Source organism: Halictus rubicundus, chromosome 2, assembly GCF_050948215.1.
Source record: "Halictus rubicundus isolate RS-2024b chromosome 2, iyHalRubi1_principal, whole genome shotgun sequence".
Classification (NCBI taxonomy): Eukaryota; Metazoa; Arthropoda; class Insecta; order Hymenoptera; family Halictidae; genus Halictus; species Halictus rubicundus.
This window is the reverse complement of record NC_135150.1, coordinates 16,623,512-16,911,869: the sequence shown is the minus strand read 5'-3', so window position 1 is coordinate 16,911,869 and position 288,358 is coordinate 16,623,512. Positions and strand designations below refer to the sequence as shown.

The window sequence follows — 288,358 nt, the reverse complement described above, 5'->3', positions numbered from 1 at the left end:
TCGCACAGTCTCTACTGTCATATCTTTCGGGCGTAAGCCGTGTTTTATTTGTTTTTTTTTTCCTTTTTTGTAATAACAGCATTGTCCACAAAATGGCAGACTATCTACCAAAATGGCTGCCACTTGATTTGATCCCATTATCCGTTCAGTTTCGGCAACTTTCCCAGTAATCGATTAAACGAGAGAAAAGGGATTCGCGGATGTTGCGGATCTTCCGAAGCAATTTCTTCGAAAGTGCCCCGTGTCTCGTCGGAAGAGAGGTCCTTGCGTAATCCTCCGGGTTTCCGTATAAAGATTTCTATCTCCCGAGGTGGCAGTGTTTATATAACGGAGCATTTCATGTGCGTTACCCCCGTATACCGATTTCCCATGGTTCTGTCAGCAAGTTGGTCGCGTGTTGCCCCCGGGGGTCGTTGCTACGGCCGCTTCAAGTGCGCTTTACATGGCGCTGACTTAGCGCCAGCCTAAAAATACCTGGATCCACTAGGCCAGCCGTAAATATCAATTAGATTGTTATCGCGAACCGCGGTGCATGCGAAGAACGCGAGGCCCCTGTGCATGTGTTGCACGGTGTGCTCCAATAACGATCGGGCAGGGTTGGCAACGAGTCTAATTGTCGCCTCGTCATTCCAGTTAATCACCGTCGCCGCGTGTTTTGCCTGGACAGCCTCTCGTCTCCACGAAGGAGAGAAAAAATCTTATCGGAAACTGGATGCTAGATCTCAGCCCCGATCTTTCCTGGTCCCGGTCAAAGACTCTGCGACTTCTTCATTATCCTTCTTCAGGGTTGTAGGCATTTTCTAGCCAACCTTCTTCGCACTGCCGCAAACGAGTACAATCCTTGCTCCCTTCATCATCTTTTGCTAGTTCTTACGACTACTTTCGACTTTAAGTTGTGCAGACTGCTGATTAGTTCTTAGGGATTCCGGGGTTGGTTCCTGCGGACCTGGACCCATTAGCTTCCAAGACTTCATTTAGGTTCTCATTTTCCAGCAGCTAATTTAAACCGCATTCATATTAGGTCTAATGAAGCGGTCCGTGTTTCTTGGACGAGCGAGCTAGAAAATGTTGCTAGAGAACCGGACAAGTGAGAATTTTAATGGAACTAATGAGCCTGGACGTGGCTACCTACATGAAGTTCCGACTTAATATCCCCCGTTTAAAACTATGTCCACATTTGTTTGCGCACGTCGTCCTGTTAACATAAATTTTGCCTGAGCAATAACAGATCTACTCATTACATGGTTTCTTGGTTCGACGCAGGACAAATAATTGGTAGCAAGTGGCAGGTAAATTAAATTAAATTACAAATGGTTTCGGAACCGAACCTCGTTACTGACTCGATAAGATTATAACGAACGCTAACGAAACGCAGTAGCGAATGCGAACATAGCCAAAAATATACAGTGATTTCTCTATATATGTCACCAAGGCCTGGATGATAAACGTCGCGGAATAATCCCTACTACCCCGGAGTATACTCCATGAGAGGCAACGAAGCTCGAGAGGCCTCGGACGCCGAGAAGTATAAACATAACACGACGCGGGCAAGACCCGTGCTGTTGACATATATCGAGAATTCACTGTACATTGCGACAATAAAATCACAAACGATGATTCGGATCTATCAGGATCTCGCGCTTCAAAGTCGAACAAAACATTGTTCGTGATGTCATAAATTAGTTGGATCGCATCGAGACGGGCCTGAACCGAACACTTTCAAGAATTGGTGGACATATATCCGGACATTACCGTACATCACGGTCGTTATCCGTCGTTTCTCGCCGGGAACGGATGCGCATCGGAGGAACAGGCTTTCGAACGTCGTCTTCGATTCCGCGGCGGTTTGTCCGCCTCGGTGCATCCCTCTTTGGTTTTTCGATCGATGCAGCGCGCACTATGTATATCCCGCTGCATCGATCGCCGCCGCTGCAACCTCCCCGTGGTCGACGACCACTCGTTTTGTTTGTTCGGACTGAAGCACGGCCCCGCGACTGGCGCCAGGATATCACGGCTCCTCGGTCGTCCTTTTGTCCCGCTTTTGTCGAACAGACCGACCGACCGACCGAGCGCCTCCCGGCGGCTTTTTACGGTCCTGGCCGCGGCGTCGCCGGGTCCCGAACACGCTTCTGCAGTTTCGCTTGCGCCTAGGCTGATTTTTCCGCGCCGCCGACCGCGACACCGCTTTCCACGCGCCGCCGAAGCAACAGGTAACACAACGTCGCATCGGCCGTGTGCGATTACCCGCACCCCCTTCGCCGCCTCCTACCCTTTCGACGATCACGAAACAATTGATCACTTTCTAGGACCGAGTGCTTCTCCTCTCCCTCCCTCTCCCCCTCTCTGATCCTTTGTCCGATAGGGAAATGAGAAAGAGCTCTGTTTTAGTCGTTTTGGTACCTCCATTCGATCCGTTGTGTCTCATTCCGCACTTCACATTTCAACTCTTTGTAACACCGTTAACTTTGTAATATCTGTTCACCCTTAGTACTCGAATGACGACTGTAAGGCGTCGCTACAAATTGCTATATCATTGTTCAAAATATTTTTTTATATTATTGAATTTGTTTGTAATCTATAGACTAAAATCTAATTTTCAGTGGTAGTGATCCTTGTAGATCTGAAATAAATAGAAATCGTACTAAATTCGGTGGAATTTTATTTTACAGTATTTTTTGAAAATTTTCTAGAAAAGATCTGGTAATCAATAAATTACTAAACATTTCAGTATTGTACGAGTAAATTCCACCATTTTCGTATGTATGACATGAAAAAAGGAGGGAAATATTCTAGGTCGGAAGAAATGTTTCGATTTGGAGATAAAATAGCTTCGAGTGCGAAGGGTTAAATATGTACGCCTTTCATTTCCGTTCAACTGGAATGCAAATTCTATTTCCCCGTTATCGATAGTTAACGCGTTAAATTCCGCGCGAATTTTGTTCGCTTCACTTATTTCGTACATAGTAGCGATCAGCGTTGGTCACTGGATAATGAAGTTCTCACCTTACACTATAATCGAGATAATTATGGAAGCAGTAAATTGATGTTCGATACCATTAATTTTATGATCATTCTTAACCTCTTAAGTACGGCGCGCTTGTCCGCGACTCTCTCTCCCGAGTACGGCGCGCTTGTCCGCAACTCTGTCTCCCAGGGACGGCGCGCTTGGCCGCAGATGGCATAAAAGCCACTATAGTGGTTCGTACCGTTCCAACTGATACTTTCCACGGAAACCACTATAGTGGCTTACACTACTTAAGAGGTTAAACAAATAAAATTGGGGAACATCTACGAATATAAACGAAATGAGTGACCTACTCACTTCAGATATAAACACAATCGTAGTGCAAGGTGTTAAATAAACCGATCATTGAAAAAAGAATTGACAATATCGAGAAACAGAAAATGGAAGATTTTTTTCCCGAAGAATGTAGAAGAATTCTATAAAAATAAAATGGAAGTTATCCGTCCTTAGATTAAAAATCCAAACAGTATGAAATATTGTAAAAAAAAAATACTAAGCGACACGATAAAGCAGCAGAACATTTTTTCAAGCTTTGAACGGAACGATAAAAATCCGCTACTTTATTCTCGTTCATTTGAATATACGTGTTCATTTGCATACATTTGTTTTATACCTGTATTAGAAGACTTTCCATCTCCAACGCGAATTGATTTATTCGATTGAACATCCGTGGGGTGGGGAGGGGGCGAGGGGCGGTTCCGATAAACTATCCCCGCAACATCGAAACGATCTTCAGCCTCCGTTGTAGAACATCAACCCTGGGGACCGCGGCGCGAAGCGTATCGGAGCGGATCGAAATTCGCGACGCCGCGAAAATTAGCATATATCGAGTCGAGCGGGCGGGCGCGCGCGTATTTGGAGCATCGCGATGCGCCAAAGCGGGTAATACGGAATCCCGACTATTTCGGCCGTTGGTTTCGTGCGCAGGGTGTATTAACCCCCTTTTCGCATGTGGACTCGGGCTCTCTGTGTGTCCCGTTTTCTGTGATCACGGGACGGCGACCGCCGGAGGATTTAAGGGTGGATCGCATGTCGGCTTGCAGCCGCGGTCTTAACGAGCCGTTTAACGATCACCGCGTGCCGCCGCTGCTCCGGGGAGCGGAAAAAAAAAAGAAGAGAAACAGCTCGTATAACAAATAGGGGATTTTATGTTCGCCGCGAATCACCGGTTATTACGCGAAAAGTTCGTGATCGCGAGTGGCTCGAGATCGGGGAAAAGTACTCACGAAGGGCCCGGGGTCGGCGAGGATGATGGCCGCACGCGAGCCGACGGTTGCACGAAAAATAGGTAGCCCGGGCATAGACAACGAGCACCGAGTGTTCTGGTAGTGCTCTGATTGCCCCTGGGAGCGACATATTGATGCAAATGACGGCGGGAGCCATTACTTCTCGGTTTTACAACTTAGATTGGCGGTAAAGGACTTAGCTTACACCCTTCCGCTTTACCGAGAACACTGGGTAGGCGGGGCTTCGTTGCTCCTGGTTTTTAAGGAGCCGGAGCAGTGCTCCATTCGATGATCTACCTTGATATCTTAGCGTTCTTTGATGTTAGAGGAAAATATAAAAGAACCTATGCGACTCTGTGTCGCTCTGTGTGGAGAATTCCAAGTGGGCGGGGCTTCCTTGCTCTCGAATTTTAAGGTGACCCCAGATGTGTCGCGGAAGGCAATCCATAATAATATCTGAACGATTTTCAATGTTAGAAAAAAGTAGAAATATCTATCCAGCTCTGTCTCTTTCCATGGCGAATTCTAAGTGGGCGTGGCTTCCTTGCTCTCGATTTTTAAGATGCCCCCAGCTGTGCTGCGGAAGGCAATCCGTCTTAGTATCCTAACGATTTTCAATGTTAGAGAAAAGTAGAAATATTTATCCAGCTCTGTCTCATTTTATGGAGAATTCTAAGTGGGCGTGGCTCTGCTGCTCCCAATTTTGAAGTGGCCAAGACAGTATTGCGCTTGGCACTCTGCCCATGTTCGAACTGAGTTGCAACCTATGATTTCGTAACAAACAAAGCTTCAAAACAGACAGAAGCATAAATTGCTCTGCGGAGCACTGCTCCGGCTCCGGCATAATCGGGAGTAATAAAGCCACGCCCACTCGGCGCACTCTACAGCGATAATAAGCCTTCTGTTCGCCAGTAGCAACATCGAGATTTTCATTGATGTCCTTCGATAAACATCTTTGACGCCCTCTGTGCCGACGCGTTGCCCTCAGGAGCAATCCGGACCACTTTCCGGAGCAAAAAGTAGCACTTGCTCTCTTCAAGACATTTCCACCAGATTGCTCTTCGATTCCCGTGTGTATCCAAGAAATGCGATCGTTCGCAACAACGCGCAGCTAGGTAGGCAATTACGTTGTACGTTCCCGGATGATTTTCTTTGTTCTTCGTTTTGATCGGAGCGGGAGCGAGCGTGCGATTACGTCGTCGTTATGGCACGATTATTTTTCCCGTCGGCTATTATATTCAATCAGCGCGACGCTCTTCTACCGGGCATTAATCATAGGAGCCGTTCCTTGACAAGTTTCATGGTACCGGCCGTTCGTCTCGCGCTGATCCCCTCATTATGCAGTTATCGCGATTATGCAGATAATAGGTCTCGATTTGTCTTATTACCGGTGCGAGCGGTCGTCGTCGGCGAGAGATCTTTGCCTGGTCGTCTTCCGGCTCCTCGTTGATCTCTCGATTGTCTGCGTTTTCTTTTTTTTTTTTTTCACCGACTGTCCACGCTCCTCCGCCAATCCTCGGTCGTGTTATATCGTGCCGTCACCGGCAACGGACGCGGGAAAACCTGAACCGAGCCACAATGCGAGATAAATTTGCAATGAATCGAGACGATCTATCGATGGGAGGAGCTACGATCCGCAGCTGCACCTGCGACAAGCGGACGGCCGATTATCTGTCCGCGACACCCACGCCGAGACGCGCAGAGCTGTTTGACATTTCTTGGAATCCGAGAGTAGGTGCTTCGGAGCGGACACTTTGCACGTGTCCCGTTCCTCGTGTAATCCCCGGGCAGATTTTCACGTAGGTGGCGCGGAATGGCCCTCCGGTTCGATGGGACACCGGCTATGAAATAGGAGAAACAGGAAAGACTCGGGTGTCTGAACGGGAATCGATTTTACGAGGCGAAACAGGCGTTCTATTAGTCGAACGACCAAGAGCGCTCTGTCCGGTCCTGCCGTACACTTTGCCGCCCAATGCACGGTTTTTATCGACCGGAACAATCATTATTTGCGTTATTCTGTAACGTGACGACCGGTTTCAGAGCCAAGAGTCCCGATAAGGTAGAGCGACCAGGTTACCGACAAAAATAGGCGAAAAATGGTTTTACGTTTTACGAGAATGATCTCGCGTTTCTGATGCTACCACTATCGCCTGGAAAAGCTGCAATCGACCGCGTTCGTTGCGCTGCGCTTCGCAATTGTAGACTCGTAATCACAAATTTTGACCAACTGCAATTGCAACTAGACATTGTTATTTGTCATGAATGTACTTCATGGCTCATTTTTACATTCTTGTCTTTATTAATTACTTTTTAAAACAAGTCATGTTTAAAACCCTCTTAAAAACAAGTTAATGTACGTGGCCCTTAATGGAATCGATCAACGTCGGCTATAGTTGTAGTTATACAGTGAATTCTCGATATATGTCAACAACATGGATCTTGCCAGCGTCGTTTATCGTCCAGGAGAAATAGCCGAGCCGTGTTATGTTTACACTCCTCGGTGTCCAAGGCCTCTCCTTGGTAGTGGATAATGGTAGCGGATACCCCGCGGTAGAGGGGATAATTCCGCGACGTTTATCATCTACACCTCAGCGACATATATCGAGAAATCACTGTACACAGGTGGCAAGTGTATACTTTGGACGCGTGTCTTGTTCGAGGGCTAAGAAAAAGAGTGACCACCCTTCTCCTATAAAATAGAGAAGTATAAGTTATTAATGCTAATAAGGACATTGTACGATGTTTGTCAACAACGTAATACCGAAGTGTAGACTAGGGTTGGTGGATAGGTACATCTAGGATTGATGAATATGTACGTGATATGATATACGATTTTATGCACTTATGAGAAAAATGAGTAAGTATAATTTAAAACAGTGAAAACGTTAAAAGAATTTAAAAGTACTGTTACATCATTTCCAACCTATTAAACATGTTAAGAAAGAAAATAAATTTCTATTTCACTGCAAGTTTGTTGTGATTCAAGTAGAAAATTTTTATTTCGCATAAACGTCCGCAGTCTAGTTATTGCCATAAACTCGCAGCAGAGTAGAAAACGAGATTGTCAGGTGTTGAAGACCGCGAGAGACGGGGCAGCTGAAGGTGTCGCTCGTTTTCATCGAATCGCGGGTACGTCGCGGGCCTTTTGACGACGTCGTCGCAGAGGGTCGCCGAGCGCGCCTCGATGAATGCACCGATCTGCAGCGCTGCACCTGCACCGTGGGGGCCCTTTTGTGAGCGGCGTGTGTGCGACCCTCGTGTATCTTGCGGGGCGAACGTGTGGGTGCCCTACGTTAGCCCGGCTCGTCTTCGATCTCCTCTCCTCGTCCTCCCCTCGTTTGCAACCGTGGTCTACTCTCTCTCTCTCTCTTTTTTCTCTCTCTCCCACTCTCTCCTCTCCTCTCGTGTCCCACGAGCACTCGAAAAACTGGCGGCGCGTCCTCTCGAGAGCCGCAACAACCAGGAACAATGCTCTTCCACGGGTCTGCGTTGCGGCGCGATTTAAATTTAGATAATCTCACCTGCACGAACCCTCGCGCTACCTGCACGCCGCGTGCACATCCCGCACACCGATGCGTGGAACAGAAAGGCGCAACCCCTGTCTGAGCGAGCCTCTCGTGTGAAAATTTCGGCTCGCGGCATCAAGATGCAATGCGCAGCAGACTCGATGCTTTCTGATGCACCCGGGAGAACTTTGGCGGTGACGTCTTTTGTATTTGGTGGCAGAGGGTGCCTGAAGACACCTCGTTCCGGGGCGCCTTGTTCAGATTCGTTCGAAAAGTATAGTGCGACTTTTATGCCGACAATATCAAGCGCCCTTTCCCAACGTACACCCTCTCCCTGTCTTCTTTATAACTTTTCTTTTCCTGTCACTTCTTCAGGATAATTTCTTTCAGGATACAATATATACGGGACAAATTCCATCGTAGCAACAATCAGGAACAGCACCCGATAGAACCCTATTGAAAAATGAAGAAAAGAACTATCGACCTCCTTTGAATCTCCTCTATTGTCAGAAGCGCGAGTACAGTGATTTCTCTATATATGTCGCCAAGGCCTGCATGACGAACGTCGTAGAATTATCCCCACTACCGCAGGGTATACCCCGTGAGGGGCCAAAAAGTTCGAGAGGCCTTGGACCCGAAGGAGTGTAAACATAACACGGCTCGGGTATGTTTCCCGGACATATACCGAGTCGTCATATATCGCGAATTCACTTTACTTCGAAGCCTGGATCACGCGAATATTTACTTCAGACTGCCTCCAGATCCACAGGAGGACTTCCAATATCAGAGAACTGTACCACAAAGAACCAACTGGCCCAGTAGGAGCGATCCAGCTTAAAGAAGATCAAAGAAGAAACGGCGAAGGGTCTCTTCGGATTATTAGAAGGCAGCTTATCCGCATCAGATAGGCAGCCTGTTACATCCGAATTTCGGATTACACAGTCAGCTTACATCCTCTATCTCTTCATATCCAGCCGGGCCGGCCGGCGCACCCTCCTCGGTTGCGTCACGTGTTCATGTAGATGCGATCCAATGGATCCTGCGCGATACGCGAGAGCATGCAGTCCACCCGGAGTAGAGTAACGACTACGTCAGCGACGGACGGGCCGCGGCTCAACAACAGGAACCTGGTCATCCTGATAACGGCTGTAAACGGAGAGAGGGAGAGAGAGAGAGAGAGAGAGAGAGAGAGAGAGAGAGAGAGAGAGAGAGAGAAGGGAGGTCAGTCCAGGATCCTGGCGGACTTTCGTGCGATCCGGCCGCATCTCCGCTTGTATCTGTGTTCCGATCCCCTCGCCCTGTTGCATCGTGCGATCGCGTCCATGCAACATAACTTGAATAGCGCGAGATATCGTCTCCGGGACGTGGTTTTTCGCTCGCCCCCCCCTGAGATACTGATGGAATCCCGTGCTGTCCCGGCTCCGTTTCAACGCGGATCGGCATACCCGGCCATATTGGAGCTCGAAATTGCGCGTCCCGATATCCGGTAAAAATTCGACGAGCAGACTCGTCGAAGTCTTCGAATCCCCGAAGAGCAGTCGCGGCGTAAAGACGCGAAGACGCCGCACCGGACAAAGAGGAAATAGACGCAGGCAGATTTATAGAAATATTCGTGCACGGAACGGCGAGCCGCGCGAAGCTAGCGGAGCCTGCGAAGCCCGCGAATTACGAGACAGCGGGCCCGAGGAACGCGGCTCGAACAACGCGATGTATCGTTTACTAGGATCTCCTCGAGTCATCGCCAGAGACCCTCCGTCCGCGATTCATGGAATACCTGTCCGATCGCCATATACGACATCCCGGAACCGTGCGAACTTACAAGCGTATAAGGAGATTTGTTTTATTACCGAGTCGGCTCGGACGTGTCGGCTTCGGAGGTTACCGGGCGCGAGCACGTCGATGCGAAAATACGGCCGCGAAGAATCGGGCGCTCTGCCGGCGCGGCGCGTAAATTCCGCTCGAACGCTGCTGAATTTCCTCCCGTAGCGACCAGGATCCAAGGAAGTGATTTCTAACCCCTGACAGTCGGGAATTTCCTGGGAGAACGCGCTCTTACGGGTAGAACTCGCGAATATGTTCGACAGATTCCTTTTTAGCAATCGTTCGTATTCAGCGGCTGAAAAATGTCCGCGAAATTGAGCATAGTATTACAATCAGTGCGAAAGTTCGCGACCTTTTGCACTGATCTAACAATTTTTAAATCAATAAATTTTTAAGAATCTGCTTAGGCGGCAGGTTTAATAGTAAGAGACGCGCGAACCCTTTACAGTGATTTCTCTATATATGTCGCCAAGTCCTGGGTGATAAACGTCGCGGAATTAGCCCCACTACCGCGGAGTGTACCCCGCGGGGAGTGTAAACATAACAGGGTATGCCTCCTGGACGATACACGACGCTGGCAAGACCCGCGTTGTTGACATATATCGGGAACTCACTGTATTCAATTCCTTTTTCTTCCACTTTTTTCTAGAAGTGTGGTTTGCAACCATAAGAGTGGTTACCTCCAACACTAAACTCATCGAGCCTTACAAGCGACTGGCATGTGTTGCCTTTTAAAAATGACAAGATCGAATGTATTTAGACGTTACACAATTTTTGTTATACTGTGCTTGAATATAAAAATGTACTCCACAATTTCCCACGGAATTATGTCTATAATTTCAATAATAATTGTGAATTACAAAATTTGGAATTGGTTATTTGTTCTAGATCGTTAATATTTTTTCTGAGTTGTGTGTGACAGGCCAGTTTCATAAAAATCAGAATACATTCTTCAAAACAAACAATTATTCGGGCTTAAAAATATTCCGCAATTCTGAGTCCAAACAGTTACGTTCCCGAGCGATTCCGATAAAAGCATAACGTCTCTGTTAATCTAACAAAGACCGAAATGAAACCGAGATAAAGCCTATCAGCGCTCCAAATCTTGCCGAATCATTGGCGTTCGGTTATCATTCAAGGTATCAATTGCCAAACTATATTACCTGGAAGTAGAGATTTACGAACAAATCGAACTTCGGAATGTGATTCTTCACTTTAGATTTACTCCCGCGAACTTCTAGCCCGAAAGCGGCATTGTAACTCAAGGATTTAGGATGTTCGACCCCTACTACCAGCAAGATCCGCGAAATCAGGGGAGCTGATTAAAGCCTGCTCCCTTTTGAACTTTTCTCTTCACCCAAAGAACGTGGATCGAATAGCCTACTTTGCGGAACACTTATCGGCGGACTTATTTCCAAATTACGCTGGTGTTACCTCCACCGGTCCATTATGAGAAATTACGGAGCCACTCGTTCCGTGCATACGTTTAACGCGCGATTCAATAACCGTTGTGGCCGGTGCTGGCGATGGGGAACTGATTGTTTTTTATGGTAATCATCCTCATTAATAATTCTGGAACGGCGGTTCACTCGTTCTTTCATTCGGCTTTAACCGGAAGTTAATTCTACCAACCGGCCATTGCCCACCAATTTTTTAAAGTTGTTCCACTAGCTGACCATTTGTTCTGTTACGTGATAATTTTTTTAAACCCACAGAGTCTGCGATAAACATGCTTTGGACTTTTGAAATCTCTCGTTCCTCGACAAGAGACAAGACTCCGTAGATTCGCGATAAGGTAGAGTGACCACGTTACCGACAAAAAAGGCGAAATATGGTTTTACGTTTTACGAGAATGATCTCTGGTTTCTGATGCTACCGTTTTTCCACAACAATACCACTATTGCCTGGAAGAACTGCAATCGACCGCGTTCGTTGCGCTACGCTTCGCAATTGTAGACTCGAAATCACAAATTTTGACCAACTGCAATTGCAACTAGACAGTGTTATTTGCCATGAATGTACTTCGTGACTCATTTTTACATTCTTGTCATTATTAATTATTTTTTAAAACAAGCCATCTTTAAAACCCTCTTAAAAACAAGTTAATGTACGTGGCCCTCCAGAGCCAAGACTTCGTAGATTCGCGATAAGGTAGAGTGACCACGTTACCGACAAAAATAGGCGAAAAATGGTTTTACGTGCCTCAACTTTTCGTCCTTATATGAGAATATTTTTCGCTGGGAAAGGGCTTGTTCGAAGGAGGAAGGTTCACTCTAGCGCGCGGTGGTTATGAGCTAACGAGATTATGCAGATATTTGGTAATATAAGGGTTAGAAGTAGGCCAAAATTTGAGGATGTGCATGCCGTGGAATCCAAGCATTTTTATGCCATTGGATGAGTTTTCTGGATGAAATCGAGAGTAGCGCGCGCTAGAAAATATCACCAGCTACAAATTGAGCTATCTTTGATTCTCTGCAAAATAAAGCCAAAAGCTTGAAGCACGTTTCTGGCGTCAGAATTCATGATATCGATAATACAGGGCCAAAAATGTGACAAGTTTAGTCACAGACTTAAGAAAAAGATGGATCTTTAGTCAGTGGCTGAAGGCTGTGAACGGAAATTATACAGCAGTAACCGACCTGCTGACTCTGCAAAAGTCACGTGACTACCCAGCGTTTGCACCGGACTGAGAATCAACAATATCTCTCGGAAAGATCGAGTGTCCTTTCGACGAATGGACTATAGGCGTGCTATCGGCTTTCTCTAAATTTTTCTAGACCGCCGAAAAACGGCTTGTCGTCCTTACGTAAAGGCAGTGTGTCGGGCCGGCTATCGGCGACAAGCTATCGTCTCGGAAAAGGCCAGGGTGTGTATACCCGGTGCAACAGGATCTTGTAAATTAGAACCGCCATGGCCCCGTATCTCGGCCGGGGTCCCGCATAGATCCTTGGCGCGCGAGAGCTATCTCTCGGCCACGAAGATTATTCGTGAAAGCGGCCCCCCGACGGGACCGGCCCCCGTGCATTCGAATTCTCTGCGCAACATCGTCGTCGATCACCTGGCGAGGGGAGCCCCATAAGAAAGGAGATCACGACCGGGCGGAGGAACGCGAGCGGCGACAAAAATCTTCTCACGATCGTGACAGGTTCGACCCTTCGACGGCCAGAGACCGGAGACAGGCTCCTGTTGGGCGAGAGAGCCCTTCGAGGCCCTCGCATTCCCTTTAACCACGACACGGGGCCGCGTCCTCTCGTTGTCCGTACGTGTCTCTCCCCGTTGTCCGCACGTCTACACCAGCTTCTCTACGTACGACCATATTCGACGAGAGCCAGGACGTTGCTCCCTGAAAGCGGCCGGCTTCCCAACCTTTCAGGGGGCTGACTCGTACGAACCGTCGAAAAGCAACGAATTTTTCCGAATTTAGTCCAACCAACAAGTCCAACTATTTTCATGGATAGGTATAGGATACTGGGTGGGTCACATGTGCCCTCGAACCAGATACAACAATGTTTGAAGAAGAAAGTTCAAATCTGAAGAGGAGCGTTCAGACTTGAAGTATATCATTGAAGTTTAGAGAGGAAAGGTCTAGAGAACTATGTGCAGATTTTTAAGACAGCGTTGAACAGGATTGGCAGCTTTTCAGAAATTTTACGACCATCCGACAAGATGTCCCGGCCCCACGAGCAAATTGCAAGTAAAATAACAACACCGTACGTTCGATTCTGCCGGTGGGGCAAAATAGACAGCCAATTATCACGATGTTTCGCACCGTCGCGTCGGCGTCCACGCCTTTGATCTTCGCGTCCCAGATGCAAGGACACGTTCGACGAGTATCCGTCAAGGCCTCGAAAAGTGATTCCTCCGAACGCGTCGCTAAAAAGAGCGATAATCAATCAATTTGCCCGATTATTCATCATTCGGACCGGCCACTTTGCTCCCCTAGCGAAACGAGTTCGAATTACTGTCCGGGTTTGCGGCTCTTCCTTGTCTGGGTTCGGAAATTAATATGTTTGACCTGCGGTGAACTTTCGTTCCAGCTTGAACGTTTCAAACAGACATTTAAAGAAAAAGGTTAATTGCAACAGGCTTTAATACAACGACGTAAAAAATTTCTAGGAGAACTTCAACTAATATTGAGTACAACGATGTTGTGACAAACACTATCTATCTTTTGTGTACCCAATAGAAAACTTGTTTAGGCGTCGCACTCTTCTGCGCAAAGCAAAGCTTGAGGTCTTGCGACTAGAACTTGTCAATTTTTTAGCAAATTCCTTTTCTCACGATTTATTTTAAAAAAATTGTATCAGGACGAAATTTCCCCTTCACTAGAAGATTACTTACAAGAAACAATAAATAATAAACGAGGAATGATACTAAGTTTTATCTCCATACACAACTTTCTATATTTCATAAATTGAGAGATACCATTACAAGGATTTACACTGGCATTCTCTGCTAAAGACGTCTAGATCGCAGACCTCGGAAAAAATATCCAATACAAAAAAAAAATATCCAATTTCCATTTTCGCGAATGTCCACAAAAAGGCGAACCAAATCGAAAAGACCAATTTGCCGGCTAATCGGCAAGCGCGAAAAACTGGACGGCAGGTCAAAGGTGTTGAGAGCGTATCGATGAGGGTATCGGATGATGAAGCGTCGCGGCGAGGATTCGCCAGCGGTCGATTCGCGGAGGATCGGTTCGCGAACAATTCTTCGGGCCGGGCGCGGGCGGGTGGGCGCGGAGAAAGAGAACTGGTTTCGTTATCGTCGTCCGTTGTACACCCGAGTGTCCCTGACCAGAATACCGGGGCTGGCAGGCCGGGCGACAAATTTTCTTCGCTATCTTCGCAAGAGGATCTTGTCACGCGCGCATACGTTAGGCCCTGGCCTCGCCTTTAAGCCGCGCTCGAGACCCCACGCCTTACGAGCACGGGCGTGAAACTAGACCTGAATTTGCCGATGCTAATTAGGTCCGAGAAACTAGCCGGCCGAGTGATCGGCGAGCGTTGCACTCGCCGGAGGGTGCACAAGCGTGAATCTTGCCAGCCGATATGAAACGGGGATACGAAACGTGCGCGACCCCGAGCCACGGATCGAGCACGGATCGTTCTCGATCGAAATGCGCGTGATCGAGACCGTTTCCTCGAGACGGTACCCATTTCTTTTTTCCCAGCAGCCTCGCGGAAGTATGACTTTCCCTTTGGAATTAGCTGAGGAGGTACACTTTTTGGTTGTTTTGTGAGTGGAAGTCTGCCGGGACGTTTATAGTGAAGATGGACACAAATGATGAAGAGTTACTAATTAGGAAATTTTTGAACGTAAGAAGTTGTACAGTGTTTGTTGAAACAGTTTCTTTTTTGGGATCTTCCTCTAGCCACTGCGTCCTTCTGATGTCAACAATTTTGCGTCACAAGATACTTCTCTGTCCGTTTACACCAATCATGACGAAGATAAAGGTGAACCTAAACGACGAGCATCATTCTCGGTTTACAAGCTGATTGAAGTAAATTGGAATGTCCTAGTTGTAGGAATCTAGAAATAGCTTCGGTTATTTCTGTATCTCTTATGATTTTGACCGTTTGTTAGAAATATGGAGGACATGTTTCACTCAGCCTCCTTTTATTTATCCGTCTACGTAAACCTCTGGAACGAAGATCCTTACGTTATCCTATTATTTGATTCACAAAAATGTTCCGTCTTAATTGAGCAAGATCCACGGTGGAATCGAAGGGTTAACGACACGTACGAACGTTTAGAGTGTGTGCGCGTTTGAAGGACGTCTCTCGAAGGAATATTTTGCGAAGCCCACGCGGCCACCCCGACGATCGACGATCGATGCCCGCGTCTTTATTAAAGCCGTTTCTCTCCCTGTCCCTCTCTCTCTCTGTGTTCAATGCATAATGCAGCGACAGGAAGTAAACGCAAGACGTAGCCAAGGCAACGGTATTGCCTCGATTGTTCGACTGTCCTTTCGCGTTTCTCTTGTCGAGAGAAACGGCCCCCCTCCGCCTCTATGCAGAAAGGTTTCATAACGATTTTTACTATCGGAACAATGAACACGGCGTGTTGGGTGATTTGTATAATACGATCGATACAATTGTCTCTTGGAACCTTGATTGTAGGGTACATGCTAGATATCGTGGTTTCTCGGTACAGAATGGTTCAAAAGGTGGGGGTTGACGAACTGGGGGCCCGCGGGCCCCGCGTTGTCCCCCCCCCCCCCTTCTTCCCAAGTCTGCTGGGACTTGGACAATGTCCTGTCGCGTACGTCTGTCTTTGTAGTACATAGATCTGCGTTCCTTTACGTCAATTGTCAGCTGACGTGTCTGCTGCATAACTTGTACATCACACTACCCAGAAAGACTGCAGTGGCTGATGAAATTGTTAGAGCCACTTGCACAGGTGGACGACTTCACATTGGAACAATGAAATATTTTAAATAACAGTCCATCTATAGTGGATCTATGCGCACAATAAGTATACACTACCGCTCAAAAGTATCCGGACACTCCGCGGTGGATAAATAAAAATGTTTAATTTAAAACGTTAGATATTTCATAAGAAACTAATAAAAATCGATCTCAGTCGCTATTTTAGGCACTGAAACAACTTTTATGCAATGCTAATACATATTTCGTAAGTGTCCGGATACTTTTGAGCGGTAGTGTATCTTTTAATTGTGGCTCCAATAAGTTGATCCCACCTACTATATTCGATAACTTCCTTAGGCAAAGATCAGGAACATTATTTCCGTGAATTTGGTTGGACATTGGAAATTTAAACACATTATACAGCTAAGAGTTCCTTAAGAAATTTTTTGGTAGCAATTTCAATCGTGAAGCATATATTCCAATAACGTGATTGAATAAGGAACAGTTCTTTTGGAACTGTTAATTTAGAAGAGTAATAGTACTTTAGAGATAGTGAATATCTATTTATAATTTAGAAGTTTCTTCCGATCCAGGAAAATCATATGATACAGTTTTAATAGGTGAAGTGAAGAGACTGTAAGAGGACAATCGTGGATTGTGTGATAAAGATTCGAGCAGGTGATTCGTCGACCTTGGAGAAAGGGTTTCGACAGCGTCTTTAGGCAAACCTTCGCTTTACGAGGCCCTTCGCGGGCCGCAGGGTATAATGATAAGGCCACACACGCGTCGAGAGCCGCGCCAGGTATAGAACAGATTCACCGGGGGATAACAAAAGGACCCATGGTCGTCGATGGTTGGAAGTGTTGAAAGCGAGAACGGGTAGGTAAAACATTCGGTAGCGTTGCTGACACCGGTCTCCGGGACCTGTTAACTGAAAATGCCAACAACGAGACGTGTCGCGCGGCGAAAACGCGCGACGTATTTACAGCTGCATCGGCAGTGTCAAGGACCTCGCGACAAAAATACTTGTCAAGCTGCTCTTGGCATTAATTGATCGAAAGTATGCTTCTGCGTCTGGTTCGGCTACATGCCTCACAGAACAAAATACAATCTTCCTGATTAATACTAACAAATTTTATACTGCTTCTAAAATACTTTTTGTTTCGAAGTAGTGGAATTTAGAATTGACTATTACGCTATTACAATAGATTCCTTACAATTTTTCTGGTAATACTAATAAGTAGACTGCGGGTTTTGTGCATTTATGACAAAAATAAGTGTAATTAAACAAAATAAAAAGATTAAAAGAGTTTAACAAGGTCGATGTATCATTTTTAACATATGAAAATTATGAATGAGCAAAATAAATTTTTACTCAGCTCCTATAGATTAGAATTGATGTGTAAAAATTTTATTTTGCATATAGATCTGCAGTCTACTAATAAGCTATGATCTATAAATTGCGTCCGACCTTGTTGCAGGTAAAAATTCGAAACTACTTTTAGCTTGGATTAAATAAAATACTTTGTTTTCGAAGTAGTAGAATATGAAATAAACTATTACATTATTATAATAGACTCCTTACAGTCTTCCTAGTGATACTAATAAGTAGACTGCGGATCTTTATGCATTTATGGCTTACGGAAATTTTCAAAAAATGCTAGAATGTAAAATCCGATAGACTTTAGTATCATTTTTATATTTTTTTTAAATCTACAATAGCTGTTCCCATTAAAAATCGGATTTTATTTCATTCCACTTAAAATTTGTCTGTAAAAATTGGAAATTCCATAAATATCCGCAGTCTACTAATAATCTATGATCTATAAACTATGTCCGACCTAGTTGCAGGTAAAAATTCGAAACAACTTTTACCTTGGATTAGATAAAATAGTTTGTTCTCGAAGTAGTAGGATTTACACTATAGTCTAGTCACCATTTCCTATATCGAATGGCATTGGCCGTAAACGTTTGTATCGGATCGAGGGTCCGATACGAAAAACAGCTTTCCCGTATCGATCGATCGCGGAGCGTCCCGGCGGACGCGTCGTTGGCCGGTGATATCTTAATAGAATATCTAGATCGATGTTAATGGATCTCGCGGGACCGAGAGTCCGCGGTGATCGACGTCCCGCGGATCCATCTGCTTTCGCCGGGGCAGATATCTTCCTATGCAAATCGATCCCGGCCTCTGTTATACTTATTAACTCCGTGGCTCCGCTCATGGCATCTCGATCTCCGCTTCTCGGAAAAGAGTATCACGCGACCCGACGTGTGCTCCGGCCCGATTCCCGGTTGGCGTGCAACGTAACAGTTCTGAGGGAGAGACCTGGAAAAATCTGCGAACCGCGTAAGTATAGGCTCTATCCGGTTTCTTTAAAACGGGCCGGCCAGTCGTCATGAGAACTGCACGGTATCCTCGGAGAATCACGTCAGCCTCCGCTTTTTCCTGTTTCCTGGGGCCAATTTTACGTTCTCACCCATCGGCGGATTTATTTATGCTGAATTTATTTATTCTTCACCTCTGTGGAAGCATCATATTCTTGATATTGAAAAACGTGGGAAATTAGACCTTTCATCTCTTAGAAGCAGTAGTGAGAGGCCCGAATTCGGACACTTTAATGTAACTCTGGCATAAAAGACAGATATATAGACAAAATTGAAAACCAACGCTTTCCCCTCAATCTTCCTTTAACTCTTCTACGCCTGGGTCCAATTTGATCCAGATTATCGGAATCGTCGTTCGTGAATTCGATTCCTGACGATCCCGGTTACCAAGAGCCAAGACTCCGTAGATTCGCGATAAGGTAGAGTGACCACGTTACCGACAAAAATAGGCGAAAAATGGTTTTACGTAACCCAACTTTTCGTCCTTATATGAGAATATTGTTCGCTGGAAAAGGGCTCGTTCGAAAGAGGAAGGTACAATCTAGCGCGCACTGGTCACGAGCTGACGAAATTATGCAGATATTTGGTAATATAAGCGTTAGAAGTAGGCCAAAAATTGACGATGCGCGTGCCGCGGAATCCAAGCATTTTCACGCTTTGGATGAGTTTTCCGGGTGAAATCGACAGTAGCGCACGCTAGAAAATATCTCCGGCTACAAATTGAGCTATATTTTGACTTGATTCTCTGCGAAATAATGCCAAAAACTTGAGGCACGTTTCTGGCGTCAGAATTCGTGGTACCGATAATACAGAGCAAGAAAGATCTTCTGACCCGCTGACTCTGTAAAAGTCACGTGACTACCCTTGGTCCTTAAAACGCTTTTGTTATTGAATCTGATTCTTACGGGACGAGGGAAACACGTCGGATAATGCACGGCTCGCGGGATCTAGAATATTTCTGGAGAGTTTAGAGCGGCGATTAAAAAGGTTGCCCACCCTCGTGTATCTGGCAGTTTATCTGCGCGGCCATTCGGTCGGTTTATTAACACTTTCAGATAGAGGCCGGGACACTTGGGCGTTCGTCGTGCGACTCGTATCGTTCGAGCACGCAGGGGCGGATACAGCCCTTATCCTAGGGCTATTCTCCAACGTGCAATTTACGCGGCTCCTCGCATAGCCCCGGTTAAAACCTAATTTACCGATATCAGATTTTCGCACGGCCGTGACGGTCGGGTAACATGCGCAGGAAATGGCTAGGCGAGAAATCGTGCGAGAAATACGGGCTCTCTTCTCGTCCCTTCCGGTGGGCAGATATCGTCCCGGGATTGCCCATTGTGAGGCCCGAGATACGACGGCTACTTTTTCTCGAAGAAAATTAACAGGAAGACGCCGCGCCGCGCCGCGCCGCGCCGGCGCGCTTCCCTCGGAATCGGACTCCTAATTATTTTAAATGAAGTGCTGCACGAGGATCCTCTTAACCGCAATAACAGTTTCGAGGTCTGTAATTTTCTACCGAGATGCAACGCTGTGTTAATCGAGTTAGTCGAGTGGACAGTTGTTCTCCCTGTAATCTGTCCAGTGATAATACAATGATACTACTTATGCAGTTAACCCTTCATATTTTCTTGATCATTCCGCCTCTTCTCTGAAATTGATCAGGGATTTTAACCTCTTCAGGCCTACTGGCACACATGTGTACATGTTTAGTTTATTTTTAAATTGAAATTATTCCCATTATAACAAAATTTGTTGGAGAACAACAGGTTCTCTGACCAATGAAAACAAAAAATAATTGACTGATAATATTTTACTCGAACAAGGAATTATTACATATCTCTTCTTTCTGCTTCAGAAATCGTCCCTGAAGAGGTACCCTTCAAGGATATAGAGGTAGCCTCTATTATAATAGACAATTTGAGAAAATATTAGCTGTATAATTTTTTAGTAGTCATTACTTGTATCAGGGGAATGGAAACAGCCTCTACTATCCGAATTAAAATCCTGCGTACTATTCATTCGAACGCGATCTCGGAAGTATTGTATAGAACATGTATGACTTCCCTTTATGGACCAATTCCAACAAAAATGCTTTGAACGAAAACAAATGTTCACATTTTTGAACGTAGAAAAATCATTCTGTCACCTATACATGGACAACATATCAGTCAAAGCTGAATTTGGTTAATACGAAGATTTAAAAAGAATTGTTCCAAATTAAAGGAGCAATTTGTAGAGACTGCTTGCAGCCTATGAACATAGGAGCCGCTACGACTACCTAGTCGAACATTACCAGGAAAGTTTCACCTGAACCGGGGATGGACAGCGCCCCTCGGAGCAACAATAGAAGGGACTATCATTTGATGACAGAGCCCTCGATTCAGCTGTCTGCTCTCGAAGCGTCCATCTCCGAAGTCTCGACAGGCGGCGCGGCGGGCTCTATTAGATCGGTCTACCTGTTCCCGAGTCCTCGACGCGCCTCATAATTGTACCGCGCCGCTGCGATGCAACTTGACGAGAGCGCCGGGCAACTGGCAAACAATGCGAGCAAGAGTCGAGCATCGGATTCAATCGAGATCGGCCCGCGATTCATCCGATCCGCCGACGTTTCCTGAATTATTGTTCCCCGATGATCGATAGCCGCCTCTAAACGCGGCAGAACGCGTCGCGGCCGCTTTTTGGCCGCTCGGAAGCCCTCTCCGTTTCTACGAGCGGAGATTCGCAAGCGAGATTCGCCGGACGGCCGTGACGGAGAGCCAACAATTGCGAGCAGAGGCTCGTCCGAGCCGCGGCAACTACGGCGAGATCGAACCCCGAGGATTCCACGGGAGAACCCATTCCCATATTCGTTGCGGCCGGGATTCGAGTGTCTCGGCTGGCACGTAATTACCGGCCGTGGAACGAGAATCACGGCACCGTGGCACGAAGATAAAATGTGGCCCGGCCAGGTAGCCGCCGTGTTTTCGAAACGACACGCTCCGAGATTTTATAATTGTCCCGGGCCCGTCCCGTAAGCGGTCGCGTCCCGATCGTTTTCGCGCGGTTGTCCGACACGACTGGAACGTAACCGGCTGCCTGCCACGGGGCATGGACCAGCTAATGGCCTCTGATATTCGGTCGGGATGAACCTTCCCAAATACTACTGACAGATTTAATCCTCGACTCTATGATTTATTCACGGTTACGCCGATTACTTTGACACACTCTTGCGATCGAACCGTGTTCCCCTTGTTCGTCACGAACGTTCTTCACGGCGTCTATTGGCGTTTCTAATTCATGAATTTTTAATTAATTTTTAGTTCTTTGACCCTCTTAACTTTGTACTGTCCATGGCACGTGTTGAACTTTTCATTCAGGCCAACATGTGGTGCACTTAAACGCATTCAAAACGTATACAGTGCATTCTCGTTATATGTCAACAATAACTCGATATGTGTCCAGGAGATATACCCGAGCAGTGTTATGTTTACACTCCTCGGCGTCCGAGGCCTCTTGACCTTTGTGGCCTCTAGCAGGGTACACCCCGTGGTAGTGGGGATAATTCCGCGAGGTTTATCACCTTGGCGACATATATAGAGAAATCGTTTTATTTCATAATAAGTTTAACACTCATTCGAAAGAGGGAAGATGGCACATAATGTGAAAACAAGCTGATTACTTTTCGATACTGTATCAGTCTTCAGTCGAAACATCAACTGACCCGAATGAAAAGTTGAACAAACACAGCTTAAACAAAACATGGATCTTTACATGTATACAATGCAAAGTATGTCAAATAAAAATTATCCAAGAGAATCGTACGAAGCAGGGGTTAAATGGAAATGCATTTCCGCTGCTAATAATTTTAACAAGTCAAGAATAATAATATCATTCAGTTTTTCTAATGTCTTTGCAAGTTCATATGTGACCAATCCATTTTTGTAATCTAACGACGAGCAATGACACGACTCATGGGATGACCTGGTATTTCGAAGATTCACTACTTCCTCCTTAGCGTCGCGTTCCGCGAGCCAATCGGAGCGAAGGCGAATACCCTCCACTGCTCCCGAGCGTCTCGGAGTCTCGCGAGTCGCGCGACGGACTAAACGGTCTAATCGTCTGAATCCCCGTCGCCATCTACCATAATCACCGTCTCGGCCCATCGAAAAATCGCGCTTCGTTTCGAATCGGCCGTTTCCACGGTAATTGCTTATGCAACGAGGATTTATCGTGTCGAACGTACTTGACTCCAATTACCCGCGGCGAGTCCGTTGCGCTCGCCGAGAAATAAATAGAAACCTCGACTCAATTGAAGGTGGCCAGATGCTCTTTCTCTCTCTGTCGCGTTACTGCGGTATCGCGCGGTGTCAGAGGTCAGCGAGGCGAGCTCTCGCAGTGGCGTACCCATGTCGGCGAACCGTGGGCTCCCCTCTCGCCCTCCCGTTCAGACAAATGGCAAATTCCTCTCGGACCGCGGGATCATTAAGTCGCAATGAGCGAGACCGCTAACGAAGAACCCGGCGCAATAAATAATCCCAGGGGAATCTCGACGAGGGCTGGACGGTGCTCCGCCGACAACTACAAATTGTCGAAATTATCGGCTCGTACCGATACAGTGAATTCTCGATATATGTCAACAACACGGATCTTGCCGTTGTGTGTCGTCCAGGAGACATACCCAAACAGTGTTATGTTTACAGTCCGAGGCGTCCGTGGCATCTCGAGCTTCGTGATACCCAGCGGTAGTGGGGATAATTCCGCGACGTTTGTCATAGAGGCCTTGCCGACATATATAGAGAAATCACTGTACTTGTTGATCGTGTCGCAACTATACGAAGCAAACAAATTGTACGGGTAATATTGATCAGTTGTGACTAGGAGTCCCATTGGGTCCCATTCTCGTGAAAAATGGCGTCGCTCAAATGGGCCGAACGTGATGTGCCCACAAAGGGGGCAGAGAAAGAGAGTCGCAGCGGTCGAGAAAGGTGAAAGGGGATCGGTACTCACCGGTACGGTATCCAGCGTTGCTCAGGTAAGTGGCGAACGAGTGCGGCTCGTAATCCCGTTGCCACTGGGGGCTGCTGCAATTGTCGTTGTTGGTGAAGACCTCGTGATTGTGAACGTAGCGGCCGGTCAGCAAGGAGCTCCTGCTCGGACAACACATGGGAGTGGTCACGTATGCGTGTCTCAGCTCGGCTCCCTCGTCCCTTATTCGCCGGAGGGTCCGCGGCATGAAGTTCAGCGAACCTGAGGGATCGGACCAACCGCAACAGACGATCAAAAGGTTCGTTCGGCGGATCTACCGGGCTGCGGGCCGCCGAAAACAGCTCGGATCGGATTCGAAGATAGATAGAGTCGGGGAGGAAAGAAAGAAAGAGAAAGAAAGGGGTCCGGCGGCTGGAGATTACTTCTTCGAAGAAAGGGGGGCTCGCCCCCTCCCCGAACCTCGTTTATCGCGGAATTGAATTTTCCCTTTTTACTTTTTGCTCGCTTTCTCGCTGCCTCTAATCTTTCTTCGGGAACGACTAGCCGGATGCAGCGGCTCAAGGTGGAAGGGGATGAAGGAATAGAGATACAATGATGCACGGTTAAATTTACATCGGTTCGGAAGTCAGCACTTCAGTTCTCGCGAGCAGGGCATCTTTCCTTCGAGAGGTGTAATATTTATTCTCTGTACCAGTGTCCTCCAATTATCGTCGATCTTCACGCAAAAATTTCAGTACCGCATTAAGAAACAAGAAAATTGGAGATTAACCCATTTGCATCATAAGGAAATATGAGAACAAGGCCTTTATCACCAAACTTTTTTTTATTATATTTAATTAATTGATTTAAGTACAAAAATGACTAAAAGTAAAAGAACTTCATATTTCAGCATTATAAGAAAAAATAAATTGAACGTATATATACGCTCCGGTGATAGTGACCAGGAAAATTGAGCGTATATATACGCTAATGCTGCAAATGGGTTAAGAAAATATTACAATTCCTGGTTAAACGTGTGCATACTACTGCGCCAGGAGGACACTGATACACAGAATATATGCTACGAGTGACGCTACACGAATAGGTACGAAATTTAATTTTTTTATATCTTAAAAGTATCCACACCTAATATTTGTCATAATATCAATGGGGCGTGCGTTATCGTTCAGCAAAAAGTCTTGGAAGTGTTGGGAGAGGAATGGGGCGGACCCATGTAAATTTAACCGTGCAGATTTTATGTGAACCGTTCAACTATACTGACCTAGTTCGACGTCCTGATCGTCCGTCAATATCAGCACGATGTTCGGCTTCCTCTCCCTGGGCTGCTGGTACGGCAGGTAAGGCGAACTCGACTGCGAGTTGTAATTGTTGTTGTTGTTGTTGTTGTTGTTCCCGTTGAAATTTTTATGGAGGGGACCACGACGTTGTTGAGCGCCCCCGAACGCATCCTCGGCAGGGGTGCCCGCGTCCGTACGCCTGGCGCTGACGCCCAACAATACCACCGCCAAAAATTGCAGTAACTTCCTCATGGTGGATGCCGGTGGCTCGTCGTCGGTTGCAGGCTCGTCCTCTCAATCGAGTGTCATATCATGGCTGCTGCTGTAACAACCGAGGCGTGCCGGACGCGTTAACGAACGTTTGCTACTGACGTTCATCCCGACGAGATCCCGATAAGTCCTTCCCTCCGTAACGGACCGTAATCTTTCGCGGGGCCGATCGCGGAATTGACGACCGAGTCGATAAAATCGCCTATTGCAGGGACAGCCTGTCTTTAGCCGCTGTCAGTCGCCCCTCCCCCCCACCCTTCCCTGCGTCACGCTTTTTTCTTACTAGCAGAAAACCCGCAATTTGAGAACCCCCTTGCCGAGGGTGACCATAGTGAAAGTTTCCTTTGCTTAGGGACCGATTCGACTCGCTTTGCAAGCTATTACGGCCTGCGTTTTCACTTGGGAGTGTTTTCGATCGACTGACACAGGGTGTCGCGAAAAAATGTGTTACACAGTCTAACGGGTCATAACTTTCTGATTTTTCTTTTGTTTTTGAGATGCAATTAATTGGAAATAATGAGTGGACCAAGGTTCAAACTGTGTATACATTTTTTTGGGACACCCCGTATTTGTTCACACCTTGAATTATAATATCGATTATTCGAACAGAATCTGCTACTATACGTCATTAATTTCCTTTGAACCAAAATAAAATTTTATCTGGTTATAGTCGATATTTAGAGAATATAAAAGGTTCCAAACGACGAAGATGTAGTTATTGTAAGAGGAAAAATAAATTGTAAGGGAAGAGGTTAAGACTCTAGAAGCGGCTTTTGATTCTATAAGATCTGTGAAATGCTGTCTGCTTAATTGTTTTGGGATTAGATTGTAACACGACTGTGGTGGTAATTGTGTACGAATTGTATTTTCCTTTATCCTATTTGAGCTTCGGACAGACAGGCCTCGAACGCCGAGGAGTGTAAACGTGACACGTCATAACATAACATAAACATAAACACAACACGTCAAGACCCGAGTTGTTGACGTACATCGAGAATTCACTGTAAATTCTGAAGCAGAATGGATCACGATACCTTTTGGGTATACCAAAGGGTTAAAGAAGTGTCCTTGAACCACCGAAAGCCAAAGTGGGGGCGTTAAGCAGGTGTTAGGGGAGCCGGAATTTCGCGATGCAATTTTCAGCGCCTCCCCTTTAAGCCAATTCGTCGCCATCGGAAACCGTGTTCGTTCCAGGATAATAAAACCGTAGAAACCGGCGATATTATCTCCGCATAAAGCAGCAGACGGTGCGAGTATCGCGCGCGAGGATGCAGGACGTGGTCGCTCGCCACACAGGACGCTCGCATGATCGCGGCGCGGCAGGATCGCCGAAGGGTGAAATTCTTGCAGCGACCGAAACGGATTGGCTAACAACTTAATGGGCCTCGCAGCCGGACAGGATACGCGACCGCTAATTATTGCCGATAACTCGGTAAAACCGCGACGGTCTCGAACGCGACGCGCTAGCACCGTGCGAAACAATTAACCGCGCGGGGAACGCGATCTCGATTCCACCGGGGAGCGTAACTCTGTTGCGCGAATACCACCGGTGTGCCATGTGCAGGACGTGATCCTCGTAACAAAATAGTCTGCGGCGAGCGTGGCCGTGCCCCGGAGAAACATGAAAGACGTAAAAAAGAATCCAGACGGGCTGCCTCTCTCGGCCAGCGCGCAACCATGATCGGCCGAGGTTTTATGGCGGATACCCGTCGCATTCCTCTCGGCGGACATCTCGCGGACGATCGAGGGCCTCGTAAATAGTCGTTAGCACCTGTATTATCCGCGGCCCGATGAATAGCTTATAGTCCTCGCTTAAATCAAACACAGCCTCTCCCTCTCTCTCTCTTTCGTGTTTGTTATTCTTCGTGGCCGCTAATACCGTCGTTCTATACGAACTATGGCGGTCGTAAAGACGATTGAGATTGTGCCCGGTGCCAGCATACTTTATAAATTCATAGACCGAGCGGGATGTTAGCGGTCGTGCGTGATCAATTCCGTCCGAACGTTTACTTTTCTGGTTTTTGCTGGCGGTATGTTATAGTTGCGGGAAACCTTGTCCGACAAGTCCGGAGTTGATCCGTCCCCGATGGAAGAAGACAATTTGTAATTGACCGTCTCTTATTGCCAGGCAGTTGGTTTGTCGGAGGTAGCATTGAATGTTTTATGGAGGAACGAAATGATACGGGTAAGATGATAGTGGTAAACGATGCGGGCAGCAAGATTTTATCTCGACGAATGCATTTGTATAAATACGCGTTCGAGGATTAAGTACACCTCGATCCCATTTCATTCTCAATTTATACAGGGTGTTTCGCCTACCTCGAGCATCTATAATATCTCGCATGTTTTTTATGATGTGAAAAGAATTTCAGAGGAGAAGATTCGATGGTCCGGAGGGACAAATATTATGATAGGCAAAAAAATTTGTTCAAGGCTATATTTTTTGAGATTTTAAGGTCATTTCAAGGTCAAGCTCTGAACCAACTAATGTTTTTGAAATTTTCTTCGATCGTAAAAACCAAGCGAGATATTTTAGATGCTCGAGTTAGGTGAAACACCCTGTATATTACATTGCTTTGCGTTACCTACTGTTACGTTATTTAATGGATTCTGGTTCTAGTATGCCTAGTAATGAATTATCCAGGGCTTATAACTTCCGGAAGTGTCGAAGCTGTGCTCGGAGAGAAATGGCACGGGACGCGACTCCCGCTGGTGGAATCACCTTCGCGTTCGAAATTCGCAGAGGAATATCGGCGAGAGGGATTACAAGATCGGACGGGAAAGCAAGCACGAAGGCACAAAGGGGCGTCGTCTCATGGCAGGAGGAAGCGTGGCGTACACGGCAAAGCAAATTTCTGATGCGGTTCGAACGTTTCCCACGGTGGAACCGTCAAGGAGCGACTTTTTCGCGTTATTCGCGTCGCGATCCTTTCCCCGGCCGACCCATTTCCCCGGGAAACACGGGCTTTTATTAAATTTCTCGGGACGTGCCGTTCTGTTTTCGCCGTTTCGACGACGCGCCGCGAATAGGGAACGATCGGTTCCTGCTCTCGTCGACGCCCGCGTGTTTTCGACGTCGCTTTTCCCCATTTTCGCCGACGGAACAACCCGCGCGGTTCTCTCCTCCCCCGTTCGAACTCGCTTGTGTCCCCGGTGCTCGCTCGCGAAATCACCGAGTCGGCTTTGCGCGGCGTGTTTCGATCGGACACGCCTTAAATACGATCCGGCTCGAGTTATAAGTTCAGCCGAGCGGTCGTGTACACGGGAATACCACCTTCGTAAAGTTCGCGCGAGTATAGCCCCGCGCGCGTACATCGGCGAAAGTGAGATTTCATCGCGGAGTTCGCCACCTGGCGAACGAGAGCTTCACCTGTCCGAACGAAGAGGATAACGAGACGGTACAGGGGGGAGGGGGATGATCGCGCCACGGAACCACGTCTATTCCCATCGGACACGGACTTCCTGGATTTCACCCGCGAAACTTTCGAACGGACACTTCGAGTCTCTCGGGCACGCAAAATCCTCGGAGATCGGTTCGCTCGACTGACGTGGACTTCGTACAAATCGGCCGTTTGGGGAACTGAATGTAAAATGGACGTTGGACGCATTTATGGCTTGTTTAAATCTAGAAAACGGAAGGAAAACGCAGTGCACGGAGACGCGATCACACACAATGGTACCGATCACGGGAAAATTGTTATTCTGCGGTTGCGAGAAGACAACGAGACACATCAATCGATAGAAATATACATTAATGACTGGCCGTTGAACGTGGCACGATTACCCACACGTTTGCACTCAGACATGATGGAGTTGTGATCATTAGAATAGTAAGAATTATCAGTAGCCTATTTACTCTCTTTTCATCGAAGCCTCTTAGTCGGCGGAACAATTTGTTCTCTTATCTTCATTCTCCCTAAATGATTAATGAACAGAGTGAGTCAACCTTTGGAAATTAATCCAGTGGTCGTTCGAGAACGACTGTAAAATGATTTATAAAATAGTTCATGTATGTCAGGAACAGAACCGTTAGACCTCCATCTTTATGCAAGATCGAGAACTTCTGTTGCAATCAGAAGAGACAGTAGTTGATCAGAAATTTACTTCTTTTTCTGTGTACTGTAATAAGTAGACTGCGGATGTTTATGCAATTTATATAGACAAATCTTAACACTAAACCTACCGAGCCTTAAAAGTAACTGATGTATGTCTTATAAAAATGACTAGATTCAATTTATTAGGATTTTGAGCGGTTCGTATTATAATACATACTATACTAAACATATTTATGTAATCTTTCTCACGAAAGCATCTTTATAATTTTAGTAATTGTAAAATAAAAAATCTGGAACCGGTAATTTTGACCGGCGGTGGTAGATTTAGTGTTAAGAGAGTGGAATCAACTAAAATTTTATTTTTAGTGGGAGCAACCTTTGTAGATCCAAAATAAATAAAAATTTTTATAGACTAGCATGTTTTGCAAATTTTCGTAAGCTTTAAACGCTTTGAAGATCCGCAGTCTAGTAATAAATTGACGACAACGTAATAAAAATTTCGCAGCGAAAAATATTATCATATAAGGACGAAAAGTTGAGGCACGTAAAACCATTTTTTGCCAATTTTTGTCGGTAACGTGGTCACTCTACCATATCGTGAATCTACGGAATCTTAAACAGCACTTTTCGAATATTATACTGTAGTAGTACATCGCACACACTCATTGTCGTATAAAATCCGTGAACCATTAATCATAAATAAATGGTAGCCGGCCATTTTTTGTACAACATTGCGTCGCGCCATGAAAAGAACCATTCCAGCAAGAAATGCGCACCGTTAGAACGCAGATTTGACGCGTTTCCAGCACAAGGACCCAGCTTTAATAGACCATTGGATAAAAAGTCGGCGCGGATCCGCTTCCCTCCGGAGCGTAGCGGAGAGGGCAGCGCGAACAAGTTTCTATTTGATCGCCAATCAGATACAAGCCGGGTATCGCCGGAACAAATTCTTTGTGGCCCGCGTACAAGGTCTGACACGGCCGGAGAAGCGTCAGGATTATGGATCGCTAATTAGCGACGCCTAGTCGCGGCGTGGCCGGGTCCGAGTCGGCCCGGAATCGTGTTCAGAGGCGGCTGGGAGGATGTCAGGAAGTGATGTCACGGCCGATCTGGTCGGTCGATCCGGTGGCTCCGGAGGCCGCATTAATTACCGCTAATTGATAATCACCTCTCCTCGTCTCCCGGCGGAGAGCAGGTAGGCAAATAAGAGAGGCCAGAGAAGAGGAAGAACGGTTGTGGAGAGGAGCTCACGACGAAACAATGCGGCGGCCGGTGGGTCCCCACGCGGGACCCGCCGAAAGGATTCCCGTGCGATCGTTGCGCAATTTATCACCTGGTAATTGGCCGCGCGATTAATTCGGGAGGTCGGGCGGAGAAGAAGAAGCTCGGGGAACAACCCCCTCGAACACCGTGGAAAATAAAGAGCGGTGCCGGTAATTAGATTTTGACGGAGGAGCAGCGGGTTCTCTCGCCGATTCTCTACCGGTTCCCCGAATCCTCCGGGACCCTCCTCGGCCGCGCCGATTTGTTCCGGGCTGCCGGAAACTGTCTCGCGCGGAACGTTCCACGAATACACCTCTGATTAAAAGCGCCCCGACGTGGCTCTCTTTCCGAGGTAGCCGTGCCATTTCTTCGTTTCGAGGATGTTATGGAAGCTGACAGGGGGGCCGGGCAGCCAGCGCAGCGCAGCGCCGCGTTCGAGGAATAAATGAATCCTAGATCGCGAGAGTCAATCTTCATTCGGGGCATGAGCATCCAGGAACGTATCTCGCAACGTCTCGCAGGGGGGGGGGCATTGAACCGACTCTCTCAACCATCGAACCCGACGCCGGCTAAGAATAGTAAAACAATAATCCGACGGTCGGTTTCGCAACCGCAGGAATTGAGTAACGTGTCTCCGGTCGCCGCGATTCGAAGCCATTGTCCGCGCGAGAAGCAACTGTACAGGAAGCGAAATTGCCCGGCCGGGAAGCCGGCTAGCCTCCGCCTCCTCTGCTCTCCTTCACCTGAGAACCACCGTGATATCGATCAGTCGTCAATTAGCACTCGATCTCGTTAGCGGGCGCCGCCTAATCCGGACCGAACGGAGACGCAAACATAGCTAAATACCACGGAAGGATGCGCGGAGACGTCGACCGAAACACGATTTTGACGGGCTACATAGTGGTACGTTGAAACTTTAAGAAAATGATCGAATTGTGAACTGGACACTCTGAAACAGTCCACAAACATTTAAGGAGGATCGAGTCTCCAAATTGTAATCGTTTACAGCTGTGGAGTCATCTCTTCTCCGTAGCGTCGCGCTTCTACCCCCACCATTTAGTGGCGCTGCAGTAACCAGCCAATCGGAGTAGACATACGAGCTCTTCCACTGCTTCCAAACGTCTCACTGTATTCCTTTCACCTTCGTACTAATACCCAGGTACTCGGTTACGTGTTATCAATTTGTTTTGAAAATTTCTTTAATTTGTAATATCGACAAATAGCGAGATTACCGTAGATGTCTATTTCCCTTATAAACTGATTTATAAATATTTATGTCATAAAAAATATGCGTTGAAGTTACGCACGGAGTAGAATATCATTAGAGACCTTCACTATAGATTTCTACTTTCACGGAGAAATGTGTAAATTGTCTCGCGTGTTGTAATTACGCAGTAAAATATCATCGACCGTTTTAGAAACTTTTGCGTATTGACATAGTGTTTAATCGCGCGACTGTAGGAAGTGAATGCTGTATTGTAATTTCACCTCGTGGCTCGTCCAGCTAAATCCAGACAAGACCTTGACACCCGAAGGCCACGCAGAGATCAGAATACCGTGCACTAGCTGGTCTCCCAGTGCGAATAAAAATCGAGCCGTTACGGAGACGGTGAGAACGTGACGCAAGGGAGAAGAGAGTACCGAAGACTGAGAGTAAGCGAAACAGAGAGGTCCCGGCAGGTGAAGAAGCGGCGAGGACAATTCCGCGAGCGTTAAGCGGGCAAGGCGCTGTCCGAGCGGCGTGGGTGGCACAGTCCAGCTATCGACAACAGATGCACGCTATATACGGGCCGGAGTAGGTCGCAGGTAAAACGGATGTTACGTATTCGTGGCTCGCGTGTAAACCTGCGATGCGACACGCTCGCCCGGCCCGCGAGTGTAGGTCGATCCTCCGTAGGTCGGGCCTCCGAGTGAATATTCATCCGAGGCGTTTCGCCTATTCGCGCGTGGGAAGCGCCGCGAAATTTACGAGCGGCTAAACGATTCTGCTGTTCGTCACGGTAGCCATCGATCATGCGATACTCCGCTGGAAATCGGGGATCTACGTCGCAGTTAGCGCCGTCCCGAGCCGGGTGCGGAGCATTTCGAGCCTCCATCTGCGTCTTGAAAATGCAGTCAAATCTGGGACCGTGTCGCAAATACAGCGATTGCTCTATATATGTCGCCAAGGCCTGGATGATAAACGTAGCGGAGTTATCCCCACCACCGCGGCGTGTACCCCGCGAGGGACCTTGGACGCCGAGGAGTGTAAACATAACACGGCTCCGGTATGTCTCCGGCAAGACTCGCGTTGTTGTCAAATACCGAGAATTCAGTGTATTATCGATGCAGGAGGATCTTCCGAGAAACTGAAGCTGTTATACATTGTTATGTAGATTTTGTTGCGGGAACATCGATTGCAGGAGAAGTGCAGCAGCCTCTGACGAGGAAGATGCGTCCTAAGGAAACTTCTGAACCAACGTTGATACTTGTTGACCTTCAATACGTCTCCATAAACATCGGAAATTTTCTTTGTTGTTACCGTTGCATTAAATCCCGCATGAAAATGAAAAAGTAGGCAATGTGGAATATGATCCTCGGAAGGCACGGACGCCGTCATTTTATTACAGGGTTGTAAAAACCAATTATACTTTTTAGAATATTTTGAACACAGCCTGCTTTACCGAAAACTGTACAAGAACACGTGTTTCCCCTTCAACGATCGGTACAGAACTAAAGGCAAAATATTATTATTTTGGGTACCCCGTTCGCTAGACTGCGAACGTGAGTTAGATTGCAATTTCTCAATGAAAATAACACGACTTGTATTCTTCTGATGCACTTACTGTCCCGTGTCTCGTCAACTAATATTTTTCTCTTGAACGCATAATATCCCCAGTCTAGTGGTGACATTTAACAAATTATTCCGAGGGTGCCAAAGACGCCAAAGGCCTCTCGACTCGTCCCACCGCAAGAAATTGATCCCCGCTGCATTTCTTAGCCGCATGCATTACCAGACCCCCATCAGAACCCACCGATGCATCCAGCTCGGCAAAAAGCGAGAGCTGCTCTCCGTTCTCCATTTTCGCTACAGCGAAAAGTCACGAATGCAAATGATTTCGACTCCGCGAATGGCGGAGCAGGCCGGCAGGCGCCCGGCGCGTTTTTACATTCCGGCGATATGAATTAGGCGGTTTTTTCACCGGCAAAATACGAGCACGTCCCCGAGGTGCTTGTCTCGAATGGGACCACGGGAGCTGGCAGAGTTACAGTTGCCATTGTTGCCCTCCCAGCGCGGCTCGTCGAGGAACCGAAATGGCACTCGGGCATGATTTACCGTAACGTTGCCGTTCCTATTTCACCATCGGCCACGCTGTAACACGTTAGGCTTGCTCGAGTATGAATATTAGGTGGCCCATTTTACGACTCGTTCGTTCCGCTCGCAGATGCACGCCGTTCTGCCGAAGTGTCGCCGACGCGCGAGCGTAACGAGGTTAACTGCGGATCAATGGACCGCCAATGATCTATCGACCCGTGAGTCTTCGCGGTTACGACTCGACCAGAGCCCGCCGAACTCCGGGATCTTTGTACGGCCGGCATTGTTCGACTCTCGAGCGCTGGGCTCCTATAGAAACCTTTGTTGCCGCGTTCTCCTGATTGAACATAAATTGTTCGCCTCGCGGACAAGCCAGCCAATTCCGAGCCGGGAACGAGGCACGGAAGGGCCCGACTCTCTCGAATCGACATAAACAACGCCCAAGAAAGAATTCTGACAGTCGACAGTTTTAAACTCGTCGAGATGCCACGTTAAACAGACATTAGAACATAAGTGGGCGGCGCTATCGCGTTCTCCGCGGGCCTCGCTCGACCTTCCACCGTCCGAAATTACTTCGTTGATCGCTCCATCGGATCGAGAGGAAGCTGGGCTCGCAGGTGGGCGTGCTGCGCTTCATTGAACCCAGGAAACGCTCATTAAAGGAACCTACTCCGCAGAGAAAGTGACTTGTACATTTCCGAAGAGGACAGCCGCCGTTGAGCTTTCTATTGACTTTGATTGCAGCAACCGCTTCGACGAATCACTTTGCGTAATAATTCCTCGGCAAGACCGTCCAGATACGATCCTTTCGATCTGATCCACGTGGTGGTCCTAGCGTTGATATCGTGCGAATGTAATTTAACAATGCCGGAAGCAATTCCCTTCGAAGATGCGAAAGTTTGCTCGACTTTCGTTCGCAGCGGCGACATTCATCTCTCCATTAGATCGACACCAATCTGTACTCACAAGCAAGCTCACAACGCTCCATTAAACTCGCGAAACCTCTATCTAACACAGACAAAATCTTAATTCAATCAAATTCTTCATTTTCTTCAAAGACGACATCGATTGTCGATTGGAAAGTTGCGTAGTGATTTCTTGCAAGAACATCTAGGAATGATCATTTTATTCCGCGCCAGGTAGTACCCACAGAGTTCGTAATGGCGTGCGAATATGGAAAATCGCGGGAAAGAATATTGATTTTGAAACACCGGGGAGAATCGACCGTGAAGAAGAGAGTTGAATCAATTCCGAGGGAACGGCACGCGGAAAAGTCACGATTTAACACCTTCGACTATAAACCGGCCAGGTAAAAAGCACCGTGGCGAATCGGTTTCCGCGTCGGGGATCCCCGTCCGCGTGTTATTACGATTCCCCGCTGTTAGCACCGTGTCCGAGTCCGAGGCACGAGGTGTTCCCGCCGCGTTTCAGGATCCCAATCGACAGGCTGATGATAGGCTGGGAGAAATCGTCGGGGCTCGTAACGCCGAGTCGCGGATTAGACCATCTGCGGTTTGCAATTGGCCCCGGCTCGTCGAGCAAATAACAAGTCGGTGAACGGTCCCGCGATTATCGCGCGTGTAGACGCGTCTTCTTGCGATCGTACTTCGCCGCCCTTTCAACGAGCCCGGCTCCACCTCGGTTCACCGGCTTTTGATACAAGAATCGTCTGTTTGTCAATCTTCGTCTGCCGACGGTATCAATTTGAGTCTGGGCAATCTTATTTTAATCCTGTATCGTTACATCTCGGGAATTTTTACTTCGAATCGAACAGTTGGCAAAATTATCTGTGCATCTTTTCGTTTAATTGCTCGTGGTAATGGAACTTTTCTATATTCACTTGTCCCTTAGTCTCTGTTTCTTTCACTATTCAGAATCTTGTCTATTCTCTTTTCTAAATTCGCAATTTTCTCTGTTCTCTATTGACTCATATTATTTTTTTACTTGTATTTATTGTTTCGAACATAATAATTTGTAAGTTCAATTATTGTTTCAGAATGTAGCAGAATATACTAGAATGTATCAGAACATACCAGAATTTTCTGGAATATATTAGAATATGCCAGAATATACTAGAATATTTATGAATATACTAGAATATACTAGAATACACTTAAATATACCAGAATATACTGGAATATATCAGAATATACCAGAATGTGCCAGAGTATACTAGAATATTTATGAATATACTAGAACATAACAGAATATACTAGAACATATCATAATATACTCGAATACACTTAAATATACCAGAATATATCAGAATATACCAGAATGTGCCAGAATATGCCAGAATATACAAGAATATTCATGAATATACTGGAATATAACAGAACATACTAGAACATACCAGAATATACTAGAATACACTTGAATATACCAGAAGATACCAGAATATACAACGATATACCAGAATATCTCAGATATAAATTTAGCTATTTATTTTTATTTTCTTTTCACCATTATTATTATATTCACTGTTCTCGATATAAGGTGTAAATTAGTCTACATAATACACAGATTTTGTGGGAAAAAATTGGCAAATTGAACTGTTTAATTCTTGGTTTTTACCATTTTGCCAGTCTGACATGATTGGACAAATGAATTTAGTAGAACGAGGGTCGGACGAGGATTAAAATTGTAACGTTGGAGAGTAGCAGTGATTGTCATCGTCACGAGGAAGAGGTATCGGTACCCTGAATACAAATGACATGTATTAAGGTCAAGGTGGAAGGACTTCGCATCTGTTCAGAATGCGATTCGCATGACTGGTACGTTTAAGAGCAATAGTCCAAGGTTGTATCGTCTCTTACGAGGATAAAATTGAATCGTTTAAAATCGATAGGTTCAATTATGCGATAATTATTGAACGTTATCACAATATCTCGCGAGTTTATTTTCAATCATGCTTGAGACAAATCGAGACCAATTATCCCAACATTTGAACTTAGTATCGGAATTAGTATCGGTTTGAATTATTCCTAGATTTAAGAACAAATACATAAAATTGTATCGTCTATCATTTCTCATTTTCAATCATTTTCGTTCATGGCATCAAGAAGGTGTCTCAACAGAATCTTGTCGATTTTGGAGTCTCCAACTTCGTAAAGATTGTCTAGCTAAATTAGACAAAATAGGTAAAGAAGCTAATGCTAGTCAGTTAAATTTTCCGTTAAATAAGGTTCCGTTCAGTCACACAGAATCTTAGTTTTAATTGATACAGTACGTGTAGGCACAGTTTAATCTCGACAAAACCTAGAAGCTCCCTAAGACCCAGAACATTTCTTCTAGCTAACTGTTCAAAATCGCTGCAGGCGTTACCGGCAACTCCGGTAACGCAAAAACCATTTCGGCAATATAGAGGCCATAAAGTTTTTACGCTAATCCGCAGACGAGCGGCCTCGGTGCTCGGGTGACAATAGCCAGCTGATCGAGCTCGGCGGCGAGACCGGGTCAACGCACGCAGACGTAAACCTTATGTTTACGTCTGACGGATTACTTGTCGCGTGGACCATCGTTTCCCAAATTCCAAAATATCAAACCCGCTACCCACCGTCCTTGTTTCCTGTGCAGCAGCGGCCGTTAGGGCATTGCCCTCGTGCGCTAACTAACGCTCGACACTGCCAAATCCTCTGTCATTTTCAAAAACCCCACTCCTTACTCCTTCCGCTGTCGGTGGCCTCGCACAGTATAAATAACCCGCGCCAATCCGATCGCAGGGTCCTTTGGCAAATTCTCTGATCGACTGGTCACCGTATTTCACGCGTCTTTTCTTACGATCGACTGATCGCTGTATTACAGTCTTTGTGTTCGCGGACTTCGCGCTTCTTCCGTATACTCGTGACGACGTCTCGTTTTATTGTTATTTCCTTTTGTACCCAACCACTATTTTTGTTAATATACTTAATCTTCCGTTACACACGCATTTTGATCCACCAGCACCTTATCCGCAACCATTTTCCAGTCACCTGCCTACATCTCTTTCCGTTCGCTTCTGAGTCACTCTGTGCCTCATTCGCTTGACTATATCCTCAACATTTTGGTCCTTCGAGCCGGATTTCCATCTTATTTTTTTTCTCCTCTCTTTCCGTTCGCTACTGAGTCACTATGTGCCTCGTTCGCTTGACTATATCCTCAACACCAACGTAGGCATTGCTAATAGGCATTGACGAACTCGATGAGACGTCTACATCCCAGAATCCTCTAAACGCAATACAATTAAGCATATTCCAATCGAGCGACGACCCATTATCCCAGGATCCTCGGCCCTGTTCTTGCGCCCAGATGAAGAAGCCCAGGTTTCCGGGCAAGCGACCAAGAGGCACGTTGAGAGAGCAAGTTGAACGGAACAGACGGCCAGTGTTCGGTGGAATTAGCGTCCCCGGCGTTCCACGAGAGCTGGAAAGCACGGAAGCTCGGTAAACTCCCGGCCAGTTAGTCCCGTGGCTGATTTAATCGCGACAGACGTAGACCCGGGACAAGTGGTCGGAACGCGGTGCTTGCCAGAAGGGAGAGGAGCCCAGCGTTGAATCCTGATCGGCCGTTTCGTGTACAAGCACAACAGAACCGGGACCCATGACGTCACACTTCCTGGAGCAGAACAGTAGGAGAACGAGCCCCGCGGACTGAATTCAGCGCAATCAGATAATGCACTCGCACATGTGCGAACGTGCCGCGTTTCAACTCGGAACGCATGCAACGGGAGCAACCACGTCCGTCGACCGGGCTGTGCATCTGTTCGTATGTATCTGTTCGCGTCGCGCCCAGCACGAAGCGCGCACGCTCGTTACGGGCGCGACAATGGGCCCCACCGCGAAGTCACACCGATCGCAGAATCGGAAATTGCCTCGCAGCTGGTCCGACCGTCGTTAACGGTACGCTCCAACGGCGAGAATAGATCATTGATTTTTCAAAGCTGATACAGCCGCGACGGGGAACTGCCCCTGAGAATGACGCCCGGCGAAAGGGGGGCACCTCTTCGCGCCTTGGCCGAAGTCGCGGTTGCATCGGACAGACAGTAGTTGATTCAAAATGAACTTCTAATTGTGTCTTAAGGGCCAAGGGTAGTCTCGTGACTTTTGCAAAGTCAGCAGGTCGGTAACACCTGTATAATTTCCGTTCTCAGCCTTCAGCCACTGAATTAAGATCCATCTTGGTCTTGATCCGACGGGTCCTAAGTCTGTGATTAAACTTATCACATTTTTGGCACTGTATTATCTATATCATGAATTCCGACGCCAGAAGCGTGCTTCAAGTTTTTGTAGCTGGAGATATTTTCTAGCTCGCGCTATAGAGGGACGAAAAGCTGGGGCACGTAAAACCATTTTTCGCCTATTTTAGTCGGTAACCTGGTCACTCTACCTTATCGGCAATCTACGGAGTCTTGCCTCCCGATCGACGTTACTAACAACAACTGTTAGTCACCTGATTACGAAGTTTGCACCTTCTACTATAATTTAGTTTCGCGGATTTTGATGGGAAATAAAAATTTTCGAAATCGATTGTAAGAAACAGAAATTAAGTTCCAAAGTAACCGCCCCTGTTAATCATTTTAACGAACCGAGAATAGTGTAATATTGTTCTTAAATTCTTCTGATGTCCACCGTTTCGCATAAAATGCATGAAATCCACAGTCTATTTATTGCAAATATTATAAATCGATATTGCTAAGAAAGTTTTACAGCACATAGGAGATAGATAGTGGTCCATTAGAATGCACCTCTGTGGTTAAATATAAAATTCAATATTGGAGACACTATACGCATCCTTGGAAAAATGTTTTAAAATAAGCACGATGCTCTGAAGCACCAGTTAGAGCACCGTTCTAATATCGGTAACGTTTCGGAATTGCACGGCATAAACCGTTTACACGTTCGCTCGAAGATCTGGCCGCCACATGTGCACCGGTATTCGACAGAAGGGAAATTTCCTGTCCCAGATCGTGCACCTATGCGCTCGCCAGAGATCTCGTGATAGCCGTTTCCTGCATCCGCCTGGATCGCGCGGATTCATTCGCTAATTAGTTAAACTGGCCGAACGGAGTCACTGGATTGAGCCCTGGCACGCGTGTCCGACACGAACCCCGATTCGCTCGTGACACTGTCGTTCGTTCGTTCGCGGTGATTCAACGCGGAGGATGTTAAAACAATTAATGCGACGGGGGGAGGGGGGAGGAGGGCGAGACAGGCTTGTTCGTTCCGAGAACGAAAAGAAAACGATAGTTAGCGCGACGCTTTTAGACGGTGCTCGTTTCGCTGCCCCTTTGCTCCGTTCCGATTGCTGGATGGCTCGGATCCAGCGAGTTTGTTTGTTGTTTCTGTTCTGGTTTTGTGTGACATGAAACGCTCTTTTTGATATCGTCCCCTAATTCATGCGGAATTTATTAACGCAGGCGTGGCACTGGAGTCGGCGAAGCTGAACAAGATTCTGGAGCCAATCTGTAACTCGTGGTGTACTAATGCCGCCCGTAATTGATTTAGTATCGGGGATACTTTTGCTTTTTGTGCTTGCGAAGAGAAAGTGCAACGAGTCTTTAGAATGTTGTTGATCAACGTCTATGAGTGTAGACTGTTTAACTCTTCCCAATGAAGAATTCTTCTCTCCGCCATTATTTTTGCAGCGTTTCTTGGAAATTGGGCACTGCATCACGGCAATTTTACATTGAACATGTCGCTGGAACAATATTATTACTTGTCACAATTGAACACGTTGAGAACAAACATTACCACTGTTGATTATTTCTTTGAAACAGAAGCGAGACATAATTTTCCCATTACCAAGAAACCGTGTAAAATAAATACAAAATTATAACATTAAGAGAACTTTCAAGAGCTTTTTCCTCCGAACACATCGTTCGAACGAGTTCATTTAAGCTTGTGAAATAATTTATGACGTCAGAGAATCGCTTTTTCTTCGAATGATTAACGCCAAAGTGGTTCGGCAAGCGCGTACCCTAAAAGTTCGAGGCAAAGGGTGAAGCATGGGCGCCCTAACGAAACATTTCAATTGTAGCGAGCGGGAGGGTTCCAAGGCCGAAAGTAAGCGTGGGCGAGGAACAATAAGAAAACAATCTTGGAGTACTTTCTCCGCGGAAGGTAAACGAGCCTGTCCCTGCGCGATAGTCCTCTTGATTCAGATCCTCGATCCGGAATCTCGAGGGACATCAAGCGTGCGACACCCCCGTCGAAAAAAGAAACTGAATAAACGAAGGAGGGAGCTCCGGGGAGAGCGCGATGCTCTCGCGAAAACTGGTGGCTTAGAGAGAGGGAGAGAGAGAGAGAGAGAGAAATTTCGGGGAGCGCGAAAATGAGAAACGACGGGCGCGCCTCGACGCGACGCCACCTCGCACGGCCAGTTATTGTTCTCGGTCGAGAGGGCAGAGATTTCGAGGGAAAGATTTCCGAGGGGGCAGCTTCTCGAGCTGCGAGACGAGATCGAGAGATCGTATCGCAGCGTATTCCACGGAAGCTCGAGGACTCGCCGTATGAATGAGAGCTGTACACCGAGACCAGGGGGGCGAGATAAAAACCGTGGTGTCTCTCTCCGGGGTAAACGTCGTGGCGAGATAAATCAGAAACTTTTCAGGGGAACCTCTCGCGCCGAAGGAAATCGTCAACTTTATTGCCAGCCGTAATTTCGGGAAGTGGGCGCCCTGGAGAATCTTTTACGCGGACGCTCGCCGCGAAACTGTCGGATTTCAGACCACTTTCGACGCTGTTTCTCCGCGCAGTTCGCACGCTGACTGTCTTGGACGAGTGACACAATTCTTTGTCCTTCCAGGATTCATTTTTACGAGATAGTTGTGCGAATCGAGTTTCAGGAGGATCTGCAGGGTCTCAAGGAGATTCGTTATGATCAGACTGAGGATTTTTATGCGGAATCAAACGTTATCTGTATTAATTGCAAGACGCAAGTGTCACTTTTTCTTCATTGAGTTGAAGAAATTGTAAATTATGCATCGATAGCTTCCAATTCTCTGAACCTTCCTACCATTTTGAAGATATTGAAAGAATTCAACACTAACGGCCGGTCAAATTGACCTTTTCAAACTTCTGCGTACAATTTCGTACATACAACATTATCACACCGCTATTTATCTTTACGACTTTTCTTAAAGTATGTGTACAATGTATTTTTCAGTATTTATTTCTCGTTTTATTTTTTTTTCCAAGAAATATCTTGTCCTACCTAACGCGGCCGGTCAATTTGACCGCACGGTGATAATATGGTATTTACTCTTCTAAACCCAAACAATCAGTGTAAAAGAAAGGCTATTCTCAATGTGGCATGGCCAACTCAAAATGAGCCGCCTTATTGAATGAGTCAAATACGCAAAGCTGGACGACACAGTACAATTTTGTAAATCGAGAGTATCGCAGTATTTTTTGTATAATTGAAATTGTATGAAAATAAATTTGTATAATCATTTTATGGAAATTGTTCATCTACTAATTCATTCGGCAACAAATTGACTATTATCTACGTTTAATGTATTAACAATAACTTTTTTTAGGTTCAGTGTTAAGAACGTCATTTCGACTTATTAAAATGTTTTCATTTTTCATATATACCGCGGTCCAGTTACGATGAACTTGAGCAATGCGGTTTCCATGTCATTAACACGTTCGTTACCAGCGTCGCACATGTGTGGCGACCACGATTTATCTCGTAAAGAAAATCACATTAATTTTGCATGTCGCTGTCTAACATTATTCTTGCATATTTTATAACAGGATACACTGCATTCGATGGGATATTGTAACTACGAATGCTATTGCTAAATCTGGTGGGAATGCTACCAATAAGATTTTCAATACTTTTTAACCTGAAACGAAATTCTTGGATGACACTTAAGTTCTTAGATGATTCTTAACCCATTATCCGCCAGTGTCCCATTTTTGGGACACTGAATAAAACGAATATATAATTTTAATTTTGTTTTTTTAGTATACTATAGTATAATACATTCCGTCAATGTCCCAAAAAAGACGGACTTTAGTTTTTATAATTAGATAAAAACAGTAACAATTATAGCAAAAATAGTTCCAGTTGGTTAGCATGAATATCATTATACAGTTATTTTAATTTTCCTTTGTATTTTTGAATTGCGGCGGGTAATGGGTTATATTCTATAATCCTCATTCTTAGATGATTCTTAAATTCTTAGAAGTGACTTGTTGGTTCAGAATTGAAATTACTGTTGTCGTTAAAGAATCCATTAAAAAGTCTTTAGCCACGGACCATGAACAAATGTTGAAATAATCGCCGGTAGGTAATGCGTTAACCGACCGTTTTGATTCAAGTCGGAATGGGCAACGGGTGGTCAAAGGGTTAATCGCGAATGCCACGAATTAATTCGTACACCCAATATATCTTTTCTCTCTCCTTTTTCTTGCTGTTCTTGTCTCTTTCCCCGCGCGTTCGCCGCTCGAGCGAAAGTTAACGCTCGCGATCGCAATCGAGCAACAGCGGGCCCGGGGTTGGCAAGAAGTGAAAAGGTCGCGGTTCGATGCAGCGGATAACGGACAATTAGCGACACGTAATTAACGAGGGAGGGAAGGCGTGGAGAAAGAAGGGCGGCAGTCGGTGCGAGGCGAGGCAGAGCGAGGCGAGTGTTTACTCGCGTGCGTGCACGCCGCGATGCGAAAGGGGGGAAAAGAGTGAAAGACAAAGTTGACAGACGGCCGCGCGAAGGCAGACGAGCTAAAGGGTGAAAGGAGAGACCGATGCCGGCAAGACGAGGACCGAGAGACAGCCGGGGAGGAACGCTAGACAGCTTGGCGGCCGCTTTATCAGCCTACGCGCGTTCGAGTTCCCGCGATTCAGCTTCTAACGCGGCGAATATCGCGGACGTTCGCTTCGTTCGAATGCCTCCGAGCGGGTTTTCACCCGTGCAAACTGCCTCCTTCATGGTCGTAACAACCGTCGTTGGAAAAGCTGCGGTCCCCAGTATGTATCTCGTTCGACGATAAATATAAATGAAATCGCGAAAATGGCTACTTTACATGCGGCTTGTATTTCATGCTCCGACTGCGATCGTAAAACGCAGTCGTAATATTATTTATCCCCTCGCGGCTCGCCCGTACGCGAGCAATCACGTTAAAAGGTTACTTTATTCGCGTTAATAACCATATAATTATACAATAACGCACTGTTACTTCCTCTAACTCCGGAGCGGTCAATTTGGTCTTTTTCGAGAGAAAACAAATTTATTGATAGATTACACTCCGTCTCGATAGGAAGTTCATTAACGCAGCAACGATCCAATGAAGGATTTTATGTCAGGACAAAGGAACGAGGAAGTTCGTGTCAGAGTTCCGTCAGTGAGGTACAGTGAATTCTCATTACGAGTCAGCGGCAACCTTACAATTTGGAGTCTCAGTGGAACTACCCACAACACCGCGGTCAGGGGCCGAATACATTTTCTCAGTCTTCTTGTCACTATCGCTTAGTTCCCAGCGTGCTCTGATTTCGTCTAAGAGTCAGTCACCAGAACGGCGCAACTGACCCGTAACGAGAATTCACTGTAGAACGAACACAAATGAGGAGCATCGTCGAACAGAGCTCAGATTTTGTTTGCTAACGGCATCGAGTGGTCAATTAATTCGCTTCCCTTGAAAAACAATTTTTATTCCTGGTTTATAGATTATTCCTCGCTGGGATTCGATAGGAAATCCATCAACGCGCTAACGATCCAATAATACAAATTTAATAATGAAATACAACGCAAAGAAGTTTGTAGCCAGGGTTCCGCGGAACATAACGAACGCAAATGAAACAGGACGAGCATCGTCGAACAGAAGTCAGATTTTCTGATAACAACGGTACCGGCGCCAATTGCGAATGTTCCTCGAACTCTCTCGCTCGAGGGAAAACTGCGAAACTTTGTCTCGGAACGAAGGAAAACATGAAGGGGGAGGAGGAAGGGGGGACCAAGTTGCTAGCCCAATTAGCCGAACGGGACAGACGCGCTTGGCGAGTTTCTGCGGACTTCTTAACGAGAATTTGTTTGGTTTAATGCGGCAAACAGGCGGCCGAACCGGCTCCGTTTGTCGCGAAAAAGCCGCGGAGTTACGCGCGACGCGACGTTTAAGAGTTTTAATCCGAAGTACGCAAATTGGTTCCCCTCCCCTCGCCCTACCCGGAGGGGCAGTGCATCTCTTGGTAAATACCTGAAATGTTTATCCTCGTCGTTTCCATAGTCGGCCGATTAATAGGCGCGGCGCATTGGCGCGATAACCCCCATAGCACGTGGCCCCTTTCTCGCTTTATAATATTTCACGCGCCCCGGTATGCACTGCATACTATGCAGTCAGTCGCACAATTGATGGCGCACGCTTTAAATCAAACTTTTTTATAAATGCGCCAAACGAGTTTAGTTTTCCGCCAAGCTGGATGGATTAGTTTACTAGACGATAATACAAATTTTGGAAACGTGAGGTTTACTCTGAACTGCCGGAAAAAAATAGTAAAAGTTGCTTTTCGTAACTATTTTATTCCGGCTTGTAACGAAAATGTGAAAAATGCGATTTATAGACGCATGTCAGTTACACTGGAGAGCAAAACTGAATCCACACATAACTTTTTTAGAATTAGATCAAATGACTTGTTATTGAGAAGTTAGAAGGATTAGTTTATTAGACGAGGCGAAAACAAGTTTTGAAAAGAAATTTGAATTAGTCGGGATCACGAAAGAAATAGTAAAAATTGATGTCTCCAACTTTTTTATTCACTCGAATAAATTATATCCATGCTGAAAATTTCACGAATTTTGGATAATTCGTTTATGAGTTATGAACGATTAAAAGTGCGATTATAAATCGAAAATCGTAAAAAAATGGCAATTTTTCTCACTTTTAATCGTTTATAACTCGTATTAACCAATGTTGGTGAAATTTTTCAAAACTTTTAATACTAGCTCAGATAAAGAGGTGTAAAATGAACTTTTACTGTTTCTTTCGCGATTCCTACCAATTAAAGCTTTTTTTTAATACACCTCCTCTAATAAACTAATCCTCCTAACTTCTCAAAAACACTCAAGTCATTTGATCTAATTTTAAAAAAGTTATGCTGATCCAAATGGTGTGGATTCAGTTTTACTCTCCACTGTATATGCAAAAGTAGCATGATACCGAGGGGGGAATATTTTGTGATGTAAACATATTTTACGTGAAGGCGTGTCGGAGGATTCAAGGTCACCTTGACTGCTTTAGAGGGACAGATCTATCTTTTGTATCAGGAATCGAGCATCAAATACCTGTACATATTCATACTGAAAATTTCATCGACCAATGCATCTAGCTTGGCAGAAAAACTGAAGTAGCTTGGTCCGTTCAAAAAGAGTTATTCCGATCTAATGTGCGCGCCGTCAATTATGGGACTGAGCGTATGCCGTTCCCGATTCGTTCCGGCAATTAACACGGCGTTTTTATTAACATTTCTCGGCGGCAGTCGATCCGCCGTTTAATTGCTACACCTGTATCGAGGACCGGTCGCGTCTTTCTCGTTCACCGGCCCGTGCCGCTTGCACCGGCGACGAAACCGTTCTTCGAAAGGGGTTGCACACCCTCGGCGGAACGCTCCTCTCGAGGACACGCCTCCCCCGCCGAAGCGGCGCGGAATAATTTAATAATTCGATCGTTAATTGGAAATCGGTCGCGTCGCGAACAATGCTGCCTTTGCCGGCCGGCCGACTTGACGCGGCGACGCGCGCTGCGCCACCCCCGAGGGGTGAAACATGTTTCTCGATTTAATTAGGCGACCGCCTGCTGCTCGAAATTGTCGAAAGTCGTGGGAAACGCTGGCTCAATACGGAAACGTTTATATTTGATTGCGGGGTGTGGTAGTCTACTTTGAAATAGTAAGAGCCACCCCTGGTCCAAAGGCGGAACGAAAGCTCATTGCTATTCTGTGTCTTAAATTTATGGTTTCGGGGCTCAAGGTATACATAAGAGTTAAAAGGGATCAATAACGTCCTGCATCAACCTGAGCTAAAATAACCCATTTTAACGTGGAACGCTGGATCATCAGAGTGTGATCATTCTGCTTTCTCAGAAACCTCTTAGCAATGTTTCAAAAAATTCGAATAAATATTCGGTGCAGCAGCTCATTCGATTCAATGTAAAATTATTAATCTATGCATACATGTAATATACTCATCGAGTACTGATCTAAATCTGCAGAGCACTAAAATTGATTGATACAAGTTGCCCGATAAGGATCAGCAGATTGAGCGTACAATTTTCATCATAATAATTATTACGCGTAATTATAATGTTTTACTAGAACCGGTCACTTGACCGTGGCAGGTTTAGCGTTCAAACCTGTTAGTAGTACCTACGTTCAACCTCCTCAATGTACAAAAGAAAGCACGGAACTGATACGAATGCTTCTGATCAAAGTCTTCACGGCGAATCAGTTTTGCCATTATGCCGTGCGACTGCATGGTCGATGAGATTCAATATCGTAGAACAAGAGGCAGACGACCATGACACCGACGGGACACCCGAAAAGGGTCCGACGTTTATTCTCGTCCCAAAAGCGAAAGAAATCGCCCTGCCAAACGCGCGTTTCGCAACGGGCCGGGTTGCCGAAGAAAAGCGCGTGTGCACCAAACGGATGCAATCGCGTTGCACAATCTCCGCGCGGCTGCCGTGCACCCGAGAGCCGTGGAGTTGCGTGCTGCGGCCTGTTGCAACCGGCCTCATCCTTGAACGAAGCCGCAAGGTGGATTAATAGCTCGATCGTATTCCCTCGGACCGATCACGATGACATCGAATCGATATCCGAAAGAGAGGGAGAGAGAGGGGGGGAAGAGAGAGAGTGACAAAAAAGCAGGAGCCGTTTTTCGAGCAGGGAAACAGCATGCAAGACGGTTGCAATATCGGCGCGCATCGCCGACGACTTCGGCCGCTGCACTTTAGTTAATGCAGCGGCGGTCTGCGGTCGCAATTTCTCACGGCGTGTACGGAGACACGTAGCACCTAGAATGGGCTGCCATCTGCTCGAATGACGGCGTTTAGCGATCGTGTTCGTGACACGGCAGAGAAATCGGCAGGGAGCCTCGAAACCTGCGGCCGACGCGTTCAATTTTTGTGCGAAAATTTCTGTGCGCCAAGATTCACTTTTTTCTCTTCATCTTTTGATCGATTTAAACAATTTAACTCCGGTTACCGTTACTTTAATCTTACAGAACTTCTTTGATCTCGTTTGTGCAATTCGTTTCTGTCTCCTTTTGGTCTGCGACAGTCACACTCGAATTCTTGCTCAGAACATTATTCCAGGACAGGTAATTTATTGTATATTATTTGTTGTCCTGTTCTTTCCGGTATTGTCGCAGGACAATTTATTTATTCCTTATTGAGGATTTGATTCTATTCAGCAGTTGATTCAAAATGTACTTCTAATTGTGTCACTCTTAAATTCTCCTTCTGTCTTCACTGTTTCGTATTTTGCTTACTAAGTTTTGTTATAAATGCATAAAATCCATCTGTGACCGTGTCCTCTATCTTTTTTTTTCTTAACTCTTCGAAACATCCTTCCGTCTTCTTTCTCTTTTCCTTGCCTACTGTTCCAACGTTCCGAGGTTGTCCTCATATTATTATAAATCGCACTTTCTCTTTCCTTCGTTTTTCGAAAGCTTGTGAAATATTTAAACCTACCAAGCACGAAACATATAAAAGTGAAACGTCTTATAGAAGGGAGAAAATATTACTTAAACTTTGTATGATTTTCATTATAATATGTGCTTAAATAAAGAAGTCAATTCCGTAATTTCTTATGAAAACGTATTTATAATTTAAATAATTGTGAAATGGGAAACCGGTCATTGTGACCGTGGTAGGTTCCGTGTTGAGAATTGTATTGGGGACATGGTATCCATAGAAACATAAAGACGAATACTTGATAACGAACAAAGCACAGAATATTATACAGACTCTCATGTTCCCTGATTACTAGACTGCAGATCTTTATGCATTTACAGCTAATGGAAATTTTCAGAAGATACTATAACATAAAATTCGACAGAATTTAGTACCATTTTTATTTATCTCGGCTCTACAAACGCTGTTCCCATGAAAATAGGATTTTACTTAATTCCACTCCCTTAAAGCTTGTCTACAAAAATTCGAAATCGCACGAACACCCGCAGTCTGCTGATTATTTTATAAAATTCTGAAGAGGGAAACAATGTCTTGCACGGCTCGGAAGATTCCCCGTACTAAACGTGTAATAATAACGTAATTGTGTTTGATCGATCCGCAGATCCGCAGTGCAATAATAACGAAGATTGAAAACAAGTTCTCCGCCAACAGCCGCGAATGTGTTCTCCGTTATAGCAATCGCAAGATTCCGCGAATCATTTGAGAATGGCAATTATAGGCGATATCGAATGGCCGCAGTAATTTCGAGGTAATCCGATCCGGGAATAATTGATAAACGCAAAAACCGGGTCCAATGGGAATGCAGCGCTTGGATGATCAGGAAAGTTGGCGTGCGCTAGGAATGCGGTTATTGGGCTCACGTGTCCCGGTTATTGACAGAGGAGGTAATATCGATGGATTGGATCGTACAACCCACGGAATCGGACCTGTGCCCCTCCCCTCCCGCCCCTCCCGCCCCTCCCTCCCCCACCCCTCTTGCTCCCACGTTTGTGTTCCCACAAGGCAACTTTCCAACTCGGTCTACTCTTCTCCGAGAAAACGAAACCGCGCCGCTATTCTCGGCGGAAAATGAGAGTCGGTTGGTGGTTCGAGCATAAAATTGCTATTTCCGTGGAGAATTAATTAACGTAACAGAAACTGGAGTCGCGTTACCGCGGCGCTCGAGACACACTATCGACGTCTCGTTTGACTTCGCGAAGCCGCGGGTTCCGCGGAACCGTGTGGCTCCCTGTCGATAATTCCCGTCGAAATTTGCAGAATTGATTAGTGTAACGTACCACACAAACCCGAGTGATTTACAAGGAGATCGACGGGGGGTCGGTGCAGAGAACGCGCTCGCGTGAATTCCTTTCGGAAAGTCTAATAACAGGTTGCGCGGCCGATCATAACACTTAGCCGGTTTCCAGCTATCCGTCAGGCCAATTAAATTCATTAGCCTGAAATTACGGGCTGGCCGGACGGCCGCGGAAAGTCGTTTTGCATCGGCCGCGGTATCAGTCTCGCCTGACAACCGATTTTTCCGACGAACGTGTTGACTAATTGCGCTCGGCGCGGCGCGGCGGCGGCGGACCGGACAACTCGATCGTAGCGGAACAGGTTCTCCCGCGTAGATCTCACCTTCTCCGCTCGATTTCCGTGGACCGAGGGAATCGTCAAAGGACGAGAAAGATACCCGGGATTCCTCCCTCTGACGACTCAATCGATCGCCGAGATTGCGAGGAGAGAGACGCGCTCCCTATTACGCAAACCTCTAAAAATACCTCGCGCATAATCGAGGAGCCGTTTGATCGGAACCTGGTCCACCGGTGTTTCGGCCGGGCCGATTAACGCGCGCGCCGTTCCGAATGAATAATTGGCCGCTTTAATAGAGCCAAAACTCATCAATATTAATGGGCCGGCCCGGTGGTGTGTGTCTTTTCTCTCTTTCGGCCGAGCCCGATGCCCGGAGATCTCCTCGAGGTTGGCTCGAGTCTCGATGGCCGTCGAGGAGCACTCCGCTTCGCTGGTCCGAGCGGACCCGAGACTAATTCATTTTTAATTTCCGTCGGTGTCCGTGACGGCCGCCTCGGCTACCTAGACAAGTTCACGCAGAAATACCACCCCGGAAACGAATGATCAAAGAGGACGGCGAGAATCTTTCGACTTTCGATCGGATTATCGAAAAGTTGTTAAACTCTTGACCTCGCTGCTCCGAGCCCTTCGTGGCCTCTAGGACTTTCGGCAGACGGGATCTGCGAGTGCTCTTTGCTCTTGGATTGCTCCCAGTGCCAATGCCTTCGGGCAAATGGCTGTAGAAAAAGAGGCGAAAGAACGGCAATAGCGAATGGTCCGAATCTTCAGAGTCGGGACACTTGTTCTTCGTTTTTGAGGAGATAAAGTCGTGTGTGTGTGTGTGCGACAGTATAATTTGTTCTCGTATCTGCTTATGTGAGTTAATATTTTTAATTTTTTTTGTGGTCTCATGCTCTCCTCAAGTTCAAAGCATGACGCGAAGAAAGAAGAACGTGGCTAGATTAAAAAGTAGTACATAACTACTGTATATTCTTTGGCGTTTGCACGAAGCTACTGACATTTCTACCTTCCTCTAATCTTATTGATTACTTTTTAACCTCTTAACTTAACAATTATGTTGTAAAAGTGGGCATTATATTCTATTATAATACCCGAGTATTCTCTGCTTTTTTAGTCGAGTATTCTCGGCTTTTAAGTTGAGAGGTTAAACGTGTTTGATTCACAGCTAAAGATTGATTCCAGCTAATTTGTCAATGGCGACAGCAATTCAAACGTCGAACCGACAAGTATCTAAGAAACATAATCTAACCGTTTTCTAAAGATCATCGCTCGAAAGGAGTGGCTCGGGCGATCATTAATAACTACTTGTCAGGTAAGGTGTTGAAAACATGCTTTCATATTTAGTCTTTCAATAAACACTACTTTCATTGCGCCTGCCAGCGCAGGTGTGTCCTATTCTTTTACTGACGTCCAGACTGCGGATCTTTATGCAAAATAAGAATTATATGTATTAATCGCAAGATACAGAAGTTACATACAGTGATTTCTCCTCATAATAATTTTATTCTGTTGAAAAGAGTACAACTGTATTCTTCAAATGTTTTCACTGCTTCTTATTCAATCATTTTTGCTCGATCTCTTTTTTCGATCATTTTGCTGTTTTCAGTGTTGTCATAAATAGGTAAAATCCGCACTCCACTGATGTCGCTCGGAAACCTCTCACCCCGACTGGAATACTGTGCCACTTTGCCAAAAATTACAACAGTTTGACGAAAAATTGTCCCTGTTATCAAACAACTGAAAAAAATGATAAGCTTGAGAGCTGAACGGCTCGATCAGAAAGTCAACAAAGTTGATACCAAACCTACCCAGTTATTATTATTAAAACCATAAAAATTCATTCATGGAAAATAGTGGAATAAATTCCCTTGTCCAAGCATTTATTATATTGAAAATTACGGAGAATCTGAATAAATTTATGGTTGCCATTTTTATAAGGCAATATTTACCAGATGCTTGGTAGGTTTAGTGTTAACAGGATAGTAAGGAGTACACGTGTGGACGACGTTTATCGTCCAGGTCTTGGCGACATATACAGAGAAATCACTGTATTTAATCATTTCCCACAAAAGCATCTTTACAATTTCAGTAATTCTAAAATAAAAAATCTGGAGCCGGTCATTTTGACCAACGATGGTAGGTTTGGTGTTAACTTATTATTAGCCGATCCGGCAACGTGTTTCACGAAGAAGCCGAGCAAAGGAGCCGTCGTCGTCGTCCCGAAAGAAAAGCTCCGCCGTTGAAGGAAAGTGTTTCTCGAGCAGATGTCGGGGTTCTCAGGCTCAGAGACGCCGGAGACGACGGTGTACGAACAAGCGCCCGAGGAAATGTGTTGAATTTTCAATACATACTGTACAGCGTCGCGACGTCGCTCGATCCGAGACCGACGAGAATTGGATGTCGAACGCGCCCCGTCGAACGCGGGAAAACCAACCGCGACCGGGGGATCAGGTTATAAACTTCGCTGCTCCGTTGTTCCTCGGAGAAGAATGGACAGTGAGCTTCGATCGTTCCGCGACGGCACGGCGGGCCCCGCGAGATCGGGCCTATTATTTCGCGCGTATCGTCTCGCGATATCGCGTTACCGGGGCCCCCCCCCCGGTTAATGCGCGCCTCTAAATCTCTCTGCCGTGAAATTACTTTGCGGTGGCTCGTCATTATCCCTTCAGGACCGTTCGCCCGATTGCACACGCTGAAACTGTTCGAGCGAGGAGCATCTCTCTCTCTCTCCCTCTCTCTCACACCTTCCTCCCCTTTCTCCCGCGTACCATTAACCGGTGTTCGTAATTGTTAAATGGCAATAACGGACGGTCGACACCCCACGGAAAATTGAACGGTGATGCCCCGAACAGCTGTTTAATGGATCGTAATTATTCCTCGCGTCTTGGGATCGTCCTGTCTGCTGGCGTAGACCATGCGCAGTCTCCGAATTTAGTCTCCATTCTCCTAAGTGTCCTTGTCGCACCGAATTCCAAGAAACTACGGTTTTGATACCCGGACATGTTTATCTCCATTACTCGGCCGCGTTGTCTCGTTCTAAGCTGGGCTCCGTGGTTCTTGGAAGGGAGATCAACTTAGATACTCCTGTTCAGTCTAGGTCCCGTGTTGCCCTATCTTAGAGTTGGTTCTGCAGCAGTTATGACTGCGAGGTAGGTCCGGGTTTTGATAGTCGAACAATTTTCTGTTCACGAGTTAGCAACTCTGTCGTGCTCTAATCTAGGTTCTTCGAAAGTCCCATAGAAACTCAACTTAGTTGCCCTATCTTGAGCTAGGTTCTACGGCACTCACGACCGGGCTCGAAGGAACTTTTGTACTGATAGCTAAACGTGTTCCCTAGCCGCAATGCTTGCGGTTGAGAAAACAAGTCTAAAAGGACCGGGCTTTCACCGAAAAGCCTCTTCGAGAAGTACTGTACGATGTCGGGCCGCGAGACCCTTAATTATCCGATGAGATATGTTTACTTTCACAACCAAGCTGTCTATCATGCGTTAATCCAGGTTCTGCGGTTCTTGGAACGGAGATCAATTTAGCTTCCCAGCCTAGGTTCTATGGCATTTGTAACAGGATTTCAAGGAACTTCCGCGAGAATACCCAAACATTTGCACAACTTGGTTACCATATCTTGCCTTAATCTAGCTCCTGCAATTCTTGGACCACAAATCAGTCTAGCTACCTCATACCAGTCTCGATCCCATATATTTTAAGGTCGAGTGCTAAGAAATCCGAGTTCCAACGCTGAACCCTAGCTACCATAATTTCCCCTAATCCCCAGCCCCGCTGTGTCATTCGTGAGGACTGACGACAATGTTGAGGACTATTATGCAGCGGGTGCATACTTGGATCACAAATCAGTCTAGCTCTACCTCATCTCAGTCCACATTCCACGTCTCTTGAAGCCGTGTGCTAAGAAATCCGAGTTCCAACACTGAAGCCTAGCTACCATAATTTCCCCTAATCCCGAGCCCTGCTGTGTCATTCCTGACGACTGACGACAATGTTGAGGACTATTATGCAGCAGATGCATACTTGGATCACAAATCAGTTTAGCTACCTCATCCCAGTCCACATTCCACGTCTCTTGAAGCCGTGTGCTGAGAAATCCGAGTTCCAACGCTGAACCCTAGCTACCATAACTCCTAATCCTCAGCTCCAGTATCTCATTCCTGACGATTGAAGACAATGCTGCAGACCACTGTGCTGCAGATGCCTACATGGACCACGAATCAGTTTAGCTACCTCATCCCAGTCCACATTCCACGTCTTTTTCTTTTTTCAGAGTCAACAGGTCGGCGACTGCAGTATAATTTCCGATCACAGACTTAACATCCGTCTTGGTCTTGATTCGACGGGTCTTAAGCCTGTGACTAAACTTGTCACATTTTTTGCTCTGTACTATCGATTTCATCCAGAAAACTCATCCAATGGCGTAAAAATGCTTAGATTCCACGGCACGCGGATCGTCAATTTTTGGCCTACTTCTAACGTTTATGTTACCAAATATCTGCATAATCTCGTCAGCTCATGACCAGCGAGCGCTAGACTGAACCTTCCTCTTTCGAACCTTCCTCTTTCGAAAATGTTCTCATATAAGGACGAAAAGCTGGGGCGCGTAAAACCATTGTTCGCCTATTTTTGTCGGTAACCTGGTCACTCTACCTTATCGGCAATCTACGGAGCACTTAGGGCCGCGTGCTAAGAAATCCGAGTTCCAATGCTGAATCCCAGCTACCCTAGTGTAGTTCCCAGCCCCCAACGTTTCATTCCCATCAATTGACAACGATGTTATGGACCACTGTGCAGGAGAAGCATGATGCTTCGACGCGGGGGACCGCGGTGAAGGTGTCGTTAACGAGTCCACTCGATCGGATCGTCGTTCGCCGTCACCGAGTCGTCGTGTCACGGTCGTTCCCGGCATGGTGTCGCGGATACACGGCCAGCGGATTCTTAAGATCCATTCATCCTGGGCCTCGGGTATGTTCACAGTGAATACCATTAAGCGGCGCATTCATCGTGATTCTCCGTCTCCCTCCGGCTCTCGTTCCTTTTTCCGATCGCGCGGTAGGTGAGACCGTCGACCGGTATACATCTTCATGGACCGGTCCAAACGATGTTTGCTCCTAGGCGATCGGGCCTTGCGCTCGCGCGCGCGTCCGGCTTCCGCGCTTCGAAATAAACGCGTCGCCAGAGATAAGGGACAAGCACGCGGAATGCAGGGCCCCGCCGAACTCGTATATGCACGACGTTCTATCTTCATGGCTGACCGGTTCGCCGTAAGTAGCTTATTCCGGCTGTTTAAGAGACCGGGGCCGGCCCGTTCCGCGTGTCCGCTGCTCGTACACCTCGTGCTTACGCGAGAAATACAAGGATGCGGGCACACCGTCGCCAACGAACGTGACAGAAATAACGACGAACCACCGAGACCGCTCGATCCTCGATCCTGCACCTCACCCAGAGCCGTGATCCAGTGTTGAAGCAATTAAAACGTCGACGAGAGTTGCACGCGACGAAATCGTTTGGAAAATTCTACCACCAGATTAACGACCGGTTAAGCGAACTCGGATTTTTATAACACAAGCGATTTAAGCTGCTTGGGATGCGACTTTGAGGCTTTAAACACTTGCAATGACCGGTGTGTACTGCTTTGTAGAAATTCAAGATCGCATCTACTCGCGGTTTGATCTATTCAGATTTGTCAAACGAGATTCCACCTGTTCGCATTTGCATACGCGTGAATACAGAAATTTATTCTGAAATTCTCCTTGAAAGCAGATTTTATAATTAACTGCGAAGAAAACCTGGAATCCTATGCAGAAGTGTGAATAGTTGGATACGAGACGCTCGGGAGCAGTGGAGGCTATCCTATCTTCGCTCGGATTGGCTGAGGCGCGTCCCACGTGACTCGTCGTGGAGCAGTGGGGACAGAACCGCACGCCGCTACGGAGGAGAGTCTATAAATGCTTCCACTAGGAAACTACCGTTTCCCTCCCTTCTCAGGCTATTTCGGAGCGCAGTTCTGAATCCGATCGGAATAAACGGTTTCCTTTTCTTCTTCGGGTTGTCGCATCCACCTACGAAAACGAGTTCAAGCGCAAATAACGCCGATAATCCGGGTCACGGTTACAGTCTCTCGTGCAGTTCGACGGAGACAAAGTCTCGGAACAAAGGGCGAGGGTACGTTTGAAGTTTGCAGGGAGTTGCGTTTATTCCGGACGAATCGCCTCCGGTGATCTCTCTCTCTCTCTCCTCCGTTGAGGAAACAATATTGGGGATGGGCTTGCCGCTTAGTGGACCTTCGGGCTCACATAAGACTCGTTTCAATCCTGAAGCCGGGAGAACTTTGCGGAACAGCGGAATGCAATAGCTGGCCGCTCGCGAAACTTTTTGCTGCATGTATCGGGGACGCGAATTTGCAGAAATTAACTGCAGTTCTTTGTTTATCATATATTCAAATATGTTCTCCGAGTATTCTTCAGTATTGAAGACGATATGACGAAACTGCAGGTTTGTTAGAAAATACCTCCTAAATTTTTGTTCGATTTTTTAAGTCCTCATTTATCCCCCTTTTTCTCAACTTGATTCGACCCGAAAAATTGATGGAGTGGATCAAACGAGAAGAAATTGAGCACAAGAGTGTTTGCATTGCTCGCAAATGAATTGACCTTCTTTTACTTCCCAAAAAGGGTGGAAAAATGGAATCAAACTGGAACGAGGGTATGAGAAGATACACTGTCTAATTACTTTATTGGTTTAACCGAAACTAATGGCACATTTATTGTATTTCAGTCGCAAGAATCTCCGAGTGCCTGAGGGAAATTCTTCCTTCCATTCTAACTGTACAAGGTAATTTCTAAAAATGAAGATTCGCGTAAGGATCTAACTGCAACAGCACAAGAAAGGAGGATTTTGCGGCATGTGGCGCGAAAGGGGGAGGCGATTGGAGGATTCGAGCGAGCGTAAGAGGCAAAAACGGAGGTAATAGCCGGTGATTAGCAGGTCAACGGACTTGATACAGGCAAAGTGTTAAATTTGGCTCGGAATACGACCTCTGACTGGCCGGTAATCCCAGTGACGAGTCGCAGCAGGTCTCCCCATCGAACCAGAGATCTAGACCAGAGCGATAAACTATCGAGCGCAGGCCGGGACCATCAATCATCCGGGCTGACGGGATCCGCAGCCGCGGGTGCAGCGTGCGTGCAGCCGGAAGACACCTAACCGTGTCCGCGGCTCTTTATCATTCGTCGGGGGAACGAATCGATAACAGGTCCGCGCCGTTCGAACAACAATATCGACATTACCATTTTCAATTAGCCCCGTCGGAAGCAGCGTGTCAATTAAGACCGGTTCCAGGAGCCGCGGCGGTCGCAGCGGCGACGGGTATGGCAGCGTTGCGCGACCCGCGGCAACACGTGAAATTCGACGCGTCGGAATCAATTACGCGAAATAATTCAGTGGCTCGCGGTTTATTATACGCGGTGGCCCGGCCGCGCGAGGATTCATTTGTCTCGCGGCCGCGGTCAGCCAGTCGGAAATACGTCGCCGAGTGGCCGTGTCGCGTTGATGACGGCCGTCGATCATCCTCGAGGAGATAAACTCTGCTGACGGATTCGGAACGCCGCCCGGCAAAAACCGGAGCCGGCACGATCCGCGAAACTTCGGACAATAGCGATTGACGGACGCTCGACGCGTTTCATGTCGATCTCGAACAAGACTTTTTCCTGTCCGGCGGACAACGATTGCAAATTTGCACCTGCAGTATTTGCTTCTTCGCGGCACAGTCGTAGAAATGTTAGCATCGATTTTATTGGAGGCTGCACATAAGATATGCCGCAAGTGCTTATTAGCAAGATTACATTCTAGAACCGCGTGCGCTCGCCTCGACGCAAATTGCATTAAGAAATAATTTAGTGTGACAAGAACCGTGATGTAAGTGAGTTCTTGGGAAACAGCATGATGCGGGTACAGTCTCTGATTCAGAGATAATGGGCCGAGCTGCGTACTTTCTTTCCGGTTCAACCGTTTGTACGAATCAAACGTAAAATGGCAGCGTGTTACGTTTGGTTAAATCGGTTCCATTGATTCGTTTTATTTAGAAGTTTGCCCAAACTGATTACATCCTACGAATGGGTGAAAATTCACAGTCTACTAATGATCCAGTGGAACTTGCAATTCAATCTAGCATGAATTCTCGTAGAATAGCAAAAGTACATATATAATCTCCAGTTAATAGAAAATAAGCTTTTGTTTAGAATTGAACTGTTTTTAACACTAGGTTTACGGGATCCGTCAAAATAACGGGTTCTAATATTTTCAATTTAAAATCATTAAGATACTAGGGATGAGAAATTATTTAGCAAATATATTTCTTTGGGTATATATTATTTTTAAAATATTGCTAGAAATGTGGGTAGCACGTTCTTGTTATTTTTATAAAGTGATGCAAAATAGTCACTTTTAGTGCTCCGTAAGCCTAGTGTTAATAACTAAACAGTGGCGCGCTGATTAAAATTGTGCCCTGTCATATTCAGTTAAATGTCGTATTTCACGAATGCCGCGGTCAATTAACGGGCACAGCCGCGAACAGAAATTGGCAATTCGGCTTTCCGCGAAACCGAGAGTGTCAACTAGAACTTCCCAGGATTTCTCGCGCTGTCGTAATTACCCGGCCGCGGTGGCCAGGTTTCTAAAAACCGATTTGCCGGAACACAGTCCGAGAAATCCGCGATTCGAGGAATTGCACCGACCAGGAAGACAATTTCGGTTTCATAATCGGGAAAGAGTCGGCGTGCAAGAGAGACGACGAGCCACCTGAGCTGCGCGTTGCGCAAGGCTGGCGCGTCCCATCCGATCTCGTTAGGCGATTCGAAAATGAACGAAGAGCCGATCGCGATTAGCCTCTGGATTCCAGATTCCAGTGGCGTCGCGATACCGATGCTATCTAGATGTAAATGCGAGTTACAAGCGGGTTTCTCGCATCCGGACTTTCAGAGTGTTCCGCGAATCGTTTAGGTTTTACTTGGATCGTTCATGCTCGCCGATTCTGGTACTATCCTCGTGGAACTGCTAATCGCGGGTACTTATGACGAACATATTAATTGCATTCTCAAGGTTCTCTTAAAGCTTTCTCGAGACATAAGCGAATGGGCCACTGAAACGACTAAAAAAGAGCGATTCGCTGCGATAAGTCTATTTGCTTAACGAATAGAACGGTAATGCGACCGGCTGATACGTAATCGCCGAACAACAAGACCGATGAATTACTTAACGAGGCACCGATCCTGCACGCGAAACTCATTTTTCAGCCGGTTGATCGGTCGCCGCGGCTAGAGAGCCTCTTTTTACGTTGTAATCGATACACGGGCGAACGCGCGTCCCAACACTCGATCCGGTCTTATTACTCGTTCTTCCGTTGCGGGCCCCTCGCGATTAATATTCTATGATCGACCGATCGCGACCCATTCACTTCGGGACGCCCGGTAATTCATTTCAGTCCGATCAGGTGAACAACTTTTCTGCTCGCGAGGAGTCCTCTCTCTCTCTCTCTCTTCCTCCGGTGCGGCGAGACGCCTACGGGGCCCCATGAGAGAGAGAGAGAGACATAAATATCGGGATTGCCCGGATGGATCGTGGGAAAACCGTGGAACGTCCTCGACGAGACGGTCCCCGACTGCCACCGCGGAATGCAACCGGGTTCCTCGCGTTTGCCGCGACTTCTTGCCCGCGCAAAGAACTTCGTTTCGTGACACGGTGGATTCCACCGGGTCGAGAGGAAACCTCTTCTGAACACGCCCGGTCCCGTCGTGGGAACGTATCCCCGTCGACGGACACGAGTCGGAAATAGAATTAGCCGAGGGAAACCCGCGGAGACCCAGAACCAGCTTTCCTCCGAACTTTTTCTTCGTTCCTCTCGTCGTCGAGCCCCGAGGTTCTCGCTCGACCAGCTCTCCGATGGAACACGGTTATGCCAGCCGGCCCGATACCAGAGACCTATAACTCGCAACACGGAATTCGGATGAAGCCACCAGCTGGCAGAACGTCAAAACACTGCTCAACCGACGCGGCTCGCTCCCGGAAGACCCGGAACAGTATTAACTGCAGTTTCCAGGTATTATAGGCTACCAGGAAGACCGCTAAATGGCGGAAAAATAACCGCGACGGCCGTTTCTCCACGGCGATGCGGGATTTACTGGGTTAGAGGGTCTGTCGGCCTGTGTTTCCCTCGACGGAACACGCGTTCCTGTGGGCTTTCTGCTGGCGACGTTGATGAGAACGTTGCTGCAACCAGGATCGAGTCGTTTGCTTCCAATTTTTATGGACGAGACGATTTGAAATGTACGGGACGATTTTGTAAGGCTGATTTTGTGAAGTTTGCGAAGATGTTGCTGCAATGAGGGTTAATTCTTTTACCGGCAATTTTTATATTCAGGATATAATGATGATACAATAACCAATTTTTGTAGACAAGTTTTAAGAAAATAGAATGGAGTGAAATCCTATTTTCCATGGATCGGCCTCTGTGGACATATATGATATTGTAGCATCTGTTGAAAATTTTCATATGACGTAAAGGTATAAAGATCCGCAGTCTATTTATGACACATGGGACCATTTTATAAAATTGATTTTACAGATGAAGTTCGTGAAGATGTTATTGCAATGAGGGTTAATTCTCTTACCGGCAATTTTTACTGTCAGGATGATTTATGACTAGACTGTGGATGTGTATGCAATGTCCAATTTTTGTAGACAAGTTTTAAGAAAATAGAATGAAATAGAATCCTATTTTTCATGGGAACGGCCTCTGTGGATCCGAAACAAATCAAAATCGTACTAAATTCTATCGAATTTTACATCATAGCATTTGTTGAAAATTTTCATAAATGCATAAAGATCCGTAGTCTATTTATGACACGTGGGACCATTTTATAAGATTGATTTTACAGATGATGTTCGTGAAGATGTTACCGCAATGAGGGTTAGTTAATTTTCTTACTGGCAATTTTTATTGTCAGGATGATTTATGACTATACTGCGGATCTATCTGCATTTATGGCTTCTGAAAATTTTCAAAAAATGCTAAAATGTAACATTCTACAGAATTTATTGGATTTTTTATTTATTTCAGATCAACAAACGCTACTACCACGGAAAATAAAATTTTATTTGACTCCACTTTCTTAAACTACCTCTAAAAAATTGCAAATTGCATAAACATCCGTAGTCTATTTATGACACATGGGACCATTTTATAAGATTGATTTTACACATGAAATTCGTGAAGATGTTACCACAATCAGGGTTGATTCTCGGGCTGTAAATTTTAATGTACAGGAAGTTTGGTTTTCGTGTACAGGAAGTTAACCGAATAAAAGACGAAGAAAGCAACACGAGGCGACAAAAAGTTGCCTCGGTGTGGACATAGCTTGACAGCTCACCTACCGTTCATCTCGCGCATAATTTGCCAAGTGTCCTCGCTAATGAATCGTCCATCAGACCCAATATAAATCGTTCCGCGGCTTTCTCTCTCTCGTGCGACTTTCACGTCTCGCGCAGCAAGCACGATCTTCGGCCGAATGAGCGTGAAAAGAAACGAAGCAAGAGCTCGTTTACGGACGTACAGTCCAAAAAGAAGCTGAAACAACGCCGGGGAGCGTGATTTGCATGCCGCGAAGCGTGCCGTGGATGTGTTTGCGTTAAAAATGAGGGAATTAAAGCGCGATCGGTCGGGGAGCTATCGATACCGCGTGGAAACGCGTCGCGCGATCGACGGTCGATCGGTCCAGGTTCGTAAAAAAGCCCGCAAAATGTGGAAATCCAATTAAGATTCCATGGCGCCACCCAGCGCGACTCGGCCGGCGATGCATTAATCAGGGAAACGCGTCGTGTATCGTTGCAGGCGTTCGCCTGTATAATAACAGCCCGGCCGCCGGTTCGCAACTTATAACGCATAAATAAGCTTGCGCAGCGTTTACGACACCGTGCACGTTTCCCTTCGCGACCATCCGTGGAGAATCGAACGACTTCGCGCAGAACGTGTACTACGTGTTCCTTGGCCGTCGACACCGACGACGAAGACGACGACGACGGTGTGTTTCTGTTCTCCGGTCTCCCACGCGGCGCACACCGACAAAAATCTCCTCTCCCTCTCTCTCTCTCTGTCTCTCTCTCTCTCCGTTTCTGGTCTCGCGATCGTCCCGAGCCGATCCCAGAACCATCCATTAGCCGGCCGTTCATCGCGATAACGACCAGTCAGCCAGAAGAGTTCATCCCAATTAGAGCAAGTTCGCTTATTAGTCGGGACAACGTCGCGACGCCGACCACGGGGGATAATCCCCCCTTCATCTGCGTGTTTCTTCCCCGTGCGATCGTTCCGGTGTCCATACGATCTCTATGGTCCCCCGTTCGTAAATCATAGTTCCGTGTCGATCGTAGCAGAGCCGATAAGATTGTTAGCCGGGAAGCTCACGGGCAGACGAATCCCTCCGACCTGCTGCGCTCGAAGGACTTAGCTGTGAGACTATGCTGTGTACCGGCACAATTTGTTACGAAGGAGTGTCCCTTCATCAATGGACCTGTGTGTTCTGATGTCTGGAAGTCGCTCGAGTGTTATAATTTGTTCATAAAGTGCGGAACATGCAACTATTTCTAGCTAACACCGCACAAGCAGATTTTGTGACGAATAAAATAGGTTCACTGATAGAGTTTTCCAGGTACCAGCAGAATTTATTATGAGAATGTATGTTATGTCCCTCTGTTGGTTGTGGAAAAATCTACACTACTGTCTAGAAGTGTTTAGACTGCTACACTTTGTTGATAAAGTGTGGAACATGCAACTATTTCTAGCTAGCACCGCACAAGCACATTTTGTGACGAATAAAATAGGTTCACTGATAGAGTTTTCCAGGTACCAGCAGAATTTATTATGAGAATGTATGTTATGTCCCTCTGTTGGTTGTGGAAAAATCTACACTACTGTCTAGAAGTGTTTAGACTGCTACACTTTGTTGATAAAGTGTGGAACATGCAACTATTTCTAGCTAGCACCGCACAAGCACATTTTGTGACGAATAAAATAGGTTCACTGATAGAGTTTTCCAGGTACCAGCAGAATTTATTATGAGAATGTATGTTATGTCCCTCTGTTGACTGTGGAATTATCTACACTGTTATCTACAAGTGTTTAGACTGCTACACTTTGTTGATAAAGTGTGGAACATGCAACTATTTCTAGTTAGCACTGCACAAGCACACTTTGTGACGAATACAATACGTTCATTGAAAGAATTTCCCAGGAACCAGCACAATTTATAATGAGAATGTATGTACGTCCCTTTGCTGATTCTGGAAGTACCTACACTACTGTCTACCAGTATTTAGACTGCTACACTTTGTTCACAAAGTGTGGAGCATATTTTTATCAAAACCTATCCACGATGCAATAAAATTATTGTCATATCCCCGTCATGCGCAATTTATATGGAACAGGAATGCTTGTGTATGTTCCTGCAGACTATACGAGTGTATGCACTACTGTCCACAAGTTTTTGGATTGCAACCTGTACTTTGAATAGCCTTCTCCATAAAACATATATTTTTAAACACATTTTTATCGAATCTTTTCAATTGAAATAGCGTGATTACATTATTATTCCCGTCTGTAGGATTCGAAACAGTTGACATAACTGGTACATCTCTACGGTACTCGCATCGAAAAAGAAGTGCAATTGAAAGCGGCTGAAAATAAATGTTCCAGATGTTCTATAATCTCGATATGTGTTTTATACTTCGATCACAGACATTCAACGACGATGCACACAAGTTTACGGTGGTCGTCAGTGGACATTAATCGAGCGTGATTTGTAGTCGCAAGAAAAGATGCAATTTCTCTAATAATGGATAAAAGGTTTTGCCGGGCGCAATCCGCGGGTAATTGACTGGAATCGTTATCTCGCGATTAGCCTGTTCCTCGCAGCTCGCGGTCCTGTGAAACTCGAAGGAACCGCTCCGCGGGAGCCATTTTCCCGTGGGAGAGCCAGCTGCGGACGTTTCTTTGCGTTACGTCCCGTGACATATAAAGCGCACTCTTTAAATTTTCAATACGAGCCCAGATGAAAGAAATTCGCTGAGAACCACTCGTCCCACACACGGTCCAGTAGGCTCATGCATATTCAAAAGTTGATCGAGCACGTATCTTAGTACGTCATTCATAATAAAATTGAGTGAACGTCGTGTCAGATGAAAGATTAACATAATCTGAGAATATCAACTTATCAACTATACTTAGTATTACATTCATTTTTAACTTATTAAAGTGATTGAAGGAAAGAAGGTCCTTATATTTGGTCGTTATATTTTTATTTTGCATAAAGATCCGCAGGGTTCACTGACCCTTTGCACTCGAGCCTAATTTCACTTCTTCTGCATCAGAATATTTCCATTCTGTATCTTCTGTGCATATGAAGTTGAGTTTAGTCTTTCGTGCTTGCAACACTTGGATTTATTGCAATTTCTTAAATACAAAGAAAATTAGTTTAAGCATTGTTTCAAATAATAGTATGACCATTTTTAGTGGCGCCCCAAAGTCGCCATTCGAGTGGAAAGGTTTATTAACCCATTTGCATCATCGGCGTATACAGGGTCATCCGTTTTTAAACGGCCAAACGTCAACCAGCTATAGAGGACCCCAAATGGAACAACTTTCACCCCTAACACTCTTTTTGATTCGAAGTTATTTCATTCAGTCTCCACGGCGTGCCCCATGTCAAAAAAACCAAGATCCAAAGGTCATACAAAAAAGTTGACTGAATAAAAAAGATGCCCCTGTTTATTTTAAACCAAACAAAGGAAAAGTCATCAAGATACATAATTGCAGTCCTACTATATTTAATCTTAAATGAACGCAAAAAATGACGGGTTTTTGCAATTATCTAAAAATCAAGACCGAATCAAAAAAAGTGTTAGGGGTGAAAGTTGTTTCATTTGGGGTCCTCTATAGCTGGTTGTCGTTTGGCCGTTTAAAAACGGACGACCCTGTATATACGCTCAATATATTTTTTCTTATAATGCTGAAATACGAAGTTCTTTTACTTGTAGTCATTGTTGTACTTAATAAAAAAAAACAGATTTGTGATAAAGGCCTTTTCACATTTCCTTATGATGCAAATGGGTTAATTGTGAAATAGAGCACGTACGTGGATCGCTCGAACAGTAGCGGTACATTTAAGGTTGACGATGTTGCTGCGTTTCAACGAGTGTCCGCCTATAAATAAGTATCGCCGCAGCTTCCTCGAGCGGGTCTGTTGGTTCGCCGATACCGGGACGACGGTTCTCGCTGCTCGTTTCCTGCCGGTACGGGAGCGGAATAAGCCAATTAGAATTATCGCCGCGGGGACAATAAAACGCGCGCGCTCGCGAGAGAGAGAGAGAGAGAGAGAGAGAGAGAGAGCCACGGACCGAAAGAGTAATAACGGGCCGATAAACGGGCAAAGAAAGCTAAGTGCGATTTAATGTACTTCGCACGGGCAGAGACAGCGGACAAGTTGCTACCGCGCTCGCCTGCCATTGTTCCCATGCGCGGATTTGCCTTACGCGGATTATCGTCCCCTTTATCTCGGCACCCACGTGTCCTTTTCTCCACCCCCTCCCCCGCCCCGTCGCGTTGTCGGCCAACCCTCTTTCTCGGTCCGCGCGACTAATTGCCGGAATGATTTCTCGCGCGTGTTTCTCTAGGCGAGCGCGGAAGCGCACCGCGCAACGCAAACACGCCCGTCGCTCTCGAACGATCGAAACACGGTCGCGCACCGGCCGACATAAATCAAATCGAGGCTTTTATGGATCGTAACGAAAGCTGGGTACACCGCCTCGCCAAAGGGCAAACGCTGGGAAAGAGTGTATTTATGGCGGGACCCCGCGATCGGTATGCTCATATCGCCGGTTCTTTGCACTCTTTGGCCGAATGCGCGCTGATAAATTGCTATCGCGCGTGTTGCGGAATGCGCGTTAATTCGTAATGAGCAGAGAGAAACAGCATACTCGGATCGAGACCGGAGATATTGAAATAAGGCTCGGCTCGGGTGGATCGAACATGCTACAAACACAACGCAATGGTTGGCGAGCAGTTACCACCTAATCAATATTTTATGATTAGTACTTCCATGTCGTTTATCATGCTTTACGCGTTCATGCTACGCAGAAAATTTACTAACGTACATCAATGAGATATTTATTATACGTGTCACCCTCTTGGATGATAAACGTCGCGGAATTATCCCCACTCGAGAGACCTCGGTCGCCGGGGAGTGTAAGGTCGCGTGGGCCAAAGAATAGTATCTCCTGGCCGATATATGTCAGTGGCTAGACCCGTGCTCTGGACATATATCGAGTAAACACTGTGTATCGGGAATTCACTGTAAAAGTGAAACGTCTTATGAATAGAAGAGAGAAGATTGGATTTACTTAAACTTTGTACGATTTTCATTATAATCTGTGTTTAAATGAAGAAGTGAATTCAGTGATTTCCTATGGAAACGTTTTTATAATTTCAATAACTGTGAAATAGAAAACCCGGTCACCTCGACCGTGGTAGGTTTAATGTTAAGCAATAAAATGAAACTGGAATTCGTTGATGCGTTACTTTCTACGCGATTAAAATAATCAATCCCCGAAATCACGTTCGTACCAGCTGTTCAAAGTGCAAGACATTTATGGTTCGAAGCAAGTCCTGCTACCAGGCGTACTTGTTACAAGCAACGTGTAACAAGAACGACAAGTGTTGGTACGTGTACCACAATTAGCCAGCGTTGCTCGTTCTTTTCCGTCATTGTATTTAAATGGGCGATCGATGTGACGCACAATGTACATAAATACCGTGTAACCTTTGCAAACAATGGCGCGACGAACCGGGACACGCGCACTGTTATTACATACATATCATCGACTATATTAAGCAATTCCGAGAAGCACGTTTTTCCGAGTCTCGATTAGGCAGTGTCGTTCTACTGTTAACAGAACTTTGAAGAAACCCCGGACTGCCCTAAAGTATGCCAGTAGACCTTGGAATTTCTTTGTTTCGAGAAAGAGCCCGTGGAAAGCATTGACTGAGGGGTCAGAAGCGAATCAATTTATTCATATCAATTTATTCGAATCAACCTGTGTGCTATTTATTAATAAATATGTCATTCTGAAGCTTTATATGCGCTGGTATTTTTTACGAGTTCTGAAAGACTCAATCATCTCAGTTTTCATGCTCAGGAATTTTATATCTTCTGAAAATCATTATTAGGGTAAGGGTAACCCCATTACTGTGGGGGCACCAATTACTGTGCATATATTAATTACACTTACTTTTAACCCTTAACGGTCCGGAAGTATTTCAAGTTTACTTCCCACCAGGTCCAAGCTATTTTTCATACGAAGAGAAACTGTGGACTCAACATTTTTATATCAAGTATAGAAAGGAAAATATTTACATTATTAATTAATTTGATTTTTGCCACCATATACGCGGCATTGGACCCAGTAAATAATTGGTCCGTTAAGGGTTAAAGCGTAATGAATATTGAAAAAGAGATATATAACATCTAGATTAACTAATTTTAATGAAAAAATTTAGTACGTCTTTTTTAATATTCATTATCCTTTAAAAAGAAGTATAATGAATATACGCACAGTAATTGGTACCCCCGCAGTAATTGGGTCCCTTAGCCTATTAGTTGCCTTTATAGAAGAGCTGTTCTCAATCTCTGCAGGATGCTCTATTCTTCAAATAAAATTGCTATACAACCAGGTTATGCTGCAGATAAATCGCTCAGACGGGAGTTTCAGTTTTTCTAATCGCAGCGGTGGTCGATTAATGTTTTCTCACGCGACGATTGTCGGAATTGCACGTCGACGAGTGTGTATCGAGCGAGCACGCATCGATGGCAACGCAACTCCGATTAAACGAGACGAATAAATCGTGGGATCGGTCGTGTGGGTGGCGGCATCAGCTGATGAGCCATTAAGAAACAAGACGGCGCGCGGAATCCGAAGTGAAATTACAACGAATGAAACGACTGGCAATTAGTCGCGTACATTATGCGAGGCCCCAGCGGGGCGCGCCCGTGCCTGCTGGGTTCCAGGAATGATCGATCGGCCAGGTGAAAACGATTTTGTCGCTCCTCGCCGAGGCTCCCACCCTCGGGTTTCTTGCTGGCTCTCGCGCGGTGCGACGAGATTAACTGGTTCTCCGGTAATTATTTTTTTGCCTCGCCGCCGCAGAATAAAGCCACCGGATTTTTATCAGACGGTGTACCCAAGGCTGCCTCCGTCGTCGGCAATGAGACGGCAGACGCCTGTAAGTATAATATCCGCGGTGAATTTATTTAATCCCGTCGTCGACGCGTGCTCTCTCGCTCGACGGATTAACATAGCTATCCGCGCCGGTTCACCGGCTCCCCTTAATTCCCCAACTACCGTACGGAGTTCCTCCCGTGATCGACTGGCTGCAAGTTTTCGTGAAACCTGTCTGCCCTCGAACGGGCAACGTTCACGGGGAAACCATAAATCCACCCCCGGCCTGATGAACTCGCGTGATCGAGCACGGCCAGCTGTTGCTGAACAGTATTCCGGAGGATCGAACACACCGAAAATAGCGCGATACGTGCAGCGCAATAACTCATCGGCAGACTATTTAGACTCTCTTCCCTTTAATTAGGTGTTGATATACGTCGCTGAGCGAGTGATTTATAAACTCGCCGCACCAATTTAGATTCGTATCTCTCGGAATAAGTGCATCCTCGCCGGGCGCACGCATGGCCCTGACGAGCCTCGGAGAGCCGATCAACAGTTTTTCGTTGCGTAGACGACGCAGGCAATAAACTATCGGGCAGAATGCTTCGGTATTTCCGTTTACGCCGACTCAATGCATCTCTTTAGCGAGACGCTATTAACAAAACGACATTCCCCCGGCAGACCTGTCCGACGACAATTCCATCGACCAACGTCGCCCCCTGTCATAAAACAGGACGTCTGTACGGTATCGTAACATCCCTAGTCACAAAGAAACAAGCTCAGAAGTAAAATCGAGGACAGCGAATCAACGTCTGTCCGTTAGCAAAACGAAACCGCTCAATCCATCTGCGACGGAGGAGTCGATATTACCCGACAGCAGTGACCATTTGTTTGCCTATGACAATTTACTGTCCGACGGAGTCTTCCTCCATCGATTTGTCCACCCCTGTTCACAACGATTCCCGACCACTGGCTGTATCTAGTTTTTACGATCTGCCGGCCGAGCCTGAAGTGACTCATAGACAAGGTCCCCCCAACCTAACCCCATTGTTAGTGGTTTTCCCTGTTATGGGCGGAACGAAGTCAATTGACCGTGCGAGACTACTACACCCGACGTTTAACCATTCGCGGGTCCCTGTTACCAAACTTTACGGGTTCCGGCGATAGGCTCGATCCTTGTGGGCTCTTCAGGGTGAGGAGTCACCAATTTTCTGTCTCGAGATGTTGCGGCCACTTTGGTTTCTATCTGTCTGCGGTCTGACAAACGAATTTCTTCGAAATGCGATGTTGTGAATGAAACACAAGAAATTAAAGCAAAGGAATTTAGCTAATGAAAATGCAGCTTAAATATTAAAATTCGATATAATTACAGTGAATTCTGGATATATGTCAACAATATACCCAAGCGGTGTTATGTTTGCACTCCTCACGGGGTATACCCGCAGCAGCGGGGATAATTCCGCGACATTTATCATCCAGGTCAGGGCGACATATATAGAGAAATCACCGTATCATCCTCTTTAACACTCTTGGATCGTACAAGTCCCACCGCAATTACACCCACTACACAAATATATTACGGGAAAGATTAACATGTTAACTGACTTAAAGTGACAGTTTTTGTTTCTTTTTGCAACTTGCAACAACTCCGTTGGAAATGGAGCCCCGATCCGTCCGAATAATGAGAAAGATTCCGAAGCCAAGAAACCTTGGGAACCTAAAAGCTAGGAAGCGGAAAGCAAAAAGGTACAAAGCCTTATATTAGTCTACCCTTCGTTCCATTATTCCCGAAGAACTTATTACAGTTAAAACAAGAAAGTAATGAAACTGCAGTCAGAAACACAGCTCCGGAGTTGCCGCAGCTCCTGTTAACAGGGTCGCAAGTAAGGCCAATCGCGCCTCGATTCGTCCGGCAATTTTGCACGTCGAGAAGAAGCGAACGTTGCAGACGTTGTTGCAAAAGGTTGCTATTACGGGGCCGTTGCTCGCCGGATAAATTATTCGCTCGCGGAGAAAGAAAAAAGCTTGGCGCGGAGAGACCCGCTGAATCACGTCGCCCGGCGAAACGACAGGAGAGAGAGAGAGAGAGAGAGAGAGAGAGAGAGAAAAAAGCCCGGTTGATCGACGCTCGCAAGCTCTCGGAACACCAATTGAGTCATGTAAACTGATGTGGACTGATGCAAACTGGTGTGGGGTCAGCCGGGGTCACGCAACGTCTTCAAACGTCCAAGTAGCCGGGCCCCGGCTGACGTGAGAATGGCGTGTAATTTTCAAATGAGCCATTGAAAATACATCTAAGCGCACGGCGCCCGTGAAAGCAGCGCGCCGTTTCCGACGCGATCCTTGCACTCTGTCCATTTTTCTCCCTCGTCACACGACATGATTGATTTCCACCGACGGGGAAGAAGCCCCCCCCCCTCTCACTCTCTCGCTGTTTGCCTCTATCAATGGTTTTCAAGGACTTAACCTGCACGCACCGACCTTTTCTTGCTATTCAGCAGCCTGTTACGGCGTTCTTTAACGCTCCGTCTACCCGGCAGCTCAACGAGAACGATCCGGGACTTTTTGTTTCGCCGTTGCGCACCTTACCGGACGCTTTTGTGGAAAATTGTTGGGCAAAGTCATCTGTTCGCGCGCGTTGTAAACTGTTTGACACCGGGTCCATTTAATGGAGTCGAAGCGAATAGGTTTGGTATTTTTTATTTTGTAACTTTGAACGTCGTGGAGGAATTACTAAAGAAATCCGTCTATCCGTGCTGATGTTACAGTGAAAATTGTATCGAGTTTCAATAGCTGTGCTCTTGTACTTTGCACGTCAGAATTTGCATACGCTGATAGAAAAAGATTTGATGAATAGACAAGATGAACGAGCATGTTTACGGTAAACAGTATAAAAAGGAAAGGCGCAGAGTCCTATACAATTATAGTCTGCACGTGCAACTGGATTGAATGTTGCATACACTGCTAAAAAGTGTGTTCAATCGTTTCTTGGGTGACTAGTACGAAAAGAGGGAATGGAAAGAAAATCTCAATAAAAACCATGAAATAATACAGGATTTCTTAGTATTTCTATAGGCTATAGACACAATCAACAATAGAATATTTTTCGACGATAGATACAGGGTGGTACGCATAAAAAGGGGTTACCTAAACCGTCTCTCATCAGTGACCGTTTGAAAACGGTGATCAGAAATCACAGAAAGAGAAACGTTACTTATTCGAACGAATTAAATGCAACAACCCGTAATCGTTTTACGCACGCAAAAATCCACCCCCGCAGCGTACAGACCCTCGGTTCCCGGGAAGAAATTCACCCCCGAATCCCACCGGTTCGATCTTGATTACGGATCGATTGTCAGTCCGGTGGACAAACGGTCTCCGCGAAGCCTCAAATTTTCTATGAATGCGCGGAAAGCAGGGGCGGGGTTGTTGGTCCGATTGAAACGAATCGGATCGGGGGGGAAACGGTTCGCGGGGCTCGGTTTATCGTTCGCAATCGCGACAGATATTGTCCCCCAAGAGGAGGCCGGATTAGTCCCCTTTCACGATGCTCGAAAAGTCGTTCCGTTTCCCTTCCCCCGGACCAACCGGCGCGGAACGCGGCTTTATCGTCCGGCAGGATCGAGAGCCGATACCCGACGATTGATAAATGGACAATCGATGCATCCCCCACACCCTGGATCAGCCGGGAGGGATACCACGGCCGCAGAGCGTCATAAACAGCTGACCACGTTTCGGTAACATATGGTCCTACAATATTCCCGGCGCTTACCGAGGACACACCGGACATTGCCTCTTCTCTGCGATCCTGTTCCTCGTGGACGATAATACCGGCGGGAGAGGGAGAGGGAGAGGAAAGAGAGAGAGAGAGAGAAAGAGAAATGAGAGTGGGAAAAGGGGATGAAAGGGAAAACTCCGGTCAGAGGAAAATAGAGACCTAGAGAGGGGAGTAGGGAGAATGAGAGTAGCATAGAGAGAGAGAGAGAGAGAGAGAGAGAGAGAGAGAGAGAGAGAGAGAGAGATAGGAAGAGAAAAATTTTGGAAAAGAAAAACGGAGAGGGAACGATAGAAACTAAAAAAGATAAGGATACAGAAAAATAGAGACAGAACTCAGTCAGAAAAAGAGAGAAATGAGGAAGTGAAAAATTGAAACGTAGAAAAATTAAGAGTCCTGCAAACGTAGAGACAGAGAGAGAGAGAGAGAACTAGAGAAATGGGTGAGAGAAAAATTGATTTCAAGAAAAAATGGAGGTACGGAGAAGTAGAGCCGGAGGAAGAGGAAAAAATCATCACAGAGGGAGAGAGCAAAATGGAGAACTGTTGGGAGGAAAAAATTGGAATAAATAGAGAAGTAGAAATGTAAAAATATATATAGAGAGAAGAAGAAAAATAAGAGGAGAGATGGAAATAAAGAAAAAAAAATGGATGGAGAGAAAAACGAGGACAGAGGGCGGAACAAAGGGAGAAGAGGTGAAGAGGGAGAGAGGTAGAAAGAGAGGGAGGCAGGGAGGCTGAAAGGGAAAATTGGCTGGACCTTGGCCGAAAGAAAACAGGGATGAGGGGTCTGGGTTAGGTCCACCGAGGAGAGGCGCGCTTTAAACCCGGTCCCCAGACCCACCTTTGTTGCCTGTAATTATGTTAATTCCCGGCAAACGGATCTCGCGCTGGTCCGATGTTTATCAAACACGGTTTAAATATTCTCCACGGCCGGTACGAGCCGTTCGCGGGAACAAAACGACCGGTTTTAGAGTATAATGGCTCCTCCCCGAGCGCCGAAAGAAATTCCTTACAATTGCGCGCACCGCTTCGTTTGCGGTCCACGAAACCTGTGTACGGGAACATGAACGTGCGTCAGGGATCGCCTGCGAATTCTGCGCGTGATTGAACCTTGTCTAACCCATAGGGAGATTAACCCTTTTGGATGGGATACACCTTTAACGTTTCTAAATCGTTCGGTGAATAAATCTTTCGGCGAACACGGTTGCCCAACGTTTATTGCAGCTCCGAAAATATGAGGGACGATGTATAATTTCTTTTTCAATCCTTTGGACAGGAGATTTAATAATATACCGAGCTCCCTGGTCAGACGGTTTACTATCCGGACGTTCTGTTATGCAAACAGAGCGGTTCCCAGCAACAGATGGTTCGAGCAAACACAGACTGATCATAACAATTTAGTAGGAAACTCTGTACTGGTAAGTATATTGACGTATGGATCAAGATATGGATCCCTAGTTTCGGTGGTCGATGACGTATCCGACAAAGGAATGCCCCTTCTCCCACGAACAATAATAAATATCAATAAACTGTGGTAAGTTCCTAAAAGTTCATATTTTCGAACGTCCAGTTTGTGTACCTTGAAACAAACACTGAGAAGAACAGCAGGGTTAAACAAACTATCGGTCTGCAGTACAGACTCTGTACTGTGTTTATCTAATGGTAAATCTCGTTTGATCCAGATATTTGAAACTACTGTGCTTCATGTTCTAGAAGCTACGCGAAGGATACAATTATTTTCATTAACCCTAAACTTACCAAGCACAATGCATATAAAAGTGAAACGTCTTATAGGAAGGAGAAGATTGAATTTGCTTAAACTTTGTACGATTTCCATTACAATACAGTCAAACCTGTTTTTGTGCGGTCCTTATCTATGCGATTTTTTATGCGGTATATGATTGCCAACGTAATTTAATTATTTATTTTGTTTGGTAAGCACTTTCTCGCTATTTCGCAAATCTTGGACATATTTTCCAATTGAGACTCTTTTTTATGCGGTCCCTCTCCACCGCATACAAATTTTCTTTAATATGTTGTAAAGAATTATATGTTATGTTTATGAAGTTTCTGAATAGTTCTTTTTTTTTGTGCGGTCCCTATCTACCGCATAAAAGAGATTTGACTGCATGCGCTTAAATAAAGAAGTCAATTCAGTAATTTCCTATGAAAACGTTTTTAGAATTTCAATAATTGTGGAATGGAAAATCGGCCATTTTGACCGTGCTGGGTTTAGTGTTAAACGTAGCAAGAAGATTGTATAAATGCTTGAGTAGCTATAGGAATCTGCAAATTAATTTATGATTCTCTGTCTGGTCTGCTTTCGGAGGGTCAAAAAGAAATTGGATAAGAATGTATAAACATTGCCAACCCTATTACCTTTGTCCTCTATCCTACGAGTCAAAAATCGCAAAGAAGAGTAACCCAACGTTTCGGTGGGCAGCGGTATTTCAGAAGAAAGCCACCCCGAAGCGAGAAGTAGGCGGTGCTGTCCCGAGCGCAATAAGCGATAACTCTCGGCGGGACATAATTTCCAGAGGGTGGGTCGTCGCTCGGGCGGTTATGCAAATCGAACGATGACTTCGCGAGCCCGGGCCGTGGTGTTTTCATCGTGCCGTGAATAGACTGATGCTTTAATAAATAGTGGGAACCGGCCGCGCTATGAATCGCGCATTTACACAGCCGCGGGAGGAGCCGAACGCGTTTCGGAGCCGGCGCCGCTTTTCACGGTGCAACGGCCGCTTTCACCGCGATGCAATCAAAATTTCCCATTACGGATCCGACGTTGAGGTCCGGCCGTCCCCGGTGTCCACGGTTCTAAATAGCCGATTTTAAATCCACCCCGGGTGCTACCCCGAAAACAGAAACACCGCTTTGCCCGTCTCGCACCGGGGAACCACCGAAATATTCGCCGGAGGCGGCCGCGCGCGAGTTTTTCTAAAGCGAAAAACGATACCCCTCTGCGACAGCTCGAGCTGCTCAGGCTTAGACATATCGCGTTTCGATGTAAAATTATACTGGCCGTATAGTTTCCCATTACATGTTCCCGTAGTTTCGGCGGCCGCGGGCCTAGGCGGGCTCGGGCCTCGGGCTTTCACGCCTTCTTTAATCATTCCGTTCCCTTTCGTTCATTTGTTCCACTGGATACAGTTCATTGTCCGGTTCGGCTCTTTATGGCAGCTCTGATTGGACACAAAGTGGTCAGTTGGTATAATCAACCCTGCGTTGTAATAATTGATACGCAGACTGCCCGGAGCTTTGTACAAATTTTTACAGACCATTTTGTGAGTATCGGGGCCTTTTATCGGCTAAGACGTGGCTTTGTTAAAATATACACTTCATCATAACGTAAAACTTTGTCAAATGCCTTTATATTATCATTTATTAAATTATCATAAGCTTTACTCTAAATCCACCGCTACCTTTTTCTCATCGATTCACCCCCTGACAACTCATTTCACCAATTTGAAGCGAATCGAAATATTGCTTCGCTGGAGCTTCGGTAATTTCAGGAAGCAATTCATTCATTTGATACGCGATTAGCAACCATGTCCAGGGCTGGTACCTACTTCGGTGTTTCCCATTCGTCATCGTTGAACCACGACCCGCACAATCGAAAACGGACAGCATCCCGCCGCGGCCGCGCAGCGACACGGTCAATTTCACCCTCGACAATGGATCTTAATTGCAGATCCGTTCGTTCACCGAGCCGATCGACCGTCGAGCAATCAACCGGTGCTGTCCGAGTTATCGTAACCTCCTTATCGTCCGGTGTTTATTTATCGTATCGTCGCCGATACCCGGCCACGGACTCCGGGGCTTAATCTGGAGCGGCACACGTCGCGGAGCCCGATAGACTCGCGTAAAATTAGCTTATCGCCGCGGTTCGGTTCCGCCGTTTCAACCGTGCGTTTGCGACTGAAACGCCGACGCTTTCGCCCGCGCCAGAAATAAGCTTTGCACCCTGGCCTGGATGTCCCAGGCCTTATGTCCGATAATTGCCGGGAGCCCGCGAGAATTGCTTTCACTTCGCTATTATTAATTGCCCGGCGTCGTTGCTGCCATCGGCTAGCTCCGCCAGCTGTCTTCTCTCATTCACCTGTGTGCAACGTATTTTACATATTCTCTATGCTCGAGCGTCTAAGTCATCTTGTCAGCTCTCATCCACGCGAAGACTGAACAATTATTAGACTCGCGAGCTAAAGCGCGGATTACAAGAGCCAAGACTCCGTAGATTCGCGATAAGGTAGAGTGACCACGTTACCGACAAAAATAGGCGAAAAATGGTTTCGTGTGCCCCAACTTTTCGTCCTTATATGAGAATATTTTCTATATGACAATATTTGAGGAAGGTTCAATCTAGCGCTCGCTGGTCATGAGCTGACGAGATCATACAGATCTTTGGTAATATAAGCGTTAGAAAACTTGAAGCACGTTTTGATAATACAGAGCAAAAAATGTGACAAGTGACAAGTTTAGTCACAGACATAGGACCCGTCGGATCAAGACCAAGACGAATCTTAAGTCAGTGGCTGAAGACTTACTGACTCTGCAAAAGTCACGCGACTACCCTTGGCCATTAAGGTAATTCGAACAGCGGTGAACTTAGAGGCAAGCTCCGTCGATCGCAAGGTGTCGTACCCGGTTTCACTTTTGAACCGTCGTCCCCGGTGTTCGCTTCCAAAGTTCAAAGTTGTCCAAACATTTTGCGATTCCATTATGCGAGTCCGACGCGCCGAAGAGGCCAAAAATTTGTCTTCCCGCTCCGGGGGACCGTCAAACATTTGCCCGGGGCCCGGTCACTGTGGACTCAGGCGACCGGTTCTTGAACGTACCGTTTCAAAGCGAACATTTTTTTGGATATATCTCGAACCTGATAAGAAGACCTTCAAAAGCCGCCCCGTCGTATCGTGGGTCGTTGAACCGGCTCCGGAGAGAACCGGGGAACCTCCGGACCGCTAGAAGAGGTGGAGGGAGCGCACACCGTCGTTATCGCGACATTAGCAGGCTTATCAGCTTTATCGTGTCGATCGACGGGCCCGCGAACGGAACACCTCGTATATATCGGACGTCGTCGCGGGCGAGATCGAAATGCCACCGGGCTCGTTAAACGACAGAGGATCGCCGCATGCCTCGATGGACGTCCAGCCGGCTCGATGAAGTTGTCGCCGATGTGGGTCAGTCTCATTTACGGGATCAATCTTGTCGCGAGCAGTCCCGCGGCCGAGCGGATGAATAACAAATCCGCGAGATTCGATCGCGATACGCTCACCGGGGAACTAACGAGCGATTAAGGGAAGTCTCGATCGGACAGGCAGCTTACAGGAAACCGCATTCGCCTTGGATCACTCTACGCTGCTTTAGCACGTTGACTGTCGTGTCACCCATAGGGGGAGACGGAATTGTTTGTCCAGGTTATAGAATGAATTTTTGCGTTAATATATTCGTTGTACCAAATTCGATTAGGATCTGTAAAATGCAAGAAAGTTGGAGCATTTCAACAATTTTTATTTTATTAAATAACTTACTTTGATTTTATGGAATTTTTTAGGTTTCTAGTTTGGCAAAACTGTCGGGGATTCTACGAGTAGGCGTGGCTTCCTTGCTCTCGATTTTATCGGCGTGCTCCGTGGGGCAATTAGTGTACTTGTTGGACCTGGACATTCTCTAAAAATCTAACTCCGATAATCTCCAGGGACTTCAGGCTGAATTTTTGTCCTTCATCCTAGGACAGCTCTGAATATCTTCAACAACAGGCGTGATTCTCTTCAATTTTGCTGAACATCCTCTAAAAATCTAGAAGACGACACAACGATTCTCTACATTGAATCTTTCCTCGTTCTTTATCAGAATAATTGTATTTTCGCTTCCAACGATGATCGATTGGCAACCAGCAGCCATAGATCATGTGCGACGAGTATTCCGCGACATTGTCCCCTGGGGCAAGGCTTTCAACCACGCCAGAGAAAGAAGATTCTCAATCCTGTAATAGAATTTCGTCATTTGTCCTTAAACAATGATAGCCTCGCTCCTCCCACTTTCAAGGCAGCCAGGTCCATGCCCCATAGGGCACTCTGTACCCCAAACTTGTTCACACCCTCCGAGAACGTTCGGTATCGACTACAAAGATCAAATCGAGGGAACAGGGGGGGGGGGGGCAGTATCGAATATCGGTGAAATCCTGGCCCCGAGGGGAATGTTAATGACCTAACCCAGACGCGCAGTCCTCTATAGCTTGGCGAGCATTAGCCTTAACACTTTCAAGCTTCACGGTCGCCGTCGCCGGTGCATGGCACGAGAATTGGACGATTGCCCAGCGACAGTGTTCCCCCGTGCCGCCGCCCTGCCGCGGTATTAACATTCAACGCGGCGTAAATGAGTTGGGCGTATATATTTATCTTCGGTTGGTGCACTTCCGCGAAAAACCTGCGGCCGGAGGTGGCCACTGGTCGGGATCGATCGTAAAACGCTTTATATACCGGCGCATACCTCAGCGGTTTCTTCCACGAGCGCTTCTTCGGTCCACACGACGGGGAGACGCCCGTTGATCCCTGGCTCCGGTTCGCTCCAGAACAAGACACCGTTCACCTCTCTACGGTCACGCGAGTGCGGAAAAATCCCCTTTGCATAATCGGCGTCCTCGGTTACCGGGAGTGGCTGCATCGGTTGCGCAATCGAGCCGCCAGTTTTGAGGCTTTCGCGACTCCATGGTGTCTGGAAGTCCTGTGTCTCTATCACTGCTAAGACTTTAGGGTATGCGGTATGATCTTCCGAAGGAGTTGCCGCAGGAATTAATAAAATCGTAGAACCGTTGCTTGGAACTCGAGTGTTCCGTTCGTGAGATTCGCAAGCATGAAATTGTGCATTCATATTTGTGGACCACGGTGGTTGTTGGCTAGAAACCTATTTCGGAAGAGGACAATATTTTATGTAATATTTTTATAATATTATAAGATTTTATAAGAGGACATTCTTGTTCGGTCGTTTTCCACAATTCAAGAACACCTGAAGGTGGATTATCATATTTTGCCAGCCTTCTTTTCACAATTGATCACAAATTTTTGATTGGGTTTATATCTGGACTTTGTGCTGGCCACTTCATCACAGGAAACTTCTGATTTCCTAGCCAGGTTTTTACTATCTTTGCAGTATGCTTAGGGTCCCCATCTTCTTGAAATACTACTTCATCTTCAGCAAATTCAATAGAATTAACAACAGAAGGTAAATTATTTTGCCAAATATTTAGATAATGCTCTTTGCACATGATACCTTCTATCCGAACTAAGAGACCAACACCCTTATGAGTAAACCAATCGCAACACATAATTGAGCCACCCCCGAACTTCATAGTTTGTTTTATGCTACTTGCTTGATTACTATTTTCGGATGAAGTCCAGTACCAAGACCTTCCATCAGATTCAAATCTATTAATTTTTGTTTCGTCAGACCATATAACTCTTTTCCAATCTTCTGTTGTCCACTCTTTGTATGTATGAGCTAATTTTTTTCATAGTTTAATATTTTTGTCCGAAAGAGCTGGTTTGCGTTTCTTTTCTTTCGCTTTTAACCAGATTCTCTTTAAAGAGCGTCGAATGATCCATTCACTTGTATTTACTCCAACGTCTTGAGCCGCGATTTTTGGAGTTTTATGACTTTCAGACCGAAGGCGATTTGCAATTACTACAGTTGGCTATCAGTGTTTGTTGACAATTTCATTTCCCCAGCATTTGTGTACCATCTTAACCGTTTCTGATGAAACGTGCAAAACTGTAAACATTGCTTCAAATCCTTATTTTTGTAAAATATTATATATATTGTTAATATTATCTAACATAAACTGTTGTGTTTTGTTTATCACATTCGCCATATAATTGTTAATACCTAAGCTTTATCATTCAATTGATAAATAGGTTATAAATAGGTTAATTGTTATTACCTAAGCTTTATCATTCAATTGATAAATAGGTTATAAATAGGTTAATTGTTATTACCTAAGCTTTATCATTCAATTGATAAGAAGGTTGTATTATCACGTTTTATGTAAAACTAGCGAAGTGTGCTTACACTTTTGCTCGTCACTGTATCAAACTTAGATACTCGACTAATTCCTAGAATTTAATTTAATCGTATTGAATGCTTAATACTCCAGGATATTTTCTCAGTACGTCCAGGTGTATCTATTATTTTATCCGACCCCTCTGCATCGTTTGTAACAACTTCGAAGACGCGGATAATAGATGGGACCCTAGACGGACGGAAGAGTGAAAAGAAGAGGACCATTTCTATTTACGATCTCCCCGGAGTCCCATCAATGAGGCAACCTATCAGGCCCTGGACACATCTCCGGTAATCGATTAAAGAAGCTATCTGCATTAAACGGAGAAGCAGCTTCTGAAAGGATATCAGCTTAGAACTTTTACCGTCATAAGCACAGCAAACTCCGCAGCGATTCGCTCCTAAAAAGTGACATTAGACTTCAGACTTGAGAGCCCGGATGAAGCCATGATCGTCGGGCAGAGCGGCTCTTTAGGCGAGTACGCGTCTCCACATCGTGGGAATCAGGAATCGGATAGACTGTAGCCGGCCCGATGAACGTTCTTGCCGCATAAACAAGAGCATTAAATTCGCGCACGGCTTTTTGCGGTGTCGACGCTAGCAAAACGACGATTTTTCCTCTCGCCCGGCCAGAAGAGGCCTGGGGAAAAGTAAACAGCAAAAAGCCGAGCTATCTCGCGATCGATGGTCACGCGGACGCGGAAACGCGCGGACGAAGAGGACGAAGCAAAAAGGATCCCACTTGCGGCCGGTAGAATCGACTTCGAGAATCGATTCTCGCGTGCCGCACGTTTCACGGCCTGGCCGCGAAACGAACGTGACACACCTGGCCGATACGCTGCACGCAATTACCGCTTGAATTATGCGATTCTCACCGGGTAACCTTTTTTTCTTCACCGCGGCGAATACCAATCAGCCGGCCGCGTACAATTAAAACGCCGGATTTTTTTCGAACGACCGCGAGCCATCGGGAGATAAGCGCCGAGCGCCCCGTCAGCAATTGCTTGCCTCGAGACTGGATACCGTGATAACGTTGCGCAGGGATATTAATTACCGTGATAATGCGCAATGAAGCCCGAGGTCGGCCGAGTCTGCCGTCTTCGAGAAAATAACGATACTCGAGGTTCCAGTCGATTGCATTCGACGCGAGTCTGTACTGTCATTATCTCGCATATCGTTGAGCATCTGCCGATGGTTTGCAATGCTTGAAGACTGCGGTCTTTTTTTTTTTAAATGAAGAACATATCTGCCCATATTTGCTGTTATTTTGCTATTTATTGTTACCATAGACTTTGTACAATTGATTTCGATGCTTTCTACTGAATAGGAAAGTCAATGTCATTTTCTAAAAAGATCTTGTAGTACTTCAGGAGGTACTCTATTGGTTAAGGGTTGAACAATGCGAATTTCGAAGATGAACAAATAACGAACACAGTCTTAGCAACATTAATTATTTTTAAAACGTTGCCATCTAAAAGAAAATTAACATACATCAGCAATCATCCCCTCGGTTAAGGGTTGAACAGAGTGGCAATAATTATTTTAATGTACCTATTGCGTACTACACATCAATGTACTGTCCATCAATGTACATCAAGAACTACGATCGAACAGTGCGGATTTGAAAGATGGATAAACACTAAGTAAGATGTTAGTAACACGAATTGTTTTAATATTGCAACTAAATTGACCTGTCTGCTTCCCACTAGAGAAAATAATAAAATGTTACCTACCAAAAGGAAATACAGGTACATATACCCTTCAGTTAAAAATTGAACAGAATGAACGTCGGAAGAGGATGAATAGCAAATAAAATTTTACAGACATTCATTATTTTAATATACCGACTAGACTGACCTAACTGCGATCCACCGAAGAGAGAACCACCCCGTCAGTAGAGAGTCGAACAGTATTTAGGTGGATAAATATGGAGTAAAATTTTATAGGCATTCGTTCTTTTAATATAGCAACTAGACCGAGTTAACTGCTTTCCAGCGAAGAAAATAATACGCAGTAAAAGGAAACGAGTCTGCATCGCGAACCACCCCATCTCTCGAAGAGTCGAACAGTATTTCGAAGGTGGATAAATACCAAATAAAATTTTACGCGGCATTCATCGCGTCGATGAACCAGCTAAATTGACCTGGCCGCCTTTCCCGGAAGAGGGTTATAAAGCGTAGCCCCGCGAAGACAAATTATATCGCCTCGGCAGCCGCGGCATCAGTTAAGGGTTGAACGGTGAGGCTTCAGAAGGCGTAGGTACAGATAGGTTTCTGTTAAACACGCGAGCAAACGGGAGGCTTATTTTTTATTCGCTATCATCCCTGTCTGCGGCGTGCATCGGTCGATTATCGCCAGACGCACGAGGGCGTTTTCCTCTTCGATACTTCTTTATCTGGTTTCCTGAATGGGCGTATTAGGGGACGATTACCTTTGCCGGAGGAGACGTCGGGCAAAAGGAGATATCATTAAAGATATTATCGCGACACGGCCCGTAAAGCAATCTCGATCTCCCGGCCGAAGAGGGGGAGGGGGGTTGGGCCCGCACAAAAGCCTCGGTGAGTCACACGGCGTTTGTATATCTAACGCGTCTGTATCTGGCCTTCCGTGGCCCCGGCACGACGAAGAAATATGCGGCCGAAGGCAGATGCACTCTCCCCGGTGCAACCGGGGTTGCCGTTGAAGCGCCATTACGCTCGATTAACTTATAAATCTGGCCGGGAACGAGCGTTTGCCCCCGCCCACGCGCGACTCCATATATCTGAATACGCTCCGGTCTTTCTAATCGTGTCCGCGTAAACGCCGAGACAACCCCGCCACAATTTGTCTTCGCGTTCAAAAGGTCGGGAGAAAAAAGGGCCCCGGGCGTCCTCCTCCTTCTTCTCCTCCTCCTCCTCCTCCTCCTCCTCCTCCTCCTCCTCCGTCCGAGCGTCGTCGTAAATCTCAGTCGACGCCGGGAGGAAGTGAAAGTTTTCGTTAAAACTTGCTTTATTACCATAATATATCTGGGTGCCTGGAACGGCGACGACCCAGCCCGTCAGTCTCATTCGAGAACCCTGGCCACGTTTTAGTGGCATCGTTTCCGTGACGATCACAGCTGCCACTCGGCCGAACCTTCGTCCACCGAGACAATAAAGTGCCGCGCTAACTACGGTGCCGGTGGACTCTGATGCCAGTCCACCCAGACAGCTAAATCTTGCGCGAGGAGGAGCAAAAGAGGACAGAGAATATCGAATGCAAATAGATCCCGGATAATGCCGGGACCCGGGACACTGTCATCTAGCGTGTCGTGATTGTTGGACTTCCTTCGTTCCAGATAAGGAAATTTTTTAAATTTTTATCTCAAGATAAGGGACCGGGTTCAACGTACACACTCTGTGACTCGCGCGTTCGTTCGCCGATATCGCTGAAAAATATTTTATCGGCGACGATCGTCGCTGTTTCCAGAAAATTGCAGGGACTGGCGTGTCTCTTGAACTGTGTGCGACAGGTTCGAGAATGCGAAACTTTGCTGCCTAGAATTTAGATTAATTACATTAATTCATTCAGTCACATTCATCAAAGAAACACATAAACTTCAAAAATCATAATTTCTAGCAATGTATGTTTCTAATACGAATATGGGACAGGGAGAAGACATACGTTATCAGTTTCCATGTCCAAAATCTAACACCTGATGTTACATTGCAGTTTAAAGGCTCTCGCCCACTTAACATTGCCGCACATGAACGACACCACACCAACGTCAACGAGTTTATATTGTTATACGTATAGCTCGAATGCGGATGCGTTTACCTAATCGTAGCAGCACAGTATCGACACTCTTCCTGTTTTTCTTTTTCCTCCTTCCGATAGAAATGAGTACTTTTAAATATGTTATTCTGCTGTCGTTGTGCAGAGCCTGTACATTTTTTACTTGTACACCCTTTCGCTCGCCCACTAAAGAAACATTCAATGAACACTCATGTTTTATTACCAAGTAAATATCGTACGATTCCTGTTTGCCCGAATCTTAACCAAGTAAAGCATTGTCCGAGCGACTAAATGTCTCGAAAGGAGAGAGTTGACAAGTACATTGATTTCTCTATATATGTCGTCAGCGCCTGGATGATAGACATCGCGGAATTATCCCCACTACCGCGGGGTATACTGAGAGGTCTCGGACGCCGAGGAGTGTAAACATAACACGGCTCCGGTATGTCTCCTGAACGATACGACACTGACAAGGCCCGTGTTGTTGACATATATCGAGAATTCGCTGTGATGAGTCACGTGGAATTTTCGGATAATAGATCCATTGTGATGCTGGGTCTCGATTAGGCTCACGGGCTCGTTGAACAGAGTTTCTGGAGCTTGAACGGAGGCCGCGTGAGACGGCGACGAGACTCGTTGTAACGCGGCCAGTCTGGGAAAAATGAATTACAAGGCCAGTTACGAATTAGTCACGCGTGCGGAAGGCGCGCTGAATCGTTGCCGGTCCCTATTATTATTCCGCGTTGAACGGTCACCGTTGCCGCTCCGCGTATCCATTACTGTCCGGCTTGTAATACGCGCGACAAATAAACAAGTGTCAACACGGCGCGGCCAGATCTGTGAAAGGGCGAACGGTATTAAGCGAACTGGAGAAGAAAAGGTAACGCGAGGAGAGAACGACTTATTGCCGTCAGCGGCCCGGAGACAATGGCCCATAATTCACGGGCAGTGTCGCGAAAACGTGTGAAACCATGTGGACGATGCCATGGGTGTACGGTTCTGCATTGTTGTGGCTAGATAGCTGAACCCGTTCGAGCGTCAAACAATCCTCAACGACGACCTAATCACGGGAAAACTGTCGGTACAACCGCCACCGCCGCTAGTTGATCGAGAGCGGATTCGTTTCGAGGAATCGTGGTCCTGTGCCTTCGATCTTTCGGGTGTCGGCATGCGATCAGGTATGCTACCTGGACGAGGGTGGTTACGCCAGTTGGCGCGTAGCCACGACATTTGACGCCCCTCGAAGAAAACACGGTCCCCAGGCTTGCTTTTGTCCGAGCGCGCAGGACCTTTGAATACCTCGATGAAAATTCCACGCCGGGAACTATTCCATCTACCTGGTAAGATCGCCGTCGGGGACCCGAATAACTTAAGCGAATACTCATAATAGGGGCCCCGACTATGGAAGGGTGGCGACCAGTTCGCAAACCGTATCCTACCTCTGAGTTTTTGGGACGATATAGAGCCTCGGTTATACCAGCTCTTAGCCTCCATTACATTGTATACTAACGGGTTCGGATAAACGAGGTTATACTGTACTTGTTGCGCGCGAAATTCCGGATGAAAAGGGCTGTTGCTGCGGAGCGACGTCCCAGTATGCCACTTAGTGTCTCCATAAAATATACGGCGCACAGTGGTCGATTTTTCTAAAAAGTGGGACAAAAATCTATATGACTTGAAACTTTAATTGATTCGCAAATAATAGAATCGAATACACCGTTAACCTTACTGTACGCCACTGTAGTGGTTTCCGTGGAAAGCATCAGTTTGAACGGTACGAACCACTATAGTGGCTTTTGTGCCATGCGCGGCCAGCCGCGCCGTCCCTGGGAGACAGACTTGCGGACAAGCGCGCCGTACTTAAGAGGTTAATGTTCCTAGGTAGATGATGTATCTTCCTTGTCGTGTAAACAACCGGACACCAACACATTAATAGTCTAAAATATTTTGAACCTCTTCATTGCTTCAAATTGCAACCACTCATTCTTGTCACAAATGCATAAAATCCGCAGTCAAGCAATGACCCAACATCGCCGTCGGTCACGATGGACTTTTCCACCGAAAATCCCAGAAAGATTCTAGAAGACTGTTTCGTTCAGTTTCGCTTTACACGTTAAATCAAGAGGTTATACTTCAAGTATCTTGAAAGCTGCTCGTTGGCAAGGGGTTGAGAGTAATTGGTGCGACCACCTTGCGAGCCTGTCCAACGTCGCCAGGTTCTGAAAGAGCCTTCTCCGTCATCGCGATGCCGAGAAGGTCGATAAGGTGACCGTTTTCCCGGGAGAGAAACGAAGCAGATGCGCGACAGGTTTTTGAGGAGGGCGGGTCGCCGAGCGTTCCCAGGCGAAAAGCGCGGCCGTCCCCCCCATTCGGCTCGTGAAAGACATTTAGGCGATATGCTCGCGGCGGCACTCGAGGGCCTCGGGATTCGGTGGCGGGCACAAAAAGCGGTGGGGGTGCGGTCTCTCGGCGGTTCTGGTGCCAAAATGAGTGCGACGTCGAGTGGCTCGGGCCCCGGGACTCCAGGTACTTAAGATTCTTCCGTCCGAAATGGCTGCGCGACGACGACGAGGCGCGAGACCGAACAGACTAACGACCCGCCTCAATTTACCGAGAATTTTTCGGGTGAAAAACCGGCGACCCGTCGAGACCGCGACGTCGCGGCGTCGGGTCAACGATCGAGAATTACTTGAAATTACGACCGCGATTATACCGCGGTCGCAAGAACAGAATCGTTTCCTCGAAGCTCGCGAAAAGAGAGAGAGAGGGAGAAGAACGCTCCGCGAGAGAATTTACCAAGATGAATCGCGGACTGCCTGTCTGAGCAAGTTTCGCTGGATGGCAGCCTCTGATTAATTGCCATAGCGACGCGTTTCTAGCAATTTGATAAACGTGAATTATCGCGGTCACCGCGGTGATCGATGTCGCATCCTGGCGACCGATGCAGGCTTTCTGCGTGTTGTACTTCGCCTCTATAGCATCGCGGTTCTTCTTTCGCCACCGCGTGGTGCTAAATGTTCGAGCTACGTCCTGTTCTTGCTACTGGATAGTTTCAGTTGGACGATCTTCTTTCGGTTCGTCGTGATTCTGCTTTTAGTGGCTAGTGGCACGACCAATTGGAGGTGCGATGTTGCTACGGGAAGGTTACAGATGGCGCTTTACCCACCTAATATCGCGGTTCTAGCTCCACTAGCTCGTAACACGACTAAATGCAAAGCAATAAATAGTAGTTGGCCAATGAGGGCGAAGGTGATACAGTTTCTACAGTTTCTGGAGGTCGTATTCTATCCCTCGAGTTGTATGAGATTATGAAGGGATATGTAAAATCCGTGCCAGCACCCAGAAAAGTCTTCCAAATGATTTGTAACCTCTTAAACACTGTACGCCACTATAGTGGCTTCCGTGGAAAGTATCAGTTTGAACGTTACGCACCACTATAGTGGCTTTTGTGCAATTCGCGGGCAGTCACGCCGTCCCTGGGAGACGGAGTTGCGGACGATCGCGCCGTATCTGGGAGATGGAGTTGCGGACAAGTGCGCCGTGCTTAAGAGGTTGAGACCCTCCTGCCACTTACAGATCCTAAAATCGGAAAAAACATGTAGACTGGCGCCACTAATGCGACTCCAGAGCAAAGTACTAAGAACGAAACGCTCTTCTTACAGATGTCCTCATCTCTCATTTACAGCAATCGGAGAAAGAACGTCTCGGACATCCACTCGAGAGAGGAGACTTCAACGGCGACACAAGATAAGCCCAGGACAACGGGATAAGCTCAGTTGCAGGACCCTCTTCGACGGCGACCGCGTTCGTCGGGGATTAACGATTGTGAAATAAACCCGTCAAAATCGAGAGGCAGTTCTTTCTACCGAGACGTTCGAGGCACAAAACGGCCCCCGCAAGAACAACGCTATTAAAAACCCATTAAACGTTCGACTTTGGTTAAACGACCGTTCAACTGTCTCGTTACCGTGTGTTTTTCTGCGGAGGAACGGGGCGCGGTTTCCTCCTCTCACGTTCGACCGGTTCGCGCGATCGTTCGTCGCGATTTCTATGCATCGGCGATTTATCGCGCCGCCTAATCATGTCGCGTTTCGTCTGTCGCGCGACACGCGAACCGTGATCGATGTTTCTGCACGCTTGAACGTCGATATATCTCTTGTACATCGGCGTGGGGAGGGGGGGGGGAGGAGAGAGAATTATCGTTTTGAAATATACCAGGCTTCGCGGAACGGAAAATGCTAATCCAGGTCAGCTACGATTCCGCTTCCGGGATCGAGACGAGCCGATCTATACGGGCACGGTGTGTGCCTAACCGGCCGAAAAGCTGATAACACCAGGGAACTGCTATAGCGACGTCGACGACGAGCGGAAAGAATCGCGGGCAACGACCAGCTTCGACGGATATTCGGCCGACGCTCGAGCCACAATGGGTCACCATGGGCGGTCCGAGCCTAAGTTACGAGCATGGGAACCATCCAATGGAATCTAACACCTACCAGGCGCCGTAATACGGTTTTAACCCACCACCGGCGCGCCGCAAATCTGCATAAAATATCGAATTTCGAATCGAATCCGACAGGCCGGATTAGGGGTGGCCCGTGGAAAGGCGTGGTGACGCTTGAGCTTCTAATCTTTAATTCGCTGGCGGGACAAACTTTCGTTGGCAATAGACCATTATCCAATAGGTTATCCTACATATATGACCACTATTCATTTGGGTAAAATTTAGTGTATCAATGTCGCTGCTATTACAGCCTTACGTGGCCAGTCAATTTTTATAAAATCTCCAGACAATCGACTGTGGGGTACCTAAATTGTCCCGAGTTCACTCTGGTCACAGGAACTTCTTTTTCAGAAGATTTTATTTTTAAAATTTTTATTTTACCTTCAATTTTCTAGTTACTAGCCAGACAGTGTACTGCTAGAAGTATACTATGTAAATTTTTCGTAGTATAGTTGCAATGAATACAATTTTACATTGAACATGTGCATACGAGTAGGTCAAATTTATCGTGCAAACATATACCGCATAGATTAATGTTGCATCACAAATATTTCGCAGAAGGAGATTTCATCTGACACTGTAATTACAGGTCTTCTTCAACGTTGCGTCGTAAAGTCTGAGAGAAAAATGGCGGATCGTCCGCAGCTCTGTTTCACAGGGACGGCGCGCCTGGACGCGGATGGCACAAAAGCCACTATAGTGGTTCGTACCGTTCATACTGATGCTTTCCACGGAAGCCACTATAGTGGCGTACTGTGCTTAAGAGGTCAAAGATCATTTGGAAGATTTTTCTGGGTGCTGGCTCAGATTTTACGTATCCCTCTATGATGTCATACAACTCGAGGGATAGAATGAGACCTCTAGAAACTGTAGAAACTGTATAATGGTGGAAGAAGCGTGACTACGTTGAAGCAATGGTAACAGCACCACTGGACAATGAATCCTCGTACAAAATACATACAAATACATCAAATGCATAATACAGGAGCCAGGTACCTATGCTTTACATTCTCTGATGAACTCGGAAGCTACAAATAATGCGTATAGACGCTCTTAAACTCTTTTAAGCCTTCCACTCTTTCAAATCCGATCCGCCCGTTCTCGTCACAAGTGCATAAAATCCGCAGTCTAGTTATCGCGTCTGCTATCGTTTTCTAAATTGAATTTACGCGAAATCTCGTGCCAAACGACTCGGCAGCTCGAATTAAACGTCCGAACCCGACACTAAGAGCGTTCATCGGATGTCGCGACGCGATAGAACGCCGTTCCATTCGGTGAACGATTGCGAACGATCCGGCGTCGCGTAACCGAAAAGATTCCCGGCTTGGCCGTTTATCGGCGCATAACTTCCTCAAGTATGTTAACGACACGGACGGCTAACTTTATACCCTCGTTTCAGATAGAACGATCCGGTACCCCTTTCCGACACGGCGTGGCGGAACAGACTATGGTCGTCTGGCTGCCGTTCGGCCAGGTACTGACTACAACAAGCGTTAAAGTTAATGGCCTGTGTGTACGCCGTGCGTGGTCGATCGCCGATGAGTTTATAGGGTTTTTATGTCACCGGGCCGCGGAAACCGGCAGAAGCGATTCCGTGTCACTCGACGTGGCCATTCGACGGCTGTTCAATTATTCGCGAGCCTTTCCACGGCTCAACTGTTCACAGTGTTGCGTGCATGAGCGAATCAGTTATAAGACTTGTACGTGATTTCGTTTCGAGCTGACTGGACTTTCTGGCGATTCGGGTTACTCGTTGTTTCAAACCTGTTGTCACTGGAACCGTATTGTAAATATTGTCTGCGTTGAATGTAGGCGAGACTTGGAAAATTTGGATTCGCTTCTGGGTCGAACCATTGTTATATGGGAAAAATATTTAGAGTGTTATTGAGTCTAGATTATGCTTTCGAGTCCTTAGATTTTCTTGAGTCAATCTATCTTAATAAATTTCCTGAGACAATTTATCGATGGTATTAATTGACTATGAGTAAGAAATTCAGTCCAATCTATATTAGGAGCTCGTGCAAATTTATCAACTCCCTCGTACGAATAGTCTAACTGACAGAGGATTAATTTATTTGATTATTTTTTCCCAGGACTGCATATTCGTCCGTCAATATTTTATATTAATCCTTTCTTCCGAGACGTTTCATTCAACAAAATGAATTTCATTCACAATTCCCTATTTTATACATATTCATTGACTGCGAACACAGACAGAGTGACACTGAATATTTTTTAGTATCAGGGACAGATAAATGGTACGCTTTTAGCTGAGGAATTTTTCACCGTAGTAGTGTACTTCCATTTGTAAAATTGCTCCGAACAAAGCTAACCCGAAATTCGTTTAGAAAGTTTCACACTGCGCCAGAGACCCATCTCACCAATTGAGGACTAACAACCCTGGTCGGGCTTACCCTTAAAATCCGATTATTCTGACATGTTCTTGTTTGTAATCCGTTATATATTAATTTAGAACTTGAGTGAAAATCCAATAATTTGCATAGCAGGGTTAAGCAGCAGATGCTAGATTCAGTTTGGAACAAAGTGTACCGGTGGCTTAGCCTGCCGTAGCCGAGGATTAAATAACTTTGCTCCTAGATTAGGAACATTCTTCGAATCCCGACTCTGGGAACAACCTACAGCGGTCGATGAAAAAATCTACAGCAAGGTACATCCTTAGCACAACGTAACAGGTAACTTACCAGAAAATTTATGCAATTTTGACATGCAAATGTTCTGTGTAAATTCTAATTTCTTTAATAGTCAGTCCAACTCCTTAGCTATTTGTAGTAGGCCCAATAAGAAGATGAACACTGAGTTGAAAGAAGTAGGTTCAAAGATATATACAAATTGATGGAGAAAGGTTTTGAATGAATCTAGCCATAGCATTTGCGAAATCGTCAGAAGTATCCGCCCTGCGAGGGTTAAAAATTGATTCAGAAAGAAATGGTGCTTCCTAAGGGTGGCATAACGCTAGAAATTGCCAATTCCGCCGAATCACTTTTTAAGAGATTCTGAAATGGGAACCATAAACGTTTAAAATCTATTGAAGAGTCGCCGGTGAGCCACATAGATAATCAATTAAAGAGTCTTTTTTTTCCCAGAATCGCATAGCGACGCAAAAGAGTGTGGACCGGAATAAAAAGCGCCAGAGGTGCCGGAATAGAGTCCAGGGAGAAAGGAAGCTACGATTCGATCCAAGATTAGCGCGCGGCTGATCGAGGCCCGTGTCGTCATCGTAATCGGCCGATTAGCCGGACGCATCGGCGGCGATTTCGCGGCCACGAATCGATTCTATTACACGGCCAAGATATTCCGAGTGCCCGGCGCGATATTGCGCGATCAATATTGATAAACCGCGCCGCGCGACCGTGCCGGTCATTATTGAAGCCGGATCTATTTATAGCCCCGGTTAGGTATCTTGATCTTTGGCCAAGTCGCCGGGGCTAAACCGATCGTAAGACTCGTGTTTGCTCATCTCCGTCTGGGCGGCCGGTGCGCTTCGGCGCAGGGTCCATCGAGCTGATTGCATCGTATCGCCCCGGGATCGTTACATTGTCGTAACGAACCTCGGGACGAGTGGACGTCTTTATCATCTTTAGTCGATTGAAAAGCGGATTCGAGCCACTTCTGCCTTCCCCGAGCAGGCTTCTCCTCTTCCTCCCCCGGAGATTATGCTACTGCTTCTTCCCCCCGTTCCTTAATCTCCTGTATCGCTGCTCGACCCGCCGCCGCCTCGGAATTTCCCGGAAGAGCTCGACGAAACCGCCTTCCCCCGTCAAAGCACGCGAAATTGGTATGGTTAACAGCTCGGTACGGAAATAATAGCTCTCTTACTTTATTTTCACCGACTTTTATACCGGAGAATCAAGTTTTTAATGTATCCCGTAAAAGTATCCCGGACACAGAAAAGTTACAGTGATTTCTGTATATATGTCGCCAAGGCCTGGACGATAAACGGCGCGGAATCATCCCCACTACCGCGAGGTATACTCCGTAAGGGGCCGCAAAGCTCGAGGGGCCTCGGTAAACGTAACAGGGCTCGGGTATGTCTCCTGGACGATACATGACGCTGGCAAGACCCGTGTTGTTGACAAGTATCGAGAAGTCATTTAAGAAGTATTTTACATGGGAATTTAATAAAACAACCTGTACGTTATATCCCACTAATTTCGCGTAAAATTCTTTACAGTGCACGGACACGACAGAAAAACACACGAATTCCACCGCCAGCCTGACAACGATAATTAACACACGCTTAGAAGAACGCCGCGACTGTCAGCAATTTCTCGAAACAATGGCGCGTCGAGCTTGAAAAGCACGATCAGCGCGTGCAATTAAAATACCCTCCGAGTCTAGCGGATGGTCTGTTTGAAGATCGGTTAGAGCCTTCCAAAATGTTTGCTCCGCCTCGGGGTCCGTTTCGTCGGGACAAAAACGCGCGTGGGCCGCCGTCGTTCCTCGACGCGATCGCTTTTATCGCGTTCGCGTGTTGTCGCGGCAAAAAGAGTCTCACGCCTCGCGACTTCGAATCGAGAGAGAGAAGGAAAAAAGCAGCATTGATTAATAAATAACGTCGGATCAGCTACGCGTATCGACGGAAGGACTGTCACGTTGAAAAACGAACGGACACTTCACGCGACACCTTCGCTCGCTTACGTAACCTTGTTGCCGACCAGAAGAATGTCCCGACGCCAAACAACGACTGTTTGCGCGTTACATTGTGGTCACGGCGGGCACCCTTTGCTTACGAATGTGTCGAACCAATCAAATAAATTAATTTTTGCGGTGGATTGATACAATCTCAAGAAATTGCAAGAATTCACTAGAATTCGCACGATCGTGGGATCCGGGGATTATCCGGACGAAAATTGTTGGGGCTGTTTAGAGATATTCCCATTCTTCTTATTTAATATATAAGGGTACTGTTCTTTGTTAAGTAAAAATATAAAAAAAATTATATAGCATAATACACGTCCTAACTTCCTATGACCTTATTGTTTATGTGGATGCACCCGCCAGGTGCAATTGCACTCTATTCTGTAATGCAACCCCATGCTTTTCTTAAACCAGTCGATCCCATTTATTGTCCTGCGTATAAAAGTACTAACCCAAGTTCATCAAGATGTCAATATTTCATGTAAGGTGACCTTGCGTTAGTACTTTCACACGCAGAATAAGAAAGGGCTAACAAAAAAATTGGATTCCATTAAAGAATAAATGTGCATCCACATAAAAAAATAAGGTCATAGGAAGTTAGGAGGTATTATGCCTCATAATTGTTTCCTCTATCATTTTTTTATATTTTTACTTGGAAAAAAGCAATAACCTGTCCCAGTTCTCAGAATCACCCTATATAGTGAAGTGTTTGCTTGCTTCTTTCCTCATCGGGAACGAAGATCATAAACATTATTTTTCTCGAATGTTATAAATAGACTGCTGATTTTATGCAGTTGCGACAGGAACGAGTATGTGGTGATTTAAATCAATAGAACGATTAAAATAGTCGAGAGGAATCGATATATCCACAGGTCTCTAATAGGACGATTAATTGACTTCATCAAATTGTCAAAGTTGCCGTGTCAAAGAACGGAAAGGAATTCCTGAACGATTCTCGTATCTCGCAACGGATGCAGAAAATTCGCATTTCGCACGAACATCTGCAGTCCGGTTCTGACAGGCAAGCGTTCCATCAAACGCTTACAGCTCTTTTACATGCACGTTCTATTTTACGCGTACATTCTATAACCAACACTCGTTACGTTTGTCCAATCAGCGGGCCGAACCCATTCGTTAGTCCGTCGGAAAACGCGCATAACAGCAGCCTAAACGAAGCTGGCGTAGTCGGGTCAGGACCGAAGGATCCGATCCGAATGCGAAAATGGCACGCCACGAAGTTAAACGGAAACCGTGTTTAAGAGGTTCCCGGTTGCCAAAGTCGAGTAATACGCTCCGCGGAAATCTCGAGGCCGTGTTCAAACGTGAAACGCCGTTGCCAAACGGAAGTTGATACCGGCCAAGAGTTATCGGATGCCGAAGAAGTTATCGTCGGATTCCGCGGAGACGCGGTTTTGCGCTCCTCCGCGGCTTCGGTAATATCGATCTTGTCTGGCCGGCGATAAAAGTTTCGCGATTTCCTCGCTGCGACTCCGATGTCCCAAAAAACAGGCTATTTACTTAAACTCGCATCTTCTTCCAGAGCCATCCACGTCCTGCTAGTCTCCATTTTCTTGTGGACACAAATTGCGGACGGAGCAGCGAAGACAATTGGGGAACAGCACTTTGACCCCCATATTCTTTCCGGAGCTGTTTATAGGAAACGAAATGGAGTCCTGATCGGTCAATGGGGTGTTCGCTGAAGAGACACCACCGTTTTATGTGTGGCGATCTTTACGGCGAGAGCCCCATTAAAAGGAGAAACAAGGTTTTGCTTTTCAGTGGCCCAATAGTCGTCCTGGAAATTCGCGCCATTTTTCTTTCGGATTCTGGATCAAACATCGTTTGCTGAAGTTTGGAAGACTGTCTTACAAGTATTTCTCCCTTCATCATCGCGGAATTAAACAGCGAGTCTTCCGCAAAAAGAATCAATGGGGATTGTGCTTCAGGATAAAAATCTGTTAAAATAAATGAACAAGGAGCAACCCTCGTACACTCCTCATTTCACACATTTTACAATTTTAAAACGACAGATCATGTTTCATTTAAAGCGTCACATTTAAAAAAAATAAAGCTCACTAGAGAAACAGAAAGAGATTAATTATTTTACAGAGTGTCAAAATAGTAAATAGGTGAATTTTCACTGTGAGGAACGTATGAGGGTTAAGTGAATGCGTAATCCTAGTTGATTCTTGTTGAGGAAACATCATCTTGCATTTTATAAAGATCAAGTCCATGGGCACTCGCTCCCCCTTGAAAATTCGTTGTTTTAATATCTATTTAATATTTGTTTGAATCCAGCAGGCACCAAGTACGAGTCCCTTTTATACGAATAGAACGATCTACGGGAGTGGAATAAAATCCAATATGGCCGGAAGAGCGGGGCGAAGTGTTCAGAAAGCTGGTTGGAGGACCGGCGCTTGTTGTTTCCCGCGGCGAGTGTCTCTGAAAAAGCAATGATCCCGAGGTGGAAGTTTCCCGCCAACCTAATAAAACGTCAGATGTAAATCAATCGACGCGCGGCGCGGTGGTGGGTTCGATTTGGCAGGGAACGTTAATCTTCGTGGACGGCCGATGGCCCCATTTCGCGGGTTCGTTTCTGTTCGTGTTCGCGCGAATCGAACCGGCTGGATATGTGCCGGGGCAGCTCGATTCGTTCCGAACAGCGACGAGGAGGAACTTACGGGCGGAGACGGGAGAGCTTTCGGCCGGCTCGCTAGAAAATGGATTCGAAATTTACTGCCGCTTCGCGCGATGAAACTTTATTATTCGTTTAACGCCGCGCGCCGGCGAGCCAGCGTCCCGGTCGTTTCGCCTTCAATCAGCGGATCTTTAATTTGACGTCGTTCACGGCTCTCGTGGCCGGAAACCGGCGATCGTAAATCGATCTGGCCATTCGAACGCGGCTGCGCCCACTGTTTTACAACTCGTAACGCGCTATTAATTAATTCTACGCTGCGGCTGGACAGTTTTTGCGCGTAAAAATCGCCGCAAACTAATTAAACAAGCATGCGCCCTGTTGCGAGCTGGGAAGGTGCGCGCCGAAGGAACTAGAAACGGTCCATCTGAATTTTATTCTCTTCGGAACCAATTTAACTTGTAATGTCCAGTCTGCGGCGAAGATCCCGAACGAAATATATTGAAGTCGCTAAGTTCTTTTAACCTGGAATAAAATATAGTGCTTTTTTTTGGTCGACGATATTTAACTTAATAGCTTCAATAAGAAAATATAGTCGTACAATGAATGCCAATTTCCTTCTTCTCATGGGAAAGTATGAACGACGAAGAGGTTCTAATCACTGCGGCTGTTGAACACAAATCATAAAGCAAGAGGCAATTGGGGCTATCAACTTTTTATATTAAGTCTAACTTCTAGAATGTTCAGAAGAGAATTGATACGTAAGGATTTTAATGGATCCGGCTATAGCGCCCAAGGAATCATCAAAAACGTCAATGGTTCCGAAGTTCAATGTGCAGTTTGTAGCTTCCGTAGGCAAACTTCCATTTCTATCGGATGGAATTTTGCTTCCAATTACGAGTTGGCAACAGAGATTGAAACTTATCTGTCAATTACAGGGCGAAGTAGAATACATAAAAGGACCAACAATCGAGCGAAGATGAAAACCCCTTCCGACTGGCCGACAGTAAACAACGTGCCCCGTTTCGCGAATCGATTTCGCGAGCAGAAGAGAGCTCTTCCGAAGATTCTGAAACGAAAGTACTCGAGGACGGTTGACCGAAAGAATCCAAGGAGCTCCGGTGAAGAAGCTGAATTTTTAATAGAAACTCTGGCCGCGAGTCGCGCCATTGAATTCGTTGAATGTCGCACCAGGCAGAGAGATGTTTCTTCTCGATTCGCGCGGTGGGCCTGATAATTATATAAAAATTCGATAATTGTCGGCGCGAAAAGGCCTGGGCAGCAACCACGGAGCAGTCGTCATTCCACCCGGAGAAGCATTTAGGCGTGTCTGGTGGCGGGGGGCGAGGGCCGAGGAGCATTTTGCCAAAGAAACAGCGCGGAACAGAATTTATTTCCGCTTTTGATCCGCGTCGTTCTTTCAAAGCAGCCTCTATTTTAAGCTGGTCCGAGTCAAGAGCGAAGAAATAAACATTCCCCGATAGGAGGCCGTGCACCGTGAGAGTCTAGACGGTCCGCAAAGGAGTTTTCGTTGCCGCCGCGACGACAAACGTCGGCGGAATCGCCGACGGGAATAATTCCGCGCCGGGAGTACGACTAATTTATCAGGTGACACGTGTCACCGGTGAAATAATTACACCGGCGCGTATCTCCGGTTACTGCAACGTCCGCAAAACGGTCCGGCGAGAGAAACGGAGGAGAGAACACTGTCGTTGTCGAACTCGCCGCGAAACCAGGCACAACGAGCCCGTTGATCATAGGATCGAGCCCCGGGGATCGATACGCAGGTGTCTGGATCCCAGCCTGGATACCACCGGCGCACGAATTCCTCCGCGATCGACCTTTCGGCTTTATTGCCGGTCTCGCAATACAAGATACCTGCATGTAATCGTTCGCCGGATCGTCTGGTGGGGGGCAACGGGAAATTCTTGGATAATGTAAACACGAGGCAATGGCGCTAATGCGTTATGAATGATCGGCCACGGAAAATTTGCTGTTCGCGGTTATCAGACCGTGAAGCATTTTGCTATTCCAGTTTTTAAGAACTGATCCATGAACCCGGGCATTGTACACATTTTTACGAGTCTTATATAAGGTTATACATCCTTACGATTTCAATGTGTATGCTAGAAAGGATTCTTAAATCCATGTTCGAATCGGTTACAATCTTTCAGCGAATATATAAGTAATTTAGCACAGTTGTTTCAAACTTTCGTTTCTCTGGCTTTCTGTCCGACGAAGAACGCTTTGCAAGAGCCGCGCTGAACTGAATATTTAGTAAATTGATGTAACAGTCATAGTGACAGTTCAAATCAACCGCAGCATAAAATCGATACGATTTTCAACGCCCAGCAGTTGAACAAAATAAAACGATTTTCGTGAATAGCACGAAATACCGAGGAGACCGGTAACAGGAAAAATCGATTGAAAAATTCGCCAGCGTGCTAACGCAATTTCTCATATTTGCGAACCATCGATTCGGCCCCGCAAAGGCAGTAAATACTACAATCTACTGAAAGCTGATTAAAAAGTCAGCCGCGATGCGCGCTCGTGAATCATATCGGCGAACCGTTCGACGGGAGATAAAACCGCGAAAAATCGATCGGTTCCATTTTTAATCGTTTAATCGCCCGACGTTTTTCACGAATCGATCGGCTCGACCGATTTTCGCGTTTCCCGATGCTGAGACAAGATTTCTTCCATGGAACAATGCGGCGGAGGCTGTTGCGCGAACGTCTAGCCCAGCCGAGAGCATCGCGAGCCGGGGAACGCTTTTGTTGTACCGCAGGACTATTTTGAATGCACGGAGGCTAAGCTTTTTTAGAACCCAGTTGGAGGATCGTAAAGCTGGAGCCAAAGCCAAAGCCTTCCTGCCGCGGCGCATGAAGTGGCTCGGTATCGGCCCGCTGAAATAGTTCGAGGGAATAGCGCAATTTCGTCGATGCCAGTGGAAATTCGTTCACCGCGGAGATGATTCGAATGACACCGGTTTACGCTTGGCAGTAACCATGATAAAAGAGGGCCGATCCGGGTGAACATATTCGAGCGTCTTAAAGCTAAATGAAAATGTTCGCGGAGAAATATCTGCAGCGTCCTCGAAGAGGAACCGTAAGTTTCCGGTTCGACTTCAAATTCATCGATACCGTACCTCTTTGAATCTTCACAATTTGTAATAGGTTTGTGGAATTTTTTAATTCGTGGTTGTCGTCGAGTCAATAATAAAAATGTATTACTTCTCTTCTTCCAGCCATTTTTCATCTGTGGAGGACTGCTTTTTTCGTGGTTGTTTGAGTAGGGCAGGGTAACGGACCCAATTACTGTGTGTAATAAATATTAGAAAAGAGATATTAATTTTTCTCATTAAAATAAAAGCGAAACATTTTTTCCTAGCTAGAATATTTCTCTTCTATATATTTTTTTCATGTTGTATATACGAAAATGATGGAATTTACTCCTACAATACGGAAACGTTTAGTAATTGATTAAATATAAACAAATTTAATGTAAAAAATATTTTGAATAATGATATAACAATTTTTACTGACGCCTTATAGTCAATATGTTAATATATTATATCTCTCTTTTTTAATATTCACTATGCTTTAAAACTAAGTAGAATTAATATAAGCACAGTAAATGGAATCCCCACAGTGACTGTGTCCCCCACCCTACTCTAAAAACATCACAAAGTCAGATCTCGTCGAACGAGCCCGACTTGAAAGTAGAAAACCAACAATGGGATAGATCAAACAGTGGAATACAATTATCGGGGACGGAAGAATCGCAGACAGACCCGCCGCAAAAATATTCCGAAGATCCCGTGCGTGGACCTCGACGGGTCGTCGCGTCGGCGCGAAATAAAACGCACGCCCCGCAAAATATTCGAAAGTCGGCCGTCTCGAGCGGGCCGAGTCGGTCCCGAGAGGCCGACTTGCATATATCCCGAGCGACACATGCATTTACCGTTTTTTTGCGATTCTCCGAAGTGACCGGCCGATCCTCAGGACCCGGGCGCCCACACGCAGCAGACGGTCCGCTCCGTTTCCGGCGCGAAATCGCGGATCGAAACGTCGGAAACTCGCAAAGGCGTGCGTGTACCGCTACGAGCAACTGCGCGCGGTTTGCGCAACGCTGAATATACACCGACGAGAAACAGACGGGCCCGATGACAGCGAGATCGTGCAAACACCGACCAGGTCGATATCGCAAGAATGCTTCTGTTTGGAGCGCGAGGAGCTAAATCGCGACACCCGATATCACTGTTTCGAGATTAACCAAACCAGAACTTGAGAACATCCCTAGCACACCTGTTAATTAAAAGTGTCATTCTGAAGATGGAATTGATCAGAGCACGTTTTAAACGAGTACTAGAACACTCGTCATGCATTTTCGCAAATGTTCTCGCCAAATCGATCCAAAACTATTGAAACTATCGACGTCCTCGACAGCACGGATGTGGAACTATTGAAACTGTTTGCTGTTTGGTGATTTCGTGTCAAAACCAGCCGGCGTTTGAATATATATGGTCCTATGAATGCTTTGCAGCCTTACAATTTTACTCTACACTAAAATAAGTAGTGGTAACTAATGATATCTAGGACTCTATTAAACAAGACCTATGTCAGTTCCAAACTTGGTTCATAGCTTCTCTGTTTCAGGCACTGTTCGATCATGAAAACACGAGTGCATTGGTAACCGATCTGTAAACTGTTTACAGCTCCGAGAAACCAAGGTTCAGGACTTTCTGCCGAAACCATGCCGCCGTAAATATAAAAGAAAAACCTAACATTTTCACAATCTCTGAATGAAGAAACTAAGAACAGTTAGAATCCTATTAGAAAGGTAATATCATGTTCAGACTCGATCCGCGATTTTTTTATTTCCTCATCGTTGGAGGATGAAGGTGGTCCACACGATTTCACGTCAAAACCAGCCCGTGCTGGAATGTAAAATTGAAGCTCCGTACTTTTACAAACTCTAAACTATGGGTAACTGAGAACATCCATGTAGAACTCTCTTAGAAATGCCCTGTATCGATTTCAGACACTATTTACAATTTTCAAATTAGGTCCAACAAACTAAGGTGGTTCACGATTTCTCGTTAAAACCAGCCCGCAATGAAACAAAAGCGAGATTATGTCCATAATCTCAGTCTAAATTAAGCTAAGATCGCGTAGAACCCTCTCAGAAAGATCTTCCATCACTTTCAGTCTCAATCCACAATTTTCTGACTTCATCAACGTCCGATTATGGAAGCAAGTCTACTAAACCGAGGTGGAGCAGAGGAGATTTCGTGTCAAAACCAGCCCCCCGCGTGAGAACATAAATTGAAGTGAAATTCGATTGATATTTGACAATCTCGGCCAAAAATTAATAACTACAACTTGCAGAGCTGACAGCGTTTCCTTTTCAGGTCCGTCCGATGACGAAAAGCGAGGTTCATCGGTAACCGATCCGCGGAGCGCGAATAAGCCGCGGTGGTCCGCGTCGAACAAAGACGTTTGGTACTCACAGTGGCGTCTGTAAGATGCTGAAGCCGCGGGTCGTTTCTTCCGGAAGAGGAGCGCTCCCCTCGCCGCCCACGAAAACCGGGAGAACACCGGGGCCGCGGGTTCCTCCGCGGATGGAAGCGTAGCCGGGAGCCGGTTCCGAGACGTGGTCCACGAACGGAGGGAAAAAGAGAGAAAGAACGAAAGAAAGAAAGAGAGAATGAGAGAAAAAGGGAGAGAGAGAGAGAGAGAGTAAAGGAGCGGAGAAGTGCACGTGGCGGGAAGGCTCTGAGCGCGGCCGCAAAAACGGCTGGCTGCGACACGACCTCGCCGACGGTCGCAACGAGACTGAACTTCCAGTCCGCGCTACTCCAGCCTGGAAACAGCTGCTCTCGCCTGCCAGCGCCAGAAAACTACGCTCGCCTGGCTCTGCCTGGCCGTGGGGCCGGCCGGTCGTAGCTGCACGCCGCGCCAAGTGCATCTTTTCTGCGTCCCGATCGCACCGTGGTAGGGGCACCCCGCAGAAAAATCACGTTTCACCCTATTGGGACCGGTGGCCGGGCTATTTGCTGCTCAAGCTCCTCTGCTGCTCCTCGGGAAACTGCTTTTACGTACGGCCAAAGCTAATTACGAGTTTCCATGATCTTGCCCGGGGAATTTCTTCTTCTTCTTCTTCGTTTTTTGATCGGTCGTACACCTGAACGCGGCCGCCCCCTGTGGCCAAGGACACGAGTTTGGTAGATCAGGAAGACTTGTTGTTGTCATAACACCTAGGTGCTGGCTGCTAGAAATGATCCACAGCTGTGTCTTCGTTAATTCTCAGCTCTTTGCACTCCATTACTGCTGTTGTGGCAATATAATTTCTATTTATATTAGAATACAACAAATCAATGAAAGATATCAACGTAGGTAACTAAATTCACAAACGTTTATAATTGTCCTCTGCCAGAATCAAATTTTTGGTTTACAAGAGTCTTGTTTTAATATTCAGGGTTGCTAATGGCAAAATGTTTGGACTGCTAAGAGATTGTACAAATTTGTGTACCGCGCAACACCATTGTGCACCATTGTGACGTACCGTCCATAATTGTTTGTACGATTTTATACGTTGAGAAAATACGACGTTACAAAAGGAAAATCAGAGAATTTCATACGATAGGCTTGCAAGTTACATTGTAACAGTATCTGGTGGAAAATTATTTACTAATCTTTATCTGAGCGGCGCTTATCGATGTCCATCTTCCGCTGCGTGATAATACTCGTATCGTGCATTCTATACATAGAAATGGTGGCACAATGGATCCTCCTATTTTTCAGTGAAGTAATACTATTTATATTTTCTGTATTTGTACGTTGTCTGTATAAGTTCTATAACGTGTTTTACATTTTTATAAACAGCATAGTTTGACCGTGACTACAAACGTTCCATGTAAACATTAATTTTTTAGCAGCCGAGTTAAATTATCTGCTATATATATTGAATCCATTAAAAGGATCATTCAAAAGCAAATTCAAAAATATAGAAGACTGTATAAAAGAAAAATTGACAAACTACAATTTGAAAGGATTTAACCTGCCATAAAATCGTCAAAAACGCCCGTCTTGCAATAAAAAGATTGTGATAAAAATGTATCAGTCGCTTCTATAAAAATTCATCTACACTGCCTGCAATGTGGGACATTTATATTGGCCTCTCAGAAGTAAGATAAAATGTGAAACCTCTTTCAAATAATAATGCTAGGTAATAATGCTAGGAGCATGTACGTGGTTCTTCCCACGAATTCAGAAACTGTATCGAAGAGCTGCCCGCAGTTCAACTGCTCGCGGAATAGAATTTTATGTCCAATTTCGCAGCGTCAGAATAGAGGTGTACGTCATAGACTTCGAAATTCGTGGAAGCGGTAGACACGGTGCTTTCACAGTAAAGCGTTCGGCGGCCATCAGTGCGAAGAGGCCTCCGAAGCATCGGGGATCCATTACCTGAAAAAGGTGAATACTCCCCTTCGCTGACAGCTGCGCTCGCGTGTAAATATTTACATTTCGTGTGAGCCCCCGGGGTCGTTCACACGCGGCCGGAAGCCGGCAGTCCGCGAGGACGGCGGTGCATTCTTCGCCGCGAATTTAGAAACAAGCTGTCTATTATTAAACGGGCCCCCGCGATAGATTCGCGAAATGATACAGTGACCTCTCGATAAATGTCAACAACACGGGTCTTCCATACTCGGGACATACCCGAGTCGTGTTATGTTTACACTCCTCGGCGTCCGAGGCCTCTCAGGGGGTATACCCCGCGGTAGTGGGGATAATTCCGCGACGTTTATCATCCTGGTCAGGGCGACATACAGTGACGAGCAAAAGTGTAAACACACTTCGCTAGTTTTACATAAAACGTGAGAATACAACCTATTTTTGAATTGAATTTTCAGCAGTTTATTTTCGTTAAACTGGATTTTTGGAGTTTTATGACTTTCAGAACGAAGGCGATGTGCAATTTCACGTGCAGCTCTGTCAGAAACAAGTTGCGGTCTACCGTTTCTTGAAGGAGTTGACACACTACCATAGGTTTTCTTTATTCTTGCAACCATCGTATGACTTACACCACATTTTCTGCAATTTGCCGTAGTGAAAAACCTTTATCGCACAATGAAATGATACTGTTTCTTTTATCTGCACTAAATGCTTTCATCTTGACTCACGCGTGTCAACTAACTTTCAAATAGGAGAAAAACTGTGTAAACACCAGTCTAAACGCGTCTTACTACAGTTGGCTATCAGTATTTGTTGACAATTTCATTTCCCTAGCATTTGTGCAAAACTGTAAACATTGCTTCAAATCCTTATTTTTGTAAAATGTTGTGTTTTGTTTATCACATTCACCATATAATTATTACTACCTAAGCTTTATCATTCAATTGAAAAATAGATTGTATTCTCACGTTTTATGTAAAACTAGCGAAGTGGTTCACACTTTTGCTCGTCACTGTATATAGAGAAATTACTGTATATGTTCTGTGCTTGGTAGGTTCGGTCCGAGGTCCTAGGACTCTCAGGCGATATATCCCACGGTAGCAGGGATAATTCGGCGACGTTTATCATCGAGGCCTCGACGACATATATGGAGAAATCACTGTAACCAGCACCGGCATGGAAAGAAATCCATAAACATGTATCGACATCGGAGCCGTATCGTCACCGTTGACGTCTCTCCTGCTATCTCAGGGTCGTAAAGCTCTCCTCGCGGGTGGAAAAACGCGGTGCCGGCTGGTCTTAGACGACAGACTCGGTAAATTTCGTGCCGTGTGCGTACGGGTCCGAGGGACTGGCGCGTAACAGTACCCTGTCTTTTATTGGCCGAGTGCTAATGCCCCTTTACTACGTTCACCCCGTCATTTACTTACCGCGCCGTGTTGTAAACCGGCACCTGTGCCAGAACGTGTTGGCCGCGGCTGGGGACCTAGGGGCTTATTACCGAACGTATCATTTTGTGACCCGCGGCGACGCGTCCCTCGCCCTTGCCGCATTCCAGGGGAAAGTCCGAACCGGCACTCGCAAGGGTAGTTTAAACTCAGCGGCTCGCCGATAAGGCAAACTCGGGGGCAAGCGGTCCGAGTACACCCGTCCAGCCTTATCGCCTTTTGGGGATGATTTACCCCCGCGTTCTAGACATCTGTCTGGCATACCGTGGCACACACTAACTCCGCTTGTATCTTCCTCGAGCCCATCGGAACCTGGCGAACGTCCTTCATCGAGTCCGTTAGTGCTCTTTTTGTGAAGAAGATAAGTACGCCCGAGCGTCTGGATCTTCTTATCGTTTCTTTATAATGTCTTCTGGATCTTGTCCTGCGAAGACGATACCGGGTGTGTGGACACGTTAGACGCGGAAAAAAGGGTAACATATTCCTCTGCTTCGACAGAGTCTAGTGTCCCAGGAGCGTCTGCCAACATCCTAAAATCCAAATCAGCCTGCAATCGTTATCGCTCGGGCCCTTTCGTCGAGTCGACTCTACGGTTCACGAAGCGGCCCACTCGAAGTCCTCGTCGGCCCTTTCACTTCAGGAGCCGGCCAGTTTTTTCTCGCGCGTCCCAGCCACTTCGATCAACAGTCCCTCGCGTCCACTCGCGAGAAACAAATCGCAGCGCTCTCTTGAAAAGAGCCAGAAGCCACTTGTTCCGGCGCGGACTCACGCGAGCAGAGCGCGACGACCACGTTCGCTCCTGCGCTCTCCTCTCGGCTCGGTCGACGGAGCATGCATAAGTAAATGCTGGCCGAACGCGATCGGCTATTTATTTAGACACCGGGGCCCCGGAGTCGATGGCGCCAGAATATTTGCGATATTACGGAGACCGCTTCGAGTGGGCGGGAACGGTTCAGGTGAAATGTTTACGAGCTTCGTAGAACCTGCCCGGCAGGCTCTCCTCTTCCAGCCGGGGCGAGGAAAGTCCGCGAACCGTGCTGCAACACGTGAAATATGCTTCTTGCGTCTTTAATGTCCTCGGCTGCACTTCCACGCGGAGAATTTTGGTTTGGAAGCTCGCCGAGAAAAGCAAACTTTGGTCCTAATATCGTACTCTTAATTACTGCTTAACGGGGGGGGGGGACTCTGTAACATCGTGAAAAGCGGGTGTACCTTCCGGAATTATTTTCAGACGGGTGTTGCGAGCTAATCAATTTATTGCTTGGCGGAGTTAATATGTATCTTTCTCGGAGTGTGTACAAAAATTTTCAGCCAAATTCGACTACCCGTTTCCAGTCCAGATATTTAGAAATTAGAAGCCTTCATTGGAGAAGCTGTTATATTTATCTGTTCACTGAATCGACCAGGATTTCTATAAAATTGGGAAATATTGTTCAGCAATTTTCTTTTTCCCCCATTTCGGTGAGTTTAGTCGTAGAAGATAAATTTCGAAATATTTTTGATCTTCAAACGCCAGGTCAACGCGGTGCACATTTCTGAAGAACGCTACACAAGAAACGAGCCGCTGAATTTGGTTAAAAATTTTCCATACACTCTGCAATAGATATATATTAACTGTAATGAAAAATAAACTGATTTACTCGCACTGTTCGCCCAAAATAAATTCCCGAAAGTTTTGATGAATAAGATTTTCGCAGAGGACGCAACTGCGTGCATAATTGCGTGTTACCTGGCGGAAACCGGGCGACCGACGTTCAACATTCTAATTTAATAACGTTTATGACCGTGCTCGAGCCAAGTAAAGACAATGTGGCAAGGAAATAAGAAGTTACGGGGCTGTAATGTGTTACGGGGTGCGGGCACGCGTATTTGCATGCTAATCCCGCGACAGCGCTCGCTGACGAGCAAAAATGTTTCTGCTTGCTTCACGATTATTATGTTCTGGTTAAACCAGCGAGCTGTCAGCCGGACACGCTCGCGCGAACGCTTTCGTCCATCTTGCGTCCGCGTGTAGTCCGCCGACATCCCCCGTGGGCATAATTAGGGACTCGTAGATCATGCGTAAATGCACCCCGACGGCGTGTAACGACGATGCATGGGCGCCCACCGTTCTATCAACGTTCTACGCGTTTCCTTTGAGCAAATCAATTTCAACCCCTTCGCGCGCAATTCTTTCCAACTTGCGTTCCCGAACTTCAATTTCCAGGCTTGTTCGCAATTGATTCCCCAGAGAAAATCGACCTTGTTCGAATTCTTGCAGCGAACGCTTCTTCCTTCTCTCAAATAAGGGAGACTAGTCAATTTTGGATCTAGGTTGCACCACTATTAATATAGGTACCACTATTGACCCTTAATGGACCAATGCTGTCATATAAGCGGCATGGCACTTTTACTTACCGGGTCCAATGCCGTGTATATGGCGGCAAAAATCAATTAAATTATTTGTATCACTCTTATTGTTGTCGTATTTACATAATGAACGCGTTAAGCATTGTGCCAGGTCATGTCTGTGAATTTGTTTTCGCTTGGACCTGGTGGGAAGTAAACTTGAAATACTTTCGGACCGTTAAGGGTTAATATTACAAGTATTTTTCTTTCTGAAGATACGTATTAGGGGGATCCGTAAGTAATAAATGATTTAAAACTCTAAAACAAACTTTGTAGTAAATTCAAGTTTTTATTTCTGATATAATTTTTTTTTATTTTTTATATAATCTCCATCATTACCAAGGACAGTTTTCAAATGTTCAATTCCCCTCTTACAGAAATCCAGGGTTCGTGAAGCAAAATATGACTCAAGGTGTCCCCTTACACCTTCTACAGAAGTGAATGTTTTATTTCTTCAATAATGCTCCAGAGATCTGAAAAGATGATAGTTAGAGTTAAACTTCCCATTGCAATTCTTTGATTTTTTCCTGAGTGAGTTTCGCTGTATGGGGCCGGGCATTGTCAATTTGCAATATTACACCTTTTCTGTGGACTAAAGATGCCCTCTTTTTCAATAGTTCCGAATGCAGCCGTTGTAATTGCTGACAATACAACTCAGCAGTAACTGTTTCTCCAGGTTTCAACAACTCAAAGTGAATTATGCCAGGACAGTCCCACCAAATGCACAGTAACACCTTTCTAAGTGATAAGCTAGGTTCAGGGGTTGATATTGCGGTTTGATTTGCAGAAAGCCATTGCTTGGAACGCTTTATGTTATCATGAAGAATCCATTTTTCATCTACGGTAACGATTCTGCTAAGAAATGGATCTCTACGAAATCTGGATAGCAATGAAGTGCAATTTGATCGACGAATATTCTTGTTGGTCTCAGATAATTGACGCGGTACCCATATTCCTTGCCTATATGCCTTTCCCATTTCGTGCAAGTGCCTTTGTATAGTTGACCATGTGGACCCAAGGCTTCTCGATAATTCTTGTATACTTAATTTTGGATCAGCTTCTACTAGAGATTTTAGGGTGTCATTATCACATTCAACTGGGTCGTCCACTTTGGGGCCTGTCAGAGAGATCATAATCACCAGCAGCAAACCTTCTGAACCAACGTTGACACTTGATGACCTTCAATACATCTCCACAAACATCGGAAATTTTCTTTGTTGTTACCGTTGCATTAAATCCCGCATGAAAATGAAACAGTATGCAATGACGAATATGATCCTCGGAAGGTACGGACGCCGCCATTTTATTACAGGGTTGTAAAAAGAAATTATACTTTTTAGAATATTTCGAACACAGGCTGTTTTACCGAAAACTGTAAAAGAATACGTGTTTCCTCTTCAACGATCGGTACAGGACTAAAGGCAAAACAAATTCTTTGCAAATAATTGATTACTTATGGGTACCCCTAATATATGGTGGTTTGAGTACACAACATGATTCATTGCCGATAGACTGTGGGTCGTTACGCAACACAAAAATGTTCTACCTACTTAAATTAAATACTTTATATGGTACCTCATTAACCACTTTTTTGTAGGTTGAAAATGACAGGACAGTAGAAACAGTCTACTCATCATTTCGGCGTGGCATTAAAAAGTGAAGCTGGCACTCGGAGTAAATCTGCGACAATAAAACGGAGATTTTCAGCCAGCGTATATGAGAGAAGGTAAAGTGCTTCAAGGTAAAAGCTGTCTTCGCAAGCGGGCACGACCTCGTCTGCGAAATTATACCGGTCCACGTGGCCGACGTGGCGCGGCGGCCCCCCCTGCCCCCATAAATATATTCTTTTCTCATTTAAAGAGCGCGCGATGCGGACGCAAGATACCCTCGGTCGCGGCGAGAGACTAAATTCTTTGTGGAAAAGAAAAATTCGTAGGCCGGTAGAACCGATCGGGCGTTTCTGCGTGAAATTTGCATCGCGGGTTCAGCATCTCCGTTACCTGCACCCGTTCATCTCTACTTTGTGCCTGCATAATGCATGAGCGAGCAGCGAGCTTCTTGGCTGCAGTGTGTTACAGTTTCGAGAGGGGTCGCAGACTGCTCGACACACATTCGCCTATCCGACATTCTCAAACGTTATCTTGCGTGCCACCTTTTAGCGAGCAGCATTCCTGCGTCTTTACGGGCAATGATAAAAGCAGGAGCCATGGATCTCGTGGGAACGTGGTCTCGTGTCGCCATCGTTGCCCCCTGGGGGCATTCAGTTCTCCGGCAAATCCTCCCGAGCGATGCAAAGGGTACACGTAGACGAGTTTTCCTGTCCGATTGACGTTTCTGGGCCGTCAGCGAGAGGCGGCACGCTTACGAACACCGGTATCATCGCGTAAACTTTAATCGATCGCGTCCTCCTCGATTAAGCACCCCCCTTTTCCCATGGTGGTCGCAGGTAAGAAAGTGGCTGGTTGCTGTGCCCATGTTAGACGAGCAATCCCCGTCTCGTTTACCAATAGATAGATCGGATTACCGGCGGACCACCGGCGGACAAAGCGATGCCTAGTTGCTGCTTCTTCACGGTGAATTGGGTCACCTGTTCCTCCTCCGGAGAGCCTCTCGCTACAGACAGGAAGTCGTTCAAGTTCCTCGATTACAGCCCGGTGTACTCCGGCGGCGTGCATCTTTAACGAGCTCTCTCGAGTCGGGTCGGACAAAACGCTCGCGCCCCTAACCGCCCTACCGACGACCAATCTTCGTCCGGCTACTTACACCCGCGTGAAATTAAACCGTGGCTCGATTAAAACCGACCGCAACCGGTCGTTATGCGAAATCATAACGGCGGAGGAGCTTATTTCCTTCGGTTGCCGGACCAACGATTAGGTCATCTTCACCCTGGCGGCCACGACAAAAGCCGCAGCATATCCCGGATGCGATGATTATGGTTAAGAATCCGAGCCGGGTCTTACTGTCCCCTTACTATCGCCAATCTGCCCGGTTTTCTCTTTCTCTCCGTCCTCTTCACCGGTGGCCACGATGATTCGTTCTCTTTCTGCGGAGACAGGACGACCACGTGCGCCCTGTCAGGGCCCACGCGACACCCATTTAGACCAATCGGCCCTTCAAATACGCTTTAAACGGCCCCGGCCGATTCTTCAATCTCGCCGTGGAATGCGTCTTCAGCAAGTGGTCACGCTTTGCCGGAATTATAATATTATCTAGTTGGATTGCAACCGGACAAGAAGAATCATCAGCTCGTTATGCAACAATGTGCGCCCTTATGACTCGCCGGTGACTCGTCGTCGCTGGCACAACGGTCCATTTGTTGCTGGTAATTGCTCCCATTCCTTCTTAGGCAACCGCATCGCTTGGAAAAATTCGCATGCCGGAGGTTTCTTGAAATACAAAGACTGTGCTGAACTGAATTATGTTTCTTTTTTTTTTTTTGCTAATTTTCTCTTCGATCTACCAATGACCGGAAGTTTGTTCAAATTACGCTGCCAGACACTAGAATTGCATAAAATTTTATTTCCTTTGCGAAACATTCCAACAAATTATAAATTGAAGAAAACTATATCAACATATATCCTTAAGTGGACCATCGAGGTAGCTATGGCTCTATAATAATGATTCAACATCTATTGATGTAATTATTTAATGATTTAAATAATCCTTTATTATCTCACTAGGTTTACAATGTTGAAAATTGAAATTGATTTTTACAAAAATGAATGTATCGAGTCGCTCGTATTTCAAGTCCATATTGAAAGCCCACTTAAGGATTGAATTTGATTCGAATGCAGTTTTTTGATTTCAGTACAAGGAAGTGGAAACATGGTTTGCAGTGTAAACATTCATTTTGTATTGTATGTCTGCGTAGGGTATGCAAGCCACATCCCCGCCGGATTATTGGTATATAAATTAAATCCGATAGAACTGCCTACGAACGACGAGAATACGTCTTCACTAAGCTGTTCACTCTGTTACCCACATATAGTTATTCATAAAGTATAAAATTACTTTCCTGTTTACACGCTCTCGAATATTACAGTTGCGGCACACGTGTACCGCGTACACATACACATATACATATCACACAGTACGAGTACTATTATAATACAAACGTTCGAGGTTCCCCGTTTCGTAGAACGGGAACGACTGAGTACCACTGTTTCCTATGTCTCTAAAAAAATTCGATGACGAAAAACATTCCATAAAAATTGACTAATCGCACTGGTGCACATTGATTACGTATCTACGATACAGGAATTCAATAAAAGAAATTCGATGAAACACGATGAACATGTACAGTCCGAGGAGGATCGGTTTACATAGAAACATTTAAGTAAAAACAGCACGATATATCGAATGTTCGTAATAGTTTATCCTAGTTACTCGCGAAAAGTCGAAAGGATATGAACAACTTCCACCAGCACCGGCGAGCGATCATACGAGGCTTTTTTTTCTCTCATTTATAACAAAGTATTGCGAGCCTGTTACGCGATCTAGACATTTCTACGGAAAAGATACACGATGTCGGAAACACGATTATTATTCTCCATTCCGTCGTGAAATAAGTAGCGATCTGTGGCCATTCAAGAGAAATATCGGTACGCGACAACTAACGAAAACAACGGACACAACTTGACGGACACAGTTTTAACGAGGCTGAAATAAAATTAAGAAACGTAAGTATGAGACATAAACGTCCCCGACGTTTAAAAAACGAGGATCATGTACCAGTCGATGTAAAAAATTATACGGAATTCAATTTGGACGGGGAATATTTTGGCACATAGTGGTCCATAGCTTAATGGCACTTTCAAGCCACTCTTAGAAGTGGATCAATTAATCGTGTTAACTTTCTATTCTCTCTACAGTTGTTCTACTATGTCATGATCGTTCTTGTACGACGTTTGCATGAAACTAGCTCTCTGCGAGTGTTTCGTTCTCTGCAGCTCTTTAGCGAAGTACATGATCGTTTTCTTAAGTCCTTCGGCTAAAGGAACCTTCGGCTCCCAGTTCAGATATTTCTTGGCTCTCGTTATGTCCGGCCTTCTTCTTTGAGGATCGTCCTCGACTGCGGCAAGCTCGACTACTTTACTATTTGTACCGACTAAATCTTTAATTATAAGAGCAAATTCTGAAACAACCGAATGAAATGATCAGTGTGATATTCTATTTCAGAATTAATTTTGCACTGCAATGTTTATTCACCTTCTATCGTATGCTCTACCGGATTTCCGATATTCACAGGCTGGCTGTAGTTAGAAGCCATCAAGGCTACTAGTCCGTCGACTAGATCAGATACGTACTGGAAAGACCGTGTCTGTTTTCCACTACCGTATATCGTGATCGAATCATTCTGCAATGCTTGCAGTATGAAGTTGGAAACCACACGACCGTCGTTCATGTGCATCCTAGGCCCGAATGTGTTAAAGATTCGCGCTACGCGTACCGAAACACCTTCCTGTCTCATGTAAGCATAGCTTAGTGTCTCTGCTACGCGTTTGCCTTCGTCGTAGCAAGCTCTCGGCCCTGAAACAGTCGCGTTAGATTTTTTGTTTTATAGAAATAAATTTTTATATAACTTTTGTATATACCTATGGGATTGACATGGCCCCAGTAGGTTTCCGACTGAGGGTGTTCATTAGGATCTCCGTATACTTCAGATGTACTAGCTATTAAAACTCTTGCTCCTACTCGTTTTGCAAGACCTGAGTCAAAGGTTATAAATTTAATCTCTGTACGTTCCAATAGGCTATACCTACTGAAAAGGTATTACACACCTAATATATTTATTGTGCCTAAAGTATTGGTTTTAATCGTCTTTACTGGATTAAGCATGTAGTGTGGAGGACTAGCTGGGCTGGCAAGATGGTAGATTTCATCTACTTCTAGATAGAGAGGTCTAACAATGTCATGGTGAACTAGCTCGAAGTTTTCGTGGCCAACCCAATGTTCCACATTGCGTTTTCTCCCAGTGAAAAAGTTATCTACAACTATTACTTCATGGCCAGCTAGCATTAAACGGTCGACCAGGTGCGAGCCTACAAAACCGGCTCCGCCAGTGACCAAAATTCTTTTCCGGTTTTTATAATTTAGAAACTTGACTGTCGGGAAATCCTTCGACACGCTGTTCTCAATTTTAGTCTCCAGATGCTGCAGTTTTCCCTCCAAATCTCTAATCCTTGTCTTTGCTTCTTCGATGTCTTTGATGTCGTTAAAAGTTGCATCTTCCTCGATGTCTTGCACCTTTTCATTCTCAGGTTCAATGTCATTTACATCTCCTACACCAGGTTTACGCTCCCTTGGGTGTACTCTATGAAAAGATTGTTCTTCTTGCGGATTAACTACTGTCTTGTAGAATCCTAACACTGAAATGTTTACACAATGTAGCATTTAGAAAGTATAGAAAATACTGACAATACTGTTCAAAACTTCCTGGTTACGCATAGCTGATCAATGACAGAAGCAAAATATAATATCGTTCTTGTTGTAGTGTCATGACACTTACCTATTATTATACAAATCACGGAAAAGGCAACCTGTTTCATCTTTCGTGGAGTGACAACCATGCTTTAACGTTGCACATGTCTTGGATAAAGGAACTTGTGTAATACCTCCCCTCTATACACCGCAGATTGTCAACATAACATTGTGCGGTGAAAGCGGTATCCAACAGTTGACCATATCAAGTGTGTCATTTTTTGGAGAGCACAATTAAAAAACATAACCTATCACATTGCGACTCTTGACACGATACATTGCGATACATCGCGTTTCCTATGCTCCCTTTCGTTTATTGACGTGAACCGGTGCTGCCATCTAAGCAGGGCAACCCGAAACATCCCGCGGATTTTGTTCCTTGGATCATAGAGGCAGAGAGGAAATGAGAGTGCTCACGCCCGGGATTTAAATGATTATAAATAATCAATTTTCGACGAGTATCGAATAAATAATTTTATTCGACGAGAATTTATCCGACGAAAAAAGATAATTTTTTTTATTCGATGCGGATTTATTCAAACTTCGAATCATTTTTTCATCTTTTATCTGTATTTTCTATTCGAATAAAGCTTCGAATTACTTTTACCGAGCGCCGAGATTCAAAGACCCATCGACGACAGACAACATACAATGTAAGCGGATGGAGAATCGCGCACGAATGAAAGTTTAAACTTTTAGATTTATCAATATATCCTCATAAAATTGTGACGAGCGAATGGAGGGGATTTTTCTGATTAAAATGTGGTCAAATTCGAGTGTAATCGAACAAGTTTCATTGATACGTAATGTTACGATAAAAATTACAATTTCATTAAAGACAGTCCAAATGATGTCGTGTTTGGACTCATTTTTGAGTGTTTTTTACTACGGATCACAATAAGAACGATTGAATTTTGTCATTACTTGTATATTGTATTTTTTCTTTTTTTTAATTCTATAACTATTACAGAATATATTTTATTGAATAATCATTATTTTATAAATATCGCAATAATTTCCAAATTAATTAATTTCACCTATAAACTATCGATTATAAAATAATGATTACAATGGTGAACAATATGGAAAATAAGAAGGCAATTAGAGTGTGTTAGAAAAATCGAAGTAAACAAACGGTCGAGGCAGACCATGTATCTTTTGTCAGAGCGTTGCCCCTCGCAACTGAAACAGAGGCATACTGTCGAGCGCGTCCTCACGGCTGCGGATTTTTGGGACGGCGGTCATGCTTATTCTGACTGTCGTCGTGTACGTTTGTCGCGAATAAAGATTCATAGCATATTGTAATACGCCCACATTTATTTAAGTTAACGATATCGCGTTATCTATCTCTTCGTACTTTTCTTACAAGTGTAATGAAATTATACAATAAAAGATAATTATTTTCATTCTACGCATTATACGTTCATTTATTGCCTCTGTCACTGACGTTTTTTCCGTAATTCGCAAATGTTCTATTTAGGTAGCGAGCGCGGCATCTTTAGCGATACTGGTATTTGAGATCAGTGTTAGTTCCACGTTCTTAGTTCCACAACCGACGAGAGTATCTCGACATTGGGGCCGTTACCGACCGATCCCAGCACCCACCTGGCACCCACTTTGAGACTCGCAGTTTAACACAGGGGCTGGCAGTCTTTATATATATCTCGTCGGTGCTCGCGGTATTTCATTTCGTGCGACACGAAACAGGATAAGATGAGATGACTTAACTGGCCTATTCCTACATCTCGTCGGTAATATTAGTTCCACAATATTAGTTCCGACCAATACGGTAGAATGTGACACAAAAATGGCAAGGGGGCTCTACAGCCCCGCGGACGTGGGACAAAAAAATACATTGAGTGGTTGGTCTATTTCTATACCTCGTCTGTGTTTATATTGATGATGGATCTACTTACGAACGCCTGCGCATTGGACACTGATTTTCGAAAAACGGCGAGGTTTCGCCTCTGGTGTAGTCAGCGCTAGTGACAGTTTGCTCTAACCTATCGTGAGCCGATAACTTAACCTCAAAATTTGAAGTGTACACACGCACGCAGGCGCAGATCCTGTCTTTTGATTGATATATAAGGCTGTGGCAGTACAAAGGAAACATCTCAAATAGTTTTTCTGGAGTCACGGTGGCAGTGGCATTTGAAACATGGCCGACGTCATTGATTGTAATTTTCCTGTTTGGGGGCTTCTGCCTAAAAAAGAAACGGGTGTCACTCAATTTCTTACCAAATACCCCGAATATGACGGCCGAGGAGTCATCATCGCAATTTTCGATTCAGGAGTTGATCCTGGGGCTCCTGGTATGCAGGTACGTTGGCTTTTACCAGACACGCCTCACGACTGTTCAAATCATTGGTTTTTTTCCCTTTCAAATTTGAAAAAAATTTCACCATTTTCTCGGACATTACATGACTGCGAAAGAATTCGTTCAATACTTACAATCGTTTTACCGTCAATACTCAGATCATTTTTCCTCATACATAAAATATAAAACTTTTTATGATTCTGATTACAATTCAAAAATATCTGTTCTATGAATTATTCTTTTTTTAATTTTTTCTTTAATTTTTAATTTATCCAGACAGCGTCTACTGTATTACAAATTATTGATAGTATTCCCTTTGCTACAAATTGGTGCATTTGTTGAATACTAAAATGGAATGCAATACTCATTTGATTCTTTTATCTAAGTATCTGGAAATTAGTATTTGTCATTATGATATCATTTGGAAGATGACATTGCTGTTTTTCATTGCTTATTAAAAAAACAATATAGCAACATTAATATAATAATATGATGTAGTAAATGACAAATCTATTTCGTATAGATAACTACAGATGGAAAACCAAAAATTATTGAAAGGTATGACTGCAGTGGAGCTGGAGATGTAGACACCAGCAAAGTTGTACAAGCACCCGATGGATACATAATTGGCATAACTGGTCGTAAATTAAAGGTATATTTGAAGCAGAAATAACAATTAAATTAAATGATCTATATTAAATTAACAATGACCAGTGGACATTTAGCTAATATATATTCTGATTGTTTAAGAAATATTATTCTTTTCCAGGTTCCAAGTAATTGGAGAAATCCTAGTGGAGAATATCACATTGGCGTAAAGAATTTGTATTCATTATATCCAGGGAAATTAAAAGAAAGAGTCTTATTAGAACGAAAAAAACGACTTTGGGATAGTTCTCAAAAGACTGCACTTGCAGACGCATCTAGAGAATTACAAGTATATAATTGCATTAATTTTGATGCTATCATATCCATTTTTCATATAAAATACTTTGCCACACATACAAATCAATATTGAAATTAATATTAAATTCTATTTATTATCTTTAATTATTTTCTTGAAATTTAAAATTCAATGCACAGTTTATAATGACCTGTTTAAATTGTACACTTGGGAGAGACATTGTATGTAATTAGGATTGTAGATCATGTGATCCAAAGATAGGGTTGTTGTGGGTACGTTAAACCATTCAATCAAATGAGGCCGGTTTCACAATGTGTCACAGTGATCTCTATCTAATGCTATATTTATATTTGGCAGTTTGATCTACTGTAAAGCCATTGATTCATTACATAATAGCTCTTCTATAAAACACCTACACTGATTATATTTTTTAATATTTTGTAATCCGATTTATACGAAATGTTAGAGCAGTGAAATATCTTGCACATTGCAATATTTCTAGGAACAATCAAGTTTATTTATAAAACAAATTAAACTTCTATGGATATGTAATTTTTAATTAAGCCTAAACTAATATAATTTTTTGCTCTATAATTATATTTAGGAATTCGAAGCAAAGAATCCACAAATAACGACTTTAGAAGAAAGACTAAAGAAAGAAGAACTTGAAGCAAAAGTTGAAGTTCTAAATAACATTGAAAAAAAATATTCTGATGCAGGACCAACATATGACTGTGTTCTTTTCCATGATGGTGAGGTGTGGAGGTAAGGATACATGGAGGATCTACATTCAAATTTGCATGGATGTTTACAAAAATTCAACAAACGTTAATCACTATACGATCTTTTTAATTATCTATTGTAGGGCGTGTATTGACACTTCTGAGGAAGGTAATTTAGAAGCTGGCGTGTGTCTGGGAGAATATACTTTGACAAGAGAATTTGCACCACTTATACCAGAAGATCAGTTAAATATTAGTATTAATGTTCACGATGACGGGAACACATTAGAGATTGTTAGTTTATGCTGTAAGTTGCAATAGCATGAAACCGCTTCTTTCTAAACGCGTAAAGCCAGCGTTGAAATAACAGAAAGCTTCAATTTATTTCTGTATGTTACAGCCAGCCATGGCACGCATGTAGCTTCAATTGCGGCAGCGTATTTCCCAGATAATCCAGATTTGAATGGTGTTGCACCGGGTGCACAGATTATTTCACTGACCGTCGGAGATGGCCGCATTGGCACAATGGAAACAGGGACTGCGGTGGTGCGAGCAATGATACACGTGATGAAACATAAAGAGAAAATAAATATAATTAACATGAGTTACGGAGAACACGTGCACTGGTCAAACACAGGAAGAATAGGAGAATTAATGAACGAAGTGATCGATAAATACGGAGTTACGTGGGTGGCATCCGCTGGAAATCTCGGGCCAGCTTTATGTACCGTTGGAACACCTCCAGACATTAGTTCTAACAGCATAATCAGTGTAGGAGCTTATGTCTCGCCTGACATGATGGTGGCTGAATATTCTTTAAGGGAAAAATTGCCAGGTATGCCATTCACATGGTCATCCCGTGGTCCAATGATTGACGGAGGAGCTGGTGTAACTGTGTGTGCTCCGGGAGGAGCTATAACCAGTGTTCCTAATTTTACATTAAGAAAAAGCCAGCTCATGAATGGAACAAGTATGGCTAGTCCGCATGTAACCGGAGCAATTGGTATGTGTAGTCATTATTAAGATTAGTGAAGTTTAGAATTACTACGTGAGAATAAAAATGCCTAATCAAAAGTTTAATCATATTACAGCTGTACTTATATCGGGACTGATTTCTAAAAACTTCCCCTATTCTCCATACAATATAAAAAGGGCTCTCGAAAATACAGCTCTCTATGTACCAAACTTGGATCCTTTTGCACAAGGTTCGGGACTGCTACAAGTTGAGCGTGCATTTGAAAGTCTTATTACTTATAGTAATGCTCCTGAAAGGGACGTAAGATTTTCTGTTAGCTGCGGAGGGTACAACACCAAAGGAATTCACATGAGGACCGGGATCATTGACCGACCAAAAGAGTACACTGTCAACGTTGAACCTATATTCCTGAATACCGAAAATACAGGTACTGTTTTAAATGTCTGTTACTGCAGTGCCGTACGTGTCGATTAAGTTTAATTTATTATCACGTTTGCTTATATAGATCCAGCACTGAAAATTGCTTTCAATTTGAAATTGACTTTGGTGTGCGATGCATCTTGGGTGCAACAACCGGCGCATCTTGATTTAATGCATATGTCTCGCTCGTTTATCGTCAGAATCGATGGCTCAAATTTACCGGAAGGTGTTCATACAACTAGGTATATGTGTTAATAATCAAGAGAATTAATCGAATGTGTTTAAGATACGACATTGTATTGATACGAATCGCGCTTTACAGTATCAGGGCATATGATGTAACAGACATTGCAAAAGGACCAGTGTTCCAAATACCAATTACCGTAGTGCAACCACAATCACTGCCAAGATCTGCCATTCTTCCAGACTTGACGTTTTCAAACATTCTGTTCAAGCCTAATACAATTCGCAGACATTTCATTCTAGTTCCGGAAGACGCGACATGGGCAGGTAAATTTCTCGCAATATATTTTTACGATATATTAGGTATATAATATTGACGAATTCATTCTATTCGATCCAGTTGTTAGACTGAAGAGCACGGAGAAGGATAAAACTGGACGAGTCGTAGTTCAGACTGTTCAGTTGAAGCCCCGTTTGTCTTGCAAGACTCTGGAATTTAATAAAATGATTAACATAACTTCTCAATCTGAGACTGTTCAACCGTTTGCTGTTCAGGTAATGCCCGTTACTATAATAGTATAATTTACTCAATAGATATATAACGACACTAAATCGAACTTGCAAATATCCGTATAGGGAGGATTGATTCTAGAAGTGGTTATTGCAAAATATTGGGCAAACTTGGGTGACATGTTAGTCGATTATTCTATAGAATTTCATGGTATTCATATGATAAGTGGAAACCTTACAATGCAATCCGGGGATGGAATAAACCGACTAGAATTACGAAGTTCGCTTAGAAACGAAGAAGTGGTTCCTAGTATTTGTCTCAAGTCGTCCGTGCAGATCTTGAAGTATGTACTTCTAAAATTGGATGCATGCTTGCTATGTGTTCAACTATAAACTTATCATTTTCTTCAATGTTATAGGCCTACTGACGTGAAGATCGTTCCATTGCGAGAACGGGACATTATTCCACCATCACGACAAATTTACGAATTGCAATTAACGTACACGTTCCACTCTGCAAAAGCAACAGAGGTAACACCGAACGCAGCATTGCTCAGCGATTTGTTGTATGAAAGCGAATACGAGAGCCAAATGTGGACCATTTACGATAGCAACAAACAGCTAATATCTTGCGGAGATGCTTATCCGTCTAAGGTAAATTCATATTGTGAATTAAATTCGATAAACGGAGTTGTAACTTTCTATGGTTTCCACAGTATGTTATACAAAAGTTAGAAAAGGGCGATTACACATTAAAAATGCACGTCAGGCACGAAAAGAAAGATTTACTAGATAAATTAGTAGATATGCCGCTACTTTTAAGTCACAAATTAAGCAATCCAATTACATTGGATGTCTATGCAAATCAGTCGCAAGCGATCATCGGTGGCAAAAAAATGGTATCAGGTTCGATTCCATCTGGTCATATTCTTCCTGTGTACATTGCTCCTATGACGAATGAAAGCAAGTAAGTATTTCACTTGACAACTTTTCATTTATCGAATTAAGTTGATCTATTACACTTATAAGGATACTTTAAATATTTTTTGTACATGTAGCAGCATTTTCTTTTCCTATAAGTAAAAAACTGCACGGATAACTTTACAATTATGATTTTGAAACTGAGTGTAATTACCCAAAAGTTAGGTTGATTACATTCCATAAGTTATACTATTACTATCATTTGAAGAATGTTAGCTCCTCTTAAACTCGTCGTATACAACTTATTTTTCTCGGTACTTTGTTCAAACAATTCTAAATGATTCGCTTTTAAAGTTGCTACTAAGATAACATTCTTTTTTTTTATCCCGCATTGCAGCACTGAAAACAAGTGAGTCTATAGTATTATTTTTATAAACATTTTTGCACATTTACATGCTTTGTAGTTGTGAAAAAACAATAATAATTTGTGAAAGTAGATAATGCCTTCAAATACTAATCTACAATGTTATAAAGTGAGTTTCGAATTTTCCAGCTGCAATTACAAAACAATTTTGAGCATAGATAAACGACTATAGAGTACTACTTTCAAATCATTCTATATCAAGTTTTAGTAAGCACAAGTCATTGCATGAAAAGTAGTTTATGTAATGAAGTGTCTTCCTACAGCTTTTTACGAATCAAGCTTTTGATAACATAGCATAAAACTGATAAAGAAAAGAATCACCTGTAAATGTTCAAATCTGGAAGTGCAAATGTATCTTCTATATGTAATAACTATAATACTTGGCTTACAACATTTGGTACACATCTGTTCATTTCGTAGCACCCACTATGTATGTATATTGAGTTATTTGATGCTTTCAATGCTGTGCGATCATTTTTCCACTTAATAGAGGCTTCGTTTTGTCACTTTTGTTTTCTTATCTTTGGCTTTTTCCTATAACGCGTCATAGTAGTGAAAATACTTAATACAACGTCTGAGAACAACTAACTCAAGACTAATTGATTTTCATCTGTTCACTTCTTTTTAAGAATTTCTAAGGGTGCTACCTTGGGTAGTTACCTGCAGGGTACATTGACATTCTGTAAAGACGATGTCGTAAAGAAAGTGGACTGTCACACGTTCAAATACATTTTATCTGAGCCGGGCAAGAAGAGTAGCAATGCCACAAATAAGACGGACAAGGAGCGGACTACCAAATGGGACGAATACAATGAAGCACTCAGAGACTTAAAATGCAATTGGCTGGGAAAGCTGGGTAATCAAATTTCCACTGAATTTCATATGATTTACATACGATTTACATACGATCGTATTTCATGTAGAAGTATTTTACATCAGCAATTTCATTATTATGTTCATATAAACTTTTTGTTTCTCTTTCCGGTTTCAATTCTACAAATAGCGCCATCCACGAGTAAGTTACAGCTTGAAGGAAAACCATTCCATGGTTTATGTTTTAGACTCCTATATAGTTGAATAATTGGACGACTGTATCTATATTTTCAGCCATTTTATTCCAACGCATGTACATACTGACATTTCTTCCTTGTGACTTATATTCAATATTTATTACAGCTCTTTGTGATACTGAAAGGATTTTTTCCTATGTCCCAATTTTATTAATGACTCATTATCGAATGGTGTACATGTTTTGTCAACTTTTAAGTGCATTTTTGTCAATCGTTTGCAACACAAATGTACGTATTTGTTTTCGATTCGATCAACATGACTAATTTATGTTTTTTAATGATAGAACCTGGGGAATACGCGAATTTGCTGTATGGAGAACTGAAGACTCTATTTTCGGATCATTTACCCGTTCACATTGCCATGTTGACTTCATTGGATTCCCCGGAGGCCCGTCGTCACGTGCCACATGATGATCTTTCAGAAAGCAGTGTTTCTCTCGCGAATCAAATAATAACCGTCGCTGACTCCGTGATCACCAACATAGATCAGGATAAACTGTTAGCGTATTACGGCCTGAAGAACGACCAGCGTGCCGATGCAGCGAAAATCAAAGCTACCATGGAGAAACAGAAGAGCAGTTTGATAGAAGCGTTAGTGAAGAAAGGATGTGCACTGGCACGATTATACGTACACAACATGAAGAAAGGAGAGGGAGACCGTCAATCGTTCGAACATTTATTAGAGAGCGTTACAAATCATTGGCAAGAAGTGCAGAAGTTCGCTGAACCAACCGATAGCAAGGTAAAAAAATAGAATAAACCTATATATAGCCCCCTCCCCCCGATTTACACAAAATATACATAGTTCAGTCAGTTATTTAATTAAATTCATTCATTTCAAAATAAAATAGAAATGAAAAGCGAAAAATATCAGTCCGTTTATAAAATCACAAAAATATGAAGCTATATGTAATTCATTTGATAGAAACTAGAAATACAAAATTTGTAAACAATTAGTCCGAAGTAAAAAAAGTAACCTATAATCGGAAGGTTAGGTGTATTGTTTCTTCTCGATGATTATCTGGAAGGTTCCGAGTGAAAATGAGCAATTTCTTACAGGTCATTATGCTTTCTCTGTGGCATGCCCACGTCAACAATCATTACGGTCGCTACTTGAAGTTACTGATGCGTTATTACGAAGAGAAACCTCTGAAAGAAATCGACGAGAAATGCATAGAAATCGCAAGGAACCTGGGATGGGAACATTTGTCGAATCATATTACCTCAAGTATACCATCGCGTTATCCGACTTCGTACAGATCATTTTGATCACTGGTAAGCATATTGTGCTTCAATTTGAACATTCGTGTAACTATATATAATAATGTATTTCAGATATGATAAGAAAAAATGAAAAAGAATCTGACGTCCTGATGAGAGGAGACTAATTATGTAAAACAGTTTCCAGTGCAGCTCTATGTTGACAGGAGGCATTTCTGTCAAGTTATTCGGATGTATTATACATTTAGGAAAATACAATTTTACTGATACTTAAAACAGAAGAAGAAAAAGAAGCGACTTCAGACAAATATTTTAACTTTTGAACTTAAACAACAAAAACAAATAAATCATATTCGTACTTGCAATATCATTTGCCTTATGAAAACCATAAAATACCGAGACAAACTCTTCAGAGCAATAACATGAAATAATTTGTATTTACCAGAAAAAAGTGTGACGGCGCGTGTACATAAATTTTCAAAAAGAAAAATATCAATCGTTTCGACAAAAGTGTAATTGTTTTGAAACTGCATTTTTACAACGACTATCGCGCGAAAGGAGAGGGACATGTCAGAGTATCACGGAAACTGTTATCAATTTAGAAACTGAATTTTTTAAATAGCAATGTGTTATTCGAAAGCATTCGTCTCAACTAACATGATGAATATCATCCAAATTCATCTAGGTTTTTCCATTTTTACAATATATTAAATGTAAATATATATATATATATATATGCATATATGTATTTTCTTTACACCTGCAGAATATATTTTATTCTATTAGATTCAATTATTTACAACTGTACACGTGATTCAAATCAATGCATAATTTATGTAAAATGTATTTTCGATTTATGTCGTTGTAAGAACAATACATGTGGCGCATGTTTTACGTTATGTGCAATAGCACTGAATGCGCTTATATATATAAAAGTAAAATGAACACATCTAAATTTTTTTAATGAAATAGCAGGTCTTGTTTTCCACAGCAAATTACGTAAACAACAAAATATGGATCACTACTACGTGCACTACAGTTGCAACGTTGCAACTGAAAAGTAATTGTAAGAAGTACACTTAGTTGAACTACATTTTACTATAGAACTTCTATTAGGAAATAAAGCTTGAGTTATTTCTTGACAATGAATTGTACTGTTTTTATGAAATGACTGATTATATCAATAATAAATATACTAATAGAAGCTTATTCTCTCAATCTTATTTTATTTAACTGCTAGATATTTAATTACTTGCTGTGAAAAAATAATGTTTATACATATTTTCTTCTGCTATTTAATTATGAATCGCGTCACGGGGCGGCGTTGCAAAAGAAATTCAAAATTTCTTGGGAGTGTCATCATGGCTCATCCAGTTTCATAAAAAATGTTTTCGAACACAAAATTTACAAATACCACAGTACATTTTTAATAAAACATTGCACAAGGAGTTATGTCCTTGTCATCATCACAATCATCTGACCACAACTACCCTTCGTTTGTAAAAGAATATGTTGATTATGTCACAATCTATTGGTACAATGAAGACTTTTCACAAAGTCGGTATCCCCCAGGACAAAAAGGTAACAAAAAGTTCATGTCCCCCCTATTGACTTTATTAGTGTTCGTTAATATGTTCTATTATTGAACTTTATAGTCAGTAAAGCATGCACTCTGATTTGTCTTCTCGTTGCACAACGAATATCCGAGACAGGACTGTCGATATACGATGTAGAATCTACTCCTGAAATAACTAATTACATAGCCGAGGCTATGGTAGAAGGTAATGCTACTCATGCATGGATAGTTAAAAATGGATTAGTTTCTCATCCATATCTCAGTACAGAAGAAGCGTTAAGACATGGTGGTGACAGATTAAGTATATTGAAAGAATGGGTATATATTTCATGATTATTATTAATTATTAAAAATCCAACATTTCATTTTACAAGTCCTTACAATTCTCTATATGCATTGCAGACCTTTCAAGTGTTTCGTGAAAGAATTGAAAGAGGTTTATATCAAAATATAAATAACTTTTTACATAAATGGTATGCATCCCCAAAATCCAATAACTTGTTCATGCTTCTAATCACTTGTGGCCGCACAGTCTTATTCATATTTCAAGAAAATACCAATACAGTAACATTTTTTGACTCCCATAATCATACAATGAATTCGAGGTCAAGCAGAGGATTAGTTCTTGCACAGGTACATCTTCAAGTGCAGGGTGAGCGGAAATCGTAGTATAGACAGAATAGGGGTGGTTTTATGCGCAAAATATGTAAAAAAGATTTGATATGATTTTTGGAAAAGATTCTTGTTAAAAAGTACTGCACAGCAAATTTTTATTTATATTTTCACATAAAATCGTCCATATCCTAGTTATACTGTGATGTTCGTCCCATTCTGCAAATAAACAAATTTTTAATACCAACATATTTCACAAACCAATAATAAAAATATTTTGCAGACTGCTATAGAAAAGTTGCAATATTTATGCAAGTGGTACGTCGAGGATATACTAAATCAATGTTACAACACAAAATCAGATCAGTATGAGCTAGCTTTTTTATATCCCAAAGATAATAGTGAATGCTGTAGTTGTAATTTTTCTTGCTCCTGTACCAGTTTTTGCAACAAGAATACCCAATGAGATGATTTAATTTCTTCTGCATACATATCTACAAAACATATCTACATAACATTCTACAAAAAGAATGTAATAGATTAAAATAAAAAAATTGCAAAATTTAAACACGCTCAAGTAGTTCATTTTGTTGAAAGAACCAGAGAGGTTTTGCTTAAGATTTATTGTGACTTAATATGACTTGGTGTGATAATTATGGAGTATATCTTTCAATCAAACATCTTTTGTAGATTAAGACTGATAAATTTATTTACATTATGTACAATCTGTTTCTAAAACTATTACAATTCTTTGTTTACGCAATGCTAAAATAGAAAGCTGCAGCTTAAAACTTCAAAACGTATACTATAGAGTATTATTTAAATGAAGTATAAGTTCTGTGATTATGGATTATTTTGTTGCATTGCATAAACGTACTTCTGACATTATATTGAACTTGTTTTATAATGAATAGATTAGTCAGAATCTTTTTCACTTTATCTATTACAATTCTTTATAAAATATAATCCGAACTTTATGGACGACGCATCTTCGTGTTGCTAATTTTCTACTTTGCACAAAGGTACGTCAGTATACCTACGTGCGCATAATTGTTTTTGATTTCTTAAACATTTTCTAGAAAGTTCAGATATACATATATATCTTTTGTATCTTTACATTATATTTCTTCAATCTCTTTGTATCATATATAAATTAAAGCGATTAGTAGCTTCGAAAATTCATTGTGTACTTGACTAAAACTACACAAGCATTAATCACACATTGTACTTTGTCAAATGAAATAACAACAAGAAAATTCAATCGATTCTGTATGAAATTTGTTGTCGAAATCACAAGCTAAAAATATCGTAATGTTTCTTCAACTTATTAAAAACACAGACATGTTTCATTTGTAACAATCATAAATGAAACTCATAACTTAAACTTGTAAAAAAATTCTTAATTTATTTTTCCTAACATCTATAGTATCTCAGAATTACAATATAAATATTTCTCTGTAGCAGTAAAACAGAAACAAATCTTTCTCCATGAAAGAATAAGTATAGCGGTGCCAAAGTTTCGTTATGTTTAAAATACAGATTTGTTTTTCTCTTCGTGTTTTTTTGTATTTATGTTACAAGTGTTATGTATATCGTAAAATTCATTTAATAACAATTTTCAATAATGCAATTTCTAGAAATTACTATCTACAAAAAGGTAGAAACGAATCTTTTTCTGAATTTTTCCTTTCAAAACTAGATTTTTAAGAAGGAACACAATGAGTTATTTCTCCTAATGCTTGCAAATACCGTTGGTAATTGAGCAACGTTTTCAACTGTTACTACGTTTTTTCTTGTTCTTCTTTTCTTTTGGAGAATAAACCGATTATACATCATATTACTTTGTACAGATGAATGTATAATATTGTAGATTTAAACTTACAATAGCACTAGTGAAGTTTTAAAGTTCACATAATTTGGATTTACAATGATTTAATTAGCTTTAACTTTTACATGTAAGAAAGTAATGTTCTTTTCCTTTTAAGCAAAATTTTTTTACATCACGAGGTTATTATACAATATGATCGTATAATACAGTATGATCTGTACACAAAGTAAAATGATGATGCTTTATCAAAAAAAAAAAAAAAATATGTTCAAGTATCACATAATTATACAATTTTATAATTGGATAAGTAAAGCTTTTTTCTGATGAACTCGTGGCTGTGCCCACTCTACAAAATCATCTATCAACACAGGCCAAGCACCCTCTTCGTCATAATTACTCATATCAGGATTGATCATAAGCGCAAAATCTAATAACAAATTCCATGTATCTTTTGGAATTGATCTCTTATGGTGTTCCTAGAAAACAGCATGAAATATATGTAAATTTTCTATTTGTAACTGTGATCTTTTAGTGACTGATTGTCAGTAATTCTTTTGAGATCTCTACCTGTAGAAATTGACACCATAACGGCAGGAACTTGAATTTATCATCTAATACAATATTCCAATAAGCAATTGCCATATCGAGGTCTAAGCCCTTCTGCCCTGGATTTTTTGCATAATTGAATGTAAAATGATAAAAATCCTTAAATTTGTGAGGATCTCTTAATTCATTTTCTAAACTACTTAAACGAGCTTTTAATTTATCTATACTGTCCACACTGAAATAATAATTTCGATTATTTTTTCTTAGATTATATGCAATATTAACTTTGATATACTGTACAAAAGAGGAAAACAAGGAGTTTTTTCAAATTACCCTAAATCCATCATGCCATTCATAAATTCCTCTTTAGTAAATTCACATTGAGTTTCTGCCCTGAATTTCCAAGCAATGATTAGTACTAATTTGCTTTCAGGACTCAAACCCAAATCGTCTAAAAATTTCATTATTCCGTCTGCTGTGATCTTGTCTGGTTCATTTGGATCTACATTAATCGCCGGATCACAATCAGTAAGATGTAAAGTTTGAAGTCATTAGAGAATCAACATCATAACAATATCAACTTACTTGCTAGTAATTAGAAATGTTCCATGCTTACCTTGGTATCGGCTGAACAGTATTTCTAATTTCTTTTTGTCCACAGAAATTCTTGGCTCTTTATAATAAGCCTCGGGATTTTGAAAATAGTTATCACTTGCCAGGTCTAGCTTCCAATCATTCTGCGCCAAACAATATATTGCTGTTTGTTCTCCAGTTTGTGTACAAGTAATGAATTTTTTAACTTTGTCTCTTTGCGAGACCTTCAACTTATTCTGCAACGAGAACGAAACACGAGATTTCAGTACAACAAAACCTTGACACAAATATGACACGGTCAGAGACAAAAAAAAATTATAGTTCATTTTTCGTTTGCACACCATCTTGGACAGAACCTCTCGACGCAAACCTATTTATACGTAATCTCAGGGCTTTCGTTATACTGACGTAGACCTCGAGGAAGATATACAAACAAACAATACTTTGTTACGTGTACAACAGTTACGATACTTTGTGTACGGATCCATCGACGGAATATTTCCAAGTTCAAGGATTTCCGTGTGTCACTGGCGCGTATTACGGACACTCGAGAGGATAGACGAGCATTATCCTCGAATTCTCTCTTAGCGAGATGTGTAGCGACAGACCGATTTGTATTTCGTGCGAAAAGAATCGTTAACGTTAAAATCCGATAGGTTATTGGAACGTTTTCGTTACGTCTTCGTTAACGCCCGTCGAAAAGCAGCGATATCCATTTCGGAGATTAATACGCGAAGATGGTTGCACGATTACGGCACAGAAATTCTTGAAACGCTCACCATTTTAGCTAATTTTAGGCCCCCGAAAGCCAAAATATTATTTCCTTTGCACTGCACTTGACATGAACATGCGCACGTTCTGCGAAGGCTCCGAGAAATGCAAATAGACACCAGCGGAGCTAGAAGCAATGCCACCAGACGTTGTCAATGGAAAACTATTTCGAGGACAATGTCGCGGGTTTTTTGAAACGGTACACGTTTAATTTCTCGGGCCGCGCGTTTGACCGCGGGACTGTCTAAAAGAAGAAATAATCGTCGAGAGCATCACGTAATTCAGCTCGGCGGTCGGTGGCATCGATGCAGTGTTCTTTTTTTATGTGTTGTTCGACTGACAATGAATCGTGATATCCGAGCTGCACCGATACAACAACAACAACAGAGTGTTGTCGTAAACGCTAGACACTGCTAGACCATCGCGTGTAAATAATCGTACCGTAAACTTGAAAGACCGTAGTACGCTGCCAGTCGAACGGATAAACATTAATACGTAATCGGAGCAATGCTGATACCGATGTTGCTTCTGAATTGGTAACCTAAATGTTGTCCGTGAAATGGATGCGATGTTTCCGCGACTCTGACAACTATCGTTGTGTATTTCGATCGGCACACGGATCTTATTGGGTGTGTGTGCACAGAATAAAATGAATTCCTGAAATATTTTTCAATAATGATGCACCTGTAATGAACGCGGGTTATGGTTGCCAGGAAAACGAGCGGAGAGTGATTCTCTTGCGAGGTTACTGATCAGCGATGCCAGTCGAAATTCTCCAGTTATTCTGTTATCGGTGAGAGATACCTTATTGTTTTTATACATAACGCATTGTTTAGGAATCGAATAATCGTTTGTACATACTACAATTATTTTAGGATAAAAGTGGATGTACATTTTAATTGATTTTTTTTCTCTTACAGAAATCTACCAAGTGACTATGAATTATCTTCACTGGATTGAGGTTTAAGTAATCATGAATAGCAGTTTGTAACAATTGCAATGGGGGGAAGCATGTTCGAATTTATTCCATTGTACCATCAAAATGGAAGTGGAAGAGAATTCCGGCATTGGATAACACATATGAAGTTGTCCAGGATCATTTTGCTAACTTCCGCAGTTTTATTTATTGTACCGCTATTTACTCATTATTACTTGTCAAAGGTAACGGTCATTCTTAAATATTCAGAAATATCTAATGCAAGTTGTTACAATATGTTTTGTACTACAGGTAGAGTCTGATTCGCCGGACAGAGATATTTACCGTACATTTTCCACATTGGAGGCTTTCGAAGATTTCACTTCTATGAAAGCTTCTCAGTTGAAAATGCGAATCGAAGAGCTGCTGCGTATTAAAGTTTCTGTAAATAACGAGCTTAGGGACTTGAGTGCAAAGAGACAAAGGCTTCAGGTAGAGATCAATAGTTTAACTCAAAAGATAGACGAATTGAAGCAAGAGCTGCTCCATCAACAAACAGATCTTGATCGATTGAAGATCAGTGTCGAACAGGCACAAGTAGCTCAGAGGGAAGCAGTGGAGAGGAATACGCCGGAATTGGCACCTCCCAAGCGTATACTAATGGATTCTGTTCCTGTTGTATTACCTAGTTCTACATCGTATTCCTGCAAAATGTACAATTGTTTTGATCATAGTCGTTGTGCACTAACAAGTGGATTTCCAGTTTATTTATATGATCCAGATCAATACTCGGTAATAAATCCGGGCTGGGACGTCGACGGCTTTTTAAAAACTACCATAAAACAAACATTGGGTACGCAGTCATATGATCATTAATATTTCTGTACGTTACGAGCTAAGACATATGTTTCTGTTCAATAGGATACAATCCACATCTTACTGCAAACGCAGCTGAGGCTTGTATATACATACTACTCATAGGAGAAGCCCACTCTACTCAACAAAAGGTTGACAAGAAACACAGAAATCTCGTGGATGTAAATAAATTGCACGCACTTCCATATTGGGGTGGAGATGGTAGAAATCACATTTTATTAAACCTCGCACGGAGGGATCTATCCATGGAATCCGGGGATATTTTTAGTGGTGTGGACACCGGCAGAGCTATAAAAGTGCAATCAACGTTTTATAGAAATCAATTTAACGAAGGTTTTGATCTGGTTGTTCCACCCATTTTGGGACCTCCAGGTGGCGATGTTTGGCAAGAATGTGCTCAAATGTTACCAGCAAGGAGGAAATATCTGCTGTCTTTTCAAGGAGAAATGAGACCTCTGAGAGCAACCACCATGGCGAATCAAATAGATGACGCCGATGTGGATCTGGAGAGATTATTCGTCGACGAGAATAATCTTGATTCTTTCATTATCCAGCATCTTAAGGAAATGAGTACAGGAATGACCTTGGACAAATTCTTCATTCAGTTTGAGTGCATACCGGCTTCGGAGGAAAAAAGTGTCAAAATTCTTGATTGGTCTCTCTGCGGAACTGATTCGTCGAGGAAAGCAATTTTAAGAGAGTCTACGTTTGCCTTAATTCTAGCTCCTAGCAACGCTTCGTTTGTAACTACGTCCTACATGCAAGCTAGATTATACGAAGCTCTGCGGTCCGGGTCTATCCCAGTTTTCTTAGGCGGCGATCAAATCGTATTGAGTTACAGCGAAGTAATCAGTTGGCGCAGAGCTGCAATATTTTTGCCCAAGGCTAGAGTAACGGAAATGCACTTCCTGCTGCGAGCTGTGCCTGACACTGATCTGTTGAGTATGCGTAGACAAGGCAGGCTGATATGGGAACGGTATCTAAGCACAGCACAGGGTGCAGTAGATACTATTGTTGCAGTTATCAGGGATCGACTTGGTATACCTCCGTTACCAGCACCACAAACTGCCAGTCCAAGTGTCTTTAACGAAAGCTTTGTGGTAAGCGTTACAATTGCAGTGTCTAGTCGGCTATTGTCTATAAATGTTTTGTATTTCTTCAGCCTTTAAAGTCTGATGCCATTATTTCCGAGCCGGAAGCGGAAGAAAGTTTGGGTCCTTTGGAGCCACCTTATCCGTCTCCTGCTTTTAAGAGAAACTATACCACGATACTACTTCAAGGCCATGAGATCTGGAACGACTGGGTGGACCCATTTTATTTGTACCCGCAGCTGCCTTTCGACACTGTTCTTCCCAGTGATGCCAAATTTCTTGGTAAATAGTAGAGACGTGCGAGAACCTGAAAATGTTGGGAAGACATCAGTTCCCGTCTTGAATAAAATTTTCGACCTGTCCTGACCCGATATTTTCGGGTTCTTGCACATTTCTAGTAAATAGAGCGTTGCTCCTGTTGCAAGAGAAAACCTTCATTGTTATTGATTAAATTATAGGATCTGAAGTGGGATTCAGACCAATTGGCAAAGGTGCAGGTGGCGCAGGCAAAGAATTCAGCGAAGCTTTGGGTGGGAATTATCCAAGAGAACAGTTTACAATCGTGATGTTAAGTTACGAACGAGAACAGGTCCTGATTAACTCTTTGGCGCGGCTTTATGGATTGCCGTATTTAAATAAAGTTCTCGTGGTATGGAACAGCCCAAAACCACCAATGGAAGACTTAAAATGGCCAGATATTGGAGTTCCAATTCATGTAAGACTTGATATTCTACAAAAAAGACTCCGTCGATTTTCATGAGTGAACATTTCTTTATATAGGTCATAAAGGCTTCGAGGAATAGTTTAAACAATAGATTTCTGCCATTTGATGCCATCGAAACGGAAGCCGTTCTTTCAGTCGATGATGATGCTCATTTGAGGCACGATGAGATTATGTTTGGATTCAGGTAATTTATTTGTATGTGGTTATTAGAATTTAAGAGACTAAAGTTAATGATTTTAATATCTGCAGAGTATGGAGAGAACATCGAGATCGTGTAGTCGGGTTCCCCGGTCGCTTTCACGCATGGGACCAGAATTACCATAATGCTTGGAACTATAATTCGAATTACTCATGCGAGTTATCGATGGTTTTAACCGGAGCCGCGTTCATTCATAAACATTACACATATCTGTACACTCATTGGCTACCGCAAGCCATACGAGATAAGGTTGACGAATACATGAATTGCGAGGATATTGCCATGAATTTCCTCATATCTCACATCACAAGGAAACCACCCGTCAAGGTTAGTGAAACACTATCACGCGACTCGTTCTACGTTCCCTATTACGATTGATAAATAATATTCCGCTTTTCTGTATTCTCAGGTTACATCACGTTGGACTTTCAGATGTCCTGGCTGTCCAGTTTCTCTATCAGAGGATGATACCCATTTCCAGGAGAGGCACAAGTGCATTAATTTCTTCTCTCAGGTAAGTACCTTTTATTAGTATCGATGATTGAATTCACTGGAAATGTTTTAAATATATGTTAATTCATAATTTCTGAGTGTCTGTAAGTGGAACTGCATGTGTTTTAGAAATGTGGGAATATTCATTTTTTATTTCAGGTATTTGGATATATGCCTCTCTTAAATACTCAGTATCGAGCTGACTCGATATTGTTCAAAACGAGGATACCACACGATAAACAGAAATGTTTTAAATTTATATAGAGAACTAATTTTTACATAGATAAATACCTAGTAAATGGTCACTTGATAGAATTTACATGTTTTTGATAAAATTTTGACTGAATTGATACACTGTTTCCTACGGGGTATGCCAACACGTGGAGTAAACGTTGTAGACTTTCTTTTTTAACGCCCTCCTTTTTTAATTATATTTTATATTATTATATTAATCAATTTCTCAAATTGCACATTTTAATGGAAAATTCTACACAAATTTATATCTCGTAAGAAGCATAGAGAAAAAATGCAATGGAACTTTATACGTCGTTATACACTTAAGTTATACTACACCAATTTTCACAGTTTATGGTGAACTATGATAAATTTGTGTATATGGAAACTGATCCAGTGAAGATAAAACATCGAGCACGTATACGATGTATGTATAATCCATATTACACACACGTTGACGTGTGTAATATGAAGATCTCAACAAGAGTGAGTTGAATCGCATTTTAATTTATTTAAAATAGGACCAATACGATTAAAAGGTTACAATGGTTACAATGGTTACATACAGTTATGTAACAGAAGCATAATCACTACAATTGTAGATAATAATATCTTATGTAAATACAATATCACAAATTCTGAAACACGACTGGGACAGTATTGATGAACGAGTCACACCTTAAATAAAGTATCAGAAAAATTGTCCTTGTGCTGAAAAACTCATTAACGATTTATAGCTCCGTGTAGATAATTTCATTTTAGAGTCTTATTTATAGAAGTTTGCCAGCGAACGTCACGCCATCGTATCGTGCCAAAATTCTATTAATTACAATCTTTGTTTTAAGTTAACATAATATTCGGCCACACCGCAAGCATTAATATTTAATAGCGTAATACTCTTAAAGACTAATTGTATATATATGTATCGCACACCGTTCGATCTTGTATGATTTAACACGTTTACTCTAACGTAATTAATATAAATAAAACATAATCGTGCGGGTGGATGCACCACGATACAATTGCTGCGTGTAAAATAACACTACTTTGTAAATTTGATTTTATACTAAGAAGCTGTGCAACCGATTGTAAATGGAGCTGGAATCAAAGTCAGGTTCATGTTCAAGGAGACAAATATATGTTATTTATGATTTCACAGTGAAATGTACTTGTCACGCTGAACAAATAATTAATCGGTGTTAATGCCGACTCGCTTAACATTAATTTAAATGCGATACCAAGCGTCCGTATAACCGACCACCGAGCATCTCTGGCGTCGCTCCAGGTATCATTAATCATGCGTGCCCGTACATTGTGTATCATAAAAACGGATACACGAAACAGGCTGGCAGAGTCTACTGGCGGCAGTGGTTGGCAGGATTATTTTAATATTATTGCCTTGATCGATCGACGTTTAATGCGCGAGTAGCCAGCAAAATTAAAATAAAATCGCTAACCATTCTTTGAATAAAAAAATTCCCGTGACAAAGCGACAATTGGATAATACTTTTAATTTTGCAATTTTCATTCTACTGGAAAAATTAAACGAAATTTTATATATATACAATAAAAACACTAAAATGAGATCAAGATCGTCGATCGAGGAAGGGTTCGTGTCTGATCAGAGCGGGCATGTACTACTTTCAGCAGCGCGAGTAGATTCGGGCCGTCTGACCCAGAGCAGACTGATTCTACTGATCCGTCGTGCCCGTATCGTTCTTTTGTTACTTCGAGTGAATAAATTTGCCATAATTTATTTGTGAAACTGAATTGCTGGGGCACCGTTAGACGTGCCGACCGAGTTGTTTTTATTTCTCCAGAAAGCCAGAGACACACACCGCGGTGCAGACCACCGCGATTAATCCAAACGGCCAACTCCTTGTCCCTGACTTTTCATTCAAACTTTCCATATCTCGCGCGAGGGTTGTTTCTAATTTCGAGGCGGAGGGCACGGCCGGGGGCGTCGTGCTAAATTTAAATTGCGGCCAGGAACTAGGTAGTCCGGAAGTTTTTACGAGCGCCGGTTAAACTCCGGATCCCGGGGAGCACGGTCCAAAACTCGGCCGGGGTGCGAGGGGGTTGTTGAATTTTCGGGCAGCGTACCAACTCGGAGAAACTTCGTCAATGTCGTCGACTGTTACGGTTAACGTCCCGGAACCGCGTAACGGAACGGCCCGGGGATCCCCGGCGGTTTTACCAATAAACTAAATACCGTCGGGTGCCATCAAAAGACGAAACGATTCGTCCTGGAGCCAACCGGTGGGCCGGGAAGGGGGGTGTTCACGGAAGAACGGTACAACGACCGGTGATAGTTCATAGTTTCCCGGGTTCAGCGGACAGGGGCGGTCGCTCGATAGCGTTCGAATTCGCCGCCAGAACGAGGCAAGTGGCACCGTTGCGGCGGTGAACCCCATTGGCCTATAGCTCGATCAATACGGGGTTTTCCATGACGTAAGTGCGGCTTGTGGTCCTTATTGGTTCGGACGTACGCCGCATCCCATTATTTATTAAGACCGCATGAATGGGCGCTTCTCGACGCATCTGGACGCTCGAATCGGCCTGGCTCACGGCACGCCGCGCTCCTCGGGCTCGCCTAAGCTAGCTCTAAGTCCCTATCCTAAACGAGGGGAACGGTTCGCCGCGTGTCGCGTGGAAAAATCCACGGGACTGCGCGGCGACCGACCAGCGTCCTCTCGGACGTCTATCTCCCCTACCTTGGGTCCCGGCACGTTCACGAGAAACCAGAATTCGTGCAGGCAGGGTGGTGGTCCGTAATGGACAAACAGGGACGGTGGGAGGGTTAGCGGTTCGCGCAACTGCGGTCGTGGACTAAAACGGGGGAGAGAGACAGAGAGAACGAGCGAGAGGGAGGAAGAGAGAGAGAGAGAGAGAGAAAGCAGGAGAGAGGAGAAAAGGTGTATTCCGCGCGTCGAAAGGCTCGGACGGGTTCTCGGTTAGATTATTTTCCTTTCTTCATGGTCGCCGATAGCCGGGGCACAGGGTTCTCGCCTCGGGCCAGGACTCCGGGATCCATCGCGCGGTGGATTCGAACAGGAAGTCGATTCGCGGCCGGAAATTAGCCCCCTTCGCGGAACGGGTTGTCTCGTTTCAGCCCGTGTTGCGAGCAGCGTAGAGGAGAGGAGTGAAGGAGAGTAGTAGGAGAAGAGGGAGAGGGAGAGGGTCGTGGCGCAGAGAGAGCCGTGGTGTGCGAGCCAGGCGTGGAGAAAGAGAAAGAGAGGGAAGATAGACGTCGGCCGATGGAAGGGCGAGGGTAGATAGGACCAGATATAGAAGCCGGAGGTAGAGGGAGAAAGATGTAGGCGAACGGTGGCGGGTTGCGACGAGTAGAGGAGCGAAGGGTGTACGGACACGGGGTGGCGAGAGAAGGAGAGAGAGACCGAAGGGAACGGGAGCGTGACGGAGAGGCTGAACCGTCAGTGAGAGTAGTACCAATCGCGGAGCGTTGACGGACATAAGCGCGCTAGGGGTGTGGAATAAGCTCATTCGTGTGTTGTTCTTGCGTCGAGCGTACAGAAGGGAAACGCTGGAAACACGGAAGTGAGGAGTATCGTTTCGTTCGGCCATAGTCGACGACTCCGGCCCCCGTTGTTCTGGTGCACGCGTGTGTAATCAGTGCGAGAGGGATATCGGGCAGCCGCCGCAGAGAAAGACAGACACAGACAGATAGACAGGGAGAGGGAGAGACAGAGAGAGAGAGAGAGAGAGAGAGAGACTGAGAGAAAGATAGAGAGAGGCAGAACGAAATAGAACGAGAGAAAGAGAAAGAAAGATAGAACAAGAGACAAAGAGAAAGAGAGGGTTGGAGAGTCCGCTCGCGATAACAGAGTAACTGGCTGTTTGTTAACCTGACGAAAACCGCGAGGATCCATATTCCTCGGTAGCCAGGATCGCCAGAGAGATCGGAGGACGAAGGCGAGCAGCTGACACGGGCTCCGCGTTCGACGGCGGTGTTCGTACGCCTCGGGGAACCTCGAGGACAGCCGGTCAGCTGGGAAAACGGTTCTCGTGGGTGTGGAACGATCCGGTCTAGGGCGATTGATTGTGTGGGTGTCGCGGTCGCTGCAGAGACGTCGAAAAGCGCCATCGTTGTGTCGGCCGCCACGTGAATCGCGGCCAGTATTCGAGTACTTGTGGCGTTAAATATCGTCCGGAGCCGAGGCACGCATACGTGGCGGGTGATCCGCGCGAGTACACGGGCATCCGGCCGTCGAATGGGTCCGTACGGTAGCTAGCGAACACCTGGAACCATCATCGCCACGAGCCATGGTCGCGGACGACAACTGTTGACGAGCTGGACACCTCGTCGGGCAACTCTGATCGATCCGATCTCCCTCGAAGACGCGTTCGATCGTCCGCGTCGATCCCACCAGGAAGAGAGAGAGAGAGAGAGGGATAGAGAGAGAGAGGGCTGTTTTCTTATCTATGGTTCGGAAATAAGGGAAAAGACCGAGCATATACCCAGTGACCCGTATTCCCTCGGAATCGATGAGATTACGAAAAAACGACCGACAGCCGAGGAACACGAACACGTAGCCATCGTTGCACAGCGTCACGGGATTGGTCAGGGTTAGGCGGACCCATCTGGCCCGCGACAAAAGAGGATCACGGTCCGATCGCGCTCTCAGCCTCGGCGAAAGCGTTTTTCACCTGGCGGGGGTGCCCCGGGCGGTGCTGTGTGCGTGCGTGTTCGTCGGGAGTACAGTGTACAGAGGCGGTGTGTTTCCCCCCTGCAAAGTTCAAGAACCCGGGGAAGAGAGAGAGAGAGAAAGAGAGAGATAGAGAGAGAGAGAGAGAGAGAGAGAGAGAGAGAGGGAGAGAGAGAGAACAGAGTTGGTGTGTACGGCAGAAACGAGCGCAGGCAACGTCGGAGTCACCCGTGACCCGTTTTCCTTTTCAATCGATGTATTCGTGAACTGGGCCGCTGGCTCGCTCGAAACCTCGGAACTCGGCTGACGTTCCCGTGAGTGTGACGTGCTCTCCACGGGGCTGTCTGTAGAACGAGGAAGAAGAGAGAGAGAGAGAGAGAGAGAGAGGGAGAGGAAGAGGACCAAGAGGAAGACGAAGATCAAAGGGGCGAGAGAAGGAAACGGCGTGTCGGGTAAACAAAACCGGGGGGGAATCGGCTGGTAAACGGAGTTCGGGGCGACGCGGGGGTGTGGGTGCTCTCTCTCCGAGTGCACGCGTACTTCGGTGGCAGCGAGAGAGAGTAGGAGGTTGCGCGCGTCCTAACCTAGCCGCCGACGCCGCCGACGCCGTCGCCGCCGCAGCCGCCGCCATCATCGTATCGAGGACGCGAGGAGGAACCTCGTCGAAGGTCGCTTTCGAGGAACACCCGGGCACAGCCGAGCGCCGTTCCATGAAGCTGGGTTCGAGCGGAGGACGTGCTACGAGGACGGAAGAGAGAATGCGAGGACCTCCACACAGCCTGTGAACATGATTTGTCATACAGATGCGGCCAGTGGTAATCGTACGACGAGAGACACCGACGACAAGGACGCCGACGGGGACGACGATCACGGAGCCAGCAGCATCGTCGACACAACCAGCATCAGCATCAGCATCATCATCGTGATCGGGCATCGTCATCGCGTCGATGCCACGACGAAGCTGAACACTCGCATGAGAGCCAGCCTCTCCGGGCCCGACGATAACGCGCGAACGATAAAGCCAAAGCCTGCGGTCCGCCGCCGAGCCTCTCTACCCTCGACAGTAGGACAGCGGTGCCTCGTCCTGATCGTGAACGTTGTCATCGTGACCACCGTCGTCATCGCCGTCCTCGCCGTCGACCGACAAACGACAACGCTCGTACCCGGTGGTAGCCGCCGAGCGGACAGGTGCGACAGATCCTCCTCCGAGCACCGATCCAAGGAACGCACGAAACAGCGGACACCGCCGCGCTCAGCGGAGGAGGCCAAACCGTGTTGTCGCGGCCAACTGGTACGATTACCAGGTGTCGGATGACTCCCCCCGTACCACAAAGCATTCCCGTAGTCGTAGAAAGGACGCGATATCCCGTAGGAAGGAGCGTTGCCGCGCGGCGAGCGAACCTCGTCGCGGCATCTCATCGGCGGCGTCGTCGGTGGTGCGCCGGCCCGCGCGTCGCGCTAAACTTCTCGCGATTAGACCTTCCCGTGCACGTTCCTATCTTACGTCCGTGATGGCGGCTGTACCTGATATGTCGCACCTCACCCCCGAGGAGAGGAGCACCATCGAGGAGGTTATGATAAGGCAGAGGCAGGAGGAGGAAAAGGAGAATGAAATTATGAGGTGCGTATCTGATAACCTGCCCCCCACCCCCCACCCTTCTTCTCTCCCACGCACAATCGCCACACACCGGCCGATTTTAATCTGGCCAAGCTCACTCGCTCGCCTGCAGGCTCTTTTACATGTCTGTTTCTTTTTTGTTTATTTTAAGCTTAGGGCATTGCTGGTTTGCCATTCTTCCATGATTTCCTGATTTGTATCGATTCTGTTGCGTTATCCTGTTTTTTACATTCCGAGTCTTTCTTTGCTTTTTAACCATTTGCACTCGAGTGGTGACTCTGAGGCGACGGTAAAAATTGTTGTGGCATTATTTTAAGGAAATTAGAAAACATATTATAAAATATTCGTTACATTACAAAATTTGTATTTGATAGATTACTAAACGTTTAAATAGTATATGTGGAAATCGGATCGGTTTCCGAAGAAAAATTTAGTTTCAGAATTAGAATGGCGCCGAGTGCAAAGGGTTAACACTATACCTACCAAGCATTAACAGTAAATATTGCCTTGTAAAAATGGCAAACCTAAGTTTATTGAGATTACCCGTAATTTTCAATATAATAAATGCTTGGACAACGATATTTATTCCACTATTTTCCATAAGTGAAATTTGTAGTTTTAATAATTGTAAAATATAAAACCGGTCATTTTGACCGTGATAGGACTGATCCAATGTTAATCTACTTTTCTATGATGCAGGGATTTTGTATCTACACTTTGCCCTGTGATATCGAGTACACGAATTTATTATATGAATGTTATTCGTTTCTTTCAAATGACAATATTTCATTTTGTTGTTATTGATGTTTCTTTGTTACGGTACACTTTGGTGTACAATGTATACTTTCCTTGGTCTTGTAGAATGTCTTAAGATAAGGGGTTAATTTTCTTTGTTGTCTACTTAAAAACTTTTCCACGTTTGCCATGTACGAATTCTCCTAGTGCAGATTTATTCCGAATGCTCGTGGTTATTATACCAGACTGCGGAACTTGCAATTAGAGTACCTCCTAACTAGCACAACACAATGAACTAAAGACTTCAGTTAAATAAACTGGATAAAATGCTTGGTACAGAAGTGATTAATAGAATTCTTCTTTTGAATGTATGCATATAAAAATGTTCAATTTACTCATTATTTTATCAGAGGTCTTTGTCTTCTAACGTCAGAGTCTACTTTCTCTGCATATTTCACAGATATTAAGCACTTTGAGGCGCTACTAAAAACTGCTATCTCATTAGTCAAAATATTTTTTACATTGTTAAACATTTAAGCACTGTAGAGTAAATTGTAGGCATGAAATGAAAAGATCTAAGTCGGAAGATCAAAGTCCACTTTCCTCTGTATATTTTACAGATGTTAACCCTTAGAACTCTGAGACGCCACTAAAAATTGCTATATCTTCCTCAAAATATTTTTCACATCGTTAAACATTTAAGCACTGTAGAGTAAATTGTATGCATGAAATGAAAAGATCTAAGTCGGAAGATCAAAGTCCACTTTCCTCTGTATATTTTACAGATGTTAACCTTTAGCACTCTGAGGCGCCACTAAAAATTGCTACACCATTACTCAAAATATTTTTTACATCGTTAAACATTTAAGTATTGCGGAGTAAATTGCAAAGTAAATTGTAAACTCGGAAGAAATGTTTGGTTTTTTAATTAAATCGGTTCCGAGTGCAAAGCGTTAAGATAAAACAGAGATTGCCACATTTAATTAACATTCAAGTAAAAATTTCGAACTGTACCTTACATCCATCTGGTAATTATTTCTCCAATCGGGGTTTCTGGCAATCCCGACGAACTGTCTTGAGCGTCATTTTGATCGAGTCACGTCGACATGTTCGAGATCATTTCTCGTTAACACTTTGACTGCCAAATTAGAATCCTCAAAAATTCCATAAAATCAAAGTAAGTTACTTAATGAAATAAAAATTGAAAAAAGTCAAATGTATGATATATCGAGTAGTCCTCCAACTTTCTTGCATTTTACAGACCCTAATGCTATTTGGAACAAGGAATATATTAACGTAAAAATTCATTTTAACCCTTAACGGACCAATGCCGCCATACAAGCTGCATGGCACTTTTACTTACTGGGTCCAATGCCGCGTATGTGGCGGCAAAAGTCAAATTAATTAATAATATAAATATTTTCCTTTCTATGCTTGATATAAAAATGTTGAGTGCACAGTTTCTCTCCGTATGAAAAATAGATTGTTGGGAAGTAAGCTTGAAATAATGCCGGAGTAAGGGTTAAAACCTGTAGAAATAATTCCGTCACCCATATACGGGTGACCTGGCGGTCAACGTGTTAACGCGATACCGGAGTGTTACGGGCTGATTCGGTGGAATCGGAACGCAATCTTTCGCAGTTTGTAAACAGTAGTCGAAAGGCGTTCCGACCGGAGAAGACTGCCGGCGTGGTTGCCGAAGGGAATGAATAAGTAAGCGACACACAAAGTCAGAGGTGGTCGCGTCGGCTAGTAGTACGAGACCTCAATGGTCAGACGGCAGGGAGTCGGAGCCCACGAAATGTGGACGGACGGTCACGCGTCGGCGATCGGAATTACTGAACGGAGGGAACGATATCCGATCGATCGATCGATCCGGCGCACGTATTTCTTGACCAGCAAATTGCCGTTGCCGCCCTGCCACCGCCGACGTGTTCCACCTATTTTCTGGATTCACCTGCTCGGCCAGTCCTTGACCGCTTTATACCCGACCGCATCTTCGCCTATTTAGGTATTCATCGTCGCGCACACATCGCCGCGGACGATTATCCTGGCGGTTCGCGGCGCGAAATGAGAATTCGTCGTCCCGCAACCCGCGAACGACGGAGCCGCTTAACGATCTTCGTCGTTTCGAAGGCTGAGCACACGGACCGTTCGCTCTGACGGCGAACTGTCGATTCAATCGCCCGGTCCGTCGTCCTTGATAACTCCCCGAGCAATTAGAAACTTTAAGAACATAGTTCGCGACACGTTTCATATTCAAGATTCATTTTCAAGCGGGGAGTCCTTCATTCTTGATTGGCGCGCGTTCGATCTTCAATATTCATCTTCCTGCGGGTGGTGCTCTTCGTCCTCGACGTTACAAACTTCTCCTGTCCTGCTAAATGGTCCTTCAGTTTTTCAGACTTTGAGCTCCGCCACGAGCGATTCCAGCGGAAGACATTCCCTGTCTCTTTCCTGACGTAGGCTTACCCTGACGCTATAAAACTCAAGGAGTAACTTATTAAAGAACCTTCTACGCCTCTCGCACACTTAGCACAACATCCCACACGCATACTTTCATTCGTTCGTTCAGCCGACGAATTTCAAAGGGTTTCGTCCCCTAGACTGCTCAGAAGTCAAATGACAGAGTCAGGATCCTCTTCAGCGCGCGTTACCATCTTTTCACCGTTGCGGTATCGCGGCGTCGTTCCTCTGTGTCGTAATACTGATCGTCAGTCATTCTTCAAGCCTCGGGTGTTATACTTTTGCCAACTTCCGCGTCGCAATGGACTGGAGTCTCGCATTTTTCCATTCGAATCGTCTAGACGGACGATTCCTCAGGATCAGCGACCGGGATCGCAGGAGTTGAAAGCTTGGGTGCACCTGGCCCGGTTGGGAGTAGGTGACGGATGCGGCAGCTTCTCTGTTCGCATGCAATTACGGTTGCCGGATGGTAGGGATGCATAGGCGAGGCCGCGCTAGGCTAGGCTAGGCTAGGCGACGCCGAGGAAAATGGGCGCTGTTCTTCGAGGAAGGCGTTTTATTGATAGGTTGTCGCTGATGGAACACGGGGACGTGAGAGAGCAGCCCGGCCCGGCCCGGTTCCGGGAAAGAGAGACAAAGACACACGGTCGTCGCGGGGTGCACGGGGGTGCGCGCGGGGAGGGAAAACGCGTTGGATCGAGGGAAAACGATAGACGGAGGGAGGGTGAACAGCGTCGGACGGAGAGGGGCGAAACGGAGATAGAGTAATGAGGAAAGCGTGCTTCGCCATACCGATGCGAGATCGTGTAATGTGGACGACAAGTACGTGTAGGGACGCATGTAAAATGCAAGGCGGCGTGGCAAGCTTGACGTGGCTCGGTAACGAGCTGCTGCAGTTGCATAGGGTATGCATAGGGTATGCAGGCTACAAGCCCGTGGATGGAGTGTGAAAGAGGCTGGATTGGCAAGGTAAATTCTTGGATGGTGAAATATAGAGGGTGGTCCGCGCGTTTTCGCCGCGGGAAACTTCCTCCGCAGCCCCGGATCCTACACCACCACTCGTCCTGCGACGAAGGACGACGCGACGCCGAACCCTTTGATATCGCGCCGGTAATTTTAGTTCTTCTATAGAATCGAGTCTCGCTCGCGCATCGGAAGGCGATTCGGGTAAAAATAGACTGTAACCTTTCAATCCCTGCGTGCCGAGGCTATTTCGTGCACGCGTGCAGAACCGGCGCAATTAAACCGAAGCTACCACATCCTTCCAGAACCGGCAGGACCCGCAAAGCTACGCGAGATTTCGAATCACTTCATTTTGGCCACTCGATCTAAAACAGGAGCTACTCGACGTTAAAAAGCGAAGACACCACGGAGATTTTTATGTAAGAGTTGTACGAAGACACATTCATTTCGAGACATCGTCCTCGAGATCCTGAGAACTTTTTGGAACGGAAGATCTATTTCTGATCGCTCACAATTTAAATTTACCTCTGAAATAAAATCAAGATTTTATGTGGAGACACACGAGTGTCTAATGGTCGTGGAAGGATTAAGCGAGATGATTTAACACGATAATTGCCACGTCAGTCACAAATGACTGACAGTGATTTTTGACTGTGTTTAGAAATTAATTTTTATTATAAGATATCCAGATAAACCGAATTTCATTGGAGTCTTTCGAATCCAAAACGGTTAAGACAGCATCCCCTATAATACATTTTAACTTTCTAGTTGTGGTTTCATTGAATAAATTACTCTGATTTTGTGAGAATCTCTGGGGTTGATATTTGGCACTTAACGCGTTAATCATTAAGTTCCAAGTCGAGAGATCTAGCTAGCTAGCGGAAGGAAAGACATATTTCTGGTAGCGCACGATCCAAATTTACTTCTGAGCCGAGATCGATATTTTATATGGAGACACACACGTCTCGCAATAGCGCAACGATGCTTGAAGTAAAAATAGAGAACCGACTACTGGAAACTGTACAAAGGCACGTGTAATCCAACTGATTCCTAAAAAAACAAACGTACGGCGCATTTCGGTAAACTTACAGTTGAAATTTATTTGCGAAACGGCAATCCAGACGTGAAGCGTTAACTGGTCCTCGGGACGGACACTGTTCGCGCGCGCATTGTCAGGAATAATTGTTGGAGGAATCTCTCGGAGGAATGTTCCCTCGGCCTGGTAGGAATATTACGTTCCACGGGGTTCTCTCCCGCGGAGAAATCGCGCAGTATTCCCAAGGATCTCCTTTCCGAATGACATTTATTCTCGCCGGTCGATTGCTCTCTCCCCGGCGCGAAATCCTGCGAGTCGCACAATGACGAACGGTTCCGGCGCAGGGGCGGAAAAATACCGAGGCTGTCGGAAGCTCCGACGCATCGCGGATAAGAAGGATTCTTTGTCGATCGGCCGAGGAGAAGCGTGTGCTTGGGCTTCTAGGCGTGAAAAGCGTTGCCGGCCCGGATTTTGCGGGACAGAGGCGTCTAGCGCGCAGCGAAATCACCGAGGTGTTCGTTAAGTAACCTACATTTCTCCGCTCGGTTCTCCGCTTTTGATCTGCCCCTTTGTCGCGGGGCTATATGCCCCCGGTACATGTATATATTTATATGTACATATTTTCGATATATACACGCGTGCGTATATTATTTTTTTCCTCGCGAGACGGATACCGAGAAGCCGAGTCCCAGCTCTTTCTCTCTCTCTCTCTCTCCCTCTTTTGCTCTCTTTCTCGATCGGTGCTCGCGTGCACCCGCGGCCGATTATTGGTAAAGTAATTAGAGGAACGTAGGCGGACACGGTGTACATTGTGACATGCCGCCGCCGCGACCTTTGTCTCGCGATCGGCAAACTCAAGATTTAGGTTACCGCTTTGCGACTGTTCGATGCAAATTTCCGCCCGCGAACTTCATCCGACCCGCCGCGGTTAATAGGGCCGCGCCGGTTCTCTTTCGCGACCGACAACCGCCGACTTACCCCCCTCCAAAAATTGAATTAGAAAGCCAACCCTCGTCGACCTTCGTCGACGTAATTTCTTACCGTTTAACCCCGCCAATCCCGTCCTGAAACGTCCTGTACTTTCCTCGATATAAACGTGCTCTATTCGGAGATTGTTGCTCATAGCCTGTTCTTGTTAACAGTGTGACTAGACGTTTATGTGACTCGGTGTTATGGGACTAGACGTTTTGTAGAACAGAATCAGTGTTCGAGGAACGTCATGGTTCTAATACAGTTCCAGAAAATTTAGCAAGTGTACATTTTTCTAAATTATTTAAATTAGTCTGAAATTATTCTGCAAACCAAGCCGAGGAGCTTTTTAAATATCAAGTTCATTAACATGTTTTATGGGTCTCTTATCATTGTGTCACAGTGGTAGGTTTTTCACATTTCTCTCCCAGTTTCGTCTTCGTTTTCACGAAGACAGTTCGATGCTTGAGAAGAATGTCGAACACGTGTTTACTGTCAGGTGACCAAGAAAATTTGTGTCAATTGTAGGTTTTGTCTTTGTTAACCCTTCGACGGTGGGGTCTCATTGTTATACTAAGAATATCGTGTCTACAAGAAGTACTTCCAAAAATATGTTTAAAAAAATTGACGAGAAAAATTGATCATCAATTATCCATATAGTTGTAAAAGTGTTCCCTCGTCCGAGGGTTAAACTATACATGCACAGACTGCATCACCTAAACGTGTGTTTTACGTGTGCTCGAACTGAAACTGTTCCTGCAAGACGTCTAGCCTGTAATATCCTGTGGGCGACACAAAAGACGAAGGCAGTAGTAAATCATTCGTTGCCAGACGGTAACATTGTTGCTCCGCATACTCGCATAATTGATCCCGGGCACGACGTCCATACGTTCCGAAACGCCTCGGGTAACTAGCCTCTCGGTAGGAAGTTCCATCTGCCGTCGGGTTGACCCGGTAGATAACGATCAGAAGGAATCCAGCCCGTTCTGGTCGCTTCCTGTAATCCAGGGGCTGCAAGTTTGAACCCTGCCGGTGCCAACAACCCTTCGGTTATAGCTTGGTAGTTCCGTACACGCGACCTAGAGACCGAGACTTCCGGTCGGAGAGGCTCTAGGCCCGTGCCAAGTGTTCCCACATTCCTCCCGCTCCCTCGCTAACCTACTTGGCTTAGGATTCGCGGGTGCCTGGACCTTCTCGCGGTGTCCTTTCCCCTGTGATTACCTCGGTTAACATTGTTTACGAATCCCCTTGGCGGCGGCTTCCGAATGGCGGACGTGTTCCGCGCAATTAGAGCACCGGTTTCTTTGAAGAGCTGTAACACCGAGGGAAGAAAAAAAACGATTCCCTAGCGCACAGGCTTGTCCTGGATTGTGTCTCCTACGGAAAAATTATGTTCATCAGGTTCCGTTTAAAAGTCGACGACAGCCTTTTGATCCTTGACGAGTGTTGATGTTGACGCGGGCATAATTTTCGCGCGCCAAAGTTCCGTCGCTCTCGACGGCCAGCAAGTTCGCCTCGGGCTTCTTCTGTGCCTCGGAGATAATTGGACGTTGATTCTGAAGGATCGATAGGCAAAAGTCTGGAAAGGTGGCGGAATAGCGAGCCTTGCTCGAAAGACGTAGAAATGTCCTAAGCCGGCGGCAGCGGCGGCTAGAATAAATCGATGGCATCGGTCACATTCCATTCCAGTTCAATTACCCCGCCGATAAATTGACTTTCCCCGGTATCAAAGCGTGACCGGTTCCCCGGCTCCGGCCGCTCACAATCCTATCTTCCTGCCGCTAATTAACGAATACTCCGCCGCTTACACCCTTCGAAGGGCCCGCGAGGAATAAACGCGATCTCTGCTGTTGACCTTTCGAGCATTCGATTCCCGCCAGCATGCAAATTGCTGCCTTTTAACCCTCCGTACCCGAAATCTCTTTCGACGTTCAATAGCTTTGCAGTCATTAGACTTCATAATTTTATAACCGGAAAGGTCAATTAACTTACAATCACTTGAGAAAGGAAAAATATATAATACATTTGTCAGTGAGAAATTGGAAGTAGGTGCAAGAGGTATCGACATAAGGGTTGAATAGAAAGGCACTTTTTAATAGTCGGAAAAGTGGGCAGCAAAATTTAAAATTAAATAGTGAAATAGTGTGTTTCCGTTCTTTAAGACATACCTTCGTTTTACCTATCGCATGCAGAGTAAAGAGAGCTGCGGCACAAAAATTGGTATTTCGCGTAGAAAACAGGCAGCGAGATTTAAGACTGCGGGGCGTGTCTTTTATTAATTAGACACGGAGGCTTCAGAAGCGCGTTAATAAGACACTTAAGCGTCTCTGCACGGATGCGAAACACCGGTTCTCTCGGATCTCGGGCTTCTTTTTTTTCCTCCTTTCTTTTTTCTTCTTCGACGAGGTATTTTTTTCCCCCGGGAATATAATTGACGTTCCACGTCGGCCGACCGTTCGATCGTTAAACAGTCCATTTAATGGAAGTCGAAAGGTTGCTAGAGTTGCCGGAGCCTAGACTCTTGAACGTCAAATGGCTCGCTCGTCCCTCGGCTGGCAGACGAGTGGCAGGTTTTTCAGTCTCGGCGCATCGAATTAGTTACGCCGGCGGGATTAAGTAGCTGCGTCTAAACGAAATCATATCGGGGGGACAGATAAGAAGTGGGGCGGGGTGCAACGTGCAGCCGCGCGGCCGCCCGCAATTTGCAGAAAAATCTCGGCGAGAACGAGGCGGCTCCAACCAGCCTCGCCGACCCCGGAGTTAGAAATTGAAACCCGGAGCTTATTACTTTACTTTTTCCCCGTGTACCTCGGCGATCGTGCTAAGTAAATACTTTACAACCCCGTGCGTGGGGATTTTCGAAACTATCCAGCCTCTCGCCGATTTAAAACGGTACATTCTTTCGTCTCTCTGTTTGTTTTGGCGATAAATAGATGAACCTTATAGATGAACCTCATAGTTGAACCTTATACATGAACTTCGTAGATGAACCTTATACATGAACCTCATAGATTAACCTCGTAGATAAACCTTATAGATGAACTTCATAGATGAACCTTATAGATGATCCTTCTAGACGAACCTCATAGATGAATCTTATAAACGAACATCATATATGAACCTTATGCATGAACCTCGTAGATGAACCTTGTATATGATCCTTATAGGTAACCTCACAGATGAACTTTAGAGGTGAACCTCATAGGTAAACCTTATACATGAACCTCGTAGGTGAACCTCATATAAGAACCTTATACATGAACTTTATACATGAACCTCGTAGATGAACCTCATAGATGAACCTCGTAGATGAACCTCATATAAGAACCTTATACATGAACCTGGTAGATGATCCTTCTAGACGAACCTCACAGATGGACCTTATGCATGAGCCTTATACATGAACGTCGTACATAATCCTTGTAGGTACACCTCATAGATGAACCTTATAGATGATCCTTCTAGACGAACCTCACAGATGGACCTCATGCATGAACCTTATACATGAACCTCGTACATGATCCTTGTAGGTAAACCTCATAGATGAACCTTATAGATGATCCTTCTAGACGAACCTCACAGATGGACCTCATGCATGAACCTTATACATGAACCTCGTATATGAACCTTGTAGATGATCCTTGTAGGTAAACCTCATAGATGAACCTTATAGGTGAACCTCATAGGTGAACCTTATACATGAACCTCATAGATGAAACTTATACATGAAGGTCGTAGATTAACCTCGTAAATGATCCTCATAGACGAACCTTATAGATAAAACTTATAGGTGATCCTTCTAGACGAACCTCATAGATGAACCTTATAAATGAACCTCATAGATGAACCTCGGAGATGAATCTCATAGATGAACCTATAGACGAACAAAACTAAGGGTCTCCAATTTTAGACAATTTTAGAATTTTACCTAAGTTGATAAGGACAAAGATGAACCTCATAGACGAACCTAATAGATGAATAAAACTAAGGGTATCCAGTTTTAGAATTTTACCTAAATTGATGAGGACAAAAGATGAACCTCATACACGAACCTTATAGACGAACAAAACTAAGGGTATCCAATTTTAGAATTTTACCTAAATTGATGGAGGCAAAGATGAACTTCATAGATGAACCCTATAGGTGAATGTAATAAATTAACCTTATAGCTGAATCTCTTGGTTGAACTTCCTAGAGACCTAGGGTCCTATAGATGAACCTTATAGGTGGACCTTGTAGATGAATAAAAGTACAAAAGTCCACAGATTTACATCCATTTAAGAAACCCAAAAGGCAAGGGTTCTAGCAGTAGTTTAAAAGAACATCTAAATAGGGATTGCGAACTGGGTATCCGTCGATTGGCGGCAGATTTGAACGCCGAGTCAACGATCTTGGCCTCATGAAACGGTCCGCAATCGTATTCCGAAGAAAAGTGGAGGTTGGTAGGGGTGGCAGGCAGCGTGATTCGCTGGCAATAAAAGTGGCCGAGCCGAAAAAGTTTCTCTCGGGCGTTTAATTTGAGATAGGTTCGCTCTCGGAGGTTTCCCGAGTCGCAGCGAGCGAGTAAGCGAGCGACGATCGAAGTAATTCGAAGCGTCTCGAAGCGAACTGTAGGGGGGTGAAGTGCGGACCGAGGGAGAGGAGCAAGGAACGTCTTGGGGGGTTTATTAGTTGAAATAACGGCGGGGCACGGCGTTGTGCGCGTTCCCGCGAAACTTTTCCCCGTGTTTTCAGTGCCGGCGAAGGTAATCATTGCTCGTTGTTTGCCCGCAGACGAAAGCAGAACGAGGTGAAGGTCCTCGAGGAGACGATACGGGCCTGCTCGGAGTGGTACAAGAAGGCGGGAGTGGAGCTTCATGCCACGTGTCACATATGCATGAAAACCAAGTTCGCCGCCGGCGCCGGCCACACCTGCAACTACTGCAGCATCCGGTGCTGCGCACGCTGCGGCGGAAAGGTCAATCTACGGTCGAACAAGGTACGAGGCCGAGATTCGTGAAAAAGAAGCGACAATGAGAGACGAGGGGCTGTCGGTACAGCGCACCGAACGATCGGGACACCTCTCGGTGCAACGCCGTTCGAGAACTCGTTATTACCGATCGAACGAAATAATATTGTTGCGCCGGAAAAATTGTGACGGTACCGTGGCTGAATAGAATCAGCTCGCGCGCCATGCTTGAAAGCTGCAGCCCCGGTTACGTAACTGCCCTATTCAGCCGGTTGTTTAATAGTAAATTCGCGCGGCTATATAACCGGCAGATTTTTATTCAGACTTGAAAATTTTGTACGGTTTTCGGTTAAATGTTCGGTTGGGAAGGGCGGTTTGCATAGGCTATCTTTAGCTCCTATCTTTATTGATCTGTAATGTGTGTACAGGTGGCTGTTCGAATACCTTCGTCTCTCACGCATAATTTAACACGCCTAACACGCTCGCTGGCACCGTTCGTTTCGAGAAATGTTGCAACTGTTCCGACACGCAAGTGAACGCCTTCTTTGCACAATACTTCAAAAATGGAAGAACCGCGTACGTTCATTCATGTTTTACATGTTGCATCATGTGTTACAACTTCGAGCTGAAACGTGGAGGAGAATTTCAGAGACTTTTTTAATTAATGGACTGCAGGCTTCATGCGTTTGTGACAAAGTTAAGCAGATGAGATACAACACGGTGAAACATACGAAAAAAAAATTTTATACCGTGTTCAAGCTTCTGAAACGATTACAGTTACAAATACGGGTTCGTTCGATTCCTCCCAATTAAAATTCACGAGGATAATTTTTATTTCGCACGAAGATTCGCGGTACGACGATTCATTTAAAATTGAGATTATTACGAACGTGCAACGTTGGCAGCGAGCGCGTCGATTATCGATTTCTCGCACGCGTAGATGCAATTCTCGTAGATTGTGTTGCAATCCGGCGAGAAGGAGAGCAGGAAAGGCTCCCCCCGTTAATCCGGTATTTTTCTTTTAATTAACGGGGGGACCACTTAAATTTATTGAACATCGACACTTTGAGGGATCACCGGTTCTATTTGTCGCCGCGGCGACCAGAGCAAAAAAGATTCATTACCTAAATGAAGGGATCAAAGGAGATCCGTTATGCTAGCGAGAGAGGGTGGGAATGCTTGTGACATTTCGGGGTTTCTTTCCGCGGGGATCAGAAAGAAAAAAACGATTTGATATTTCGAGCACCCGAGGAACGTTCGCGAGCTTTACCAAAGTGAATGCAAGGGGAATTATGCAACAGTTGACGTTTAATCGTCATTTGCTCGAAGAATCGTGAGTAGGGACTGTTATTGGTCGAACATCGAGGGGTCGGTGGGGCTGTTGGTTAACTGGATACGTCACTGATCGATACACACGAGATCGTCGATCGTATAATACACGCGAAGGTCCGCCGCGAGCGATGCAAATCAATGTTTTCATGGCGTCAAAACTGGAGTCAGTGGCTCGCCCTTTGCCGATAACCCTAATCAATGGGGTCTGCCCAGTAATACATGCAGGGTCCGGCTCTGTATAGCCGGAGGAACAGAACTCGACTATTATCGCCTATTTTAGGCTATTACCTCGTGAGTGCTGTTGTAGATTCAACACTACACCTACCGAGCACTAAAAGTCACTGGCATGTACATGAAAATTATAAGACTGAATTTATTTAGACTCTTTGCAATTGTTATAGTAATATTTTCTTCAACGGAGAAATGTAGTAAATAATTCTTAATGAAAGCATCTTCGTTTCCTATAACTGTAAAATTAAAAATATAATTCCGGTTATTGGACAAGCAGTGCGTTTAGTGTTAAAGGTATATTCTGATTCATCCAATAAATTTTTCAGTCGACTTCAAGATTTTTTTTCTCAAGTATTAGAAAATATACAATGTTGGACCTTCGTTCATGGTTTCGCCCGTTATTTGGCAGTCTGGAATTATTAAAGAAAATTTGTAATGTCTACAACAATCGGGGTTATAACATAAAATGGTTGTACATAGCATAACGTAGTACATTACCTTTATGTTAAGTCTCGGAAATTCATGCTGACTTCTCTCAAGCCTGATGGCTTTGTTATCGGTCAGAAAAAATCGAACCAAGTATTATTTAAATCCTCGTGCATGTGGTCATCACCTCTATCACGACTATAGCCAAAATCAGCTTCCTGAAGGCACCCTCTTTGATCTTCAGACAATCTTCTCTGAGATCAACGTTGATCTTATTGGATCTAATAAAAATAACAAGCTTATTTCAATAGCAAATTTATTTCTGCGAAATAAAAACTTTCTACTTGTATTCCAACAAACTGGAATGAAATAGATTTATATTTCCTTTCTTAATATGTTTAATAGGCTAAAAAATAATGTCTTTAAATTTTTCTAATATTTTTACTGTTTTCTATTACTCACTCATTTTCGTCGTAAATAACACATGACTCATTTTGTCTGATGATTTTCGCCTCTCGACAGTTATAAAACATAGTTGAAAGAAGCAGGGGTGCAATCGCCGAGGGTGTTCGAGTCGCAGGTCCCGGATGACCTTTTGAATATCAATGAAACGCAGTTAATTAATATAATTAGCCGGAGCGTCGCTTACGGGGGCGGGCTCGCGGTTCTCAGGAAATGTCAGCAGTGTCGATCGAGAAAGTTCAAAGAGGCCGGGGGTTCGGGTATCGCGAACGAGAATCGGGGGCGAAAACCGTCGCGCGAAACTCGAGCCGGCCGGGTTCGTTTTCGCGGAAACAACGGCGGGTGAACTCGGCTAAACGTCGCGCGGGCCGATCTTAATCGCGAGTTTTCACGAGTTCCGAGGATCCGACGCAATTCCGGCAACGGCGCTCGGGGGAAAAGAGCGTTCATTGGGTTTCACTGCCGCGGGCTTCCGGTGTCCCTTCGAAATTGCGAAAGCCCGCGACGATGGGACTGATTGCGGGTGAATCGCAGAGCCGGCCGCCTGTAAATGTCAACTTCCTGGAAACAATTAAGGGCAGCCGTATCGCGAAAGACGATAATCGGTGGGGGCGAGGGGGTGCGCGTATCGCGGCGCACGCCTGAAATACGTGGAAATAATTGACCTATAGCGAGCCCCAGCCCCTCCCCGGCCACCGCCGCTACACAAATTAACCCTTATCGCGGACGCGTGTACATTACGTTCGTGGGCGTAATGCCGTCGCTAAATAACCATCCGGAACCGGTCGCGATCGCGCCATTTTCAAAGGATTTCCATCAATCGGAATTGGACCGGTGCTTTTTTTTTTATTTCACCCGTTGTCTTTGACGACGGAACGCGCGCTGTGTCGGATTTCAATTTTTTCCACGCAAACCTCCTCTTTTGCTTTCAGCACTACCGAAAATTCAAAGGAACTAGATTCGAATTTTTAATGAAAATTGTGGTCACACGTTTCCTGAGATCCCGTTTCCATTGTAACGGGGGCGAGGGTAGATGAATTTATTTAGTAATTACACGCCAAAGCGCCCGGATAATTGCTGCAATTGCGGAATAAAAATCTGGAGCGGGTCGTTTCGGTCTGAATGGAAGCTGCGGGGCGAATGTTTATATTAACTTGCTCTCCTTTTTTCTTTGTTTTTTCAGCGTGGTTAATTGTATCGAACGCTCGTTAGCGAATGCATGTCGGTGTGGTTATTGCAGTTCCACTTGAGCTCACAACATGTCGGCGAATGAATTTTATTTCTTAAATCATTCTACAAACTTCCATTTTAAACTTGCAAATTTGTAACAGCACAAGTGAGGCGAACATTTTGCTTACTGGAAATATGCTTAATCCAGTAAATCGACGAAAGACGCCATCAATTTTCCCGAATATCCGCGTCGTCTTGCGTTCCACAATCTCACCGGCGCGATGCGCGCGTAAAGATCCGCAGTCCGGTGTTTCTGCGAGTTATCTAGAAAATAAAAAGGTGCAGCTTGCGAGGGTGGTGACGTGTATCGAGATTCGAATCTCTGGTTTTCTCTCGTTCCGCAACGTTACTCGCGTGACGACGTTCTTCTTCAAGTCGGAGCACCGGCGTCCCAGCGCCGGTCCGGGCAATTTAACTTCGTTTTTGAAAGCGCCATGTATCCGTAACCAAGAAATAAGAGCGGCCCGGGACCCGTACAGCGAGTATACACGCGCGTGCTCCAACCGGCAAGTGGCGGTATAATAATAGAAGCAGACGCTCGCGGAACTTCGGCTTACAACTTCCTGCAAGTTTATTGGTTTTCGTCGTACTTTCGCGTGGCTTGAGAAATAGGGGGTTGCTAGTAGCTCGCTCGCTCAGCTCGCCCAAAGGCGAGCCACCGCTTTCATCATCGCGCACAAACCTTGCCCGGTTTTCCCTCCGCGGGAAGAATAACCGGGCGATAACAGTTCAGAACCGTCCGCGGAAATAGTTCTTCTCTGGCCACCTCGCGGAGTCGTCTCGACTCCTGTATCCCGAAGTCGTTGCAGGCACCTTCCTCGTTGTATTCCAGCAGTGATTATAAATCCTGAAAAATTTCCGTACGTTAACCTTTTAATTATACCTGAATATACAGGATCTGATGGTGCAGTGAAAAAGGGGATGACTCTACGAAAACAACCTGGTCATATTCGTCATTGCATACTTTTTCATTTTCATGCGGGATTTAATGCAACGGTAATAACAAAGAAAATTTGCGACGTTTATGGAAATGTATTGAAGGTCAACAAGTGTCAACGGTGGTTCAAGTTGGAATTGGACGACCAGGTGAATTTGATAATGACACCCTAAAATCTCTAGTGGAAGCTGATTCAAAATTAAGTATACAAAAATTATCGAGAAGCCTTGGGTCCACATGGTCAACTATACTAAGACACTTACACGAAATTTGAGACCAACGAGAATATTCGTCGATCAATTTGCACTTCATTGCTATCCAGATTTCGTAGAGATCCATCTCTTAGCAGAATCGTTACCGGAGATGAAAAATGGATTCTTTATGATAACATAAAACGTTCCAAGCAATGGTTTCCTGCAAATCAAACCGAAATATCAACCCCTAAACCTAGCTTATCACTTAGAAAGGTGTTACTGTGCATTTGTTGGGACTGTCGTGACATAATTCACTTTGAGTTGTTGAAACCCGGAGAAACAGTTACAGCTGAGTTGTATTGTCAGCAATTACAACGGCTGTATTCAGAACTATTGGAAAAGATGGCATCTTTAGTCCCCAGAAAAGGTATAATACTGCAAATTGTCAATGCCCGGCCCCATACAGCGAAACACACTCAGGAAAAAATCAAAGAATTGCAATGGAAAGTTTTACCGCACCCCCGTACTTACCGGATATTGCTCCCTCTGACTATCACCTTTTCAGATATCTGGAGCATTATTTAAGAAATAAAACATTCACTTCTGTAGAAGGTGTAAGGAGGCACCTTGAGTCCCTGGATTTGTATAAGAGGCGGATTGAAAATTTGCAGGAAAGATGGCAAACTGTCCCTGATAATGATGGAGATTATATAATAAATTAAGAAATAAAAACTTGAATTTACCACGAAGTTTGTTTTAGATTTCAAAATAATTGATTACTTATGGGTTCCCCTAATGTTTCACTTTGAAAATCCGAAATAAGTGAACGTAACGTTCACTTCATTAACTAGAAGAGAAGCTGTTTCGTTTATAAATCAAATTCTCCGCGAAGACATTTATGACAACTGTAGCATGTTTTTTAATAGAATAGCTGTTATAGAAATAGAATAGTTACTAAATAAATAAATAATAGTTACTAAATAAAATAGAGTAGTTACAATAGATGTTAACCTCATTACTTAATGCAGTACGAGATTGTAGAGGACAGCTTTGACCACTACTTATGTTAATACTCGGACATATCGGGCATATTGAACGTGGAGAATTTTTTAAAAACTGCGGAGCCCTCTCAAAAATCGTCAGAACTGTCCCACTCTGGAGCAAGTCCTCGGAAGGGGATCGGTGAAAAAGTTTCAGCAGGAAATATTAATCGCGCGGGTACGCGCCCTTAACTCGCCGTGCCCGGAGGATTCCAATAACCATCCAGTTCATAAAACACGGCCGAACGAGCGTTCAAACATCTCATTTAATATGCCCGAAAATATACGTCGGGACGACGACGACGCCGAAGAGGACGGGGGCTGGAGCGCGCGTCGTCGCGGCTGGTCCCGCGCGCACCTACACCTACACGCTCCTGGTCCTCCCTCCGGCGCTCTTTGGCCCGTCCCCCCGCCCCGCGGGGCCACACGCAAGTACGATGATAAACGTCACGACGCGCGTTACGACATCATCGATCCGGGCTCGTACGTTTCCTCGCCGGAGACCACAGAGCCCGCCGCGTCGCGACGCTCCGCAACCTTCGCTTAATTACGCCGGTCCGGTCGGAGGTGGGGGTCGTTCGTGAAATTTCAGGGCCCGAACGGACCCCCCCTCCACGCCGCATACACCCCTCCACTCATTTGTCGCTTCTTTCTGCTCGCATCTCCGTAGAATCGCGACATCTCCTAGAGCAGTCTCCCGCAGCAAGCCTCCTTACGCTCTCGCTTCCTCCTTTTTTTCCCCATTTGGTTGTCGCGGTGGCCGCTTAGGCTGGCTGCGTGGCAGCCTATGAATGGGGCGCGTCCCTGCGTGACGTCACCGACCGGTGTAAGGGGAGCGGGCGGCCGGAGGGGGCGGGGAACAGGAATGAAGCGCGCGGGGTGGTCGAAGGTGTGGGTGGCCGTGGATGAATGTTGGGCGGTGTGCGGGCCGCGCGGATGGGGGGGGGGGGGGGCGGTTAGCGATGTGGGGGGAGGGGGAAACGTGACGCAACATATTGATCTAAGTTTCGTGGGGAGGGTTACAGTCCACGATAGGCGGCGGGGCGCAGGGACCGGGAGAATGGAATACAAGGTGGCCGGTGAATTTACGTTTGTTCGTCGTTTGAACGCGGTTGTCCGTTGTTTGCCGCTCGGGGCCACCGATCCGGGAAAGGAGTGGCTCTCGGAGCGGAGCGGAGCCGGGCGTGGGCGGCGCGGGCTCTCGCGTCGTCGTCGGGAGAATACGGCTGAGCGAATATGGATCCCGGTGATGTTGCGTCCGGATTAATGGGACTCGGGGGTGGGGGGGTTGGATTTTATTTTCAGGTGATTCTTGACGAATCACGCGTATCGATCGCCGCCGTATCGGCCACGGGGAGCAGTCCGCGCCACACGGGAATGTCTTGAGAGCGATCCGGAAACAAATATGCCTCGCGATCGTTGTTCTCAAACCGCCGACAGTGGCCGGCCTGTTCCGAAGGCACGCGCGTCACCCGATGCCACGTCGACATAGTTCGCGTCGCCCATCGAATTATGGCAATTTTCGATTAATGACTCGCCGTTCCGAAATTGCTGAAGGTCCGGAAGGCAGCCAGGCACGCGGAGGTGAATAGCTGCAGAGGTCCGTGGGACGCTGCCGTGGCTCGGTCCAAGGCTGCGGCGGCCGAACCATTGTGCGCTCGCCCGTGCACGCGTGTATCTCTGGTATTTATGTCAGGGGAGCACGGACTGACGGCAATTCTAATCGAACGCTGTCCCGAGGAAGTATCTTTCGTTCCAATACAGCATTCCACCTTGTCCCTTCCGCAGGATCGATGCCGCCGGTTCTTCCAGCGAAATGTCATGCGAGGCGGTCAGACATTCACGGAAATCTCGCTCTGCGAGTTTTTACTTGAAAATTTCGACCCACTCAAACTCTCGAACCACCGATTTCAACAAATTGACAACCGAGATTGACAACCTCATCAGTCTTAACTCAATATTTAACCAATATTTTTAGCGGTTCCTTTTGGAAGCAGGTAAGAAGATAAAAGTTGTCAAAAGACGGCCAAATAGTGCTCTCGACCATAAGATTTTAATAGAACTCAATATAGCGGTTTGCACAAACCTCTGCAGTTGTCAAAAGACAGCGAAATAGTACTCGAGAATAATATTTTAATAGAACTCAATATAGAAGATTGCACAAACCCCTGCAGTCTATACGTCAGATGGACGATTAGAGTACAGTAAGTTCTCGATATAAGTCAACAACTCGGGTCTTGTCATGTTTACACTCCCGGTGTCCGAGGCCTTTCGAGCTTCTTGGTCCCTCACGGAATATAGAGAAATTGCTGTATTTAGTAAGAATCCATTTTCAACCTTCATAGACATCGACAAACCCATCAAGAAAGTGTCAGAAAGATTTCCACAGAAAAATGTACCCCAGGAAATAAGAAAGTACCATTTAATTTATCGTACCTCTGACAACCTAATTGAACTTGTAAGTCACTCTTCAATTATCTCCACGTCCGAAAGCTGGAAATCTAAAAGTATCTACAGCCACGTGCCGCTTGATCGACTAAAAAATTAATAATCCGCATTTAGATTGCCGGTAGCACAGTCGGTATATCAGCGAAATCGTTTCCACGGCCGTTCGCTTGACGCATCGCCCTCGCGACCGGTTCCCGCGGTAATGAAGATGGATGACGGAGCAATTATTGTCAACGTAACATACAATTACGAGGCAGCAGCGTATAAAATCCCGTGTCTTCTTGCGGTTTCCGCGACACGGCGGCGGAGCAGTTTCGTGTGTCCCGGGTGGGAGGGATCGCGAGAGTGCCGCAATCTCGAGAATGATTAAACGCGGACTCGCGTGATTTCCATAACGAGTCGCGGTTCACATAAATAAGCCCGGTCGAAAGTTGGCCAAGAGTTTCTGCTACTTGGAGGCATCTGTCGAGGCGGCTTCTTCCCGTTTAGCCGAGACCGGCAATCGGGGGAGCTGTTTCGAAGTGTGTGTGTGTGTGTATGTAGGACGTCGCTCGAAAAGTTCTGGACGGCCGAAGTTCCCGGGGGCTCGTGACGCTAATGCACGGCCGGATTCGAAAAATCGCGAGAGCGGAAAGGTCGAAGCTGTTCAGAGACACGAGCCAGCCGGCGCGTGAACAGGGCCGAGCGATCGCGGAGAGAGCCTTTGCATGGTAATTAGCTGTGTACGTGGGCGTGCGCGCCCACAAACTTCTTTTATGTACGACGGACGTCAACGATCCCCTTGTTAATGGTCCCGAAGCTCGTTCCGGGCCGACGATTCCTGACGCAGCAACCCGTCAGCCGACGTTCCCGCAAATTCCATTATCAACTCGAACTTCTCCCCGCCCGCGGAAATCTCTTCAACTGATATTACCATTTCCCCGATTGTCTTTCAGATTTTCCTTCTGCCCGACCGGATCGCGGCTCTTTGTGAAACTTCGCGGACTTGTTTGTACGCGTTTAGACTCTGTTCTTGAATTTTTACACAGACCTGTTGTCGAAACTGTGGTAATTATTCGACCTGGAAGCTGACTGTCTCTGTTTGTCGGTTTACAGGATAATTGAAGTGTCGTCTGAGATGAACAGTGGATACTGTTGTTAGGTAGTTCTGTTGGGCTTGACACTTGAACAGCGGGGAACTCTGTGGATTATTTGTATATAAGTACAAAATATGACTTAACAAGTGACAAAAGTCCATTCGTTGAGTAGTTTGTACTATGTGTATTATAATTTATTTCGATGTGAACACTTACCACAGTTTTGGCGATAACAGTGTGTCAAAAATCATAAACATAGTTCAGATGTGTATAAATAAGCCTGTAAAGTTTAGTGAAGATATATTATTTTGTTTAGTGAGAAAAAAGTCCTAAAGCGAACTAATTAAGTACGGTTGTTCTACTGTTCACTGGAAGTAGAATTGGTCGTTCATGATCAGACCCATCCATCGCTATCCATGGTCTTCCTCTTCAGTTACCACAGTTTTGGCGATAACAGTGTGTCAAAAATCATAAACATAGCTCAGACGTGTATAAATAAGCCTGTAAAGTTTAGTAAAGATATATTATCTTGTTTAGTGAGAAAAAAGTCCTAAACCGAACTAATTAAGTACGGGTACTCTTCTGTTCACTGAAAGTAGAAATGGTCGTTCCTGATCAGACCCATCCATCGCTACCTGTCTTGCTCTTCAGTTACCACAGTTTCCACGTGAACAACGTACAAAAATTCACGAACGCAGTTCAGATATGTACAACCGAACCTGTAAAGTTAGGTAAGGGTGTATTATTTGGTTCGGCAAAAAAAAAAAGATTGTTAGAGTACACCCTCGGAAATGGGAGCGCCCCTTAGCATTCAACAAGGTTGTCCCCGAATTATTCCCGTTTCGCTCGATCTTGAAAGGATCCCCGATCCGATGCCGGTTAAATTCAGCCGAGGACACGTATACGAGGTCTCCTGCTCGTCAGTATTATATGCCGGAGCATGATTTCAGGCTAGACTTCAAAAGAGTCGGAACGCGACGCGCCCGTAGGACGGCGCGGGCGCTAGTTGGCTTGAAGGGTCGTCTGAGCACTGATGCTACTCGTCGCGCAGACTTTATTATCTGAAAACTGAAACTCTTGTCCACCATTCTGCTTTTCTTTTCTCCCTTTCGGGACGTGCTCCTCCGGTATTCAGGAGAGGCTCTTTTCAATTTCAAACGTCGTCTTGTTTGAAATTAAAGAGCTCGCCGGCGCGAGTGCCGCGATCCGTTGTCTCCGCAGGCTGCCCAGATAGCTTCCACGATCGACAATCGAAAGAAAAAAAAAAACAAAAAACACGAGAATTATAAAACCTCGTTTTATCCCTCTGTGTTACTTTCAACTCCAAAATTTTTATTTTTTGATCCAAGATTTTGATCGATGCTTGTACTGGGAGCTATCGGATGTTGAGCGATATTGTGTCATCGAATTTTGGATGACGTTCGATGAGATGATTGTACTGGGAATGGACACAAGTATGTGAAGAGCATAAGTTTTCAGATGGAATAAGCTATTTTTCTGCATTTTGTAAGTTATGCATTTTGAAGAGCTAGAATGAGTGAAACCAAAATTAAAAATCAATTTGGACTATAGTTTCTACGAATTTTCGACTCCGACAGGACATTGGTAATTAATATTGTTGCCATGAGATTGTCAAATAGAAGAATTATTGCAGGCAGAATAACATTTCCGATTTATGGAAACCGTTATTGGGAGAATGAAAATTCTGCCGCGGAAATGGGAATGTGCATAAATATCCGCGGTCTAATCATGACAATGTCCCCTGTCACACTACATTATCTGTGACCAAATATTTGACTAGAGAGGACATTCTAGTGGTTCCACAGGTACCTTGCTCACCTGGTCTCGGCCCTTGTGACCTCTTTCTATTCCACAGGCTGAAATTATTATATATACGTACATATGTATATATATATTCATGCGTAACCTTCCCAGGGAATTACTTTGAAGGTGACCATTACACTGCAGGTTTCTATTTTTATGCATTCATGTCATGTGAAAATTCATTAAATTGAAAACAGCATACAGAGCAACTAACGCAATTTTAGTTTAATTGTTTCCTTATGGAATATTCTAGCCAATCCAAAAACAAAATAATGTATATTAACACTAAACCTACCACGGTCAAAACGACTGGTTTTCAATTTCACAATTATTGAAATTATAAGAACGTTTTCATATTATAATAAAAATCGTACACAGTTTAAGTAAATTCAATCTTCTCCCTTCTAAAAGACGTTTCACTTTTATAGGTTTCGTGCTTGGTAGGTTTAGCGTTAACAAAGACCATTGACATTTTTATTTTATTGTGCCCGGAAGGAATTTCCTAATCAATGAAAAAAAGTAATACGCGTTAACCAAAATCATTAGCAGTTTCACCAAGGGAATTTTATCAATGAAACAAAATTGTCCCCACTCCAAGTTCCACGAATCACCCCCCCCCCCCCCATAAACCTGAAATTAGCCGGAGACCCTGTAGTCTAGACTCGTATGCACGAGTGAGGAATAAAAAGTTTTACAGCAACAATCCCATTACTCTCGCGCCACGCCCGGCATTCCTTGTTTCCCTGGCCGTCGGTGTCAGGCTCCTGCGGATCCACGGTTAAGTTGGATCGAGCATAGGGAATCGAGGATCCGGCTCGATCGTGGTGGAGAGCGCGATGGCCGGCCTGTTACCGGTGTCGCGGCGAGTTATCGGATTGGCTTGAACGAGCGTATCGATCGTTGCGTTCTGTACTCGAGGCGACGAGACGTCAACGTCCATGCCGATGTCTGTGTCGTCGACGTCGATGTCGACGTCGTAGTTGTCGTCGTCGTCGTCGTTGTCGATTGTCTGGTCTGAGGCCGGGCGTCGGGGGTAGCCTCGCGTTGACACAGGCTGCGTACACACGGCCCGTGATAAAGTAATCTGAATTAATTGGCCTCTAATTAATTAATGCAAATCACCGGGGCAACTCGCCCCCGTAGCCGGCGAACTAATGATCATTTACGTTACACGGCCGTGTACGTAGCGCGCCGCGTTCCCGTTACCGTTCCCGTTCCCGTTCCCGTTCCCGTTCCCGTTCCCTTGGACCAAGCTCCGTTGGCCGGCCGTTCAAGGAGAGGGTGTGAGACAGCTCGAGAACCACCCCTCCACACCTCGCAACCCTTCCCAGCAGCGACACCACCACCACCACCGGCAGGCGGAAGCGTGTCTTCCTTTTTAGGCTCGGGAAAATAGCGCACACGTACCTACCTGTGGGTACGTGGAGGCTCCAACCGTAGCATACGTACGAGACGTAGGTGGATAGGTACGTACGTACGAAATGTTCGGTGGGTGGGCGAAAAGGGTGCCGCCAGAGCGGGGGTATGAGCGAGACCTGGGTGTGGAAGGGGGCCGAGCTCTTGACATATTGCTACCTAGGCAACTCGACGAAGTGCTCTTCAGGTTCCCCCTGCTGCCGCCGCCGCCGCCGCCTATCTTTCCTGCTTCGTTTCTCGGTCTACTCCGGTCCCTTCCCACCGAGACCCTCCTCCTCCTCCCTCCCGCATCACCAGCCCCGTTCCAGCCCTCCTCTGGGTTCTTTCTTCTCTTCTTTTTTTTTCGCCCGTACACCCATTCTCTTCCCTTTCTTGTTCGGTGCACTCTCTGTTCCACGGACGGGCTCCGTTGCCAGTCTGCAACGAGGTTCGGTCGGCGTTGCAAGTCCCTTCCTCTCGCCAGAAAACCCAGCTTTTCCCTCGCTTTTTCTTTTGCTCCCGCGACACGGTACGCATCGGGTTGATCGTCGTCGAAACTCTACCACCGGTGCGCGGGGTCGTTGCTCGAAGTCGCGCGAGGAGACGGATCTTCGCTCGTTGGCCCGTGTTGCCCGGAAATTCTCCATCGTGATCCCACGGCCCAGAAGAGCCACGGCGATGGAGACGATAGAGTCGCGACGACACGTTCGCAGACGTGCGTCCCGTGGATATTTTTAGCGGTTTCCTTCGCCGGAACCACGGCCCGGCTACCACCGACCAACTGCCAACCACCGACCAACTGCCAACCACCGGTGCAGCTGCAGTTTCCCTACGCGAAAAACTGCTCGCCCATTAAACTGCGCGGGCAAGAAGGTAAAAATCAATTCGCCCGTTCGCCGCTTCCGAAACTGGGACGCTTGGCTTCCCGGGAACGAAGTGTCATCGGATTGATGACGCTTATTGTCCGGGAGAGCGGACGGCTCCTCCGACGTCGGCTCTCTCTCTCTCCTCTCTCTCTCTCTTCTCTTTCTCCTCTCTCTCTCGGCCTGCTCGTCTCTGATTTTCATTTAGATTACATTCCTGGGAATTGAAAAATAGGTTGCCGCGAAAATCAACGCGGAATCGCCTACTTTCCCGCTTCGAACGTGTCTCGTTGCTCGGAGCTCGTTCGTAGCTACACATTTTTTCACGACGAGAGACTACCTTAACCGCTTGCTCTACGAGTTAATTTAGGTTTACTGTGATTACAATTTCTTTGTTGTGAATAATTTTCTGGAAGATGAATATTTGTGTCTATTTTATGCCTATGTGTTTTCCAATACTTAGGCACCGATAGTTACAAAATGGAATTTTGTTTCTTTAGCAGAAACCATCGTCATGAGTCTGACTCGGTGTTATAGTTCAAGGAGTTAATTATTCTGGTGGGGAGGGGTCTTGCAGGAGAAACATTTTTAACACTAAACGCACCACGGTCAACATCACCGGTTTTCTATTTCACAATTATTGAAATTATAGAAACGGTTTCATAGAAAATTACTGAATTGATTTCTTTATTTAAGCAGATATTATAATGAAAATCGTACAAAATTTAAGTAAAGTCAATTTTCCCTCTTCTATAGGACGCGTTGTTTTTATATGTCTTGTGCTTGGTAGGTTTAGTGTTAAAGACGTTTTTAGTTCATTCTTGGGTAGTGCAAGTCTGGTTTCGGAGGGGGTTGTGTTTGTAAATGATTGTAGTTGGTTGGAGAGGTTAAAAGATTTACTGAATGAGATGCACTGTTCAATTAATACATTCAATTTCAGTAGGATAATTTGCGAGACTCATAGTGAAAAGATGTTTCAGTCGTTGACTTTTTAAATGAACGTCTAACTGTATTGTTCATTGAAGATCTTTTTCGTGAATGATTGGTTAACCTGCCAAATAGTTTGTGTTGTTCAGATCGAATTTGCTTTTGCCATTGTTGCTCGAACGGCGTAAATTAACAATGCAAAGTGGACACAATTATCCGCATAAATCAATAGAGGAGACTTTGTAGTTTAAACCGCAACGTTACATGAGCTAGATAAATATTGTAATAATGTGGCGTGTTTAATGGGATAAATCCCTTGGTACGTAATTTGTGTAAGTCACAAGAGGACGCTCATGTGATTAACATAACTTTCAGGACGTAAATTGAACTCATTACACGTGTCCCGATGGCAGTCGATTTTCTCAAACGTCTAACCACATGTGAACAAATTTTACTCTGTATCTTTGAGCTTGTTTTTCGACCTAGCATCAATTTGTTCTCAATTGTTCCTCGTATAATGTGCCTATGTTGCTATAATCATCGATCAGACACTTGCAAATTTATCTGACACTACAATTACTTACAGAGATTTATGAAAATTGAAGATTATATTTCTCAGGTGTGGAAAAACACATCTAAAGATTTTTAATATAAACATTGCAAGTGACATATACTTTGGCCCATTAGAAATATATATAATAAAAAATCCAGGAACATTCTTCCTCTTCAGAAAATGGTGATTTATTTTATTTTTGCCCAAAATTCGTCTCGCACTCTTTTGTACGATTTTTCGTTTATATGTACTACTGGGACGGAAGCAACTCATTCAATAGTTTCTCGCGAGGAAAAAATTCGTTTTTGGAATATCGACGCTCGTAAAATAAGAAATTTGAAGCCAGTTTATTTTCGCTTATTCGGAACGATCCGTTGTTAAATGGGGATCGCGGCGAAATCGAGGGTAGGAAAAATCACAACTATTTCCGCCGCGGCCGAATATAGGTTGACACTTGGCGAATCTCATCAGCGAATCAGAGTTACATTATTAACGACGATGTAATTGATCTCGGCGGCGCGTGTCAGCGCGATTGCGCGCAGCCGGGCTCCGCGACTCGCCTCCCGCGAAATGTCCTAAGAACCGGGGCAGGCCGGGTCGGCGCGCGGAATTTCCCTCTTTTCCCTTTTTTCTCGGGCCGCGTCTGTCCACGGAACGGCCTTCGAGGGGGTTGAAGCTCGCTGGCAATCGGTCTATTTGATCGATAAACAGAACTCGGTCAAAATGACCGAACCCGAGGCCGGTCGGGTTAACGCGAAATAAGTGGAACGCGGCAATCAGCCCCCAAGTAGTTTTTTTCTCTTCTCTCTCTCTCTCTGCTCTCTCTTTCTCTCTACCTCTCCATTTCTCTCTCTCTCTCTCTCTTTCGCCTGTCCCGGGGCCGTGAGCAACTTCCGCGGGGAACGTCACGCAATTACGGGACGCGCGGGGGTGGCCGGCTGTTCGCGCGTGAATATCCCCGATGAATCGATACCCACCCGCCCCGGCCACGCGGCGCAGTTTGCACAATTATTGTTGCCCATTATCATTACTCGATGAATCCAATTCGGATCCGCGAGCCCATATTCCCTGGTCCGCTAATCCGCGCGACGAGGACGAAATGAAAACGCAACCCTCCCCCCCTCTCTCTCTCTCTCTCTGTCTCTCTACGTCCCCTGCTGTGTTAGGGGACGCGAATCAAGGGCCAGCAATCGTGTAAACGCGATTCGATTGAAACGTTCGACCTGTTTCATCGCTGCAAAGTAATTAAACCCCCGCCGAAGACGCGCCTCTCCCCGCGACGAAGAGTCCGGCTTAAAAGTAATATTTTTCGGGCGACAATAATCAACGTATCAGGCTGAAACTTTAGGAGTAGGTTTGCCAATCTCCGGAAAGTGGTCAGAATTTTTTTTCTTTTTTCGTTCGATGATAATGGTCGAGGAGCTGAAGTTGCGGAGCTCGAATCGGAGCGAAGAGGCCAAGTGCATACATTGTTCTGTAATGAGCTGCTGCAACAGTTTGAAACTTAGGGACCGGCAAGATTGTTAATCCGAACGAGCATAGTTGCTGCCTGAACTGAAACAGATGACAAGTAGTAATAGCTAGACTGCGGATCTGCATGCGAAATAAAAATAGAAAAGTAGAAAAATATTTTACGGTTTCAGTGATTAGAGCTTTTTTCAATTTCGTAATTTTCTAAAAAAAGGAGAAAATTTATATCTATCGTGTGCATATATGTTCTTCAATAGCTGTACATTAACGAAGCCGAAATGGAATTTTATTTCGGTTTAAGGGAAATTAATGACATATATATTTATTAGACTCTGTTCAGAATCTTCGTCACGAGTACGACTAGATATTGTAGGGCAAGGGTTGTAATAATTTTCTGAGATTCTTTTCGTCGTCCTATTATTTCCAATTTTGTTATCAATGCATAAAATCCGAAGTCTAGTGATGACAAGTAGGTGGCAATTTTCATTTCCTCGCGAGATTCATTGTTCGTTTTCTAAAAATCAAATTTGTGTAAATATTGTCTCAATATTAATTTACATAAGAATGGAATATCTCCTGAACATATCTGTCAAACTTCAAGTAAATCGAATTGGATTGGTTTCCGAAAAAATGCGTTTAAAGTCTCAAATACTGTCAGAGGCATAAGGGTTGCTCCGTGAAACAATGCTTCTTAAAATTGCTAATTTTATAGACTTATCCATGGTACAGAAAGTGTAAGAGAAACAATTTTATTTTATTTTTTGGAACCTTTCACAGTGAAGGGACCTATTAAAAAAAAAAAAGAAGCATAAACAGTACTTCATCCCCTACAGAAAGCACAAGCGTCATTAACACGGTATTGCAGTCCCCTAGCATCTTTCAAATTCCATCAAAATTTTGTTCGCCAATAAATATCGATTTTCCAATTTGGCCGGTGAGATAATGGCAGCGATTTGCGAATTATTGCCTCTTCGTTTCTTCAAGTATCAAGTCCGACACTCCGGCGGATGATGATTCGCAGCTAAGTGGTGCAGTCGATCGCACAGGAAGTTTACACGCTCGTAAACAGACAATTTGTTAATCGGGTCGGTTCGTCGTTGCAGAAATTTCGACCGGCGGATTCGTTGACAGCACGAGACTGGGGGGGGGGGGGATCTTGGCCAATGAAGTTTGCCCCGAAATCGAATGATCCGGTCCGTTGAAAGATCGTTTTAGTCCCCGGCGACTCTCGGCGAGACGCTCGTAATTCAACGGGGTAGGAATCGCGCGCGCGGCCGTTCTTGCGGGGCGTTGCTCACGCCATTTTAGTTCGCGCAATAATACGCGTGAATGGGCATGGAAAGTGTTATCGATGGGAACCGACATGGGCATTGTTTTATGGTTCGCTTCTAAATGGTCCATCCATCACGCTTTATCTTGATGGAGTATTCTGCCCGGCCTATTCATCCTTCAAAACGGCCGAGCGTCGCGGTAGCCCGCTAATTATTAGCCTTCGTTCATTGTACCGCTCGTGAATGGCCGCCGCGAAGAATGTGCTTTTCGATCCGAGACGTTCGATCCCGTTTTGCTCTCGTTCATCCTTGATTTTCGCGCCCCTTCGGGGGGGGGGGCTAAACCTAACCTACCCTACCCTCCTTTGGTCCAGATAACGGATCAGAATCCAAAATTGGGAATCAAATCCGAAATTAGATTTGATTTGCATCGTCGTTTTTACATCGTCAACAAAAAGATGAACAATGTAAAACGAAACTATTCTGTTATAGCAACGAAACGCTGCTCTATTTTAAGAATTATAGTCTCAGTCAGGTTTTAAACGACTCCCTGCTGAACCGCCCACTCGGGCAATATCGTAAAAATTATGTATTTTTAATGCGTCTGTCGTGTGGTTCCGCACAGTAAAAACATAATAATAATAATAATAATAATAATAATAACGGCCTACACGCAATGGATATCACCACCCTACATGCACACCAGTCTTTAAAGATAGGTTATTCTGGATGCATGTTCACTCAGACGAAAGTTCGCAGTAAACAGGATAGATGCTTGATTAAGTGCGCAATCTATCTTAGGCGCGTTAGCGAATCAAGAACACGTAATAATAAAAATATAGTTATTTTCTAGAGGAATAATATAATATGTTACAAAATCTTGAACGATTGGGTGGTTTCTCAAACAATGATGCAACTAAATTAAATGTCTTTATGCCTGATAATAGTGAGTAAGTAATAACTAGACTGCGGATCTTTATGCAAAATAAAAATTTTCTACCTGAATTGCAACAGACTGGAGTGAAATAGAAATTTATTTTCTTTTATATTACGTTTAGTAGGTTGAAAATAATGTAACAGTATTTTTAAATTTTTCTAATGTTTTTACCGTTTTAAAATACGCCTACCCATTTTTGTCATAAATGCATAAAATCCGCAGTCTAGTAATAACATAGTCTTCCCAGCATGATTTTTACCCATTTTCATCTATTCACCTGTATAATCACAATTAATAAATATAAAAAAATTTGCACCTCATTTCTTTCATTGTTCATATATTTCATTTTTATTTTAATATATTCGTACACAGTTATGATATAGTCATATTTTTAGACATACTCTATCGATCTTTCTGCTGTTTTAAATTTCGCCCACTCGTGTCTGTCACAAACACATAAAATCCGCAGTCTAGTAATCAGAGTTCACCTTTTCCCGATCTGAATGACTTCTTGATTAACCATCGTCGTTATCAAAGGAGTGAAAACCGCCCCCGCGATAGAGGTCGATTTTAGAAACTCCTAGACCTAAAATAGATTTAAGATTAAATAGTAGATTTCAGTAAAAGGTCTCTCCAATCCAATAAATTCACTGTCGGTTCTAAGAAGAACGCTGGTCCATGAACGTTCTTCGTTGGTGATTTTCTAATTAAATACCGTCGATATAAAAGGGGTGAAAACAATCCTCACAATAGAGGGCACATCTTTGGACATCTCAAAAGCATCTGAAGAATTACTAGAGCTAGAAGACCAGTGTATCTTTTAACAACAAACCTGTCCAACGGATAGTTTCATTTATCAGATCCGGGAAAAACGCTACTCCGCCATCGTTCTTAATTGGCGATTCTCTAATTAACCACGTGTTGATTTCGAAGGGATGAAAACAACCCTCACAAGAAGTGATCAGACCGATCTTCGGTCACATCGAAAACATCTCAAAAACCGTCAGATCTACAGAGCAAAATATTTTTCACCAAGAATCCTCTCCAATCGACAAAGTTCGCTATCGATTCCAAGAAGAACACGAGTGAACCAGTTCCACCATCTTTCCTTTGACTCGCTCGCCCTTTCCAGCGAACGATAGACCTTGTCAAGGACTTAATCCAAGCGGCACGCTTGTTTCCGCGAGTCCTAGTGCCCGAAAATGTTAGCAACGCGAGCCCTTCGGCAGGGCGGCCACGTAGCAGCCGGATTCCAGCGAGCTATTTTCGTTCGGCGTTGCATCGGCGGCTACGGATCTGCTTGATTTAATTTAACGTAACCGGGGAGCAGCGAGGATTTGCATAAGAATTCAGCCCGAGGCGATGGCCCGCCGCGGAGCCAGGGACTTCGTTAAACGGGATTTTACAGTTTCCCTCCGGACGGGCAAGGCCGCCGGGAGTTTTCCCGCGAAGGCTGACGCCGAAAATACGCTCCCGGACCGAGTTCCCCGGCGTTTTTGGCTCGCCGCACCCTCTCGGCTTCTTGTATTTTTAACACGCTCTTTCCACCTTCGCGATCCGACGGAATATTGGCTCGCGAGAAAAGAAAGAAAATGAAAACGAACGACGTCCCTTCACGAGCATACACGCGTAGAGCACACGCGTGCCCTCCAGTCGTCGGCGCGATCGAACGTCCTAGCCCTACACCGGCTTCAATCTGCGTAGTAACTGGTCGACTTCCTACAGATAATTTCCTAGCAATATCCTCGAAGCAGTCGGTGTGACCTGGATCGCTCGGATCCAGGACTCTTTCCCTCCGACGGCTTGATGTTATTAAAGATTTTAGCTAAAACAAGACACTCGGGACTCGGGCTGGCAAAGACCGCAGGCGCCGGACTACCGAATACACCCCCGACGTCTTTCAGATAACCGGGGGTTTTTCAAACTTTCGGTTTTCGGGACACCGGGGAGCCACCGGGATCCACAGAATCACGAAATTTCGCCAAGTTTCCCGAGCCCCGGCGCCCCGAGCGCTCGAGTTTTCAAAATTCCGGCTCCCAGGGATTCTGCCTCGCGTTTGCGAAGATCCCGTTTAACTATTCCGCCTGAAAATGCGATCCGCGAGAACGTTCGTTCACGCGAACATCTGCAACGTGCTAAATAGAGCACGGGAACACTGCGTTCTGCGAAAATGTGTGCTGGGCACAATGAGACTCGTTCCAGTTCGGTGCAATTTACCTTGATGTCTTGATCCATGAAAATGTCAGATAAAAGTGTTTAAACTTTTAACGCGGTGTTCACTAAAAATCTGAAGCTTTGATGGTTTGCTCGCATCTTCTTTTTAACCTCTTAAGTACGGCGCGCTTGTTCGCGACTCTCTCTCCTAGTACGGCGCATTCGTCCGCAACTCTGTTTCCCAGGGACGGTGCCCCTGACCGCAGACGGCACAAAAGCCACTATAGTGGTTCGTATAGTTCCAACTGATACTTTCCACGGAAACCACTATAGTGGTTTACCGTTCAAACTGATGCACTCCGCGGAAACCACTATAGTGGCGTACCGTTGAAACTGACGCTTTCCACGGAAACCACTATAGCGGCGTACAGTACTTAAGAGGTTAAGGATTGCGCATTTTTCCAGGACTATACGTAAGTTTGAACTTCTCGTTTTTCCTGAGATAACGGGTTTCCTTTGTGGTTGCAGGTAATATGGGTGTGCATCATCTGCCGCAAGAAGCAAGAACTCGTGTCGAGGACCGGAGTATGGATGACGAACACGAGCCTCAGCACCGCGGACAACGCGATGCTGCAACAGATGCAGGACATGCAGGTGGGTGGTCCTCCGGGACTCATGGACCAAACTCAGGATAAAAGACTGAAACTCGAGAGAGCGCACAGCGCCGCTGAGAAGGAGAATCTGCCCTTGTTACAAAGGAGCGCGAGTCAGCTCAGAAGACAGTACTCTCAGCAAGAGCAAGTACGATTTATAATCATCATTCTCATTTATCTGTTCGACCGCGGGCTAGTGTTCCCAGCGGGAGGTATATTTAAATATAGCCGCTCGTGCACGCACTGTTGCTCTGGATGTAACAAAAAGAAAATACCGATACAGATTATTCGCAAAGTAAACACCCCCGCCCCCCACCCCACACCCCCTGCTCAATCCTGTATGCTACTAAGTTCGGCGGTGCCTAAGCCGACGCCCGTTGATATCACCATAATCACACCGCCATCACTCACGAATCCTGACCAACGGCGACACTTTGGACGATTCCGTCTTTCGCGCTAGTACCAGCAACATTTTGCTCTGGCATTTGTAGTTGTGAAGTTTCTAGTTGATGATATCATAGTTTACCAGCTACGTAGCACACTTTGGATTCATGCACTTGATTTGGTTTTTTTTTTTTTGGAAGGGGAACATTTCGCATACTTTGTTTGTGGAACACGTACGTTCAGTTTTTAACGTAGGAACGTATCTGAGAGGTGTTTGTTGGCTTTGGTGATGCTGTCGTAGATAATAGTTTTTAGATTATTGTATTTTTAGATGGAACATTTTTTTAATGAGAGGTGAAAGGAAGGGAGGGACGAAAATGGTCCTCATTGTTGGGATGAGCAACATATTTGATTAATATTTTGGGGACTATTCAGCTCAGGAGAACATTGTACTGGGCACATTTGTGTACCTACTTCTTTATAAAGTGCTAATTTATGTGATATTGTATTTTAAATAGGACTTTTACAGTAGTAAAAATACATAATATTGCTATTTACAATGTCTTCCCAGTTCTAATTTCCAAGGTATTTGATTAAATATGTTTCTCGTCCATAATTTATGGGATGTTTTAACCCCTTCGACATGAACGATAACTGACGCAAAGAAACCATGTGTCAGATATTTTTTTAAACGTACTTTTTACCAAGATGTTCTTTTGTAAACATTGAGAGAACAGCAATCTCTTATGTCTCAACCCTCATACATTTCTCAAGGGTGAAGATTCTACGCCCATTTTCCTTTTTTCAACGGTATAATGTGAGATTTCTTCCTGTTTGTGTTGCAAGATATATTTCTTGAAAATGTGACATAACGAGGAACATTGTAAATGAAACATAATTCATTGATAGAAAGTGTAAAGCAGAGACGGATGGAGCATTAACCCCCAGGATCTTTTGGCAACTATTTTTTAGGAGATGGTAAAAAACATAAATCATTCAATCAAAACCGATCACCAACCAAAAAGCGAAGCTCAATTAAACCCGCAAAAACGCACTCCAAAGTGGTTCCGCGACTATGAAACGCGAGCCTAACAGCTGCAAAGTTAGACATAGAAGCCTAGGTTCCAGCTGACTTAACACATTAGGTACCGGCTATTCCAGAATTTTTGGACGTCTATGGTCCATGGCTAAGGATTTTTTAATAGATCCTCTAACACCAACAGAAACTTTAATCATAAACCAACAACTCACCCTTAATATCGTAATCCAATAATTTTTAAGATTTTTAAGTTCCGGTTTAGTACAGCACAATTATCGAAAAGCCTATTAATAGGCTTCCGGTAGATGGAGTGTAATCACTGTACTTACCGGCAAGTTTCTAACAGTCGTTTTAAAATAAAAATCAGCAGTTGGCAAGTTTGAAAACGATAACGTTTTCATTTAAGAAATTTTTAGAATTAATGTAACAACCTCTTTCGAAATTCTCATTTAGAAGAAGATTATCCAGCTTCTTCTGTAAGCAGCTTAATTATTAAAAAGCCTATGAATAGGCTTCCGGTAGGTCGACTGTGATGAGCCAAGACTCCGTAGAATTTCGAAAGGGCTCATTCGAAAGAGGAATGTTCAATCTAGCGCGCGCTGATCATGAGCTGACGAGATTACGCAGACATTTGGTAATATAAGCGTTAGAAGTAGGCCAAAAATTTGTATGCCATTGCCATGAGTTTTCTGGATAAAATCGAGAGTAGCGCGCGCTTCATTCTCTGCGAGAAAAAGCCAAAAACTTGAAGCACGTTTCCGGCGTCGGAATTCATGATATCCATAATACAGAGCAAAAAATGTAACAAGTTTAGGTCACAGACTTAAGACCCGTCGGATCAAGACCAAGACGGATCTTAAGTCAGTGTCTGAAGGCTGTGAACGGAAATGATACAGTCATCGCCCTGCTGACTCTGCCAAAAGTCACCGTTGGCCCTTAAGTACCAAAAATTCTCTGTTAAAAATCACGATTACCGTGGGGGTGCAGAATGAATCCCGCGTTTCTCGCGAATGGTCCAAAGTCGCGCAGCCCGACCGAATCGCCTAGTGCCACGCCGCAGCAAGACCCTCCGGGCGGATCGCAAGCGGATCGCGGGCGAGAAGCAGACCGCGCGGGTGGTCTCGGTACGAGAAAAATGGAAGTTGCTGGTCGCGATTTCAGGTGCCAGTGCGTCCGCTGTCCACAAGCGATAGAGTGGACATGTCGGTGTCGCCTCACACGAGGACGTTGCCGACGCCGCAAGTATCGTCCGCTCACCAGTTGCAGCAGCCGCCGCGGCATCCGGACGCGTTCGACGAGGACGACCCGAACCTGTACACCGGCGAGATCGACGGTCTTATGAAACAGCAACAAACTTACCAACGCCAACGACAGATCTACCCGGTAAGGAAGCCCGATTCCCTCGTTCGATCGAGCCGTCTCGTCCCGACGATGACGTTAACGCTCGAGACGCTGCGAGACTCTTGGAAAATTAAACATTCAACAAGTACGCCGGCTCTCTCTCTCTCTCTCTCTGTCTGTCCTCTTCCTCCTCATACACACACAAACACACACACACACACACACATACGCTCTTTCTATCTGTCTTTCTTTCTCTCTTCTTGTGAGTCGCCATCGCGTAGGAGCGCCGCTAGCCGATACTCTTGCGTAGGCGATGCTCGAGAGGCCTCTCGAACGACCAGTTTCCGGAAGATCCGAATTTATCGAATCGAAACAAAAGAGGGGACGGCGCTGGACACTCGCCCCCCCCCCCCTCACCCACGGACCCCGTTGATAATCGATTCACGCGCGACTTATCTTATCTATCGCGCCTTCGATCATCCCGCATCGAACATACTCGCCACCGTCATTCTTCGACCGAGCACGTCCCCTTTATCGAACATCGACGACGCATCGTGTTGTATATAGCCGACAGAAAAACACCGCATCTGCCGGCAACGTATACCTTCTGTGCACCGTTTCCGTTCTTAATCGAAGCATCGTTTCTAGTTAGAAGTAACTGAACCCCTGTTTGCCACCGTAAGATCCAGAGTAACATTCTTCGCTTGTACTTTAGAGAATCCTGCAAGAGACCGTAGGTAGAGAATTTAGTACGCTAGCGGAGCCGAAGTATGAGTATAACACGCATAAGCTCTCTCTCTCTCTCTTTCCCGTATCTCTCCTGTTTCTGCTTCTTATTAGTAGAGTCTATACTTTCTCTTTCTACGTCTCTCTCTCTCTCTCTCTCTCTCTCTGTTCGACGCGGACAGCGTTCTCGAGAAGGCTGCTCCACCGAGAATCGTAAGTCTCCCGACGAAAACACACGGCACACGGATTATTCTCTGTTAACGCCTCCCGGATTCACGCTCTCGTGGGATTATCGATCGAGCTACTCTCCGACGAGTTCTTGCGACGAGTTGTGTTGGCCGAGCAGTTGTCGCGCGCGAGATCGCGCTCTCCCGCCTTCGCCCCCGCCCGCCCCCCGACCCCTCGTCCCCCCTGGAACCGTATAGATCCCGAGCTTTTTCGGTTCGCAGGACCAGAACACGGACCTCGCGATGACATATGGCCAGCCGACGGTAGAAGCTGGCCCACCTCGATCCCAGGTCCATCCTCCGCAGCAACATTCGGTGCATCAGATGCAGAGCGCGCGTCCCCCACAGTCCGTGGGCGGGCAGGGCGCTCTTCAACCCCAAAGGAGCTTCAGCAGCAGCGAGGAGGAGCGCAGCACACCCGAGCCTGACGAGTCCGAGAAGGGTGAGTCCACGTTCGATCACTCTATATATTTTCTTCCCCCCCAAACCCCCCTCTTCGACTTACGTCGACCGGCTCTCTCTCCGCTGGTCGGCGTTATCGATCAGCCGAATCCTCGGTCCGACGAGGGTTTAATTATATACAAGCCCCGAAGAGTAGCCGCGAGAGAACACGACGCGACATGTGTGTTAGGCCGTTGTTGCAGTCGCCCTCGCGCGTGTTACGATCTTTGTTCTTTTCTCGAAGCTAACCAATGACCGTCGCGTTACACGCCCATGTAAGTATCTGTTGCGTTCACCTTCTTCCACTCCTCTCTCGATTACACTCAACCTACCTGTAGCGGACACCAAAAAAAAAAAACAAAAAAAGAAAAAACAATCACTATCTTTGCTTCCGTTCAGATGTTGTGTGTCCGTGATATTATAGTAATCGAGAGGCGACCATATGTATATGTATATACAAACACACACGGATCGAAGCGCCGACGAGGATGTGACACTTCGTGGATGGGCTCGTCGTTCTTGCCAGGGCTGTTGTTCGATTAGTGCCCTCTGGTTTTAACGAGTAGATAGGACATAGACCTCGAGGAAGTATTCTGTGTGTGTTCGTTTTTTTTTTTTTCTTAGCGGCCATCGTTCACACGTTGGGAATGAAAATAGCTTCCCCAAGTAAGATTGCTAACCGTAATTGATTGCTTATTTTGGAAACTAGCGGTCCCCAGGGACCGAACGCTTCTAACTTCTACAAGCTCTAGTGCTTTTAATTGCTAATACCTCTACACTGATTCTCCTTCTTACGTTCCTTAGGAATAGCTGCACAGACGTTCAGACGAGCTCCCTTGACCCTCATACGTTCCTTAGATATAGTTACTCGGAAGATCTCGCGATCATGCCTCACCCACATTCATGTCGTTAACTCACGGAAAATGGACAATTTTTAACAGCAGCGCATCCGGCTATGATCAGGTCCATTTCAACGTTCTCGAAGGTGGTACTTCTCGTTGCATCTCGACAGACGACTATTTCAATTATTTGCCGGGACCTGTGTAAGTCGATTTTGTATGACTAAGTCAAAGTGGACCATTTTATTCACAATGTCATATCTGAAACGGTCGTGTAAGTCGACCATGATTTTGTAGTATTGACAATTTCAATCGTTTGCCGGGACCTGTGTAAGTCGATTTTGTAGTACTAAGTCAAAGTGGACCATTTTATTCACAATGTCGTATCCGACACACCCGTGCAAGTCGACCATGGTTTTGTAGCATTAATTACGAGTCTGAACGGACCCGTGTACCATCGTCGAAGAACATGATCATTTTAATTGTACTCACAATGTCACATCTTAAAGACCTAAGTATATCAAAGCGTAAGACAAACAGAGAAGAAACGAAACATTTTGCCCTACTTAGGAACAAATATTGGATAAATTTTTAAGCTGGAAGCGTATGAGGGTTAAAGTATAAGTGCCCCAAAGGGTTACAGAGGGTTAAAGTATAACCCCAACATTGAGAGCTACTTTCACCCCCGAAAATGATGGTAGCTAAAAAAGAAAAATAAATTTGAATTTCCTTAAAATTCATCAAAATCAAAGGGAGCTATTTGATTAACAACCCTAATTCTCAACGAGCCCCAAACAATCCGAGGACAGAGTCTCGAGCAGCGGCCAAGGATGTAAAAAACCGAATCTCGCGAATTTCTCGAATCAGCCCGCGACAGAGCTTGACGAATTCCTCGCGGAGCGGTTCGATGCGGATTTGCCGCTTGTTGCGGCGTCGGCACGGGGCGATCGTTAAAAATGCGAGGAATCTGGAATTCGCGCGCGGATAAAACGCAGCGGGTGGGCGGGGTTTATTTGCTCCGGCGCGGCGAGTCCGGGGCCCGCGGAGTTACACCGTTTAATATCGAAACACGGGCTCGCTCCCCGGCCTGGAATTATGGCAGATAATTCAGCGTGCTTTCCGCGGCGGTGCGGTTGTAGGGTCGAGCGAGAAAATGAGGTTCGAAGTGGCGACCCGAATCTTACGCGGTGTACGTGTACACGTACGCGCGACGGTGCACGGTGTGTTCGATCATGGTATCGGGGCCACGTTAACTTCTATTTCTTAGCTCGGCCGGACAGTTTTTCCCGGAAGTTGATCGGCACTGACAGCAATATTGGCCCGTTACTCTTTCGAGATGTCACATCCTCGCGGCGCCAGTCGTACAATTCAGCGGCGGCGGCGGCGGCGCGGTTAAACGTCAAATCCACCGTCGAATTACCGTCAGTGAGGCTGCTGCCGCGCCGTGGAGGATCGGCGGTAGGAGATGGGGGTATGGAGACATTAGGGCGAGAGAGCTAGCTGGTCGGGAGGGTCAGCTCTGCCCTTGAAACCGCTCGCTGCACGAGGAGAGCCACGGGCTTTCCGTGTCAGCGGATAATTGGTTTACGGAGAGTGTGTGCACCTGTACCGCGGATATTTACAGGCGAGCCGACCAAGGAAAGTGTAATCGACCGATCCGATGCTCATGCAGTCTGAAAAAGCTCACGCGTCGCCGCGTACGCGTGTTCGTAAAGCGATTAAAACCACGCCTCGCCTCCCAGGCGGTCTGCGCGTCGCTCCGAAGACTCGCACGATTTCCTGCGATACCGAGTGTGGAGAAACTTCTCTCTACTGCGATCCAAGAAGTCTCTGGGTCCAAGAAGAGGCTGGTTTTTCGGGGAGGGGGGGGGGGGGGAGAAGAACGTAATACCCTGGGTTTACGAGCTGCTCGGCCGGTGGTTTACGACGGCTGCTGAGCCGAGAGTCCGGCCAGCTCGAACGTATCGGGAAAATGGACCGATCGCGTTTCTCTGTTCGCGAGAGCTAGAGAGAGCGGAGAGAGAGAGAGAGAGAACACCGATCTGAAATACTCGGAACGGGGAAAGTAGGTCCACTCTACGCGCGCAGCCAGAGATCGGACCGAATGGAGTGGCAGATGAAAAGCGATACTGCATTATCGCGAAGGCGTAGGTGTGCGCGCGCTCGCCCAAGCCCGAGCCCGACCCCGAGCCCGAACCCGCGCCCGCGGTGGGATGCGAGAGGGACCGGGTTCATCCTTGGCTAATGAGTAAATTTAGGTTACCGACGGCTGGATCGTCGCTGTGTTACGCCGCGAGCTCGCTCGTGCCGTGTGTTCACGAGATCACTCGACACACCGGCGCGGCGTCGCGCTCGGTCGCTTTTGTGCGACGCATTCGAGCCGGTTTCGAACTGCCCGGGAATAGAGAACACGGCGCACCAGCACACCTACCACACGAGCATCGTCCATCGATGTGCGTGCGTGCGTGCGTGCGTGTGTGTGCGCGCGTGGATGCAGGTACGTGTGGATCACGGTTGATTAGTCACCGGATCGGCGAACTGTGAACCGATTCATCGAGGTGCGCATCACCGGGAGAGAGAAAGAAAGACGGAGGGGAGAGAGAGAGAGAGAGAGAGAGAGAGAGAGAGGAGCTCTTGCAAAATAGGAACGACGCAAAGTCGTCTGGGTATCGGTGTCTCCCGTTTTTCTTCTTCTTCTGCTTTCCCTCGTGAGATAGGTCTCTCTCTCTCTCTCTCTCTCTCTCTCTCTCTCTCTCTCTCTATCGCGGACACCGTTCTCCCTCGATAGTGATCTGTTCTCGCGACCCAGGACGACAGGATCGAAATTGATTTAATACATCTTCGTTTGTAATTTCCAGTGCCCGATCGTCGATGCCGGATCGGGAACGGTCGGGCCGATCGGCGGGGGTTCAATCATCTGGGCACAAAGACCGAGGGACGAGTTCTAGATCTCCGGGATCTCTATAGAAAAGTCGCGAGTTTCCCGGGAGTCGCGCGAGGGGTATCGGGAGGAACGCGGGTAAGCCTGTTTTTTCGTCCGGGAGCGAAAATATCAGCCGGCGGAGGAGAAATCCTTGCCGGTGAATTTTCTTCCAATTTCTCGAATCCTCTTCTCGAGTATCGACTTGGCCAAGGATGCGTGGACGCCTGATCGACATCCTGGCTATCCTCGGAGCCGTTAAATCCTTGATCGGATCTCCGCGATCGTGTTTCGCGGCATATCGCGCGGGTATCCTGCGGGAATTCTCGGGTTCTGCCCTCCCGGTCTCGTCGTTGCATTGATCCTTGGTATCCCTCTCGCTACTCTCTCTCTCTTTCTCTCTCTCTCTCTGCCTCGCCAGCCCGTATAACCACCTCCCCTTCCTCCGCAGCTCGCCAGCCCCGTTTACCGCCCTTCCGTCTCTGTTTTCCTCAATTCTCACCCTCGCCGTCCTCCTCCACCTCCCCCTCTACCCCTCGGCGCTGTGCTTCTTTTCCTTTTTCCCCTCCTACTTTTTTTCTAGCTTGTTCGCCGTTTCTTTTTTAACTGGTAAATGCAGGTACTTTTTGGTTAGATGCGATTTCCCTCGCCCCCATTTCTCAATCCTTCTCGCCTATATTTCTTCCTACCTGGCGTGTTCTATTTTCCCTATTCTAGTTTGCTCTCTCCCTCTTTGTCTACGATCTCTCCTTTTCCCCTCGGAGACGCAGCATCAGCATCAGCATCAGCAGCGTCTTTCGTTCGTTCTCTCCTCGGGAAAAAAAGAGGTTTCTCATACTTCGTTTCCCTCTTCGCCGTTCTCTCCCGACTCTCTCATAATCCTTTTACCTTTGTCGAGCGTTGACCGAAACGTTGAGCACCCGGCTAGGAAAAACTCGGAGGGAACGCTGCCCCGGAAGAAGCTCGGGGAAGAATTTTTCGGTCACGCCGGGGCCGTTTAACTTCCCCGAGCCAGGAATCTTCACCTGGAACTCCGGCGATCCCCGTAACTCTTCAACTATCAACGTTTCAGCATCTTCCAGCGGTGTCTTCACATTTCCCGGCGTATCTTTCCGTTTCTGGTTCGCTTCACGCTGTTTCTTCTGCTCCCACGGAGGACGACGGGTCCTGTGACTCTCCATCCATCCTCTCTCTCTCTTTCTCTCTCTCTCTCTCTGCAAATTAGTCTCTCCCCACAGTGGCTCCCACCATAACCGTGGCTCACCCCCTGGATCCCGGCACTCGCTCGCGACGCCCACACGGCCGACAACGTGACGTCACGCGGCCAACACGTGGGCGAGCTCAAACATCTACCTCGTCGCTATTTCTGGCCTGTGGAACCAAGCTGAACCGAGAGAGAGAGAGAGAGAGAGAGAGAGGGGGGGAGAGAGTGATAGATAGAGAGCGACGCGTCTCTTTTTCTCCGGGAAAGAGGGTCCATTCATCTGCCCCTTTTGAGGCAGCTTGGAGGAGAGATTTTCGGCAGGGTGTCCGCGTCATGGGCTTTGCATAAATACCGGCTCGTGCGTCACGCACCTGGGTAATTTTCGCTTTAATAGTTATCCCCGGCACCGGCGTGTTTACGTTGCCCGACACACCGGTAGCTTCGGATCGATCCCGAGGCCACGCCGCGCCGGGAAATCCGAAGAGCTCCTCTCGCCTCTCTCTCTCTCTCTCTCTCTCTCTCTCTCTCTCTCTCTCTCTCGGCTACCCGGACGCTGACAGAACCGGAAACCTATTAGAAACCGTGGAAAAATTCCGTGGCATCGGCTCGAGGGGGCAGAGCACGGATTTTCGCGAGAGAGCGAGCACGGACCCCGGCAGCGTCGGTGTCACGGGCGTTGCCGGTTTCCGGCTGGATCCGTGACATTTCCCGCGTCGGATCTGTGTCATGGGGATCCGGTGAATTCATGATGAAGCGGCCCGGGTGCAAAGATCAGCCCGGAGACTGTCTCTTGAATTTTGCAGGGAAAGTTTTATTAGAACCCCGTCGCGGCGACCGGCAGTCGTAACAAAAGCGGACCCGCTCGCCAGCGGATCGGCTATACACACGCCGGCGGACGGTCCAGCAATAAATAATGATCGGACGAAACCAGCGACTCGTTGCATCGTTTAATTACGAGGGAACGTTCTATTTTTCTTTTTTTTTTTCTTTTGATAAATTTGGGCAGAATTTAGTTACGATCATCTAGAGATAGGGGCATTCTTTTTTAATCGTCCCAGGGGGACTATGTTTTTAATAGAAATTCGGCGGACATGGTAAATTTGAGACATGCATTCTTTTGCAATCTATTGGACTGTTCACGGTAAAAAAAGATTTCATTCTTTCCCAGCAAAATGAAAACGGAAATTTGGGAAAGCATATTACTAGATAAAAAAGGGATTTCTAATGTGAGACTCAATCTTTGTGCTTCTCAAATTTAGTTCTTCTCTTTCTCGATTAATCTAAAATAAAAGTGAATTTAACAAGATTGAGTGCTCGGTACCAAATGTCAGACATTAAGACTTGTAATAAGAACATTAAGTAGAATTACTAAGTAGCTTTGAAGTTAAATTTGCATTGTTTAACGATGCACTACTAGTGAGCCTTCTTCTAAAACTCCGTTTCATGAACTATACAATAATATTGATAAAAATGATCGTACCAGTTCAACCATTTTCTGTATAAATTTTTCTAAAATGCGCTTGTTAATGAGCACTCATTAAATGTGCTCCGCATTGCATCAAATCCTGTGATAACAAGCTTCATTGAATTGGCAATAGTTACACTCGGTGCTAGTATTGAATCATTACATCCGGATACAGATGATACAGACTATATTTAACATCATTTGCACTGTTAATAAATTCGTCCTGTTTGTAACATTTTAACACTAAATATGATTGGCACGCCTTGTACCATAATACGTGCAGGAATAGGACAATTTATTCAATCAATTCGCATGGAAAGATCTCTAGAGTTTCAATAATCGTAGAATAAAATGTACAAAACTAGTTATAATTCGACTGGTTAAGAGAAATTGATTGTCACCGGACTTCTTTGGCCCGAGTTTCGAGAAGAATCGACTTCGGGTTATCGACGCATTCCTCCATCTTGATACCGGACAGGTATCATAATACGTGCTAGAATAGAACAATTTATTCAATCAATCCGCATGGAAAGATTTCTAGAGTTTCAATAATCATAGAATAAAATATACAAACCTAGTTATTCGACTGGTTAAGAGAAATTGATTGTCACCGGGCTTTTTTGGCCCGAGTTTCGAGAAGAATCGACTTCGGGTTATCGACGCATTCCTCCATCTTGAAACCGGACAGGTCTTTGTGCAGCCAGACCGATCCGCCTACGACACGGAGGTCGATGGTTGGCCTCCGCTGGCAGCTCCATCGAAATTTAATCCGAAGACATTGCAATTTGACGGTCGAGCGACCGGCAGTTGGATCCGACGTCGTCTTTCAGCTGGCCCGGGTTCTTGCCCCGGCATTATCCGCTTCCGGCACCGACTGGCGGGATTGAAATTACTTTGTTTACTGGCGGGGGAGCCGGCACGCCACCGCCCGGATGCAACAAAATCACTCGCTCCGAATACAAAGTTCTCATTCCGCGGAGAACCCCGCGCGTTTCGATCCCGTTCGCGCAGCTCTTCGGAATGCATAAGATATTACCGGAGTGCCGGCCCCGGGAAAAACTTTATAAACTTCGCCCCGTGGCTTCCACTGCGCGGCATACTAACCCTTTCGATGCTGTGCTGGCCACTATGCTGTCGCACCGGACGGTTCTGCTGTGATCTTCGCGATCAATCTTCCGGGTACTTGCCAGCTTTCTTGCGGAAGCCAGTCTTTGCACTTTTGTTCCAGTTTTGTTCCTTGCCTCTAAGGCTGATCATTTTCAACGATGTTCGGTAACGTTCTAATCGATAGACTTCATGATTTCTTATTTTTGTGTCTGTACTGCAATGTCCGTGTAATTGTACAAGGATGTAAATATGTGCCATATGTTGCCAAGAACGTGGACGAAATTTTAGAAACAAATTGAAAGACCTTGAATGATCCAGTTTTAATAGGAAGATCAATGTGATTCTTCGAAGCAGTTCATTATTAAAAGAAATCGAAGTCGACGTTTCCAGTCAGCTAGTTATACTCTGTTCATAATATTATAGTTAGCTGAAATATAATCAGGAAGAAGTGGAACATTTTCTGGTACATACAAACAGAAAAATAATGAAATTTGCTGTCAGAAGTTTATGTGACTTCGTTAAAGGATAACGAAGGGGTTGCTTCAGTCAAGAATGCGATTTTTAAGTGCACTTTAGAATTTCTTTCTTGGGAAACTACATAAGATTTTACTATAAGTCTTTCAAAGTGTCCACGACTTCCTCCTGTTAAATTGTTTGAATACTTATTGGAGAAGGTGCGTTGCATTTGATAAAATATTTGAACAGTGAAGGCAAGCAACGAAACAAACGGTGGTAGTTAAGGAACAAATCGAAGATTAAAACAAAGACTGCATTTTAAAGATTAGCTTAGCACTCCAATAGCATTATTTCAACTTTTATAGCGAAGTTCTTAAAAGTCAGACATATTGTTCCAAGGAAAAGAAAGCAGAAAATGTCTGAGCATTTACTTTGATTAATTCTCTATTCTTTATTTTCTCTATTCCAATTGAAAACGGTATTGCAGACTATAAATGATTAAGTATTGATTTTTGTGCTGGTTTGGAGGTCAAGGTTTGCTTCAGGATCTCAGATTTGCTCAGTGATGGTTGAAAGGGTGTCGCGTTAATTTTATTCCGCGCGAAAGTCGCCGATTAGCACGGTGGAAAATAAATTTTGCCGGCTGTCTCTGGGGCCCGACCTCAACGGGGTCAGATTAGGGGCTTAGAGAGAGAGAGAGAGAGAGAGAGAGAGAGAGAGAGAGAGAGAGAGATACTTGTAGGTACGGGCTAGGCGTCGCGACGCCCGGATTCTGGAACCGCGGACTGTATAATCAAGCGCGTCGCTGGTTTCGCCGTGCACACCTGGTTCCCCCGCATTCACGGACGCACGCCGCGTCGCATACAACGCTAACGTACTGCACGCCGCGCCGGCAGTAGTGCAGCTACGCGTTTGGTGCATACGCGGTGATGCAGATGGCCAGGGCAGCCGCTATGCGGAGATCCCGCTTATTAGGGACGACGTCGACGCGCATTCTCCTCGCGATGCCTCCCGTTTTTCGGCTCGAGCCACCATTATTCCAACAATTGTTCGAAACTCCTGCAACGACTCTGAATCGACAAAACGAATATTTACCGGAGACTTAACCCTGCTGATGTTCCAGCTTAATCTGCCCGATCTGAATAATTTTTGGAAAAAGATGAACGTGTGTATTGGCACAAATTCTTTCATACTTAATTTTGGATCTTGTACGATCTTCAGAAACAGTTCGGATATACGATCCTGAGATAGTATGCCATCTGTTTCAACCAATTATGTTTCATTCGTAATGTTACATTTTGAGGAAATAAATTTTACATAGTGGATTGAAATAAATAAAATGTTTTACGGTACCTATACAACGACAACTTGTGAATCTTCGCTACGAGGAGCGTCTGAGGGTTGCCTGTCATGTCAATCTTGTACGTATGACAGAATTATTTATTTACACGTACGTATGACAGAATTATTTAGACAGAGCATTTAGGAGACAGAATTACACAATTGTAATGTGACGTTTAATAAAATGAAATAGAAATGTGGTTCGGTTGAACAAGGCCTGCAGAATCAGCAGAGTTAAGGGTCGGGCTTCAAAGCAGTCTCTTGCTGCATCTCGTTTTTTAATCATTTTAGAAAACCAGTTTGTTCTAAGAATTAACATACTTCATTCAAAGTTTGTCCTTTGAAGGATATGACAAATAATTGAAAAAAATATACGCTCTGTCCAACCAGTCGAGTCAAGGAGGATAAATTAACACGCTTATTAACAATTTGAGTGCGACAGAGTTGGAGTCCTATTTTCCACATAATTAACAAAGACAAGAGACTAACACGTCTCCTTGGGCTGACAATAGGAATACCGTAGAACGTGTAAAAGAGTGAAAGAAAACAGAAATACAAATGTACGATCGAAGTACATTCACAATAACAAATGAATAGTAAATAATAATAACAATACTTGTCATCATTGTTTCGGAGATACCAATCGTGGAGACGCGATCAATGTCGCTCGAGTGTTAAAACGGTTACATATTCAATGTGTGGTGCTCTCAAAAGTACCCCAGACAAATAATAAGCAAACAATGAAATGTTTAAACATTGTGATCGTCCAGTGTGACTTCGCCTAAATTTTGCGTAAACGAGCAACCGCAACGAAATCTGCAGAGCATCGGAGAGTCGATAGCACGATCCCCCCTCGCCAAATCCGCGAGCTACCGAGAGAATCTTGCTCGATCCGTCGGAAGGATCGATCGATCGACGATCAGCGAGTTTGTTCGCGGGCCCGTTCGCTGTTTCGCCTTTCGCGCGAGAGTAAAAGTGAGCGGCCGGCTTGAAGTCGGACGGCGTTGTTGCTCCCATTCGTAGATGCACACAATACAATTAGTGACTAGAGATACAATTAGTTTGTAGAAGTTCCGAGAGGTAAGTCCGTTACGCGCGCGCGCGCGCTGGCAGCTCGCAGCTCGCGAGAACCATCCCTTTAACGAGGATTTCCAGAGAGGAGCTGCGACGTCCACCGGATACATCCGAGGCGGACGAGGAGAGACGGAGAGGCGAAGGATAAATTGTCACGGCCACGCTTTGGCCTCTCGTCGAGCCTGCTGCCTTTGATTACCGTCACCTTTGACAGTCCTACACCCCCCTCCAGACACCCATCCCCCTCAACCGCCACCCCCTTCCAGACATTCTCCTGGTACCCCTCGTACCTCACCGTTGAAATTCTATTAAACAGATTTTTTAATTCGTTTTCAGGAACTACGTGTACGTTCACGGAGAACGTTTCTCCCCCCGTAGATTAACACAGACACACACAGACACACAGAGACACACGCCTCTGTCTTCCCTGTGTTCCAGTCCCTTCTCTCCACTTGACGTCACGACGCGTCCACGACACAGAAAAGTCTGCGTCGTTTAATATAGTTAATACGTCGGAGTTACGGGCCACGATATCGCCAGGATCGACGACGATACGGTGCCTCTTCCCCGGACCGGATGTCTAATAAAAACCGACGTCCCGGTACCATTAACGCCGACATCGTGGACCCTGGATATCTCCTGGCTCGTGACGTCGCTGTTTCACACCTGGCTCGTCTCGTTCGTCGTCGAAAATCACCGACGATTTTCGTTTTTGGGGACCGTCGGTGGTCAGAAGCGTGGCGTTTTGTCAACGCTGATGGACCATTTTTAATTGTACCTCTCTAAATATTTGGACATACAAGCCTGTTGTTATAGATTGTAATAATATGACTCTGCAGTAGAAGCTGAAGAAATTTCATAATTTTGAGAGTTGGGCACAAGCAGGTTGCTTAGAGGCCATTTTGGAATTCCTTTTGACAATTAATATGCATTGAAATGATGCATTTCAAGATTGAGATTTATGTGAAAGATTGCAGATATCGAGGCTTCAAGGTCATATACTGTGGTTGTTCGTACAGCCATCTCGTTGCAGTGAATTATGTGAAATTATTACAATACTGCACTAAGACAATTTGGAATCACTGTCTAAAATTTGTGACATAACTAAATATTCAGAGAACACTATTTTTAAAGAGTGATACAGTCTAAACTAGTCTATATACTTTTTTTTAATCAATCTTCGTAGGGGTTGATAAATACCGACCCCTTGAACCAACGATCTACAAACTAGTGAATCACAAGACGAACAATAAAATGTATTGGCGGTCACTTTCAGGAAGAAGTCGAGCTTGAAGGGGTTGAAAAATACATGTTCCACCCCTTCGCGGACGATCTAGAAAATCATGAATTAGAAGATGAACAGTAAAATGTGCCTGCAGTACACATAATTTACGAGGTAATTGTTGGCCAGTTTTTTGATGAAATTTATGGAAAGGGTTGAGACGTTTGGAGTCCAGAGGCGAACGACCCATAAAACAACGAATTAGAGAACGGACGGACGAACGATTAGAATTCAGTTAGGCGAGAGTACGATGATGCATGCGGTCCCACGCTTCTGGCCGCGGCGGCGGTGTAAATAGGCTGTTCTACTTAGGGTACATCAGTCCCTCGTAAATTCCGGGATGTTTTTCGCGTGGGCGGTCTGCGAACCAGATACCGGGGGTTGGGAGCGACGGGGCGAGGGTCGCCAGTGGGTAGAATCCCGGAGTGATTTATATGCGGTGAGTCGGTGTCATCTAACTTTTAAATTAAGACTCCGTGTGCCGGATCCGCGCGCCATGTCTGCTCCCCTCTCCTATCCCCTCCATTCCTCTCTTTCTCTTTCTCTCCCTTTTACTCTCCCATCCCCTCTCCCTCTCTCTCACACACTCTCTCCCTTTTTCTCTCGGTTACGCGTTCTATCTTTCTAGCAACTACCCCCGTTGCGCGTGGTGCGCGCGAGTTTTCTATTTATTACGGGCGCGAGAGCATCGTTCAGTAAAAAATACACACACCGGCGCGTTTATGGGATCCGATGGCCGCGGATGCGTGACTATACCCGGCTGCCTTGGCTGCGCTTTAAAACACACCCTTTGACTCTCACCCCCTCGGCCGCCTCGTTTCACGGTATCAACGTTTTCTGCCCGCCGCGCCGCGTAACACTTTGTAGCGGCATTGGGGCCTGATTATGCAAAGGATTCCCGCCTTTCGCGCGGAATACCGATTACCGCTACGGCTTTAAGCTCCGAACGTTTGCCGCCCTCCGCGGCACGGGGGTTGCTAAAATGGGACGCGTTTCGATAAAGGGGTTGCAACCGTACGACCAACACTCTCACCCGGTTTTATTTTTAAGAAAGAGCACCAGCGCGCATCACACGCGCCGATTCACCGAAGATGGCGACTGCGACCGAGGAGGCTCAACTCTTGGACGGGGGTGGCTTTTGGACACCTCGTTGGCAATTATGCCTGGGTCCATTAGAATATATGAATTGACCTACCAAGCACAAAACGTATAAAAGTGAAACGTCTTGTAGAATGGAGAAGTTTGAATTTACTTCAACATTGTACAATTTTTATTATCATATGTGCTTGAATGAAGAAGTCAATTTCCTACGAAAACGTTTTTATAATTTCAATAATTGTGAGATATAAAACCGGCCATTTTGACCGTGGTAGGTTTACTGTTAAATGGCGTTGATATTTGTTATATTGTGCAAGTTCGTGCTACTAGTATGTTTGAAATAAAATTATAAAATGCAGCAATTTGTTTGAAAAGTGATAGAAACGAAACTCGATATTGACTCAAACTCTGACTCAAAAAATCTTCTACACTCATTGAGAGCTTAATATCCATAAAATATGTTCGTAAAGTATTTTTGTCACTGAAATAGTCAAGAAATATCCCGGATAAAATCAGCAACGCAGGAAGTAAAATTACGAATGTATGCTAAAAGTGATTAATAATTACGAACAGCTACAATTCGAGCTGCAAACTACGATTCGAGCCACAAACGATTAATAATTACGATCAGCCACGATCAAAATGCGCAACAAAAAGTAGGATTAACAATTCATGCCACAAATGATTAATAAGTGCGAACAGCTGCAAATAAAATCAGTTGCATTGAGTAAAGTTAACAATTCAAGCCACAAACGATTAATAATTACGAACAGCCGCGAATGAAATCAGTGACAAAACATAATACTAACTATTCGGACTGCAAGTGATTAGGTTTCCGTTTAGAAATAGTAAGTCGAATGAAATTGCCGACAATCAGGATCAAAATAGACCCAGCCACCGCCGTCCGAGGGTAGTTCTCCGTTCTTTTCCACGTGTCGGAAAGACGTTCGGTCACGTAGGGGATGTAAGCCGATCGCGTGGCGATCGTATGGCCAATTTGCCAGTTTTATGACACGGCATCCCCTGCCTTATTTGCAGCGGCGACGAACGAGACGTTTTTCCCCTCTTTCATCCCCTCCCCAGAATCAGCCCCACCATGAAAACCTATTCCTCCCCTCCAGAATCAATCGACCCAGATCGAATTCTCGAGCCGGGGCGAAAAATCATAAAACGAAACGACGACTTACTTCTTGCGCGTAGCGAGAACACCAGACACTGCCTGCAACATTGCGATTTTACCATACTTTAGTACAGTGTTCGATTGTTCCATAGTGCAGTTTATATATACATATATACATATATATACCATAGCAGTGACCGTTTTCTTTTTACTATCTTTTTACATGGAACCCCGCCCCCCTCTGTTCTTTTGCATCGAAACCGAGCATAGCATATAGATGATCCCCAGTGTGTTTTTAAACGACAGTTATACGGGGTGCCGTCAATCTGGCGATACAACTAAACAAACGGAAGTGAATCCGGATGGTAAAATAAATCGAGAATGCGGAAACAAATTTTGCTCTCCGAGGTATCGTTCTCGAGAAAACCAACCCCGTGGGCAACCAGGGTCGTTTATGTCCGCAGCGAAATTTCACTCTTGAATTTCTTCTCCACATTTATTTTTCCCGTTAATGCCTCAAACGCTTGAGGTCCCAAAAATTATTTATTAAAACGGGGACTCCAATACGTATTCCGGAATTTTTTTTAGACATTTCGAAAGCCTAGAACAGTCTAACATAAACGACCTAGTATGCAGACGGCGTCGAAATAAATTTGAAGGTTCGTCAAGCTGCGTGCTATGTTGAATTGGCTGACCATTGCTTGCCGATTCTACTTCTTGTAAGTACCAATGCATGACGAGTCCCGACGAATTGTTTAAAACGATTTTCTCGAGAATGAAAGCTTGCTTGGAACCATTGTTTTCAATTTATTTCTTTCCGTAGAATTCCTTTGTTTGTAGTTGTATCGCTACATTGGAAACAACCTGTGTATATTTATTATTACACTATAACCCCTTCAGAGTTGTGTGAACCAAGTAGCGGAACTGTTTATCTTACGTCCGAGTGATTTTTCTGTCCACGTTCTCTTTTATTTATGAACCGACGTTCGCACGTGTTCGAGAGATTTATGTTTCGCGGCGCGTGCTGTGTGTGTCTCTCGCGTGATCGCGCGTCGCGTCGCGTCGCGTCGTTCGACCAACGGGAATGATGCATTTGTTGCTCTAGCGGTGAACAGAAACGATATATACATATATATTCCTACCCCACCCAAAAAAAAAACAAAAAAAAAATATACAACCGTGCACATAATCATGCAACATGTGTGACTTAAAGAGAGATCGCCTTTTAGGGGAAAAACCGCCGTCCATGGTGGTGACTTCCAGGAGCGTGAGGGAGAAGCCCGGGGACAGAATGAATCGTCAGTTTATCGCGGTACCTACTAATTTTCCAATAAGGCAGTTCGTTTTCCGCTATATATATATATATTTATACATGAACCGATCGCATACATATATATCTACCTAAAAAAAAATATATATATAAATATTATATGTATATCTCTGCGTATGCGTGTGCATGTGTGTGTACGTCATCTGCCGACCGGTCGCGATTCTAACGCGGCACAAAGAATCGCGTCGATCGGACGAATCGGGGGAGAAGAGTCGACGGAGCTTTTTCATTTTCCCTGGGCCCCGTTTTTCGTCGGATTCAATTCGCCATCGGGCTTTTTCCACGAGCCTAACGACGCCCGAAAACGAGCGAACGATTGGCCAAGAGACACGTGGGCGGCCACGTGGCGCTCGTCGGCCATTTCCGCGATATTTCGTTCTTCCATCGGTTCTCCGGAACGTGCCGAATTTCTTTCGCCTTTAGACATCGTGATTTGAATTTTCGAAACGCCGATGCGGTCCTCTGTTTTATCATAGACCCTCGATTTTTCATTTTCCAGCCGTTCGAAATTTCTTGTTGTAATCATTCGTCCTCCTGGTTTTTATAAATTAAAATCGCAGATTGCATCGCGATTGTTAACGCGTCTCGGACGATTACGAGAGGGAAGAGTATATTGATTACGAGTATGTTGATCGATGCGATCGGTCGGCAGAGCTGTAACAGATTTTATTTGTTCTACTTTGGACGGCTACGAATCGTGCACAGGTATACCATATATCGTTTACACCTCACTCACGCCACGTACACGTATCGCTCACCAGATACTCCCGGCATTCCTACATTCCTCGATGTTCGTCTCGAAGATACGTAACGCCCACGCAACGGGCGCCGCGTGTGTTCCGGTGGAGGTTCTCCCGCGGGCGATCCCGCAACATTCTACCCCGTGACCCCGAATTCTCGCACGCTTGTTCTTTGATCCGACAACGTTACCGTCCCATCGATCCCTCCGATCAATACATCGAATGCTGTTCCATGACACGCGGCGCCCGGCCGCGTACAATTTCCAAGCGTGCGAAATTCCACCGAGAAACAACCCCCACAATCCTCAGCCCCGATACGAAAACTTGAAAATCTCGGGCGGTCGCTCCTATTCTCGCAAGCTTCTTCTTCAACCCTTAACCTCCAACATCAATTTCAGTGTGCTCAAACCCCATTTCTGCAATTTTTTAATCTCTAAAAACTTTCGTTTACGCATTAACCCTGGAAAACCCTGTTTGTCTAAAGTCAAACAATGTCCAGAGAATTTGAAATGTTAGTTCCTCCAAATGGAAACTTAACTAGGACACTAATAGTCTGATTTTCTTCAACCTTTATACAAAATTTACTGCATCGATTACAAAGAACAGAACCGAAATTTATAGTTACTTCAACCATTAATGATTTTCATGAATCGAAAATAATAAGACAGTGTTATTAAATTCTGCTTTTGTTTTCACTTTTATTTCTAACCCTCGACCAATGCCGCCGTATAAGCGGCATGACACTTTTACTTACTAAATAAAAAAAAAATATAAATATTTTCCTTTCTATACTTGACATAAAAATGTTGAGTCCACAGTTTCTCTTCGTATAAAAAATAGCTTGGACCTGGTGGGAAGTAAACTTGAACTACTTCCGGACCGTTAAGGGTTAAGTTATGCTCTTTTATAAGAACAGAAAATGATTCTTCCCTGAGCCGACTTTAAACTTATTATTATTCCGTAAAATCGAACCATTTTCCGCTTGGATTCTACTCGGACGTCTAAGGGTTGAAGGAACCGAAATTCACCGATTCTTTCTATCGACATCAATTTTCGCGTAGCTTTGCGAGCGTGCAGAATTCCGATTTTCGTCCCCCGGATAGAATATATCGGGCGGCAGACTCGTGGCCCCGAGGGGACCTGGGAAATCTCGGGCGGTCGTCTTTCGAGAGGTGGCATCGCTATTGTGCACGCACACATACGTACACACACATACAGTACACACACACACACAGCCCTGGCACATGGACGCGAGTATATAATATACCCGGTGGTTCAGCGTTCTCGGCAGCCGTGTTACGGAGGTCCGTGAACGGCTCCCGAGAAGGAAGCTCGAACCGCCGTTCCTCACACTTTTCCCACGAGGGGCGAGCCTGCACCGCTGTCTTAGCCCTGGTTTTTCGGGGCAGGGATGCCGCAGTACACTCGGCACAGTGCTGTCGGTCGCGAAAGACTCGTACACCCACGCGCTGCAAATATTTCGGGAGAAGAGTCCGACGTTTTGCACATTTTGCGACTGATTCGCTGTAGTCAGACGTATCCTGGAAAAATGATTTTTCTTTACCTTTGTCTGTTAGAGAGGGCCAGTAACACGAAGCCAGAAATGCCTGAAAACGTACGAACAACTGCCTCGTACATGCAAAAATTTATAAAACATTATATTCCTACAGTGGTTCTAATTGTAACGACCAAATTCTGCGAGTGTACCAAAAAGGGGTACAGTACACACTTTGCGACTGATTTGCTGTAGTCAGATGGTCCTGGAAAAATGATTTTTCTTTACCTTTGTCTGAGAGAGTGGGCAAGTAACACGAAGCCAGAAATGCCTGAAAATGTACGAACAACTGCCTTTTAAATATTAAAATCTATAAAACATTTTATTCCTACAGTGATTCTAATGATAACGACTAAATTCTGCGAGTGTACAAAAAGGGGTACAGTACACATTTTGCGACTGATTTGCTGTAGTCAGATGGTTCTGAAAAAATGATTTTTCTTTACCTTTGTCTGAGAGAGAGGGCAAGGAACACGAAGCCAGAAATGCCTGAAAATGTACGAACAACTGCCTTGTATATGCTAAATTTATAAAACATTTTATTTCTACAGTGATTCTAATTATAACGACTAAATTTTTGCAAATATGCAAAGAGGGGTAAAGCAAATGTCGATATAAAGGCGCAGGTAAAAATGCGAACATCGGCGAACAGTTACATTGTGCATATTAAAATCCTGTTACTACAATGACGCCAAAAATAACAATTCCATTCTGTAAATACACAAAGGGGGACAATAAACCTCAATCAAAAGGCGCGGGCAAAAATGTATGCACATCCACAAACGGCTACGTTCTTTATATTGAAATGTACAAAACATTCTATTATTATGACGATAGTAACAATAACGATACATTTTATGAACGTAAGAGGTACAAAAGGGGTACATGGGTAAATGGAAATCGTAAAGGGTAGGTTTTGTAAAAATCTGTAAACTATCATACCTTGAGCACATTAACACTAAACCTGTCAAAATGACCGGTTTTCTATTTCACAATGGTTAAAATTATAAATACGTTTTCATAGAAAATTAGTGGACTTCTTTATTTAACACGTTAAGTGCCAAATATCAACCCCAGAGATTCTTACAAAATCAGAGTAATTTAATTAATGAAACCACAACTAGAAAATTAACATTTATCATATGAGATGCTGTCTTAATCCTTTTGAATTCGAAAGACTTTAATAAAATTCGGTTTATCTGGATATCTTATAATAAAAATGAGTTTCTAAACAAAAATCACTGTCAGCCATATGTGACTGACGTGGCAGTTAACGTGTTAAGCACATATTATAATGCCAATCGTACAAAGTTTAACTAAATTCAATCTTCTCCCTTCTATAAGACGTTTCACTTTTGTATGGTTTGTGCTTGGCAGGTTTAGTGTTGAAGTGCATAAAACCTCTCATTGTTACTAACATTGGTCAATTTCAATATAAATGGGACGTAGGCAGCAACGTATGAAAATCTGCAAACAGTCAATTCGAACATATTAAAATTCATAAAACGTCTCATTGCTTCCCATATACTGGGACGGTGCAAGTAGATTTTCAATATTTTCTGTCTTCGATTTCCCAGGAACATCTTCGAGTAAACAACCATAATAGACACTGTCCCTTCATTTTCCCCGGACACGTCGGATCACGCAAGTCCCCGGACGCGCGTAGAACGTGCAAATTCGCGTCTTCTCTTAGAATACTTGTTAATCGGGTGCGCGTAGACTTGGTCGGCCGGCAGCGCGGATCTATGAATGTCAGGGTTCAGATGAGTAAACTGTGGACGTTAGGGATGCCGTGTACCCGGCAGCAGGCATCAGGAAGCGAGTCTTGGGGGCAGAATCCCGAAATTGTGAAACGCCGGGCTGTAAAGCTCGTGAATTTCGTATCGAACGAGGATGCGGGCGTAGCTATGAGAGAAGAGTGTCGGAAAGAATCGCGGGCGGGGAGGAGATTACTATAGCGGCGTTAAGGTTGCCTAGATAGCTTAGTGGCGGGAGTGAGAGGGGGAGAAAGCGAGGGGAAAGGGGAAAAGTCGGAGGGGATATTGAAAGGGAGACGATAGCGAGAGATACGAGAGAAAAACGAAAGAAAAGAAAAAGAAAAACAAAACGTTTTGGATCTACTGTAGGGAAGGGGTACTACCACCATACGGGAGGTCCGATGTCAATGTCCGGCGGTGGACGTAGGCACAACGGACCCCACAACGGGCACCACAACGCGGGCGCGATGACCATCGAATATAACGGTCATCATCCACCGCGAGAGCCGCGAAAAGAGGAGAGCACGCTCGTCAGACGGAGTTTCCGAAGGAGCGGCGACGAGTGGCGCGGCGACAGTAGGAGGTGCGTGTGCAAACGAAAAAAGACAAAAATAAAATCGGCGAAACCGTGTATTGTTTTTACAGTTCGTTCCTCATTCAATTTTCACTTCTCTCGTCCAACCACGGAACACTTTCCCCGCGATTCGCAATTTCGCGTCGTCCCGGGATTGCCGGTCTCTGGCGACGCCCAAGATGCCGAATCTCGTATCGGATCGTTCGCTTCTTCTTCCTCGCGTGATACTCTTCCCGGTGTCGAGCCTCGTGAGCAAGGACAGCCGACGATCATGAACGACGACGCTGACACGGACTCGTCATTTCACTGGCAACCTCGGGAAAAATCCGAAATCCGAAAATCGGCCACGATTCTCGAGGAACGATCCTCCGGCTACGCGGACACCCACGAACAATGAACACCTCTACTCTAACCACAACAAAAAAAAACAAAAAAAGAAAAAACGAAACAGGAACACAATACACACCAGGCACCATAGAGTAGCTCGTTCCGCATCTCTGTGTATGTGGGCGTGTCCACCAGGTTCACGGAGAGGAGGGGGAAAAAGACAGTGCGATTTGACGGTGGGACCAATGTCGGCGGCCCTCACGAGGAGTGGTCCTGGGAGGCCGATCGACAGGGTAGCCAAGACAGCGCGACCAAAGACTCCGGGATAGACACCTCTAGCACCTTCACGAGCAGTGAAGACAGCAACAGGGGCGACCTGCCCAAGGTACGCGCGGCCGTCGATGCATTTTTTCTTTTTCGGGGGTGGGGGAGGAGTCGGTCGCACGCACGTGCAGGGGGTAGAGGGACGGTGTGTGTGGTTCTCGGCCAGGCCAGGCAGTCGCTTCGATTAGAGTACCTTAGGAGGATATAACAGGACACACAAGGTGGATCGAGTAAAAGGGGTCTCTCTCTCGGCGAGATTGATCGATTCCAGTGTTCCACCATTGTACATTGTATCTGTATGACCGAATAACGACACGCTTTTCTTTGTCACGCTTGCACTCTCTGTTCGCGTCGCGCGCAGCCGAGTTTTTCAGGCGCTAAACCGTGGCGGATCTCTGTCGTCCAAAGTGGAATACTACGGTCTACTCTTCCTTGTTCCTTGCTTACTCATAGAGCTTTAGTGGAGAGAGAGAGAGAGAGAGAGAGAAAGAGAGAAAGTGAGCGAGAAAGGGAGAGAGAGAGAGAAAGAAAGATTGTTGACGAGGATTGTCCTTGGCCTTGTTAGTGCCTGATGGTTTGTGCAACCTAGAGTAGTGTTTCTTTAGCAAGTTTTCGACTTGACCCTTTCGTTGCTTCGAGCCTTGGTGCTCTCGAATCCTTTTGGTTTACCGATTCAACGTTTCCCTCGAGTCGCATCTTTCGGTTTAGACGATTTAGATATAGTAGCGAAGCGTACAACGATTTATTCGGTCTGTCTCGGAGGCGCAACGAAAGGGTTAACACGCACCTCGACGCGCGTCGAACGCCAGGTGAGCCGAAGTTTCAGGGAGGCCTGTCCCTCGTCCCGATCGCCTGTCTCTTTTCGTCGCCAGCGACGCTTGTCGAACTTCAAGACACCTCTTTTGCTCGATTTGCCCCCGAGCTTGACGGCTTTCGCGCTTTTGGTCCCGTCTTTTCTCTGGCGGGCCGCTCGCGTTCTCGCGGTGGTCCCGTCGCGCTGTTGCTGTTGTTGTTGTTACCTGTGACTGTGTACACCGTTTTTGCTCCGCCGCGCCGCGCCGCGCCGCGCCGCCTCGGGCGAACGGACGGCGGCGTCCCTGGCCACCCGAATAGATGATCGCACCTTTCGCATGAGTCTTGAGTCTTGTCTCTCACCATCCGACAGGGTTCCCGGGTCTTGGACACCGTAGACATCTTTTAGCCGGTCATCTGTATCGCTTTTTCTTCACGGATCACTCTCTGTGTCACTGGTCTACACAATTCGATTCGCGATCGATCATCAATCGCGTGAATCCTCGTCTCTCTTCATTCGGACGTCTCATTCATCTCTCTCGACGATCACCGCTCGGTTCTCGGACACTTCGCGGTCGCGCGCGCCTGTCTTTTCGGGGTCTTTAGGCGAAAACCGTCAGTGAGATCGTCGGAAATCGTTTGGAGCTCGCAGCAGCAGGCACACCACTCTCTCATCATCCCCTCACCACTCACATCTCACCACTGTTCATTCACCACACGATACATCTCGCGCCGGACGACCCGGGACAATGTATCGTTCCGCGTTATTAAACCAAAAAAAAAAAAAAAAAAACGGGGCGAACCGGCCGCGGGGGAGGAACGCCGGGAAATCGCGCGTTTAATCAACCTTTGACGGCGACGCTCGCTTGACCGGCCGGTTTCACCACCGACAACATTCCGAAACGATATTTCCGGCCCGGAATTGCGAGCGCCCGCGCCGTTAATTGGGAATGTATTTCTTCCAACGAAGCGACTATTACTCCGCCGCGCCGGCCGGACGGAACGGCCGGACAAGCGTCTCCGAACCGGAACCTCCGCGATCCAAAGAGATTTATCGTTACGCCCGATAAATATTTTACTTCGTCTGCCTCCGTCTGGTGGAGCGCAAAAAGAGCGTACTGCTCTTCGTCCGGGGCCGCGCGAATTTGAAAATGATTGGTTGAAAGGGTCGCGGTGAAACTGCGAGGCTCGAAATGCTAGGGCAGAGTGATGTTTTGTACTTTTTTTTTTTTAGGAAGAGTGTGTTTTTGATTTTTAATCGATGCTTTTGCCGTCGAGTTGGACACAAAGTGATTAAGGACATTGTCCGGAAGTCCTATGTGGGTTCTTAAGGAAAAGACTTTTTGTTGAATTCTACACCTTTTTGTTTACGAAAGATTTTGGACAATTAGGGCAGTGTGATGTTTTGTACTTTTTTTTAGGGAGGGGATTTTTTTCATTTTTAATCGATGCTTTTGCCGTCGAGTTGGACACAAAGTGATTAGGGACAAAATTTGCGAATGTCCTATCTGGGTTCTTAAGAAAAAGACAGTGATGATTTCATGAACGTGTAGCTCCGATTCCTTTTGTTGAATTCTACACCTTTTTGTCCACAGAAGATTTTGTACAATTCAATTTACATTTTTAGTTAATCAAACAGTATTGTGTGAGCACATAACAATCTAACTATATTTCTTCGTGCCCTGTTTTGAAGAATTTAGAGCTAGTAGTGGTAGAGTTATTATTATTCTTTTTTATAGGACATTGTATAAATAGCTGATAGTTTAAACTGACTGCTAAAAAGGTAGAATTTAGGAGAAATGTCTGTAACTCTGGCTTAGAATGGTTCCAACTGCCACCGTCCCGGGTTTAATATTCATAAAATGGTACTCTGTCGAGCCATTTTCTATGTCTTCTAAATTGTGATTACCACGAGTAATCATGTATTTTTTAACTGTCCCATGTTCCATTTTTGTACAGCATATTTCTATCTCGTACTATCTACGAGACGTAATATCTTTGTAAAGTGCATTCCTTCTTATTGTCAGCAAATTCTTAACACTAGAACAACCTGGTGCTTGAAAGTAATTGATTTATTCCTCATGAAAATGTTAACAGACTCATATATAGCCTACACGATCTTCAGTGTAATATCTGTTTGCATAAGTTAAATTAATCAATAATCTCCAACTCAAGCATCGTCACAGTCTCAACAATTCTAAAATAAAAAAATGTGGACCCAATTATTTCGATTGTTTCAATTAAGTATTAGCTATGTGACTGTGTTATTTGCAAGGTTTGGAATAATTTCAATGCTAAAAAATAAATTTACGCCCGTTAGAGTATCGGTAACAGAACAATGAATGTCCGAGTTCAATTTATACAAAACTCTGAAACGTTTTGTCAACCGTTTTGATTTTCTGCTTGCCTCTAAAGCAGAATCTGAAAATAAGTTCTCACACCCCCTCGAAAGAATGTGTTTCTAAAACTTTATTTAGAAAAGTACATTGCAAGGTAATTTATTTAGTGAAAAATAAATTTTCCATTGAAAATTTAGAAACTTCTCTCGCACCCCTGGAAACGCTTCCTGGCACCCCCAGTGGTGCACGCGTTAGGTTAAGAACCACCGCTTTATAGGAACATTAAAAATAGAACCTATTAACACTAGGTTTACGCAGCACTAAAAGTGGCTATTTTGGATAATTTCATAAAAATAACGGGAATATGTTCCAAGGAATAAAACTACCGAATAAATGTCCTAGAAGTGCATCTTTCCAGTCCCAATAATCGTAAATTAAAAAATTTAGAACCTGGTCATTTTTACGGGTCCCGTAAATCTAGTGTTGAGAAAACTAAATGTTTAAGATGAACTCATAAGTTCTGGAAAGTTTTTAAAATTTTTTAACTCTCTACCTCCTCTAAAAAAAAAAAGAATACTAACAACCTCATGCCTTGTAAAGACCACCACAAATAAATGAATGAACAGAGCGAATAAATTAATGCAACACCTTGTAGGAAGCAAAACATGCTCAAAATTAATTTATACAGCGAAAAACTGCAGCAGGGTGCAAAACGCGGAGATAAACGGAAGCGTCAGGGACGATCGCGCTCTACCAATGGAGGCAGAGAACCGAGTCAGTCGAAAAATCACGGGGAACTGGTCGGTTTCGTAACCGAGGAGGGAACATTCATGATCATCGCGTGAAAACGGAGCCCGTTGGCGGCACGGCCGGGCATCATCGGTCGTCATTGTTCTTCCGGGCGGGCAGCCTCCATTCGGACGTCAGTTTTCCGATAGCTTCCTCGGCCCCGGGTATATTTGTCAATTTGCTGGCGTCGGAATGGCCGATGCCCGACCACCGTTCGATTATCCGTTATTGTTATTATACGACCTCGTAAATCGGCTTCGAATTTCGATCCGCGGCCCAAGCCCGAGCCCCATTCTTTCGCGAGCCCTTCTCTTTTCTGTCTGTCGTGCTTGTGAAGCCGCTCAAACGGAACCGGCACGGCTATCCGCGTACCATAAACTCGCCTAATCGACGCACTACCTTCTCGGATTAATCGTTCGTTCCTAACGAGTCCTACGAATTCTAAGAAATTAAGTCGGGCTTCTCGAGATGCGAAACGGTCCTTACGGTCGCCATTTTTACGCTTTGGTCGGATAAAAGCTAAACTAATTTCTCAGGTGTCGGTAGTTGATGAAAGGTTGCTGCTGTCTGTAAAAATATATTTTTCTTATTTTCACGAATCGGGAACGTATTGTACATGGACTGAGGATTTATATTATACAAAACATATAAAAGTGAAACGTCTTATAGAAGGGAAAAAATTGAATTTAGTTAACACTAAACCTACCACGGTTAAATGACCGGTTTTGTATTTTACAATTATTGAAATTATAAAAATTCACTTGTAGAAAATAGTGGAATAAATTTCCGTGTCCAAGCATTTATTACATGAAAAATTACGGACAATCTCAATAAATTTAGGGTTGCAATTTTTCTAAAGCAATAGTTATCAGATACTGTTAATGCTTGGTAGGTTTAGTGTTAAACTTTGTATGATTTTTGTTATAATATGTGCTTAAATAGAGAAGTCAATTCAGTAATTTCCTATGAAAACATTTTTATAATTTCAAGATTTGTGGAATAGAAAACCGGTCATTTAGACCGTGGTAGGTTTAGTGTTAAAGAAAAAAGTTGAAACACGAGCATCAGAAATTTTGAAGCTGACTGTTGTACGTATCATGCTGTTTTATTTTCTATCTATGAAATTTATTCAGAGAAGAAGCTAGTTTCTGCTGCGTTTCATTCAAGACAGTCGTCATTCAATTTCTACAGCAGACAATTTTTACTTCGCATAAAGATCCACGGTCTGGTTACAGTAAATGGTTTTTCATGTGGGAAAAATATTACTTATTAAAATAGAATTTAACAGCTTCACTTTTCACATTTTACAATCATTGAAAAAAAAAGAGAGAACTTTTCTATTCGGCTCTATTTTTCGTAATCGATGCGGAGGAGTTTAATTATGCGCAATCGCAATTTATTTCGCCGTCTGTACGCGACGCGTTGATTTTACAAATTGACAGCTGACTTCACGCACCGAAAACATGAAGTTATAAAACGATGAGCCGCGATGTCTTTCGTCTTCGTTCAGGACAATTACGTTCGACTGAATACGTTCGACCGGCCACGTAAGCTGAGACACTTAATTCCACCGAAATCCCGGCTAGGAATTAACGGTCCGGCCAAAGCGAAAAAGCGGTTGCAGATTGCATCTCGAAGAGCGAAGGGGCACGATACTCGAGAGCTGGGAGGTTTCGATAGCGGAGGATACCCGGCTCCGCGGAGGAACGTCCCAGCGGAGTGCCGTCGTGAAAATTCATGGCCCTCCTCGGCAGTCAATGGTCGTTATTTCCGGTTTCGAAAGATCTGTGAGACTCTTTAGCCTCAACTTGGACAATAAAACCCGTCGAAAAGTTTACGAGCCCGGCGACGACGGCTTCGGCGCGCTTCGAGTTCGCGCTGGACACTGCATTTTATCCGGGCAGAGTTCATACCTCCTCGTCTTCTTTTCCGCCACCCACCCCCGGTTTCTTCTCTCTCTCTCTCTTCGGAACGAAACTTTTAATTACACAATTTTTCTGCCGAGCGGGGGGCTAATACAAACGAAAGACGACTTCGGCGCGGCACGGCGCGGAGGCGCGCGCTCCGCGCGAGCGTTCGCGCGAGGAAACTCGGTCTGTAACTCGATCGGCACACCGGCTGACCGAGTTTCCGAGTCCCTCGCCGAGGCTGAAAATATCTCTCGATCGTTCTCCTTTAGTTTCTAGAATTACCTTGCGTCTTGATCCTCGCCGGAGATCGTTTTCCCCCGCAACAGGAACGAACGATTTGCCCCGAAGAGAGAGAGAGAGAGAGAGAGAAAGCGGCTGGCTCCCGGGCTCTCGAAATCGCGTGCACCCGCGATTCCACACGGATCATCGTTCGATAAATGGGAGGAAGACAGGAAGCTTCGGGGGTTTAACGGGAGTGTGGGTGGCCCTCTCTCGGGGGTGAATAGGGTGGATAGAGAGCAGACCGAGCTGGCTGGCTGGCAGGCAGGCCGTGTTCCAATTATGCGAGGCAAATAAGCAAGATTAAATTCGGTCCGAGTAAACGGACGGCAATCGAGCAATTTATCTGCCGACGGATCGTCTTATGTACTCCTCCGACGAAATCAAGATCGACCCTCTTCCGGGGGTGGCGAAGGGGGTGGACCGTCGCGATTAACCGTAATTTTCTTTCCACCCGGACGAACAACCAGAGAGTGAGTGAGAGAATGTCAGTGGGAGAGAGAAAAAGGAACCCGAGTGATTCAGCGGGAAAGTTTTCCATTGACGGACGATCAGTCAAGGGGGGCTGAAATTTTGCCGCAACGATCGAGAATAATGAACACGCGATCCCAGGAAATTGAACCGTGTATTCTTTCGGTCACGCGTGCGAGATCTACGGTGTCGAACGAACCGCGTGACGGTTCTGTAATTATGCGCTGACGGTAGATTGTCGGGTCTGTTGCATAGCTTGCTGGGGCGATTGACAATGGAACTTTGGAACAAAATGAATTTTTTAAGTGCTACCTGGTACGCGAGATTACAACACATTTTCTAAAAATTTGTATTAACGATTAAACGTCGTTAGACTACGGATTTCATGCGCTTACGGCAAAAATGGGGATGTAATTTTAAACGTTAAAAATATTACAAGAATCCAAGAATATCAATACATTACTTACAACTTAATAGAACTGCGAAACAGAGAAATAAATTACCACTTGGCTCGTGTGTCTTGCAATTAATGCATACGACTTTTATTTTGCAAGATCCGCAGTCTAGTCGTCGCGTAGTTATGGTTTCTAAACGTATAGGGAATGTGAAGAAGTGAAACGAAAGTAACAATCAGAAATTGAAGATGCGACGCTATTTCGTATAGTAAGAACGTTTTCGTATATTAAAAATACATTTAATGAAAAATACAAAAATACATTCAATGCCAGCTAGACAATTTTTTAATAATTTGGTTTCATTTTTAGAAGAGTTGTTTCTGTCACAATGAAATGTGTTACTCGAGATGTTTCTTTCAACTTAACCCTTGTGGTCATTGTGACATTTCTGAACATTAAATAAGTTTTTCCATTTTTGGGGCATTTTTATGGATGTTGAATGTGTTGGTAGTATTCATGTCGCGATAAAATTTGATCTCTGATAAATACGGATACTTTGATCTCTGGTAAAAACGTAAGACAGCATTGAACATCGAATAAGTTGCTCGTTTCTGGTGTGTTTTTAAGAGTGCCAAACGTATTAAAACACATTTTAATTTTCTACATTGTACGAGGCTGATCAAGCCGATAAAATTAGATCTATCATAAATGTACTTGACATCGATTAACACTAAATCTACCGAGCCTTAAAAGGCTATAAAAAATATAAAAATGACAAGATTGATTTTATTCAGACTTTGTGCGGCTCCTGCTGTAATACACCCTCTACTAAATATATCTACACAATAATTTCTTACTAAATAATTTTTATTATTTCAATAATTGTAGAATAGAAAATCTGGAACCGGTCATTTTGACCGGCTAGGTTTAGTGTTAAAGTAATTGGAGTTTTCGAAGCAGGATCTCGCCAACAGTGTCGAAAACGCAACGTATTATGACAGCAATGAACTGGGTAGCTTGTTTTTCGGTGGATTTTTTAATTCTCTCGTCGCCGCACGAGGCGAATCGGGGCTGATTTTCACGCGTCCGCGTGACAATTACCGGTCCTCGGGGACCAAGGGGGCGATTCCGTGAACCACTGTCGATCCAAAACGTCCAATTAAAAGGGCCGAAAGGATGCCAGGTAGCCGGGAGAGGCGTACCTGTTTCATAATTAATCGAATTGGAACACGGCCAAAGGATATCCGAAGCGGCGGCGGGGTTCTCGACGACCTCGTTAGCCCCCGTCGATCGGTTTCGCGGGTGTCTTTCGATAAATCCGCGACTTCAGCGCCGCCCCGGAAACCAGCAGCGGATGTAATTGGCTGCGCTCGAGAAACCATCTCAAACTGGCGAAAAAAAAAATGGAAAAGAAAAGAAAGAGGAGGAGGGAAAGAACAGCGTCTCGAAGTGAACACGGTCCCGTTTGAGTTTGCGCGAAACAACCGCTGCGCCGCGCCGCGCCCGGGGAGAGAGAGAAACGAAAAAAGGATAAAGAATCGAAGTAAGAAAAAAAAAAAGAAAGAAACGGGGGTCGGGGCAGTTGGGAATTATGAGCAGGGACCTCGAGCGCTCGAGAGTTCGAGAGAAAACGGAGGGAACAGACGTTTCCGGCGGCTACTTGCCCCGCGAATTTAACGAGAGTTCTTGCACGGAACTTCGGACACGTATTTAACTTCGTTAGGGAAATATTTAATTACAACTATCCCATCCGGGGAACGGAAACCGGGAGAATCGCTCGATTAGAACAAATCGGGAAAGAACGACCGTTCGACAGTCGATTACGGTAATGTCTCGATGGATGGGAAAGCGATGTGCAATTTCCGTTTGTTATTACACCGAGAGACTGCTATTGTCCGGAAACTGTGCAATTTCTCCTCGTTTTTCCCACTGATTTTTTAAAATCCTTCTGCTCGATTTTCCTTCACATTCGTGGCATTTTTCTGATTAAAATGACATCAAACACGACACAATTCGGAATAAATTTGGTTGTTTATTCGATGATTTAATAGAAGCTCGATTATCCGAACCTCTGATTTAATTCAATCCGTATATTACATGATTCAGTCTTACACAGATCAGCAAAGATTTAACCAGTTAACTGCGGAGTTTAGTTTTAAAAATCCCTCACGGGCGCGGAATTGAAATCAACGACGACTATACACGTCGAACGCAGGGCAAATGCCGCCATTATAAATTTGAAGAAAAAAGTAAAGCAAAATGAGAAAGAATTACATTTTTATTCGATAAGAAATTAACGATTCTTTAACGTCAACCGAACCGCAATAGAGATTTGCTCCGATGTGTATACACGTTAAACACGCTTAACTAATAAGTATGATTTAATCTATCATTGTAGCTAGGTAAGACGTACGTTTACACTGACCAGTTCGGATAATGGAGGTTCTAGTGTATCGTGGTTTAAACCGTGATCCAAATCGTATCATGTTTGGTGTCTTTTCGATATGAAAAATGCTGACAAAAGTTTCGCAATAAAAATGATTAAAAAGAACAAAGTATTAAATCACTGAATTAATATTGTCCATCGATAGTTTCGTTGCTCGCTATCTTTTCCACGTTCGATACTAGGTAAGACATCAAGGTATAGCGTCTATAGACAATATAGATGACTGGACGTTTATGACAAAAATTAATAGATCAAGTATACAATTGAAAAAAAATCATTAGAATAATTAAAAAATATTATTGAACTATCTTCGACCTTCTAAAAATTCACTTTTCATTCAACTTTAGTGTCCCATATTCGACTCGGACAATTTTTCTTCCGCTCAAAGATCCGCGGTCTATAAATGACACTTGGGTCTGGAATTTCCGCATGTATCGAGGCATTACTGTACAATGAGCTTAGAAGACAGTATGGTGCGGGGAAGGGAGGGGTAAAACCGCAACTGATAGGCCATCGCCCAAGATCGTGTTCCACGCAGAGTTCGCACCTGTGATTGCCGGTGTGTACGCCACCAAAATGACTCGCTCAGATCGGCCTACGATCGTCTGGGATACCGGAAGGAGGCGACCCCTCTCCCTAAAGTAGATCCACCAAGATCGAGTCGCTGTTCGACAGAGAAAACTTCACTTCCACGGTCTTCTTCTATTTTTTTTTTGTTGTCTCTCTACGCAAGCTCAATTGTGATGATCACGCGCGGCTGTCGCATGCCTTTGAAACCACGGAGACCTCGGACATTGGGCGTTCGATGGGACATTTTTTCGGATTGCTCGCTTTTCTGCTCGTGTGTACACGTTCGACGCATGCGGTCGTAGTGCATGGACTTGTAGCAAGTGTTTCATAATATGTTCGTAGACGACACGCGTTTAGTCTGTGTGACACAGCTTCCTATACCCCGTTGTCGTGCTTGATGATCGTTTTACCATAATTCCACCCACTTAGAACTCGTAGCCATGTTCACGTAGCGGCGAACGCTTTCCACGTTCAGGGTGCTCGAACTTGGATTTCCTATCCTCGGGACCCTGTCCACGATTTTATACTTATGGTCGGTCACCGCTCGCTGTTATGTTATAGTCGATCGAGCCTGGAAATCGTTCGAACACCCTCCGTCACGCTCATCACACCGTCAGGGAAACCATCAACTCTCTTTGTCAGAATTCTCCGCGGGAAGAGCGGTCCGCGGCTGAACATGAAACATTCAGCGTCGTACACAACTGCCCACACGTTTCTTCGCAGGGTCTCTGAATAAATTCCAAAATTATTGTTTACACATACCAGCTCCGAGATTTTCCGTCAGTGTCATCATAAATATCGTTCCTTTGCTTTCTAATGAACGTGCTAATACCGGAGGCGTGCGAGAAACCGGAAATGTCGGGTACCGGGCCGGGACGAATCGGGTTCGAAAATTTCGGGAACCCGTCCCGACCCGATATTTTCGGGTTCTAGCACAGATACACTGTCAATACGTCACGGACACGTGTAAATTGTTCCTCTAATGTTCAGAGAGCTCCACTTTCGGTCAGATAATTGTAGTGATTCGCGAAGAGACCTGTGAGCCAGTGCATGGCCTTCGAGGCCAGCGCGGAACGCTCTTCCAGAGATGTCAGCTTCGAAGTCCATCAATGTCTATTCACGAGCCACATTCCATTGCGATCGATCCTGCTGCGTGCGACGTTCCGAATCCGATCGTCGTTATCGAGACGCGTGTATCGAGAAACGGCTCGGTTTTCGGAACGTCGAGCGTCGACCACACCGCGTTTACTCGACACCCCTCTTTGTCCGCCAGCCCCCGCCCACCCTTTTTCGATCATCTCTCACTAAACGCGACAAATCTCTGATGTCGGAGAGAAAAAAAAAAACAAGAAAAATTTCAAAACGAAAGAAAGAACGAGAAAAAAACAAAATCCATTCTCTCCGCGCTTCGTAGCATCCGTTATCCTGGCAAGTGAGCAGAGATGGCCAGAAGATCATTGGCCACATGGTGTTGCGAAAGCAGCCCGGATCCGGAAGCAGTAATATACTCGGGCTGAAAGTCGTCGGCGGGAAGCTGCTCGACGATGGCTCTATGGGCGCAGTCATCGAGAAGGTCAAGAAGGGTAGCACGGCCGACATAGAAGGTCAACTGAGACCCGGTAAGACGATAAATTTAACTCGACGCCCTTACGAATCACCTTCCGCAACCCGTGCACCCTCTCCAGACTCCGGGTCCTATTCGTGGAATCGCTCCCTCTCTCTCTCTCTCTCTCTCTCTCTCACCTTCGACGCTGCCACCTTGAACCCTGGTAACCCTTCTTCACCTTCGGGGTGTCCCTGAGAAACCTATTCAGGTGTCTTGGATACCGTGGCGTTAGGGAATGGAGCCCTTTGACAGTCGCGTGGCTGAGGACCGAAGGTCTAAAACAGGTAGAAAGTGTTAAAGACAATTGATATTCGAAGATTTCTTTTTCTATCTATTTATTTATCCCTTCTTGTTAGGCCCCTTTCTCGGCCAAGGCTCTGTAAAAATAGACACCCCTCTCCTTTGAAATTATTATTCCGTGGTTTCTGATAATCCATTCGACGAAACGTCTATCCAGCTTCGTAAAGTTCAAGAGAAAGAATACAAATGGCGAGGAAGGAGCTGATCTGGGTTAAGTATTACAGATAGAACCTTTTGATGGTCAGTATAGCTGAGCCAGTGGAATGAACCACATTTGCTAACTTAGGGGAGGATTCTGCTTGATGCAACCGGTCTAAAAGGAGAAGATAATTCATTCCGCGGTTTCCTCTAAGGAAATATTTCTCTGAGAACGGAATAGCGTTCTATTATTAAGATTTACTATTTTTCGATGATTAGGCTCCTTTCTTCGGCCATAGATTGCCAAAGTGGACACCTCTTTCCGTCCGAGTTATTACGAATTCCCTAGTGTTGTACAATGATTTCGATGAGCAGTGTAATTAATTTAAACTGTTATCAAATTCCAATCAAGATGAAAAGAAAGGAGACAAGCAATCCGAAAGTAGTGTGGATTTGGTATTATAGAACGATCATTGTGACAGTAGAAACGCCGAGAAATAATAACAATTGGATTGCAACGACTAGACTGAGGATTTTATGCATTCATGATTTCCGAAAATTTTCGAAAAATGCTGGAATATGAAATTCGACAGAATTTAGTACGATTTTAATTTATTTCAGATCTACAGAGGCCACTACTGGTGAAAACAAGATTTTATTCGATTCAACATTCTTAAAATTCGTATACAGAAATTATAAGTTGCATATACATCCTTAGTCTAGTAATGACCTATAAAAATTGAAGGATTAACATGAGTAACTAAGTGTATTTCAAAATCCTCAGCAAAAGTGTCTTTGTAATTTGAATAATTATAAATACGAGTTGTAAAATCATTATTAATACATACATTATTAACCTTGTTCGTATTCAATAAACTACTAAATATTCACGTATTGCCTGAGCTACTCCATCAGTTTTCTTTGCCTAAAATGAAAGAAATTATATACACTGGAAATATTCTAGCTCGGAATAAATGTTTTTGAGTGAAAATAGCTCCGAGTGCAAAGGGCTAAGTTCTCAAGTACATCAAGTATTAACAGTCAATGTAATCGTGTCACTAAAATGATCTAAACGAGCCATCTCCTAGATTGCCTGAACACGAAACAACGGATGTAAAGTACGAAAGACAATGTGTACTTTAGCCCATCCTTCCGACGAAAATATCTCAGTACCCCCTTCGGAACATGGATCTATATCGGGACTTGATTGAAAGCTTGATCGCTCTCCATTCTGTGTCGCAGTTCTGAAACCTAGTCGTCCTTCCTCCGAACTTCTCGGAGACCAGTTTCCGCCGGGTCGTTCGACAGGACACCCACCCCGCTCTAAAAAAGGATACAATCCTTGGAGCAGTAGCGCGGGCCAATTCCGTCGTCCGCAAACACTCCCGGATCACCGGTCGCGAGAATCACCGCGTCAGGATTTTCCCTCGATCCACAAAAGCGAGGAAGGAACGAGAGCCCCTCTATTCCACCTCGTACCCTCGCCGTAAAAGAGAGAGAGGGAGATCCCGGAGTAAATAAATCCTCTCCTCGATCCCTCCCATACTCTCGTTCGCAGTCTCCTCCCGAGGCGATCGAATAGGAACCGACCGGACACTCGACGATTTCAGGTGACGAGGTGATCAAGTGGAACGGGAGGTCCCTTCAGGGCAAGAGCTTCCAAGAAGTTTACGACATCATCGCGGAGTCGAGGCAGGAGCCTCAAGTGGAGCTGGTAGTCTCGCGGAGCTCGTCGACGACGGGGCCGGCGACGATGCCCCCGGGCCCGACGCAGGTAGCGTCGCGACGCATGGCGGCGCAGACTCAGTGGCGTCAGAAGCACCCGGAGACGATACCCGGGCCCCAGCAACCCCACCACAAAGGTAACTATGTGCTTCTCGCTTCGTACAACTTCTTTCAACCCCCTTTTCAGTACTCCCTCTTTCCAGGTTCTCCGCCCCCTCGCCCCCGCCCGCCCCCCGTCCACTCCTTCCACCTTCTCAGGATTCGTTCACGGCCGTTCCCTCTTTGTCCCTCTCCTCTATTCTCACCCCCGTTGCAGCCCTTTCACACGGACACGCGCGAATCGCGATTCACGTGTCGCGTGAGTATCAAGAACGCGCTCGTATCACGACACGTATGCGACGTGCGAATCCTGATTCGTCCGTCTCGGCGTGAAAGGGCTCTCCCTTATTTGTTAACCTCTTAAGCACGATCGTCCGCAACTATATCTCCCAGGGACGGCGCGCCTGGCCGCGTAAGGCACAAAAGCCACTATAGTGGTTCGTACCGTTCCAACTGATGCCTTCCACGGATGCCACTATAGTGGCGCACCGTTCAAACTGACGCTTTCCACGAGAGCCACTATAGTGGCTTACACCGGTCATACTGATACGTTCCAAGGAAGCCACTATAGTGGCGTGCCGTTCAAACTGATACTTTTTTCGGAAACCACTATAGTGGCGTACCGTTCAAACTGATACTTTTCTCCGAAACCACTATAGTGGCGTACCGTCCAAACAGATACTTTCCACGGAAACCGCTATAGTGGCGTACCGTACTACAGTGCAGTGCTTAAGAGGTTAAGGGACGAAAAGTCTCGAAACCGTTCCCGGGCAGCGTAAACGCCACTCGCGTATAGAAGCCGATCGTAGTCGTCTGGTGGCCGTAGTCTCTGTTCCCGCGCGGAGTTCAGTCGAAACTATAGACCACCCTTAGGGCGAACGCTATGGGACGTTGCTGCGAAGTGTATCGTAGTTTGCCGACGACCGGTTTTCGAACGGCGGCGACGCGAGTTTGTCGCCGTTCGACAAAGCTGTCGTAATATTGTCGTCGTGGCCGTAGTGTTGCGTAGAATAGAGAACTTTAGAACCTAACCACTTTGTTCTACAAAGGAGACCCGTGCGTCGAGATCGAGTATAATGCATACACGTACATACGTGTGTATCGATCCGCGTTTCCCTAGAGTTCCCCTCGCGATTCGATTTCGCTCGCGTAGACTTAAGTAACGTTAAGCCGACTGAAAGCGACGCTATATTGTCACAGATTATATGCTTTTTCGCATTCCAGGTCTTAAGAAATGTATCCTATGGGGTAGGCCTCAAATTTTCTTTAAATCTCGAACCCCAGTAATCGATGTTTCACCACGCCCTCTCCCCTGTTACTGTCTCCGATCACCTGGACACTTTTTGTTGTATGAGATTCGCTCGAGAGTCTCGGGAGATGGTGATACACAGGAGTTATGGTTGGCGTTGGATGACGACGATACCGGTCGATCCAACGCTGAGATTAACAATTTCGTTGTCCCCGCTTTGTGTATATCGTCGATGTTACCATATGTAGAGCGTAGAGAGTAGCGCCAATGCACCCCCTGCTAAAACACCGCCGTATTACGAGCATAGTTTTTATGGGAGCAACAACTTGAGACAAAGTGGATCTCTGTACTGAACGTTTCCTGGTATCTCTTTTTCCCCCTGTAATTGCTATTCTGTGTCGTCTCTCTCTCGTATCTTTAATCCCCCCCACCCCACCCCCCGTTCGAAAGGACCAAGCACTCGAATACCCTGTGTTCTCTGCGTCATTTCGAAAGAACGATCCCCTTCTTCTCGCTCAGGCTCTTCCATTATCATCGCGCGTCACCAGCTGCGTCACTGTAACACTCGCGCTGACGTATTACCATTATCTCGCCAACGGCGACGATCCTAGAGAAAACAGCGCGTCTGCTGTATACGCCGGTTTATGCATTAGGCTCGTTCATCGCCGCGTAGGCCATATGTGGGTGACACGATTCTTTGGACATTTTTCAGAAATGTTGTTTGACATATATATCTTTGCGTAAATGGATTTTTATTCATTAGGTTTTGCAGGGTGTAGAAGGATTGAATAATTACTGCGATAAAAATTAGCAGCTCCGATTAAATTAGCGAAATTATTTTTATTCTGCGGGCCTTTTATTAGGTACATTCGGGATAGTATCAGGTGTGTGCGAAGGTTTTGCTGTGAAAATTGTTGGTATTTAAGAAAACAGGATTATCAAGTGAGAAATGGAGCTAGAGGGTGAAAAGGGGTAGCTTAAATCTACGAATATATTACGGATTTATAAAAATGTCAAGCGCGTAGAATAACAAGATGAACAGAAATAAAATTAGCTAAGATTCTTTAGTAACTTACTAGGATTATTTGGTAAGAGAGGAGGACAGTTTTCTACAATGTTAATTTGCTTTTATAAATATTTCAGAATTCTAGGTGCTTAACGATAAGGATTAACGAAAGAAATGGGTCGAAATAAAAAGAAAAGGTCGCTGGAACAGTTTAACGTGGGGTTGTTGAAGAGGGTGGTTAAACGCAACCGTGCTTCGTGCACACGAAGAAATAGTCTTCCGAAGTGTTAGACTCTTGAAAAAACTAAATTAATAAAAGAAGAAGACTGCTGCTATTTCGAGGAGGGGTAGTTAAATACATTAGCACTATAAATATTTGCTTACTTGCGCAAACATTTTCAAGGCCCATGAAAATTGTGAGGTCTAAAGAAAAAAAGCAGGACGAGCAAGCTAAAGAAATTTGTTAGGACAGCTTACTATCGCGTCACGCCAACGAAATAGAAGAGGATAGCTAAAACTAATTGTACCTTAAAAATATTTTAGAGGCTCTAAACTTAATAGAATAATTCAACGTCAGAATAAAGAAGGGGGTAACAAAATACATGCACATCATGTATAATGAAATGTGTATATGTACCTTTTGTGGTAGTAACTGTACAATCTTTTTAAACAATATTTCGTACATGCACAGTCACAGAAAATACATATACACACGGTTCTTTTATGCGGGGGTTAACTGTAGTACAACGACGCTAACAGGTCACTGAATACTATACCGCAATCCTGAGCGTACACGCAGCTAGAATGAACGTTTCGTGTTTAATGTGTGGTCTCTATTAAATGCCCCGAAGTATATTATATAATGAATCAGCGTCCTCAGGGTGCAAACGATGGGAATACCCGGCGCGTACCCGGCGCGGATGCACTCAAGCGTCGTCGCACGAGGCGGCGACCGCGAAGTTTCGAATGCATCTACGTTAATCTAGCTGCATCTACCCGATGCGTCCCCGGGGGGCCGCGTTATTTCGACTTCGAGCAGCCCGGGAGCACCCCCGCACGTGAATTGTCACATCTCCCGAGGAATGGATGTGTCTGCCCGCAAACGCTGCTGCACCTTGTGGCGAGGGGAAGTGACGTGTACCAGGGAGTCTTACAGCGATTCGACGGTTACATAGAATCCCATCAGCGTCGCCTTTCGCGTCCACATTAAGCCAAATTCACACCTTTGCCTTACGGGCGATCGTGGCCGACGATTATCCACGACGAACGACGAGGATCGAAGTCGAAGATGAACGAAACTACATTCGATTTTAACCCTCTTACTTTTATCCTTTTTTACGCTTTCAACCCTCTCGGAGTAAATATTCGCTCGTTTTCTTTCATTTAGGGATGCCAACCCTTACTTTATTTGTTCAGGAAACACGGGCATTAAAGCGAGCCACAGATAACAGTGAATTCTGGAAAAGATTTGCAAACTGCTGATATTAAACTAGTAGGTAAATACATATACAGGGTGTTCATTTGAAAACTTTCCAGCCGAATATCTCGAAAAGTATGAAAGATATTAAAAAAGTGTAAAACACGTGTCCAAGGATTTCGAGGAGGAAAGAGGGGGGCAGTATCAGTTTTTTTATCTGGATGGCGTTTTCAAGGTCATTTGAAGGTCAACTTTGTTTTTTTCAAATGGAAACCTATATTTTTGATTATGGAATCTTATTGTACGTGAAAAGACCAGCAATTTTCGTAGGATACTTTTTTTGTCCGAGTTTTCAAATGAACACCCTGTATATTTCGACAAGAGCAATTACAATTAAGGACCACGATGAGCTCTTAGGTAAAAATGGCCAGAAGCAGAGTTAAAATGTGACACTATAAATGAGACAGTATGTATGACCTTAAATTTTAAGGCTTAAAAATGTAACGATTCGTATGACGCTACGAATGAAGCATAATTTGTTGATTTAAGTGACGAAGCAAAAATGTGCGCAATGTTATTGGATCTGTGGACCATTTTCTCGTACCTTCGAATCGCTGGGAACCATAAAATCATAATCAACACCATTGTCGCAGTCACCCCAGAAACAAGACTCTCCGCAACGAATCTCTGATACTTCTCCAGGCTAGCCTCGTGTACCCCGCAAGCTTGTTGGACTCCTGAGAATCTTGATCGAAAGCTGTTGGACCCCGTAATTAATCGAGTTCGATCCGTTCGTTTTGGCAACTGTGTCCCCGATGTGTACCCCTGCGACGAGCACCGATCGTGCCACGGCACAAGTCCCACTTTTTTTTCACGTAGCCCGCAAACACATACACACACACACGCGCGCAAACCTACAGACACACATAACTGTCCGAAGACCCGCAGATTACCCAAGAGAGTCTAAAGTCTATCCGGCACTGAACGATCACTTGCAGAGTTATACGACGCGAGGCGCGAGAAACCTTCGGTTTTAGTGACCTCGCCTGGCTCGCCGGATCTCCACAGCCAGGGCAGAGCCAGACACCTTAGACACCCGACCGGAAACGCGAACGTCGGCGGAAGCCTCCAGGTGAAGGTGGGCTTTGATCCTGTCGCGCTGCAGGTGATCGTCACCCTGATCTGCGCCGTCGGACTCATGCCCAGGAACAACGGACAGCCCAGGAACCCGTATGCCAAGATCTTTCTGTTCCCGGACAAGAGGTGAGTGGCCAAATCTCAGCAGAACCTCCATCTTATTCTCATAAGTGATCTCATGCGACACTGTTGATGTCCTCGCTCGATCCTTTTCATTTGGAATTTTTGTATATTTTTGAAAGACGCATTCTTCTTGTCTCGGCAGTTTGACATTTGTTTCTGGTGGATTATTATTTTTGTAGGCTAGGGTAAGGGACCCAATTACTGTGCCTATATTAATTATATTTACTTTTAAAGCGTAATGAATATTAAAAAAGAGATATATGTATATATTAACTAATCATAATGGAAAAAATATATTCATGATGCTTTAAAAATAAGTATAATTAATATAGGCACAGTAATTGGTATGCCCACAGTAATTGGGTCACCTACCCTAGTGTATTACTGTGCCCTCTGAAGCTTTCGAATGCCTTGCTAACGCGAGAACCCAAGAATTTTGTGACCCTCTCTTCTACAGTCCTACCGGCTTTCAATTTGTTTCTAATATACTGTCATTGTTGTAGGATAGTCTATTATTTTTATAGGCTCTTCTATTATTTTATGTAAAAAATTCGTGGCACTGGGGTACTAGAAGATGCCTTCGAAGATTAAAGATACTTCCAAATGCTTTCCTAGCTCGAAACAAAAGAATTTTCCAGCCTTTATACACTCTTCGTTGAAAATTCAACTCTTTTCTATTTCTAGATACCGTAGAATCTTTTCTTACGTTTCGTTTTACTTGAATATTTATATCTCATATTATTTTATTTCATTTTTGAAGGGCGTGCAAAGGTGAAATTGTAGAAATGATTTTTCAACTCGATAGGAAAGATGTAAAAACCATGACATAGTTCGTATCTATCGACGCGGGAAAATTATATTTGAATTTTAACGCGCCAACTCAATCTGACCGGCTATTTATTTCTTACCAATCTAATAGCCATCCACGGGCTCTGAAATGAAACGCGACATATACGACTTATCAGAAAGTTCTGTGCTATTGTTCTTAAACATTTGTACGACCTGTGTAACTTGATCGTCTTACTATCACTCTAATGTCGATGCCTCTGGCAAATCTTTCGTGGAAATCTAAACGCTCAATTTTTTCAACTGGACTGGAGATTCGATCATTATTCGACAGCGAATTTTATGCATTTATGGGATTTTTTTGCATTTTTTAAAGTGGGTCGGCGAAATTTAAAATAGAGAATTTGAAAGCCTATAGTCTTCAGTCTATCAGACATTTTAGAAAATGAAAAATATTGCATAAGCCTATAGTCTTGAAAGCCTATTAGACATTTTAGAAAATGAAAAATATTTCATAAGCCTATAGCCTTGAAAGCCTATTAGACATTTTAGAGAATGAAAAATATTTTTACTGGACTCTTACAATTAAGAGAGACGCATTTTTATTTTATATTAAAGTCCGCAGTGATTATTATGGACTCTACTTGACTCTTGCAATTAAGGGCGACACATTTTTATATTATATTAAAGTCCGCAGTGATTATTATCAATTTCGATATCCCTGTCAGAGTGTTTAAAAAAGTATCACTGCATCAGACGCGTATACCTTACAGCCATAGCTAAATTTAAATTCCCGGATCGTATTCAAACTCCTCTTTCAACCCCGTCACAAGACCCGATCTAAAGTAACAGAGCGGACAACAAACGTCACAAAAACGACAAGTTTCCGATTTCGAAGGTTCTCCCTCGGAGGGGTTCCAATAAATTCCGCAAACCCGTGGCTCTTTAAAAATAAAATCCAATGACTCACCGCGTAATCGATAACCCGTTCCGCCCACGGGTTTTATGAGCGTCGAGCGCCAAGAATTTCTCGGTGTTTCGTCGCGCCGTATCAATTCGAATCGTCGGAGACGAGACCGAGACGGTCGACGCGACGAAACGGAAGCTCGTACGGTGTCGCTCGTGTATACACACGTATTACACAACGGAGCGTTAGTCGCCCGTAAGAGATCCCGGCCGCGACGATGTTGAAGTTAAACCTGTCTTCCCTTAAGATTAATCATTTCCCGAAGAGCCGTTCGCGAGCCAAGAGATAGCCGTCGAGTTTGGCCAGGCTGCCAACAATCTCGTCGCTGGCTCCCGGTTTTATTTGCCGTCGCTCTCCTCTCTCTCCCTCGCGAATACTCTCCGCTTAATGGTCGGCATCGATCGCGAACGACTATCGTTGCATTCGCGACGCTAAGGAGGCATCTCGGTCTGTCGGCTACGAAAAATCTGATCCTGCTCTGATTCAAATCGATAGCGTCGCTCGTCGAGACTTTTGTCCCCGAATTTTCAAGCTATAAGTCTTAATAGTCATTACCAGACTGCGGATTTTATGCATTTATCACAAAAATTAGTAGGCGTAATTTTAAGTAGCAAAAATATTGGAAAAATTTAAACACACTATTATATTATTTTCAATCTGTTAAACATAATAAGAAAGAAAATAAACTTCTGTTTCACTTCAGTTCGTGGCAATTCAGGTAAAAAATTTTTAGTTTGCATAAAGATCCGCAATCTAGTCATTACTAACGTCGCATTAAAATCTTCTGTGTCCATTGTGAAAAGAGGAGAATAAATAGGAAGGTGTTTCAACACCTAACAGTCGTGATATATATATGAAAAATAATAGGGCAGTAAATTTTTATTTTTCTGATCGTCGTACTATTGTAAATTGAATGAAAGAAAATTGAACAAGAACAGAAATTATGTGAGCAAAAGAATAGTCTGAAAAAAAAATATTCAATAGAAAAGTTCTAGGTTCTTCTTATTAAATCTAAATCAGGAACCTAAGAATTTAAATTTAATTCTTAGGTTACTGACAAATTTAGAGGGGGACTTTAGAGGGGGGGGGGGGATAGAGGGATTAATTTAGATTTTTTTTAAATTCTCAATTTAATTTTCAATTTTTTAGAATCTAAAATCTAATTTTTGAGTGAATTATAATAAAAAGATTTGAATATATGTATAATAACTAGACTGCGGATTTCCGTGCAAAATAAAAAATATTTGCATCGATTGCAAGACACAGGAGTCAAGTAAATTTCGTCTTTTAATTATTTTATTAAGCTAAAACCAATGCACTGGTGCCCTTAAATCTCTTCAATATGTCCACTGCTTTAAATTGTGCTTACCAATTTTTGTCATAAACGCATAAAATCCGCAGTCCAATGATACCTTATTGGTCATTGTAGTAATCGAACGTAAAGCTTCGCCGTTCTTACGAATTATAACAAATCCCTCCGCCACAATGTTTTACGAGCGACACGAATAAATCTAGCTGAGAGATTGCAGATTTCTGAAGCCGGCACAGTTGAATAATTAACATTTATTGTGTTTTTCGCCCGGCAGCGAGAAGTCGAAGAGACGGACGAGAACGGTGGCGAACACGAACGACCCCCGGTGGGACCAAACGTTCGTCTACAACGGGATCAGGAGCACGGACCTGAGGAAACGAGCATTGGAGATCACCGTCTGGGACTACCGTAACTACGAGACGAACGACTTCCTCGGCGAGGCTGTCCTCGAGCTAGGATCCGCCAGACTGGAGGAGGAGTTGGAATGGCTCCCGCTGATCAACCACGGGGAGCACTGGCATGTACATGGGTATGTGGCTGCCGGCGATGGGGCGTAGATTAGGGTGTTTCTTCATTTCTTCATGGCTTTGGTATGAGAAAACACGGTCGCTGTTATGCAAATCATGTCTGCCTGTCGAAGCAACCTAGAATGAGAATTTAGAAGGATTGGTGATTGACGAACACTCTCTGCGCTTGTTAGCCGCCTGAATGAACGCTGAAGTATACGGACTCGCCTAGAGCTTTCAGAGAGAATGAGGAAAGAAAGAATGATAGAGAGTGTGTGTGTGTGAGAGAGAGAGAGAAAAAGAATTAGAGAGTGTGTGTGCGAGAGAGAGAGAGAGAATGAGAGAGTAAGAGAGAGGCTAGAGCGTAGGCGGCAAGTCGTTCTCGAACGATTAGGCTTGGGGAGAAGGAATCCGTCGACACGCGATTCCCAATGGATTCTCAATCTCAGGGATCTCCTCGGGATCTGCGCGAAACCGATGAACACTGCTGAATCCGATCGGCCGATTCTTTTTCTCCTAAGGCTAGAGATGAGCGGTAGCGTGAGAGATCTAAATTTCGCGTTACACAGATACTATCAGGAGCCCGATGACGCGGTGATAACGGCGGCGGACCGGCATCGCAGTCCACCGTCGACGACGTCGCGGCTCAGCGACTCCGACACTTCCGACTGCGACGTCTCCAGGGAGCAAAGGAGAACAGCTGACGGTACCAGTATAAGCAGTGTCGGCAGTTCCTCCAGGTAAGAGCCATCCTTCGAAATCTCTCTACGTCGCGTTCCGTTCCATCCAACAACCCCCTCCTCCTCCCTTTCTCTTCTCCCATTCTGCCGTCGACCTCTTCCCCCGTTTCTACCTCCCTGTAACCACCCCGTCGACCACACGCCCCCAAAAGCCGAACGATATACGGGTGTATAGATCGCTCCGGTTGGAGAGCGTGCTATTTTCGCGGCCGATGCGCCGCAAATATCCCCTACGGACAAAGAACATCCCAGGCCGACGAGAACGGCTAACGAGATCCGCTTCCTCTTTCGCCTTCGAGTACGCGACGCCGCGCCCGGTTCCAACCCCCTTCTGGATAGCGGGAAGCAAATGAAGTTACGCTCGCTATCAAACGTAAGTCTGAGACTGAAACCTCGCGATCGCGTTCACTTCGCGCCGCCCGATAGCTCCCATTTTGCCAAGGTTAGTCGATATTAGCTTGACAGTGTTTGAGCAGATACACCTTTCGAGGGGTGTTTTTGGATAATTTAGAAATTGGGAAAATTATTATGGATAGGTTATATAGAGCTTATATGGGGGTACATATTTGATGGGGGTTGAAGAGTTTATCTAGTCACAGTGAGTACCTAAATTGTTGGTGGTTAAAGATTTTATCTAGTCACCGTAAGTACTTAAATTGTTGGGGGTTGAAGAGTTTATCTAGTCACCGTGAGGACCTAAATTGTTGGGGGTTGAAGAGTTTATCTAGTCACAGTGAGTACCTAAATTATTGGGGGTTCAATAGTGTATCTAGTCACGGTGAGTACTTCAATTATTGGGGGTTGAAGAGTTTATCTGGTCACAGTGAGTAAATTGTTGAGGGTTGAAGGGTCATCGAGCTGCAGTGAGTACCTAAATAGTCAGAGGTTAAAGAGTTTATCTATTCACTGTAGGTACTTAAATTGTTGGGGTTGAAAAGGTTTCACGGTGAGTACTTCAGTGGTTGGGGGTTGAAGAGTTTATCTAGTCACGGTGAGTACCTACATTATTCGGGGTTAAAGATCTTATCTAATCACAGTGACTAAATTGTGTAGGGTTGAACGGTTCATCTGGTTGCATTGAGTAAATTATTGTTAGGCTTGGAGATTGCATTTAAACACAGTAAAGAATTTTTCAGAGATGAAGAGTTTTATGCAGACATCTCAGGGGCTGAGTTTATTTGTCGATTTAGTCTGTTACCAATGCATCGCATTTTAAAAGTTGAGGTTTTTATTGGGACATACATATAACCATAGTAAACTTTCCAAGACTTGAGAATTTAATGTGGACAAGATTGTACTCAATTTTTTTCACACTGACAGGGAATTGTTCAAGAATTGGTACTTTTATTTAATCACCATAGATATCTGTACAGAAATTGAGAATTTCATTTGGTCACAAGTAAGATGGTACATTCATCGAACTTTCATTAAAGTTTGCATTTTATTGGATTTGACCTACTCCTTAAGAGTGCATTAAATCTGCAGTTCACTTGTTATTGATCTGAATGGAGAAGCAATGTAGCCTTAGAAGTACTAACCATAAGCCTAGAGGATATACAAAATTATGTGCATAATCATTGACCTCTGAGACTCCTACTTTTAAGAGTGACACGATTGTTCTTTAAATTTGACAGCTGTGTCCATTTTGAACCGAAGATTTCCCAATGTTTCCAGCGTTTGTACATTATTTTTACTAGGTTTCCTAAAAAAGTCAATTGCACCTACCATAAGAAAAATTATATATTTTTAATATCTTGCAAGCGATAGGTTTAAGAATGATCCTCTAGTCTTGCATAGAAGTTAATTCCACAGTAACAGAATTCGTCAGAACAGAGTTCAACCCTCTCCGTTTCCTTTATTAAATTTTTGACGTATTATAATAGGACAGGATCAGTTTTTTAATGTCTCGAAGAAAATAAAAAGATAATAATATTTCGGTAGATTTCTAAAGAATTTATCCCTTAATGCACGAAATCGACTAGGAAGACGTAAAAACGAATTTCTCGTAGGTCTTTTCTCTCAAGGATTAGGCAATTAATAAAACATTCGCAGGACAATAATTTTGGCAAAATATAAGAATGGCAAAATTTTGTCTTTTGACAAAATATTGTGCGATGACATTCTGTCGGTTGGAACGGAAGATAGGGTCGCAGACTTACGGATCGTTAGCGTGCCTCCAGGTCCACACGTGGCGCTAGTGAATTACCCGGCGGTCCACGTGGCAGTGGCGGGCCGGGTCGGGCCGGGTCGGGCCGAAGAATTTGTCGTGGAAGTGCGAAGCTGTGTCGTGCAAGGTTCACGGTTGCCGTTCCTCCGGAATTAATGGTGCTTACCGCGGGTGCAGCGTACCGGTGTCCTTGGCCAATGGGACTCGTGTTACTAATCTGGCCGCGTTACTATTCTCGGCTTGAGATCCCGTTTACAGGGCCCGTAACCGGCATCGTAACGGTCGTCGTAATGGCCTTTCTCTCTCTCTCTCTCTCTCTCTCTCTCTCTCTCTCTCTCGGTGGCGTGCGACGCGGTCTTAATCATCAATAACAACCGGGGGTCGACGTGACGCGACGCGCGTCGTTGCTCGAGACGATTCAGAGGAATCGTCCCGACAATAACGCGGTCCCCGTCCAGCGAAATGTTTCTCTATGCGTCTTTCTTGCATCATTGATTCGATTCCGCCTCATTGAGGAGGCGCGAGCGTTACCTTGTAACCAAGGGACGCGGCCGGCCCGTGCGCGATCGATCGATCGACCCCGCGTCGCTCATCGGCTCGGCTTTTTGCATGGAACCGGTGATCCGCTTCCGTGGCTTGCGACTTGACCACTTGCCTGTCTCCGTTGACACTTAATCCTTCATCGCCAGGCCTCTCTTTCGCCTTGGACCTCAAAGTTTCGCCGGCTTGCCGGTTTTTTGACGGGAGACATCGTGAACTTTAGTGGATTCTGCCGTCACTGGTCAGACGAGGAGACTAAAAGTCACTGTTTCGAGCATGTCGTTGGCCTCCACCCTTAAATTTCGCTTCTTTGCCTATGAACAGGTCTAAATATTTTTTTTTAAATCGTATAAGCGGGGTTTCTTTTGTCTTGGACTTCAAAGGTTCATCAGCTTATTATTTGTGGAGACACTGCCCACATTGGAACTTCAGTAGATTGTACTGTCACTGATCCGACAACCGTACCAAGAAACTCTGCTTTAAGCATACAATTAGTCTTCTTAGATTTCTCATTCTTTTCCTGTGAAAGTATTCAAATGTTAATTCAGACCTTTTAAAAACGGGGTTTCTTTCGCCAACGATCGTAAAGTTTCGACATCTTGACACCCTATAGGCTGAAGAGAGCATCCATCTGGAACTTCAGTAGATTTTACTGTTACTGGTCAGGCAGATAGACATAAAATCGCTAATTTCTCTTCCTTTCTTTGTGAAAGTATTGAAATGTTAATTTGGACCTTACAAAGGAACTTTTTTTTTCATCTCGGGTCCTAAAGTTTCTTCATCTGGTCACTTTCTGGACTGTAGAAAGCACACACACCTTGAATTTCAGTAGAGAATACCGTTACAAGTCAGACAGACGAGCAAGAATATTTGTTTGAATAATATCCTCGCATTTTTCTGCCGGAGCTTTCTTATTTCTCTTCAGCATCGACCTAAACATTTATCCCGGCCTCGCAAAAGGATCTATTCTCGCCTGGACCCACAGACTTCCATCACTTTGCGATTCTGGTAGCTGAAGACGTTCCACACCTCGTGCCTCCGTAGATTTTACCATCATTTATCAGGCATAAGGACCAGGAATATTCGCCTTGCCTTTTTCTTCCTCTCCTCCTCTGTGGAAGGGTTCGAACATTTATTTCGAACTTGCTAGAGTCTGCGCATCGTTGATCGATATTATAGATCAAGAAACTCTGTTCAAATAAAATTATTGATTATCTTCGATCTTTCTTATTCTTCGCTAGAATTCATCCAGATGTCTGTCCCGACTTTCGATCGTCTTCCATCTGAGCCCTCAAGCTTTCATCATCTTTAGAATACATGTAGAAAACTGCATCAGGTTCTTCAGTAGAATGGGGCACACCTGGTCAGACACGGTAAGAAACTTTGCGCAAACAGCATTGTTCATTTTGTTCCTCGGATTCTTCCTCGAAAATTATACTCGATATTTCACTAAATTGTGCCATAACCGACCAGGCAGAATCAGAGTCTCTGTTCAATTAACATCGCTTATTTTTTCCTTGAATTCTTCCTATAAATCGCATATAGAAAATTATACTCGATGAATCAGTGGATTATACCACAACTGGTCAGACAGAGTGAGAATCTCTGTCCAATGAACGTCGTTTGCTTTCCCCCTCGGATTCTCTGTTTGGGGCACACATACAGGAAACTGCACCCGGTGTTTCAGTAGATTATGCCACAACAGATCAGACAAAGAATCTCGGCTGGAGCAGCGTGGTTTACTTTTTCCCACGGATGCCTCCCGACTCACCCGTCGAACGGCTTCGGGCGTTTATTTCGGGCAATTTGAGCGGAGACATCGGCTCTTTTAATTACTCGAGCTCGGTCGAAGCCGATCGTTGGCTCACGAGCGCCGAAGATTACAAAAAGGTGGTCGGGCTTTTTGTCTTCCGCACGGAAGGCGACGTTACCGTGACGTAAGGCTGTCGATGATCAGAGCGTCGCGAAAGAGAGAGAGAGAGAGAGAGAGAGAGAGAGAGAGAGCAACGTCGACAAGGGTGGAGAATACCGGAGTGGCGGTCGGGAAAGAGAATTAGAGAGCGAGAGGGGGACGGTGAGTCCGCGTGAGAGAGAGAAAGAGGAGACAGGGGAGAGGAGAGGAGAGGAGGCCGAGAGCCAAGTTATAAAACTGGGCAACAAGCCAATTGACATGCCAGTTGGCCTGCAACCACCGCTGGCTGCGGAAGCCAGCCCCTGAACCCGTATCCATATTAATATTCCAACGTTGACGTCCGATCGTTATTTGTGAGTGCAAAGTGCTTTCCGCCCGAGCCTTCTGATCCTTTATTTTCCACGTCGCGGATGAAAACAAAAAACACGAAAGATAGACAAAAAACAAAAACATACTAAAAAAAAAGTGGGAGAACGCCGATAAAGAGTGACCGGGGTTGGGGAACTCTCTGCGTGATCGGTGGAAGAGCAGAGAGCAAAACGAGGGGGAAAGAGTAAAAAACAACGTGAAAACAAAGAGAGGAGAACCGAGAATGGAACGGCCACGAACGGCGGTTACCGCGTCGGACAGCGTGTCTAAACAAATCCGACCCGAGTGCAACGGTTAATAAAGTTTTTATCGTTCGCGGCCGTGCTGGTCCCCCGTACCCGGTGCAAGCGCATCGTTGCAGTTCGTGAAATTCCCTCGAATTCCGTGACGGTCCCCCGGTGCATCCTTTTTCGGGATCGCGAGGCCGTCGCGTCGCTGTCCTCGTGACGGGTTAATCGACTGGCTTGAAATTCGAGGAGCCGATCCGTGGTCCGATCCATCGGACACGGTGTGTCGCGATCGCCGATTCACCGCCGCGATCCTGATTCCTCGTACACGCGAGAGTGACCTCGTGATTAGCCTCGCGGAGGTTCGGGAAATCTCCTCTCTGTCTGGTCAGGGAGAAGAGGGAGGAGCAACAAGGAGGAGGAAAAAGTGTTCGACGCGATCACGGAGTCCCGATGCATCTGGATTACTCGTGACTCGAATGCAGAGGGGCGCAGATAGCGGGCGAGAGGATGCAAGGTGCACCGGGATACCATCACCGCTACCCGACAACGCAGGGAACACAGGGAACGCCGAAGACAAGGGGGATCCTTCGGCACAGCGTCCCGGTCGTCTCTTCTCGTCGTCCCCCCGCCCCCCCAGTTACCATTTCCAGGTCTAATTGGTCGAACCTTTGTAAATTTATTCCGCGGATGATGCTCTGAATTCAAGCTTCGCCTCTCGAGAGGGTTTTCTAGTCGCTTCTCCCTAGGAAAGTAATGCGATTGCCGGCCGGAGAATGGAGAGCGGAGAAAGAGGGAGAGAGAGAGAGAAAGATAGGGGTTCTGTCGGGGAGGAAGGAATGGAGAGAGAGAGAGAGAGAGAGAGAGAGAGAGAGAGAGAGACAGCAGCCGCTCTCGCCGGCCGCTCGCTTTCATTTGTAATCAATCGCCTTATCTCCGACCCTCTTCGGTTTCGAGGGTGCTCGAATAATAATAATATCTGAAAGTTGCCGAGCTCGTTGAAAATTGCACGACACAGCCTCGAATCCAGAGGGAAAGTTGCGGATCGCACGGTCGAAACTTCCGCGCCGGGACCCGCCTCCTTCGCGAAACCCCCCAACTCCCCCCTCTCGTGCCCCCCGGCTCGCTTTAAATTTTTCATCGAGCGTCCCGCTCGTCGCGTGAAATCGACGCGGGTCGTTTTGCAGCCGTGTGCGAGAAAGAGAGAACGAACGAGAGACAGGGGAAGGAAGAGGGACGTGAGAAACGTGTGAAAGAGAAAGAGAGGGAGAGAGAGAGAGTGAAGAAGAGATAGAGAGAGAGAGAGAGAGTGAGAAGGAGAGAAAGAGTGTGTGTCGTCGCGCCTCGAGGTCGGGTTTGTCGTTCGACGTCGAGAATCTGTAGAAACGATTCGGAACGACCGCGTGCTTCATTAATCCATCTGGCCTCAATCTGCGTGTGCCAGCTGACCGATTCTCTTTTTTTCACCACCACCACCACCACCACCGACACCGCCAACTACCCCTCAACCCCTACCTTTCTTTCGTTCTTTTCTGTTCTCTCTCCCTTTTGTTCTACGCGCGCGAGAAAACGCGAATAATTGATACATCCCGAGTCCGGGTGCCGGCCCCCTCCTGCGAAGGCGTCCAGATATTTAATAACCTTCAATATCGCTTAACAAGATTCGCCGAAAGGGTTTCACTGGTTACATTAATAAATCCATCGTCGAGGAGCCGAGTCCGGCGGCCGCGACGCGATCAGATCACTCTCCTTTCGTTCACCGGCCTCGTTTTCTTTCGAGGGACCTCAAACTTACCGATACGTCCGGATTTTTGGCCTAAGTGGGTGCTCCGTTTACAGAATTTTGCTCTAGCTCTGAAAACTGTCTCCATTATTTTCTATATACTCACACCATCTCGCGATTAACGAATGAACCCAGAATTTGCATTCAAAACAATTGATCCATTGTAGGAGCTACATCCAAAATTTTGTACACCCAATTTTATGTGTACAATTTTTCGTACACCTAAAAATTGCACAAATCGTAAGATACAGAAGTGAATTGAAAGTATAATTCTTCTAACAAATTTATCAAATTGAATATAGTGTAACAATATCCTTACATTCTTCTAATATCTTCACAGTCTCTCATTTTACCTAATCAGGTGTTAGTCATAAATAGACTGCAGAACTTTCTGCGAAATAAAAAATGTTTACATTGATTTTAAGACACAGGAGCGAGACAAAATTTTCTTTCTTCTTTTAATTAGTTTATTCAGCTGAGAACAATACGATGATGTCCTTAACTCTTCTTAATATGTCCACTGTTTTAAATTGTGCTCACCCATTTTTGTCATGAATGGACAAAATCCACAGTCTAATCCTAAAGTCTAGTACTATTCTTTAAAATTGTGAGACTTTGGAAAAGAGTGCAAAAAAATGAAATATTTTTCGATTTCCAAAGAGACCGTACAAGAATTAAAAGCTACACAAATTGAAAAAATGTTGAAGTTTGTTGGAGCACAGCGTCCTGCTAATAAATCTAGTCATAAATGACCAAAATCCTACAATCTAATTCTAAAGCCTAGTACTATTCTTTAAAATTGTGAGACTTTGGACAAGAGTGCAAAGAAAATGAAATATTTTTCTATGTTTCTTTGAGCATCCATTTCCAAAGAGACCGTACAAGAACTTGGAGCTAGACAAATTGAAAAAGTGTTGAAATTTGTTGGAGCGCAGCGTCCCGCCAAAATCGCGGCTGCTAGATCCAAGTAATTGACATCCCTCGTTGGAGACGATTTCATCACAATTTTGTCGGGATCGCGTCCGGTATTTTGCTGCATCGTTATCGATTTTGTTTTCGAGTCGCCGGACGATCGTCCGGGATCGTCTATGCATTCAGAATCGGTGTGAAAGGAGCGTTAATCGTCACCACCGGGCTGGCGCCGGCCAGCCGTTCTCCGTTGGTTTCATTTTGTAATCGTGTTCTCTGTTATTTATTTTTTAGGTTTCATAATATGCCGTCAAATTATAAGCGGTACGGCCATTACAACTTATATTTTCTCTCCTCTCTCACGAATCACGCAGTCACGAGTCTTGCATCCTCTCACCGCTAGGTTAACCAATTAATAAAATTAGCGTAACCGCGCGTAGATCAGATCGCGCGTTGCGAGTCGCGTACACCCTCGTAGAGAGACCGCCTTGCGAGTTTGGTTCGAGTTCGAGCGATTTCGCAAAAAGGCGTCTCGCAAAAAGCAGTATGAACGGCCGCCGTCAAAGGGACGACCGCGTTCTTTTTTTTTTTTTTATTCTGCCGTGTTGCCTCGCGAACGACGATTTAATGACGGCTCAACCGTGCGTCATCGTTGACGACGAGAAACGACTGTTGTGTGTGCCCCCTAGCCGGTCCCTATTAATGCGCGTTCGCTGGAACATGAGCCCCGCGCTCCCAGCGAAAGAATCCTCGATCGGATTTCCTGCGATTTCCCAGAAAATGAAAGAGTTCCCGGATCTGCGCACAGAAAAAATCAAAGCTCGTGCGCGAATTACTCATTTGCACTTGAATAGACTCACCGAATATCGCCACATCGTAATTCAAAATAGCTTTTAAGTTGCTGCATTTGTTCATATTTAACACGTTCGCTACTACCCTCATAGTTATGCCCACAATTTTCGCAGTTTAGTTAATGCTTTGAATGCCACAATTTCTATTTACAAAACTTGATCAATTTTTACTCCAATCTATTAAGAAAATCAAATTTTATCAGGACCTAAGTTCGAGGGTGTTACAAAAATCAGTGTTACGATAAACTTTGTCTTTCCTGATCTCATATCGTTATTAGACTCCGGATTTTTATGCATTTATGATTTATGGGTAGACTGCGGATGTTTATGCAAAATAAAAATTTTCTATCTGAATTGCAACAAGCTGGCGTGAAATAGAAATTTATTTTCTTTCTTAATATGTTTGAGTGGAAATAATATAACAGTATTTCTAAAATCTTCTAATGTTTTTACTGTTTTAAATTACACCTACTCATTTCTGTCATAAATGCATAAAATCCGCAGTCTACTCATGGGAATGTTCAAAAAATGAGTATCAAACAGTGATTTTTATTTATTTTGGATCTACAAATTCTATTACCCCTGAAAATAGGATTTTATTTGGTCCCGCTTTCTTGAAATTTGTCTAGAAAAATTGAAAATTGTATAAACATTCGCAGTCTAATTATTATTGACAAAGTTGTTTTCAATTTTTGTGGCACTCAATTTATCGACGCAATTTTATCGTTTAGTGGTGAACATGTACATCCCCTCTCCAGATACAGACCTTCAAGTGCACGGGGCAACCTTTATAAGGTGCGAGAACTCTCCTCGTTTGCAATCATGTTTAAAACTGCTGTCATAGTGCTCTAAATCGATTCTATAATATTGAATCAGCTGCCCTTCGTGCCTAACATTTACCAGAGGGATTCGACGAAGTCGGCAAGTGTCGGATCCGATTATCCAATCATTCGAAATGTTACCGGGACTGTTTTACCACACTCCAAATTAAATTTAGCCGCACTTTGCTCTTGAAACACGAAAGAATCGTGGAAAATATTTCGAGCATATTACAGCAAGCAAATAATAAAATAAATTGTGATATAATTAATGTCCAAATTGTAATTTTACTAATCGAGATCAGTGATGAATATACATTATTACAAATAATGTTACTAGGACAGAATGTAAAATGAAAACAGATTTGCTGTTACAGAATGTTCATCAGTATTTACATAAATGACCTAATTGTCAAGTTACGCTTATCTATTACTTTCCGTTGATCAAAGGGTTTGACATATGTAAATATTTCTAGTAAGTGCATAAGAATGAATTGCAACTTAAATTGAAACACTCTCTAACATTCAACAGAAAGTTAGATGTCGTTATATTCATAAGACAAGTGACATAAGTAAAAAAGAAGGAAATTTTATAGGAGAGCCATTTGAAAATTACCGAAAACTGCCAATTTTTCTGACTGTACATAACCAACTTAGAAATATAAAATAATTTGTTGTTATTTAGATACTGGGTTAATTGTCACGTACATTAGTTATAAAGTACCCCACAGTTTATATATTTATCATTATAATTGAGTAGTTGAAATAGAGTTGTGACGTTTTCACTGTGAAAAGTTAGAGTGACTTCAAAGCCAGAGTGCCAATAAAAATAATTAAAAAAAATCTTGAGAGCTGTATCGCTTTTCTTATGAATGAAAAACATGACAAAAATAAAAATCAATTAACTTCCTTCAGATTTTGCTGCTCCCGAAAAACGAAAAATTCCCCTTTCTCACCACAGAACAACTCGCTGAAGAGAATAATAAACCTCTCCCCTCTACACTCAGGCAACAATCTGCAAAATTCGCAGACAGAAGCCCGTGGCTCATTAAAGCCTCCCAACTGATAATCTCTCAGACCTATGCCATCTTCCTCGTCCCCTAACTTCCTCCAGGACGTGTTCCCCTCTGAGCGTCTGAGGGTGGTCTCTCACCCCGTTGGCTCCCTCGTCATCCAGCAGGGGCTCGTTCCAGCGTAACACGCGACTGGCAAAGAAACGGTTTCGGTCTGCTCCGAACGTTTCGGGATCGTGTAGTCGGCAGTTTGTCGTTTCTCGGTCGGGGATCGGGATCGCGGGCAAGAAACGGGGCAGCGGGCCCGGATGCGCGCGAAAACGACGACGACAACGACGACGACGACGACGACGACGACGACGACGGTAGTTCTGGGCGCAGAGATTCAGTAGGTCACCGATCACGTAGGCACACGTAGGCGTCATCATGTCATCGCTTCTTGCATCCTCCCACGTTTACTTTTACGTTTCTGTTCTTTCTTTCTCTGATTTTGGTTTCTTGACGATATGAACGTAGATATTTTTGCGAGAGGACATGGCTTCTAGTTAAAACGCTTAGTGCAACGCGATGCATCGGCCGGGGTGGCTCCAGTTACAGTACTCGAGGCTTGTTGGTAACCGTCTTTGGGCAGCGTCCAGTTTCTATTACACGCGTTTGCTCGCCGGCGCTTTCAGCGCGTTCTCTCGTGTTCCGTTGCCAGGAACCCGGTCGGAACGGCGGACTGGTTCCCCTCCGTTTTTCCCGCTCTTTTTTTCTGTCCCGGTTTCGTCTTGGTCCGCGAATCGTGAGACTTGCGTTCGTTTTTGGCTCGGTTGGATCGCGCGCGGCGAGGGGATCTCTTCATTGTTTCCAGCGCGGGGGCCAGCTCTTCTCTTTTAGCCTGGCCAGCTTCTTGGCAACGGAAACGGTCCTTCCATTGTTGGAGGACACCACCGGGAGAAAACGGTCCAACCTTCTCCGGTCTGGCTTCATTGGCAAGTAAATCGTAACGATAGCTTCGCCGCGGACATGTCGCAGGAATCTATGCATTTGCACTTTGCAGATATCGAGACCGGTCTGCGACCAGTTCTCTGCGGAATGAGGTAATAAGTATTGCCGTTGGAAGTAATTCATTCCACCCCCGTGTGCCTCTGTGTGTGTGTCTGTGCACGCTCTGCCCGGTCTCGTCGATGAAAATTGAACAGTGCCACCCGCGAGAACGAAAAAGAAAAAAAAAAACAAAACAAAAATACACATAGAAACACAGAAATTTTGAACGTTGAGAATTAGTGAAACAGCTTTTCCTGGACACTGTGAGAGATTGTTCAAATTTCGTCCCCCGCGCTCTCGTCCGACGAAAGGAATCAATTGTTCCAAGGGTCAATAGTTAGTGTCTCACTCTGTAACCACTATACATATACATTATGTACATCTCTCTACGCCAAGTAGGATGTAAATACTTACTTTCTGTTGAAGGAAGAACGAGCTTGCTCGCGCGAGAGAATTTTGTTGACTGCGATCAAGGTCCGATCCGGGGCCCGCTCGATCACTATACTACCGTTTATTGTTCTTTCATTTTTTTTTACAATTCTGGCAAACGTAGTAGAAACTCGCATCCCTCTTGTCTTGGTTTGTCCGCTTTCCGAGTTCGTTCGTCTGTTGAACCGAAGAACACGAATCAGCAACGCAGCGTAGTAATTTTTGCATATTTCGTATACATATATTTTGCTATGTACGATACACACGTGTAATATACGTATACCGCCGACGCATATATCGTGGCACCACGGGTGTATGCAACCGGCGTACGTGTGTACGCGTCCGCATATACGCGAGACGTATAGGAGATATATGTATATAAATATATATGAGCATCGCCAATGAGAACCAGCCTGGCCGCATGCACTCTGTAATCTAGCGCGAGATCACAGCACTCGCCCCATTTAACCTGTAAGCCACACGACGATCACTAATCGACGAAAAAAACCATGAACGCATGCCGGAGCAGCCACCATTCTAGCCCCCCGCCGGAAAACGAGCTGTGCGTCGACGGGGAACATCGGAGCCGCAGAGACATGCTGCCACAGGGTCGCAAACGACCCGCCCTCACCATCCGGGAACAGCCCGCGTCCATTTCCGGCTACCAGGCCTATCGCAAGGTGAGTCCTCTGCTTCTGGCACCTGAGACTTGCGGGACAATCGTTAACACCCCGCGTCACAAATTTTCGACTGCTTCAGACACCCTCGATGTTCATCCCTTGTGTCAATTAAACGCGATTTTATTTGTTGAATAGCAGAATGTTCAGCAGAATTTCATTGCTTTGTTATTTGCGAATAACGGGCGTCTCTCTTTATACGCGTGGTACAAGCGGGCATGAGCCGATTCTATTTGCAAAAATGGGTAAAAAAGAACTGGAATAACGTTTTCTCGGTCGGCGTTTCGTGCCAGAGAAAATCGAGTCCGAAAGTTCGAAGGATTCGCGCGTCAATTCACAAGAAGTAGAATTGGTCGGTCATGGTCAGACGAGGCAGCCGATTCCTATTCAACGGCAAGCTCCATCGCTGAATTTTCCAAATGGATTCTCTCTAAAATGAAGGGTGAACAAAAAATATATTATTGGCATTGAATACTTATTTTTGTAAATAGAATCACCCGATGCCCGCTCGTACGTCTTGAGACATCCTCTGTGACTGTTCGCAATTTTGATTGTTTGATATATGGTGGAAGAAATTTGTTGAATATTTTCGAATGGAGGCGTCTCTGAAATTTTAACGATTGTGAATTAGAGAGTATGAAGTCGGTTATTTGGCGGTGCGATTACAATGAAACGATCGGTGTCGAGTGTTCGGCACGGAGGGGTTAACGGTCTCGGAAGCCTAATTGATTCGCCATAGTGTGGGGACGGTGTTGCTAAGTTTCTGCGATTCCCAGGACGACATTCACCGAGGAATGATGAGCCACAGGTCGCACAGTGCAGCGCCTATGGACGCGTCGAGCCTCCGGTACCGCGGTAGGTCTCAGAGTCCCACCGGTCATCGCTCCCTGTCACCGCCGGAGCACAGATCCATGCCCTATTCGCATAGCTACGTATCGACCAGGTATGAGTTATCGCCAGGGCCTCGTTGCCCACAGTCCACCACGAGAATCCAACGATGAAAGAGGGTCGTCCGTGCCCGTTCATCGTTTTCCGCGTTACAGATTCGCCTCGAGATCGGCGACAGCTACACCCACCGGCTCCCCGAAGAAGAGACAGTTGCCCATGATCCCGGCAGTACTGAAGGAAAGGGTCGACCAGGACCTACAGGAGAGGGCCACGTTCATGAGACACCATAATACTAGACACGTGCACACGTCGTACGGCTCGGGTATGACAGGTGAGCTCCCGAAATTTATACGATATTACACAGGGTGTTCGATCAAGGTGGGAGAAAATTTAAGGGGTGGTTCTCCAAGACAACATAAGACGAAAGTGAAGAATAAAAAAATTGCGATTTCGGCTTCGTTTTGTAGTTATTATCGATTATAAATCCGCCTGAAACACGGCAACCCGACCAACAGAGGTGTACGTTGCGTTAGTCATAAAGGCGCGCGACAGTCACGTGTTAAAAGTTGTAAATTGTTGTTAACTACGCTGGATGTCTGACTACGGAATATTGGATCCAGCTGTGTCGTTTTGGACTGATAATGTTCGTTGCGGTAGTCGTTTATGATGGAGGATTTATTTTGGAGCAAGAAAGTGTCTTTGAGATTTATACTCTTTCTGGAGTGTTTCCGTTAATATATCAGGAATAAATATATTTGCTAAAGCGGGATCTCAAAAATAAATATGAATTGAATTCATATAGCCAGTTTGATCGTTAGCTTAATATGCGAGGGCTTTGATAATGTTTGTGAGCCAGAATTTTACACAAAGCATTTGTTAGAAAGATTTTCTAAAAAATTTTACCAATTGCAAGGATGTTTACTTGGTACAAAAATTGAGAATTAATTACACAAATTTACTGAGACTGTTTACTAGGAAAATAGTCCCGCATATTTGACAAAGGACGTCTGAAGGGTATCTCAAGGTTACCTGAAGGGCATCTTAAGGGTATCTCAAGGGCGTTTCATGGGTATCTGAAAAGTATTTCAAGGGCACCTAAACTGTACCTGAAGGGTATTTTAAGGGTGTCCCAAGGGTGTCTGAAAGGTAGCCCAAGAACATCTGAAGATTAGAAGAAGTAGAAAACTGTGCGAAATCTATTTACTAGACGAACTATCTACTAAATTGTGCCGAGTCTGTTCACTAGAAGAGTAGACTAAATTTTCTGAATTGACTATAGGATCTGTCTTAAAATCCTGATATTTGACGGTGAGTTTTTGTGTTTTCCAGGTTGGGATAGGCACTATACCGGGCTGTCGGACTCGGATCTGCCCTCGGTGGGCTACGATCCGTTGTCGTTGCAGCACGGTTATCCTTACCGAATCCACGGGCCGCGTAAAGGACACTTGAGTCCCGAGAAAGACGTACTCGGTGATCACGGTGACTCCGACATGGAGAGTTTAGCGTCCGTGACGAGTAGTGCCTTGAGTACGCAATCGGAGCGTCCACGTGCCTCCAGAGGACTAATGTGAGTATAGTTCGATGTCTATTTGTGAAATAATTTCGGGTCGATGACCTTGCATTATTCGAAGTCAGTGTACAAAGCAAAAACAAGTTCCATAGAGAAGAAATTCACCCTTTAGAGGAGACAGCCATCCATTGTACCGTTTTTACGTGGCACGCGTTCCACCCGTTCCCCACTGTGTTTTCTGTTCTCCCCCCGTTCCCTCTTCTACGTCACAGGCTTTTTCCACCGTCGGCATTCTTTGTTCTCGACCGATGATCACAGGAGAGTCTATCCAATTAACCTCCTCTTCGCGACATCCGACCAAATCCGGTTTCCAATTTGATCGTCGTTGCTGTCCGGGGATGCGCACGGAAAGACCCAATGTACACAGGCGCACAGAATGGAACATTTGATGGCTCACCTTCTCATCGACGAAAATCCCTGAATTAAATGGACATTGCCGAATGAGATGTCACCCCGTAGCTGCACTACTCTCATCCATCCCCCCCACCGCCTTGCTTGATAGGAAATCCCCAGATCCTAACCGCGCTCTCTTCGAGGATTCTGATACTGTTGTCTTAGCGAATAGTTTGCGCACCTCCTATGCACCGTGTCAATGTCCATTTAATGCTGTCCCATTCTAAACAAAAGCAGGGATTAGTGCGTGGCGTTGGTCGAACGGCTAGGTGTACCCACGTTTAAAGCGAGAGCAAAGAAAAAGAAAAAACAAAATGAAACACGTCACCTGAATGTATTGTCTACGCGTTCACCGAGAGAGACCTTGGTCTACAATAATCGTCGCGCTTGTCCACCAAAAAGAGAAACAAATTCTACAAAAAGATACCTGCATTTTTCAAATTGTTCGGCGAGTGACAATGCTCAAAATTCGCAGGTCAAACAAAATCTCGAGACGGGAAGCAAATATAAGCAGAGGAAAACGCGTTCGATCGATCGCGAACGTGCGAGTAGAGTCATTTTTTGAGTGTAGAAAGAAGCATATATATACATATTTATATCTATATATATATATATATGTGTGTATCTATGTGAATAAAAATGAAGAATGGGCTGAGAAATATATGTATTAGCAAAACAAAAAAAAAACGTATTCGTTTTAATGTGACCGTCAGGATGCGTTAAAAACTCTATATGAAAAACATTGTTTGCAGACCGACAGTTAAAAACGTTTTAATACCCGGTGTCATATCCCCTATGCCCCTGCCCCCTAGGCGCAATAGGCGCAGGCACAGACTTAGGGTACCCTGCAGCGAATGTCACTGTCCGAACAACAATCCCACCAAGCCCAGGAGCAACAACCCAAGCAAGCACAATCCCACCCCGCATCCCCTCGTACGGAGCAAGTCCGCAGTGGTGCGCTCGTTGTACAGAAAGATGCGTACGCCGTTCACGAGGTCGCAGACCGTCGACGAGAACATGCTGAGATATTACAGCCCGGAGACCAGCGAGTACAGCGTCTCCGAGGGTTACATGCTCAAGCCCGAGGAGCTAACCGGTAGCTCCAAGAAACGTATACCGGAGATATACGTCGAGGATTGCCTTCATGTCGACTTCAACGATCGCCTCATCGAGAAGTTCCGCGGCCGGTACTCCTCACCATACCTGTTGTTGGACTCCGGCGCGCGTAGACGGTCGCGTAGCTGGCAGGACCGGGCCGGCCGTACGGTCGCGAAGGCTAGACACCAGTTGTTCTCGAGAGGCTTGCACGACATCGCGGACGACGTCGGCATTAGGAACTTAGACGTTAGCTTGCGGCCGCGTAGATCGTTCTTATTCTCGAAGGCTAGGAGCTTCGATTACGACGTCCTACACGACACCTACGCCGATCGGTACGGTTTCGGGATACGCGGGGGTCTGCTGTCGCGTCGCGCCAAGAGCTTCGAGTACGACAACATATCCGGGAACATATTCAGCGACGACAGCCTGCGCACCGCCCGAAGAAAGCTCAAGAAGAACCTGTCGATCAGCGACGCCGGCTACGGCGACAAGATACCGGCCCTCGGCGATCAGAGCAAATCGTACCTGGACTCGAACGGCGACGACAAGATGCCGAACGCGCTGCTCGAACGCGAGAAAAACTACGACTACATGATGAAGGACCACAAGCTGTTCTACGGTGGTTACGACACCGGCTACGTTTGCGGCGGCGCGCAGCTCTACGCGCCACGTTTCGGCAAACAGATCGACCTAGACAGAGCAAAGACTTACCGCTACGACCTATTAGGCGACAATGTGTTCAGCAGCGACGACCAGATCGGTCTGAGGAATGTCCTCGGTAGAGAGGATCCGGGTAAACGAAAGTACATCGACTCGATGTTCCAGGATCACGATCCGACGTTCGCCAGAGACATCTCGGAGAAACGTACGAAGAACCTGGACAGCGACATGTGCGACCCTACCGGCGATCATATTTATTGCAGCATCGACGAGGCGCTGTCGTCCGACAACTACGGCCAGGAGATCTCCGATCTGGATCAGTACGACGATCAGAGGACGAGCAGGAGCGGTCGTAGGAGAACGAAGAGCAGCGAGTCGTACATGGAGAACGGGTACGACGGGTACGACTGGGACATCGAGTACGACGAAGGGTTCGTCGACAGGGGGAAGATGGACGATTACGATCAGAGATTGTACGGATACGAGAACAGGGTCCAGCCGTCGAGGATGGACGAGCAGATGTACGACGACGAGTATTACGATCGAAGGCGACGCAGCGGGACGAGGAAGAAGCGGGCGTCGCATTACGTCGACGACGAGTACCTACAGGACGGGTATTGCGGCTACCGGTCCGCGGACGAGTACGATTATCAAGCGCACAGCGGCGCCGAGACCGTCCGAGCCGATCACTACCAAGACAACACGCTGCCACGACGACGTAGAAGGCGCAGCAGACGCGGAAGCAGGGAGACGGGTGTCTACGAGAACGTCCCGTATCGGGATCCTAGCAAGGACACCCTGGTGGTCCCGAGCTTCTCGGAGAGCAAGCGGATGATGCTGCAGCGTGCGGAATCGTCGCCGGTGCTCCGTTCCGACGAGGAGTTGAGCTCCTCGGAACGGGCGGAGAGAGCGAAACGGTTGTACCGTCGCAGACGGAACAGTAGCTGTCCCGAGGCCAGGGAGCTTCGTTATTACGACCGGAGGAAAGACGAGGATAGAACGACCAACTTTATACTGGACTCGGACGAGGAGTTCGGCTCGATGGAGACGGTCGTGTGCGCTGACTGTTTCCGACAGAAGAACGACACCAGCGGCATGGTAGTTAGCGAGGGGGGTCGGTATTACGAGACGGACAGGGACGGTTACGTTGACTCGAGATACGACTACGGTGACGGACAGATCTGCGATCCGGAGACGTGCGAGTTAGCTAGGTCGGAATCGTTGCGGGCGTACCGCGGTAGGCGTAAGAGTAGTTGCCCGGAATGCCGGGAGATCGCGTTGTCATCGGAGCTAGGTAGGTCCGGGTCGTTGAGGAGCAGGCACGAGGAGAGGCGGCCGTCGTTAGAGTCGCGGCACACGAGTAGGTACCGTAGACGAAACAGCAGCTGCCCGGAGGCTAGGGACCTCGAGCTCCTCGAGAAGAGGCAGCAACAACAACAGTTGCAGCAGCGCAACCAGCCGTCCCACCACGGTCAGCAACACCAGCAGGGTAGTAAGAGGAACGTAGCAATCAGCGACACCCTCGAGTACTACGAGTACTCGATGGAGAGCGAGAGCCAGTGCAGCGAGAACTGCGGATTTGGCCCGTGCGATCCGCGTAGGCCCCGTAACCGAGCACCCCGCCCCGGTAACGCTAATTCAAGTCTCTTTGATTCCCAAACCGCTACCTCCGACACTGCTAAAAACTACCACCCACGGGCCGTCGATCACCACGATACCACCTCACGAAACACGAAACCATCGTCGTCGCGCGACTACAACGACGGACCGGGCCACGGCGTGGCTACGGCGGCGGCCTCGTCGTCGTTCTCACCGTCATCGTCCGTCCGGCGACGATCGCGGAAAAAAACCGGCACCGACGGCTACCACGATACCGCCGGCGACGATACGCGCGGCGGCGACGACCAATCGGCGGGATCCCGGGATCGCCGATCCTCCTCCATGCCCGAAAGCAGCGAGTACACCGGCCAGTCGAGCTCCTACGAGAAAACCTCCAGGAGCCAGGACGCCGACAACGAGACCGACGAGCACGGCAAACGGAGCCAGTTCGCCAGAAGCCTCAGCAACACCGACGCCCCCCAAGACGAGAAAGTCGGTGAGTCGACGAGCCGATTCTTACCGATCGATTCTTTCGTGCACGCGTCATTTTTGTCGACCATCGGCGCGGAGACTTCTACCGGAGGAGCTCACGTTAACCTGAAATCACAGACGCCCGAGTACAGAGTTTCTCGATATATGTCGCTGAGGCCTCGATGATAAACGTCGCGGAATTGTCCCCACTACCGCTGGGTATACCTCGCGAGGGGCCGCAAAGCTCGAGAGGCCTGCTCCCGCTCGGGGTTTTAGTGTCCCCACTTTTCTGCATCATCTTTTTAGCCTGGAACAGAACCTGCATCATCTTTTTAGCCTGGAACAGAACCTGCATCATCTTTTTAGCCTGGATCAGAGCCTACATAGAAGACCCCCTTTTAACATAGAAGTAGCATCCACTCTGGCATTATTTGGAATCCGCTACTAATGATGCAGGTAAGATGATGCAGGTTCTGGTCCAGGCTAAAAAGATGATGCAGGTTCTGGTCCAGGCTAAAAATTATACTGGGGGCAGTACTATACCGGGGACACTAAAATCCCGGGCGTGAGCACTCCCATTTCCTCTCTGGCTCGGGTATGACGCTGGCAAGACCCGTGTTGCTGACATATATCGAAAATTCACTGTATTGTCAATTTTTACGTAACACGTGTGGCGTCAGAGGCTGCCGCATTAACGTTACAATTTGTTACTTTATGCCTAAAGTTTGTGTGGACATTGTTTGCCCCGATTGCAATTCTTTCTGTTGTATCCAAAGATTACTTTAACCCTTAACGGACCAATGCCGCCATATAAGCGGCATAGCGCTTTTACTTACTGGGTCCAGTGTCACATATATGGCGGCAAAAATCAAATTTAAATCATCTTGTTATCCTATCACTCTGAATATATATTAATAAATTTGCACTAAAATATAAATCTTTCCTTTCTATACTTGTTGAGTCCACAGTTTCTCTTCGTATGAAAAATAGTTTGTTAAGGATTAAGTTTGGGTTGCAGACTGTGGCCAGATTATATTAGAGAGACTTGCATGAATTAACAAGGTTACGTTGAAAGAGTCAATTTTTAAGCAATGACCCAACTACACCGAGTTTTTATCATTACCGTAAGAAATATTTGCTAACTACGAACATATTTTTAGCAATATTATCGGCAAAACTAGACAATATTGTTATATTTTTGGTACTGTTTCTTCAATAATTTAGTCACCTACTGTACATAAGTCAAGGTACAATGATTCTACGCATTTTAAATGATTTACAGACTCCGCGTCTGTGATTGTGGGTTAATCTCCGCGAAAGAGCTACTCTCCACGAGAAAGCTATTGTCAATCTCTGCGAGAGATCTAACACTAATTTTGTATTTTGATTCTGCGATCATTATTAGATAATTCTCACAGACTTTGGTACACTGAGGATTCTGAAAATCGTTTTTCTTCTTCACCCTGAATTTTTTTGAACAGGGACACATTTTCAACTTTACCTGTAGCTTTCTTGTGGAGATTGCTATTTTGTATGAGTCGGAAGGAATTCTTGACGGATATGCAATATCTACAACAGTATTTTTAACTGTACCAATTCTCAAGAAGCCAGCAGATGTACCACTAAGTAATTAACTACATTTCGTTGCAATAATATATTTACTTCATGTTGTTACAATAATATCTTCAAACATACCCCAGCACCTAGTGTTCGAAACAAATACGTGAACCATTAGGTTCAAACTTCTTATTTTATTAATAAAAGAAATCCTGCACTTTCGTTGTCCGAGTAGCCATTTTGTGAGAACATCATAGTAAATTTATCATTGCCCCTCCTAAACGATTGTTAACCCTCAATCTGCGAATCCTGTAGCGATCTTTGAATGCAGGGTCCATTGTGTCCCGTAATACCCATCCATTCATATTTTAGTCAAGAAATCACAGTTTATACAGGGTGACTCCGTATTTGGGACAATTCTACGCAAACAAAATAAGTCAATCAAATTTATTATGTAAGGTTTCGTTTTCTGGAAAAAATCGAGTCTCAAAATTCGGCAAGCATACAACCGTTAGTACGTAGACGAAGTAGAAATGGTAAGCCATGGTCAGACATAGTATCCACTACCTATTCTAAACCCCGTGTAGCTCACGAATCTTAAACCTCGTTTTTCTTGAAAATGAAACCTGAAGTAAAATAATTCATGGCAAAATATCGACACATTTTTCCACGCAAAATCATTCTCTTTTCCATTGTACCACCAACACTGAGACATCCTGTAGAATCAGCGAAATCCGTGCTTTTCTATAGGGCAGTAAAAAATTTGTTAAACCATTTCAGAATATAATTATTCTTTTCCTTAAAATAATTTACATTTATTATTTCATAAATAAATTTCGAGTTGTAAACAAGTGACATTTGGATCACCCTGCACTAAATGAACATAACATTTGAATGAATCAGTGAAGCCAAGCAAGAGACTAGGGCCAGATGAACAATATATTTTTATATATTTTTACTGTTGTAAATCGCACCTACTCAGTTTTGCTCATTACCTTGTACGCGTTAGTTCCCTATTATAAAGATTGTTCTTCCGTGGGTCTGGGTGGGCCCTGCATTCGCCAGTCAGAGGTCGTATCCTCCGCCGAGCGAAGAGATCGGTGACCTTTTAACCATTGTTTCCCGAGTTTCAGATCGAAAGCCTATCACCTAGAGCCCCTCTCCCATAAATTCTCGAATGAACGACGGTGAGCCAGGTGTATTCACGAGATTTCTGTTCAACAGACGGTAGCTTGAGCGATACGGCGATCGGTTTGAACGTCGAAGACTCCTCGAGGAGGGCTCGCAAGAGCTCGCCGGGCAGCAAGAGCGGAAGCGGAAGCAGCGGCGGCGGCGGAAGCACGGCGCAGTATCAGCCCGGTCTCGGGAAGAAGAGTAACAGCACCAGTCAGCTGTCCGCCACAGGTAACACATCGTCGCACTAGCCGTTTCTTCCAGTTTCACGTTTATAGACGTTGCGTGCCGTGCATTGTTCTCTATCCGCAGAATTCAAGTGAGAGACTCGTTCTCGGACGCGCGACTAAAAAGCCGAGCCGCGTGTATCACGTGTCATTATTATTCTATCGGGGTTACTATCTCTTAGTCTACCTTTTCTATCTCTCTTCTTTTTACATCAGACTCTACTAGTACCAGTCTCTTTGTAACATGTCTACTATGTCGATAGTCACCCGAGATTATAGCGTAGAGATATTAGTTTAGCGCCATTTAGTCTGTAGACTCGCGGTGTGCTCTCGCTGCGTCGTTTCACGGAACATTTGGACGATCTTCTTGGTCCCAGCACTATGATTATACTATACTCTCGATCATAAGTTACAGGATGTTCGGCTGTTTCAAAGAAAATATTCCATTTTACGTTGTTGCTTTATTTTAATCGAGACTTGGAATGGATGCATTTTAATAATATATTTTGAAAGAGTAGACGAGCAGACCTTCTCTGGCCTGCTATTAATCATGCAAATCGTAAATCGAGGAAGACTTCCTGCAGAATATAACCATGAGTTCGAGGAAGAAATTAATTTGAAGTTCGCTGTTTCCGAACTCCATGAGCAAATGATGTTTAAAACATTAGTTGTCACACCTGTAAAAGAAGCTTGCAAAATCAATGCATAATATTATTGAATGAAACAGGAAGAGAAAAGTCGAGATCTACCTCACTTGAACGTAATTTGTTTCACTCAGGGAAAATGTCCCACCGGTGTGCTGAACTTGTAAGTTTAAATACAGTGATCAGAAAGTGTTAATTGGAATTATCGTTGCCATTTACACGGCACCGGACTGACGATTATTCGATTCGTAAAAAGATTTAGATTTTTCATCGCTAATTCAGCAACGCAACGTTAAAAGGATCGACGAGATGGTAGTTTCAAAGTTTGCTTGACGATAAAAATTGCTTGCACCGGGCAAGAACAGTTTGCGTTCCCTCCGCAGGAAAGGGGACCAACGAGTATTCCGTAAATGTCACCGTTTACACAATTTTATGCAATCCTTTTAGCGTTCCTCGCGTTACAAATGTCCTGCGACTTACACTCGGGAGCGTGCGTCACCCCCTATAAACCGGTTGCAAAAAGAAAATAACGAACAAACCGAGAGGGAAAAGTAGAGCGCGCGAGAAAGAGAACGAGAAGTAGGGAATAAATAAAATTCCGAGGATTCTCCCCGAGCGATGACGCGCGAACGCTACCAAGAGCACACCGTGGAGAAGCAAAAACCAAAAGAAAAAAAAAACCAACTCCCAGTTAACGGGACAGAGTATGTACATTCTAATCGTATTCTTGTTTTCTCCGCCATCCCTCCTCATCTCTGTCCGCCTCTCTTCGACATGAACACATTCACACTTTACTTCTACCAACCAACCATCTCTCGACGCTGGGGACCACCATTCACGTCATCGATCTGCACCCACCTGCACGATTTCTCATCGTGGCGGGCGATCGTCGCTCGCGCGATCGTGTCACGGGACAACACTCGGCGCGGATCACCCCGATCGATCGCTGGAACGATCACCACTGTTACTTGAAACCGAAAAAAAAACTGCGAAAACAACTACGAAACTGACAACATCGAAAACTTTCTACACAAACACACACACACGCACGCACATACACCTCTGCTCGGAGGGCAACAACACACGTCGCACACGTACACGGTTACAACACAACCTGCGACATCTACTCTGCCTGAGAACACAACATCTGCCACTCGAACAACATCGTCTACAACCTTCTACTTCTACTACTGTCGCTACTCTACGACCACTTCTACTGCTACAATCACTCTCTACAATCACGAAAATCAAAACTACTACTACTACTGTGTCACCTCACGCAAAAAACATAACATACCACGTGCGTCTGTTGGTGGTACATGCGTGGGCGACGAAGGACGAAAACGGAGGATAGGCTTCGGGAAGAAGGACAAGTCCTCCTTTACAGTTCATAGGAGCGAGGAGGTATTGCCGGAGGACACTGCCAGCGGGAGGAGCGGAAGACAGCCGAGCTCGGCGAGCAGCGACGGCGAGGGTAGCGGCGACGGGGACAGGTCCGAACACCCTGCAAATTACACCCCCTTTCTCTCCTCCCAGACCCCCACCCCCAGCCCCCAGCCCCCAGAGAACGCCCAATGATTTTCGTTTTCGGAGAACCCCCGGAGAAAAACAAACACGGGGCCCCCTTACCCCCACCCCCTCATGTTGCGCGGGAGCGACCGACGACAGGACCCCGTCCACCGAGTCTCACGCTCTCTTCGGCTTCTTTCTCTTTCGATTCTGCGGCTCCGAGATCTTTTCTCGGCCCTCCACTTATTCTTCTCTTTTTTTTTCTTCTCTTTCTTCTTCTTCCTCTGCAAAGATTCTTCCGATGTGTTCCTTGCAGCGATGTTCTAGTAACCGTAATTCGCGATTCGCTCTCGATTCGCATCGTCGAGAGGACGCCGAACCGAATTCTCTGCCGCGGGGATCGTTTCAAGCCTTCGGCGAAATGTGAGTACAAGCATTAGAGCGAGTGTGAACCAGCGAGAATGGTAGAGAGCTTAGGCGACGCGAGAACGGGAAAGAGAGACACACAGGGCAAGAAGAACCGAGAGACAGCGGGCGTGGTCAGCCGGAAAGACACTCTTGTTACTACTACTACTATTACTACAACAACAACAACAACGAGACACACAGCACATTGATTCTCTCTCTATTATAGAAGAAGTTGTGCTTTAGAGAAACGGGACTGCGCGGGGGACCATTGCTCGCGATTATCGCCGGGAAGAGGTATTATAGTCCAAAAAGTGAGCGCGGTTGCAACGAGCACAGTGATCTCTCTGTATATGTCGCCAAGGCCTCGATGATAAGCGGAATTATCAAGGACTGTAAACACGGCTCCGGTACGTCTCCTCCACGATACACGACACTGGCAGGACTCGTGTTGTTGACAAATATCGAGAATTCGCTGTACACACAGAGAAATAAATTTCTCGAATAATTTCTCATTCGTGCATCTTCACAATTTCGATATTTGTGAATTAAAAACCTGCCATTTTGACGCGTAAACCTAGTGTTACATATATCGTTCGTGTTGACATATATCGAGAATCCACTGTATAGTCTCGTGCTTCTATCCCGGCGAATGGTCACGAGATGGTTCTGCCCGCTTGTCTTCGGTTAAGCTAGATCGTAGAGACTGTTTCTACGTAGTAGCGATGCGTGATCTTTAGAGGAACGTTTGCACGAGTTTCCTGAGCTGTATGACGAGCCTCGATGAGATCTATGGTTTCATCGGGGAACTCTTAGAATCGCGTTGATGAAGAATTCGGGGAACATCCCTTTCACGGCTGATCCCTTCGACACGACGTACTTGCCATACTCTGTTCGGAAAGAGAAATGTTGGTTACTAGACTGTGGATGTTTGAACGAACGTTTCAATTTATTAACGATACAACAATAGCGTTTTAAAGTTACGCAATTCGATCTTATTTGTCTTGTTCATTCTGCTTTCGACTCGATTACACGTTTTAGAGCATCGTTTTATTAGTGGTAGAGATAAATGTTTTCAATAGGAATTATAAATTATCGTCTAGTCGTTTATCTTGCGAATCAGTGTTTATTTGATAGTATTGCTCTCTTTATGTTTATCTTTATATCATTTATAATTACAACGGTCTTAGATTTATTTGTGGTGGAGTGTACACTCTTGTTAAATGTAAATTCGTACTAGATAAAATTCGTACAATGTAAATATAATACGACTCATATTCTGATCATTGGTAGAGAATGTTTTTTGAAAGGAGAAACCGGAAATGCAGTGCCAGTCATAATAGCTGTCCACCCCATCCATTCGTTAGAAGCCTGTAGTTACCGGATTGGGGTGGACAGCTATTATGACCGTCGGTATACCACAGCAGGCTACAATTACTCGACCATTAATGTTTATGGTCATTTAAATTTTAACAGGCGAATTTATCGCACGTACGTTCTTTATCTATTTTCTGTTTTTAGATACTGTACAACGTTTAATCTCTTCCCATTTATATTGATACAGCCGGGGACGAAATTAAGCGGACACCATTTAAGAACTAATCACTTTTTAAAAATTGACCCAACGGATTGAGTTCTTTGAGATGTTAAAATAATTAGTTACTTGGCGATTAAAAATTACCATTGGTCGAAATTGCGAAGAAAAGGAGTAAGAGCCAAGACTCCGCGATAAGGTAGAGTGACCACGTTACCGACAAAAGTAGAAATTATACTGCAGCTACCGACCTGCTGACTCTGCAAAAGTCACGCGACTACCCTTGGCTTTTAAGGTCACAATTTTTAACTTTCTAATCTGTGTCTAGAATGAAAATTTCATACTCACTTCGCAGATCTAAATTGTATATATGCATCAGAATTCATAAAAATCAGTTAAGGTCGCTATGAGCGAATCATTAGAAATGGTGAGAATTTCATTATGGGCACAGGTGAAAAAGTTAAAACTCGTGATCTTCACTTTTAAAAAATATTCTTTTACCTAATAAGCTACTCCTTATACCATCTCAAAACATCTCAAGTCGTTCAATTCAACTCTAAACGAGTTATTAGTTCTTCAAGAAGGTCCAGTTAATTTTGTCACCGACTATCTCTCAAAATATGACATTATAAAGGAGACTTAATTTGTTGATTTGAATGGCAAAACAAAAATGGGTTATCCTATGAGTATGATCTTTTATGCAATCATTTCTGAGCAGTGTATGAGAGTTGAAGAGACTACAATCTGTTTTCTCAAAACAAGACAGGTGAAGTCGCAAGTAGCTGTCCACCCAATCCTTATATAGTAAGTTCGAAGTAGTGGAAATGAGATGGACACCTATTATGACTTCAGCTGTTGTCTTTCAAAGAGTAGACCGTATTCCATAACTCCGAGTTGCATTAAATTTGATTGCTCTGCTTAGCCTTTATACATAAATACATTGAGGTATGTTAGAAAATAAAGATCCACAGTCTTCAGACTTTCCAGAGACTCGTCGGCTTCAAACACAAAAATCCACAATTGAATGAGTTGAAAATGACCTACTGAAAATCAAACGAGTTTTTCCACGACACCGTTGAAGACGAAAAAACTTGATCAGTGTCTAAGCATGCTCAGCCGTGGAACGGAGTCCCCACTGCAACCGATCAGCGGCTCAAGAACCTTAGGTATTAGCTACGCAAGTAACTTTTGTTCCGTGTCGGGCTGTGTCCTGTTCGTGGCAGTAGAAGTGATTGTTAGTGCCGGTTCGACGCGCCGGCGGAGAACGTCGCGTTGTCTGTCTCTGTTTCTGTGCAGCTTTTTTGGACATAGATTGACACGAGTCCGACGGTGGTCAACTCGGTTCCGAGTCCCCTCTTTTCACCTTTAGCGACTCGACGGACTGTTAGGCAGGTAAGAAGCTGGCCACCCGGTTCCTCGTTACTATTTATTATCTTTAGAGGCAGCTGTTGATACGTGCTTGGCGGTGGGAAGGACTTAGGGTCGCGTTCCCGCGACCCTAACACGCTCCTCCCCGCCTTCTTACGGCTTTTACGTTTATCGATGTCTTCAAGCGTTGCAGTGTTCTTATATTGCGCATACATTTCTATATGATGTCTCGATATACATATTTACGTTTACAGTTACCAAAAGCAAAACAAGCTCAATGTAGCACACGACACAAGTACAAACACATATTACAGTCAATTCCCGATATAAGTCACTGCGAGCCTCGCGTTTAATGGTCACTGGGACTATCCACACCACCACGGATAGTGACTTTTACATTTCCGAGCGTGCACTGTGCGTTTCAAATGCAGCGCTCGGCGAGAACCACAGGTTTCGTCTAAGTGTCACTCTCCAGAACCGCTCAAGTGACTTATATCGGGAATTCACTGTATATATAATATATAGATATACATGTATACTAATACACTCAGGTACTCCGGAACACAATCACACGGACATTGTCTTGTACATTCTGCCTGCGGACGCTTCTTCGGCACTCGTCCGGACGCGAGTCTCGGGATGAGCACGCGGAAGAGATAGCTTTTACATGGATGTACACGACGAGATCCCTCCGCCCTGGAGATGCGTGTGTCGCTATAGTACTCGGGCCTCCGTGTACGCACGGACACACACGAGACACACGGTTAGCGATGATTGCAGTTGCGGAGAGACGTCCCGATGCGAGCCGAACACGATTCGACCGCTTGCCCCCTTTTGATTCCAGGTGCCGGGAGAAGCGAGAGGGAGAGAGAGAGAGAGAGAGAGAGAGAGAGAGAGAGAGAGAAAGAGAGCTCGATCATGGCAACTGGATTCTTTTATAGGTCACCTCTAAAAACGTCGAATTGCCTTGTAAAGATCGATCGTTCGTCCACGCGTTTCGTGTGCCCCAGGTGTACGCGTGTCTTCGCGAGAACCTCTTCCTCTCGTTTTCGTTTCGAAGGATCGGACGAGGGAAAGGGGGAGGTAGAGGGTGGTGTAGAACGTGTGGTAACGGTCGTTTTATGGGGATAATTATGAGTGAGAGGGAGAGAGAGAAAGAGAGAGAGCGAGAGAGGGAGAGAGAGAGAGAAAGAGAGTCGTGTCTAGTCGATAGAGAGACTACACGCGTCGGCGACCTGGAGAGAGCTGGATGAAAAAGAGAGAAGGCGGCGCGGCGGCTGCGGCAGAATCGCGGTCTCCGAAGGATCCCCTAACTATTGAAAGATTATAGTTTAGCGGTTGTTTCTTGTTTGGTTTACAACGCAGAGTGCGGTATCGGCTGGTTCTACGGCGGAAGTGGTAGCGCGGATCCACGCGCCGGTATATCAAGCCGGAAACGCAACAGCACGACGAGCACCATACAACGATCCGAAGAGATTCTGCCCTACCAACGCTTTGAACCCGGAAAACCGTCGGGATCGGCGGCCAGTGACACAGCCGGAAGTCTCAACTCGATCTCGAGTTCCGAAGGAAGCTCGTAAGTAGTGGCCAACAACCAACAACGACCGATTCTGCAACCGGAACTGCGAGACTCCTTGCTGTCTCTTCCAACTACTTCTTCCTTTTCTACATCTGACTCTCTCTCTTCTTTCTCTCTGTTTCTCTCACTCTCTCTTTATCTCTCTCTCTCTCTCTCTCTCTCTCTCTCTCTCTCTCTCTCTCGCTCTGTTTCTGTCTTTGCCTACAGAACTGTTCCCCAGACTCCCAGCAGGGTAGCCAGTTGCTGGACAATAGTGGTCAGCCAATAGGGTTTATACTTTATATCGAAACCTGTTAAATCGGTTTTCAGATTTTTATCAAAGGGACGCGAAATATAATCGAAATAGTGAAAAGGCATTTATAGTTATTATTTGTAGTTATGTTGAAAATGGTCGGTTTATTAAATTGTTGGGTCACTACAAAAATATAATAACTAGAGTGCGGATTTTATGCATTTCTGATAAAAATGGGTAGGCCTAGTTTAAGACAGTGAAAGCATCTGGAGAATTTTAATATACTATTACAAATACACTATTACTTATTTAAATATACTTTTATATTATTTTTGACCTATTACACGTATTAAGCAAGAAACTGAATGTTTAGTTTAGCCCAGTTTGTTGCAATTCTGGTAGAAAGTTTTTACTTTGCAGAAAGGTCCGCAGTCTAATGATAACATATATTCTGTACAAAATTAATTAGATAAAACACTCAAATAGAAATCCGTACGACTCTCCACTGCATCTCGTATTTGTGGAACCATAAATATATAATAACACATATTCTGTACAAAATTAATTAGATAAAATGGTACAATAGATAAGCTCCGTACGATTCTGTACCTCGTATTTGTGGAACTACCAAACTATACAAAAGTGAAATGTACTCCAATATAATTAGAACTCATGCAAAATATAAATCATGAGGTACTGTTTCGATTAATATTTTTCTCCAGAAAGTAAGATTTCAGAAAACGTAATACGTCCACTAACGGTTATTTAATCTTGTAGCCCGAGATGTCGGATCAAAATATTAGCGAATTGCATTAAATAGCTAGTTAATTTTTATATATAAAGTCTACTAACTGGATTGTAAAAACCGACAGACCGTATTAGACTGTACGAAGTGAACAACTTTTAAATTGATACTACCCGTTCGTCATGTGACTGTCTAGCAGTAAAAATCGCAAGAAACTTTGTAAAATTGAGGTAATCTCTGTTTGGAGAAAGGAAAAGCGGAGAGCTAAGTTGTAGAACATAACTTTTTCAAACAGAACCCGGTGCACACAGAATGTACGAGCGTAAAAATAAATCTTTAAATCTGAACAATACTTTAGACTACAGAACAAACAATTTGGACTGACAAATGTTTCTATTAAATGTTGCAAAGCTATCAGAATTTTAAGGATGTACCTTTCATTACTGAAATCGTGTCAGAAAAGAATATTAAGGTACTTATTGCTTGCTGCTGCCATTTTTTAAATTAAATTATTATACGAAATAATTCTAATCGCTAGAAACAAATTTCCTTTGAACATAATAACCGAATCCGTTGTTGTATCAAGAACTTTATAAAAAGGAACATTTTCCTTTACGTTTTTATACAGGGTGTCTCAAAAATGTACTTTCTTGAAAGGAGCGAATCCTGATGCCATTTGGAGTAATTTTTTCCTTTCCAAGAATTCTCTCCGCGGCTTCGTTAAGGAGTTATTAACGAAAAAGACGGGCCAATCAGAGCGCGAATACAGCGGGCGGATTCTGCCTGAGCCAATGCCAACGCCACGCTCAGTGGGAGGCGTCGCCGAGCCGAGATCCCTCTGCTATAGCCGCGCTCTGATTGGTCCGTGTTTTTCGTTAATAACTCCTTAACAAGGCCACGGAGAACGTTTTCGCAAAGGAAAAAGTTGCTTCAAATGATCTCAGTAATCATCCCTTTCAAGGAAGTACATTTCTGGAACAGCCTGTATAAATAAACTGAAAGATATTTACCTCGTAAAATTTCCATAAATCGAAGAATTCATAGATTATGGCATCAGATTGACGGGGTTAACATCGGGAATGTCTACAATTCAAATTTCTAGCGGAGAAATTAAAAAACACTCATTTCACGTGTTTTATTCGCGCGCTATTTGTATTTATCTGTCGCACAACCGTGCTAATATGATTATCCCAATGGCTCCTTACTAAATCACGATAAACTCGCAAGCTCTCAAGCTCAACGGCCGTTGAGCTTAACGCGATTTCCAGATTTACGGTTCGAAAAAAAGCGAAACTCCACGCACCGTGTTGCTCGCAAGCGTTAAAACGTTTCCGCGCGGCGCGGCGTATCGAACTCGTTCTTTTATACTTAATTCCGGCGTCCCATTAAGAAGACGCATTGCCCGTTGAATAAAATATTGCAGCACAGGACGCTAACGGACGCGTTGATCAATTATTCCCAGTAGGAGGATAAAACAGAGGTGCCTGGGAACGTTCCGCGAGCATCGCAGAAAGTTCACGATCGAGCAACAATAATTCGTGCAAACTGGCTATCCCTGCTGTCGCCTGAAATTTACCAAAATCCCGTTCCACCTGTTATCCCGTTCGTGAGGAATTTTGACAACGCACAGGAGACCGGGAATCGATCGTTATCGACGTGTGATTGAGTCGATGTGTGCGCATTAATGTCCGTTGTCTTGCTCATTCACGCTTCGTCCCTTTCTTTTCGTACTCCCCGGATTTTCCCGTACCCTTTCCATTCCCCCACCCCCGTGTATCATTTCTTCTCTTTTGTTCCACCTACGCTGTCCCTGAGAAAAAAAATCCCCGACGTGTTCCGTAGCCACGGAGAAGAAGAAGCGAGGGGATTTTACACCGCGAATGCTGCAAAACACACAAGACAATTTTCCCCATTGCCGTTTTTCGTCCTTCTCTGTCACTATGTTTCCGCTATGTTCTACTCGATCCTCTTTCTCTTCTCCCCCTTTCTTTTCGATTCTGTGTGTATATATATATAAAAAAATAATGTACGATCTCTCTCTCTCTCTCTCTCTGTCTCACTATATATACACACATATCTCGATGTGATCTCGATGTTTCGCGTTGCTGCTCTGTGATTCGTCGGTGTTTTGTCGTCGTCTTGGCTTGCTGCTTGGCTGAATGATCGCGCGATGTTGACGATTTGATGTGTCCGAGCACCAGTTACCGTTCTATATGTCTCTCACAAATGTTACACACACACACCCTCTGTCTCTGTGTACATATATATATATACATATACGTATCCGCAGACAAATATTACAATGGAAGATTACTGCGTGTGTGTGTATTGTTCTCGTTGCGAATCTTCTTCAAGATTTCCGTTCGGGTGTGTCCCCGTGTTCTTCCCCCGAGTGTGCGACCCCCACGTTCTACTCTTTTAATCCTGATTCTACAGCCGTTTATATTTATAGATGCCACCCAACCTCGATCCGGAAACGATCACGTTACCACGTCGCACTCGGTGCAACGACCATGACCATGACCCCGACACACCGTAGGTAGATGAATGTACCTGTTCGCGTCGAGTGCGTCGCCCCGAGCCGATCAAATCGAAACAACCCCCCCACCCCCACCCCTCCGCCCCAGACTTTTCGAAATCGTGCGATCGTTATACGCGTTTGATCGGCTCGGCGAGAGTAGTATACCTGTGTCACCCGAATCCCTCGATCCGATATCATGCGGGCGAGACCGAGCACCGCAATTCCGGTGCGCGTGTCGATCGTCCCCTACGATTCTAGATCGTTGAATCACAGTCAACAGCCTCGAGACGAAGATCCCTGAACCGGAAACAAGGTAACCGAGAATAACCGTAAGTCTAAGACCGACGCATGATTACGTAGAACTTCGAACGTAGAACGCGCCGGCGACGATCAACGAGACGCGTTCGATATCGTTGATCACCGATCGAATTGATCGTCGCCGGAGATCCTTACTACTTATGGTACTTGCGCATAGAATGATCTGCATGCCTACCGACCGCCTGCTGTGTCTCCAACCTTACAACAATTCTCTCTGTACACTGTTGTTATATATATATATTTTTACTCGCCACACCGACACACTTGCGGCGTGAGTTCTTCTTGTCGATAACAAAACTGATCAGAATAAGAGAACATGAGTAAAGGAAAAAGAAAAAATACAAAAACACGAACGAGCTGTAATCTCTCTCTGTTTGTCCGGCACTTCCGTCGAAGGCTTGCGAGAGTTATGGTCCCTCGCTCCTGCGGAACGAACCTTTCGATCGACTTACTTTCGAACCCCCGTGTCTGTTCGTTTCTGCCAACCTTGGGATGATACGATTGTAGAAACAGAAAAAAAAAATATGAAAAAGTAAAGTAGCTCGTTGATCGGGATCGTATTACCCTCCGATGAGTTGCCCAGACTGAGCCCCCCCCCCCCCCGCCCAGTATCTTTTGTTTATCGTTTGTTCGTCCCCCCGATGATCCCACGATACCCTAAAAATACCACCCTTTATCCCAGCGTGAGAAGCGTCGGTGTGTGTTCATTAAAGAAACGTCTGATTTTGGGAACTGCAGTTGGTCCCCAAATCTGCGAATGGCAGGCGAAACTGACCAGCTAAGAAACTTCTTCGAAGATCTCGGACCTGGACAAGTGGTCGGCCGACAGGTACTCGGTGCTCGGTGTCTGGGCGAGATTCAGCTGTCGCTGAAACAGAAGGACGGATACCTTGAAGTGGAGGTGATACGTGCCAAAGATCTGAAGCCGAAACAGGGCAGCAAAGCGATACCAGGTACGCCAGGTTCCACGGTTTTTCCTCCGACTCTTCGGCGAAGGAGGCTGGTCCTCCTCTGCGAAACAACAAAGCTGTATTTTTCGATTTAACATTTATTAACGATATAGTGGCTAAATAAAAGCTAAGACGATGTGGACGTGACTTTGTACTGTGCAAAGCCGAAGAACTGGCCTCTGCGAGGAACGCTAAATTGATCGCAGACTAATCTCACCTCCACAGCTACCTTCTCGCGATACTAACAATAAGAGCCAAGACTCCGTAGATTCGCGATAAGGTAGAGTGACCACGTTACCGACAAAAATAGGTGAAACATGTTTTCACGTGACTCTACTTTTCGTCCTTATGTGAGAACATTTTTCGCTGGGAAAGGGCTCATTCGAAAGAGGAAGGTTCAATCTAGCGCGCGCTGGTCACGAGCTGACGAGATTATGCAGATATTTGGTAACATAAGCGTTAGAAGTAGGCCAAAAATTGACGATGTACGTGCCGTGGAATTCAAGCATTTTTATGCCATTGGATGAGTTTTCTGGATGAAATCGAGAGTAGCGCGCGCTAGAAAATATCTCCGGCTACAAATTGAGCTATATTTTGTCTCGATTCTCTGCGAAATAAAGCCAAAAACTTGAAGCACGTTTCTGGCGTCAGAATTCATGATATTGATAATACAAGTTCAGTCACAGACTTAGGACCCGTCGGATCAAGACCAAGACGGATCCTAAGTCAGTGGCTGAAGGCTGTGAACGGAAATTATACAGCAGTTACCGATCTGCTGACTGTGCAAAAGTCACGTGACCACCCTTGGCTCTTAAATCTAACAGGGCGAAATTAACAAGGAATTTCGCTATGCAATAGAACGCTTCTCCCTTGCAATCGCAATAAGAAACGATACGAAAATAGACTAGATCGTTAGGCTTGTTTCCGAGCACAGTATCAATGTTAGCGTCCACATCGGTCCACTAATTACTCACCCTGACGTAACCGCAGCCTCCTACGTGAAAGTCTACCTGGTCAACGGGAAAAAGTGTATCGCGAAGGTGAAAACGTCGATGGCAAGGAAAACGCTGGACCCGTTCTACCAGCAGTCGCTGATCTTCAGGGAAAACTGTCGGGGTTGTATACTGCAGGTACGTCTTCGCAAGATCTGTCGTTCTGCCTTATAAGAAGTACTGTAAACGTCACAGTATCCGGACGCTTAATAAAACCATAACATTCACCGTAATACACCATGAAGTTAAACAAGTTTTGTTTAATGTGGAAGCTAATACAACGTAATTGCTGAAAGTTAGCACAATCTCTAAATCACGTTAGGCGTATTTATTTTAACGATTATACGAGAAGGTACAATGTCCCAGTTAGCAGACAACCTAAGAATGCACGTCCCAGTCTGAACTTTACCTGTTACCTCTTCCGATACTGCTTCAAAAGTTTGTTTGAGTTGATCTTGTGTATATTTTTTTTTCGTTTCTGCCATGCTTAATTTATAAAAGGAAAAGGATAAAGTTCAATTTTATATGAATCTAAAATGTTAAGGTTATGTACAAAATGCTGTGCATATACTTACTTCAAGAATATACAGATGTCAGAAATGAACACTACTTATTATAATTTACTATGTAACATAATTAAATCCTCAATATTTCCACACGAAAACTCACCTGTGCTAGCCACGTGCTGATCGGTCAATTACTGGTACAACACAACTGTCCTTACAATTATATATCATTATATATATCATATATATATCATATATCAATTATTTATATAACATATCAATAACAATAAATCTTACAATTTTATAGTAACAAAAATGAATTTTCTTGCACATTCGAATATTTGGTTTACATATGAAAGTATATCTATTTCATCAATTCCTTGTCGTAACATAAAATATTCGAATACTCGGGTATTATAATACAATATAATACGCACTTTTACAAAATAATTGTTAAGTTAAGAGGTTAATAAATTAGCGAGGTTTCTTAGTAAAAGTTTAAGAAATTCTTCAAGATTTCTTACAGATATGACAGAAATGATTCAAAATAATAATTTTTAACTAATAAGTTTTAATTTTATTAAATGTTTATTTTAATTTACATTAATGAGTGTTTCTACTTTATGCTACTAATTTTTATTTTTCATTATATTAACAATTACGGTAAAAATTAAATGTGTATTACTGTCCGGATACTGGGACATGGTCAGCCACTGGGACGTTTACCTTATATGTCACCTTTCGAAAAAGACTTTTGTTCGCAGAAGAGGAGGAAGTTGCTTAAAAAAATCTCTTGTGATTGCAGGTGACAGTGTGGGGCGATTACGGCCGATTAGAAGGGAAAAAAGTGTTCATGGGTATAGCGCAGATCGTGTTGGACGAACTGAACCTCAATGAGATGGTGTTCGGGTGGTACAAGCTGTTCGGCAACATGTCCCTGGTCAGTAGACCTCCATCCCTAGCTGTGTCCCATCGATCCTCGGCCACGTCCCTAGAGTCCTTTAACGTTTAAGCTGTCCCGAAGTATTATCTCTATCGCGCGCAACAGAGATTTTCTTTACCGACGACGATCGAGATTGATCCGTTCGAAACAAAGCCGCCGTCCGGGGCTTGATCGCGTTGTCCCCCGTTGATCCTCCAACGAACGGAGAGAGCTCCCAAAAATTCTAGCTCGATCTAACGAATTGCAAACCGGAAGCACTCTCTTTCGGCACCGCCGCGCCGTGACAAACGTACTCGCAGGTTCCAGGCTTCGCGATCCGTGTCCGTTCCAGAATCCCTGATTTTCCTCGCGTTCGAATTTCGGGGAAAAAGAGAAGCGAAATTTCGAAGAGATAACGGGGAATTGTGTGAAAAATTGGATCAATGGGTTACGTATCGCCGGGGAACGTTCGGTTAGGCGCGATCGCGCTGTTCGACGAGACAAGAAAAGTGTGTTTTATTTGCAAGGTGATCGCGAGAATGGGAAAAGAGTGAAAGGTCGTACGAGAGGACATGTCTTCCTAGAAAACACCACTAGCACATCACATATCATGTACGGCATATCAGATGAGCCACTAGTCTGTATGTAGACTAGATGTAGAACATAGCGGCCATGTTCCCGGATCGCCAGATAGCTTTAGGTACGCACTGAGATCTAGGCTTCGTTCGTACAATTGTTCGTTCGCATGGTCTCGCGCGAATAATCGCCTTGTTCTTCCATACCTGTCACCCTTTCGCTGCAGCTTCAATATTTTCGATCGGAAACTTACAATCGATCACTTAGAAAATTCGCTTCCGCGTTGACACTAGGTTTACGCGTCAAAATGGCGGGTTTTAGTGTTCTTAATTCACAATTATCGAAATTGTGAAGATGCACGAATGAGAAATTATTCGGGAAATTTATTTCTCTGGGTGTACAGTGAATTCTCGATATATGTCAACAACACGGGTCTTGTCAGCGTCGTGTATCTTCCAGGAGACGTTATGGAGTGTTCTGTTTACACTCCTCGGCGTCCGAGGCCACTCGATACGCCTCGGTAGTGGGGATAATTCCGGGACGTTTATCATCCAGGCCTCGGCGACATATATAGAGAAATTACTGTATGTTGTAAAAGAAACGGCTAAGAATTTGGATAGATACTATTTCGTTATTTTTATACAGTATTTAGAATAGGCATATTTAGTGCCCCGTAAACCTAGTGTTCAAGGACTTTCCTACTTCTTCAGTTCTTTATCAGGTCATCTTGAGTATCTATTTGTTACACTTTTACTGTTCACACTATCATTTACTGATCACACTATTCCTTGACAAGATTTAGAAGTGTTCACTGACTGACGAGGTGGGATTTCTTCGGGGAGGCTTAACAACATTTTTATTATGGACAAAATTTTAGCAGCATTTCTCCTCGTTTTCATTATATTCGCTTGGTATCTTTGCTTAAATGGTTAAATTGAATAGAAAACCTCCTCATTACATAAAGATTGAGAGTGTAAAATTGCTTTCAGCAATCTTTATAATTCCTTAATGTTTTATTCAATTTCCATTGGACCAATTAATGATGCAAAGGCGAACGTTGCTAATGGATTTAAGACTTTCATTGTAAAATACGGCGTAGAAAAATATTGTCATTAGAAAAATTTTTATCGTCATTAGAATATAATGAAACCTCTGAAATGGCTTATGAAAATTGAAGATCCGCAGTGTAATACTCAAAGAGACTTGAACGTACTATACCAAAAATTCGGACAGCCTCTAGATAATTTACCAAATTTCTGATTACATTGTTTTAAACATTCGCACTGACACATAAAATTTGCCGGTCTGTTCGACGACTCCTCAGACAGAAGTCAAGCATAATTATCCGCGTGAGATCATGTTACTACCCTCTTGCCTACGTTTTACGTACAGATGTGCTCTGCCTTGCAAAATCTCTTTCTCGGTGGCAAACTCTTCCTGTCCGGGCCTCGAGGCAACGACCCTCGTCGATCATGATCTTCGACGATCACGATCCTCGTCGCGATCGTGACTCGAAGCTTCGGGGTTCGCGCGCCTATCTTTTTTTTATCCACGTCTACCTCTTTGACTCTCTACCAGTATACATCTGTGTTCCGTTCTTGTTCTCTCTGTCTGAACTCGATGTCGGCTCGCAATAATTCGTTGTTTTCCTTCCTCTTTGTAACTCGTAGACGCCCCTCATGCTGCTTCGTTGCGTGTTAACCTTGTTAACTTTGTTCTCTACGAGTCTGCACAATGAAACGCACCCCCTTTCCGTAATGCAATCCTATCTTCGTCTCGTTCCGAGCGGGAAGCTGTTTCCTTTTTTTTTTTTTTTATTATAATGCGATTTTACACACTGGATGTGTCTGTCTCTTTATTTTCTTTTATTTTTTTTTTTAGAATCGTGTAAGGTAAGTCTCTGTACGGAGTGTGTCCTCTGTTCAAGCGCTCTTCACACTACTGGAACACACACGAAAGATTTTTCAGACACAACACACTACCGACCCTGCAACACCTGTTCCTGTTCGTAGTTACCTGCTGACCTGGCCGGAGCACCTTTTCGCACAGTTCATTGTCCACCGGTTGCGAAGTATTAAAAATATTTGATTTCATCGAGCATCTTTTCTTTTTTATTTAAGCATTTCAAATCTCAACTGAGATCTATTTCTGCTGCACTGAGTATAAAGTATAGAATTTAGATAGTAATTAGAATTGTATAAAGTATACAGTGTACGCATATTCATATATACATAGTCTACATTAAGTCAAATTAAATTTGTGGCTTACAGTTTTTTAAATTGAGTACCTTTTAATAAAAGGGGAACGCCTTTAGTTACAAACTACTTGTTTGATAATCTTCTTGAAAATATTTCTAATGGTACTTTATCTTGGTTCATTGATTTTCTTATCGGATCGAATTAAACAATTGTTATGTGTAATTAATCACCACGAGCTGCGCAAACAGCCGGTGCATTTGAAAATTTATTTATTCGTTTCTGTTTTTAAAATTGAGATTCAAGGATCGCTTTCAGTTTGACAAAAAAGACGTGGAAAATATTATTTTTTCATCGTTGTAAATATTGAAAAAATATAAATAGTCTCGGAAGATGTGAGCTTCTTATAGCATCGTGCCCTTGTTTTATTCAAGTTCTTATTAAACTGTTTAGTTTCTGTAGACATAGTCTTCATGTGGAGACGAAGTGTAAAAAATATGACAATATACCCATACAAAATTAAAAATACTTTGCTGACCTTTCGCCGATTAAAAATAGCGAAAGACGTTGAAGAATCGTTACAAACACACCCGCTAAAAAATATTTGATCAGGTTTCGTGGCTACAGTCTATGAGAAACATGAAATTAAAAAATACAATGGTGCAATGTACACCTTCATGATATCCAGATTACCATTCTTATTTAGTTACATGTGTTAATCTTGTTTGCATAAAATCTGAAGGCAGTATGAAGTAAGATTGTTTGATATTAGCCTTGTACTTGCACAATTAATAATTTTTGAAGACATTTTTATTTCATCTTGGGAAATAAAAGATACAGATCATGCAGATTAAGTATACAAATTTCTCTTTGATTCTAGTTTCTTTAAATTGGAGGATGAAGATCAACGAACAGTCTAATGATCACTAAGATATTAAACAGTGTTAACTAATGGGCACACTGCGGATCAGAATGCCTTCATATAGACAGCACAATAAATTCTAAAATACCATTAGACTGTACGATGCTTCTACATATTTTGTAAATTGGCATAATGGCTAGAAAAATGGACCTTTTGTCTATTTGCACAATATTTTCGGTCTGATAATAACATAAATAAAATGCATTGTGAATCGCTGTCGCCAACAGCTATTTTCCCGAACGATGCACCGGTGCACGGAAAAGGTTCGATTAGGTGTGCTGCTCAGTTCAGGCTCCAGGTGTATTTACTTCTAATCGTTCCTCTTACGTACGATATGTTTCTGTGTGTGTCATCGCGCGCCGGTTTTTCAGCAATCGCGTCTGACCATGACGTTCTCTTTTTCTCTTTCCAGTGAAACCAATACAGAGGCACTCGATGCAAGATCGATGCGAACTCCAACGTGGTGTGCAGTGAGAAAGGCGTGCCGTACGGTGACATAACGTGCACGGGACCCAGTAAACCCAAGTGAAGTGGTGAAGTTGTTCCGCGTTCGCAACCATAAGTCCCAGCAGTGAACCACCGCTTCCGACCCGTGGGTGGGGGAACATAAGAGAAACCGAAAAACCGCAGAACGTTCGTCGTTGGCTACGTAGAAAAGAGAATAAAAGAAAAAGCGGGGAAAAAAGGAACAGAAAAATCGGACAAAAATTTGTACATAACTTAGGACACTCGAGCTGTGCCGGAAATCAGTGCACGACGATCGAGAACGACGGCGATCCGGACGGCGATCGACGACCAAAGAAAAAAACGATGAACCAAACAATCCGGGACAATGTCGTCGAACTTTTTAGCCAAGGAAAAGAAACACTGTCGTCGTCAGAGCGTATAATAATGATCTATTGTAAATACCAATAACGATTATACATATATATATGAATTCGCGATACGTATTGCGCGCAGGTGTTTAAATGAACAATTGCCTTTGACCGTCGCGTCCCCGTTGCCCCGTTGCCGTTCGACCTCGACGACGTTCGGAGCCTCGTTGATTTTTACTAGCACTTCGATCGGCGAACGATCGAACAGTCCGCGTACACGATCCGGCGAATTCGAGCCAACCGGAAGTCGATCGGCAGCCGCGGGAACCGGGACGTAGGATGTATATCGTGGATTAGCGAATTGTTGTTGAACGTTTAAAGTAGCCATGTCAACTATTTTGCGTGTACGTGTGCGAGAGAGAGCGAGAGAGAGAGAGTGAGAGAAATCGAGAGAGAGAGTGAGAGAGAGAGAGAGAGGGGTGAATGCGTATTTAAATAAGGAGGAGACGCGCTGAAAAAAAAAATGAAACTATATCGACTGTCATATATTGTGATTCTGTTAGTTTTATTTAATTGTCGACCTCACGAGTCCGGTGTAACGCGTTAAGGGGACGGGGAGCCGTGTATACAACTCTAGGAGACCTTAATTATTCTCGATACTTGCACTCGACTTTAAAAACGACGCTCGTTTTTTGTAACGTGATATATATGTATAAATATATATCTATATATTTATGTATATATGTATATATATATATACATATATTCACTTGAACGAACCGCCCACATTACTCGCATAGTAAACGAGAGCCCGCGGGGCCGGAGACCTCGCGGCGCGTACCACACTGCTGAAGTTAATCCTTTAATGAAAAAAAATATATATGAGTGCTGTGCATGATACTCTTGATCGCGGGGGTTGCGATCGGGGGGAGAGAGTGTGATTGAGAGAATGTGCGAATGAGAGTGAGTGCGAGACAGAGAGAGAGTGAGAGAGAGAGAGAGAGAGAGGGTGGGAGGGAGGGAGAGAGTGAGAGTAACCGGCGCGCCACGTATATTTCACAATCGAATTTTATATCTCTTAATTCTCATGTTATGTGTTCGATCTTTGTCTGTGCATTCGTCTGGTCACTCGTGGAACACGATACGATGAGCATGCACGTGTACGCGGTTACGTCTAGCGATTATAAACACTTGATTGAATCGTGTACGATTATATACATATATACATATGTTTTTTCCTTTTTTTCGTCGCTGATTGTGCTTGCAATACACGCGTAACCATGCATTTTTTCTCTTCGCGAGACGGAGATTCGAGAGGAACGAGAGGAGCACACATATTATATATTTACACCTACACGAAAACAGGACACGAAGAAACAATATGCGGAGGAGGCGGGGGGGGGGGAGGGACAATCACACGAAAACCCTTTTTCAAGTTGACTGTACATCGAAAACCAAGAAAGGAAAAATACGATCTTCGCGACCAATTAAACCGTAGCCAAGCTGAAAGTTTCTCACGAACACGCGGACGCCGTTTCGCAGCTGAATATTTAGTTCGCGCCCTTCGAAAGGGCCCATGCATTTTACAATTTGTCCCGCGCGAAAGTTGATCGGCGAAACTTTTGCCCGAACGATCCTCGTAAAGTGCACGGGACTCTTCGCGTCGCTTCGCTCCTCGTTTTTGTTGGTCTTGAAAGGTGCTCGCCGGGTATTGATCGACGTCACTGAACCACGATGGACTCCACAGTTCTCTTTTTTTTACGGGGGACACTCGGGAACGTCTTTCTTTCGCTTCATTCACTATTCCGCGCCGCCAAAAATAGGACGACAGCCGGTTCGAATTCGCGGACGAGCTCTGAGACCTTTCTCGGTGACCTCGGGCACATTTTCTCGCAGCTGATCAGCGTTTTTACGGAAATCCAAAGGAGGTCCGAGAGCGAAAATACGTCTCCCAAAAAATTAAATTCCAACGATTATCGGTACCAGTTTTAATTGTGTCAACAATTATCCTTTCTAACGCAAGAAAATGAAGTTTCCTTTTCGTAAATGGCAAGTCGTCGAAACACTTTGCCCACTAATTGTAATCTCCTCGTTTAATCTTCTTTTCACTTTGTGATGATTAGACTGCGGTTCTTTATGCAAAATAAAAACTTTCTGCCTGAACTGCAACAAGCTCGAATGGCGACCGTAAGGCGCCACTAAAAATTGCTGTATCATTATTCAAAGTATTTTTTACATTATTACATTAGTTTGTATTTAATAAATTACTAAACACTTCAGTATTGTACGAGTAAACTGCACCATTTTCGTATGTACAACATGAAAAAAAAAAAAATATATACAAGGGAAATATTCTAGGTCGAAAGAAATGTTTCGTTTTGCAGTTAAAATAGCTTCGAGTGCAAAGGGTTAATTTTTTGCTAAATATGTTTCATAGGTTGAAAATAATCTAATCGTGTATTTAAATACTTCGAATGTTTTCACTGTCTTAAATTAGACCTATCCATTTCTATCATAAATGCATAAAATCCGCAGTCTAGTGACGATCGATTTGAAAGTAGCACTGAAATTAGCGATCGTAGAGTCACGTTTCAATTTTTCGAAAATCTGTTGGAAGATTCTAACGGGACAAAGACGTTTCTTTGAGAGAATCCCGGGTCCAGATCAGTGTCTTCAGCATCGATACCTTCAAGCACCCAGTCCTTCTGTTTCGCATTCTGATTTCTGCTCTGCATTCTGCAAACGCGGCTCGCTATTGCCATGCAAACCGTCACGATGATTTTGCGCAACAATCGATCGGGAGACACGGTGATCCGAGGCTTTGAAAAGACGAACGAAAAATACGAACGGTTATTCGATTTACAGGACGACCAAGCACTGAACGATCATCCGAATCAGATCTCGCTTGCACGCCATTGGTCAGTTCATTTTGCTTCCGTTCTCAACGCTTTACCTACCAGAAAGTTGTTAATAAAATTATTCGACATCGAAAGAGAGCTTGAACATTTTCTGAAAAATTTCCGAGAAGATTTTATTAGATTACGTTTCTGGGCTTTCTTCATACACGATCGAAGTTTATTAATTTATTAAGAAATAGGGTTAGAATTAGGGAATAAAATTTATTAACCCATTTGCATCATAAGGAAATATGAAAAGAAAGCCTTTATCTCTAAACTTTTTTTTTATTATATTTAAATACAAAAATGACTACAAGTAAAAGAACTTCATATTTCAGCATTATAAGAAAAAATAAATTGAAATCAGTAGGTAATGCGTTGTGGATTCATTCTTCCAACTAGGCTGCAGATTTTTATGCAAAATAAAATTTCTCCATACCAATTACATGAAATGAGTGTTGCATAAAAATTTATTTCTTCTCTTAATCTGTTTCTGTCATGCATGCATAAAATCGGCAGTCTAATTATTGCGTAAATGGTACACGTTTTAATGTTCAATTTCAAGTGTGATGTTTCTTGTTTTGTCATGTTTTGAAGCTCGTCGCGACCAAAACGTCACAACCATAATTCCTTCGCGGTGAGTTCGAAGCTGCGCGAGCCGTTCGGTAAACCGGGTGATCGATCGACCATTATTGCCGCGAGGTGTGTAAAAAAAGATGGGAATAGGGAGGGTGGAGGGCGATATCTTATCATATCTATAACGCGCTTGATTTAGAACGAAAAGCTTTTTTACTCGTTCGAGAGAGGAGGTATACACAAACGAACACACGCTCGCGTGCGAAGCGAAGCCGAGAGAGAGAGAGAGAGAGAGAGAGAGAGAGAGAGAGAGAGAGAGAGAGCTGTGCGAGAAGAAGCGACTCACACACGCGGAAACGAACAATTTACTAACTGTAAGACGAATTTCTAAGTAAAGAACAAAAAAAAAAACACTCATTTTGCAAAGTGCATGACTTATAACCAGTAGGCTCTTGGGACGATGACAACGTAATTAACCGAACACGCAGAATATACTCTCTGTACTAGCGGATAACACTCGATTTAAAAGGATATAAAAGAAAAAAATGATAAAAAAATATATACAAAGGACTACGAATCATGTAACACGTTCAGTTTGTAAATTCGCCGGTTAAGCGCGACCCTTGGACCCTCGGCGCGATCCGATCGATCCTGGATCACCGGTCCGTTCGTGTCTCTCGGCGATTTTAACCCCTGAGCGGACTGCGCAGGGCTGTCGCGGTTCTGTTCTAATTTTTGTGCTTTTAATTACGCTGTCCAACACTATGAAATCACGAAGGACAAAGGGTTGGTGTGGAGCAGCTACTCGAAGATTTACATTCAACGTGGATCACCTTGTTACTCTCTGGAAACCGCGGAGAAAGTATCGACTTCATTTCCGAAAGTCCGCTCGAGGGTCAAACGCGATTGCTGGACCGAGTTGTGTAAATGGGACTTCGGGGCACAAAATGGCGGACGCGCGAGGGTCCCGCGATCGCGTCCTGTTAACGCTTAACGATATAAAAGTACCGCATATCCTATACGGACGTAGGACTCTCATAACTTAGTAGCCGGTTCTTAAAGGGATCCCAGGGACGCGAGAGGGTCGGGTTTGCTTTTTTATACTTGTACATCGAGGTAACGAGGCGGTACGGGTGGCTTTGTCCGGGGTTGACACGTCGGTGAGATTCTCGTAGGAAGTTTCGCTAGAATTCTTTTAGGGGATATCGATACCACACACGACGAACACAGAGGTACGACTACACACCGGTGAGCTGGACGACGTGTGAAAAAGTGATAGAAAGAAAGAAAGTGAGAGAGAGAGAGAGAGAGAGAGAGAGAAACGTTTTTGATTACGTTCGACGCGACGTCTATGTCTTATTTTCCGCCTTAATTTTCTTCGCGGTTCCAGCTGTAACACTTGTAAATATCGGATAAATATCGACGAAGAGGAACACGAATTTACTTCGCGTCGGTCGACCCTCGCACGCTCCATTTTCTATTTTGGATACCGTCGAATCGTTTATTTCCCTACGATTGCGTTGTATGTATTCGTTTGGCGTGCGAAGATCCTGTGAACGGAGCACAAGGATCCGGCCGAGGTTCGTAAAAGGGAGGATACTTTGCGCAACTGTTGCCGAAGAGCGGTGTCGGGGGTCGAACGAGTTCGCCAAGGTGACGTCACTGTAAATATTGGGTAAAACGGGGGAGGGAGAGAGGGGGTCGGTGAAATTTCGAGTTATCCTCGTGTAATAATCGAGTAGCGAACTATAGGGATCTCGTTTCTATTTTCTCCGTAGACACAGAGCTTTTTCTAAGCCGAACAACGACGCAACCATGTCTAGAGCCGTCTTTTTCCCATTGTTCCCGCGACGCGACAAAGCGGGGGAAAAAAAAACCATTCGTAACACCGGAAGAACTGAACGCGCGAAGAGAATCAAGGTGACACGCTCTTTTGATTTTTCTCATCCACACAGACACACACGCACGCACATCCACACAGACACACACACACACTCTTGCCATGCCCATCTGTACATAGGCATGCTCAATCTTAGGATCGAACACGCATCGTGAATCACATATATATATATACATACATCTCTATACATATTATATATATATATATACACATATACATACAAGAATAGCATTAACTACGAAAGAGGAGGAGGAAGCCGATAACAAAAAAAAAAAAATGAAACGAACAAATTAATATCCGACTTTGTACCTATATACTTAATAATTAAACGTAAAACGAAGACGAAATGATGGGCGAGATGCGAGAGAGAGAGAGAGAGAGAGAGAGAGAGAGAGAGAGAGAGAGAGAGAGAGAAAGAGAGAGAGAGAGAGAGAGAGAGAGAAAGTGTGAGAGTGATAGAGCGAGAGAGAGAGAAAATGAGAGAGAGAGAGAGAGAGAGAGAGAGAGAGAGAGCGAGAAAGATAGAGTGCGAGGAAAAATACTTTCGGGGACATCAACAAAGTAGAAAGCGAATCGCGGGGGGTGGGGGTCGGAAACAGTTTAATTAGAAGCGGATAAAAAAAAAATAACCGAACGGGGTTGGATCGGGCGGGACAACGAGACGGACAGCTGAATTTTCAAATCTGCACGGGATGTAAGGAATCTGCGAGCCAAGGGGTACCACTTTTGTCAAATTTAGAGAGCCAATTTAGGTTTTACGATTACCGATAATAGGGTGTGCGAGAGAAGAATGCGAGAACACGGAAAAAAGAGAGAATGAGGGCAAAGAGAGGGGGAGGGGGGAGAGGTACGTGGAAGGACACTGTCAACGATTTCTTTACAATGAAACTCATTAATCACTCCGTAGAGGCGATCCAACGTAGCGTAGGTGTCCTGTAATCCTGCGATTGTCCGCGATCGATCGCGTGACTCGAGTTTGTTGCTCCCCCTCGCGATCCCATCAGAAAATCCGCTATATCGTTTCCACCTTGTCGAAGCTAACGGGTGTCTGGAAAAATTCGGCAAAATTCACCGACGCGTAGGTTCGAATATTCGGGAGGATTTTTGTTAAAAAGAAGAGGGGAGGGGATCCAGGGAACCGGGATCGATCGCTAGATCGCGCAGGACACCGGGAGTTTCACGGTACACCGGGGAGGGGTGGGGGTGAGAAGATCTCGTGTGAACCGTTCGGGACGCGGTTCGCCAAGAGGTTTTTTAGCGGCGAGCGACGGTGAATTGTCCGGATTTTCATTTTGAAGAGAGGAGAGAGAGAGAGAGATATTGCGGGCGAGAGAGAAGAAAGAGAGAAAGAACGGAGAGCACGGGCGGAAGAGAGACCGCGTCCTTTTTACGTCGAACGGGACAACGGATAGAGAGAAAGCACGAGAGGAGAGAGTGAGAGAGTGAGAGAGAAAGGTAGAGTGAGAGTGGGAGAGAAAGGAGAGAAGGGACGACGAAATAGAATGGCGAAAAAGAATTTAAGAAAAAAAAATCAATACGATTAGACGACGTTCCGTGGGTGTGCAAGAGAACTCGGCCGCGGACTCCTTCGACGATTTTTCTTGTTTCTCGGTTGTTGTATCTTTTGTTTTGTTCTTCTTTGTTTTCCTCGCGTTCTATCGGTTGTATATATATATATGTGTGTGTGATTTTCTCCCGTTTTCCGTTTCGAGGGCTGGTGACCGTGGTCCAGGATCGACGCGCGAGCTTCTGTAGATCCTCGACGCGAAATCGTTGTTTTCTTTTTCTTTTTTTTTTGTTTCTTTTGCGAATACCTACGGCGAAAATACATATGATATCTCGATCGGGATTCTTTGGTTTCCGCGCCGGTGTTTCGCGGGGGTCGAGGAGTTCACGGCGGGATCTGCACGGAACGATTAATATAAAAAAATAAAAAAAAGCGTTAGTGACTGTATCCAGTATAATATATCTGATAAAAGATACCCCCGATGCCAGACATGGCGTGTGACAATAAAGTGATTCAATGATCTCGTCGCATTTCAATCGCAGCCACCTTTCACGACACGCAAGATCTCTACACACGACGACACGCGACACTCCTATTATGTGTGCCCAAGTACGTATTTATTATGAGGACGTGTGCATACGTACACACAAATATACATAATTACATTCATACACAACAGGGAGAGAGGGAGAGCGAGAGACCGAGAGACCGAGAGAACGAGAGAAATCGAGTGAGAGAAAGAAAGCGAGAGAGAAAGAGAGAGCGAGAGCGAGAGAGAGAGAGAGTAAGAGAGCAAGAGAGAGAGAGAGAGAGAGAGAGAGAGAGACATACACGTTGTACACAGAACGTTTATATTTTAAATGCGAAACGGAGGTTTTTTTTGTAAGTGAAACTGATAAAGGAACGACGTAACACCGCCGGTATTCAATCGATCACAATGCGTAAAAGAAAGTATTTCCATACGTTTTCCGATCGCTCGTTAATCTGCTGTTAATTGATAATGTCAGTAATATTTTTAACAAAATAAAGCAACCTTATTCAAAGCTGAGAGAATATGTCTTTCTGAAAATATCCATTATGCTGTAGAAATATGTGGTACCTGTGCACATCGGGTTCAAGCTTTGTGAATTTTATTTTTATTCGGAATAAAGTTGCAATAATTTCATATTTTCCTTGAATTTAAGTAATACAAATGCAGAGAATTATTTACCTCTACGGATCCGTTTATAGAAGAGTTTTCTCGTACGCAGGTTACAATCACGTAATTTTTCGGACGTCTTGCAGATTATTCTTTACTCGACATAAATTCATGAACACTTGGGCTCTTCTTTTTAGCTCGCCATTTATCTAAATTATTTATAAAAATATGTAAGTATCAACCCAGACGGTGTATACGATCATCCGATGGGGTTTCATGGTCACGGGATCTGAAATACCGGCATGTCTAAAAATCAGTGGTTCTCTCGAGGGAAGAATTAGCCAGAGAGGAAATGAGAGTGCTCACGCCTGGGGTTTTAGTATCCTCTCTTTTTCCTGCATCTTTTTAGCCTGGAACAGAACCTGCATCATCTTTTAAGCCTGGAACAGAATCTGCATCACAAACGAGGTATAGGAGTTAGGCCTGCAGCCAAGCTCGCATATGCGAGCCGAGCTCGGGTCGAGTCGAGTCGAGTACTCGCACCGATAAACAAAAAAATACATTGGATGATTGGTCTACTCATGTACCTCGTCTGTGGTTTAGCGATGTTGGTATTTGAGATCAGTGATAGTTCCACGTTCTTAGTTCCACAACCGACGATAGTATCACAGACGAGGTATAGGAGTAGACCAATCACCATATGGGGTTTCGTGTCTCACGATCTGAAATACCGACAGCGTTAACAACAACTAGATTTCTTACGCCCTCTACTCTGACGAACGATAAATCTTGTAACTAGATCGACGAGAACTTTAGCCCATATACCTATGATAAATGATGAAGATACGACTCTGAACCCAATACACGACCGTTCACGCAAACGGGTGAAAACAGGTGTAAATCTAAACCGCTGAGGACAGCAAACCTAACACTAACCTAACACTTGCTCAACAGGGACAAGCTAACCCTTTTTCATTGAATAGAAAGGTATTCAGAAACAAAAACAGCGTGTTTTGATTAATAATTGAAAGAGAGCTGCCTCGAAGGTGAAGATGGGCCAAGAGTAAACAAGGAGTGCATTGAAGGACCTTCGGCTCATCCCGAGGTAGCCTAAAGTAAATTCAGACACAATTCAATTAAATACACAAGTTTTTATTATCAGTACGTCTTAAATTTTATTTTAAAATGTTATCGCAAAGTTATAAATAAGCAGCTATTAGCTCGATATTATTCTCTATTTGTAAGATTACAAGAAGTTCTTACAAATAGAGAATAACACCGATTGCCCGGGTCTCACCACGAGGAGGTTGCTACACAAGAGACCCGAAAGGAAGCCAGAAGGAATTCAACACGCTTCCTTCTGACTCCCTTTCTTACAACGGCGATGTACGATCTTATAAACTAAATTTCGCAGATCGCTAAATGGGAAAGATTACTTTTCCACAGACGGAAAAGGTCACTTTACCATTTAGCGTATGTCGAGTAATTGTTGCGGGGCAAAAGGTGTGAATCGGAGAAGAAGTCTCCGATCCACAAGGTATCAAAAGCGAATCAGGCAGAAGGCTCTGATTCTTTCAAAAAGAGAAACTGGGTGACGCGACGCGTACAATGCTTGCAGAACCAACTCCAGCCAGCATCGATACCCGACGTGTCCTCACGAAGAGCGATGGTCGAGAGAAGCGTTCAAACGATACCCTAAGTTTCCCCCACCCACCTGTCGCCAGGCAACGACTAGCGTTGAGGCGACTCGGGTGGACTTACGGCAGGGAGGATTTTACACGAGTGAACAGGTCTCTCGAACATCCCTCTCAATGGATCTACGCCGAGCACCGGTACCAACCGGTCTGGTACATACAAGCAAGGTCCGACACAGCATAAGGCTGTGTCGGAGTCAAAAATCGAGCCGAGCAAAGTGAAGTTATGGCAAAAATTACTCGACATAATTACAACGACGATACATAAATCTTAATAACTAACGCACGCACGCAAGTCGAGCAATTATTGTGGACAAAAAACAAAGGAAACTAAATCAGACAAGTCTCTGAACAATGTGAGACAAAATGAAAGTAGAGCAGAAGGCTCCGAGTCGCGAGGCGACAATGAAACAATCAAAGCAGAAGGCTGAGATTTGTGAAAATGAAAAATGAAAGACGCGAACCAGAGCAGGAGGCTCTGGTTCGAGGTTGACGCTACCGACTGGTCACAGCAGAAGGCTGTGACCCAAATGAGCAAGCACATTTAAGAAAGTGAATCTAACACAATAATTGCTCGACGACTAATACTAACTTACAAATAATAAGAAGTCTTCATGTTGTCTTCGTTCGACGATCAATTTTCTCCGACTGCAATACTCACTCTGAAACAGACTAATAATAATTAGACAGGATACGATGGAGGAACCGAAGTAAAAAAAAGACGAAGAAACAAAGATGAGACGATGACCCCGTACACGAGTACGGCCTACCTGACATGCACAAGAGTGCGAATCTAACCAGCTCACGAGAGCCAACCTAACCCCGTACACGAGTACGGCCTACATAACATGCACAAGAGTGCGAATATAACCAGCTCACGAGAGCCAACCTAAGACCAGCTCACGAGAGCCAAGCTAACCCCGCACACGAGTGCGGCCTACCTAACATGCACAAGAGTGCGAATCTACCCGGCTCACGAGAGTCAAACTAACCCCGTACACGAGTACGGCCTACCTAACATGCACAAGAGTGCAAATCTAACAGGCTCACGAGAGCCAAACAAACCCCGTACACAAGTACGGCCTACCCGACAAGAAACTAAGAGTAGATGAAGTCAGAACTTCCATCTACTGAGGTGGCGCTTCGGGGCGCCCCGGGTTCGCCAATACCCGTACTCACCCACAGCAGTGAGTCCCTGAGGGACCTCCGTTCGGAGGAATACCAACTTAAAACCAGATATATAAATTTTAGAATAAGAACTTTTGAAAGTTCAGAAATAAATTTCAATTGGAAACATGAACAATTCCAATAGGAAATAAATCAAACGAAATGGGGACGCAACGACATAAAGGTCAGGGTCATAGCAATTTTAAGAAACAGAACTTTTAAAAAGTTCAGAAATAAATTTCAATTAGAAATCCAGAAAAAATGTACGATGTTTATTGAATGAAAAAGTATTCCGAAACAAGAAGTGTGTGTTTCGATTAATAATTAATAGGAGGTGCCAAGAAGGCGTAGGTGGGCCAAAGGTAAACAAGGAAAGCGCGAAGGAAAGCAGGAAGGACCCTTGGCCCACCCCATGCAGGTTTAAAATAAATTCAGACACACAATTCAATTAAATACACAAGTTTTTATTATCAGTACGTCCTAAATTTTATTTCACAATGTTATCGCAAATTATAAATGAGCAGCCATTAGCTCGATATTATTCTTTATTTGCAAGATAATAGAAGATCTAACAAATAGAGAACATTATCGATTGCCCGGGTCTCACCACGAGGAGGTTGCTGCACGAGAGACCCGAAAGGAAGCCAGAAGGAATTCAATACGCTTCCTTCTGACTCCCTTTCTTACAACGACGCTTTCGAGTTTTACAAACTAAATTTCGCAACGTATGTCGAGTAATTATTGCGGATAAAAAATGTGTGAGTCGGAGAAGAAGTCTCCGATCCACGGTGGGTGAAGAACGAATCAGGCAGAAGGCTCTGATTCTTTCGAAGAGAGAAACAAAACCGAACCAGAGCAGAAGGCTCTGGATCGAGGGTGACGCGACGCGTACAATGCTTGCAGAACCAACTCCAGCCAGCACCGATACCCGACGTGTTCTCACGAAGAGCGATGGCCGAGAGAAGCGTTCAAACGATACCCTAAGTTTCCCCCACCCACCTGTCGCCAGGCAACGACTAGCGTTGAGGCGACTCGGGTGGCCTTACAGCAGAGAGGATTTTACACGAGTGAACAGGTCTCTCAACCATCCCTCTCAATGGATCTACGCCGAGCACCGGTACCAACCGGTCTGGTACATACAAGCAAGGTCCGACACAGCATAAGGCTGTGTCGGAATCAAAAATCGAACCGAGCAAACTGAAGTTACGGCAATAATTACTCGACATTTATACAATACTGATAAACAAGCTTAATAACTAACGCACGCAATCGAATCGAGCAATTATTGTGAGCCAAAAAAAACTAAATCTGACAAGTCTCTGAACAATTCCAGAGAAAATAAAAATGGAGCAGAAGGCTCAGATTTACGAGAAAGAAAAATGAAAGAAGCGAACCAGAGTAGTACCCTCTGGTTCGAGAGTGACGTTACCAACTGGTCACAGCAGAAGGCTGTGACCCAAATCAACAAGCGAAACTAACAAAGTGAATCTAACACAATAATTGCTCGAGAACTAATACGAACTTATAAATACTGTGAAGTCTTCTTACTATTCGTTGTCTTCGTTCGACGATGATCATGCTGAACTGTTGTGATTTAACTGAAACAGACTAATAATAATTAGACACAAAATGGAGGAACACAGAAGTAATCGAAGAAGAAACGAGTCTTCGTACGATGCGTTGTCTTCGTTCGATGATAAATTTCTGCAACTGTTGTACTCAATCTGAAACAGATTAGTAATAATTAGACACAAAACAATGGAGGAACAACGAAGTATAAGAAGACGATGAAATAAAGACAAAACGATGACCCCGTACACGAGTACGGCCTACCTACATGCACAAGAGTGCAAATCTAACCGGCTCACGAGAGCCAAGCTAACCCCGCACACGAGTGCGGCCTACCTAACATGCACAAGAGTGCGAATCTACCAGCTCACGAGAGCCAACCTAACACCAGCTCACGAGAGCCAAGCTAACCCCGCACACGAGTGCGGCCTACCTAACATGCACAAGAGTGCGAATCTAACAGGCTCACGAGAGCCAAACAAACCCCGTACACAAGTACGGCCTACCCGACAAGAAACTAAGAGTAGATGAAGTCAGAACTTCCATCTACTGAGGTGGCGCTTCGGGGCGCCCCGGGTTCGCCAATACCCGTACTCACCCACAGCAGTGAGTCCCTGAGGGACCTCCGTTCGGAGGAATACCAATTTAAAACCAGACATATAAATTTTAGAATAAGAACGTTTGAAAGTTCAGAAATAAATTTCAATTGGAAAGATGAACAATTCCAATCGAAAATAAATCAAACGAAATTGGGACGCAACGACATAAAGGCTAGGGTCATAGCAATTTTAAGAAACGGAACTTTTAAAAAGTTCAGAAGCAAATTTCAATTAGAAATCCAGAAAAAATGTACGATGTTTATTGAATGAAAAAGTATTCCGAAACAAGAAGTGTGTGTTTCGATTAATAATTAAAAGGAGCTGCCAAGAAGGCGTAGGTGGGCCAAGGGTAAACAAGGAAAGCGAGAAGGAAGGCAGGAAGGACCCTTGGCCCATCCCATGCAAGTTTAAAATAAATTCAGACACAATTCAATTAAATACACAAGTTTTTATTATCAGTACGTCTTAAATTTTATTTCACAATGTTATCGCAAATTACAAATGAGCAGCTATTAGCTCGATTTTATTCATTATTTGTAAGATAATAGAAGATCTAACAAATAGAGAATATTATCGATTGCCCGGGTCTCACCACGAGTGAGTACCCGTACTCACCCACAGCAGTGAGTCCCTGAGGGACCTCCGTTCGGAGGAATACCAATTTAAAACCAGATATATAAATTTTAGAATAAGAACTTTTGAAAGTTCAGAAATAAATTTCAATTGGAAAGATGAACAATTCCAATCCAAAATAAATCAAGCGAAATTGGGACGCAACGACATAAAGGCAAGGTGCGCCCGGGTTCGCCAATACCCGTACTCACCCACGGCCCCATCCGTGAGTGAGCCCCCTGAGAGACCTCCGTTCGGAGGAATACCAATTTTAAATCAGATAAATAAATTTTAGAAGAAGAACTTTTGAAAGTTCAGAAATAATTTTTAATTTGGAAGTTGAACAATTTTAATCAAGAATAAATATAGCGAAATTAGAACGCAACAACCTACAAGCTTGGGTCGCCCCGGGTTCGCTAATACCCGTACTCACTCACGGCCGCATCCGTGAGTGAGCCCATGAGGGACCTCCGTTCGGAAGAATACCAATTTTAAACCATATACACAAATTTTACAAGGGGGACTTTTGAAAGTTTAGAAATAAATATTCGATCGGAAAGATGGACAATCCGAATCAAAAATAAATCGAACGAAATTGGGACGCAACGACCTACAAGCTCGGGTCGCCCCGAGTTTGTTAATACCCGTACTCACCCACGGGCCCGGCCCGTGAGTGAGCCCCTGAGGGACCTCCGTTCGGAGGAATACCAATTTTATGTTAAAAATATAATATTTCAGAGTACGAATTTTATGTAAAAAATATAATATAATTTCAAAATACCAAATTTATTTCAAAAATATAATATAATATAATAAAATTTCAAAATACCAATTGTATGTCAAAAATATAATATAATGTAATTTCAAGAAAAGAAACTTGTGAAAAATTCCGAAGCAAATTCGAATTAAAAATACAGAAATAATAACACTGTCCAACAAAATTAAACTTTTTTCGAGTTTTGCAATACCTGTTGGGTGATTCTTATACACTTTGTCATCCTAAAACCGAATCTGAAAGTAGAATTGCTCCATCACGCAACGTTTTCGAAAAATTTTGGTTTTTGTAAAAATGCCCGATTTTGATACGAAACGACGTGTTACGCAAAAACTAAACACGCGAGAAAGTTCAAATTTGAGTCAAGAGATAGAGGGGACTCTCCTCTACATATTCATATAGTCAATTATATTTTTATGTACTTCCTAATTGTTGTAAATGGTTGTTAAAGTTTGAAAATGTGCCGACGCGGGTACTTTGTACGCTCTATTTTTGTATTTATGTGAAAAATCCTTTGTCTAGCAGGAATTTACTATACAGGAATGCATTCTACAGACATTTCTGGTAAAGAAACCATTCACGAAAAGTATTTGGTTCCCTTAATGTACGAGAAGGATCAGAAAATGTTAATTGACAGCGTGTGCGCGACGCGTTCGCGCCAGACGGCCATTGCAGCCTTTTCGCGACTCGCCAGGGCCGTCGCTATGCGTAGTCGACGTTGGTACCACTCAAGTATGTCTTTGCTTACTATGCTTAATTAAATACATTTTTTTTTGTCTTTTTGGGTGCCAATCATTACAAAAGATTATAAAAATGCGAGTTATATTCACATTTCATTGTGGAAATGCTTAAATGTGAATATAACTCGCATTTTTATAATCTTTTGTAATGATTGGCACCCAAAAAGACAAAAAAAAATGTATTTAATTAAGCATAGTAAGCAAAGACATACTTGAGTGGTACCAACGTCGACTACGCATAGCGACGGCCCTGGCGAGTCGCGAAAAGGCTGCAATGGCCGTCTGGCGCGAACGCGTCGCGCACACGCTGTCAATTAACATTTTCTGATCCTTCTCGTACATTAAGGGAACCAAATACTTTTCGTGAATGGTTTCTTTACCAGAAATGTCTGTAGAATGCATTCCTGTATAGTAAATTCCTGCTAGATAAAGGATTTTTCACATAAATACAAAAATAGAGCGTACAAAGTACCCGCGTCGGCACATTTTCAAACTTTAACAACCATTTACAACAATTAGGAAGTACATAAAAATATAATTGACTATATGAATATGTAGAGGAGAGTCCCCTCTATCTCTTGACTGAAATTTGAACTTTCTCGCGTGTTTAGTTTTTGCGTAACACGTCTTTTCGTATCAAAATCGGGCATTTTTACAAAAACCAAAATTTTTCGAAAACGTTGCGTGATGGAGCAATTCTACTTTCAGATTCGGTTTTAGGATGACAAAGTGTATAAGAATCACCCAAAAGGTATTGCAAAATTTTTTTCGTGTTGGACAGTGTAATTGACGGCTTTCGTTGAATAAACACATATACCAAAATAGAAAATGTATATTTGTATTGTCACTTACCAGCTGTTGAAAGTTGACCAAGGTGAGCGGAGACGGCTTCCAGGAACCGCTGCCCGACCGCGAACCAGCTTAAGGTGGACCAGGGTTGACCAGTGATGTCCACTGCAGCTCTGGAGGATCCCTGGTCCACTCGAAGGTAGGTGAGGGTAGGCCAGGGTGGGCCAGGGCAGCTCTGGAGAACCTTTGGTCAACTCCAAGGTCCTTCGTCCTTCTGGTCCCGGAGCCCTCCCGTTCCGTCCTGAGTGCACACCACAACTGACTGACTGAGCGCGGACGCCGTGGTGGGGTGCGCGGTGCGCGGTGCGCAACTCCCCCACCCCAAACTAACTTCGCCAGACTTCGATCGCCGCGATAGTAATTATTGATAAATTTGTTATTTCTGGCTGCTTAATGTTTATAACAATTTCTTTTGGTAATGGTATCAACAAGCAATCCCTTGACCATCTTGCCATCTAATTTTTTAGTAAAAATACCTAATAGATCTCGAGATACAGAGTAACTTTTGAACCATGAATATTCGCACGTATTAATTTATCGAACACATTTCACTGATAAATTTATTATTTCAGACTGTTTAATGTTTATAACAATTTCTTTTGGTAATGGTATCAACAAGCAATCCCTTGACCATCTTGCCATTTAATTTTTTAGTAAAAATAAATTATAGAACTCGAAATACAGAGTAACTTTTAATTTACGAATATTCGCACGCAGTAATGTATCGTACGTAATTCACTGTAAAATTTATTATTTCTGACTGTTTAATGTTTATAACAATTTCTTTTGGTAATGGTATCAACAAGCAATCCCTTGACCATCTTGCCATTTAATTTTTTAGTAAAAATAAATTATAGAACTCGAAATACAGAGTAACTTTTAATTTACGAATATTCGCACGCAGTAATTTATCGTACGGAATTCACTGTAAAATTTATTATTTCTGACTGTTTAATGTTTATAACAATTCTTTTCGCCAATGATGTCGATAAGTACTCCCTTGACCATCTTGCCATTTAATTATTTAGTAAAAATAAATTATAGAACTCGAAATACAGAGTAACTTTTAATTTACGAATATTCGCACGCAGTAATGTATCGTACGTAATGCACTGTAAAATTTATTATTGCTGACTGTTTAATGTTTATAACAATTCCTTTCACCAATGATGTCGATAAGCACTCCCTTGACGATCTTGCCATTTAATTATTTAGTAAAAATAAATTATAGAACTCTAAATACAGAGTAACTTTTAATTTACGAATATTCGCACGCAGTAATTTATCGTACGCAATTCACTGTAAAATTTATTATTTCTGACTGTTTAATGTTTGTAACAATTTCTTTTGGTAATGGTATCAACCAGCAATCCCTTGACCATCTTGCTAACTAATTATTTAGTAAAAATAAATTATAGAAACCGAGATATAGAATAACTTTTAAGCCATGAATATTCGTACGTATTAATTTATCGTACGCAATTCACTGTAAAATTTATTATTTCTGACTGTTTAATGTTTATAACAATTTCTTTTGGTAATGGTATCAACCAGCAATCCCTTGACCATCTTGCTAACTAATTATTTAGTAAAAATAAATTATAGAAACCGAGATATAAAATAACTTTTAAGCCATGAATATTCGTACGCATTAATTTATGTACGCAGTTCACTGTAAAATTTGTTATTTGTGGCTCTTTAATGTTTATAACAATTCCTTTCGCCAATGATGTCGATAAGCACTCCCTTGACCATCATGCTAACTAATTATTTAGTAAAAATAAATTATAGAAACCGAGATATAGAATAACTTTCAAGCCATGAATATTCGCACGCATTAATTTATCGTACAGGTAACTCCGGTAACGCAAAAACCATTTCGGGCCACCACAGTTCTTATGTGGATTACCAAACAAAAAGTTTATGGCATCCATATAAGAACTGCCTCGGTGCGACCGTGTCCCGGCGTTGACAATAGCTCAGCTGGTCGAGCTCGAGGCCGGCCTCGGGTGAACGTAAACCTTTTGTTTACGTCTGTTGTCATACTTGTCGCGAGGCCATCGTTTCCAAAATTCCGAAATATCAAATCCGCTGCCCATCGTCCTTGGCTCGCTTGATTTACCGCCTTATCATCTCGCCGTTTGTATAAGCCTTACCTCCTGTTATAATATAAATGTTTATAACAATTCCTTTCGCCAATGATGTCGACGAGCACTCCCTTGACCATCTTGTCACCTAATTTTTTAGTAAAGAAAAGTGATAAAACTCAAGGTACAGAATAACTTTTGAACCACGGATAAATGTACACTGATAAATTTATTGTCTCTGCTTGTTTAACGATTGTAAGAATTCCTCTTACGAATGATGCTGTCGAATACCCTCTTGGCTATCTTACCACCTAATCTTTTTAGTAAAAATGGCTAATAGTACTCGGGATACAGAGTAACTTTTAAAGCATGTCTTGAGCATGTCTTAAAGCATGTCAAAGTAACTTTTATGCATGATTATTCGAAGTATACAAGATACTCGATTCTCATTAAGATTTCTAATTACTCGGTATTTCATACCGTGCGACACGAAACAGTATATTGTGACTGGCGTACTCGTACATCTCGTCTGTGATATTGGTTCCACAATACTAGTTCCGACCGATACGGTAGAATGTGACACAAAAATGGTAAGGGTGCTCTAGAGCCCCGCGGACGTGAGACAAAAAAGTACATTAGGTGATTGGTCTACTCCTGTACCTCGTCTGTGATAGTATCTCGACATTGTGGCACCGACGAGATATCTCGTCGGTGGCCCGGTTCTGTTCCAGGAAAGATGGCCCGGTTCTGTGCCATACTAAGGCTAAGCAGATGTCAGCACTTTATCGGGAACGCCGATAACCCGGGTGTGAGCACTCTCCTATCCTCTCTGGTGTTGTCTCATCGATGTGGGCCTCTAAGCGGTGCATCCCTCGGTAAGGTGAGTAAATTTGGATACAGGAATCTATTCTAATATTACAAATGTGCACCCCTATACATATTAGTTGCATTCGTCTTTCTATATCAGTGCTATTCCAGAGAGGATATGAGCAGAGAGGATAGGAGAGTGCTCATGCCCGGAGTTTCGGCGTTCCCACTTTCGTGACATCGCCGTTTTTAGCATGGCACAGAACCGAGCAGCTTTTAGCACGGAACAGAACCGAGCAGCTTGTAGCAGGGAACAGAACCGAGCAGCTTCTAGCAGGGAACAGAACCGAGCAGCTTTTAGTATAAAACCGAACCCACATTATATTTCTAACCAGAATCAGATTTAAGAAATTCCTTCTCCTTCGATAGAGTTTTTATAATTTCAACAATTCTAAAGTAGAGATCGGTGAATTCGATCGACGTTGGTATGTTTAGTATGAAAGAAGATTTTCGGGATGGGCACTAATTTTGTATCTGAAAAAGGGGAGGTTGGCCAAATAAATTTGGAGCCCCCTGTTCTACGCTTTACCAAGAGAAAATCGAGGATAGCAATTTTGATGTAAACCGCGGACTTCGTGCTATTTTTCTTAATTGTCGATTCGGCGATTTCGGAGCGGTACGGTCTCCGGTGGTGCGTCGCGACGCCTCGGACGTTCTCGCGTCCCCCGGAAGTTTATTACGGTAATCCGGTGGCGTCGATAAGCCCATTACCGCGTGTCTCCGCCGATGCTGTGTAATGTATGCGCCGGAACGTAATAAAAATCGACTTACACGACCGGCCTGGCTCGCCTCTAGCCGCCACCCTGGTATCGGGGACGCGTGTACGAGGCGGTTCTATCGGGCGGCACGCTTTTAGGTGTCGCTAAAAGTTTAATCAAAGTCAGATTAGCCCGGGAGCCAACCGGGGGACGAAGAGCCGAGAAGGGAAGGGGTGGGGAAGGGGGAGGGTCGGGCGTTTTATTAAACGGGACTTGATTAGGGGTTGCCCCGGGCGGTGGTGGATCCTTTCAGAGTTTGTTTTCGACTGGTTTCTACGGAGCCAGCTTTCATTACGCCAGTTTCGCATAATTGACGCGGAATCGTTTAGCAAACCGGGGAAAAACTTGGCCATTCCATCACGGCCTCTCCGCTCCATTGTCGGACCGGAAATTACGGATTGTTTATCTCCGGCTTGAATCGCCCCCCCCCCGCCCCTCTCTTCTACACTGTCGTCTTCTACGCTTGTTCCACGAGCCGACGATCGAGATGCTTGTCCACCACAGGTGCGGGAAAACCGACGATTTTCACAGAGATTGCATGTCAAAAACTGTTCCGTGTATACTAGAGCGAGACGTACAGGGAGGGGGTAGTGTAGCGTGACAGGTGGGTTTTTTTATCCTCCTTTGGCAATTTTGCAAAAGAATTCGATAGAAGTCGAGAAGCAGCAAAGCAGAGGCAAGCTTTATTCCTATATGTAATTTGGAAGATTTATAATTATTCATATGTCCCAAATGCCTAGCCGATAAAAGTCCCAGAACTATCCCCACTGTCGCGGGGTATACCCCGTGAAGGGGCATGAACCAAGGCCTCAAGTGCTTCACTGTCCCTTTCTAGGTTCGGCGTGGACCAAAATAGTATCTCCTGGCCGATATATGCCCCTGGCTAAATCCGTGTTTTGAACATGTATCCAGTAAACGCTGTACTTGCCTTTGGAAAGTGACTACTAGGTCACGGATTTTATGACAAGAATGAGTAACCGTAACTCGAAGGAGTAGAAAGATTAAAAGAATTAAAGGAAGAATTTTTTAAATCGATAATGTAATATTACTCCGTGGAAACTTCTCGGCTGTTTGTTCGTCAGTCAACGCAACGTTTTAGGCGAACAGGTTAAGAATCGGTAGGCTCGTTAGCGAACGCGCAATACTGATCTCCCGAAATCCGGGCGATTAACAGGCGACTCGGTATGAAACAGATTCAGGCATCCGTGCAGGATGGTTGAAAGTGATTCAGTCTCCCGGTAATCCCTGTAATCCCGAGGGTATGGCCTCGCTTTCCCGGCAAAGTGTCGATCGGGATTCTCACCCTCCCGATGTTTGGATTCTCCCGGCGGTAATAATCGGTTTCGATCATTCTTTCGCTCGCTGTGATCCCGGCTGCTGCTCGAAACGTTATATTGTCCCGATTCAAAGAAAGAATAAACAAGGGGGCACGAAGAAACCGCATTTGAATGGGCCCGAGTGGATCTTGGCATTATTCGTCATACTGTATAGCTTGGATATGCTGTAAATTAACTAACAATTTTATTCACTCTGTTGGGTAAAATATTTTTAGAACGCGCGAGAATCTTCGATCAATACGAAAACTGAAGTTAAAACCGAGCTGTGTCGGTTAATTTACTAAAATAGTGAATTAGTTGTACGTGGACATATCATTTGACTGAAGAACGAGGTAAAGGATTAGGAAGAACATAACGGGAATTTACGGTGGATTTAAACAATAACTGGAATATAATATGTCAGATTGTTATTTGGTCAGGATATAAATGACTTTATACATCGACTTTAGCACACACAGTCACACACAGATCACGCTGCTATCGATATATTTCCTAGCATAATACTATTGGGACAGCAAGCTTTTTCGCCGGAACAGTAAACCAGTAATTGGGAGAAATTATCCGGTCTCAGTGTGTCCTAATTAACAGGAATCCACTGCATCGAACTGCTTATCGCCCGCAGACAAATTCTCTTCGCTCACCTAGCAGTTATCGCGTCCATTTAGCACTCGTCCCGAAAACCCGAATTTTCTCGTAAGCCAATAATTCTCGTAATGCGTTGAATCTCCAATGGCACGTTTCCCGCTGGATCTGTTCGCTTTTTAGTCCGCGAACGAAACCGGGTAAACAGCGTCGTTAGTTATCCCGGTATCTCCCGAAACGCACGGTTGGGGAGGGGGATGGGAGGGGACATTTCGACAAAACAATTGAGGAAATCCGTTTAACCGTCGAGCAGCTAAGTTCTTTAGTTTCTCTCGTATCTCGTTTTCCGCGGGCAACGCGCAAGAAACGCGACGCGGGCAACCGGTCGTTAATTATCCTTCGTATCCTGGCGAGGGGCTTGTAAACGAGAAAAGAGAAACAAAAAAAAAAAAAAAGAAACGGAACATCCCGGAACGATTTGGTCGGTGTACCCCGGGTCTCGAAAATATGCGGCCGTTTTTCCGGCGTTGAACAATAAAACGAGCGACGAGCTTTCGTGTCCGAGCATTATAACGCGGTCGCGTCGGAGGCGGAGCAGCGTGAAAGTATCCGGAGGGCACCCCGCCCATTAAACACGAACCTGTCGTGGAAAGAGGCAACGAGAATCCCATCGGATGGTCGTCGATCTTTTCACGTAAATCTTCCCCGGATCGTGGATTCCGATCCGCCGCGGGCCCGCGCGCTGCTGATGAATATAAATTCGAGCGTGGTTTACTTTCATCTAATTATTCCGTCGTAACTCAACGCCTAACGAGGCTGCGCCTTCTCGGGAGTGGGGCTCCGGGCCGGAATGGTGCTGTTCGCCTTCCTCTTTGGTAACTTTTTCCCTTTTCGGTCTTTACCAGCGCTATTTCGAAATTGTTCTCCGTTCATTGTCAACTTGTCGATTTTTACGAGCACTCTCCGCGCAATATACGAGTCGCGCAAATCTATTAACACTGCAAAATAGGGAAAATTAATGAAACAGCCGCTGGATTCGTCTGTGGGATTTTCTAAAATATAATTTATCCTTAAAGGGGAATTACAATAGATGTTATTCGTTTCACAGTCCGCGAGGAAATGACAAAAATGATGCATGTTTCACACACTTAAATGCGCATCGATAGAAAATAAAATAATCTGTACTACTTCTAAATCGATGCTTAGGTTGACATTGTATATGCCAGCTTATGATGGAACGTTAAAGATAATCGAGTGTGGCGCACGAAGCCCACCGACGTCTCTGAGACGTAATTCTACTTAAAATCTAGTAATGACGCAGTCTAGTAATGACGAATGAAAGTGTATTTAATAATCTACGGTCGTGTAATGAATTTTGGGAGGCTCGGTAGATTCTATAGAGTGCCCACACAACGTTGTTGAACAGTCGAGAACATGTTGTTACTTCTACAATTTTAGATTGCATCACTCCGTAGATTCGCGATAAGGTAGAGCGACCACGTTACCGACAAAAATAGGCGAGAAATGGTTTTACGCACCTCAACTTTTCGTCCGTATATGAAAATATTTTTCGCTGGGAAAGGGCTCGTTCGAACGAGGAAGGTTCAATCTAGCGCGCGCTGATCATGAGCTGACGAGATTATGCAGATATTTGGTAATATAAGGGTTAGAAGTAGGCCAGAAATTGACGATGCGCATGCCGTGGAATCCAAGCATTTTTATGCTGTTGGATGAGTTTTCTGGATGAAATTGAGAGTAGCGCGCGCTAGAAAATATCTCCAGCTACAAATTGAGCTATATTTTGTCTTGATTCTCTGCGACATAAAGCGAAAAACTTGAAGCACGTTTCTGGCGTCAGAATTCATGATATCGATAATACAGAGCAAAAAGTGTGACAAGTATAGTCACAGACTTAGGACCCGTCGGATCAAGATCAAGACGGATCTTAAGTCAGTGGTTGAAGGCTGTGAACGGAAATTATACATCAGTTACCGACCTGCTGGCTCTGCAAAAGTCACGTGACTACCTTTGGCTCTTCATCCGTTTACTAGACGTAGATAGTTGACGATTAAAACTGGCATTTGGAATAGATGTAATCTAACAGCAAGGTTAATCATAATAGAAGTCTAATGTATTTGCCTTGAAACACGATAGGAGAATTCTAAAATAAGGCTTGCCGAATCAATTGTTGAATGGACGTTCTAACGTTGGCCAGCACAATAGGGAATTATTTGTATCGATGACCGAGCAAATCCTTACGGAGCGACGTCGTTTGTAAAACGTCGAGCGCTCGTCTCCCAGGAACGAAATTTCCCTAGGACTTTGCTGAAAAGTGACTGACTCGCTGGCTTTGAAAAAAGATATCGACCTGACCATTTCTCATCAGGGATTCCGTTCGACTCCCTTGGCAGTGGCGATTTGTAAACATTTGTGGAATCAGGAACACAAACGTCGCATTCGAAAAATGTGATTTCACTCTTTGACTGTCAAGTAATCTCAAAAAATTCCTAGAAATCGAAGCGACTTGCTTAATGAAGTAGAAATTGCAAAGTTAAGATGATTTTGCTAAATCGATTATCTCCACAAAATATAAAATACAAAATATTGATGAAATAGTATATATTTGTATATCTTAAAGTTCTTTCAATTTTTATCAGTGGTGTTAACCGTTACTTTATGATAAAGAGAAAAACAAAATCAAACAAAATCTACTAAATATGAAAGAAAATGCTATCTTTTTGTAACCCATATTTAAGAATTAAAGTAAACCTAGTAGTACAACAACTATCAAATTTCTGTTCTCTTCTGTCCCACTATTGATAATTAGTTCTACTCATTGTAGCCACGAAAAAAAAAACGAACAGCGAAGGTGTAAGCCCCTTACATTAAGGAAATTTATTTTCAACGAGAAAAGTTAAATATCCATTAGGTGTTTTGGCATTAAAATATAAAAATTTTGTTTAAAAGCTAATTTGTCTGTTTATACAATACTGCGGACTTTCTCAATCATTCGCGTCACGCAGATTTGTATCACCCAACATACTGGCGCAAAGATTAATGTCTAAACGCTTGCAAACAATTCGGTTCGCCACTGTTGCACCGCTCAAAGTGTTAAGGACACAGAGGAAGATGGCGAACAGAATAAGAACGGTGTGTCAAAATCACCGGCAAGTTTCAAGCCGTTAATGGCGCGAGTCCGGCGCAGATATCGCGTAATTAATCACGGGGTGGCGCGGCGGCGTGTCCTTAAATAATCCTCGAGGGAGGATCGAAGATCGGTCGGGATCAGATGCAAATCAGATTCATTAGCGTTAAGCCGTGCGGGGGCGGAGGGCGGAGCCGATGTCGGCGGACCCTTCGACGTAAACACTGCGTCAACCTTCGACCCGGCTACCCGAGGGTTGTTATTGCGCGGTTACCCCCACCCGTCATCCCCGCGACCCGACATTCGTCTCCTTGGTGAATACGTACACCCTCTCGAGATTCTTCTTTTACGACCTGCCACACGTACCCCCCTACGATCCTCGTCCTCTGCACGAACGTACGGAGAAGCGAGTACGATTCCCTTCGAATAAACGACCATTTATTTCCAGTGGCACCGAGCATGAAACTTTTTACACGCGGAATATTGTTGTCAGGTGTAGAAATTCAAATCAAATCAAACGGGTAAATCAAAATTTTACAGAGCAGTAATCACAAGAGCTATTCTCAGTATCGTCGTTAGTGGTGTGGCATCTGGATCTCTTTTTACACGGCACGGTTTTCTATAAGTAATGTTTATACGGGTTTTTCACGTGTTTTACTTGATTTTACGTGTCTTTTATCGACTTTTATGCGATTTTTAACACTAAACCTACCACCGTCGGTCAAAATGACCGGTTCCAGATTTTTTACTTTACAATTACTGGAATTATAAAGATGCTTTCGTGGGAAATGATTAAATGAATATCCACAAAATCCAAATAAATCCAATCTCGTCATTTTTATGAGACAACATGGCTCGGTAGGTATAGTGTTAAGCACGTTTCATTTACTTTACGTTGTGGTATGGTCAAAACATAAAACTGATTAATTTAAATTTGATACTATTAAATCCCAATTTATCAGTACTGACATCCACGAGATTGGAAAGGTGGAACCTTCGTTACTATTACTAACAATTTTTGTTAATATCGCCTACTGCTTCTGCGAATGAGCTACGTAAAACTTGTGTGAAATGTACAAGGTAAAAAGAGACTTAACCTAAAAGAGACTTTTATAAATTTTAGATGGATTTATAGTAAAAAATTCGTTGAAATATTTTGCGATGAATATTTGCGAAAACATGGTAGATACACGAACAAGTTCAATTTGGACAAATAAGTTATCGGTATACTGTAGATTTTATGTGACAAAAATGAATAAGTGAAATATAAAATTGTGACGACGCTGCATGCATTCAATATTTCCGTCTTATTTCCGATTTATGAACCCTTAGCATTCGAATGGCGACTGTAAGGCACCACTAAAAATTGCTGTATCATTATTCAAAATATTTGTTACATTATTAAATTTGTTTGTATTTAATAAATTACTAAACACTTCAGTATTATACGAGTAAATTGCACCATTTTTGTATGTATAACATGAACAAAAATATATAGAAGGAAAATATTCTAGGTCGGAAGAAATGTTTCTTTTTGGAGTAAAATAGCTTCGAGTGCAAAGGGTTAAGCTTACCCTCAGAAGGGCTGCATCGCATCTCTGTTCCTTGAAATGCATTCTGAAATGTTTGCTCACATATATAAGATCGCGTTGAATTGTCGACAGAGAATGTACTATGAAAATTCGCAGTACAGAGGCCATAGTTACCTTTCGAGGCACGAATCGACGTCAGGCGTCGACGTTGAACAGTTTCCACGGGCAGCCGCGGTGTACTTTATTAAAAAAGGGGTGGTCGGGTCCGATCAGCCTGCCAGGCAACGGTAACCGTGCGCAGTCGATCATTCGTAATTTAATTAAAAACTGAACCGTGTTCCGTTGTTGCGGGTGATCTCGGCGCGGTCCCACCCTCTTCCTCATTTATCGTTCACCCTCGGTCATACTTTCGATATTAACGCGCCGCAATGACGCCGGGGATCAGCCGCACGTGCTACTGGGTAACCACTCGAATTAGAAACTGTTCGACGCGATATGGAATAACGATTCGAAACCCCCTATACGAACGCTAAAACACGAAAACAATGAGGGGGGGGGGGGGGGTTACCAGTCGATGAAATCCTGGAAAACGGCGGAGTCACGGATCTGTACAACCGGGATCGATTTCTCGGTAAATATTTGATCGTGCCCGCGATCGTTAATCCGAACGCAGGATCGTGACCGCGCGTGCTGCCTTCTAAATGGCTTTCGAGGGGCTAAACGAGCGGCTTTACACGTGTTTGCCAGTGGCTTCCGGTTCTGTTTGCTTAGGACCGGCGCGGCGCGCGCGATCCGCTCGGTTTCAGCCGCTGACGGAGACGCGGAAACGCAGAATCCTGCCACGTTCTTAGCACGTTCGATTCTCCGTACGGGGGAGCGTCATGGGGGAACGGAGGGGGCCCCGGGAGCACGTGGCCCCTCGACGATGAATTAAAATCGCGGCGGGTCAACGCCGAATATTCCACACTTAATCACGCCGCTTGACACGCGGGATTACATCGCGTATAATCGGATAGAATGCCGTATATTAGATTTCGTGGAGATTGAAACTATCTTCGGCCTCCCCGCGACGATTATTAGATATTAACC

At 44.7% G+C, this 288,358-nt stretch overlaps 7 protein-coding genes across 28 annotated transcripts in view; 4 read left to right on the top strand and 3 right to left on the bottom strand.

Annotated features, from left to right (window-relative positions):
* Nucleotides 1–101,273, bottom strand: part of Sulf1 (Extracellular sulfatase Sulf1) — a 130,550-nt gene extending 29,277 nt beyond the window's left edge. For 2 of the 7 annotated variants that reach the window (XM_076805660.1, XM_076805667.1), the window contains exons 1-3: nucleotides 100,860–101,273; nucleotides 24,561–24,898; nucleotides 23,321–23,560 (exon numbers count right to left, since the gene is read on the bottom strand). In XM_076805660.1, coding sequence (XP_076661775.1) covers nucleotides 23,321–23,560; nucleotides 24,561–24,828 — 508 coding nt within the window. In that variant the 5' untranslated portion in view covers nucleotides 24,829–24,898; nucleotides 100,860–101,273. Of the gene's footprint in view, nucleotides 1–23,320; nucleotides 23,561–24,560; nucleotides 24,899–61,133; nucleotides 61,327–74,120; nucleotides 75,284–75,306; nucleotides 75,651–100,859 lie in introns of those variants that run through there. The other 5 variants (XM_076805661.1, XM_076805662.1, XM_076805663.1 and 2 more) reach the window with 5 other exon arrangements.
* An 8,868-nt stretch (nucleotides 101,274–110,141) lies between these two features.
* Uxs (UDP-xylose synthase) lies at nucleotides 110,142–113,433 on the bottom strand. The gene is made up of 5 exons (XM_076805685.1): nucleotides 113,149–113,433; nucleotides 112,421–113,008; nucleotides 112,235–112,348; nucleotides 111,849–112,169; nucleotides 110,142–111,774 (listed from the first exon to the last, which is right to left on the bottom strand). Exons 1-5 carry the CDS (start codon nucleotides 113,207–113,209, stop codon nucleotides 111,506–111,508), a joined length of 1,353 nt encoding a protein of 450 aa, XP_076661800.1. The 5' UTR covers nucleotides 113,210–113,433; the 3' UTR covers nucleotides 110,142–111,505.
* Nucleotides 113,434–115,022: 1,589 nt separating this feature from the next.
* LOC143365467 (tripeptidyl-peptidase 2-like) lies at nucleotides 115,023–123,997 on the top strand. Its single transcript, XM_076805668.1, has 17 exons — nucleotides 115,023–115,440; nucleotides 115,961–116,089; nucleotides 116,207–116,374; nucleotides 116,946–117,106; nucleotides 117,207–117,370; nucleotides 117,464–118,066; nucleotides 118,155–118,466; nucleotides 118,545–118,701; nucleotides 118,782–118,969; nucleotides 119,043–119,197; nucleotides 119,279–119,496; nucleotides 119,572–119,806; nucleotides 119,869–120,119; nucleotides 121,127–121,353; nucleotides 121,852–122,309; nucleotides 122,627–122,842; nucleotides 122,903–123,997. The coding sequence occupies exons 1-16, from the start codon at nucleotides 115,279–115,281 to the stop codon at nucleotides 122,834–122,836; spliced, it is 3,798 nt and encodes a 1,265-aa protein (XP_076661783.1). The 5' UTR covers nucleotides 115,023–115,278; the 3' UTR covers nucleotides 122,837–122,842; nucleotides 122,903–123,997.
* A 135-nt stretch (nucleotides 123,998–124,132) lies between these two features.
* LOC143365490 (uncharacterized) lies at nucleotides 124,133–126,816 on the top strand. The gene is made up of 4 exons (XM_076805709.1): nucleotides 124,133–124,369; nucleotides 124,444–124,682; nucleotides 124,767–124,997; nucleotides 125,260–126,816. The coding sequence occupies exons 1-4, from the start codon at nucleotides 124,240–124,242 to the stop codon at nucleotides 125,440–125,442; spliced, it is 783 nt and encodes a 260-aa protein (XP_076661824.1). The 5' UTR covers nucleotides 124,133–124,239; the 3' UTR covers nucleotides 125,443–126,816.
* Nucleotides 126,817–126,938: 122 nt separating this feature from the next.
* On the bottom strand, nucleotides 126,939–128,874 carry Sccro (defective in cullin neddylation 1 domain containing SCCRO). Of its 2 annotated transcripts, none has more exons than XM_076805692.1 (5): nucleotides 128,724–128,874; nucleotides 127,967–128,180; nucleotides 127,684–127,852; nucleotides 127,372–127,585; nucleotides 126,939–127,280 (listed from the first exon to the last, which is right to left on the bottom strand). In XM_076805692.1, exons 1-5 carry the CDS (start codon nucleotides 128,724–128,726, stop codon nucleotides 127,098–127,100), a joined length of 783 nt encoding a protein of 260 aa, XP_076661807.1. In that variant the 5' UTR covers nucleotides 128,727–128,874; the 3' UTR covers nucleotides 126,939–127,097. The 2 variants fall into 2 exon arrangements, with proteins under 2 accessions (XP_076661807.1, XP_076661808.1); XM_076805693.1 differs by lacking the exon at nucleotides 128,724–128,874 and adding an exon at nucleotides 128,286–128,690.
* An 80-nt stretch (nucleotides 128,875–128,954) lies between these two features.
* On the top strand, nucleotides 128,955–134,401 carry LOC143365471 (exostosin-3-like). Of its 2 annotated transcripts, XM_076805676.1 has the most exons (11): nucleotides 128,955–129,508; nucleotides 129,636–129,876; nucleotides 129,944–130,484; nucleotides 130,553–130,998; nucleotides 131,035–131,607; nucleotides 131,670–131,880; nucleotides 132,057–132,313; nucleotides 132,379–132,506; nucleotides 132,572–132,848; nucleotides 132,931–133,035; nucleotides 133,173–134,401. In XM_076805676.1, the coding sequence occupies exons 2-11, from the start codon at nucleotides 129,715–129,717 to the stop codon at nucleotides 133,275–133,277; spliced, it is 2,805 nt and encodes a 934-aa protein (XP_076661791.1). In that variant the 5' UTR covers nucleotides 128,955–129,508; nucleotides 129,636–129,714; the 3' UTR covers nucleotides 133,278–134,401. The 2 variants fall into 2 exon arrangements, with proteins under 2 accessions (XP_076661791.1, XP_076661790.1); XM_076805675.1 differs by having other exon boundaries at nucleotides 129,014–129,508; nucleotides 130,553–131,607.
* Nucleotides 134,402–139,401: 5,000 nt separating this feature from the next.
* On the top strand, nucleotides 139,402–267,110 carry Rim (Rab3 interacting molecule). Of its 14 annotated transcripts, XM_076805647.1 has the most exons (27): nucleotides 139,402–139,535; nucleotides 150,475–150,679; nucleotides 171,948–172,220; nucleotides 174,657–174,878; nucleotides 176,012–176,231; nucleotides 195,888–196,101; nucleotides 196,615–196,804; nucleotides 208,149–208,353; nucleotides 210,389–210,640; nucleotides 211,827–211,850; nucleotides 215,273–215,537; nucleotides 218,874–219,128; nucleotides 219,675–219,845; nucleotides 228,047–228,076; nucleotides 232,422–232,572; nucleotides 233,346–233,512; nucleotides 233,613–233,788; nucleotides 234,787–235,024; nucleotides 236,173–239,273; nucleotides 242,030–242,209; nucleotides 249,031–249,241; nucleotides 253,799–254,013; nucleotides 255,001–255,140; nucleotides 256,314–256,448; nucleotides 256,958–257,130; nucleotides 260,536–263,472; nucleotides 263,521–267,110. In XM_076805647.1, exons 1-25 carry the CDS (start codon nucleotides 139,426–139,428, stop codon nucleotides 256,982–256,984), a joined length of 7,377 nt encoding a protein of 2,458 aa, XP_076661762.1. In that variant the 5' UTR covers nucleotides 139,402–139,425; the 3' UTR covers nucleotides 256,985–257,130; nucleotides 260,536–263,472; nucleotides 263,521–267,110. The 14 variants fall into 14 exon arrangements, with proteins under 14 accessions (XP_076661762.1, XP_076661764.1, XP_076661765.1 ...); XM_076805649.1 differs by lacking the exon at nucleotides 256,958–257,130; XM_076805650.1 differs by lacking the exons at nucleotides 256,958–257,130; nucleotides 260,536–263,472; nucleotides 263,521–267,110 and having other exon boundaries at nucleotides 171,948–172,073; nucleotides 256,314–256,851.
* The last annotated feature ends 21,248 nt before the right edge of the window (nucleotides 267,111–288,358 follow it).

What these genes read in the sequence shown, in the direction of transcription:
- Uxs (XM_076805685.1), bottom strand. Translation starts at nt 113,209, where the DNA reads ATGGTTGTCACTCCACGAAAGATGAAACAGGTTGCCTTTTCCGTGATT. An exon ending in CGTGATTTGTATAATAATAG is followed by an intron (nt 113,009 to 113,148) that starts GTAAGTGTCATG and finishes TAAACATTTCAG; the next exon opens with TGTTAGGATTCTACAAGACA. An exon ending in AGGCACAATAAATATATTAG is followed by an intron (nt 112,349 to 112,420) that starts GTGTGTAATACC and finishes CCTTTGACTCAG; the next exon opens with GTCTTGCAAAACGAGTAGGA.
- LOC143365467 (XM_076805668.1), top strand. Translation starts at nt 115,279, where the DNA reads ATGGCCGACGTCATTGATTGTAATTTTCCTGTTTGGGGGCTTCTGCCT. An exon ending in CATGATGGTGAGGTGTGGAG is followed by an intron (nt 117,107 to 117,206) that starts GTAAGGATACAT and finishes TATCTATTGTAG; the next exon opens with GGCGTGTATTGACACTTCTG. An exon ending in CAATTGGCTGGGAAAGCTGG is followed by an intron (nt 121,354 to 121,851) that starts GTAATCAAATTT and finishes TTTTAATGATAG; the next exon opens with AACCTGGGGAATACGCGAAT.
- LOC143365490 (XM_076805709.1), top strand. Translation starts at nt 124,240, where the DNA reads ATGTCCTTGTCATCATCACAATCATCTGACCACAACTACCCTTCGTTT. An exon ending in GTATCCCCCAGGACAAAAAG is followed by an intron (nt 124,370 to 124,443) that starts GTAACAAAAAGT and finishes TGAACTTTATAG; the next exon opens with TCAGTAAAGCATGCACTCTG. An exon ending in TAAGTATATTGAAAGAATGG is followed by an intron (nt 124,683 to 124,766) that starts GTATATATTTCA and finishes TATGCATTGCAG; the next exon opens with ACCTTTCAAGTGTTTCGTGA.
- Sccro (XM_076805692.1), bottom strand. An exon ending in ACTGTTCAGCCGATACCAAG is followed by an intron (nt 127,853 to 127,966) that starts GTAAGCATGGAA and finishes CGATTAATGTAG; the next exon opens with ATCCAAATGAACCAGACAAG. An exon ending in AATGGCATGATGGATTTAGG is followed by an intron (nt 127,586 to 127,683) that starts GTAATTTGAAAA and finishes TTATTATTTCAG; the next exon opens with TGTGGACAGTATAGATAAAT.
- LOC143365471 (XM_076805675.1), top strand. Translation starts at nt 129,715, where the DNA reads ATGGGGGGAAGCATGTTCGAATTTATTCCATTGTACCATCAAAATGGA. An exon ending in ATATTGGAGTTCCAATTCAT is followed by an intron (nt 132,314 to 132,378) that starts GTAAGACTTGAT and finishes TTCTTTATATAG; the next exon opens with GTCATAAAGGCTTCGAGGAA. An exon ending in GAGATTATGTTTGGATTCAG is followed by an intron (nt 132,507 to 132,571) that starts GTAATTTATTTG and finishes TAATATCTGCAG; the next exon opens with AGTATGGAGAGAACATCGAG.
- Rim (XM_076805644.1), top strand. Translation starts at nt 139,426, where the DNA reads ATGGCGGCTGTACCTGATATGTCGCACCTCACCCCCGAGGAGAGGAGC. An exon ending in TGGCGCGGCGACAGTAGGAG is followed by an intron (nt 196,102 to 196,614) that starts GTGCGTGTGCAA and finishes CGTGTCCACCAG; the next exon opens with GTTCACGGAGAGGAGGGGGA. An exon ending in TTTCTGTTCCCGGACAAGAG is followed by an intron (nt 215,538 to 218,873) that starts GTGAGTGGCCAA and finishes TTCGCCCGGCAG; the next exon opens with CGAGAAGTCGAAGAGACGGA.